Source organism: Cydia amplana, chromosome 2 (assembly GCF_948474715.1).
Source record: "Cydia amplana chromosome 2, ilCydAmpl1.1, whole genome shotgun sequence".
NCBI classification, from domain to species: domain Eukaryota; kingdom Metazoa; phylum Arthropoda; class Insecta; order Lepidoptera; family Tortricidae; genus Cydia; species Cydia amplana.
In genome coordinates, this window is record NC_086070.1 from 1,884,443 (window position 1) to 2,160,189 (window position 275,747).

The 275,747-nt window shown below is 37.7% G+C and overlaps 6 protein-coding genes, 1 long non-coding RNA gene and 1 other non-coding gene across 10 annotated transcripts; 6 read left to right on the forward strand and 2 right to left on the reverse strand.

Moving 5' to 3' along the window:
* The first annotated feature begins 6,193 nt into the window (after nucleotides 1–6,193).
* On the forward strand, nucleotides 6,194–35,490 carry LOC134662006 (synaptic vesicle glycoprotein 2B-like). Its single transcript, XM_063518245.1, has 11 exons — nucleotides 6,194–6,327; nucleotides 10,793–10,864; nucleotides 20,944–21,105; nucleotides 25,829–25,996; nucleotides 26,749–26,865; nucleotides 30,658–30,887; nucleotides 31,744–31,916; nucleotides 33,357–33,528; nucleotides 33,832–34,109; nucleotides 34,406–34,533; nucleotides 35,284–35,490. Exons 1-11 carry the CDS (start codon nucleotides 6,297–6,299, stop codon nucleotides 35,397–35,399), a joined length of 1,647 nt encoding a protein of 548 aa, XP_063374315.1. The 5' UTR covers nucleotides 6,194–6,296; the 3' UTR covers nucleotides 35,400–35,490.
* Nucleotides 12,950–106,511, forward strand: LOC134662013 (synaptic vesicle glycoprotein 2A-like). Of its 3 annotated transcripts, XM_063518253.1 has the most exons (12): nucleotides 12,950–12,956; nucleotides 82,854–82,943; nucleotides 89,146–89,307; nucleotides 98,517–98,679; nucleotides 100,426–100,547; nucleotides 100,969–101,207; nucleotides 101,549–101,694; nucleotides 101,993–102,107; nucleotides 102,298–102,448; nucleotides 103,310–103,466; nucleotides 105,421–105,548; nucleotides 106,376–106,511. In XM_063518253.1, the coding sequence occupies exons 2-12, from the start codon at nucleotides 82,862–82,864 to the stop codon at nucleotides 106,453–106,455; spliced, it is 1,545 nt and encodes a 514-aa protein (XP_063374323.1). In that variant the 5' UTR covers nucleotides 12,950–12,956; nucleotides 82,854–82,861; the 3' UTR covers nucleotides 106,456–106,511. The 3 variants fall into 3 exon arrangements, with proteins under 3 accessions (XP_063374323.1, XP_063374324.1, XP_063374325.1); XM_063518254.1 differs by lacking the exons at nucleotides 12,950–12,956; nucleotides 82,854–82,943; nucleotides 89,146–89,307 and adding an exon at nucleotides 89,359–89,467; XM_063518255.1 differs by lacking the exons at nucleotides 12,950–12,956; nucleotides 82,854–82,943; nucleotides 89,146–89,307; nucleotides 98,517–98,679 and adding an exon at nucleotides 99,379–99,491.
* LOC134662012 (synaptic vesicle glycoprotein 2B-like) lies at nucleotides 42,292–63,123 on the reverse strand. The gene is made up of 10 exons (XM_063518252.1): nucleotides 63,050–63,123; nucleotides 51,672–51,830; nucleotides 50,950–51,112; nucleotides 49,627–49,748; nucleotides 48,979–49,223; nucleotides 48,167–48,315; nucleotides 46,821–46,989; nucleotides 45,859–46,142; nucleotides 45,428–45,555; nucleotides 42,292–42,463 (listed from the first exon to the last, which is right to left on the reverse strand). The coding sequence occupies exons 1-10, from the start codon at nucleotides 63,105–63,107 to the stop codon at nucleotides 42,393–42,395; spliced, it is 1,548 nt and encodes a 515-aa protein (XP_063374322.1). The 5' UTR covers nucleotides 63,108–63,123; the 3' UTR covers nucleotides 42,292–42,392.
* Trnan-auu (transfer RNA asparagine (anticodon AUU)) lies at nucleotides 50,199–50,271 on the forward strand. Its single transcript has one exon. It is a non-coding gene; the product is annotated as a tRNA-Asn (tRNA).
* LOC134662077 (uncharacterized) lies at nucleotides 106,177–191,032 on the reverse strand. Its single transcript, XR_010098010.1, has 2 exons — nucleotides 190,942–191,032; nucleotides 106,177–106,298 (listed from the first exon to the last, which is right to left on the reverse strand). It is a non-coding gene; the product is annotated as an uncharacterized LOC134662077 (long non-coding RNA).
* LOC134655154 (uncharacterized) lies at nucleotides 129,976–131,946 on the forward strand. Its single transcript, XM_063510611.1, has one exon. It carries the CDS (start codon nucleotides 129,992–129,994, stop codon nucleotides 131,855–131,857), a length of 1,866 nt encoding a protein of 621 aa, XP_063366681.1. The 5' UTR covers nucleotides 129,976–129,991; the 3' UTR covers nucleotides 131,858–131,946.
* Nucleotides 141,158–142,220, forward strand: LOC134662095 (transcription factor ATOH1-like). Its single transcript, XM_063518368.1, has one exon. The coding sequence runs from the start codon at nucleotides 141,434–141,436 to the stop codon at nucleotides 141,908–141,910; it is 477 nt and encodes a 158-aa protein (XP_063374438.1). The 5' UTR covers nucleotides 141,158–141,433; the 3' UTR covers nucleotides 141,911–142,220.
* A 42,323-nt stretch (nucleotides 191,033–233,355) lies between the features above and the next one.
* LOC134662045 (uncharacterized) lies at nucleotides 233,356–273,378 on the forward strand. The gene is made up of 5 exons (XM_063518310.1): nucleotides 233,356–233,474; nucleotides 240,895–241,137; nucleotides 270,531–270,671; nucleotides 272,751–272,810; nucleotides 273,158–273,378. The coding sequence occupies exons 1-5, from the start codon at nucleotides 233,418–233,420 to the stop codon at nucleotides 273,353–273,355; spliced, it is 699 nt and encodes a 232-aa protein (XP_063374380.1). The 5' UTR covers nucleotides 233,356–233,417; the 3' UTR covers nucleotides 273,356–273,378.
* Nucleotides 273,379–275,747: the final 2,369 nt, after the last annotated feature.

The window sequence follows — 275,747 nt, forward strand, 5'->3', positions numbered from 1 at the left end:
GCCCGCTTACTTCTACTGCTGACTGTACATACCTAAATGTATAATATTATAGTGAATTTTGTTTTGGGAGAAATATCTTTCGTGTCTTAGATAAAATGCAAAATACCTATGGACGATACAAATATTTTTGTAATAACTTTTATATTTTTAAGGCATTTACATTTTAGTAATATTTTGTCATTAATGCAAGCAAAGGTTTAAACAGTCAATTAATCCTGTATAGGTTATGTTAGTAGTAGCTATGTTTAAGTAGGCATAATATTAGCCAAATATAGTTTCGCTAATGGCCGTTAAATTAAAAATAAACAACTATCTTAAAAGCATGGTCTAATAAAACATGGTCTTCTCTTCCCAGAGTGTCACTTGCCTACGTCACAATAACATTGTCACTTTATTTCAACATAACATGTTACATGGGTACATTATATCTATGGTTAATAAGTTAAAATATTTCTTTATAATTTTATAATTTTCATTTATATGTATTTTATCTTAAATTTTACAATAACACGTCATTTTTAATTATTCGTTAGCAATATCTTCCGATTCACGAAAGAAATTTCAGACATTCGGGTAATTCTGTTTACACTACTGGCGACACAGGATAGCGCTGTCACATTTGACAATCCGCCATGTTGTCCCTGACCGTCATCCTTGTCGAACGCGTGTTAATTGTTATTTCCTTCTCGCTCAGTGTCAGCAGTCGCAGTGTTTTCCAAACTTTTCACGTCGTAAGCTTGATAATTAATGTTTTGTTACGAAAATGGTTGGCTATTCTATTCGGAACTGTAAGAGTAGGAGTGAAAAGGGCAGTATAGATTTGTTTTATTTTACTATGAATAACTTAAAATTAATGCCGTTAAAATAATATTCACCGTTGGTTAAAATTCTCCCACATTTTAAAGTTTGAGAACCTGTAAACAGCATGATGACGTAGGCAAGTGACAGTTAGGTCATTCGCGAATCTCGGAAGAGAGTACCAGGCGGAGTATATTATTATACCATGCTTAAAAGCATAAAATTTGCCATTAAAAAAAACAAACCTGAAATAAAAATGTCCATAGAGGGAACCCTTCGGTGTTCAACTGTCGCACGCTTCCGCGCGCGCGCAGATTTTGACAGTTTTGCCCAACATTAAGCTGTCAAATCAGACCGTCGCTGTCAACTAGAGTACCAATTACGCTCGCTGTGATAATAGACTTAGGAATAGGTAGGTGGGCGTTTTTTTTGTTGTCCCCTACACCCCCTACTTATTACGGTTAAAATTTTCATCCATTAATATTTAAATAGGTATAAATATAACTAACCTAACCTTTACGTTTTATGTTGTCTGGACTGGCAATTTGAAAGGGTTGTCCATATTTTTTCGACATTCACCTAATCATGACTATTTTATATTTAGCGATTTAGCTACAAAACTATTCGTACCTATAACGGTATGCAAAAATAAAAGGCAAAAAAAAATCTAACTTTTTAGACTGATGCAGCTGCCTCAAGCGGTACTATATAAATTACCGATTATTGGTTTTTTAGGTATTTGTACGTCTATTCGATAATCGAAGCTTTAATCCAATTAATTTTATCGACCAATTGACCAATTTCGATGAAAGCATATAAAAGTATCAAATTTTTGCTATGTACCTACCATATACCTACCAATTCCAGCGCTAATTTTAAACGCATGCTTAGATTTAATACTTAATAACATAATAATTTATATATTATGTCTATCACTTTTTTATTTAGGTATAGTCACTTGATTCTACATAAGCTCGGGTAACTATAGCTGGTCAAGCAAATCTTGTCAGTAAAAAAAGGCGCGAAATTCAAATTTTCTATGGGACGATATCCCTTCGCGCCTACATTTTTCAAATTTGCCGCCTTTTTCTACTGACAAGATCTACTTGACCAAGTATATTAATCACCATTTTAGACTACAGGTATTTTAGTTAAAATTCGATAGATCAAAAAATGGTCTAAAAATCTCAAATGCAAACTTTAATTTTTAGATTTTTTATAAAAAAAAAACCCTCATATTTTTCGCCAAAAAAATCCTAACTCAAATAATAATAAAACAACTCACGACTCCCAATCGGCGCTGTTTTGCACACCATAATTCCAAATTCAAAATCACAACACTACCGGCACACCATCGAATTCGAAATTCGAAATTCAAAAATCCAGTATGGCCGCGTCGTTCAGCGCTGCCCGCGACCGTGACAATGAGACGAAGAAAGGTTAGAACTGGCTGGTGTTCGTGGTGGACGTGAGTCGAGTTGTGGTTGGCCGGTGTAATGTGACTAATGTGGTTGAGAGTTGTGGGATTTGACCAGTTGAATTGGAGGTAGGTAAAGTGGTTTTTCTGAGCACTCGACTCAGTGCTTAAGAACAGGCGATCTAGGGGTGTGCAACATGTATGCCTAGGTTTAGTTTATCATAATGAGTAAATTACTTATAATAATAAGATTTTGAGTTCAAGCATTTGGTTTAATGTAGTTTTTAATTACCTATGCGTTAGGAGTATTCTGATGCCATGTTATTTGATATAATTTTTGATTTAGATATGTATAATTTTCAATACATTTGCCTGTATTTCAAATAACATTTCGTTTCTGTTTAAATAAAGATTATAAATTATCTATTATAAATTATGATGATATTTAATTAATTCTTACGATAATTTTATAGGCACAACTTACTTATTTTATACTTCGGAATAATTTTCCTGTTTTAGTTTAGTTAGTTATTATTAGAACATAAAAAATAGATTCAATTTCAATTTCAATATTTTATCCTTAGTATGAAATGTGAATTATTTGAAATGTTAGTTCCATGTACCAATTATATCATGTTGTCGATCATATAAAAATGGAGAAGGGTTTTGTTTGACACAAGATTAAAGTAGGTACCTACCTACACTTTACTTAAATCGTAAAATATAAGTTGTAATTTATCTATATGATCTTTGACTATAATTATTGGCGCCTATATGGTGAAGCCACAGTAAAATTATCAAGTACAATGACTATAATGATTACGAAAACGTTACGAGGTAAAAGAAATGTTACTTCGTTAATGATATGAAACCAATGATTTATAACTCAAGATAGGTTATAGGCGTTCCAAAATTGAAGCGCTTACTCTGTGACGAATTGGACAAGTTGCATTTAGTCGCGGCTGGACAAGCGAGAAACGTGCACGTGCTAACGAGCTCCTGAAAGCACACGGAAAGAGACGACCTTATGTTTAACAACGAGTGTGACAAAGATGGATGGAATGAGAAAATTAATCAAAAATAACGGATTTCTTCGTAGGTACTTCTTGTGCTCCTCGAGTATGAGTACCTATAACCTATCTATGGTTATATAATATCATTGTATGAAACTTATTTAATTAAAACAGATTGTACTTACAGCCAGAAAGAAACAGCACTCTATACAAAGTGGACCGATGATATTATAATTGAATAATTTTACGGTTTAGACTCAATTGTTTTAAGTCACTCGCGCGACATGTTTCTGTCTCCTTTCTCAAGCACTAACAGCGAGCAGCGTTCACGACGGCCGTGTATCGCGTACTGCGTAAATTATTCAATGTTAATATGTCTCACAACAGTTTAAATTCGGATATTATAATTGTAGCTAACCTTTGTATAAGGGCAGCTCACGATCGATCGTTTTATGAAGTCAATATACTGTTTTAATGTGATTTTAATTGACTGTTCAGGCCACAGGAAAAGCTAAGCACAGAAGCGACATATAATAAAACTACTAGTCGCACTTTCACTTCTAAGTGGTTGTTAAATGTTGCAAATTATACGTCAGTGGTCACTGATCACTCCAGGCGGGTCCAGTTTTACGCAATGGTCGTATGATGGCATGTTTCAATGTAGGGATATTTAGCATTAAGGATGACTCACGCTAAACCGGGCCGGGGCCGGGCCGGCGCTTCGTTTTCTATGGAAGCACCACGTGATCACCGATCAGCCGTCATAGAAAATGACATGTCGGACGCCTCTCTATTTTTAAACTTAACAGTAATTCTATACCTGGGCGTTTTTTTTATTGTCCCCTACACTTTTTTTCAAATTTGGGATTTTTTATGTTATTTCTACTCAGAATCACGAGCTCTTTCTATCCTAATAGGAGAAAAAACGTGTCCCAAAATTTCCATACATTTTTCGATCTTTCCATTCCGCGACCGCCATACAAAGTCTGTGAAAAATGGTGACGTAATGGAAATAAACACACACTTTTTTTCTCCTATTAGGATAGAAAGAGCTCGTGATTCTGAGTAGAAATGACTTAAAAAATCCCAAATTTGAAAAAAAAAAGTGTAGGGGACAATAAAAAAAACGCCCAGGTATAGAATTACTGTTAAGTTTAAAAATAGAGAGGCGTCCGACATGTCATTTTCTATGACGGCTGATCGGTGATCACGTGGTGCTTCCATAGAAAACGAAGCGCCGGCCCGGCCCCGGCCCGGTTTAGCGTGAGTCATCCTTAATGCTAAATATCCCTACATTGAAACATGCCATCATACGACCATTGCGTAAAACTGGACCCGCCTGGAGTGATCAGTGACCACTGACGTATAATTTGCAACATTTAACAACCACTTAGAAGTGAAAGTGCGACTAGTAGTTTTATTATATGTCGCTTCTGTGCTTAGCTTTTCCTGTGGCCTGAACAGTCAATTAAAATCACATTAAAACAGTATATTGACTTCATAAAACGATCGATCGTGAGCTGCCCTTATACAAAGGTTAGCTACAATTATAATATCCGAATTTAAACTGTTGTGAGACATATTAACATTGAATAATTTACGCAGTACGCGATACACGGCCGTCGTGAACGCTGCTCGCTGTTAGTGCTTGAGAAAGGAGACAGAAACATGTCGCGCGAGTGACTTAAAACAATTGAGTCTAAACCGTAAAATTATTCAATTATAATATCATCGGTCCACTTTGTATAGAGTGCTGTTTCTTTCTGGCTGTAAGTACAATCTGTTTTAATTAAATAAGTTTCATACAATGATATTATATAACCATAGATAGGTTATAGGTACTCATACTCGAGGAGCACAAGAAGTACCTACGAAGAAATCCGTTATTTTTGATTAATTTTCTCATTCCATCCATCTTTGTCACACTCGTTGTTAAACATAAGGTCGTCTCTTTCCGTGTGCTTTCAGGAGCTCGTTAGCACGTGCACGTTTCTCGCTTGTCCAGCCGCGACTAAATGCAACTTGTCCAATTCGTCACAGAGTAAGCGCTTCAATTTTGGAACGCCTATAACCTATCTTGAGTTATAAATCATTGGTTTCATATCATTAACGAAGTAACATTTCTTTTACCTCGTAACGTTTTCGTAATCATTATAGTCATTGTACTTGATAATTTTACTGTGGCTTCACCATATAGGCGCCAATAATTATAGTCAAAGATCATATAGATAAATTACAACTTATATTTTACGATTTAAGTAAAGTGTAGGTAGGTACCTACTTTAATCTTGTGTCAAACAAAACCCTTCTCCATTTTTATATGATCGACAACATGATATAATTGGTACATGGAACTAACATTTCAAATAATTCACATTTCATACTAAGGATAAAATATTGAAATTGAAATTGAATCTATTTTTTATGTTCTAATAATAACTAACTAAACTAAAACAGGAAAATTATTCCGAAGTATAAAATAAGTAAGTTGTGCCTATAAAATTATCGTAAGAATTAATTAAATATCATCATAATTTATAATAGATAATTTATAATCTTTATTTAAACAGAAACGAAATGTTATTTGAAATACAGGCAAATGTATTGAAAATTATACATATCTAAATCAAAAATTATATCAAATAACATGGCATCAGAATACTCCTAACGCATAGGTAATTAAAAACTACATTAAACCAAATGCTTGAACTCAAAATCTTATTATTATAAGTAATTTACTCATTATGATAAACTAAACCTAGGCATACATGTTGCACACCCCTAGATCGCCTGTTCTTAAGCACTGAGTCGAGTGCTCAGAAAAACCACTTTACCTACCTCCAATTCAACTGGTCAAATCCCACAACTCTCAACCACATTAGTCACATTACACCGGCCAACCACAACTCGACTCACGTCCACCACGAACACCAGCCAGTTCTAACCTTTCTTCGTCTCATTGTCACGGTCGCGGGCAGCGCTGAACGACGCGGCCATACTGGATTTTTGAATTTCGAATTTCGAATTCGATGGTGTGCCGGTAGTGTTGTGATTTTGAATTTGGAATTATGGTGTGCAAAACAGCGCCGATTGGGAGTCGTGAGTTGTTTTATTATTATTTGAGTTAGGATTTTTTTGGCGAAAAATATGAGGGTTTTTTTTTTATAAAAAATCTAAAAATTAAAGTTTGCATTTGAGATTTTTAGACCATTTTTTGATCTATCGAATTTTAACTAAAATACCTGTAGTCTAAAATGGTGATTAATATACTTGGTCAAGTAGATCTTGTCAGTAGAAAAAGGCGGCAAATTTGAAAAATGTAGGCGCGAAGGGATATCGTCCCATAGAAAATTTGAATTTCGCGCCTTTTTTTACTGACAAGATTTGCTTGACCAGCTATAGTTACCCGAGCTTATGTAGAATCAAGTGACTATACCTAAATAAAAAAGTGATAGACATAATATATAAATTATTATGTTATTAAGTATTAAATCTAAGCATGCGTTTAAAATTAGCGCTGGAATTGGTAGGTATATGGTAGGTACATAGCAAAAATTTGATACTTTTATATGCTTTCATCGAAATTGGTCAATTGGTCGATAAAATTAATTGGATTAAAGCTTCGATTATCGAATAGACGTACAAATACCTAAAAAACCAATAATCGGTAATTTATATAGTACCGCTTGAGGCAGCTGCATCAGTCTAAAAAGTTAGATTTTTTTTTGCCTTTTATTTTTGCATACCGTTATAGGTACGAATAGTTTTGTAGCTAAATCGCTAAATATAAAATAGTCATGATTAGGTGAATGTCGAAAAAATATGGACAACCCTTTCAAATTGCCAGTCCAGACAACATAAAACGTAAAGGTTAGGTTAGTTATATTTATACCTATTTAAATATTAATGGATGAAAATTTTAACCGTAATAAGTAGGGGGTGCCTGCCTTTTTTAATAAAAATAACTTATCATATAGTATAACGATAGATTATGATAAGTAGGTATATTGCACACGTACCTATTTTTATTACAAAGCCTTGCCTTTGCAAAGGTACTGCACTTATTGAAGAAAATTCATTCGCCACTCTACTTTTCTTTGTAAAATCACGTCGGTGCGAATAAAAAATTGCTGTGTTTTTTTACGATTTTTTGATTTTGGCATATTTAAATTCCTTTTTCAATTTTCCGTCGACCTGTATCAATATTTTTTTTTATATCTATATTAGTTTTGAAAATAAGTAACAAAATTTGTACAAAAAAATAGCTATGTGATTTTTTTTGCACATAACGAAATTAAATGCCTTGTTTTCCGTCGAGGGTGATGGCGATAATGTTGCACATGGCGATTTATTGACCCTAAAATCCGCTATGTATCATTTCTCGTGCTACGTTACTTTGGCAACAAATCGCTATGTGTAAACTTTGCACATGACGATTTTAAGTGAACCAAATTTAAGTCACTATGTAGCAAAATTCTGGTTAAAATAATTTATATTGTAAAAATTTACGAAAAAAACTGTTTATTTTCAGCATAAGTATCATGTAAAAACCATTGATCTACCAGAAAAAAATACAGGTGCAACAAATATATTACAAGCAGGAAAATAAACAGTCTTTTTGTCTCCTGTAAAGTAGCTAAAAAATACATGGCGTTTTTTTTGTTCGCACCGACGAATTCATCAACAACAATGGTAGTAGGCAGGGATCGGAACCAGTTTTTTGCAAAAACATAGAAATAACCATATTTTTCGAATTATTTTATACTCGAAATGTAGCACTCAGTTGTGTTTTTAGGTTACGACTTCGTATTATTAGATTGCCCAATTAGAAATGAAGTAATTAGCAAAGAACGAAAAAATACCGTTTCCGTTCCCATACAAAAAATACCGGTATCCGATCCCTGGTACCTGGTAGTAGGTACGCCTAAACTCGATGGGGTTGTGTTGTTTTTAGGGTTCCGTAGCCAAATGGCAAAAAACGGAACCCTTATAGATTCGTCATGTCTGTCTGTCTGTCTGTCCGTCTGTCCGTCTGTCCGTCTGTCCGTCTGTCTGTCCGTCCGTATGTCACAGCCACTTTTCTCCGAAACTATAAGAACTATACTGTTGAAACTTGGTAAGTAGATGTATTCTGTGAACCGCATTAAGATTTTCACACAAAAATTGAAAAAAAACAATAAATTTTTGGGGTTCCCCATACTTTGAATTGAAACTCAAAAATTTTTTTTTCATCAAACCCATACGTGTGGGGTATCTATGGATAGGTCTTCAAAAATGATATTGAGGTTTCTAATATCATTTTTTTCTAAACTGAATAGTTTGCGCGAGAGACACTTCCAAAGTGGTAAAATGTGTGTCCCCCCCCCTGTAACTTCTAAAATAAGAGAATGATAAAACTAAAAAAAATATATGATGTACATTACCATGTAAACTTCCACCGAAAATTGGTTTGAACGAGATCTAGTAAGTAGTTTTTTTTTATACGTCATAAATCGCCTAAATACGGAACCCTTCATGGGCGAGTCCGACTCGCACTTGGCCGCTTTTTATAACCTACATCCTACATGCATTGCAATCACATATATTACAATGTACACGATGGTACACGTATATACTCTGTTCCTACGTAAAAAGTACCTTTTACAGTACATGTGGCCCTATTTTCCCGCACTAGTGCGTAAAATAGCACTTTTCGTGTGTATGTCAAAAGTTTAAAGAGCCATATGTACTGTAAAACGTTGTACGATACACGTGCGAATAGGTAATTCGCAACTCGTGTCGATTTAAAACACTCCCTTCGGTCGTGTTTTAATATATCGTCACTCGTTTCGAATTTCCTCTTTTCCGCACTTGTATCGTAAATAACTATTATAAACCAAATAAAGTACCTAGCAATTATTTTGTTTCATTGCTTTGTCAAACAAATGAAATTCATCCCAATTTATTATGTGACAAGGTTCAAATTAAAAATAGGAAAATTTTGTATGGTGAGCTCTACGTCGATAGAGTTTCTATGTCCAACTTCCGGCTCTCTTATCAGAATCTGAAACCGTTATATATACCTACCATCGTTTTCCTTACAAAAGTCGGCGGTTAGAGGAATATTTTTTTTAAGTGAGTGAAACCGTGGTCGTCTAAACAGTTTAAAATATGTCTCACGAAAGTTTAATATCGACTAATTTTTTTTGACAAAAAATTTTTTTTTGATACAAGCTCTTATTGCTGACTGTACTTTTCTTTAGACGGGCAACTAATAGGTAAACAATTCTAACAAACCCAAACACAATTAGATTTCGTTTTTGAAGTGAAAACTTTTTTAGCGGCGCTGTGCACTTTTTGAGGTGGGGAAAAAATGTTAAACTCGAGACAGCGTAAGACGATCACGTGACTGTAAGACGGACACGTGACCTGATCGAAGAACTGTTACATGTAATGTCATTGAGTTTTTCTTTATTGATTTAAATGCCATCTATTAGTGAGTTTCGCTCTAACTGGTATTAATATAACTCGAGTACTAACAGTGATGTGCTTAGGGGTTTCAAGTAATTAACGCTAACGCTAGATGGCGTTAACCTCAATTATACATAGTGCATTTTGCACTACTCATTGAGTTTTCACTTCTGCCGGCACTCCCTGAGTGCAACCCGTTGTTTTTTTTATCACTGAGTTCCTATGGTCATCTCCTGTGTCCTTCATCAGATCGATTACCATAATATTGTATACATATAATATAGGTACTTATTACTAATATGTAAAGTTTCAGTATCGAAAACAAAATTTAAAAAAATAATACCTATTATACAAATAAGTTAGATAATTTTTCACATTTTAGGAAAATTAAAAATAAGAATAAAGAACATTTATTTCGCATGATGATTACAGACATACTAGGGGTCTCCGCACTAGGCAATGTCTGTATCGCGGGGAACCGATTACAATTAAATATCAGAGATATATTAGGTAATTATGAAAAAAAAAAACCGGCCAAGTGCGAGTCGGGCTCGCGCACGGAGGGTTCCGCACCATCAACAAAAAATAGAGCAAAACAAGCAAAAAAACGGTCACCCATCCAAGTACTGACCCCGCCCGACGTTGCTTAACTTCGGTCAAAAATCACGTTTGTTGTATGGGAGCCCCACTTAAATCTTTATTTTATTCTGTTTTCAGTATTTGTTGTTATAGCGGCAACAGAAATACATCATCTGTGAAAATTTCAACTGTCTAGCTATCACGGTTCGTGAGATACAGCCTGGTGACAGACGGACGGACGGACGGACGGACGGACAGCGGAGTCTTAGTAATAGGGTCCCGTTTTTACCCTTTGGGTACGGAACCCTAAAAATCAAAATAACCTCGTCAAATGTCAAAAACCAACCAATGAACTAAATCTGATTGTAAACAACTGTAAACTATTACAAAATACAAATACAAATACATTTATTTCATTACTTTTTACATCAGTTCTTAGCTATAAGCCATTGCCATAAATACTCTCCAAGTTCAATACCGATTTGTTGGCTCATAACATAACTAAATTAATTTCTTCTTTCTCTTCCCTTACCAGCGACGCACAGAGTGAGCGAGCAGGACGGGCAACAAGAAGTGGCTGACTATGAAACTGCGCTGGATTCTGCTGGTAAGTTAACACCAACACTCTTGGCCATTGGTGAACCCACGTTACAATAATAAAATAAAATCATTGAGATATAATTACTATAGAGACCACATACCAAACAATTAAATTTTCTCAATCGTAACCATAACCACCCATAACCAAAACTCATGGCGCTTACGCGTTAAGAGCCCATCAACATGCACACTGGCGCCACTGCTAAATAATCGTGATTATTTAAATTTAACGAAAGATATTTAAAAAGGGGGCCGCTACGTGCTGTATCTTATATTAAAGTACCTTTTGAATACATCAAACTAGTTTTTAAGTTGCTGGATTCGTCAATCTATGCGTCCAAAGTTAAAACGGCCGTTTTCGTTTTGAGTTCATATATCGACGAATTCAGGAACATAAAAACTAGCTTGATGTATTCAAAAGGTACTTTTCTCAAAAATGGACGGCAAAGTCGACGTTACCGGTTAAAAAATAGGTCGCGTAGTGCGTGGTTTATGGTCAGTCAAAAATTAAAAAGTTAAAAACATTGCAGTCTCGATTTAGGGACTGGAATGTTGCATAAAAATTTCATTATTTGTCGACTTCCAAACTTTTTAAAAGTTGAAATGGCCATAATCAAATGACGGCATAGGTCCGTTAAACAGCCAAACAGATGATCAGTCCTTATTATTTTAATGTTGGTACCGCGACTATTTAGGTGTCTCAAATAGGTTGGCGTATTTTCAGCAGAGAAATACACTTTTTTTTTTAAGGCGGCAAAGCAAATATTTTCAATGGTTTTACTTTCTTCTGTAAAATATTTCTATTTCTTGCACCATTTTTGAGAAGAGCACTATATATGACTCGGCTGGAAGGCTACTTGCTGGATTCGGATTCAATTAAACGGACTCCCAAGTTCGTCCGTTTAAAACGAATCCTCAGCCAGCAAGTAGCTACTTCCGAGCCTCGACAATAATGTACTATTAATATAAGATACAGTACGTAGCGGTCTCCTTTTTTTAAATATCTCTCGTTAAATTTAAATAATCACGATTATTTAGCAGTGGCGCCAGTGTGCACATTGATGGGCTCTTAAGGTCGCGAGATTTACCTAAGCTCCGCTTCTATGGTTTGTTGTCAAAACAACAACAACTCATGGCGCAAAATACTGGAGACAAAGAAATTTGATGAAAACGAAAAAAAAACCGGCCAAGTGCGAGTCGGACTCGCGCACGGAGGGTTCCGCACCATCAACAAAAATATAGCAAAACAAGCAAAAAAACGGTCACCCATCCAAGTACTGACCCCGCCCGACGTTGCTTAACTTCGGTCAAAAATCACGTTTGTTGTATGGGAGCCCCACTTAAATCTTTATTTTATTCTGTTTTTAGTATTTGTTGTTATAGCGGCAACAGAAATACATCATCTGTGAAAATTTCAACTGTCTAGCTATCACGGTTCGTGAGATACAGCCTGGTGACAGACGGACGGACGGACGGACGGACGGACAGCAGAGTCTTAGTAATAGGGTCCCGTTTTTACCCTTTGGGTACGGAACCCTAATAGGGTCCCGTTTTTAGCCTTTGGGTACGGAACCCTAAAAACTCTTTTCGTTTCATAAACCCACACCCGTATTTTAATGCCCTTCATTATGTAGCAGTCACATAAACTACCCTATTATATAGCACGGCATGCTACTAATGCTACTATTACTATATACCTAAATAGATTTACTTCAAGCACTTTATATAATGAGTTCTACTATCTCAAGTTACTTGCGGTGCAAATGGGGAGGTAATGTGCTTATCACTATTAGTGGTGAGGTCATTGAACCCGATTATGAACTTACAATTAGATGGTTCCTGGCGGCCTAGCCAAGGTGACAATCGCTATCGCTTCGCCATCGAATAGAACTCACTCTTCCATATTAGTGTGACAGTGACAGTTGCGTTTCGTTCGCTACGGAGCGTTAGCGATTGGCGTGTTGTCTACGGGGCCTGGATGGTTATATAGACGTGTGTGATGACTGCTTGAGGTTCTACGAGACGATGTATGGCCTTCTCCTGTGATATATGTCAATTTATGATATTTTTGAATTCTTAAGTCCGCTATTGTTTAATCCGTAAAATCCGTATACGGGCGTTTTTTTTAAAGTTGTCCCCTACACTTTTTTTTCAAATTTGGGATTTTTTATGTTATTTCTACTCAGAATCACGAGCTCTTTCTATCCTAATAGGAGAAAAAAAGTGTCCCAAATTTCCATACATTTTTCGGTCTTTCCATTCCGCGACCGCCATACAAAGTCTATGAAAAAAGGTGACGGAATGGAAATAAAAACCTTAGGACACTTTTTTTCTCCTATTAGGATAGAAAGAGCTCGTGATTCTGAGTAGAAATAACATAAAAAATCCCAAATTTTAAAAAAAAGTGTAGGGGACAACTTAAAAAAAAAACGCCCACAGTTTGTGACGTGATTTTTACTTAAAACTCAAAAATTTCAAAATTAGTAATTTAAAGGGGCCCACTGATGATCAGTCCGCCGGACGATATCGGCCTGTCAGTTCAACGCAAAAGGTGACAGCTCCGCACAACTGACTGGCCGATATTGTCCGGCGGACTCATGGCGGACTGATCATCAGTGCCCTTAAGCAAGTATTTTAAAAACCGGCCATGTGCGAGTCGGACTCGCGCACGGAGGGTTCCGCACCATCAACAAAAAATACAGCAAAACAAGCAAAAAAAACAAACAAAAAAACGGTCACCCATCCAAGTATTGACCCCGCCCGACGTTGCTTAACTTCGGTCAAAAATCACGTTTGTTGTATGGAAGCCCCACTTAAATCTTTATTTTATTCTGTTTTTAGTATTTGTTGTTACAGCGGCAACAGAAATACATCATCTGTGAAAATTTCAACTGTCTCGTCTCAACGGTTCGTGAGATACAGCCTGGTGACAGACGGACGGACGGACGGACGGACAACGGAGTCTTAGTAATAGGGTCCCGTTTTTACCCTTTGGGTACGGAACCCTAAAAATGAAAACAATGACAAAAATGAACCATCGATTGTATGGCAGCGGCTTTTCGGCGGTGGGTTAATCAGACTGTTAACCCCTCGAACGCCCTTGCTGAAAAGTTGCTACTGAATTAATAACCTTTCAACTGTTAATTACAGTCCAAATTGTCTGGGACGTACACGGGACAAGGCGCATGAGGGGTTAATTCAATCTTTCCTAATAATCATGTAGCAATACATAATTCGACATTATATCCGTCAGCATTTCTCCTAGGCAACTATAGGAACGGTAGAAACGTGCCGAGATACACCGCAGTTATCTGCGATGTTAATAAACACGTACACGTTTGTATGTTGTTGTTTGAGACGATAGCGAGATGCTGACAGTTTGAGATAATAATATGAGATAATAAGAATATTAGTGCGTTAGGCCCATACTACAAGCTGGTAACCAAGCATCCAACCCAAGCCCTATACTGCTGGCAACCAAGTATCCAACGGTCCAAGCCCTTAGACTGCTAGTTATTATTTATTTATTATTAACCAACTTTACATTGACGGTTAAACCAAACATGCAAGCTATGGGTTACAAACCTATGCATTAAAATTATGTAATTATAATATGCTTATCACTAAAATTAATTAATATTAATAGTTGTGGGCGTAGATATGGACTCTAGATAGCGGGCTGTTGTGGCTAGGAATTTCGGTTCTGTTTGTGAGAATATGTCAAGAGTGGGATTATGTAAAATAATGTTATTAATATGGTTAAGTGCGACATATAGAGGACTAGTGACTAGTGTCATTGTGCTGGTCTTGGGAATTACGAACAGGGGTGAGGTGAGGGCTAGTAACCAAGCATCCAACGGTCCAAGCCCTATATACTGCTGGTAGCCAAGCATCTAGCGGTCCAAGTCCTACACTGCTGGCAACCAAGCATTCAATCCAAGCTCTACACTGCTGGTAACCAAGCATTCGACGGTCGAAGCCCTATACACTGCTGGTAACCAAGCAACCAACCCAAGTCCTACACTGCTGGTAACCAAGCATCCGACGGTCCAAGCCCTACACAGCTGGTAACCAAAGCATCAGATGATGTGACCTTAACTTTGGTTTTGGTTGTAGTTGGGTGCCAACCATCCATTACACGGTTATAAATTGGTTGTAAAGGGGCCCGCTTATTACCAGTCCGTCGGACGATATCGGCCTGTCAGTTAAACGCAAAAGGTGATAGTTCCGAACAACTGACAGGCTGATATCGCCCGCGGACTGGTAATCTGAGGGCCCCTTAAACCACAAAGTTCGGAAGCTTCGTTGCCAATCGTGTGTGTTGCCAACTCAGTAGACTAGCGGGCGTCTGGCGAGACGTCCATGTTAAACAATTGCAGACGTATCCAAAAAGGGCATAGTGTATATGAAACTTATACCCTTTTTAACCTAGGCTGCGCGAGACTTGTACCCTATTTCACTAAGCATGGCGAGCTAAAGGCCAGACCACATGTGGCCATCACATATAATTACGTCGGAGGGGTGCTGACCTGCAGCGAGTGTGGCCGTGCATGTGCTGCAAAGATTGGCTATGTCAGTCACCTGAGAGCGAACCAGCGACGCTCTCAGCGGTAGATAGCAGTCGCTGTGGCCGAAAACGGCTAGGAGATGATGATGATGATGATGATGATTTCACTATAGAGCCACAATTAAGGTTGTTTTTTTTTTCCGAAAAAGGACATTACTTTTGTACCTTACGAGCTTCAAATCAACTCTATTTTAGCATACAATTGAATCGTCATCAAATGCGGAAGTATAACCTACCTATTACCTATTACATCTCACTCCGAAATGTGCTTCAACTCGTCTGAATCTATATCTATCTTAATACCTTTAAACGAGCAATTCTTGTTTATTTATTTGTTTATTTATACAGGGTGTCCCAAGAAGTAGTGATATACTGAAGCTGGGAGGTAGAGGACATAGAGGGCTATCTGAATCACCCCCATGTATGTTCCGCGATTTTTCGTATTTTCGGAGTTATGATTTTTTTTAATTTTTCACCTATCGCCGAGTACGATGAGATTTTTATTTATGGTGACGTGAATTATTGCGGTAGATGCTTGATTTTTTTGTGTGCTACGCTGATAGATAGGCCAATTCAGTATGGTAACATTTACTATCGTTAGATCTTTGAATGGAATTTAAAAAAAAAATTAATGCCAAGAAAGATAAAATTACCCAGTATGTTCACAACTTCAAGGGCGCTTAGAAAAATAAAACATACTGGGTAATTTTATCTTTCTTGGCATTAATTTTTTTTTTAATTCCATTCAGAGATCTAACGATAGTAAATGTTACCATACTGAATTGGCCTATCAGCTTAGCACACAAAAAAAATAAAGCATCTACCGCAATAATTCACGTCACCATAAATAAAAATCTCATCGTACTCGGTGATAGGTGAAAAATTAAAAAAAAATCATAACTCCGAAAATACGAAAAATCGCGGAACATACATGGGGGTGATTCAGATAGCCCTCTAGGTCCTCTACCTCCCAGCTTCAGTATATCACTACTTCTTGGGACACCCTGTATATTTATATATATATATTTCGGGGATCTCGGAAACGGCTCTAACGATTTCGATGAAGTTTGCTATAGGGGAGCGGGGGGTAATTGGAGCCTACTAAGGAAAATTGTTAATAAAAACGACATAGGTTTAAATTATAATATATTTCAAGTATGAACATAAACCTTAATTGTTTATATGAGTATCAGATTATCACGTTTTGAACCTGCTAAAGATATGCTTTTTGGAAAAACAAATCAAAATATAACAAAAGTCATTCACTCTCATTACCCCACACTTCGGAAAATGAGAGCCTAATAAATTTTCATAAGGGTAATGAGAGCCATAATTTAGAATCTTGCTGGATATGATTTTTACCATAACTAAATCAACAAAACCTTACTTTGCTGATAAAGATAATTCTTTAGATCCTTTAGTTTAGATCCTTCAGATCTTTAGATAGATCTTTAGATAAATCCTAGGCTCCCATTACCCGCTTACCTCCATTTTGATAAATAATTACCTGCATAAATAAGTATTTTATTCAGTTTTCTACCAGAATCGAATGAATGGCACTTGATATATGATTAATTTGTGTATGCAATTAGTACAAACTTGTTCAACAATATCATATTTCCATGCACCTATCTCGTCGCTGACAATCTGAACTTTTTTATAAGCACGGAACGAAAAACAAACAACCGTCTCGTCTCCTGTGACTCAATGCTGCACAGTGCACACCAACGAGTCGGCCGTGTTACACGAACATTCCCGAAGGTCGACGAACGCGCCCGAGTGGTCACTCGTGCGCCAATAGGGGTAGTTTTCGGTAAAATACCATCGCTCTCATTACCCGACCGCTCTCATTACCCCCCGTTCCCCTATGGGGGTTTTTGGGGGCGAAAAATCAATCTAGCTAGGTCTTATTAGTATTTTTGAGTTTTTTATGTTTTCCCAGACTCCCAGGTCCCACCAAATATCCTCCCAGATATTTTCTTTGTAACTAATCACCAAGGCTCGGAAAAACGGCCCGTCATTTTAAAAACATTACCCTGTTCCGTACAACACAGACTTCTTTATTTATTTTATTTATTTATTACTCAAATAAGTGTCACAGCATTACAGTAAAAACTAAGGCACTGTGAAACTGCGAAACAAGATACAAGGAAACAAATAAAACTACAAATAAAAACCAATGACAAATTAACTAAGCATAATTAGATTTGGGTGACGACGTAACAGCGTGGCTCCGTAGCGTCGTCCAATACCGGCGGCTGAGAATGCGTTTGTGCCATATACGTTTTTGAGCAAAACCGTTTTTTAATTATTTCTAAAATAACAAAAAATATGCTATATGAGTTATATGACACTAATCGGTTTTTGAAAAATAACATTTTTGAAAAATGTTGTGCCATATTCGCATTTTAGTATAGGATATTTATATTTACACTCAGTTAATAGAAAATTATCACAAAAGTGTGACATATCCAACACTTTTGTGTCATATCATACATTGTACGTTTAACATTTACTCATTAAAAATGGATATGGCAATAATATAAATGCTTTTATTTCATGATTACCACTGTGTTCACAATATTCGTATGATACTATGTATAAAACATATGTGCCTAAATGTTAAATAAGTTCAATATTTCCTAAATGTAAAACTTTTCGAGAAACATTTTTTTTGCTTCTTTTCGCTCTCCTGTAAACCAATGTAGGTGGAGTATGGCACAAACGTATTCTCACCCGACGATACTAATATCAACAATTAAACATGCCCCAATGACATCCGTAGACCGTAAACGAACATTTTCGACTCGTAAATTGATCCTAATACTTTTCAAAATGAGGGGCGTTTTCCGGGCCTTACTAATCACGGATATACTTTCTAAATTCATATTAATCATCACATATCCGTCAACAAAACAAGGGCAAGCGCTGGTAGCCTATCGATAAGAGTGTGCGACTTTCAATCCGAAGGTCGCGGGTTCAAACCCCGGCTCGTACCAATGCGTTTTTCGGAACTTATATGTACGAAATATCATTTAATATTTACCAGTCGCTTTTCGGTGAAGGAAAACATCGTGAGGAAACCGGACTAATCCCAATAAGGGCCAAGTTTACCCTCTGGGTTGGAAGGTCAGATGGCAGTCGCTTTCGTAAAAAGTAGTGCCCACGCCAATTCCTGGGATTAGTTGCCAAACGGACCCCCAGGCTCCCATGAGCCGTGGCAAAATGCCGGGACAACGCGAGGAAGATGATGATATCCGTCAACAAAAAGAGATGGCAGCTTCATAACAGTTCGGCATGCTGTGTTATGTTATGACTCCTCTAGCTACGCTATGAGGCAGCCATGTTATGCGAACGGCCGCTGTTATGCCAAACAATTCATTCAACGTGCGGATAAGAGTTATTTTGAAATTTAAATGTATTGTTAATTACGTAATTGACGATGAGTAGGCGCGTGCCTTTGTATCAATTTCATAACTAAAACCCAGTTTGTGTCAGTTATGTAGAACTGAAGAGTTGTCTATTCTGTGTAAATGAATCAGATCATGAATGTAGCCACCGCCATGTAATGGAAGTTACGGTCTCATTTTGAAACGATATTCTGAAATAACAAGATATTCGTCATAAACAATCAAGTAACAACGAAGTAACCTAAATAAAACTACCTACAAAACTAAAACTACTACTTAAAAAAGGAAAACTAAAAATTTATATCTAAAGAGGGCCCCAGGGGCATAGTACCAAATATACCTGGCAGCATTTACTTTATTATTACTTTATACTTATGTTGTTGTATGTGATTAAATGTTAAACGGTTTTTAATAATTGTCATAGGTTATCAGTAACAACATATATCTCATCAAAAACATTAAATGTGAAATGAGAGCCAAGTTCAATTTCTCCAAAATTAAGAAAATGCGTCGTCGTTGACTTCGCCAGCAAAAGAACTGATATCTATAAGAGTGCCAAGTTCTGGTTCACTTGAGTTGTAATTAAAGTTCAGGAATTGAGTTGGCTAGTTTTTATGTACAGGCTATATTATATTTGTATATATTTCTTTTCTAAAACTTTTGGTATCAAAAATTGGACGCATTACGGAGGATTTATAATACATTTGTAAATAAACTACTATTTTTTGCACCACCAGCGGGCTCAGCATGGTTCCATTTTTATCGACTATCATTATGCCCGTCACTTTCGCACTTACATACTTGTTAGAACGTGATAGGCATGGTGACAAACGATAAAAATGCGACCGTGCTACTAGGGCAGAATGAGATAATCATACTATGCTGCGGACTTGCCTCAACCCTTGCGGTAACCCGAAGGTTACGTTACTTAATGTTTATGTCAATCAATTGATCGTAAAACGTTTATGGTTTTTATGCCGTATTGTTATGACCTGTTATAGTTGGGGAGCGACGATGCTAAATGTGTACTTATTCGACCGTCGTACAGACCTATTGAAATCGAAATATTCGATGATAAGAAGAAAAAAAAGTTATATAAAGTTTTTTTTTCCAGCAAGCCGGAAGGCGTCTACAATTTTTATAAATTTCTGGAGGTTGGTGGAGGGTTAAAAAAATCGTTATAAAGCAGTTTGTGGGTTTGGTCGTTTTTGTCCACGTTAATTCTATATTTTTTCTATAACTTAATATAACACTTATTTGTAGGCATTTTCTTAATCTGACGAACACAAGTTTGATGCCTAATTTTTACATTGTAACCGTCAGATTAAGGAAATGCGTGCAAATAATTATCAGATTTAGTAATAGCACAATTATAGCGCATGGACTAATATGACGAATCCCCAATCTGCTTAACAATTTGTTGAATCCCCCACCAACCAAGGGCTCAACATATGGCTAAAAGGGGTAAAGGTAGACTACACGGGGTAGCAAGATATCACTCATAATTATCTTAATCTGACGCGCTCGAGTAAACACAAAAATCCCCTCTTGGACTCCCCTACCATTATATAACTTGTTGCTTGTAGGTAATGTAGGTATTATTGTTTCTAGAACGAAATGAATTATTTAATTTAATGAATTATATAATTGTGTTTATGTCATTGTATTCCAAGACTACTTATGTAGGTATATAGATAAATACATACTTATACACATAGGTGACACCTATGACTCAGGAACAGAGTTTAGTGTTCATCACACAAATAAATGCCCTTATCGGGATTAAAACTCAGGACCATCGGTTTCACAGGCATGGTCACTACCCAATAGGCCAGACCGGTCGTCTATTTAGTATTACCTTAAAGTATATTACTTATATTATTATCTTAAAGAAGAAATCATACTCGTAATTTTAAGTCAGGTCCCCACTGAAAACCCGCGGCATTATGCTGAATGGGGGGGGGGGTCCTATTTTCGGGGGTAGGGTCCTATTTTAACGTCCAATGTTTTTTTATACCTGTATGTCTTCATTTCTTTAAATAAATGTATTTTCTTTCTTTCTTTCAAGAATACATATCAAGCATTTTTTAATTTACTGGTTTTGTTTAGGGTACGGGCGCTTCAGCCGCGCAGCGCTCGGCGCTTGCGCGTGCGCGTTCTTCACGACGGGCGTCCAGAACTGCGTCATGTCGTACGTGCTGCCAGCGGCCAAGTGCGAGCTGCAGCTAACTACCTACCTGGCGGGACTAGTCAATATGGCATTCATGTGCGGTGAGTATCATCTCCCTCACTCTTTACTGTACTATACTTTTTCAAGAATGGGAAGTGTTAGCCTCGTGTTAATGAACGGCCTCGCTTCGGTTAGGCCTTTACAATTGCTGCCCTAAACTTTAACTTAATTTTTCCCTTCTCTTCTATAGTTCATGTCACTCTCTATAGAAGTAGGTCTGCCTGGTTTGCTAAAATACTGCATTATGCAGTGAGTTTAAGCCTCTGTCTTGGATTCTGGTTAAAAAAATCTAAAAAGAGGGTCAAAAGTTATAATATGTTGTTTCCAACCTATGTATATTGCGAAATAAAGAGTTAAGTATACACAAAAAAACCTCCGATAATGGCTTCTGCCCTGGCCAGATTTGGTAACCATCTGTAAACATCTTCAAAACAATATCTGGGCCAAAGAGAATTGATTGTAATACAGAGAGATTGTAATATAAGTTTATATCGACCGGAATACTAACCTAACCGTGAATCACTCAAAATTGTTATAGAGAGGTCAAGTCTAACAAAAAACGTGCCCAGTTTGACATCCAAAACAGATGGCTCTGTACTGCGCCATATATATGTTTTGCTGTCACGGAATTGTGAAACGTCAACTTTTGACAGTCAGAGTTACCGCAAAAAGTACGGAGGTCTGCTGTGAGTACAGCGCCATCTCGTTTATCTGTCAAATTCGAAGCACGAAATTGTCTTAGATTTTACGCATCTTACTCAATCAATGTATCTCTGTCTGGGCGTAGGCGGTGTTAAGGGGTGACACAATATTGACTTACAATCAATAATAATCGCCTTTCAATCATTGTTGTAGTGTTCGGTGAATATTTGGCAACAATTGGTGCCAACATGAGGTTTATTTCTTTGTTCCTATTTGATAAGGCCTGTTGATTTCGCGTGATAACAAACTTATTTTCCTGTATAAGTTATATATAGGCATATAATTATGTGTTATCCCAGTTTGTAGGTAAGTACTTTATATTTAGATCTAGAACGAACCCATTTATGATAATTTATTTTTTTGTTTCACATGTTATGTTAGCACTGTTAGGGCTAGCCAAGATGCCAAACGAAAAGAAAACATGTATCGGGATGACAGATGCTACGAAAAGTGACTATTTTCATTAAGTTTCGATCGACGTTTTCTATTAACGAATTGTCATCTTGGCTAGGCCTCCTGGCCCCATAGATAATATGCCAATCGCTAACGCTACGTAGCGAATGAAACGCAACTGTCACTGTCACACTAATAAGGAAGAGTGATAGAGAGACACCAAGCGATTCGATGGCGAAGCGCAAGCGATTGTCACCTTGGCTAGGCCGCCTGGTATAGGTATTAAAATAGATATATATTATACTCGTAGTTACTTGCTCTAGTGGCCAATAATTCGACATGTCGCGTAGTACCACGCCTTCGCTAATTTTACACTTTGGGTAGCTACTTCCTTTTGAACAGTCATCGTAGATTCGCAAATATCGTACAATAGGGATGATGACACATGTTGAATTTTATAACAAAATCTAGTAAAATAGATAGCAAACGAGCAATTTATCACAATAATGTGGATATTAAAATTAAATATTGAAAAATTACAAAATTACAGGACCTGAAAGTTTCAAAATTTAAGTTTTTTTTAACTTCCAAAAACGACAAAAGTAAGGGTACCATTCGATTCCTTACATTTCATTCAAAAAAATATTGTACAGCAACTATATACATAAACGCAATATTTCACCGACAAAAACGCAATTTTCTTGTTTTGTCCATACTACAAGATGGGCGATGACGTCACGGCCTCTGGGCGTTTTGTATAGGACGTTTCGCGAGTGAAGTGCGACTGTCGGACTTTGACTACAATTTCTGACTTTTGTGTTACTTTAATGCAATGGGTCCCATATAGACATTTGATCCTAAAAACAAACCCGATCGATTGATACCATAAAAAAAAAAAGTCATGTAGCCAATTACAAGTAGGATAAGGTAAGATTGGACTATTATTTGGCAAATTGGTAAAAAAGCCACAGATAGAAAAAAAACAACGGGTTGCACTCGCCGACGAGTGCCGACAGAAGTGAAAACTCAATGACTAGTCCATAATGTTTGCAGCACTATGTATAATTGACCCATCCTCCTTTATATTGAAAAACTTTAGTTCCGAAATTGCTGGCCAGTGAGCTTAAATTTGTAGCGTTTATTGTTTAAAATTCGAATAGAAATTGTAAAGTTACCTTGCATACCTCGCATCTATAGTTATTTGTACAACAAGAGATCAAAGTTTGATATTTCTTCGAGTGCTTATTTTGAGTCCCGTGCAAGCGAAAGATTCCATAATAGAATCTTGAGCGTAGTAAGGGACTCAAAAGCGCACGAGATGTAAATAACTTTGATCTCGTGTAGTACACAACATTTTTCACCTCAGCAGTGAGAACATATTAGAGAACCCGAAAATGTATTCCTTCTTCATACTTACCTCTATTCACTCATGTTTTCTTAAGATATACCAACAATTAAATTTTCACCTGGTGAAAAATATATTTGATCATGATATTTTGAGTTTTATTCACCAGTACTAGAGTTCACTTTTATTAGCGATTTCATCAAGATGTAGCTTTATTGAATTATATTTGAGTGATATAAAGTTAGAATGTGAGATCCCCGTATTTCAGCCCGTACAAGATTAGAACCTTTTTCATGTAATGTCATTGAGTTTTTCTTTATTGATTTAAATACCATCTAAATGAGTGGCCATATAAACCTTACGGTCACATGATCGCTTTACGCTGTCTCGAATTTATCATTTTTTCCCCACCTCATAAAGTGCCCAGCGCCGCTAAAGAAGTTTTCACTTCAAAAAAATCTTCTGTCTTCTGTCTACTTATGCGGGGGAATGAGATAGCCGATAGAAATGTGATCGAAGTGTAAACAAACAAGCTGGAAAGCTTGTGTGTAATGTAGGGGGCAGCATCTGCTTATTTTCTTGAAGTGTCAATGTCAAGTTTAAGTTTCTCATTTAAACCACCAGGTGGCATGTCTCCCAACGCGCAGTCCCATAGAGCTAAATTGAATCAGTCTGTGATTTTCTTAAATCAGTCATTTTAGGTATGTTCTATGCATTAAAATTTTTAGAAGGCATTCCACTTTCACTATTTAGTAATTTTTTCAGGCCTAAATTTATACTAAATTGTTCTCCTAGTAACAAGCTAGTATTTGAAGCTCATTTACTAGGAAATGTCTACATCGGTACTAACCCAAACATTACGCGGAATATCTATAAAATTTACACCAAAGTGCTAATGATCCGCAAAAGTCCCATAACAGTAAATTAGTACATACTTATACGGGTATTATGAACAGGCGGCAGAGTTGTCATATTACTCATATTACACGATTGGGTTTAGAAAACTGAATGTTATTGATATTGTTACACAATGGAATTCCTTTATGCACCGATGCATATTTTTGATCTCAATTGGCATAAGTGTCTTGTATAACTATTTTAGCCCAGTGATCTAAAGTGAATCTTGGCCTCCGAAACGAGAGCGTGCCCCTGTATGTACATATATGTATATGTATGAGTATGTGTATGTATGTGTATGTATGTATAGAAATAACTGGCTGAATTTTAGATTCAGGCGAATCAGTAGGGTGTCCTCTATACACGGACCTAGATTCGATTGGACTAATAATTTAATTGGTAAGAATAAATTAATTAATTGTGACTGTTTTGAGTTTTATCAAAAAATGTGTTTGACATTCATATAAAATAAATCAGTAGGTATAAAATTGGCAGACTAAAAGATAATCAATTTAGGTCGTTTGCGGGATTTTCTCTCGGCCTAGTATATACTTAAGTAAACTAGTAGATCCAGGCTACTTTCGTTTAATACTTTCAACCTATTAGTCTAGCGGTAGAAAAACTGTTTATGGTTAGTGCCACTTAGTCCAGTCATTATTTAAAACTAGATTTTCTTGCGGCTTCGATCATCATCATCAATTCATCACATACCTACACGTATTGGTAATAAATACACAGTAATGTTTATATAATAGAAGTCGTCGTGTCCATGGCTTTCCACGTTTCAAGCGTCACATTATAACATACATACATACATCACTGGCTCAGTGACCTAAAAGGGATCTTGGTCTCTGACACAAGAGAGCGCTACTCTGCCCTATCCTGCGCCACTTCACGCCAGTTGGGTATTCCGGGGGTGGACAGGACTTTTTGGGCTTCGTCACTCCAGCGGTACCTGGAACGCCCAGACGGACGTTTTCCACCCGGGTGACTCACATATAATATATACAAGAACGTATGTGGGACGCCATTATAAGTATTATAACATCATTTGCTTATATTTGACACTGGCTGAAGTTTCTTCTTCATGGTCACATTTATAGGTATGGATGACTCACGCTGAAATGGTCCGGATAGCCAGAAAATACTTTTTGTTCTAACTGACAGGCCGATACCGTCCGGCGGACTGTTAATCAGTGGGCCCCTTTAGAACAAGTAAAAGAAAAAGTAGGGGTCGTGTAGTATCAAAAAATCAAAGAGCTGGCGCAAGATAGGGAATGCTGGAAGATACTCCACCGACAAGAGAATGATGACCTAATAATTCTGATCAGCTATAAACCCTGTAAGAGATTTCTAACACTCTCCTGGTTTTTGCCACGTATTTCAGTATAATTAAACCCACTTTTAATGCTTTCTTTTGCTTCCAGGTGGCGTAGCCAGCGCGTTCTTCTGGGGCATCGTGGGCGACGTGTTCGGCCGACGGAACACGCTTACAATGACGCTGCTGCTGGATGGCGTGCTGACGCTGGCCCAGAGCACTGTGGCGGATTACCGGTGGTTGCTGGTGGCTAGATCGGTTAATGGTTTCTTAATAGGTTAGTTTTGTCTTATATTAGTGTAAGGCCTGAGTGGACGCTCGAGTTGGGCGTGCAGCGGGGCGGGGCGTGCGACGTGCATGTTAAACAAATGCACACGTATAGGAGCGGTCTTACTACACGCTGCTCAAATTACTTGTGAGCCCGACGCCACGCTGCACGCCCCGCCGAACGCTCCGCGTCGAGCGTCCACTCAGGCCTTACACTTAGGATGTGTGTGTGTGTTTTTAATGATTTTTCTATTGTAGGTAGGGCTACCAGATACAAATTTTGAATTACCTGACAAAATTCCTGAGTTGCGAATGTTATGCGATGGAAGTGTTGTTATTTTTTTACAAAAAAACATCGAGCTACGACATGATTCCAGCAACGGAATTCCAGTCGTGGCTCTTGGCTTATATGTAAGTAAACTTATTGAACTATTGGACTATTGATGGCTAGTAGGTGCTGATGCTGAACTAAACCGTGGTTGGTCAACTGACAATAGAAAAGGAAATTATAAAATCATAATTAAAATTCCTGACAATTTCATATTCCGGTCGCATTCCTGACAAACGGCCTAAATTTCAGACATGTCAGGAAAATTCCTGACGTCTGGAAACTCTAATTGTAGATCAACTAGCTCGACTTGAGAACTAAAGACCTAAAGTGTGCTCCGACCTGGCCCGGCGTTCTTCGGTCATTTTCTGCTGCAGAAAAACATAAAGAGCAATATCTATCCTTTGGTTAAATTGACAAATGTATGTTTGCAGGTGGTCCATCAACGCTAACGTTTACATACATGTCCGACCTGGTTGGGGAGAGGAGACGGCAGTTTTATCTGACCATAGTGGGCATGAGTTTCGTCGGAGCTTGGCTGATATTACCAGGTAATATTATAATCCCATAATTTTAAAGTTTTAATATAGAAGTCGGAATCGATGAGACTGAGATACTACCTTAAGGACATCTCAATTTTGTATTTCAGGGTTTTGATGAAGATACAGAAAATCGAAGGGAAAGTCGAAAAAAGTAAAATATGTAAAGCCTGACCAGGAATATATGATCTCGCGCCATGTTGTGGAATCTCACTGGAACAATTTTTTTCGTACTATCCTGAACTGTCACCCTATACATGAGAATAACAGCGCCCTCTTGACAATGATCATATATATATTGGTCAGGCTTTAGTTCGATCAAGAATCTCAAAGAATATAAAGCGAGTGGTAGTTTTGTATGTTAAACTTATTACCTATATCACCTTGAATATTCATGTCAAATTTCATGTTAGGTATTTAGGAATATGTAGCTAGTTTCGTGGGCCTCTTAAGTAGGTACATATTAAATAAAATCTTAGAATCTGTTATAAAGTGACTGTTTAATCATCTGCAATTTACGATGAATTAACGCAATTAGTATTGTAATGTATTCGTACGTGCTAGTTAAAAAAAATCTAGAATCTAAACTAAATAGTTCAAATGTTCTGTAGTAGCAGAAACTGACGTAAGTAGTTTTGTCAAATTGGCGGAATCGTTAGAATTACTTACAGACGTGACTGCGAGCACATCTGTAATTGTGTAATAGCTAGTGCAATCAATTAATCAATGTTTCGAGTTTAAATGCCATCTAAGGGACGACTCACGTTAGACCGGGCCGTGGCCGGGGGTGATCTGTCATCTGTCATCTGTCATAGAAAAGTAAGCGCGGGAAGCTCCGGTCTAACGTGAGTCATCCTTCATCACTGCTTGCCAGTGGAAAAAAACTTTAGATCAATTTGTAGCTTAGAGTCCGCTAGCTAAATTCACGGACTTTGAAGAAACGAAGGGTCTAAATGCGGCAATTACCGTAAAATGGGGTGAGTAGGGGAAAAACTGACATTTAAACATTTTAAACCTCGATAACGTTTTATTTTTACATATGCAAACTGAATGGTGTACGTATATAATAAGTGTTTCGGACGTTTGTATTTTAGTTTTTATTTTATTTTGGGTAGTTCCATTTCATAACTTTGACGATAAACAGGAAATCCCACTTCACCTCGTAGTCCCTCGTAATTGGGTCATACAAAGGTGATTTTGAAAGATCGTTGGATCGATTTTTTTAATTATGAGTATTACTATACCTCCATTTTAAATTGGAATACATTATTTTTGTAGCAGTAGCCTTAAAATTCCATCTCACCCTCCTTTCATCCCTTCTCTCCCCATTCATAACCCAACTCTCCCCGCGAACCCTACTCACCCCATTTTATGGTATCAACAATTGACTGGAATTTTCACAGAGATCTGACGTTCATGGTGTCAATTACATTTTGCTATTGAAAACCATATGCAAAGTTTGGTTCGACCCTAGAACGTGCTTTTCAACTGTCCTCAAATACGATAAACAAAATGAGTTTTTATTTTTAAATTTTTGTATGTGATTTTGAAAATAATTTTTTTTGTACCTATTTTAAGAGCCAACAGGAGTGGTCATTTCTCCATACAAACGTACTCGACTGTTTCCTCCGTGGGTTTTGAAGCTAGAGCAATGATTTTTTCAACACAGATTAATATTGTCAATATCTGTGTCGGACCGTTTTGCTTTTTTTGATATTTTTGTTTTTAAGGCGCTAGAGCCCTTCAAAAATGGTTGGCCAAAATGGCCTAATTGACTATGCCGCAATGAGAGGCGTGCTATTCAAGACTGACATCAATTAGTCAAAAAATCAAAACGGTCCGACACAGATAATGTCATAATCATTTAGATTTCCAAATTTGGTTACGATTGGTTAAGTTTTGGAGGAGGAAACAGTCGAGTACGAAACCTCGATATTTGAGATTTTTACGCAGGATTTTTCGCCTTGTCCTTATCGCACTAGTTTTAGGAGCCGCTTCCGTTAGCGAGACGGGTATATTTACCTAAAATATTTAAATCTTAGCTCCTGTTGGCTCTTAAGCATCTTCTTCCCAGTTAGGCCTCGTTGACATTAACATGAGTCTCAAATATTTATAATAAAGTAACAAGAAATCGCAAACACATCATACATCTGATTTTAAAAAATCTAACTACTTTCACTTTTAGAATGCAGGATATGAATATATTCATACTAAAGAAATCTGTTGATATTTAGGCCAAGACTTTCATTGACCCGGCATTAGTGTTGACTTTGCTAAATGCATTGCCCACGGCGAGAAATGACTGACATCACAATCTGACAATGTGTCATCATGTCAAGCGTAACGATTTGGAGATCAAGGCCACAGATCATTTACCTGTTAGACGGAGCACGCAACTCATGCAAGACGGCGCACGGTCGCGAAGCGCTAAAGTTTTTACTTTGCTAAATGCGGCCGAGTGCACACATGACAATGTGTTATCATGTCAAGCCTGACGATTTGGAGATCAAGGCCATTTTGTATGTGAACTACACAGACCACACACGTATTATGTTTTAACAAGGTTTTAACTTTAACGTTCACGGGGCTTAATTCGTAAAGTCAAAGAGGCATAGCTAAGATAACAATCGTTGACAGAAAACGCCAATTGAAACTAAAATAATGTAGTGACGTGAAATGAATCCACCTTTTTAATGAAACATGACCTAACATGAAACATGATGATGAAACATGTAGGTACCTAAGATCTTGTTGAAGTGAAAACTTCTTTAGCGGCGCTGTGCACTTTGTGTGATGGGGAAAAAATGTTAAACTCGTAACAGGTGTCACGTGACCGTAAGACGTAAGACGGACACGTGACCTGATCGAAAAACTGTTACTTCAATGTCATTGAGTTTTTCTTTATTGATTTAAATGCCTAGTGAGTTTTTATCTAACTGGTATTAATATAACTCGAGTACTAACAGTTATGTGCTTAGGGGTTTCAAGTAATGCGACGAAATAACGCTAGATGGCGTTAACCTCAATTATAGGTACATAGTGCTGAAGACATATTGCAATAGTGATTGAGTTTTCACTTCTGCCGGCACTCCCTGAGTTTGCACCCGTTGTTTTTTTTTTCAAGTGTACTATAAAAATAATGTGTCTATAGAATATAACCTAATTTTGGCAAACGATCGGAAATTACCATTTATGTTGCCTTAGCTCCCACAATGGATTTATTATGCATTGTTGCATGTGGATACTATTTAGGTCTTTGTACACCGTTGACACAGATTCTATTATGGCAGGCCGATTTGATGATCATCGATCCCTCATGTAGGTTGATCTATGTATCTTATAGCTTATTATAGATAAGTAAAACATGCGAAATACTCAACTAATTTGTATCATTCATACGACGTGGAGCAAGATTTATAATGTCATAATTATCTGATTTCCACCTTATATCGGCGTTATAAGCATTTTTATTTAACTGATAAGAATTTCGATTTAATGATCAGTTGATCACGTTTGATGTCACAAACTAATTTGTTTTTTTTTTTTACTGATGGATGTCGGAACTAGCATTATTATCAGTGATCGTTAATTTTCCAGCAATTTTGGTGCAGCACAGTAAAAATGAAGGATTTTCTTATTTTTTTTTTAGGGAGAGGATTGGTTAAGGTTAATATTACTGTTATTAACCCTAATTATCTATTCCACCTAGAGTAGGGCATACAGATGCTTTTAACCAACAATGCTGCACTGCAAATTGCTGGAAAATTAACTATCACTGATGACAACCCATTATTTGCTCCACAGCTATAGCGTGGCTCATCATCCCATTCAAGATCGGCTACACCACCCTCCTGCCCATCTACTCCTGGCGCCTCCTGCTGGTGGTCTGCAGCCTCCCAGGCTTCATCGCCGGCATCTGGACCTGGACTCTTCCTGAGAGCCCTAGGTTACTGTCTGATACAAACAGAAGCGATGAAGCTCTGAAGATTCTGGCAAGGATTCATAAGAAGAACAGGGGGACAACGGAGTTTAAGGTCAGTTATTGAGCCAATCATATCCGTAGACGTTACATCCACAGCTTTTATCCGATGGTTCCATGACATCCCAAACCCGACTTACCAGACGTGGCTCACTCCCCGATTTCGTCGCACCGCTGCAAGTACAGTATGCAGGCGTCACCAGTACTGGTGACTAGCAGTAGTAAGCCCTTGCTACACGGTCGCCGACAAGCCCCTCAGACCGCGTGGCCTTGGTCTGGACGGACCGTGTAGACAGTTGTTTCCAACAAAATTTAACCAAAACTGACCAAGGTCAGACCAAGGACAGACGGTTAGAAGGCTTGTCGGCGACCGTGTAGCAAGGGCTTTAGTTGCCGCGCACCGCTACGGAACGGACGCCTGAAGGGCCTTCGCGTTTATAGCCCTACTCGCGCTTGCGCCACCTTGCGGTCATATCTGTCGTAATAGACGCATTTTCTAAGAGAGTGAACCTTCTGTACCTATTATTTATTCTGTGACCATACCTAGTTTAGATAGTTTATAATTATTGTAAATGAGTATTAGGTCCCAAAGTCGCAATAAATAAATTACGTACTGCAGTCTAATGAAATGGAGCCTTTCTTAAAATTTTATACTTAGAATAAGAAAACGGGCGTAAAGTAAACTTGCGATAACTTTTAATGTGTTATTAAAATTCTGTTATGTAAGGTCAGTTACACTTCATAGTACATACTGCTATTTTATCGTCACGGCGATCGATCGCATGCCGCGTGTGAGTCGTTTGTTTGCCCCCTTGATGAATATTGTACAGTTGTTTGTAGTTTATTACGTAAATATGTATAAGTTTGTTGACAAAGAGATCATTTTTGTTACCGAACACGTTGAATTACAGGTGAAGAAGTTGATCCAAGATAACATTTTCGTCGGCAAGTCGCTGGGTGAGGAAGAAAGCAGAACGAAGGCGCTCTTCATCGGAGTCCTCAAGGACCTGAAGATCTTCGTCTCCAAGAGCTACGCTGTCAAATCCAGCCTTATCCTCTTCGCGTTCTTCGCTAATATGGCTGCGTAAGTTACTGTCTTACATTTTATATCAACTAGCTGCGAAAATGCATGTTTTGTAGGCAAGTTTGTCGCTTCTGTTTATTCCAATGATCCTCCAACCTCCAATGAACTCCAGTTTTTTAAGAACCTACAAATCCTACAATCTTAGCTGTTACGCTACGTCTTACGTAGGCGAACAACGCGCGAACGCCGCGCGGCCGCCGCGCCGCTTCGCGTCTAAATCGCTCACGTACAAGTAGGACATACCTATACGTATCAACGGTTTGTTTCATCCTCGCCGCGCCGCGCCGCGCCGCGTTCGCGCGTTGTCCGCCTACGTAAGCCGTAGCGTTACGTTCTTGGCTAATGTTACTGCGTTTTGTTAATCATCATATCAGCCCTTGGTCGTCCACTGCTGAGCATAGGCCTCTCTTCTAGTACGCCACTTGTCCCGGTCCTGAGCTAATCTCATCCAGAAGTTTCCTATTTTTTCTAGTAAGTACCTAGAGGTCTGGCCTATTTTCTTATTTAAATACTACGGGAAACCCATAGAAACTGAAACAAATTTGAATGACATGTATCAATATAATTTTTTGTTGCACTGATTTAAACTTTCGATTTTTACACATTATTCAATTGTACAACGGGACTTAATCTCGTATCTAAGTTTTTAAGATTTACCTCCGACGTTTCGAGGACGCAAAACCTAGTGCGCAAAACGTTCAAGGGGATAAACAAGACCAAGTGCGGGTAGTTCGAAAAACTCGCGCGGTTAGAAGATGCTGATGTCAACTTAAGCCAGTCTTCTCCGAGACCACGGGGACAACGCCGTCCTCGAAACGTCGGAGGTAAATCTTAAAAACTTAGATACGCGATTAAGTCCCGTTGTACAATTTAATAATTTTTTCACCTCAGCAGCTCGAACAAGGGTACTTTGCTACTTAAAAACAGTGAGCAAAATCGCATTTTGCTCACTGAGTGAGACAAAATCAGCAAAATGCGATTTTGCTCACTGTTTTTAAGTAGCAAAAAGTACCCTTGTTCGAACTGTTGAGGTGAAAATTTAATTGTTGGTATATCTTAAGAAAACATGAGTCAATAGAGGTAAGTGATGAAGAAGGAATACATTTTTCGGGTTCTCTAATATGTTCTCACTGCTGAGGTGAAAAGTTTTGTGAACTACACGAGATCAAAGTTATTTACATCTCATGCGCTTTTGAGTCCCTTACTACGCTCAAGATTCTAAATTAGATTCACTCGCTACGCTCGTGAATCTACTATAGAGTCTTTCGCTTGCACGGGACTCAAAATAAGCACTCGAAGAAATATCAAACTTTGATCTCTTGTTGTACAAATAACTATTGTTGCGTTGGTTGCGGGAAGTAATAAGCAATAATCATTTGTGTCAGTTTTTCGTTCTTTTTTTCCAAGGTTGAATTAACATTTTCTTGTACCCTTTTTCAGCGGTTTCGGCTTGAACCTCTGGATCCCAGCACTACTCCTCCGTATGCAAGGCCAAGAATGTAAGGCGGTACCTCAGACCGCCAAGCTCTTCAGTTCAGCCAACAGCACTTGGAGTGAGAGGAATACAAGCGTTGTCGACGTGGTCCAATGCAGCGGCGAGATCAGTGATGACGTGAGTCTCCTTTCCTTGTGAACATCTAACTGGATTCTATCTCTCTCCCTTTCTCTCATAATATTTAGATGACACCCTGCTATTGCTGTCGCGTTTATTGACAATAACCTAAGCTTAAAGATCAAATGCACTGGGACAGTGACGAGCACTGAAATTACAGATAGCCTTTCTACCTTACCTTACCTAAGAGACGAGGTGAGGTGAGGTGAGGTGAGGTAAGGTAAAACCTTAATTATTAGCTATTTTGTAGGTACTGCAAACATTTGCTAACTTGACTGAAATTCCTTACCTTAAATCTTCCAGATATTCACCTCCGGCCTAATCGTAGGCGCCTGCTGCGTTCTCGGCAACGCGTTCTGCGCGCTACTCGCCCGCAGCGGCGCGCGCGGCGTGCGCTACTCCGCGGCCGCATGCGCGCTAGCATGCGCGCTAGCGTGTGGCGTGCTAGCGGCGTGTGCGTGCGCGTGTGCTAGTAGTAGCAGGATAGCGGTGGCGGCTGCGGCTGCGCTGAACGCGGCGTCGTTGAATGGGAATGTGCTGCTAATTAGGCTACTGTTGCACGCATTGCCGCCTAAATTGAGGTACCGTTCTTACTCTTTGACACTTTAACATCAATATCCTTATAGATTATGTTCGCCAAACAAGAAATAATTTTAATTGCGACCTATTCGACATTATTATTTTTATTAAAATATATTTTTTTAGTTGGTTATCACAATCACGTCGCTAAAGAAATCTCCTGTTAAAACGAGAATAAATAATAATCATAGGTGCAAAGCTAGAACCTCGTAATACATACCTCGTATGATTCTCAATCTGCATTCTGCAGGTATATTTATAAAGTTCATCTTGTTTTAATAGAGTTGTTTATTTGCAGTGGACTCGGAGTATGCTGGGGCGCATGGTGGGGCCGGGCGGGTGGTGTGGCCTCAAACCTGGCCGTTGGGGTCCTATTAGACTTCTCTTGCCCAGCGCCTTTCATTTCCGTCGCTGCACTGCTTGCTAGTAAGTCAACTTCTTAGTGTAAGGCCTGAGTGGACGCTCGAGTTGGGCGTGCAGCGGGGCGGGGCGTGCGGCGTGCATGTTAAACAAATGCAAACATATAGGAGCGGCCTTAGTGTACGCTGCTCAAATCCCTTGGGAGCTCGACGCCACGCTGCACGCCCCGCCGAACGCTCCGCTTCGAGCGTCCACTCAGCCGGCCTAGCCAAGGTGACAATCGCTATCGCTTCGACAACGAAACGCTTTGTGTCTCTCTATCACTCTTTCATATTAGTGCGACAGTGACAGTTGCGTTTCGATCGCTACGGATCGTAAGCGATTGGCATGTTGGCTACGCGGCCAGGCCTTACACTAGTGTATAGTGTACTAGGCACTCGAGCGGGGCGGCCTAAGTCCATACGTTGCTCAAATCCCTTCTCCGCTCGACGCACTGTTTGGCAGCTTCTTCAGATTCCCATCATATTCTTGACGGATGCGATGAGCTTCAGGGCAGTTGCGAAGGAAGATTCTTAGCTGTAAGTCCACAGTCAGATCGGTGACACATGGACGTGTCGTGGTGTGTTAGCGTTTTTTAATGTCCGTGCCCATCCGGGCGCACCAAATTCTAATTGTTAAATATGTATCTTAAAAATTATTAATTAGGTACCTGATTCACATAAGAGAAGTAGTTTTAAAGTGCCTGCTCCACCAAATCACCAACGCTGATATGTGTTTTTTGAGCAGAATTGTATTAATCATACTATATCTTTCTAGTATCAATCGTGGCCATAATGCTGATAAAAATGGACGAACAGAAAGAAGAAAGAACTGAACCAGAAGCTGTTGAAAAGAGCACGGGACTGGACAGATACATATCCACTCACATGTAAAGGAAAAACGCATCTATTAGCTGGGATTTAAAGTAGATTTTCAAAGTGCCTTATTAAGATTAAGTTATTTTTTGAGGAAGTTCATATTGTTAGATGAGAAAGGAGGCTAAAGGTAACGAGAAAATACATGTTGGATTTGCTTGTACCATCGCCCACACCGTTAGAGTCTGTTCGGAAAGAGAAGAGTCGTGGAATGTATTGGGTCCCATACGTTCCACGACTCTTCTCTTTCCGAATAGACTCTAACAGTAGGTACATCGGTGGACCTTATCCCTTTTGTAATAAGGTCCACCGATGTACCGATGTGTGATGATGTGATGTTAGGAATGTTGCTGTTTGTACCTATCTATGAAAATTGTAGGGGTGTTTTATAGAAAATAGGTACATTTGTGGACAATTGACATTATATGTCTTATGTATAATAAACAATGCCTTAACCGTAAGAGGTTTAATGATATTCAAATGTGACGTCCCACGGGTAAAGGTACCTTAGGCCGTTGGCGCCTGCGCTATTATTAACGCCGCTCCGCCGCCGCGCGCTATTATTATTGCGGCGCTATGTGACGTAAGCGCCAAGTGCCATAAGGTACCTTTTGCCGTGGAACGTCACAAATCATAAAGAATAATCTCGAGACGTTAATGCTAATAACATAGTTTTCGGCTCTTACGATAGGTGTCGTTATGATCTTTCGTAAATAGCGTAAAACAATGAATGAAATAAGGTAAATATGGCTAATTTCGTCATAGGGAGTATTCCGTCCATTAGCGTTTTTCTCGAACAACGAACGAAATTGATAATTTCATCGACAAAGCAAGCGATTGCTTTTAGTTTCAGCAATCAAAAGCAAATGTTTTTTTCCTACGATTGAGAATCAAAGAAATATACGCTAGACGGAATATTACCTATGATGGAATTAGCCACATTGATCTAAGAATGAAAATATATAAAAGTACTTTGTCAGTAGAAAAAGACGCGAAATTCATAATTTGTATGGAGGAATCTAGAGTAGCGACTTTGAGTCTGATTTGAATTCATTGACGTACATAACAACAATTAGAACATTAAAGTTAGTTGTATCCTTCCATTTTTATCTATGGACATAATACGAAAGTGTTTTTGTATAAGTCCATTCAGGAAATATTATGTACTTATTATAGAAAGCTTTACAATTAATTTATGTAAGTAGGCATTTGTGTTTTGAATTGTACGTGCAGTCAAAGATGGTCTTTAATATGATCAAAATATTTAGGTTTGGTATTAAATACCATGTCTCTAGATGGTCTGTGATTATTGGTAATTATTATGACAATTTCTTAAAAATCTTGATTGATCCAATATACTTAGTTAGTGCGATTTTTGTGAAGGAATGTAGACAGTGTGGTGAATATTTATTTACACGTAAGAATATATTTGAGGTACTTATGTAAGTAGATATTTGTTTTAAAGAGGGGACACTTTGTAGCGGACTGGCCTTTTTGGCCACACGTCTATGGTTCAACGAATTTTGAGCTGAAGCATGACATTCAGAAACAATCGCTGATTTTTCCGTGTCATTTGAATGTTATTGTATTTACTTATTAATTATAGGAGATTTTATTATAATTGGAAGTTTAATTCAACTACGCCAGTAGGTCTCCCATAATTTTGGACAAAAAAATAACATGTGAATGGTACTTACTAAATTCACAAAAAACTTTATGTTAGATATGGCAATAGAAACACTTGTACGGTATTTCTCATACTGTTCTTCTTGCCCCAAGCAAAGTAAATTAATATATTACGTTCCTTACCCAACATGACCTTAATAATTTAGGAATTCAAGACAACGAGATTTCTGGAAATTTACCTTAACAGAGCTGTGTATTATGCCTCAAAAATTTGAGTAAATAGTAATAGTGCATCATAGTTATATTTACTGCCTCGTTAACGGCTCGGTTTTATAACTCTACTCTCTTAATCCCCGATTGTATGACCTTAATGTAGGTAGAGTCTGTGCGGAAATAGAAGAGGCGTAGAATGTATATTGGATCCCATACATTTCACGACTCTTCTCTTTCCGCACAGACTCTACCCACAGGTATCATCAACTTATCAAGTGCCTTAGGCAGCGACAGAACGCGACAGCTCTGTATTAGAGCGTCACTTACAGTAACTTACTTCAGCTGTCAAATCGGCTAGGTACACATTTTATACTACACGTCTTACTATATCTTAGTCTATGATTTTCATAGACATTCGACATCAGCTCTTGTGAATCAAAGATGTAAAAAGCTCGTACATTCCTAAAAATAGTTTTAAGTATTTTTGTGTAAGTTGTAATATTTATAATAAAATGTTGAAATATTCTATTGATTTTAACTTCATCGTATTTAAATCGAAATTTGTCAAATTTTAGACTTTAAATATGATGCGCATACGCCGACATCATTATAATAAGGAACTTATGTTTGGATTGATACAGTATCGTGCTATGTAAGTAATAAGCAATAAAAAACCGGACTCGCCCACCGAGGGTTCCGTACTTTTTAGTTTTTGTTGTTATAGCGGCAACAGAAATACATCATCTGTGAAAATTTCAACTGTCTAGCTGTCACGGTTCATGAGATAGAGCCTCGTTACAGACAGACAGACGGACGGACAGTGGAGTCTTAATAATAGGGTCCCGTTTTTACCCTTTGGGTACGGAACCCTACAAAGGTCGAAATTCTTGGTGCTTACCGTCCTTACTTTACTTGAAAGCCTGATGCCATAACACTTATACCTAAGCATTCTTGGTGCTATGTGCACGACGCCTAAGCTTTAATGATGACTCAAGCTAGACCGGGCCCGGCCCGGGCCGAGGCGTCCTACATGTAATTTTCTATGACGGCTGATCGGTGATCACGTGGTGCTTTCCATAGAAAACGAAGCGCCGGAAGCTTCGGCGCGGCCCTGGCCCGGTCTATCGTGAGTCATCCTTTAAGTGTTCTTTGCCTTAAAAGGGGTAAGGAAATACATTTTAGAATTTGATAGGTATTTATTACTTATAGGTACTTATATTATCATACAATTCGTAGATACCTATTATCATAGAGAAAAAAATACATAGATTGCTCACTCCATACATCAGTTTTGGTACCTAAAAGACTATTAATTTCAGTGTCTACATCTAGCATCGAGTAGCGGAACTATCAGTACTGCTACTTGACAATAGATGTAGCACCGACCGGAAAGTGTTATGTTGTTGAGAATAATTATAAGTCAATTTATAATTTTGCTAAATAGTTATTTGTACAACAAGTGATCAAAGTTTGATATTTCTTCGAGTGTTTATTTTGAGTCCCGTGCAAGCGAAAGATTCTATAATAGATTCACGAGCGTAGCGAGTGAATCTAATTTAGAATCTTGAGCGTAGTAAGGGACTCAAAAGCGCACGAGATGTAAATAACTTTGATCTCGTGTAGTACACAACATTTTTCACCTCAGCGCAGTGAGAACATACCTATTAGACAACTTGAAAAATGTAATCCTTGTTCATCACTTAATACCTGCACTCATGTTTTCTTAAGATATACAAACAATTAAGTTTAATTACCGCAATGGAACACAAAAACAAAACGTAATAATAAATTCCATTAAAATAATATAGAAATAACAAACATTAACTGACACTTCAATCGACAACATTTTTGAAAAAAAAATCTTTGTAAGATAGGGTCCGAATTGCGGATACGAGGGGCATTCAAAATATTCTCGGTATTGATATCTTACAACCTCTTCTAAAATTTATTTCGTTACTGGCCGCTAAGGTTTATTCATTGACATTAAAAAAAAGTATAATTCGAACCGAGATGTTCTTTTGTTTTTCTGCAATTGCTGAACAAACATGAACATCATGTGGGAATTGACAATGTTAACTAAATTAGAACATCGATGCGTGATAAAATTCTTGACAAAACAGGGTAAAAATCAAAAAACCATAAAAGAGGAAATGGATTGTGTTTACCGTGAGTCTGCTCCTTCTTTATCTACCATTCAAAAGTGGTCAAGCGAGTTTAAACGCGGAAGGGAGAGTATTGAAGATGACCCTAGACCTGGCCGGCCTGTAGTAGCTACTTCACAAGAAAATATTGATAAAGTGGAAAAACTTATATTGGAAGATGGTCGAGTGAAGGTAAAATCTATAGCACAAGTAACCAATCTCTCTATTGGTACCGTACATGATATTATACATGACCATCTTAATATGTCAAAAGTAAGTGCAAGATGGGTTCCGCGAATGCTGACTCGGCTTCAAAAAGACATGCGTGTAGCTTGTTGTTCCGATTTTATTGACCTGTGCGGTGAAAATCCTGATGAGGTGCTGCAAAGAATAGTTACTGGAGATGAAACCTGGGTTCATCATTATGACCCAGAGAGTAAACAAGAGTCCATGCAGTGGCACATTAAGGGTTCAGCTCATCCCAAGAAGTTCAAGGTCATCCCTTCAGCTGGCAAGGTCATGGCCACGATATTTTGGGATTGTGAAGGAGTATTACTAATCGATTATAAAGAAAAAGGTGTAAATATCACAGGACAGTACTACGCTAACATTCTACGTCAATTAAAGGATGTAATTAAAGAAAAGAGGCGAGGAAAGTTAACCAAAGGTATTCTGCTTCTGCATGACAACGCCCCCGTCTATACTGCTCATATTGCCAAGGCAGCTATTGTTGAATGTGGGTTTAAAACTGTTACTCACCCACCGTATAGTCCGGACTTAGCCCCCAGCGACTTCTTTTTGCTCCCCAATTTTAAAAAGGATCTGCGTGGAAATAAATTTTCTGACGATGAAGCATTGAAGGCGGCAGTGGAGGAGCATTTTTACACGAAAGATAAAAAATATTTTCACGAGGGATTAAAAAAAATAATTGATCGATCTTTTAAGTGTATGAACATAGGGGGGGAGTATATTGAAAAATAAAAATATCAAACTTTTCGTACTTGTTTGTTTTCATTCTCATACCGAGAATATTTTGAACACCCCTCGTACGTACTATTTGTCAACTATGGTAGAAATTCTTAAAAGTAAAATAATTAATTTTGCGTGATGATCTGTGTATTTTTTGAGTTCGATATTTTAATTGTACAATAAAATACCTAAAATATAGTATTTTATCAGTTTTTATTAAATCTTAAACTTTATTTTTATTTATTAATTATTAAGAATTCATACTCGTACGTGGTTTGGAACGATGCGGTCTGAAGTTTTTCGGGGGTAAACCGTGAATATACTGTTGAATGTCGTTTTAACTTTTTTTTGTCTGTTTCTTTTTGCTAACAGTGTGAAAGGGACAGAGGTAATAGAACCCAAGTATTTCGAACTTTTATTAGACCCCGCATGTTGAAATGACATTTGACTATAAAGGTCACTTGAATGTCATTTTGTCTCACTCAGTGAGCAAAATCGCATTTTGCTCACTGTTTTTAAGAATCAAAGTACCCTTGTTCGAGCTGCTGAGGTGAAAATATAATTAACTTAAATAGTCCAAGAGACAACGGCTAAATTTTCACGTTGTCTTCCTTGCATCGTAACTGATTAACGATCAAAATTGAAACTGGAATAGGTACGCTTGAGGTGTTAAACTAAAATAAAAGCAACGTAAAAGTTCGGTGTTATGTTTTTTTAAGCCATATTTCGCCATAAACTTCGTAACTTACATAAATAAAGCGTACCAAACGCAATAGCCAATAAATATATGTAATTCATTCGAACAATTAAGGGCCCATTTAGACGATGCGAGAACTCGCATGCGAGTTTCAATTACATTGCGGGTTTTGATCGGTCGGTTGAATTGGACGTAACCAACAACGCGCCGTGTAAATTAGCCCTAAGTAGGTACTTACGAGTACTCCAAATACAAATTAAAATAAGCATAAATTCTGACATCTTACATTCCCCAACTACATATACAGCAATGCTAATATAAACTTAAATATTCACAGCGCACATTTTAAAATACTGACGCCATTTAAGTACACCCAGGGGCCTAGCCAATAATAAAACGCTCATTGAAAGTTAAATAATGTATGGAAATGATCAGAGTTCGTCAAAGTATGATTGTCAACTTGGCTAGGCCCCCCAGTCCCTCTAATAATCTACACATTTACTACTTAATAATAAGTAGGTTTTTAATTTCGTACATAGGATTGGATTGTACGTCACAGCTTTTAACGTAAACTATTGACGTCATAGTTTACTGACGTTATCCATATTCAATATTCTGCCTTATTTTACTTCAGGACACCCATTCAGGAAAATCTTTAATTACCTATGGTGATCCCACATTGGCTTTTATAAAATGATATAACATTTAGACATTGTGTGACAGGGACAACATAATAAAACATTATCAATCCTATCATGTTGTCCCTATCATACGATGTTATATAACAGCTAGTGTGTGACCACCATTAAAGCCACCACACCTTACTTAATTCATTATCCTAAATGACTTATCAGTATCACCATAGAATATGTATGTCATTAAGACGAAAGTGGAGGACCCATGCGAAATCGCTAAGCTATGCTTAATATATTATTTTAATACCTATAATATTTTCCATAATGACAATATTCAGAGAGGAAAATGGGGACTACGAGAAGAAGAAGCGGTTGTACCCTTTCCTCTTAAGCATCCTAAAAATAACTTGATAAGTATAGTCTGACTGCACTAACTAGGAACTAACTTTTAGGTAGGATCCTAGTTAGGACGACTGAATTAAGTAAGGTACAGTCAGCAGCAGAAGTTGCTAAGCGGGTGAGGTGTTCAAAATGATCTTGACGCGACTTTATTGTTGAGAGAATAAGAACGTGTCAAGGTAATTTTGAATACCTCGCCCGCTTAGCAACTTCTGCTGCTGACTGTACGTGTATCAAGCGCTTTACCTTCGTTGGAGGGCGTTTAATTGTACTAACGGCACTATCCTAAAATCACAGACAGACCTTGTTTCAATAACGATAAGGTGCATAATTACATAGCAGTCGTCTTAACTTCAGGCTTCACTTTGTCGGGCGGCAGGAACCAGGCCGCTACTACGCTACCTGGAAATTATAGTGCGAGAGTCAGCGACTAATTAGTATTGTGACATCTTGATGTCAGAAGAAAGTCAGTGAAACTCAAAATTAGTATTTCTCTAATTTTGGATTGCTCATTAACAACAGATTGATTGAAGTAATTATTAACATATACATACGTTAAACTACAAATTAAAATTACGTTAAATAATTAGAAAATCGTTTTAAAATGCAACTGGCTGAATAATTTGAGTACTTATACAAGATGTAAAAAAATAGTAGGGGTACGTTTAAGGGCATATTCGGTATCGTTTTAATATCATTATTCTGATTAAGAAAAACTAGAAAAAAAATTTTTTGACGCGTCAAAATCGTCCTTATCATAATCATAATCATAATCATTTAATCGCAATCCATGGTATTACAGGTGTTAACTTAGATTAGGTACAGCATGGACCCTACAAGGGCGTGGCAACATAATAATATTATACATAGGTATACAAGGGAAATTAAACTAATTAATTGTCCATAAACTCTTGCAGAGTGTATGGGCATTCGGTTAAAAGGTAAGTCTTGAGCTTATTTACAAAGTTATCATATTTATTTTCATTTTTTATGTACTGGGGGACCTGGTTATATATTCGAATGGACATCGAGTAAGGGCCTTTGTTGAAGAAATGTAGGTTAGCGGGAACTGCTTGTACAAGTTTATTGCGGATACGTAAGTTATGTAGTTGTGGTTTGGGATTTTGGGGTTTTACAAATAAGCTTTCGTGTTTTCGCACAAATTTACAGGTTTCCATGATGTATAAGGATGTAAGGGTGAGAATATTTAATTTCGTGAAATGTGGTCTACAACTTTCTTTATTACTTATCTTGGTTAGGACTCGTATACATCTTTTTTGTAGTAGAAATAGGTTATTAGCATTTACACTATTGCCCCACAAAATGATACCATATTGTAGCCATGACTGGGCAAAAGCATGATAAGCACATATAGCAGCTTTTAAGTTGGTATTTATTAATATTTGTTTGAGAGCATAAGCAAATCTGGATAATTTGACAGAGATTTTATCAATGTGGGCTTTCCAGTTAAGGTTTTCGTCGATGCTGAAGCCAAGTAGTGGGCAAGTGCTGGTAAGTTCTAGATTTTGTGATTGGTATGAGTAATTTATTTGTAAAGCCAATCTTTGGTAGGGTCTAAATTGAATTAAGTTAGTTTTCTGCAGATTTATAATTAGATTATGTTCTTTAAGCCAAGGTAAAATAGTATTAAATATTGTGTCTAAGGTGGTCGTAACTTCAGTGGTGTTCGCGCTGGGAAATATGATAGAAATATCATCTGCATAGAGTAGGGATTTGATATTAGTATTAAGTAATTTTGGTAAGTCATTAATATATAGTATAAAAAGGATGCAGCCCAGCACGCTACCTTGTGGGATAGAACAAGTTGTGTTTATAGTGGAAGACCGAACTTTAGATAGTGTTTTAGTATTGTCATTGTAGAATTCTATTTCGACTATTTGTTGGCGGTTCATTAGGTAAGAGGTAAACCATTTATGCGCAGTACCACGAATACCAATTCCGTATAGTTTATTTAGGAGTATGTCATGTCGAACTCGATCATATGCTTTGCTCATGTCTAGCAGCAACCCGAACGCATATTTCTTATTATCAATTAATTTTAACGCTTCTTGAACAAATTTATATACTGTTAGTGTGGTAGATCTTTGTTTCCTGAATCCGTATTGTCGTTCATCAAACACATTAAATTTGTTGCAAAAGGATGTAAGTCGGTTAGTCATGATAGATTCAAAGATCTTCGAAAAGGTATTGAGCAAAGCAATGGGTCGATAATTTTGGGTGTCTGAAAGGTCTCCCTTTTTAAATATTGGTTTTATTAGTGAGATTTTAAGGCTTTCTGGGAATATTCCTGAGGAAAAGGACTGGTTTATAAGGTCCGTGAGAGGATTTGTCAACTCAGTGGCACATAATTTGACAAGTGAGGGAGGAATTTCATCAATTCCATGACTAGTTTTATTCTTTAACTGTTTAGTATATTTAAACGTCTCACAGGGATCTACGGGCGACAAGAAAAATGTGTTGCTGGTTGGGTTAATGACAGGGCGGCCGCGCGGTATACTATTACTAGTGGTTGATCCTACGGATGCAAAAAAGGTATTGAAAGTATTCGTTACTAGTTGCGGATCGTTTGTAATACTACCATTTATGTTTAGGCTCATGTTTTCGGTTTTTTTTGTCTTGGTTTTATTTGTTTGTTCATTCACGATTTGCCACACTGTTTTTAATTTGTTTTTAGATTTATTTATTTTATTAATGTTGTTTTAACATTTAATTAATTCGGTTTTAAAATTATATATGTTTTTTTCGTTATAAATACGGGTCATATAAGAGTATTGACTTCGTCCGCATTTTGTCTTATCTGTTATGTTTTGTGAGGTCACTAAAACTCCTCTATGGTCCGAAAAGCCAAGCTCAACGACGTCAACACCTATATTATTTATATCAAAGTTCGTGAATAGAATATCTATACATGTCTTTGAATTCTGTGATATTCTAGTCGGTTCTTTTACGTGTTGATGAAAGTTTGCGTTTCTGAAAAGGTTTAACAAGTTTTGAGATAGAGTTGTTGTTTTTAATACGTCAACATTTAAATCTCCACCAATAATCACGTTTTTTTACTGTACTTAATGTTTACGAGTTGAAGGAGCTTATCTAATTGTTCAAAAAATAAGTCGGGTCTTCGCGAGTTATTTGGCCAATAAACTACGATCAATATTAAATTTGGTTTACGAATCTTAATTGCACAAGTTTCAAAAATACATTCTATGGATAATTTATTTATATCTGTTAACTCTAAGTATTCTATTGTATCCTTTAGGAATATACAAACTCCTGCAGAGTACATTTTGCTGGGAAACGTTCAATTATTGATGATAGGTATATTTATTAGTACATTTTTGAACTTACTCAAAACCAGTAGCGACCAGAAATAAAAGGTGATTTGGCAGTGGTGGAAGATGAGGTTTCCCACCAAGTTGATACCGATGAACGTGCTGCTCCGCCCCACCATTATGCTCAGGCAGGCCACCATTCCTCTGAAAACATTTTAAATATACTAACTTGAGGAATGTTTAAAATATTTAGGTACATTAACATCAGAATATCTAGGGTCAAAGTCAATCTGTACAAAGCCATTCACTAATATATTTACTTAGGGTAAGTCAAAGATTGATTTGAGTTAAATGGATTTTTGAGCTGAAAGTAGGTAAATAAGTAGGCAACTACATGATAGGTACTAGGCTTTGTCCGCTAATCTGTTGTCAAATTTGCGCTTTAAGTAATATATTTAACACTAATTTGTACATCTTAGTATGTATTATTTTCAAAATTATGCTTACCTATAAGACGTCGGATAGAAATCCACAAAAAACGACGCCAATATCCCCATCCCAAGGCAAGTACACGTGAACAGCACGAAGAAGAACACGCTTGACACCGGCTCCGGCATCAGGTTACAGCAAACTCCACTCAAAGACGATAGGGATAAGATCGTCAATAGCACGGTCTTGCGGTGGTTGGGGAGGTAGGAGATGATGAAGTTTAGGAAGGAGAAGGCGGATTGGGACGCGATGAGGGTGAGGATCACGTTGTCTTCTATGTAGCCGAGGCAGGTGTTTGCAGACTGGAAAGAAATAGTACATTACATACCTAGGGAGGTGAATTCGTGAATGCTCTAGATTGCAGGTGTTTGTGTATAAATATGCGATCTGGGGCTTTACAAATTACCCCCCGTGGTTTGTCTAAAGTTTTACGTCTTGCCTTGGCCAGGAAGTGAGATTTTCTCCTCGCGTAGACTTACGTCGCGTCGCGTAGCGTTAAATATATTATGGTGACGTAAAAATATAAATGCCCATGACTAGACCGATCTAAAATTTTCCTCTGGACAGATAGAATCCAATACTACACTGCCTACAGCTGACTAATTACAATAATCCTACCCAAAGCTACAAAACTACATGCTAAAAGTTTCTGTGAAGTGCCTTCTTCCCATACATCAAATAGAATATTCCATTTTCTGTATTTTATGGTGTCCATAAAATTAACAACTACAGTGTATATAATTTTAAAGATGTCACACACATAATTTGCGAATCATGGTTGTGAATCTAATCTACCCGGAATCGAACCCAGTAGGTAGTCTCAGAAACCTCTTGCGATCAAGCAACACTAAATTCTGCTACAAATTTTGAACCAATTTATTTATGACGAAATCTATCATTCTTTTTCCTACCTACGTAAATCATTAAATACGAATGTCACAATTAAATGTATTTATTATTAAAAATTAATATAAACTCACAATCTCAACTGTACCCGCCGTTGAATTATCGTAGTTATCAGTAACATTCCTTGTGACGTTACGATGTGAGATGAGTGTGCAGATATTATTGCCCTCCGCCGTCCCAGTTTCCATGGACATCATCACCAGATTGAAGATCTGTGGTAGCCATACTAGGAAGCTATTGTTACTGAAAAAAAAAAGAATTAATCTTAATAAAATAAGAAATTTAGTCCTTAGGCAAGTAAATACAAAATTAAATGTAAATAACGAAAATCTCTCGTTTGCTTAGCAACTATTTTGTTTCCAAATCTCGTTTATGTCCGTGCCAAGATTGTACAGATTTGCCTCTTATAGACCAATTCTATAGTTTACTTGGGTGAAAACGAGAGTTTGGCTCCCTGCCTATGGCGGTCGTCCAAATTATATAATACACGTGTCTGAGATATTTTAGAATTTATGACTCTGTAAGTCAGCAGACTTCATGCGAAAATTATGTGGGACAGGAAATTTTTTTTATTGTTTACTTAAACCATAAACTTAATAACAGCCCTAACAGCTCAGGGGGCCTAGCCAAAATGACAATCGTTTGCGCCGTAGCGAACGAAGCGCTAATGTCTCTCTATTTTCCATATTAGAGCTATAGAGAGAGAGACGAGTTCGTTCGAGATAACCCCAAACGCCGTGCTTAACCTTAACTCTTATTAAAAAAAGCGGCCAAGTGCGAGTCGGACTCGCCCATGAAGGGTTCCGTATTTAGGCGATTTATGACGTATTAAAAAAAAACTACTTGCTAGATCTCGTTCAAACCAATTTTCGGTGGAAGTTTACATGGTAATGTACATCATATATTTTTTTTAGTTTTATCATTCTCTTATTTTAGAAGTTAGGAGGGGGGGGGGGACACACATTTTACCACTTTGGAAGTGTCTCTCGCGCAAACTATTCAGTTTAGAAAAAAATGATATTAGAAACCTCAATATAATTTTTGAAGACCTATCCATAGATACCCCACACGTATGGATTGATGAAAAAAAAAATTTTGAATTTCAGTTCAAAGTATGGGGAACCCCAAAAATTTATTGTTTTTTTTCTATTTTTGTGTGAAAATCTTAATGCGGTTCACAGAATACATCTACTTACCAAGTTTCAACAGTATAGTTCTTATAGTTTCGGAGAAAAGTGGCTGTGACATACGGACGGACAGACAGACGGACAGACGGACAGACAGACAGACATGACGAATCTATAAGGGTTCCGTTTTTTGCCATTTGGCTACGAAACCCTAAAAATTGGCCCTCAGTGACCGCTGGAAGCACCAATCACAATAGTGGTTACGTAATACATGTGTAAAACCTGGTTCTCACGTGATGTACACCACGGCGACGATGTAGAAGAGCTGCAGCGTGCGCCAGAGCAGCGGGGGGCGGAAGAGGGGGGCGCTCTGCTCGTACATGGAGCGGAGGAGGGACATCTGCTTGCGAGCCGGCTCTTCGCCTAGCTCGAGGGCTTTTACCTGTAATCGAGAATTTATCCTCCTAAGGCCCAAGGTTCTACCTATAGTACCTATTCAGTACGATGTAATTTAAACCATGTTCAATTGGAACAGAGACGCTTTTGCTTTCTTTCGTTAAATTTTCAAAGAACGCAAAATCAACTCTATTTCCTATAATTTAGGTTCAAATTTTAGTGGCAAATTTTGGATGTTTCGTCTGTATGGCTGGGCTTTTGGATACTTCGTGGCTGCCTGTCCACTGAGGCAGAGCGGAGCGGAGATGTGGGGAATCAACCTATTGGTTCCGTCGCTGGATTATGTACAACAAAGCTATTGTTTTGTTGTACATAATCCAGTGACGCGTATTTGTACAAGTACAAATTCATCCTTTTAACTCTTATAGAAACAAAAGAAAGTTCCGAATTCAAAAATGCAAAAATTGGCCTAAAACTTACGAAGTTTGACCGCTCTAATAGTAAATGAAGCTTTTTAGGGTTATGAATATTATAGACAAATTTTAATATAGAGTCTGTGCGGTAAGAGAAGATTCTCCATCCGCACAGACTCTACAACAAACCGGTAGAGACCGTCTAAGCCAACTTTGCATTATGGGTACATATACTAGATTTCATAGAGTGGAGAATGGATGTTAACTTTAGTAAAGCGTCCAGGAAACTAACTCACCTTAAAGCTGTCCCTATCACACCTATGATTAACAGCATAAATGCTCCTCATGACATCCAAAGCATCTTCCTTCCTGCCAATGTTGGCCAGGAACTTGGGACTCTCGTGGAAGAAGTAGATGGCCAAGCCGCCGATGCCAGAGGGGATGGCCAGGACGATGATGAGGAGACGCCAGGGGGTGAAGACCACGTGGAGCCAGGTGAGCTCGGCTGCGAATTTGAGCTTCAGGGTCGGGTACGTGAGGACTGTAAAGAAGAAATCAATTTGAATGAGTCAGGTAGACGTAATAATAATGAGAATTTGACGTCACACAATAATTTATTGACAGTGGAAAGAATTTATAAGTATCAGCAACGTTATTGTTTTCATAAATTGAAGAATCTTTACTTGAAAAGAAACGATTGAGAAGAGTTTTAAGCGAGTTGATTAGGCCTTAGTCTCCCGTTGACAACTTACGATAAGTACATAGAAAATCTCGAAATTTCTTTATATGCATGCTTCTCTGTCGCTCGCATTAGCAAGAGCGATAGAGAGGCGGGAGGCAGGTAATCTTTTTCGATTTTTGGATGTTTACGGTAGGCCCTTTGTTTTTCCATACAATGACACGCTTCTCCGAAGACTAAGGCCTAATTGATTAGGTGAACTCACCGGCAGCAGCAGCGGGCGACAGCAGCAGCAGACACGTCATCAACAGCATGTATTTGCTGCGCACACGTCGAATGCACGACTCGCCCACCAATGTGTATGTAGCCGAATTCGCGGCGCATGAGCTGAAACAAATATGCGTATGCTTAATATTTAAATTATAGGTTAGTTTTTTGTACAAAATGTAGTATGGGAGTCCAGGCAGGAGGAGCAGAGTAAACAGCGATATAATCAGTTAAATAGTGGAGAGGGAGGATTAGTATCTCTGTTCATTGCTGGCCAAAAGAACTTAGATGCCATAAGTTTCCTGGTTGCGCGTACACCTGATTCGAGTGACTTATATCGTGTTGCGCTTTGTAGACAGCATAGTAGTTTAGAATTTCTTTAGAAGATTTTGAATGAGGAGTATATCCTGTATATCAAAGGTTTGTTAGAATTGACTAGGCGTTTATGAATAACGCCATAAAAAATATTTAAATAAAAGTCAATTTTTAACAAGCAGAAAGGTCTGCGAACGATGCTATTGGTCTACTCGTAGACCCATATGGTGGAAAAATTCGCCGGTTATGGATGAGGTCTTGGTGGCTCAGTTGGCAGAGTGCTGGAGTATTGATCCAGGGGCCGTGAGTTCAAGTATCACCCAAGGCAGTAATTTTCCAATTTTAAATTTATTCTAAGCTTACAAATCTAAGTCTACAAATCGAAGAACTAAAACGACACTCGTACGATCTACTTCCCCACTAGAAGCCATACAAGCAACTCACGTAACATGCATGCACTTGACACTGAGCAAGGCTGATCAGCTCCAAGTAATTAAAGGTCATATTAATATCCCAGCTAAATAATCGGCCTCGTGCGGAATGTCCATCATAATTTAGCTATTTATAGACTGAACAAACGATCTTAAATTATAATTTGATGGCCGGTATTAGGCTTTCAGAAAATTTATTTGTTTCCATTTACTTTACAATTGATTGTAAAATAAGATATACCTATAATAGGCGTTATGTCTTGGTAATGTATGTGAATAATAAATTAGAATAATTACATAATTATATTTACTTAAGTAGTTATGCGTATGAATAATAAAGCTACACATAAACTACCTATCTCGACTGCAGCTGCGTTACTGTCGTGACATTGGTGCCTCCGCATCTGTCAATATCCTTGTTAAAATGAGTGACGAATTGAACGTCATAATCGCGGCAAAATGGAAATTGACAGATACGAGTAACGCCGCAGGGGCAATGTCACAACAGTAATGCTTGGCTAGTACAAAGGCCTTAGGCCTCGTAAGTTCGTCGTGTATATCTTAAGCGGACTCACAAGCAGACGGACAAAAACTTGACCATCCCGAGGAACAGCCAGTTGGGAGACACGCTGGTGAGACATGACAGCACGAAGGCAGACAGCAGTGAGAGCACCAGTGAGAACCGCCGGCCTTGTGTGTCGGACACATAGCCCCACACGTAGGATACTAGTAGTATACCTGGAACATACGTCAGTATTTTATCCTATTAATTGCCTTCTTGCATTAAAATATAAATCTATTGCAAAATTTCATAAGAAGAAGTTCTCAATTTTTAAGTCTAAATTTTTTGAATGCTGGCGATTTGGAAAATTTCAGACTTCTAAGACTTCATTAAATATTGTATATATACTATACGGCTCGGACAGTGAAAATTAAGGCAGCAATGAAATGAAAAGTAGGTAAAATATAGGATTTTAGGGTTTCTTTGATTGAAAGGTATATTTCACAGAATGTATTCAATAGGAGGAAGGTTCAAGCAGCAGTTGAATTAGACGGGTCTCTATTGTTTCCCAAAAAGTTTTAAGTCATAATGTATTGTTTGCCCGCATTTTCGTTAGTCATAATTTATTTGGTTCAGAAACGCGTCACTTTTCAGGATTGCCATAAAACAAATCTAACCTAACCTATCTATAGGATAACCTTACGAAAATCTTGAGAAGTTAACGGTTTTATGACTAATGATATATGACTTAAAACATTAAGTATGGGAAACAAAGGGACCCCGAATTGGACTTACCCACAAAAGGTAGTGATGTCAATATTCCCTTCTCAGCGACTGAAAGGTTCAGGTCACAGGCCGTAGCTACCACTAAACTGAACCCGAAGAGGTCCACGCCGATAGCCAATAGGATCCACGCGCATGTGATCACTAGTAGAATGTTGTATATTCCGTTCCCTGCAAATAAAAGTATCAAATTTTAATTATTTCTTAAATAGAGATTTAATGGTATGAGTAGCACGCTTTCAAATAATGTGTTGTTTTGTTTTGTTTAAAATAATGCTTTCATTTCCGATACAAAACACAAAACAATAAATTAACATACATCTTGAATAATTATTAGGTAAAATATCACATATGGTATAATTATATAATGTTTTACGCTAAATAAAATATATAGATACCTATTTTCCATACCTTAGGTATTCTATTTCTATTTTCTATTTTTCCGTCAGCACCGAAAATTTAATTGCATTTACCAATTTACCATTCTCCCTGTTGAATCTACAAGCAAATTGAAACAAGTGGGAAGTACTAATGTGTGACGTTATCTATGAAAAGGGATCTTATTGTCGATGGCGCTTACGCCATTATTAACGATGCTCCGATATAAATACAATGCCGCGCGACGTTGTGCGGCGTAAGCACCATCGACAATAAGGTCCCTTTTCATAGATAATGCCACATATAATATAATCACCCACCGTATCTCCTGAATACAGCTTTCAGCAGTCTCTAACCACACGTTTTGGTACATTCAAGGGGCCGCTAGTGGCCGCTATGAAGCTTGAGATCGCTCTTTATGGTTCTGTCAGGTTTAAAAGTCCTTCCGTAAAACAAAATAATTATTTAAACTTTTATTTACATGACTAACAATATCGCCTAACATAATAAACTCGACATTGTTTCATTGTTCTAAGCATCACGCAGCACCGTTGTGTGTTTGTGTGCATTTGCTCCCAATTGAAGTTTAAGTAGTACGCGAGCGTTAGTGGAATTGTAACCAGTGTAACATGGCCTTTATGGATTCATATCAGGCGTCAAACAAATTTGAACCTTTTGTACAGTAGATACATTTCATATTTAAATGGCAGTGCTGAAGCGCGACTCTGTACGTTCATTGATGGTACTGCTATTTGAATATGGAATGTAACTACTTTAAATAAGGTTCAAAATTGCTTTGACTCTTAAGACGCGCTTGATTCATCGCCGAAGCTTGCCTCTTTGGCACTGACAAATAAATATACATACCTAATGTAACCTGAAAACGCGCCTGACTCCCGAGGGCCTACCCTACCGCGAACACCGAAGTTCGTAAATTGCGGACATCTTTCTCTGTCACACTAACTACGTCTTAATTGGAGTAAAAGAGAAAGATGAAATGTTGATCTATGAAGAAAATGGGCTTATACTGGTCGCAATAAACTCGCCTGAACTATGCTAGTGATAAGAAGATGTTCTAGTTCAAAAGAAGCTTTAATGAACAACAGCTGAACTATCAATTTATATACTTGAATACTGCCAAATTAAATGTTTTGTTTGTATTGCAAATTTAGGAACGAGTCTATCACTTTTTTTGATAGTTTGTATTCGGTTAAAATGCTAGTCATGATTCATGGAAATTCTTTGAATAGATAGTCAGTAAGTACGCTCAAAAGCTATAACATTCTATCTCTAGAAATCTCTCCCCTTCTTGGGTCTCAAACTATCTTAATCCGTTCAGCGGTTTTATGGCTCCTCTACACGATGGGCCAACGCCGGCCACTCCAAGGGACGCAGCCACGCGGTAGAATGAGATAGCAATATCACTTGCTCCCTCTAACGCATAAATGCGTCCCTTGGAGTGGCCGGCGTTGGCCCATCGTGTAGAGGAGCCATTAGCGTAAAGGATGACTCACGCTAGACCGGGCCGGGCCCGGGCCGAGGCGTACGACATGTCATTTTGTATGACGGCTGATCGGTGATCACGTGTTCTTTCCATAGAAAACGAAGCTCCGGACCGGTCTAGCGTAAGTCATCCTTAAATAGGTAACAGACAGTTACATTCGCATTTATAATATTACTAGCGACCCGCCCCGGCTTCGCACGGGTTAACAAATAGTACATAAACTTTCCTCTTGAATCACGCTATCTATTTAAAAAAACCGCACCAAAATCCGTTGCGTAGTTTTAAAGATCTAAGCATACATAGGCACAGACTGTCTGCGGGCAGCGACTTTGTTTTATACTATGTACGAATATAATTGAAAAACAACGTGTAGTGTAGGTATAACTGGAGAAACTCAAGGTCTTACAGATTGCAGTAAAACGTTGAAAAAATTGATATATGACCTGACACTTTCTTATTTCTACGAAACAGTGTTTAGACCGCGACACTACGGATTCTTAGAAAAGATGGCAATTTCTGTTATGTACCATACATACTGTTCAAACAGTCTTTTCCGAGAATCATTTAACGCGAAGCGCATAGCCAAGACAATCCACTACACTTAACCTTTTCGCTGCCATCCATTGACTTGATATAAAGTCAGTATATTTCGTGCCCGCCACGACTTGATATGCTATACGGGTTGTTTATATGTCTAATGTAACGCCCGACTTATTTTTAATACTATTTTATACTCGTACAATCGTGACATAATAGACTGTCACGCTTAAACATGACAAAATTCGCAATATTTACATTGCGCGTTAGAATAAACTTTAATGTGTAAGTAAGTACTTTAAAAATCAAAACAAGTCATTTTTAAAAGTAGCTGAACAAATATTTTTTATTTAATTTTTTGCTTATGTTATAGGCCCCATTATATGAAATCGTCCGTAGACAACAGACAGGGAAAATAAGTAGGTATATTTGTAAGGAACAAAATATAATTGAAAGCCAAACAGTGTTCGGTCCTAATAGTGATCAAATACGGGTTGAGTGTGCAGTGCGCAGGTTATATCACTCAAGTTATTTTGTTATGAGATACTTAGTGTGCTTAGTGTCCCTAATGATAGATAGATAGATAGATAAAATCTTTATTCAACCAGAACTTACATGTTTTGTGACACAATAAATAATAACAAGAGACAAAAATAAAGTTGAAAAGAGACAAAAAGAAGAAAGCAACATACAATTTGACACTAATAGCAGTAATAGCAATTTACATATTTATTTTACCTAAGTAGAGGGTCATGTGTTGTGGTAAAGAATAGGCGCTGACTCAGCATAGATACTGCGGAGACCGCAGCGCTGATCTTCCGTCAGAACCTTAAATAAAGTTTATTTAAGGTTCTGACGGAAGATCAACGTGCACTGGTCGTTCATTACTGTAGGTTTATTAAATAAACCTACAGTAATGAACGACCAGTGCAGCGCCAGTCGATATATATATTTATATATTTGTATTTGTAGATACTATAAATATTTGAAAAAATAAAATTTACTTACATAATATGTGTCGCGTAACGGTGTGGGTACAAAGTATGACGCATAAGTTAGTACTTACTTGTTAATAATTTAATATTATAAGATTTATATGATGTGAACGCAAGTGGACAGGCAGCGATAGGTAACGGCAGGTAACGGCAGGTAATGGTGTGAGAGGTGAGGTTAGTTTAAGCACTTCGTTTTTGTGTTTCTAGTAAGTATTCGCGTAATTTTTTTTTAAATTGAGGTTTACTTTTTAATACTTTTTAATATTTTTAATGTAGGTTTCAACAAATTTTTCTGCACGACGGAGCCCCCATTTCTTTTTGTGTAAGTACTTACTTAATTTATGTTTATCCTTTAAATTATGTACCTACCTATGTATTTATATTATGTGTCTTTCTGGTACTTTGTTGTACATAATTAGAGATGGGCGTCGACCCCTAAAATCGCAGCGGCGGCGCGCCGGCAAATAGAGGCCGGCGGCGGCGTGACGCCAGCGGCGTGGCCATGGATTTTGATGACCTTGGATGCCTATGGCTCCTTAAAATCATTATTTTTTTATGATATACGAGGCAAACGAGCAGACGAAAACCTAACAGTAAGCGATTACCGTCTCGAGTAAGTGCGTTGCCGGCCTTTAATATGAGAATACGCTCTTTTCTTGAAGGTTTGAAGGTCCGGAAATACCGCACGCTTACTCCACAATTCACATTTCACAGTTTAGCTGTGCGACGTAGGAAGTTTCATTATATGTATTACAAATTAAAAATATCTTATTGATACGGTTTTAACACCCCCTGGCACTGATTAAAATAACCGACTTGGTTTCACATTATATCTCAAAACTTTTTTGTAGTAAAAGCGGTGCGAGACTGGCACCTTTTTACATGTAATGTTTTTGATGGGATAAATCTTGTCGCGAAGGGCGATCGCGGAAAGAAGCGGCAGGGAAACAAATTCCTCGGAGCACTCCCCGTTGTACAAGTAGGTCTAGGTACATGCTATGGAAAATGCAAAGCGAGTCTACATCTGTACGCAGCGCATAGGAATCAAGCCCATCTGAATTATTACGATGGCAACTGCCAATTTGTCACTCTTCGTTGGATGCAGCCCAGAGGGAGAAGCTAGTAGTGGGGTGCCCCTGCGCACTGATGAGAACAGTAATCAATGTGTGGGCAAAGCTTGGCACTGGCCTTATTAAAGCTGTAGGAGGTGGGCCAGTGTGAAATACTATCTCGATCTGTTGAGCAGTTGAGCACACCGATGCATTTTTGAGACTAATTTGGCATGACCCTTTAAAAGGCCGCAGAACTCAACTTCACTCGAGATGTCGTCGAATTAAAGAAGTGCTTTACGCACTGAGCTTTAATTGGTTGAATTAACCGGACATCCGCTATACAGCTCTCCCACTGCGATATATTAGCGGCGCGGCTCTCCCGTCATCCAGTGTCGAGTTGGACGCAAAGAGCTTACCCATTTCCCATATGCAGAGACGGAAAAGATGGCATGCAGTAATTCCCCTGGATAGCTTTGACAAGAGACCCGAACGCACGAGTTCCCGAAGGAAGGTGTTCTAACTTCTCGCAAATCCTACCAATGTGCAGCAACTATGCTTTGGCAACTATGTACCTACTTTTTTGAAGGACCTGGAGGCAAAGATAAACTCGTTTTTTAACGCGCTAGTCTAATGTATGAATTGAAATATTAATAATGCGCTATTTGTCGAATTCTATCCACATATCTATCGTAACTAGATATTATATTGAAGTCTGATGCGCTCCGATAGCGACCCGTAACTCCCGCTAGTTGGCGCTGGAGTGCACGGCGTCAAGCCGGGCTTTGGTCAGGCGGCGGCGGCGGCGTGCCGCGGTCTGACGGCGCGGCGCCCATAGCTATACATAATATTACTGCATTTCTCACCCTCTATTCACTTTCTCCTCTCTTATACTAGAAGGCTAACTGGAAGAGATGCCTCAAAGGGATAAGTTCAGTGGCGTAGCTAGAGGATATGGCGCCCGGGGCAGGCACCAAATTTGCGCCCCCCCCCCCCCCCCCAAACGAAATGAAGTAACGAAAGGGTTACTTTTTACTTATTAAAGTTTACTTTTGATTTAGACAAATAAGTGTTTTTTTAGTCCATCGGTGGCTAACAAGCTTACGACTCACCTGATGGTAAGCGGTCACCGCATCCTATGGACGTCTACACTCTACACTCCAGGGGCGTTATATGCGCGTTGCCGACCATTTTAAAACTTATAAACTTCTTTTTTGGAGATCTCCTTAGACTTGAAGATTCAATATCGCTTGTAAGTTTGGGATCGTAGACTATTCATAGCGCGCCTTTGGACTGATTTGAAGGGACTAAGGTGGCATCTAGGTGCTCCTGCACAAAGGTGACAGCAGTACTCATTATATGGGATCTGTCCATGGTCGTACGCAGCATTTTTTAAGGGGTGGGGCAGAAGTAGGGGAGGCTGGGGACGTTGTAACAGGGTACGGTTAAAACAGAGATTCTTAGCTTATGGTCAGAGACCAGGGTGGGACAACTGCCCCACCTTGCCCCACCGTGGGTACGCCTATGGATCTGTCTGCCCCAGAGTAAAGTATCGCCTCCCTTTATTGAGTACACCGAGTTTTTTGGATACGAGCGCAGCCTACCCAGCAAGGTGGCAACGAAATTATTGGACGTTACTGATGGAGATGTCAACACCGAGGCTCCCAATACTCCCTGACATGGGAAGGGTTGTGCCTTGAAAAATGAGGTTTTCTTAGCGGTAAACGCGCAAAATTGAGCCTTGGTGGGATTGAATTGGACTAAATTCTCCCGATCCCACACCGAAACTCTGGATAGAATGCTCTCAATACCTTTTCACGGCATTCTAGTATCACAGAACGAGCGATGTTGGCACGGCATGTGTTATACAGGTTGGTCCAAACCTTGCCGTCCAAAAATTTTTTTTAAGATTCCTCACGCTGTGGGCTATCAGAATATGTATGTTAGCCGACTTTTCGTTTTTTTCGAATTATGATTTTTGTTTTTATTACTTTTAACTTTTGTTGAAAAATTCCGGGGTGAAGCAATTATTTATTAAAAAAAACTATTGAACTTTTTTGAACATTTCTTTTTGTAACATAATCCTTCACAAACGGCGCAGTTGCTAAAAAAAATCAGCATCCTCACTTGGCTGAGTTGGGAAAAAAAAGACAAACTTTTACGGTCAAGCATGCTTGCCTGCAACATGCAAGCAAGCTTAGATGTTGCTCTTACCTAAATAAATAAAAAATACAAGCGATTTCAAGGAGTTTTGGTTATTTTAGAAACTGCTAGACCCTACGTATTTTTAAAAGGTCAAAAAAGTGATACTTAATAGTCATAATTTGTCAGAGTCGCCGGTCAAAGGAACTGAGATGGAAAGCTTCCAAATTAGTAATTCATTATAAAAATCCTCTTTTGTTATTTCTACTATTATTTTATGGGGTCATTTCCCCGTCGCTATTTCATGTTATCAGTGCAAATACCACGAACAATTATTAGAAGGCATAAAAGCAACGCAAAGCTTCACCCCGGAATTTCTTAACAAAAGTTAAAAGTTAATAAACTCGAAAACTACGAAAAATCGGCTAACATACATGGGATATATTCTGATAACCAACGACGAGGATTAAAAAAAAATTTTTTGGATGTCAAGGTTTGGACCACCCTGTATACAGGGTGGCTAAAAAATAACTGCATTCCCGTTGCCAGGGAGGTTTTGGGATTATACTGAGCAATTTTTACTATGAGACCAACCCCTAAGTCGCGAAAAAAAAATTTGACTGTTTCCTACATTTTTGCTGGTCCATTTTCTATGGGAGGTCTTTTGCCCATTTTGGCGCCCCCCCCTTGGACGGCGCCCGGGGCACGTGCCCCCCCCCCCCTAGTTACGCAACTGGATAAGTTCGTCTTAGTACTTCGCTTTTTCTATTTGAATGTTACTTGTAATACGTGTTTTTGTACAATAAACAGTTTTACTAAATCTCAAATAACATGACACCTTGAACGAATCAGGGCAATTGGCGTGTTTTATTGCGTGTACGAGTGTTACACCTTATCGCATAATTTCTGTAGCGGACAAAATTCTTCAACATGCTTTGTTTATGTTATGGTATGGTGGATTAGGTTTTTTTTTTATGAGATAGATTAAAAATATAAATGAAAAAGTGGAAATTCGAAACGAGTGGCGATAAATAAAACACGACCGAAGGGAGTGTTTTAAATCGACACGAGTTGCGAATTTTACCTGTTCGCAGTTCGCACGCATTACCTATTCGCACGTGTATCCAGTGGCGGATTTGCAGTCTTTGCCGCCCTAGGCTCAGACCCTGTAGCCGCCCCTTCAGCATCAGCACCCATCATATTGACTACATTTAGGTCAGGCAAGGAAAAGGTATAGAGGGTAATGGGCTTGGGACACATTTTTAACTTATTAACTTTGTTTGGACTCTGTTCTTGCTCTTGAATGTCTATAATTTTGCATTAAATTTCCATCAATAATATTCACGATGCTCACGAGAAAAGGAACCTGAAAGATTTTAACAGTGTAGCAGATCTGCGAAATCGACTCCACACTCGCGTTCGCGGCGATTCGCGCACGAGTGTGGAGGGCCCTATACAAGCCCCCCTCCAGACTATTGTGCGTGAATCGCGGCGCGATTTCGCCGAGCGAACATATCGCGACGTTGACGTATGACTCCACACTCGCAAACTTCTCGGTGATTTCGCAGTTTAGTTCAGGCCAAGATGGCTGAAAAGCATCAGCTTATCGAGTTTAACTGTCATTTATCTAAGGCATCATACTTGCTGTAGCTATTTTTCCATTTTGTTTTGTTGTAAAACCGTAAAATATAGCCGCTATGTATAATAGAATTAATATTTATCTTGCAACTGATGAGCCAAAATAGTGTGTATTGTGGAGTCTTGCAAGTTCGCGCTTCGCGCCTCCTTTGACGCTGGCCGAAAAACCGACAAAAAACGGGGAACAAGGCGCGAAGGCGTGAACAATCTGTGAAATCGACGCCACACTCGCGTTCGCGGCTTCGCGCCGCGATTCGCGTACAACTGTGGAGGGCCCTCAAGATATCGATAAACTGTACTAAATAAAACTTGTAGCAAATTTAATCAGCTTTCATTTTGTACAATGATGAGTCGTTAGAACGCATAGTTTCCGAGGGTTGTCTATTGTTTGTCCGAAAATTGTATAAAATAATACTCATATGCCCGAATTTTATTTGCCCGAATTGTTTGTTTACCATAAAAATGATGTGACATACTCTTTGTTTACCCGATTATTAGATTTCAGAATATTATTAATTGTAATAATACTATTTAATAGAATATTTCAACGCCATACTAAATAATGGTTTTTCCCTGAATCTATCTAGTCACTATAATTCTGGCATACGATTACGATTACGCAGTTCGCCCTAAGAGCCGGAGCAAGGCGCGCAAAAAAAAAGACCTAACATCGACTTCTGAACCTAACCTATCCGAGTCGGAGTGCCCCGGAAAGTCTTGCTCGCTCCCTTCGCTCGCTCGCTTGTTCACAGTTCTAACCTAATCTAACCTACTTTCTTGTAGCCGTTTTATTTTGTAGGAGGTCACAATTCTAACCTAACCTAACCTACTTCCTGGGAAGCAATTTGAATGGCAAATTTTATTATGGCTACAAAACAAACAAAGTTTCTGGCACGTGACTAATATAGTAAACAATAAGTATTGCATATGTAATTATGGGAAACAATATAATGGCTGTTGACTATTATGGCAGATGAAATAATGGCAAATGAAATTCTGGCAAGTGGGTGTATACCGTTTCCGAGATATAAGCGAAAAACCGAAAAATAGGACCTTCAAACCTCCCTCTTCCCCCGGCTCAAGTGCTACGGCCGGGGACTTTTGATATGTTCTCCTCCTAACTAGTTCAAACAAAGTTACGAAGTCAAAAATTGTGTTCCAAGCATTTCTCTCTATACCTTTTTTTGAGAATTCGTTGCCTGGCCTAATTTTGTGTTATTTCTTGTATCAGCGATTTTTTTGCCACAATTTGCCGCCCCTAATATCTCGCCGCCCTCGGCTCGAGCCTACTGTGCCTTATGGGAAATCCGCCACTGCGTGTATCGAACAACGTTTTACAGTACATATGGCACTACTTTAAAGTTTCGACATACGCACGAAAAGTGCTATTTTACGCATTAGTGCGGAAAAGTAGCCCCCATATGTACTGTAAAATTGATTTTTAAGCATGCTGTCTCTTGCTTACTTACTGACAGTCAAGTTTAAAAATACACACGGGTCTTTATTGTTTCCCAAAAAGTTTTAAGTCATAATTTATTTGTTTGCCCGCATTTTCGTTGATCATAATTTATTTGGTTCAGAAACGCGTAACTTTTCAGGATTGGCATAAAACAAACCTAACCTAACCTATCTATATGACAACCTTACGAAAATCCTGAAAACTTAACGGTTTCAGTTTTAGGACTAATGATAATATGACAAACAATACATTATGACTTGCAACTTTATGGGAAACAAAGGGGAGCACACATCATACTCAAAAACCTTGGAGGATACAACTAAACGGAGTAGCCATTAACAGGCTTTCCCCTCTGTCGAAAATAGGCGGCCAACGGTCATACACAATGTATGGACTGACGTTTATCTGACATGGCTATTTTTACGTTACGCATACATTTGACGTTCCCCTCCCCCGCAAAAATCGGCAGACTGTTTTGTACAGAAAATTACAGACATGGCGTCTCCGTTTGATTATATCCTCCAAGTCAAAAACATGTTCCAGAGCTCTAAATGCCATTCTCCGGACCGTTCTGGAACTTTCGACGGCATCAAAACAGATCGGTTAATCAATTTGCGTTATAGGCCGTAAGGCTAATGGAAGCATTGTGGACAATCAAGACGTTCAAAAAATATAAATACGAGTAGGTATGACAAGTTTTCTTCGAACACATTTAACATTTTGATCCGTCTAACTTCAGGCCAATTCCTCAGGAACACTTGCACCATCCCACTAACCACTAACCCGGGGTTAACCGGTTAAACCGTTAACCCAGTGTTAAATTGTACTGGTAACCATGGTAACTCCAGGTTTAACCGGTTATCCCCGGGTTTATGAATGGTGCAATTTTTAACACCCGCCGCAAAAAGAGGGGTAAGTAAGTACGTTTGACGCCCATGTCTATTTAATTTGTCTTTCTGGAACAGGTCTTTCTGTGTATCTGTCCGATAAACGGATATACCGATTTCAATGCGGTTTTTTATAAGTGAAAAGCGAGTTTCCTTGCGGCGGTACTCAGCTATGTTTGATAGAAAACGAACCAACAGTTTGAAGAGTGTCAGCTCTTTTTCAAAATGATGTAAGGCATTTTTGTGAGTACGGGTTTTAATTTGTTTTATTACCACTTTTTACATTTAATACTAGTAGATACTTAGTTATTCATAGACGTCATACTTATGAGTCGGTAATGGAATGGAAGGAACGAAAAAAGTAAGGAAATTTCGGGACATTTCTTTTCCTATGTACATATAAGGATTGATCGACGCTCGATATATTTTTACAAGCCCCGCACAAAACTTTGGTCACGGAGCTTTTATGGTATCACTTCGGTCTTGCAAATCGGTTAAATGCATTTTAAATGCGTTTTTCTAAGAGGCCGTATGACGTAGATCTATACAAAAAATTTGGAACAGTTATCTTTATAGTTGAATTTCTATTTTGCGTGTTTAAAAATTCGTCATGTCATAGTCTCTTCCTGTAGCCTTACCACGAGCTTGACACTGACATATTCCCTAACGTCTGCGTATATACTTCTAGTGTGTCGCTCGTAATACTGGTATATTTGCGTGAGCGAGATGTATAGGAAGTAAGTTACGCACACGCTAGCCAATATGTCAGTCTCAAACTGGAGGTTGGTGGTTCTGACTTACCCGTCTTATCCAGGGCATCCTCAAACGGAGTGGCCTCCGTCTTGCGATTTTCGCTCATTCCGCGTCCAACCCACCGTGCGTAGTTCTGCGTGCGTGCGTGTGTGCGTACGTTCTGCGCGACGCGGTCGGTGCGTGGTCAAAGCGAGACTGAAACTGTACTGAAAGAAAGCGCGGAACGTTTTCAAAGTCATGGTTGCGCGGCGTACAGTGGGGGGAAGAAACGATTGAAACCGGTGACATATGTAACTTTTTCTGTCATATTGTCGGTCGATAATGTTGATCTCTTTTTAGGTTTCCGTAGCCAAATGGCAAAAAATGGAACCCTTATAGATTCGTCATGTCTGTCTGTCTGTCTGTCCGTCTGTCCGTCTGTCCGTCCGTATGTCACAGCCACTTTTTTCCGAAACTATAAGAACTATACTGTTGAAACTTGGTAAGTAGATGTATTCTGTGAACCGCATTAAGATTTTCACACAATGATAGAAAAATAAAATTTTTTTTTGGGGTTCCCCATACTTAGAACGGAAACTCAAAAAAATTTTTTTCATCAAACCCATACGTGTGGGATATCTATGGATAGGTCTTCAAAAATGATATTGAGGTTTCTAATATCTTTTTTTTCTAAACTGAATAGTTTGCGCGAGAGACACTTCCAAAGTGGTCAAATGTGTGTCCCCCCCCCCCCCTGTAACTTCTAAAATAAGAGAATGGTAAAACTAAAAAAAATATATGATGTACATTACCATGCAAACTTCCACCGAAAATTAGTTTGAACAAGATCTAGTAAGTAGTTTTTTTTTAATACGTCATAAATCCCCTAAATACGGAACCCTTCATGGGCGAGTCCGACTCGCACTTGGCCGCTTTTTGATAAAGTTATGATGGCAAAAGCGTGTTATTAGCTAAAAAAACAGCAGGCACACATTTTTTTTTAAAACAGGACACAAATAGTTGCTTGCTATGAAGGTAAAATGTTTGCAATAAGTTTATTTAATGTTGAGCAGTTATCCGTAAGGCATATAGGTAGGTACATATTCCCGATAAACGCCTTGGCCCACAAAAAAGTGACTATAGGAAACCTACCTTAACAAATCTATTATAGTCGCGATTTAATAATTCCTTTGAACTGAACACATAAATGATTTGACGCGTGTAATATTACTAACATAATAGTAAAAACTCTACTTGAAATTTCATAATGTATAGACATACTAGATTTAGCCGGTACTAATGTTAAAAGCAATAACATGTGGTAACCATAAAGTAGCTGCTAAAGAAATCGATTATTGCTTAAAGATACACGCAGTTATGTTTAAACCGCAGATAGCAAGAATGTGAAAACATAATCATTTGAAACATTGTAGCGTAGATTAAGGGCCGGTATAGACGGACTGCAACCCGACTGCAACTTGTATGGGAACTACACGAAGTTGCAGTTGACGTGCAGTGCTAAACTAGTCAGGCCGAAAGTTGCAAGCTGTAACTAGCAAATTAATTAAATCGGCATAATTTTTCGTTTATTAGTTAGGTACTTGCAAATAAAGGGAAGGTATTTTACTTATAAAGCCATTTCCCATAATTTCTGCGTCAGCACATTTGGTGCTTTAAGTAGGTTGAATACGTAGTGCTTATAGAGCAAACGATTTGTGGTAATATTTTGACCTAGTGTGTACACAATTTAACATTATTAATCTATATTTGGCTGAGGACAGCATTTCTACCCGCATATGTTTAGCTTCTGTGCGATTAAATTTGGTAATTATCTGCAATTATGACAATGAGATAATGACAATCCCAAAATAACACTTTACTTTTGAATGCGCTAGAGCGACAAAAATATTTGAGAGGGATATATAACAAAATTTCTATTTTCGATATTTGCTGTAGGTAGGCTAAGTAATATGCTCTGAGTTTGAAGCTAGAAGGGGGCCTAAGGAATTTCTAGATGGCTGTAGTGTAACGCAACCACATTTTAAAGAGTACTTGAATGTCCTTATTGTTAAACCCAGAATATCTAAGATTTCTAAGATCAATATATAGATATACTAGCGACCCGTCTCGGCTTCGCACGGGTTAACAAATTATACATAAACCTTCCTCTCGAATCGCTCTATCTATTAAAACCAACCGCATCAAAATCCGTTGCGTAGTTTTAAAGATCTAAGCATACATAGAGACAGACAGACAGCGGGAAGCGACTTTTTTATACTATGTAGTGATTACCGATATACATTCCCTCAGTTTCCCCCACGAACTGCGTTTTCCTCTCCCACTGCACGGCGCGCCTTAAAGACGCCCGAAACGTTCAACACGCGTCTCTGTCCATACTCTGAAGACATTACGACATTGAACCCTTACACCATGTACACTACTCCATCTCTACTAGCATTAGAACACCTCTCCTTGGCAGAACACGCAATGTATGCTGTACTCAAATTAATCAGTTTGATCGCCTAAGAATCATAATAGCTTAAGCGACTTTTTAGCTCTTTAGCAATATGATTCTTAAATTGCTTGGAATTTGTGTGGTTTTCGCTTGATTTTATGAAGTTGTTGAAGACTTTTGGTTGGATAATGTATTTAGTTTGGAGTGAGAGTTGGCGGTAGTCCAAATAGGAACAAAACAGAAGGCAAGGTCGCGACGACAGTGTAAATACGACAAATTAATATTGTGAAGTACATCAAGTACATTGTACCCTTCGGTATAAATATAATTGACTGGCCTTAGGAGATTTGGACTCTTTGGTACGTGCTGTGACATTAACATAATTATATTTACTGTAAAGTTTGATTTTTTTTCAGTTATTATTTAAAATATCTGGGAGACCAAGTTGCTAGGGAAACATATATATCTCAACAATGCGCGATTTCCCAGAGATAAGACCTAGCTTGTACCATGTTTCGCCCCCGAAAACCCCCATATAGCACATCGATATCGTTAGAGCCGTTTCCGAGATCCCCGAAATACGAGAATAATTATATAAATAAATAAATATACAAGAATTGCTCGTTTAAAGGTATAAGATATATAAGTACCTACATTTTAAGAGATTCAAACTTTTAAGCGAAATAGATGGTGTGTATAGGCACCGAAGAGCTTGTAACATGAACATTGTAGATATCTGAAGTTGCAAGCAGTACAGATGTAATGCATGATTGTTTTTCATCGTATTTTCTCGGAAACGTTCGTATTTGTCATGCTACTTCAGTTAAACTCAGTTTTTGTACCAAGACTGACTGAAACAGCAAGACTCGTTGGTACGTTTCCGTGAAAAAACGATGGAAATTAATTATGCACTACATCTGCTTATCAGCAGGTGAACCTTAGGGTTAGTCACCGTTGTGATCATAGATCTACAGTGTACAGTCACCAGCATAAATAAATGACTATGGGCAGCCGTGCAAAAATATCTGATGCTCCATTGGAGGCATAAGTATATGACGACACTACCTCGGTAAAAATATGTGATCCTTTGTGACCAGCAAAAATATCGTTAGTCCGTATCCGCATAAATATCGGATCGGGTCGCTTAAAAATATTTGATTACTCATAAAATTCAAAATTATGTGATTACTCTCATCTGGAATAAATATCTCTCCACTGTAAAAGCAAATACATCGGATGGACGACAGACCGCCTATTTATCTGACACGTTGGAAAATCACAAATATGTTATCGACCTTTAAAAACGAACCATACATGTTTGGTATAGAGCCGTAAATTGTATAAAGTGATTTGACAATTCACGAAAAGAGTGCAGACTTGTCATTGTATATGTCTGTCTCACATTATATTCTATCATTCACTCCTTAATAATCTTTTATCTTTTGCACCCATTGATATAGTATAAAGAACTGGATACCCAATCAGCCGCCAAAAATGGCCCCACAAAAGTGATGTCAAAACAGATCATGCATTACTTTTTCGTTTAGTCTTGTTTGAAACGCTCAAATGTGAAGTTGTCAACAATTACGAAATGTGCCGTTAAAATATGTAAAAATAACAATGATAAAACAAGGAAAAAGGATGGAATGTATTTCTTTCGGTTAGTTCTTTGGATAGCATTGCATAATTTATGTAATCTGGTGGTAATTTTATGGTTTTGAATAAATTAATTTGTTAATACCAAAGAAGGGATGTCAAGGAACAAAATTCTATTGAGTCGATGGAGGTCAATATTTTTTTATATTTTTATATGGAATTCATAAGAAATAATATTATGTTTAAATTGAAGATTTCCAAGAAAACCTATGCGACGTGCAAAGTGGACTGCTATTTAATTATAGCAAGAGATAGGGGTGATGCAGTTTTAAACAAGGCAAAACGGCACTTGTGTGTTTGGCCCATTTCCCTGTTTCCGACATATACACCACCAATAAGGGCTTATATCAACTAACTGTAAATGCTAAACCTATCGGAACACAGTGACAACCACAGGATTTTTTTTTATAAAGTATAGGTAGACTTTATAAAAAAAAATCCAATCAGTATCTAAATGTCCCCGTGCACCCGTGCTATGAGTAAATGTAGATCTGAAATACAAAGTTATTTAATAAGTAGAATTTATTTCAAGGAAATTAGTATTTAAAGACGTATACTTACGAATTAAAAATTTAATTTGTTTGAATTTGAACCACGAATTAATTTTATTTGAGCTCCCGATTAAATTAAATTTGTTTTATTTATTACTTCAATTTTAATATTTTCCTGTACAGTAATACATATTAAAGTGTACCAAAGTGACTCCATTCGTTCATTATTCTCGTTTGACGTTGTTTGACGTAAATACGTTACGTTTAGTGCCATCGGACTAAATTTTTTAACAGTGTTGGTACTTATGTTTGCAAATTTGACACTTAATGCTTACGACATTAAGCTCTTTTCTGTACGAAACATTTATCTTGACTCAAAATTTACGTAAGCGTTTTTATCATCAATGCAAATGGTGCGAAACGTCATTGGGATCCACATTTCTTGACGTTTTTGTTCTGCTTTGTGTGTCTATTTCTTTTATATTAAGTCAGTGTTTGCACCTGACTGCGACTTGTTTGCCGACCAAAGTCGTAAACTTTTTAAAGATATTTTACGTTTTTGCGAATTAAACATGCAATAGGTAGCTTATTAATCGCTTTATTATTACTTACTTAATTTTAATACTTAATTTTACAGTGCATTGGTGTTAGCTGTAATGCTGTAAAATTTGTTTTCAATAAATATCAATATCAATATCAATATCATCGATTTGACGGAATAAACTGGATATAATTTTGAATTGTAACGTATTGCAATCATGAATCTAGTAAGTATATAACTGGATCTGGCATGAGGGGTGGGGGAAATGACAAAACGGGATAGTCTTATGTATCTTTCAGTAGGAGTAGCAGCGAAAGCGCTATTATTGTTTGTCCTTGTCAGTCTCACAGGTTGACCTCTTCATCATTCTTTTTTATGTAAGAAGGAGGTTTATTACTCATTTCTATTAAAAGTCTATCTGAATTATGTCACAATTTAAAATTGCAAATGAAATATGTGAGACAGACATATGCAATGACAAGTCTGCACTCTTTTCGTGAATTGTCAAATCACTTCAAACAATGTAAGGCTCTATGCTATCCAGGTATGGTTCGTTTTTGCCGATTGATGACATATTTCATAATTTCGTGTCAGATATATAGGCGGTCCGTCTGCCATCCGATGTATTTGCATTCACATTGGAGAGATATTTATGCCAGGCGGTCTAGCACAACTTGCGTTCTCGCGCGCGAGTCCATACTTGAAGTCGCGCCAGATGTATGGAGTCGCGCGCGAGAACGCAACTCATGCTAGACCGCCAGATGAGAGTAATCAGATAATTTTGATTTTTATGAGTAATCAAATATTTTTAAACGATCCGATCCAATATTTATGCGGATACAGAGTAACGATGTTTTTGCCGGCCACAAAGCATCACATATTTTTACCGAGGTAGTGTCGTCATATACTTATGCCTCCAATGGAGCATCAGATATTTTTGCACGGCTGCCCACAGTCATATATTTTTGCTGGTGACTGTACAAGATTGCCTGTCACGCCAAACAAGTAGAATAGGCCCCTAAGCTTAGACGAATCTAAATTTAACAGCAACTTTATGAAAACCATTGCAAGCCGGAGTGATCTCAGGCCTGGTTTTCATAAAGTTATGTTGATTTTAGGGCTTGTTTTGGGAACCTTCAAATTGAATGTTGATGGAATCACAATATTTGAATGTTATGATTGTAATTTGTGGAAAGAATTGTTTGTGATTCTTTGGGTTTTAGAATCGGGGGCGTTTTTAGGGTTCCAAGAATAGGTACCGACTTTATATTACATATTATGTTTTCCATGTCTGTCTGTCCTCCAGTGTATGTCATGGATATAATAAGTAGGTACTAGCGAACCGCCCGTTCAGTAGTTTTTAGGGTTCCGTACCCAAAGGGTAAAAACGGGACCCTATTACTAAGACTCCGCTGTCCGTCCGTCCGTCCGTCCGTCTGTCACCAGGCTGTATCTCACGAACCGTGATTTCTGTTGCCGCTATAACAACAAATACTAAAAACAGAATAAAATAAAGATTTAAGTGGGGCTCCCATACAACAAACGTGATTTTTGACCGAAGTTAAGCAACGTCGGGCGGGGTCAGTACTTGGATGGGTGACCGTTTTTTTTGCTTGTTTTGCTCTATTTTTTGTTGATGGTGCGGAACCCTCCGTGCGCGAGTCCGACTCGCACTTGGCCGGTTTTGAGTTCATCGCGAACATACAAACACACACAGAACAAGTAGAATGGCGATGCGAGCAGGGTACGTGTCGCCGCCGGTTATGAGCAAACGCTCGCATGCTAGTATTGCTAGTACTCGCCCGCGCTGACCGAAAAACGTAAACATGCCTTTTGCGCCACAATAACGTTCAGATTAAGAAGCCAGACATCAAATCCGTCTAAAGGTGGCGTATCCATTCACCAGGCACACAAGTTTTTACTACCGTTGCGCGAGAAATGTGGAAATGTGGAGAGAACGAGCGGCGACACCGGTTTCGATACTATAACTGCGCGCGATAGCCGTTCTAACCTCTTTAATATGTTCTGTGCAAACACACAAATAGACACACGAGACAGGCGAGGGACTTTGTTGTATAAAGTGTAGTGATAGTGATACCTAATAACGTGTTCTATGTTAAGTCTGTATGAAAATCATTTGTCACTCATTTCGAATTTTCGATTATATAGTTTTGACAAACCAACCACGTTTATCAATTTAGTAATATCACGCTGAGAACATTTTGCTACAACTATTTCTGCAGGCGTTTTTATTATAATCTGACAGGTTTATGAAAATGATTGTATACTTACGCTTTCAATAGAACGGATACAGAATAGAAATTATACAATACAATACAAATACTCTTTATTGTACACCTCATTACAGAAAACAATACGGATAATACAGGAAGAAGAGGTTAAACAACAGGCGGTCTTATCGCTAAAAAGCGATCTCTTCCAGACAACCTTTAGGTAGCGGAAATTAATAAATTTATGTCATGTCAGTAGGTCAAATAGAAATAGGGTAGAAATTATCAATATTATCTCTTTCTAAAAAGGATAATTATATAATTTTCGACCGTGTTTCTATATATTTTATTGCAATTTCACAAAGTAATTGTACAGGTGGTAAACTTATAAGCTAGGTCTTTGTGAACCCTGTTGGGCACTGCAACGAACTTTCCATTCCGCGACCGCCATACAAAGTCTATGAAAAATGGTGACGTAATGGAAATAAAAACCTTAGGACACTTTTTTTCTCCCATTAGGATAGAAAGAGCTCGTGATTCTGAGTAGAAATAACATAAAAAAAACCCAAATTTGAAAAAAAAGTGTAGGGGACAACAAAAAAAACGCCCCTTTACCGACAAGGTACTTAACAATCATACCTATCTACGGTCCGCTAGATAGTAAACCAATAAGCAGGTAAGTAGGTACGTATTTAGGTTCGTTAGGATTGTCTCTATGAGTATTAGTCGCTTAATGAAAGAAAAGTCAGCGAAAAGATGAAAGAAAGATGAAAGAAAAACAGTAAGAGCTTATACCTACCAAAAATTATTTTTAAGTGAAAACTTCTTTAGCGGCGCTGTGCACTTTTTGGTTATAATTGTTATAAATTATATGGAGATGATAGCTAATAGGTGTTGAATTTGTCCCTTTCTAACAAAAGCTATCAAAAAGTGACATCCGCTTGTATTACAAGTTACAAGCTTTTGAGAAACGGGCCCCTGGTCCATGAGGATGATTCACCCTGTATTAAAAGGTCGTTTGTACACTGCTTAAGCGACGCGGTCAAGTGTTCCAATCATATCGCGCTCGATTGGTCTTAATCAAAACTTATACTCTTCAATTTGAACATCAATCATGTTAATTAGTTATAATACCTACATTATATTATAGGTAATACTAACCAGGATTGATGGATTGGGTAAGACCTACAAGCATTTTTTTTTAATTTGTTATACCTAAGCCAGAAAATTAGAAAGGTACCTACCATACTCAGTTTAAGCCATTGAAATTATAACCATATTATTTGGAAAATAGAGATAATTTTCCTTTGGTTCACGATTTAAGTAAAAAACAGTGAATTTTCAACCTATCCAGGCTTTTCATTCATAAAATAAATATTATAAGGTGTATTCGGGTATTTCCGAATGAACGAATAGTGGCGGATAATTCCGAAAGCTGACTCTTACTACAACGGAATATGAGGTATTTTACAATGATTTTCGGGATTACCAGATTTCCGGAATTACCCGAATAAACCTTAGGACATTCTTTCTTACACATATTCATAACTTGCTAAAAAGGGAATATGTCCTTTAAAAATCACATTGGGCAGGACGGGGATATAGTTATTGAGGTAAAACGTTTAAGCTCATGCGGTCGTAAAATTTTTCCGTCGCAAGTTTCGCGGCGCGCCATATCTTTTGTTCCTTTCCAATTTTCTGGCTATTCTATCTATTGTGTTGGTGGTCACTTGGTCAGCAATCAGCTCTCAATCGTATCCTAATCAGTACATCCTTAATTTAACTATCTCGATGAGTTAATCGCCTCGCCCCAAAAACATGGGTGGCCATTTTGGAAACTAGTTTCCGTTTCCGGCTATTACCTATATTAAAAGGAAAGCCAATATGACTTAAGGAAGAAGAATGTTCAGAGTTTTGAGGAATTAGTAACGGGGTACCGCAAGGAATTATATTGGGTCCGCTATTGTTTCTCATTTACATTTATGATCTATTGATTAGCCACAGGCATTTGACTACTCAATGTTTTTTTTTGGATAACGAAAGCACTAACTAACCCATATTATCATTAATTAATAAACTTCTTATGAATAAAATGCAGAAACATATTTTACATGAAAATCTATGTATAGTTGGTCAAACCAAATTTGTCAGTAGATAAATAAGAACAAAAAAAACTTTACTCATCTTTTTCTTTTGGGTGCTAGTTGTTGGAATTAACAAAACTAAATCTATCTGATCTTACTCTTACAAGTATATTGTTATACTTTCTCTTTCACACATGTAAACTACTTAATGAATGAAAAACAACAGCCCCATATAATTCCTAATCTTAAGGACTTCGCTTGTGCTTTAGTACCTTGGAAGCTATGAATAGGAACACACCTTGCCTTACAATATTGCGATAATAATTAATATTTCAACTCTTATAAATCGCTATGTGCCTTTTAATTAATAGCCCAAATCTAATACTAGTACTAGTGTAAGACAAAGATAGTATGATTCTCTCTGTCTATGTTTGAAATGAGACAGTCCTTTGACAAACTATAAACTAAAGTCCGAAAGAAAAGTATATAAATTTCGTCTAAACTATATAACTTCGCACCGACTTGAAAAGAACAGAATGAGGGGGTGCCATTATAAACGTAATATAAGTATATTTACATAGAAATTTGACATTAATGATGACATTTCACACTTTGGGCCCGATTCGGATTTTGAAATAGACATTTGTTAGATATCTTTTAGACAGCACCAAGATACGATAACGATATGTTTAAGAGATACCTAGAAGAACACGATCTGATCAGCGACCGCCAGTATGGTTTTCGCCACGGTCGCTCGACTGGTGATCTTCTAGTGTATCTCACACACCGCTGGGCTTCGGCCATTGAGAGTCAAGGCGAGGCATTGGCAGTCAGCCTAGATATAGCGAAGGCATTCGATCGGGTCTGGCATCGGGGTCTCCTGTCGAAGTTACCATGTTATGGATTGCCGGAGGGACTGTGCAAGTGGATCGCTAGCTTTTTGTCCGGCAGACGCATACGAGCTGTAGTAGACGGAAGCTGCTCCGATAGCATGGGCATTAACGCTGGCGTCCCGCAAGGTTCTGTGCTATCCCCAACGCTGTTCTTGCTGCACATCAATGACATGTTGTCTATCGACGACATTCATTGCTATGCGGACGACAGTACTGGGGATGCCTTTTACACAGGCCGTGCCAACATCCCTCGTTCTGTGGTGCTTGAGAGTCGTGAAAAGCTTGTGTCGGACATTGAGAACACTCTATCCAGAGTTTCGGTGTGGGGTCGGGACAATTTAGTCCGATTCAACCCCACCAAGACACAAGTTTGCGCCTTCACCGCTAAGAAAACCCCATTTACTGTGGTCCCACAGTTCCAAGGCACAGCCCTTACCATGTCAGGGAGTATTGGGATCCTTGGTGTCGACATCTCCAGTGACGTCCAATTCCGTAGCCACCTGGAAGGTAAGGCTAAGCTGGCATCGAAAAAACTCGGTGTGCTCAATAAAGCGAGGCGATACTTTACTCCGGGGCAAAGACTGCTGCTTTATAAATCGCAAGTCAGACCCCATATGGAGTACTGCTGTCACCTTTGGGCAGGAGCACCTGGATGCCAGCTTGGACCCTTCGACTCAATCCAAAGGCGCGCTGTACGAATCGTCGATGATCCCAAACTCACAAGCGGTATTGAACCTTTAAGTCTGAGGAGAGACCTTGCCTCCTTATGTGTGTTCTACCGCTTGTACAATGGGCTGTGCTCTGAAGAATTGTTTGACATGATGCCAACGGCAGCTTTCTATCACCGCACCGCTCGCCATCGGCAGGGTGTTCATCCACACACCCTAGAACCTAAATGGTCGCGTACTGTGCGGTTTAAGAGGAATTTCCTCCCGCGGACGCTCCGGCTGTGGAATGAGCTCCCTTCCGAGGTTTTCCCGAGGGTCTACGATATGGGGTTCTTCAAAAAAGGAGTGTACAGGTTTTTAAAAAAAGGTCGGCAACGCGCATGTAACACCTCTGGAGTTGCAGGCGTCCATAGGCTACGGTGACTGCTTACCATCAGGCGGCCCGTATGCTTGTTTGCCACCTATGTGGTATAAAAAAAAAAAAAAAAAAAAGATCTAACCTGTCAAATTTGACATTTGCGCGATTCTGTAGATTCTCTTGAACGATTTCCACAAGATATGACTAGAGATCCAATTCACATCTAATAGATATCTAACTCTATCTAACGTAAAAGTGACATTGGTTGCCCGAATTGCGCTGCAAAAGAGAACTAGTTGAAATCTAAACTGTAACGTACCTATCTAGAATGGATCTAGTACGTGTCGTCTCTTGTGAATATCTTGAAGTTCGAATACGGGCAATACGGCAGTTTGTCATTGCAAATGCCATGCAGATATAGCTTTGTCCAACTGCGACTTATATGTGTCGAATAGAGACTTTGTAATGCTTTGTATATACATATAAAAATAAAATGTGTATTCAATAGCAATGCTCTTCACTAATAAAGTAGGATAAGGTCGTGATAGTAAAGGATATTAATAGTTTCGATATCAATTAAATGTAAGTACTTTCGATATCTGGGTATGAAATTAAGATAAATCTTACTGACATATTGCCCTCGCATAGCCGTGATCTACTAACTACTATGTTTACTAAACCAGGACAAAATACCCGATACAGTAATAAAGTCAAGAACATGAAACATTGTAGAATTTGTAAGACTTCGGCTAGATGAGCATCTAATAGACAAAAACAACTTTAAATTACAATTAATCTAAATAATTAAATACAGACTACAAAAATAAAACTAAACTAAACTAGATTGAAAAAATGTCCCGAAGATGCTGGCTGCGTTACCAAGCTGAACTGCCAGACTGATGCGTTGAGCAAGGTAACTACCAGCTTTCCGGTCAGTTTCGTGCCTCAGTCTCTTTGAAAGGTCTCCAAAGAGACTCAGAGCGCCAGGACCCCACGGACCCACGGTCTCGAACTCTCGACGCCGAACGGAACAAAACTGTATTCGGCAACTCTAGACCGCGGTATTTCGCCGCCTTTGCATTTTAAGTTGTTTCTGTTTATTGTTTTTGACAAGTTTTTGTACCTTATATCGTCAGGTGACAAGCAAAAGTCACTAATTACTATAGAATATTTAAATAAAAATCAACTTTTTTTTCGTACTAATATGGTTCACTATGGCAATGAACTTGTGGTGGTACTTAGTGAGTTTTGCTTGTCACCTGACGATATGTACCTAAATACAGGGTGCCATTTGAGTTGTGATCAGTAATATGTTTTTCTAACTCCATAAACAACAAGCAATTTAATGCCCCTACTCTTACTAAAATCAGACAAGATTTTTTTTATTTTTTGTTTATTTTTTGTCATTTATTTTACTTTCATAAGTGGATTTAGGATATTACAACGGCTTATTAAGATATTTAAATTAGTAAATTGAATCGCCTCTTTGAATTTACATCAATTTTGTCATTTGTCCCAGTTAGAAATAAAATTTACTTAATTTTTCATTTGAAATATCTTACAAAGCTGTTTAAATACCACATTGCCACTTGTAAAAGTAAAATAAATGACAAAAATAAACAAAAAAAAAATCTTGTCTGATTTTAGTAAGAGTAGGGGCATTAAATTGCTCGTTGTTTATGGAGTTAGAAAAACATATTACTGATCACGACTCAAATGGCACCATGTATATTGGAACTAATAGATAGCTGTAGGTGTAAACCTCCGGAACCTCTATAGCTCCGACTTTTTTTAGGTTTTCCAAAAATGACGCGAAAGGAATTCCTTAAGTAAATAATCGAATCTGCTCACTTTCACAGGATGACTCACGTTAGACCGGGCCGACCGGGCCGTGTCCGGGCCGGAGCTTCCGGCGCTTACTTTTCTATGACCTCAGATGACAAGTTTAAAAAAAAAAAAAAATTTAAAATTTAATCTGTTTATTTCATAAAATAAGCATGCATATTTACAAAACTTAACTACAAATCTTAAATTAAAAAGATTTTTTGAGTTAAGGAGTCTAGGTAGTCATATAGAATTAATTATACACTACTATTACATCTTTATTATATTGTTACAAGATAGGGATTCGATTGTTCTCTTATTTTAAGCATGTGTTTCTTTATAATGTATCTAGCTTGCCCACATGTTCGATCTTCTAATGAGCTTAATAATTCATTTGGAAATCAAGTGATCACGTGATGCTTTCCTTAGAAAACGAAGCTACGGCAGCTCCGGCCCGGACACTGTCCGGTCTAACGTGGGTCTTGTAGAATTTCGTAGAATCCTGTAGAATTTCGCCAACAAACTATTGGATAAATAAAACTTTAATATTAGTACTGTATTTATAAAATATGCTCAATAGTGACAATAGTCACATGGAGTAAAATAGGTATATGGACCATACACGTGAGCTGATTGTATTATTTGTAAATACTTACACAACGTTCTAGGTCATTTACTATTGCTTAATAACTCTTGTAAGTTATAACTATTAACAGTTTAGTTATAAACAAATAGTAAAGACTCATAATTCATGATCATCATCATCTTAGGGCCACCCCACATCTAGCGTCTTTCGAGCGTCGGCGTCTACAACTCTATAGCAGGGATGTTGCGGATGCAGATTTTTTGACATCCGCGGATGCGGATGCGGATGCGGATGCGGATATTTAAAGGCTCACATCCGCGGATGCGGATGCGGATGCGGATGTCAAGATTAGATACTTAGAAAATGTCAAATATTACATTTTTAGTATTTTTTTATTTAAAAAAAACGAAACGTTATGTATTTGAGAAAGAATATAGGTGCGTTATATTTAATAAACAGTAACTTGGCCGACTTTTCTGGATCTAGACCATTTCGTTATAGTTAATGACGAAATCACCTAGCACTTACGCCGCCGCTAAGACGTTCCTGTACCCACTTGTTCGACATCCGCATCCGCATAAGCTCCGCATCGATTTTATGCGGATGCGGATGCGGATGTTGAAAATAATGCGGAAGTTCCGCGGTTGCCGATGCGGATGCGGATGTTCGCAACATCCCTGCTCTATAGCCGCTGCTCGACGCAACGTCGACGCAACGTCGACGCAACTGCGCAGCGACGTCATTTTCCATAGCGCTGACCAGACGCCGGTAGACGCCGACGCTCGAAAGACGCTAGATGTGGGGTGGCCCTTAGTCATGGGGACAAATTGGGGAAAAATACTTTCCAAATCGCTTGACAGAAAATAAGAGTTATAATTCTAAGGTTACGAATATAAAAAAAACATACAATCGATATAAGAAACGATTAACGATTGTGTTAAGTGTCATTTTGTATGGGATTTTGAGTTTCCGAAACGTTCCGCTTGGCGCGCTGTTCACAATCCTATACAAATATACAAAGTATACAACGCAAACGCGAACGCTCGTCCCGATCAGGGATGTTGCGAACATCCGCATCCGCATCCGCAACCGCGGAACTTCCGCATTATTTTCAACATCCGCATCTGCATCCGCATCCGCATAAAATCGATGCGGAGCTTATGCGGATGCGGATGTCGAACAAGTCGGTACAGGAACGTCTTAGCGGCGGCGTAAGTGCTAGGTAATTTCGTCATTACCTATAACGAAATCGTCTAGATTCTGAAAAGTCGGCCAAGTTACTGTTTATTAAATATAACGCACCTATATTCTTGCTCAAATACTAAACGTTTCGTTTTTTTTTTAATAAAAAAATACTAAAAATGTAATATTTGACGTTTTCTAAGTACAACGCACCTATATTCTTGCTCAAATACTAAACGATTCGTTTTTTTTTTAATAAAAAAATACTAAAAATGTAATATTTGACGTTTTCTAAGTACCTAATCTTGACATCCGCATCCGCATCCGCATCCGCATCCGCATCCGCATCCGCGGATGTGAGCCTTTAAATATCCGCATCCGCGGATGTCAAAAAATCTGCATCCGCAACATCCCTGGTCCTGATATGGAATGAAATTTACACTAGGGGTTGGCTCTGGAACGTACAAGTGGCCCAACGTAAATCATTCTGTAATAAAATGAAGTGCGCATTATTATAACAATGAATGGTCGCGCTTCTACAACTCATTGTTATAATAGTAATAGTATTTCTACCATTTCATCAAATTAGGTCACATCAAAACCTGAAATACAATGTCTTTCGCTCATTTCGTTTCACAAGCAATTATAATACTTATGCTTTATACTTATTTCTTAAAATGGCGTAACCGGTCAAAGTTGTTTTGTCACTTCGGTCCTGGGGTACAAAATTATCACAGCGAGTGCATATCGTATATAGATCACCTCTTTTAGACTTCGCATTATGGTTCGAACGGCCGATCTGGAAGATAAAGTGCGGACGCTTAGCCCGAAGAATCCACCTGTTCCTATCTCTATCGATAATTGGTGAATATGAAGCTTGATGAGCACGTGTCTCCATCTAGTGGCTATGATCTGTGATATCGTACAACGTGATACGTCAAGTCTACTGTCAATTACTAATGTGATAGAGATAACATACACGCGTAATGTCAAGTTGCAAATTATGTGATAACCGCAATCAAACCGACATTTACTGAGTACAGTCACCTGCAATAATATGTTACACTACGAAGGCCGCAAAAATATCTGACACGATCTTATTTGTAGAGCCATAAGAGCGTGTCACATATTTTTGCCGACTTCGAAGAGTAACATATTATTGCATGCGACTGTACGTGTACAGTCAGCATCAATCGTGGCAGATGAAACAACGTGCACTATCAAAAGTATCTGCCACCCTCAAGTTTTCCAATTAAAGATTTTCCAAGTACAGGTAGAGGTAATTAAATCTCTACATTTTGCGTTCAAAAGTTGTAACTGTTGGCCCACTTGCACCATTCCACTAACCCAGGGTTAACCGGTTAAACCTGGAGTTACCATGGTTACCAGTACAATTTGACACTAGGTTAACAGTTTCACCGCTTAGGGGCTGTCCATAAATAACGTCATCTATTTTTGACGATTATTCCCCCTAAAATCATCCAAAACTCATGCTTTGAATGACCCCGTTTCCTCTACCATCATCCGATATCCAGACGGGGGTCTAATTTGAAATGACGTAATTTATGAATAGCCCCTTAACCCCGGGTTAAGGTATGGACAACGACGTCTGGGTGTCCCTATTATACTACTCTTTGGTGTCCCCGTTAAAGTTGAAATGTGTCGAGAATGTAGAGTAATCTTTGATTTAAAATAATTATGTGAGTGACCCGTTTCAATATTTTATGTGAGTGACCCGTCTCAATATTTTTAAAATATCTGACATAATTGTATAATTGTCCCTAATAACTTGCGAAACCTAACACTGACAAGTTGCTGACATACAAACAGGGTAATCCAATGAAGCTAATTAATCGGTGACTGACCGATTCCTGACACAGCTATCAAGGAAAAAAACACTTTAATTGATTATATAAGTAGCCATTACGAAGGTTTATCGAGAAAGCTGACATTATGATAAAGTAACTAATAGAAATATGAATAAAGAGACTGATTTTTAAATGATTTCAAAAAGTAGGATGTTCTGAAGTCACTGAGAGAGATAGGTATATAATAATTAAGGTCTCTCTCTCTTCCAAGCTATATATGGTGATGGGGTCAGCTTTCCGGATCTCTCGCGTCCACTTCGCCCTATCCTCGACGTCGCTTTCGGATACTTTGCACTCAATCATATCTTTTAGCACTACGTTCTTCCATCTGGTCATAGGTAATAAGGTGGTACATAACATAATAATTCATTACAGTCACCTTTACTTCGCTGACATAAGAGGCTATGGGACAGACATATTTTTGAGTATGATGTGTGCACCCATATTTTTACACTTGACTGTATATAATATCTATATACCATATTATGCTGCTATGAAACACAGACATTGAAATTGCTGCAGTTGCTTCTGTATCAGATCCAAACATGTAGATTGAACTTCGTTTAAATTACGTGAGTGACCCATTACAAAAAAATACCCTAATACTCGTATCCCATTTATAAACAATGCAAAGAATAATTATCTGGTTACGAAATACCGGTTACAATTTTGTCAAGGGTGTTGATACATTATCAGTCAGTTAGGCATTGAATCCTGATAACGTAATCTTTAGTGATGTGATGTGATGATGTCGTTGAATGATGTAATCTCGTATTTGTACTCAATACTCCAACGCTATAATGATGTGAGTCAAGGTACAGAATACGTAATTAGTTATGCACACATCATAAAAGGGTTAATAATGTTAATATAATAATTATTACATACTAGTTCAGATATTAAGCCCTTTTAATAGCAGTGGGCCAAAAACAAAACATATTTAAAAAAATAGGCTATAGAAAAAAAAATTGGTTGCGTAAGTAGACAACATAATAACAAAACTTCCGTGACATACAATATTAACGGGTCACTCACGCAGAGGAAATTTGAACTTGAAATAAGTGAGTGACCCGTTTTATAATATATTTAATAGACGACTAAATGACAAAAATTGCATAAATATAAAAGTTTTCTATTTTTGTTATTTAGGTACCATATAAGGTCAGGGTGGCCAAATCCGTCAGCGGGGTAAATCCGTCCAACAACATTTGTGGCTATTCTAACAACAGTATGAACTTGCTGACTCGATCGATAAAGCAGAGAGCATATTTAATACCAGTAGTCAAAAACAGATAGCGCTTAGTCGCCAGTAAATGGAAAAAAAAGCTATTAAAAGTTCAGGTGCGCTCCGAACTCGATATCGAGCTGAGTATGCTGCTTTGTTTTGTGAAGTTGGGATGAGACGATGTAAGTTAGATCTTAATGAGTATGTTTATTATATTGTTCGATATGCATATTTCCTCTTCCTCGCGTTGTCCCGGCATTTTGCCACGGCTCATGGGAGCCTGGGGTCCACTTGGCAACTTGGTTCGATATGCATATTTATCGGTCTCTTTATCCATTTTACGTTATAATCAATTGGTGAGAAACTATGGGTGGTTAAAATTTGTGTTTACAAAATTAGCGAGTGGACAAATCCGTCAATTACGAAAAGGGAAAAATCGTCATGTGCCGGAATTTCCCTATTTCATATATTGCCAACCTTTTTTGATTTGACTCACTTAAGCGTAACTCGTATTCATGAGAGGTGATGCGATATTCTTACTGAATTGTAAAATTTATCATATAAATTCGTCGTAGCTTTCATAGATGTGTGCTGTATTATTTAAAATTAAAAAGTAGATATTATTTTTAAAGTTTTTAAAAATGTTCATTACCCCTGAATTTAAAAATAGGACGGAATTGTCCCAGAAAAAATATATTTGGCAATAAAATCTAAAATGAACTTTAAATTGAGTTCGCTAAGGTTTAGTTTCGATTAAGAGTATAGTGGTATTTGTTCACTTGACGTATATGTATGTAATACGCCACGATCCAAGAAAAATCGTTGGTTGACGGAAATGCCCCAACTCCTAGGGAAAATCCGTCAACTGACATGTCTTTAAAAAAAACATATTTAAATAACCAGCAGTACTAGCAATTTAATATGAGTACCTTTATATAGCTAAATAAATGCTTAATCTATTACAGTTATCAGGTTTATTAAAAATTAAATATCATCGTAGTTATGACCAGCCAAAGTGAACTTATAAAAAAGTATGACGGAAATGCCCTCATTGACCTTAATTATACTTATCTTTGACATTTACAATGTAATTACCTTTCATCAAATCCGTAATCTTATCTTAATCTGCAACTTAGGGATCATTTAAATGATATTATCAGTAGACATTCTTTTTAAACAATTTTTTTTATCAAGCAGATACCTACGTCTCGTCTGCGAGCTATTGTGGCTGTAGCAATAAATGCGAAATTGTTCAATCAGTTCAATGATCCTCTTACTGCAAGCGTCAAGGAAACATTATCACATTGTAATAATAATAATCTACTGAATAATGTCAATAATTATCATGTTTTTATGATAATTCTGCTTCAGACTATGTTTTGAATGTTCCAACGATTTGGTCAAATTCACATTGGTCTTTAACTTTGTTATTCTTTGCAGTTTCGAAGCAACGGCACTCTCTTAACTAAACATAGACCTTAAGTCTTTGCTGTAAGGTTTACGAATAATCAGTTCAGTGTGGATGATGGATATGATGGTACTACGCATACCATGTGTTTTATATTTAGTACCGCGCTGTACTCCGCATATGAACCACGTTTCGTGCGGTCCAAGCCCAGTTATCATTTAAAAGCATCATGATTTACTACTTATTACGGTACTTCTACAAAAAAAACATAACCTCTTAGACTTTGAAACGGTGTCGTTTTTTGTACTGTAAATATTGGTTTTTTAGTGTTGAAATGAAGTGTTAGGTTATGTTCGCGTGATAGAGTACCAGTTTATGTTATTGTTTTATTATAAGTTATAAGTTACAAAAATGAAGAACTCTGAAGACCAGAAGTTGGAGGATGGACAGGAAACCAATGATATTACTTTTGAGGATGCTTTTGAACAAACAGGTAAATGTATTGTAATATTACATCATTGCGTTGCGAATTGTATAGTCTGACAGTTTTGCCAGAAATATTGCATGAACCATGAACATGAACATAACTTTTATTACCTATGGCAGGTTTTGTGTGAATAGGTTCCTTTACGACAAATCGGTCTCGTCGATATTTTCTTAGACTCTTATAATTATTGTAGGTACATTAATAATAATAAATGTAAACAATTTATTTCCCAAGATTTAATGCAAAAAACAATACGTATTACCATAGAGGTATTAAATTAGTTGAAATGTACCTCTCTACATATTATAACGGGTCACTCACGTAAGTCAAAGTAAAAAACAAAAAAAAGGAAAACGTATTTATTGACCAAAAATAATTCACTTACCTACATTATTTAAGCAGTTGAAGTTTCTCGCTATGGAACAAAAAATGTCGAGCAATCTTCGATTTAAAAAACGTGAGTGACCAGTTTTAATAAGTATATTTAAAATGTCTGCTTACACGAAAATGTTGTGCCTATTTAAAATATCTATGTGGATTTAAGTTACCTACTGTAATATAGAAGTAATATAGTAATATAGAAGTGGCACCATCCAATCAATAATATACAAATCAGTTTTTAAGAAACAAAAAACAGGCGCAACATGTACCTTAAAAATATTTTTTCTTATTACTGTATTTTAGTTTAACATAAGGGGCTGTCCACCTGTCCACTGACGATTTTTGACCCCCGAATATCATCCAAAAATCATGCTTCGAATGACCATGACCCCGTTTCCTCCGACGTCAGGCTACCATCATCCGATCAACCCCCCATGAATAGCCCCTAACACTAGTTTGAAAATATCATACATTAAATATCTTAACGATTGGTGCTTGGTATACATCATAATCAATTTCACCTTCATCAAATTGATAGTATGACAACAAAATATTGATATGAGAATGTTTTACAACAAAATTGGGGTGTGTAGTGTAGTGTACTTATTATTAGTACATATGTTTTTTTCTATTATCAATACTTGCTATTAATAGGTCTCACGTGTGAAAAGTGAGATAAAGTCCAAACGTGACAGTTTTTTTTACGTTTGTTAAATGCATTATTCATTAACATGAGCATACCGTTTGTTTTACGCCTCTCACGGAATGCAATACCATAAGATTGAATCGCTCACCGAATCAAACAATGTCGGTTGCCTGGCAATCCCAAACATTGATTCGTCAGTACCTACCTGTTTATAAAGCCATGCATAACAGCTACAACAATATACTTAAGTAAATACTAAACAGGATTTAGTACTTATAACGAAACGTATACCTATGTTAAATACATGTCTGCTTATGGATTAGCAACAGTAAACGAAATTAGGTCGAAACCATTAAACGATAAAATTATTAAGTACATCGCTAATTCTGAACGAACAGGCAGGTTTACAAGGCTTAACGTTATAAAATTATTTATGCAGCGAATTGCAGATTAAGAATTGGCCTTGGACATGCAGTTTTCTATTCTTCTTCGGAAAATTATTTCAAAGGCTATAATTTTATAGTTTTTATACGTCTTTTGACGTTTCGGTCTCGGTTTCAGCCAAAACTGACTTTAACCTTCGGTTTCGGTGCCGGCATGAAATCCCGTTCCGGTCGGACGCGAGCGACTGCTTTCCATCCGGCGATCCGTCTGCTCGTTTGCCTCCTATTTCATATAAAAGAATCTTAGATAGATAGATAGATAGATTTTTATTTGGTATTAAATCATATACCATCCATTACATAATAAAAATTGATTACAAAACTTATAATAAATTAAAATTGTACATACCCACCCACGTCGCCATACTGGATGTTTAAAAAAGGGGATATCTACTGTAATTTACCGTAATCTTTTAATATACAGATGATCTTGTAGTGTCATACTTTGTTACAAAAATCTAACCTAAATTGACACGATAGTGTTTTGTAGGTATCTAGATCTAGACTAGATGATCGATTAACCACAAGACCCTTGAACCAACGTGTTAGTTACGTAAATGTCAACATTGTCAACGAGTCAACAATATTGCGACTTCGGCGGCGTGGGATTAGGATACGTTTACACGGGTTACTCACGCTTTTTGTTGTGATGACGTGAAAACTTGGGTTTACTAACGAATGGGCCAAAAACGTTTCCCAAAGTATCACATCCCAAACTATGTTTCCCAAAAAAATGTTTGGCAAAACTTGGCAAATTTTTCAGATAGCAATAGTCTTTTTTGGCAAGGTATTGTTTAGCAAATAATTACTTGGTCAAGTTTCATTTTACCAAGTATTATTTAGTCAAATGTATCATTAAGCATAACTTACATGTCCCAAAATATTACATGGCATACAATTTACATACCAATAGACGGCCTGCAGTATTTTTATTTTTGCTTTCATTTGAAATACTTACTTTATCCCGACCTTGGTTTTTTTATCATTTTGGTTATATTATACGCAAATGGATGTGATTTGTTGAACCATAAACATTAAAATACCTATCTGCAATAATATTTTAGAATTTACACATGTTTTTAGCATTTTGTTTCTGTAAAGGTCACATGTTCTAACCTAACCCACTTTTCTGATAGCGGTTCGGTTTTGTGAGGATCGCAGTTCAAACCTAACCTAACCCACCCAAATTACGTAGACTTATCGTACCTACTTATATTAACACGACAAATTTAGGTATTCAATTAAATAGAGATGCCTATTTGTCAAATTTGCGAAGTGACAATTTGATCAAACATCTTTATGGAATATAATATTAGCCAATAAAAAACGTTTGCTAAATAAGTCCTAATAACATTTGACAAAGTAAAATCATGCCAAATGATAATTTGACCAAATAAATTATATGCGAAGTGTAATAATTGCTAAAGGTTCCTTTGGGAAATGAAACTATTGCGATAAGTTTGTTTGGAAGTGAAATTTGGCGAAAGGTATTTGGCCCAAACGAAAGTATACCGAAAACTTGATTAACCCGTTTTAATATGTCCGAGTCTCATCCTACTTAAGTTTTGTTATTAAAGTTCATCGATTTCTCCCCATTGTTGTTTGCATGCTTTGTTTTAAACAATGTGACCAATATTATCACATTAATGTGTTTAAGCTTTAGTGTCTGGACCACAGAACAAGTTAGAATGGCGATGCGAGCAGGGTACGTGTCGCCGCCGGTTTTGAGCAAACGCTCGCATGCTACTCGCCCGCACTGACCGAAAAACGAAGTAAACATGCCTTTTGCGCCACAATAACCTTCATATTAAGAAGCCAGACATCAAATCTGTCTAAAGGAGGCGTATCCATTCACCACGCACACAAGTTTTTACTACCCTTGAGCGAGTGTTAGTAAATGTGGAGAGGAACGAGCGGCGATACCGGTTCCGATACTAACTGCGCGCGATAGCCATTCTAACCTCTTTAATATGTTTTGTGGTCTGGACTACCCTTGAACCAACGTTTCTGTTACGCGAATGTCAACATTATCAACAATATTGGCTTACACGATAACACTAACAATAACATGTACTAGCTTCTACCCGCGACTTCGACTATGTGGGATTAGAATGTATTAAAACGGGTCACTCACGGCTTTAGTCGCGACATGAAAACCGTGAGTGACCAGTAAGTTCGTGTCTAGTGTTTCATACCATCTACTGAATCGTAAATTAAATCTCAATGTGTCACAAGGGCTATATTTTCAACCGATTTTGAACGATAAGGGGATTCTTACAAAAACAACCGTTGTCGGGCAACAAAAGATTATCCTCCAGCAGTGAGACGTATTTTAATAACACTCCGGGAAACTCAGATCTATTATGTAAATCTATTAAAACCTGTCACTCACTTTTTGAAGTCGATAATACCCGACGTCTTTTCGACGGACGCAGATTTCAGTTTTAATATCCATTAAGTATGTAAACTGACGAATGACAATGTGGTTGACTGATAGTGATAGATATCTAATCGATAAATCGTGGCCTTAAAACTGTCGTATTTATTGTTCGATACAAGAATCGATAACGGATCGATTACATTTAATCGGCTTACACGACAATTTCTGGCTGCTAAATAGCCACACACACTGCTTACATGATAATACGATAATAAAGATTAAGAGGCAGTGTTACATTTTCGATGTCATCTGACAATTACTTAGGACTTTTTAGGCCAAGGGAGCGTGCATGAACTACTTATAGGGGGCAGCACAGGAGCCGTCAGAATTGTTGTTGAAGTTGACGGCGCAAAGAGGAAAACGCAAATCGCTCAGACATATAAGCATGTAAGTAACATACAAGGAATACAATAAGTGCATTGATAGTTCGCCGTAAAATTAACTAAGTATGCGTTCACAAGAGTACTATGTTCACAACAGTATAATGAGACCTCGGATTTGATTTGGAACGAGAAGCTGACCTACGTATAGCAACAGTCGCCATCAGATATTCAGAACGGCTAAGGTGCTCACAAATATCTGAACACGCCTCTATTGTCAAGGCGTTAGAGTGCGTGTTTAGATATTTCTGAGCACCTCGACCGCTCCGATATATCTGATATCGACTGTACCTACATACATTTTCGTACCTATTTACGTAAGGAATTATTATTTACGTGTTACAATGTTTTTGACCAAAACTGTGTACCTCTATAGGTAGTATACATATTTATATCTATAGGGTTTACACTTTTTCGACTAAATCCCACTCAAGACATCGCGGCATATTTATTTATTAAACCAACGTTGACCAAAATCATATTTTGCGGAATGTTTTTGTGCAAGGCGTGTTCAGTGTTTCGGATGTGAAAAATGTCTGTCGTGACAATTGGCGACCGGCGACCACGATTTACTCTTTTTTATGGATTCCAATACACATGCACTTGCGGGTATTACCCTCGAGGTCTTGTATTGGAACCGGTTTTGGTCCTCGCAGTACACGGACCTGAACCTGACAATCATCACCAAGGTCATGTTGCAATAAAATTAAATAACAATTTACGTCAATAACCGTTTAGTTATGCAATTTTAGTAGGTAATATTCACTGTCACAGTTCAAGTTTTCAAGTTTGTTTTCCGCTCGCGGTCAGGCGTTTATAATTATGGACTTTGGATGGATTATGGACTATTTGACATTCGTGAATTATTTCTTAACGTTGAATTTACATATTTATATTTTGTGTTGGCAATTATACCATAATTGTTGTAATTGTAAATATGTATATAGGTAATCTTGCGACGACCGGTCTGGCCTAGTGGGTAGTGACCCTGCCTGTGAAGCCGCGGTCCTGGGTTCGAATCCCAGTAAGGGCATTTATTTGTGTGATGAGCACAGATATTTGTTCCTGAGTCATGGTTGTTTTCTATGTATTTAAGTATTTGTATATTATATATATCGTTGTCTGAGTACCCACAACACAAGCTTTCTTGAGCTTACCGTGGGGCTTAGTCAATTTGTGTAATAATGTCCTATAATATTAAAAAAAAAAAAACTTAAAATGCTAGATTGTAAGTAAAATTTGCATGCCTACACTCTCGGCGAGATGTGATGTTCGATTTATTCAAGATGTTACCACCTAATTTATGTACCACATTTCTGGCAAATAAACGATATTTCTATTTCTATTTCTATTTCAAAATAATTGTGATTAGGTACGTACATTAAGTGTAGGTACATAGTTTTATTACTTTAGGAAGAGTAACAATGAGAGGAAAAGACTAGGTGACAAATCGTTGCACACACTGTTGCACACTTAATGTACGTAAAGTACAAGTATGTGCAGACTGTACTATAATACAGGTACTACAGTTTTTCTTAGTTTTAGTTCTTAGTTCTTTCCTTGTGAACTTTCTATGTGAACTTATTGTTATTGTCCACCACCAATTTTTAATAGATAATAAATGGTATAAATATTAGGTACTTATTAGTCTGCCTGCTTCGAATTACCAGATGAAAATTTAACCATAACTAACCGTTACCAGGCGTGTCTCACTCCGCGATTTCGTTGCTTTGCTACAGGTAGCTAGAAGTACATCCGTTCGGCCCCAAATTTGGGGAAAGCCATAAGCCGCGCGTGGCGCTGTCGCCACCTAGCGGCCATATCTGTGCTGATCGTAACAGACGCGTTTTGTTAGAGAGTGAGTCTTCTGTACTTTGTACTATTATTTATTCTGTGCCGTTACTTTTTCCTGTTCCAGGTCACGGTCGCTTCAACCACCTGGTGCTCTTCACCAGCGGCCTGATCATGCTGAACGTCTCCATGGAGTCAGTCGGCATGAGCTACGTGCTCACATCAGCTCAGTGCGAGCTGGAGCTCTCAGAACAGCACAAAGGGATGATCAACGCTGCAGCTTTCATTGGTAACTATATATATAGTCCTCAACCTGGTGCTCACCAGCGGCCTGATGCTGGACGTCTCCATGGAGTCAGTCGGCATGAGCTACGTGCTCACATCAGCTCAGTGCGAGCTGGAGCTCTCAGAACAGCACAAAGGGATGATCAACGCTGCTGCCTTTATTGGTAACTATACCTTATATTTAGTCCTCTCCATATGAACAACCTTGACGACCTCACCAGCTCAGTGCGAGCTGGAACTGTCATTGCAGCTTGTCATTTCAGCAGCCCTGCCATTTGTCATTGAACTGTCATTATAAGGGAATGATCAAGTGCGGGAGAGATCATGAGCTTTCATACGATATGATCATAGACCAGGCCAGATCATCTTCACCATGATCCATTTTTATGGCTCCTCTACAGGATGGGCCAGCGCCGGCCACTCCAAGGGACGCATTTATGCGTTAGAGGGAGCAAGTGATATTGCTATCTCATTCTACCGCATGGCTGCGTCCCTTGGAGTGGCCGGCGCTGGCCCATCATGTAGAGGAGCCATTATGTTCCACTACAACAATGATGAGACAAGCGACTTTGTATGTGCGTATCTCTTGATAATTTACTGCTCTCTGACCATAGTACAACATTTTTGTACAAGTACAGTCACGTGCTATTGTTGTTTTTATTTGTTTACATTAACTATACTTGGTCAAGCAAATCTTGTCAGTAGAAAAAGGCGGCAAATTTGAAAAATATAGGCGCGAAGGGATATCGTCCCATAAAAAATTTAAATTGCGCGCCTTTTTTTACTGACAAGATTTGCTTGACCAGCTATATATTTTAAATGTTACACGAAAACCTAAAAAAGAATAGTTATTTGTACAACAAGAGATCAAAGTTTGATATTTCTTCGAGTGCTTATTTTGAGTCCCGTGCAAGCGAAAGATTCTATAGTAGATTCACGAGCGTAGCGAGTGAATCTAATTTAGAATCTTGAGCGTAGTAAGGGACTCAAAAGCGCACGAGATGTAAATAACTTTGATCTCGTTGAAATAGGCAGAGTACCGGGAGGGGAGTAGACACTAAACTCGGGTTGATGTATTATAGTTTTATCCTGTCACTATACAAGTCACCACCAATCTCCCCAGTCATTCCAATGATCAACTATATATATCGTTAACCTACGTGTCTTGAAGAGGAAAACCCTTATCGGATGGAGAGGTGTTTTATCTGTATATTAATTCGCTTAGCATCCACTACGTGGTTTACGTGCACTACGTGAGCTACGTGTAGATAGACGCATCTGCCTATCACACCTCCCCTGAAAAGGTAAGGGGTTCCCTCCCTCTGAAAATGACTCTATACAATTTTTTTTTATTTTCGTGTAGGTACATTCGTCCTTAATTAACACTAAATCTCCTATCTTAAGATTAACAATGCTTGATTTACAATTTCGTTTTAGAATTAAATTATTTTTAACACACCATTTCATTTCACAAGTATAATACTTCACATTTCAAAGTTATAATATACTTATATCGTGTTTTATCCAAGTCCAACTAATCTAAAAATTCCTCCTCAAAAGATGCTGTAGCTGTGATAAGTAGTCATAAATTATAACCATAATTATGTTATTATTAACCATAATCACTACTGCTAAACTTCTGCTCCTGACAATCTTTACATCGTTTTACATAATCCAGTTTTCCCAACAATACTCGTACCTCTTCTGGATACCGTTAATCATTCTAGTTCTACCAGCATATCCACTAGTTAGTAACAGTCATAATCCTTTAAATCATTTCCCGATCGGTAAGTCCGTTTATAAGTAAAAACTAAATAGTTCCTACATAACCTAGGTAATTCATCATGTCCCGCGCGAAAGACATTAATTAGTTAACATTGTAACATACTTTTTACTTGAGCTCATTTCAATATATAACAACTCTACTATATTTAAACTTTTCCACAAAGAGCCATAAGTAATCCTAATGTCTACTTTGGGACCTCCCCATACCATAATCAAGTCTCGTAACGATACGTCTAAGCGTGCCTTCGTTCATGGAGAATCTTGATTCATATAAATTGTAGAGTTCACACAACAACATTATCAGTATCATTTTTTTTTTAACTTCTGCACAGTATACCCAAGTCTCGTAACGATACGTCTTAAGCGTGCCTTCGTTAATAGAGAATCTTGGTTCATGCAAATTGCAGAGTTCACATAATCAATATCATCAGTATCATTTTTACCGGTTCGCTTCGGATCTCCCATCAATCTCGTCAGTGTCCTAAATTATTTACTTCAGCAAACTATTAATCCCGTATATTCCTGTTTCCTTTTCATGATATCTACTACTCTAGGCTGGTCAAGCTCCAAAGACGTAGTATCAGAGTGTCATGTCCAGTTTATTTGTTTAAGTATAATCCGTCAGAATCCTCAACCAGTAATCCTAAATCCTTTAACATATATTACTTATTTATTTACAATCCGTCCAGAAAACAAAACTTGATAACTTCCTTTCTAAACAAGTTATATCTATGTACGTGATAACTAGTATTATAAGATCAAATAATTACCTAATCTTCGTTAGACACGAAAAAAAACAAATTCATTACATACGTATGTCATCTACCTAAATCACGTGCTGAATAACATTGACATTACACTATCCGTCTGACCTACAGAAACTACATGATTTCTGCCTACTCGCGAAAACACCCGTCCTCGACCTTGCTGACTCGCACTAATACCGCGATTATAGTTTGAGTGTGCAAAAATAAATTCGATACAATCATTTTTAGAATGCAAATAAAGAAGCGTCTTTAAATAAAAATCGGTAATTATCCGACCATACTATTACCCTGAATCTCCAAAAGTAAATCTTTCTACCGTTTTAAACGCGACTTTTAAAATCCACAGCTGCAACTTCTTTTTTACAATTATTTTTAACTAATAAATACACAAAAACATTATCTCCTGCCAATAACTTATTTCTACTTTTAAACACGCAATGCTTCTAATAATTCCTTAAAGTTAACTAAGTAGAAAAATAATTCACACACATTAAAAATAAAAATAATCACTCAAAATACCCTTAATAATTTTCACCTCGCTCGACGCGACGCGACGCTCCACTCCCAGCACCCGGCAGCAATGCGTACCTCGACGCGTAGCCGACGACATCCCGGACCTCCGACAAATCCAAACCCGCCGAAGCCAATGAAGCAATACTGATACTGGCCGCGGTCACTATTACGACCTCATTCTTCGGTTTCTGCCCTTTCTGTCCTCCCATTTTGGTACTGCTGATTACCAATTAATAAGAAAAATCACTGGGTAAGCTCGACGCCGCCGACTCGTCCTCAAAGTCCTCTTCACTGTCGTCGTCCATGATGATTTTATACTCGCAGTATCCTCACGCAGAATTCATGTCCACGGTCGCCATGAAATAGGCAGAGTACCGGGAGGGGAGTAGACACTAAACTCGGGTTGATGTATTATAGTTTTATCCTGTCACTATACAAGTCACCACCAATCTCCCCAGTCATTCCAATGATCAACTATATATATCGTTAACCTACGTGTCTTGAAGAGGAAAACCCTTATCGGATGGAGAGGTGTTTTATCTGTATATTAATTCGCTTAGCATCCACTACGTGGTTTACGTGCACTACGTGAGCTACGTGTAGATAGACGCATCTGCCTATCACATCGTGTAGTTCATAAAACTTTTCACCTCAGCAGTAAGAACATTTAGACAACCCGAAAAATGTAATCCTTCTTCATCACTTACCTATTTAGTCATGTTTCTTAAGATATCCAAAACAAAAAATTTATTGCGAAGCGAAATGTAATTCATAACAAAGCAAATCATACAGAAAGCTCATCCACCTCAGGCTTCGTCAAATTAAAATGCATTTTGTCACATATGTCATCCGCAACACGCATCGTCAAATTATAAAGGAAATTGGTCATTACAAAATACATAATAATAAGCCATAAACCTATATCCTAATCCGGTAAGTACCCGGCACAAATGTCCCCAAAATACCAGCGGCGTTCCCGCGCTGAATAGCCAACGATATACGCTGGACCAGGTACGAACCAGAACTAGGATCGCAACCCCTATCCCGCAAGCGTTTTCCCAGGTCCCTCACAAAAACCTTCGCCTCGGAACACCAAGGACCAGCCGACTCAACAGCGAGAGGGACAAAATCGAAAACCGGCTTCAAGTTTGAGTACTTGGCATGTTTCTGTCTCGCGGCGTTCTCCGCAGCCCCCCCAGCCGCACGTATTGTCTGTGCAAGATGCGATGCGGCAAAGGTGCTCACACATGTAGCATCCCACAACAGACTCCGACCTTTAGCCCAAGGAACAAGAGTGAGACCGTCTGGCCTCTTCCCGTCCGTCCGACTAAGACCCTGGGGTTCTAACACGCACGGCAGGTTAGCCAACACCATCGCTCTGCGCACAATATCATTAATCGCATGATGTCGAGGAAACCTACCAGCACACCGCGCACAACTCAATCCATGGTGCCCGTTTGCCTCCACCATCACCCCACAGACGCACACATGAGGCTCGCACACAGTACACCCGAGCCTTAAAGCAGCACCAATCCTTAGGGAATCGTTATCTAACAACGTCCCCAAGTGCGAAGACGGCAAGGCGTGTAGCCAGGCCCCAGACTCAGGTGCAACCACCGCTTTTAACCGAGCCAGCTCTACCCCCGCCGCGCCTCTCAGCAACTGCTCGTACATCTGACGGCATAAAACGTCATCCCAAGACCTCTGAGCCCCAAGGTCGTCCGGACGCGCGTCGTCAGAACAGCGAACAGACCACTCATCCAATGCAGCACCCAGAAAAGGCATGTGAACATCACCCTCACTGATGGATAAAATGCGCGCCACCAGACCCCGCGACGCGTGCGAGGAAGCAAGAAATGCTACAAGCCCCACGTCCTGCATGCGACGTACTCCCAAACCGCCATGTCGAATGGGAAGAGCAGCCTGACACCACTGAGATCCCTCAAACCTGACATTAAGGATGGACTCTAAACCGCCTTGGAGTACCTGATCGAACTGCAACACAACCTGCATATGCATCCACGTCGGCGCCGCTCTCAAAGTGTATGTCACGCGTGGAATCGACAAACAGTTACGCAACAACACCAGAGACACGTGCGCCGTTAAATGCTGCAAGTGTTTCATAGATTCCGAAAGCGCCACGGTCTTCTCCTGGACCACCTGACTAACCCCTTCCGGAAAAATTGGCGCCCCAAGAAGCGACAGCGATGACCTCTCCACCAACCTCAAGCCGGGCAAAGCCGCTTCAAAATCTGCTATTGACCCCCCCCCTATCCGGGCTGCAAAGAAACAATTCGCACTTCTCAGCATTTATTTGTAAACCAACGGCGGCCAAAGCCTCCACAAGCTTCCTCACATCATCCAACACAACATCCGGCGCTCCACCTAACGTTCCATCATCCAAATACCAGACGTTTAAAGGAGAGACTAATGATCTTATAACACCCTGTACGGCCAGGCAAAAAAGAAGAGGCCCCAACGGGTCCCCCTGCTGAGCACCCACCCGTGACGCAATCGGATTAGTGCCATAGAAGAGATTACTCGGTGAGGAATAACATTGATGAAGGAAGGGATATAACGAAGGTACACGATCCTTAACCTCTCTCAAAATTACATCCCTCTCCACAGTATTGAAAGCGTTCCTAATATCTACTTTCAGAAGCACAGAAGAAACATTTTCCTGAGCCATAGCAAAAGATCGCACCGCATGAATGGCCGCCTCACACCCCAAAGGCGTACCAAAGCCAACCTGAAATGGCTGAAGATATTTCGCCATTTCTTCCTTGACTGCACGACAAGCAAGCTTTGAAACAAGGCGTCGCAACGTGTTCCCAACAGCAATAGGCCTAATCCCACCATCCCTCTTCGCTAGAGCACACAACGATGCCCCATACAGATATGGACAAGCTTGGGGATTAACCATACCACGCAAAAGGAAGTTGCAGAGCCTTGTAAGAGATTCTAATAGCTTACTCCCATTGTCACCTGCTGACAAAGAAGTTAGTTCTTTTAAATGCTGAGGGCGCAAACCATCCAGCCCAGAAGCAGACCCATTATAAAAGGACCCCAAAGCGCCCACAACCTCCTCCTGCGTCACCGTCAGGAATGGACTAGACAGATCAGGGTCAGGGGGGAAATCCAACTGCCTCGAAGGTGATGGGTGCTTTCCGACCAAAGCCTCCAACGTATCTGCATTAGCCGGAGCGAGGGTGGAATCAGAGAACAAAAGACGGACTGCCCCTCTCAAGTCCCCATCATGCACTTTCGCCTCAATAGTACGGTAAACCGAACTTGTCTTAAGACCAATTTCAGGTGGAAAGTACAGACAACAACTGTCAATATTCTCCTTAACCTTCGAAGTTAAAGACCCGTGATTAGCGCCCTCCGGAACCCTCAAAGCCGTGAATGAAAAGGTGAGCAGCGCAAACCAATTTTTCAACTCATTATTGCTCAAACAATCTTGAATTATCCCACACAACTTTCCTGCGGCCAGATTCCTCGCCCCCTTCGGAACGTGCCGCAACACCCTAACATTCTTCTTCAGCTCGGCCAACTTTGCAATCTCAACATCGTTCCCCACTCCTAGCCCAAGCTCCTCACCAGCCCCAGGTGCCTGCACACCAATCACATCCCTATGCACACGACTAATATGTACATTTAGGCCCCTAGGTACCACGTATTGTTTTGCAGCGCCAGGACAATATGGACACGCCTGAAGATTGGGGTTGCTCATGTTCGCTCAGTAACACACATTGGATAAAAAAAAACACATATAATACTGCATAAAATAAAGAAATATAAAATAAAAAAAAAACAAAATGTCAAATTAGACGAAACGTCATAAAAAATAAAATAAAATAAAACCATATGTCAGTAAATTCTGTACAAATTATTAAATAAGTCACGATACAATTCCTTAAAAATAATCATGCAGAATTGTCAAATCATAAATACAGCACTAATAATGATTCCACCCAATTTAAACTATTTTACACTCACGAAAGCAAAATTACGCTACAATTATATAAACTGTGTGGGGTCACGGACCTTGTCAACTCTATTTTTAAAATTTATTATACTTAAGCGCTAGGGATAAGGCAAGGTCTTCTAATTATTCGTCTATGGAGACGTGTCCAATTACTCCACTTTACTAACACTAATAGCGCAATGGCTCACCCCGGAGCGCGATGGCGCGCTGTCGCAGATCGGCGCAGAGGCGCGCTTCGGAGCGCGATGGCGCGAGTCGAAGCGCAACGGCTCACCCCGGAGCGCGAAGGCTCGCTGCCGCAGATCAGCGCAGTGGCGCGCCTCGGAGCGTGATGGTGCGAGTCGGAGCGCAATAACCCACCCCGGAGCGCGATTGTGCGTCGTCGCAGAGGGCCTACCGCGAACCACGTTCGACGTGTTGCCTCTCTGTCGCACTTGTGAATTCGTACGTAAGTGTGACAGGGAGGCAACACGTCGAACGTGGTTCGCGGTAGGCCCTCTGATCGGCGCAATGGCGCGCCTCGGAGCGTGATGGCGCGAGTCGGAGCGCAACGGCTCACCCCGGAGCGCGAAGGCTCGCTGTCGCAGATCGGCGCAGTGGCGCGCCTCGGAGCGTGATGGTGCGAGCCGGAGCGCAATAGCTCACCCCAATAGCAATAGCAATAGGTACTAACAATTAAGTATAATTACCGCAATCAAACACAAAAACAAACAAACAAACGTAGTAAATTTCAGTAAAATAGGTAATATATGAAAACAACGACCATCAATTGATTGACATTTGAATCGGCAACTTTTTTTTTGTAAAAAAAAAACATTGTAAGATACGGTCCGAATTACGGATACTTACTATTTGTAAACTATTGTAGAGATTCTTAAAAGTATAATTATTTATTTTACGTGATATACTGTGTATTTTTTGAGTTCATTATTTTAATCGTACAATAAATTACGTAAAATATAGTGTTTTTATCAGTTTTTATCAAATCTGAAACTTTATTTTCATTAATTACATATTAAGAATTCATACTTGTATGTGTTTTGGAACGATGCGTTCTGACGGTTTTCGGGGGTCTATTATAAACCGTCAATATACCGTTGAATGTCGTTTGAAATTTTTTTTGTCTCTTTCTTTTTGCTAACGACGTGAAAGGGACAGTGATAATAAAATCCAAGTATTTCGAACTTGTATTAGACCCCGCATGTTGAAATGACATTTGAATATTAAGGTCACTTGAATGTCATTTTGTCTCACTCAGTGAACAAAATGCGATTTTGCTCACTGTTTTTAAGTAGCAAAGTAGCCTTGTTCGAGCTGCTGAGGTGAAAATGTATTTTATGCTATGCTTTTATTTATGTTAAGTACTTACGGTAAGACAACCTTCGAAAACAGGTGGCCTAGCCAAAGTGACAATCGCTATCGCTTCGCCATCGAATCGCTTTGTGTCTCTCTATCACTCTTCCATATTCGTGCGACAGTGACAGTTGCGTTTCGATCGCTACGGAGCGTTAGCGATTGCCACGTTGGCTACGCGGCCAGGTATTTAGATATAAAGAGATTTTCTATTTCGATAGCAAGAAATGCGAAAGTTTCCCTTCTTAGTACGTCGATTTACGGGTAGAAATTGAAAATTAATAGATACAATTTACTACCGACTATGGGCCTATCCCCTATCCCTATCAAACTAGTTCTTATGCCAGAGAAATATGAAAGCGGTGTGCCTAAAACACACGTGCGGCGTTTACAGCGATTATTACCTTTGAAAGTTTGAATCTTAGATTTCATACATCATTGTCAGATTGCTCCCTGACACAAAAAACCGGCCAAGTGCGAGTGGGACTCGCGTTCCAAGGGTTCCGTACATTACGTCCACTGAAATCGCCAGTGTCGTGGCTCACACCGCGATTTCGTCGCGTCGCAACAAGTACCTCAAAGTACATCCGTTCCACACCAATTTTGGTGGCTAGCTATTAAGCCGCGCGTGGCGCTTACGCCACCTAGCGGTCATATTTGTCCTAATCGTAACAGACGCGTTTTGTTAGAGAGGAATCTTCTGTACCTAGTACTATTATGTATTCTGTGCCACTGTATCGATACTGCATCGCGACTGCATCGCTACTGAAGGCTCCAAAACAATAATAAATGCATTGCCAATTCCAGGTATAGTATCCACGTCGTTCCTATGGGGCTACCTCGGCGACCGCGTTGGGCGGCGAGCAGTTATGCTGCCGGCCATGTTGGCATCTGCTGCGTTTTCGGTGGCCTCAGCGTTCGCTAGTGATGTGTGGACGCTGTTTGTGCTCAGGATCCTGACAGGATGTTTGTAAGTTAATCTTTTCTAATAATTTTCCCGCATCTATTAAGACACTTCCAGATGCCGAATTTAAAAATACATTCAAAAACATTTTATGTAACGCATGCTTCTACACGCTTGACGAATATTTTAGTTATAAGTTTCAGTAATTACCCATATAATTTTATACCTATATAGAAACGTTGACATTCGACAATTGTAATTTGTAATTTGAAATTTAATGTAATAATAACATGCATGGCTTGCAACATTAGATACTATTATACTATTCGATATTAAGGGTTACATTAGCATAATATGCTTAGTACTTAAGATATTGCATGCACGCAATTCATGTTCACAACTTCACATACATGGCTTTGTCATGTCATGGAAAAACAATTTTTACATGCCTTATGGCAGAACATATTAAGGGCCAACATTGTATGATAAATTTATAACATCCACTGTACTGTACCATATGTTCTTGTGAATAAACGTTCATTCATTCATTCATTCATAAAATAACATACGTTCCGTCCCCGTCGGTGTTCGTTGGGCGGCGAGGAGATATGCTGCCTGCCATGATAGAATCTGCTGTTTTCGGTAGCCTCAGCGTTCGCTAGTGATGTGTGGACGCTGTTTGTGCTCAGGATCCTGACAGGATGTTTGCGAGTTTACTTTTCTGCAAAAATAACATACGTTCCGTCCCTGTCGGTGTTTGTTGGGCGGCGAGGAGATATGCTGCCGGCCATGATAGCATCTGCTGTATTTTCTGTATCCTCAGCGTTCGCTAGTAATGTGTGGACTCTGTTTGTGCTCAGGATCCTGACAGGATGTTTGTGAGTTTATCTTTTCTACTAAAATAACATACGTCCTGTCCCTGTCGGTGTTCGTTGGGCGGCGTGGAGTTATGCTGCCGGCCATGTTGGCATCTGCTGTGTTTTCTGTGGCCTCAGCGTTCGCTAGTGATGTGTGGACGCTGTTGGATAGTCAGGGTCCTGACAGGATGTTTGTAAGTTAATCTTTTCTGTTAAAATAAGATTAAATATTTAGTGATATGAACGAGAATAGTATTATTAGTATTAAGAAATGATATCGAGGTAGACTGTTCTTAAATATTTTAGCTGACTTAAATCTATATATGTTTCCTGTGAGTTCCGCCCAACTACATTAATAGTATATTCAAACGAATAATAGTGCCCTATCGTCATTTACATTCTAACAACGCAATTCTGCGATGGCCATTATTTTGAATGAGTTGTTTAATGAACATTTCGTCAACAATGCGTTATCGACGCCGATTACTTAATTATATTATAACGTATTCATATGTATCATCAATGCAATACTATGAGAACGTTGATGCGCACATGCAAAATGAAGAACGTGGCAATTGTAGTTAGCTTTACAATCACAAGGAAACTAGAGTAGGTAAAACATAAATATTTAGAAAAGCGGACTCCAATCAAAACACAGTACCTATTGATTGTTTACCTATTGATAAAAGCCAAAAACCCGGCGCGCGCTTTCACGCGGCGCGCCTTATCTGGTGTCTCCTTCTAATTTCTTGGTTTTACGCCCCCTCTTAAGATAAGTCACTTCCGACAAAACAGGCCCAAGCCTGTTTTGCAGTGTTACGTTTAGGTTAATTATGGCTATACATTACATACATAAACATTTTGCATTTCGCGTCTTTCGAATATATCCTTGTAACCTACTAAGTTGGTTTGCCGAACTATTTCCTAACTATACAGCCAACAATTTTTCTTCCAGTGTATCAGCATCCAGTGCCACAGTGTATGCGTACCTGGGCGAGATGCACGCCAACTCTCGGCGAGCTGCTGCCATCGCGTGGGGCTCTGTGTTCATCTCGTTCTCCTTCATTATCTTACCTGGTAAGTCTACTACAGCCCTTCTAGTATGTCATCCTCCAGTGCCAGAGTGTGAGTGAGATGCACTTCAACTCCTTTAATATGACATCCATTGAGTCTGATCCGGATGAGAACCAAGGCTGTTGACATAGCTCAGAGTTGCCATGACTTAAGTGGAAGTGGGCGGAACATATTGCTCGTAGGACCGATGACCTATAGAACGGAAAGGTTCTTGAGTGGCAACCGCGACCCGGAAAACCCAGCAGGAATAGTCCCACGACAAGCGACAAGATAGTCCGACTATCTGGTTAACGTCGCGGGGAGTAGATTAGATAAGCCGTTGTTGTGGAAATCCCTGGGGGAGGCCTATGTCCAGCAGTGGACCTCTTTTGGCTGATGAATAGGGTGATCATCATTTTGACGTATTCCTTTATGCTGTCCACAGGTCTAGCCTGGGCAATAATCCCTGGCAAATGGTCCTTCCATCTCCTCAGCATCAGGATAAGCTCCTGGCGTGCGTTCATGTGGTCCTGGTGCGTGCCAGGGCTGACAGCGGCCGGGATCCTCTCTTTACTGCCTGAGAGTCCGCGATTCATATTGGCTTCTAAAGGTCCAGAGGCTGCGTTGCCTGTTCTGGCTAAGATGTACTCTTGGAATCATGGGACTGGAGCTGATAATTATCCGGTAAGAAACTATTATAATTTTTTACCATTCATGGACGTTGAAGGAGCGAATGGAAAGGATACGGTAAAGAAAAACATCATGGAAAAAATGAACTATAATAAACTAATATACCTAAACTAATCCCAAAAATATCAAGTGTAAGTAGTGTGACTACTTTAAAAAAACACAAATCAAAATATTTAATTTAAATAATTTGTTTTGTTCCCAAAGTTCAGTTGATGATCGTCGTTTGTCCCTATCTGTCGTTAATGCAATAGAGAGGTCCAAACGATGATCATCAGCTGATTAACTTAGCAGACGTATACGTCTTTAAAAGGCCCTGAGTAAGTTATACTTTCCAGGTAGAGAAAATTACCACCATCGGTGACGCAGCTGCGTTCAAGGGCGGGTTCGCTGGTGCTCTGAAGAACTTCTCGCACATCTTCCGGCCGCCGCTGCTGCGCTGTGTGTTTTTATCGCACATATCGATGTTCGCCGTGTTCATGCTGTATGTAGCCATTTAATATTAAAGATACTTTAGATACCTACCACTTTACTGTGTCATGATACAACTCAAAGGAATGATCATCCTGTGCCAACGATATGGACTCTTAGATATCTTTGTGTTTTAAATCCTGTCAGGATTGTTGTAAGTTAACTTTCTTTTGATCATAGCGCTGGTTAGAATCCCGACCAATCCCAATAAGATTCTTGGGACTTATGGGCGGACTTATGAACATTTACCAGTTGCGTCGACGAAGAAATTCTTCCAATGTCCTATAACGGTTACAACGTAAATTTTTCAGATCGAGCGGCCTCTACGTGTGGGTGCCCGAAGTTATCAACAACATCCTTCAAAACGACAGTGAAAGAAGCATCTCTATCTGTGAGATCATTACACAAAAGGCGCTTAATAAAACTGTAAGTACCTATGTACTATAATTGAGGGAATTATCTGAGATGTGATCTTAAAAAAGACGAGCATAGAATTTTTTACTTTAGTGCCAGCCAAGACATACTCGTATATAACTCCGTATAAAATCTCTTTAGTTCCAGTATCTACATTAGAAGTAGGTACCTATGTTTAAATTTCCTTTATTTCATGTTCCAGCAAGCCCTCGCATCCAATGTGGAAGCGGTGTGCAACTCCAACATATCTGTGGGGGTGTTTCCAATCTCCATGGCTATGGGGGCCGTGTTTGCCATCACATACCTTGCTATTGGCGTCTTCATCAACAAAGTAGGGAAGAAGGCGTTGTACAGTAAGTTTATCCTAATCTGTATGTTTGTTTACAACTCTTAACGTATCCGTAGGGGTGTTTACGATCTCCATGGCCATGGGGGCCGTATTTGCCATCACCAGTGATCGGGGATTTCTATGCCACACCGCGGGATATCAAGTCGAAATGGTAATATGGATACGCCACTTGGCCCGCGATAGGAACAAAACTGTTCGAAAAGTAAACGCTATTTCGATGTTGGTAATTTGTTTATAAAAGAAAGGACTGTAAAAAACATGAGTCTCGACTCTGTCGTTGAAAGGCAATGCAAAACTGATAAGGTAATGCGAGCTTAGTAGTTTTATTGATATATTCAATTGATCTGTAATCAAATTTTCAATTATTAATATTAATAATATATGCAATGCATAATTAATTGATTAACAGTAACATGCCAAAACACTCTCCTATATCGCACACGAATCCCGGAATCCCGCGGCATATCCATACTAGCATAATGATTGAGGTCATTCACCCCAAGTGGCATAGAAATCCCCGATCACTGGCCATCACATACCTTGCTATTGGCGTCTTCATCAACAAAGTAGGAGAGAAGACGTTGTACAGTAAGTTTATCCTACTCTGTATGTTTGTTTACAACTCTTAACATATCCGTGGGGGTGTTTACGATCTCCATGACCCCATGGTCATGGTCATGGCCCCCATGGGCCGTATTTGCCATCACATAGCTTGCTATTGGGGTTTTTATCAATAAAGTAGGCAAGAAGGCGTTGTACAGTAAGTTTTCCTTTGTCCTTGTATATTTTTCCTTGATTATCTCCTCCTCCTAATTATTAAATAAAGTAATAAAATAATCTAATTATTTATCTTATTCCATTTCAGACGGCATCATGTTCATATGCGGCCTAGCGACTATAGCGGCGGCCTATGTGCCGCAAGGGGGCGCCGCTACCGCCCTGCTGATCCTTGCTCTGTGCGCGGGATGTGCGGCATCCATATTGGCTGCCATAGCTGTTGATGTATTCCCTACATCGTTAAGGTAAGAATAGTAAAACGAATCGCTAATAAACTATTCGCTAGATGGCGCTTAACCTCGGAGCTGGCAAGCTAGTTATAAATAAATAAATAAATAATAAATAAATATCATAGGATATTTTTACACAAATTGACTAAGCCCCACAGTAAGCTCAAAAAGGCTTGTGTTGTGTGTACTTAGACAACGATAGATATAATATACAAATACTTACATACATAGAAAACAAACATGACTCAGGAACAAATATCTGTGCTCATAACACATTGATATAGTATAAAGAACTGGATACCCAATCAGCCGCCAAAAATGGCCCCACAAAAGTGATGTCAAAACAGATCATGCATTACTTTTTCGTTTAGTCTTGTTTGAAACGCTCAAATGTGAAGTTGTCAACAATTACGAAATGTGCCGTTAAAATATGTAAAAATAACAACGAAAAAACAAGGAAAAAGGATGGAATGTTTTTCTTTCGGTTAGTTCTTTGGATAGCATTACATAATTTATGTAATCTGGTGGTAATTTTATGGTTTTGAATAAATTAATTTGTTAGTACCAAAGAAGGGATGTCAAGGAACAAAATTCTATTGAGTCGATGTGAGGTCAATATTTTTTTATATTTTTATATGGAATTCATAAGAAATAATATTATGTTTAAATTGAAGATTTCCAAGAAAACCTATGCGACGTGCAAAGTGGACTGCTATTTAATTATAGCAAGAGATGGGGGTGATGCAGTTTTAAACAAGGCAAAACGGCACTTGTGTGTTTGGCCCATTTCCCTGTTTCCAACATATACACCACCAATAAGAGCTTATATCGACTAACTGTAAATGCTAAACCTGTCGGAACACAATGACAACCACAGGATTTTTTTTTATAAAGTATAGGTAGACTTTATAAAAAAAATCCAATCAGTATCTAAATGTCCCCGTGCACCCGTGCTATGAGTAAATGTAGATCTTAAATACACAGTTATTTAATAAGTAGAATTTATTTCAAGGAAATTAGTATTTAAAGACGTATACTTACGAATTAATAATTTAATTTGTTTGAATTAGAACCACGAATTAATTTTATTTGAGCTCCCGATTAAATTAAATTTGTTTTATTTATTACTTCAATTTTAATATTTTCCTGTACAGTAATACATATTAAAGTGTACCAAAGTGACTCCATTCGTTCATTATTCTCGTTTGACGTTGTTTGACGTAAATACGTTACGTTTAGTGCCATCGGACTAAATTTTTTAACAGTGTTGGTACTTATGTTTGCAAATTTGACACTTAATGCTTACGACATTAAGCTCTTTTCTGTACGAAACATTTATCTTGACTCATAATTTACGTAAGCGTTTTTATCATCAATGCAAATGGTGCGAAACGTCATTGGGATCCACATTTCTTGACGTTTTTGTTCTGCTTTGTGTGTCTATTTCTTTTATATTAAGTCAGTGTCATAACACAAATAAATGCCCTTACTGGGATTCGAACCCAGGACCGCGGCTTCACAGGCAGGTAGTTGTCGCTCTTAAGACCATAGCGGCGGCCTATATGCCGCAAGAGGGCGCTACCAGCTATGCGCGGCATCCATATTAGCTGCTATAGCTGTCGATGTGTTCCCTACTTCACTAAGGTATGAGTCTAGCAGAATTTATTAGATTATTGATAGTGTTAACACCATGACCTTTGAAACTTTCGTGTTTTAAACACATAGTTTAGCGGGTTCAGTGTTAACACTTATCACTAGATAGCTCTTAATCCCCAGCGTTGAAGCTAGACCTGATAAACGGAGGCCTAATTGGCTGCCATACAGCTGCCCATGTGATTTCAAATTTATCAAGATAAGTTTAGTATTTTCCAATAGGTGGCAGTGGCACTTTATGCCCTGCATTAAATCTAGGTCGTGCTACGAACTTCACTGATAGAATATATATAATACATCATAATCTTACTTGCAGAGCTATGGCTATGTGCGTGATGTACATGGTGGGGCGGCTGGGCGCCGCTGTGGGGGCCTATTTGCTGGGAGCCACACTACACACTCACTGCGAGTTAGCTTTCACTGCCATGGGGGCTTTTAGTGCTGGTAAGTAAGTGCACCTCCTGCTGGGTGAAGATTATTTCCCAAGCTAACAGCTTTGCTGACTGTACAGTCGCCATCAGATATATCGGAGCGGCCAAGGTGCTCACAAATATCTGACAAGCTTCTATTGTCAAGGCGTGCGTGAGTGCGTGTTCAGATATTTTGAGCACCTCGGGCGCTCTGGGACCTATATCTAATGGCGACTGTACATTATACTAAGAGTAACATTATTTACATTGTTTTATTGTTATACTTTTACTAAACACTGACAAAGAGAATTTGAAATTGTCAAAGTAAATTTTGTAGCCACAGTAAATTTACTGCCATCTACACGAGTATAGGCCAAAGGTATGGCGCCATCTTTTCGAGGGATGGCGTCATACCTTTGGCCGATACTCGAGTAGATGGCGCCACTTTTTCGATATTTAACAAATTTGTTTTTGTTTTTTTGTTTTTTTTTTTTTTATATAATTTTAGGATAGTTTTTGCTCGTTATTATTTATTGTCCTTGCTGTGCTCACTTATTTTGGGTGGCATTTCTAAACAAAGCCTACCACTTTTATTGTAATCATGTATTGAATGTCGTCTGTATAGTGTGCCTTATAAATAAAATAAAATAAAATAAAATAAAATTTAACACATATCAGTGAAAGAATAAGGATCAAAGTCAAATGGCGTTTTAAAAGTTTTAATCATCTGTCGAAAGATGGCACTAAATTTACTGTCACTACAAAATTTACTTTGACAATCCACCTCTAAATTCTCTTTGCCATTGATATGGATATGTGTCCGAAATAAAGTTTTACAAGTGCAATTTCAAATTGTTCTAGGTTCAACACTTCTTATGCTCTTCTGGCCCAGCCCTCAAGCAGTTCGAGACGAAATGGAAGAAAAGGGTCTTTCATACTAATCTACCTAGTTGTAGTACCATCTCACACTGTTATGTTAACTGACCAATTTTCAACCTTAAGGCAATGATATTAAGGTTCATGAAATCATGAATGTGTCAGTAAAAGATGTTCCAATTAGATATATGTACCTCCGTGAGACTGAATGATAGAATGATTACAATTTTGTATTTAAACGTTTTGCATTTTAATAAAACGTAAATAGGATTTAGCAAGTTTTTATTTTTATGCCATCTAGCGGGAAAATGAGGCGTTATTTTGAATGTACTCAAGCGAGCCTAACAGCAAACTGGCGTGTGTAAGTAGCAAAATACTTGTCTTAATAGTTAAGTGAGTCCGCGATAGATGGCGCTATTTAGTACAGTTTGCCATTCTATCACTAGATGTCACTTCAATTCGCGCTTTTCTTATAGGTAGATGAAAAATTTTATAAGTAACTTTTATTATATCATTTGTATTTATTTGTACTTGAATGTATAAGTATATATCTTGCTAAAAAAGTCCTCAAAGATTGAATATCATGTCACTTTCATTTATTTAGTGTCCGACCGAAGGTTCGGTTTCGGTTTCGGTTTCGGCCAGTTTCGGCCAAAAAATCATGTTTCGGCTGTAGTTTCGGTTTCGGCCAAAAAACGGCCGAACCTTTCGGCCGGGCCGAAACTTACGAAATGGTACTTCGGACAAAGACCAAAAGTTGGGGAATAAGTAGGACAACAATATTAATACCTACATATACTGATTCATGTATATTAGGTACAGGCATTAATTGGTTTATTATAAAACACAATTCCACTAATGAGGGCGCCACTGGACGGTTGACGCAGTCTTAAGAGGCTGTCAATACCTATAAGTGAATGAGATAGCACTGTCGCATGTTACTGGGCCCTGGGCAAGATAATAATAAGAAAACTAGCATTACTTTTTACCTCAATTTACCATTGGTTTGTGTTCCACATGTCCTCTACTTCAGCTTAGCCTTTGGCCTCGCTGCGCCATGCTCGGCCTGCGGTCTCGCTTTTGAATACAATGGACATTGGTTGGAGTCTGTGCTCAACTACTTATCCTGAAGCCTTAAGCACGGCTTTGACTTCGCATGAAAGTTCGCCTCAATGGGGCACTTCGGACTTTTCGGCCCAGGTGAAGATCGGTACCCGGCCTTGCGATATTGTTAACAAAAAATTTCGCGCTCGCTGCGCTCGCGTTTTTGGTTGACCCTGTGTCTACATGTTAGCTTGACTGGTGAATGAATAGAGTTAGACCAAGAAAATTCTGCAATGATTTTGATAGCATACGCAGTGCAACTAGTGCAAATGTTATTTATACGTCATAATTTCATAGAAGTTTTGACGTTTAAAATAACACTTGCACTGCGTGTGTTATCAACTTATCAAAATCGTTGCAGAATTATCTTGGTCTAACTCTAGTAATTTTCATAAAAAACTGCTTAAGTAACATCAATTTCAAGGACATTGGGTGTTGACAGCCCCATAATATGTGTGTTAAAGCGGTTTTATGACATTTTTTCAACGATTTTAACAAGTCTACAAAAGTTTCGGTTTCGGTTTCGGTTTCGGCCGAAACTAGAGCCAAAGCCGAACATTCGGTTTCGGTTTCGGTTTCGGCAAAAAAACATGTTTCGGTCGGACACTACATTTATTGCGGTATTACCTATTTATTTTCACGTAAGTACTACCTATTTCTAACCGACTTCAAAAAACTAATCTAAATCTAAATTTACCTACCCTAACCTTAATATACCTATGTTGATTCCTCCTAATGAGGTTTTACATGGTTCTTTATAAGACGGTTAGTATTATACTCGTACCTATTCAAAGTAAGATAAGTATTACTTATAAGTTCAAATTATAACTTTTATAAACTTGGTTGGAACAACTTTGTTTAGTTATCATTCTGTCCCGTCTGCCAGGCAAAAATAGTGACACAATTTGTTAGAAGAAATGTATAAGATGTATAAGTATGTTTGGTTATTGTAAACACCAGAAACCCACGGTTTCAAGAGAGACCCGGGCGACCGCAACGAGTGAAAATAAAGTGGTTCACCCACTTACGTAACGGTTCAATCATTTAAAACACACTTTAGCCCAAATTCTTTCTAAACCATCCCTAACGAGGTCAAAAAAGGTGTCAACACATACCGTATCGAGGATCACGGATCAGTTGATCGCTAAATAATGATAAATTGATAATAATGACACGACATTTGTCATTTCTCGCGCGACGTGTCAACCCTTTGCCACCCCTTTGGCGACGGTAAACTATTAAGAGTATTAAGGCTATAAAAGTGGAAGTTGGCAAAAAAACAACGGGTTGCACTCAGGGAGTGCCGGCAGAAGTAAAAACTCAATGACTAGTGCAAAATGCACTATGTATAATTGAGGTTAACGCCATCTAGCGTTAGCGTTAATTACTTGAAACCCCTAAGCACATCACTGATTGTACTCGAGTTATATTAATACCAGTTAGAGCGAAACTCACTAGATGGCATTTAAATCAATAAAGAAAAACTCAATGACATCACATGTAACAGTTTCTCATGTAATGTCATTGAGTTTTTCTTTATTGATTTAAATGCCATCTAAATGAGTGGCCATCTAAATCTTACGGTCACGTGATCGTCTTACGCTGTCTCGAGTTTAACATTTTTTCCCATACTTACCTCAAAAAGTGCACAGCGCCGCTAAAGAAGCTTTCACTTCAAAAACTGTAAGTACCAGGTTTTTTGATATTTTGAGTGATTAGGTTGTAATAAACGTTGTATGAATGTAGAGTACGTCTAGGCTAAGTTTGCACCACTTTGAAACGATTTGAAAATAAGTAGAGTTACACCAAGAAAAGTCTGCAACGATTTTGATAGTGGAGTGGACTTATCCTGAAATAAATGTTATTCATTCATTCATTCATAGTAGGTATACGCAGTGCAAGTGTTATTTATACGTCATAATTTCATAGAAGTTTGCCGTTTAAAATACCTATCACTTGCACTGCGTGTGCTAGCTAAATCGTTGCAGACTTTTCTTGGTCTAACTCTAGGCCCTTAAAGACTCACATAAAGAACTTAGAGTTAATTCAGGTAATCACCTGGTCAGGTCATACGTTCCAACCTGTCAAATGTCATTCCCTTTTTATTTAGCTTCACCTACTATCATCGGCGTCCACTTCCAATCACAATTGCTATAAATATTTTACGACAAAATAATAGCGGTGGAATAAAAAAGCGGATGAAAAAGGCAGGTAGAAGATTGGGGATGTATAATGTTTCGGATTCGCCGAGATTGTGATTAGGGCGGCCGTTTAGCGGGTTTGATCCAGGGATTTCGACACGACATTTCGATGTAAGGGAAGCTAGTCGACACGCAGATATTTGTACTACTAGTCGCGAGATAACGTACTTTATTTTATTATTCAAGCCCTGGGCCAAGATGACAAGCGTACATCGACAAAGGCAAAGAAAAAAAATCGGGAAGACAGACGCTAAGGTATAATCGCGTATTGCGTATGAATTTCCTGTGAATAATAAATAAATGGACTTTGAAGTCTAATTTGATTGCTGGACCCTTACAAGGATTATGCCTAAGTAGGTAAAACGTACCCAAATCGCTAAATTATAATGTCCTCAGGAAAGATGCCCTGTTTCCTAAACATTTTGGTCTGTAAGACTGTAATAAACATAATACATTGAAAGGATTGAAAAACTACGCATTGAAAGTTTTAATACTTACTTACAGTAAAGTTGCTATACGCAATGTTTACCATATAGCACTGACCCCCATACCGGCTGTGGAGTCGGTTAGGCTAATTAAAATGACCCGAGGGGTCGTAATCAAACTGACATTACCTATCATTGCACCCTCGTTGTTTTGGAGAATATTCTAGTCTGTTTAAGGTAAAGTCAAAGATTAACAAACAAGTAGTAGAAACTTTAGAAAAATATCCTGATAAAGCAAAGAGTACACTTACGAAAGCACTGATTAACATGAATTAATGTAAGATATAACTAGTATTAACATGTAAGCACTAACTGTAACAAAACAATATAAGTTTACATATAATTAAGGCTAAGCTTAGTTTAAATAATCTCCAAATATAGAGATTGTAACTGAGACTAACCTGTTGTTTTAAAAATAAACAGATTAATTTTTTTTTAAACCGAAGGCGGTCACTGATCATAGGCAATACGTATCTCTAAAATGTCATTCTATAGAACTTGCTAACTATGTAAACAAAAGTCACTAGTAAATTCACATTTTTTGACATTTTCAATATAGCGGTTTGTTTACATAGTTAGCAAGTTCCATATTAGAATGACACTTTAGGTACCTATAACAACCGTTTGTGCGCTGTTCTTATCCAAAAATTTCCTACTATCACGCTTAAACCACTGAACCTAATATACAGATGAAATATGGTATTGGAGATATCATGACAATGGTAAGGTTTTGGGTAGGTTTGTCTACAATATCTGCTACAGGCGGTCTAGCATGAGTTGCGTTCTCGCGCGCGTCTCATACATCTTGCGCGACTTCAAGTATGGAGTCGCGCGCGAGAACGCACTCATGCTAGACCGCCAGATAAGTCGATTGATACAAGAATAACCCCATTCCACCCTCTTGCCATATCGCGCGGTGCATCGCAGTGAACGTGTCTGACCTTGTGACTTGCTGAATCGCAGGATGGGTGACATATTGTTCAACCCGGTCTTTTACTAAATGCTAAGGTATAGTTTAATAGATTATGGCAACACTGAGAAAAACGGGGTAAAATAGTATGTTTTTTTTTTCAGTATTCATAGGAAACTTTTAGTTTTAGAGGTGTATAAGAAGGGAAGATGGATTTCAAGAGTTAAGTATTACTGTATTCGTTAAAGCTTAAAACTTACCTACCATATGGCCACTATTTAGCCAAGCGTGAACGTGCTGAAATAATTATTTATCGTCTCTAGCCATAAACATTTAATAAAAGGGGCTGGATGGGTGCTAGCAATAAACACTACAGTAAAATAACCAGAAAACAATATTCACTTTATGTTTCAGGTATACGTTTAGTTTTCTTGAAATTTTATCATAATTCGTAGAGCTTTTTCAAACTGGAAAAGTCTAATTCAAACTACAAATTCCAACAAAACATAAACTTTTTTGTTGTACAAATTTTCCAAGAATATACCTACAAATATTTCTACAGAATTGTTTTTGGCCTGTTTTATGTACAATCGGACCAAGGTAACTCTGCATGGCATTTGCATTATTTGCAGTGGAAATGTCTAATTTTTATAAAAAATAAAACGTTTAAAATGAAACAAACATAGCTTATTTAGACGGACTCTAGCCAAAATCGGTCTTAGTCGCAACTGGCAGTTCTTTTTTTTAATGCATTACCTAACTATTCGATTTTCGAAAAATCTTAGAAATATTTGCCAAAGTTTCGGTGTTGGTACTATCCTCTCATTCTGTAACATTACGGATTTCCAAACCAATTTCTATTGGCAATAAAGTGGCGCCGCCCTCCGTCAGGAGTCAAACCCGTGGCATATGGCACGGCCGTTGGCCCACGTGTCGCACCTGAGAGCACACGTGCGGCGTTTTTGTCTGTCTGTCTGTCCGGTCAACCAATAACAGACTCAATCTAATGATGCAGTCAAGGGAAATTGGGTCAAGTTGTATGAAATTAACAAAGTCACCACTTTTTTTTGTTTTTGCGTGTAGATAAAATTATTCGAATGAACGAATAACTAGAGTCTAAGCTAACTCTGCGACGACTTTAAAATGACACAGTGTGGAAGTGATACCTACTATAAGGCTGCGTTTCCATCAGAGATTTACAAGCATGTTTTCACTTCATTTACTTGCCTATCCTAGATCGGTGGCAGCACCGACAGACTTTATCACTTGTAGTCATGCCTTTAAATATTGCTCTATAACTTTCCAGAACCTCTGTAAGTACCCTCTGTTTTCGTCTGGTAGTTGCACAAATCTCTGTTTTGACATTTTGCTGGGACATCAGTTAGCCGCGACCATGACCAGTGAAACCTGTGTCGAAACGTCGGTAAATAAAGGTAATTGAATAAATTTCGCGTTAGACCCGTCTATAAATGTGAGTTAACCCCTGTAAGGTTAAAATGCTATAACGAAGATCATATCGTTTTATAATTGACGAATACGTAATAGCAAGTATTACCCCCAATATGTGCACATAGCGTGACGGTGTATTAGCATATAAACGGTATCGCACACTGTCGCTGTGAGAAATTGTATCTAAAGTTGGACGGTCACTTAAGAGAGTTAAGAGTCACACAAACCCGACGCCAGAAAGACGCTTCTATACAATCGAATTTAAGTGAATGCGCTCTCATTTTAAGAATAATTCAAAAATCAACTTTATTTTATTACTACTTTAAGGTTTATAATGGTTTGGTTTGGTTGTCACCTAAGTGTGGATTGCTAATGTCAAATTTTGACACAGGATTGTTCCGATTCAAAGGGAGTTCAACACGATCCTACGTTAAACGTCGCTTGTCGAATACCCCTCCTGGTACTAGTTTTTCTTGATAACAATTATAATATTTACAAAGAAAATAAGTAAGTACTTAGAGTGAGTAAAAGTTTCAAATTCAAATCCTCCTTTTGCCCAAAAAGAAACCTCTGACCCAGCGCGCGCGCAAGTACACGCAATTGGCCGGATCGTGGGAACCGCGCCACCTGCTTGTCTATCCGTCCGTCTTGTTCCCATAAGCCACCGTCACACTCTGTCGACTTGACCCTGTATGTATGTCTATATGTACCTGTATATATTAGGTACATATGGGAATTATGTGTCTCTTTGAACATATGTTACTAGTAGTTTAACTGGCGTGGTGACTCTACTGTGCGCACACTTTTACTAGAGAGTAGAGAGAAATTGGGTTATACTTACCAAAGCTGGGGGCGGGGTGTATCTGTATATATAGGTATGGAAAAAGGATAACTTGCAGTGATACGTGACAGTTTTATGGAGTTTTTGAAGTCAAAAATGTACTAAGAGCTTATTCTGTATACATACCGCCGCTGACTAAATGTTACCCCAAAAACAGGCCAAGTACGAGGCGGACTCGCGTTCCAAGGGTTCCGTAGATTAAGTCCGACTCACGCTTGACTGCACATGTCTAATAGGTCATCTATTTTGTGTTTTTTTTTCAAAATTTTAGACCCAGTAGTTTCGGAGATCTTTATCTCCCTTTGGAGGGGGGGGGAAGGTCTGACAGACAGACAGCTGAGACAACCAGACAGACGCACGAGTAATCCTATAATGGTTCCGTTTTTGCCTTTTGAGGCACGGAACCCTAAAGATCCGCCGATACCTCAACCTTGTACCTACTGAACTCAAGCCAAAACCAATAAGCTACACTATAACAACACCATTATAGCCAGCTCAATTTCCTCCCAACACTTAAGGCGCGGCTCTCCCAGTTAAGGCGCTACCGACAAGTAATCGATTAAACAAACATCCGGACCGCCATAAATCAAACCTGATTGGATGCGCCAGAGATTATGAGCGCAGAGAGTCAAACAAACCACTACTACCTACCACCACCACTACTAACCACTCACTTCTGAGGTTATAAAAAGGAAAAATAATGATATTGATCTTGATATTTATTGAGATAAAAATTTCCAGCATTACAGCATTTACAGCTAACGCCAATGCGCTGTAATAATAAAGCTAAAGTTAATAAAATTATAAGGTAAATATGTTATAGAATGTCGTTATCGCCAAAAAAAAATTTTTTTTTTAGATGTTTTAATGTTTTTGGTAAAACTGTAATTTAAAAAGGAATTGGTATTGGTAGGGAGGTACTGTTTTTTTAAAACCTAAGTAGATTTTGCAGTTACTTGTGATTTTTTTGATATCTGTCAAGTTTCCTTAACTTAATATAAGTCATATATATAATATAAGTCAAGTCAATCCTTGTAAATTCTGTTGATTTGTATTTGTACCTATCTATAAACAAAACCTCCTCGCCTGCGCCGTTACTCTATGCAGAGCGGAGACGCGCCACTCTCGCGCATCCCAATCAAATCCGCCGATCAGGTGCTATATTTCGCTGTTCTTACAAAAAGGCGTGGCTTTATTACTGTTTCTTTTAACATAAGACCTTTTGGAATAAATGTTATTATTTTAATCGAGTCTGTAGTGCCGTTTCCTTATGGTGAAGTGTATTGTATTGTGTGATGGTGATGTGATTTAAAGGAAAGGTTACGTTTCTGTTGCAAAAACATTGCAGCATGCTGATGGTCCATATCATTATTAGCCTTGATTAATTGAGTCACAATCTTTGCCGCATTACTGTCACGATTGTAATAAATAAAATTGGCAGATAGAACTTAAGGTGATATACTTAATACATAAGTGATAATATCTGCTAAAATTTAAATGATATTTTTGGTTTAGTATTCCTATTTATTTTTAAGGTTGTCTGGAAGAGATCGCATTTTAGCAATAATACCGCCTGTTGTTTACCTTTGCTTGTGTTTCTGTTTTCTTTTTGTATTGTTTTCTCTTATTGACGTGTCAAATAAAGAGTATACCTATTTGATTGTATTGTATTGTTATTTTGGTAAAGTACGTTTCTATAATATTTAATTACAAAATGAAGAAATTTTATAAGGTAAAGCAACATGTCCAATTTACACAAAATTAATTTGTCGATAAGAACATAAAATATTCGAAGTAAGCAGTTTACGCCTAAAATGATCCGGAGCTGTTAAACAATATGGCCGAAACCTTTCAACCCTGTGATCAGGCCGAAACTGACCTGATTAAAGATCTACTAAATCTTAGACCGGATAGATGCGTTTAGTTTTAAAATCTGCAATTAGTTCAATAAAAATATATTGGTCATATTGGTATTTTTTTACAAAATTTGGGGAATAGGATCCATTTGCAAAAATCTGACAATACCATTTGAGCATTTTGTAAATAAAAACTTTCATTTTCATTCATTTAAATGTTTCTTATTAAAAAATACATGCAAATAGATCGATATCCAGGGTATTGGTCTAGTATTATGTTAGATATGTTACTCTGTGGTCAAATCATAGCAATTACAGAACAAAATATACAAAATTATTTTTTATTTTTTAAGTAGGTTGTTCTTAGTGAAATAATTTTGCTTCTTAGTTTTATAAGACCACGAAGAAGCTATTATAATAAATATATACCGTTCATCTAAAATAATCCTAAATTGTACAGAATAAAAATAAAATCTCTGGACTCCTCCATCCTTAAGACAATCTACAAACTTAACGCCAAACATTTAGCGGGCACCAAAGAGTTTTTATTATCAAAAAACTAAATTTCCTAACGCCCACTGTTGGTTTTAGATTATTACTTAATCTTCTCTGCTCCACAAAAGATAAAAAAATGGCGCCAAAATGTTTTTTAAGGCCGCCATGTTTTTTTTAATTGTTTTATTGGTGAATTTTATTGCTACCAGTCGGAAGGCAATGGTTAGTAATCATAGGTTTTCGTAGAAACAGCTTGGTAGCAACACAAACATTTTTATGCTTACTGTCTTCATTATAGTTTTTGGGTGTTGATTGCTTTGCTTGTGACTGGATTTGAATCGTGTGATTCTTAATTTATTATAAAACTACAGTCTACACATTTCAAGTTAAGGAAGTTAGGTTTTATTGGTATCTTTTTGATCTAAAATTTATTTTATTGTCAGATGGGTAATTCTAGTCCAAACTCTCTCCTCAACCCTGCAAACTGTCTTAATAACAATCGTCATCAGAGTTATTTTAAAGTTATTAAAAGAATATTAGAATATCTTTCACCTCAGCCAGTATTGACGAAATATTTCTGAAGTATTCGTCGTAAACACGAACACACCTGTATTTTAAAACACACCGGCTAAAATAAAATTTCGCCTACCAATTTCTAACAATTTACAAAATAAAGAAAATGGCTTCCAAAAAAGCAAAACAAACAAGAGCATAATTCATTATTACATGAGAGATTGGGCCAACAGCCATAAATGTCTATAATCGAGAATCGAACCCAAAGCTCGCACCCAGTAATCACCTTTAATCACCTTGTTTGCCCAAAGCGCGGGGTGTTAGAAAAAAATTAGAAATTACTTCTTTACTTACAAAGTTTTTAAATTTTTTGTAAGATTGCAAGCAAACAATCAAATATAAATAGACGATTTGGTACACATTATATAATATTTTATGTTCACAAGGAGACAATGACAATGAGAGCCCTAAATGACATTCCCGAGAAGGGGCAGAGCCACCCCTTTATGACATGGATGAGTACAGTGTCGAAAGATTTGAGGACGATAGGGGCAAGCTCGGACATGATGCAAAATAGAGAAGAATGGCGCAAAATTGTACGAAAACCCGACTCCAAAACCTAAAAATATCAGATAAAGGCTAGGATGATGATGATGATTGTATGTTGACACTATATAGGCTGAATAAATATAATCTGTCAACGCTATCTCGCCTATAGTATAGCGTGGACATATTATACTGTCACAGCTATGAGTACCAATCAATGCAAACTTAACGTGGTCTGAGCCTATTCCAACCTAACAATTTGATCGTAATTAACAACGATACCTGAACCGTAACAGATATAATTTCTTATACAAGTAAGATATTTTGCGATCCATTGGCAACACTATTTACACCAAGCAAAATACCTAAAGATACAATTTTGCATCTTCTCACGAACAAAACCTATGTATTCGTAATAAATACGAAACAATAAATCTAAAAAGCCCAGTGGTTCTAACCTAATTTAAACAAAAGCTCGTGACTCGTAGAAAAACAAGAAACGGTACCGAAAACAGAACTGTCACCGGCTAATTTCAATATGGATATTTGTTATAATAACCGCGGCATTATAAAGAGCCTAATTATTGGTTTTTGTCTCGTGACAAAACAGTATTTGTCTAATGAAGTGTGTGATAATTATCCGCACCTACAAAGTTATACTTGCCTTCTATTGTATTATTTTAAACCTTAGGTATCGGTAATAGAATTAAAGATCTCAGGAACGGTTTTAAATTCACAGCATCTATATTATTGCATAAAAATACAAGTACAAATTTAATTTTACCCATCGTTCGATCGAGCCGTGTCCTTATTTCAATACAGAAAAAGTTGAATTTCGAGACAACCTTGCTTTCTTCACACGCAAGCGAGTTTATTTGCATTGGTCCATTTTGCGGTTTGCGACAAAGACATTTTTTTCTTTTTTTTTTCGGGCCTATTGCGGTGGTCGGCGCCTGCGCGCTGACTTGCAAATCATATTTGCGTGACCATCTATTTGTCATAATTCGACGCGGTACCTTTTGTTTTTTTTTCTACTGTTTATCTGTTTAATAAGACTTATTTTAAATTACCGAGTGGATAGATTTCAGACTTGTGTTAAAATTGCACAAAAACTAAAATGATGTCAAATCAAAGGCAAAGTAAATGGTAGTAGACATAGATAAAGAACGCGGAACATACCGCACGTAAATACAACTACAATTATCAAGAAGTAAATCACTTTTATAAGGAAAGATTATGTTAAATTCGCGATAATTAGTTTTGTGTGAAAGAAAGAAAAAATAAATAATATACTTTTTTTGACAAATGAAAATACATAATGTGCCTATATTGGAAGTGATTATACTTGACAAAATATTTAAATATGTACCTACAATTACAAAAAGCAACCATTTTTAAAATGTTTTCTTAAACCTTGAACATATAAATTTTTTAACATACCTACTTTAAAATGTATAGAAAGGAGCACTGTCCTTGGTTAAAAATACATGGGTTTTTGTACAATTGTTGTAAAAAATGCTTTTTTCAAAAGGCCCTTTCATCCGATCGCGTGACTTGGGGGCAATAAGGGAGCTCTTTTCATTAATATAATATTTATCATTACAAGGGCATTCGTACCGTTTGCCGCAAAGAATGCTTCGTTTGGAGGTCAGAGTTTTTTTCATACGCGGAAAAGATATAAAAAATGCTTGGGATCGAATGAAAAAATGTTCGACGACTGGGAAGAGAATACTTCTTCACGATAAATTGACAACGTTTTGCATCTACATTTTACTCTTAGATATTTTAGAATCCTTCTTCTGTTAGTATTTCCATTTTTTAGTCTTTTATTTAATTAAAACTTTAATTAACAAGCTGCGAAATTTTTTGCAATTTCCTTTAGGTCATATTTCTTAGAGCATTTTCAAATTAGGTATCAGATTGTATGTCGGATAAGAGAGCAAAGAGGCAAAAAGAAAAATGTTTTATACTTATAAAATTATTGTTTGTTGTCAAAAGAATGTTTTAATGCAAAAATAATAGGATTTGATGCCATAAGACATTTTCTAGTATCTATTTTTCTTTAAACATCATCCTATATCGGACCGGACAATCTGAAAACGCTCTTACAATACAATAATTTTATTTATATGCAATTCAAAATCATGCTTTTTCCAGGTAGCTCTCGTGTCTTACAAAATTATCGATTAAACTTATACAAAACAATACACTCCTTTTTTTGGGCAGTCGTGTAATCGGTTCAGGCATTTAGCTGCTAGGGTGGAACAAAGAAACTTACATACCCACAAACATGAACGCTGAAAACTAATATAAAACAACTTCCATTTAACACGTCTAAGATTTCAGCAACTGTCTAAACACTTAAGTCACTAAACTAAGTTTAAACCAAGTTACGTTTCCAATCAAGTTTCATATAAAACGTTTGGATTTGAAACTGGGACGTAACGTAATTTTCACCATTTTGTCTGTCGAGGTGTGAATTAGGCCCACAGGGCAAAATCAACACGAATTGATGATTGTTTACAATCGAGTTTAGATGAATCGAGTTTCATGTTATTATAATAATCGATCAAACCTTTGTTTTAGCGTTGATATAATTACATAATAACTGATTCAATTGTTATTTAATTCCATAATATGATTTTGATGAAATATAGGAAACTATATCCCTAGAACTAGACACATCTGGCATGGAAATAATCCATCCCTTGGCAACAATGTACTTTTTCGTAATCACGAAGTGTCCATCATTAAAAGTAGAGGATACGTCAGATTTAGGTCTTCGAACTCACGACTCCCTGACCAATCCCAAACTTCACAACTTGCATTTCTTACTCCCAAAGAATTAAGATCTAAATTTGCTTAAACCATCAGCATTATTAAATTTGCACTCACACACTTCACCAACTTTATTTTTCGACTATCATTGTAAGACTATACCGTATCGTTAAAGCAAAAGAGCAGAAATTCCTTTATTTCCCATTTAACCACCGGCAAACGTATTGTTGTAGTTTACTAATGTTGCATAAAATAAAGCATTAATGGTTTTCATTTATGTAATTGTAACTACCTTACAGGCTTATTCGAATTTAAGTTATACGATCTGCTTCCGATATGATACTGATTTGTCAGTTTTAAATTACGTTTGGGTTAAAGAAATGTCACTTTTCACATTGAACAGATCAGTATCATCGGAAACAGATCTAATAACTACAAGTCGAATAAGCCTGTTAGCCTTTTGTATGGGTTTGTATGGTAGTAATGCGCGTTGCGTGATCTTCTGGGTGTTGTATTTGTATCCATTGTCACAATGGCCGGAGGGAATGAACTTTGCATCGGTAACCCATTTATGAAATTCGCATAAACGCCCGTGACCCATTTGGTTGTTTTGTTTGTGTAAATTCGTTCACGATCGTCCGATGGTTTTGCAACTTACTATAGCAGTTAGTTGCTACTGGTTGCCTATACTTAAAGCAGGTTGCCTATACTTAAATATAGTAGGTTGCCTATAAAACCTCCTCATGGTTTTGCTTACCTTGCAAGAATGAGGGAAAGTTTCTGCAAGAGTAAGATGCTTATAACTTAAAACCGTAAATGGCTCCGCCATTTTGAAAAATTTACAAACACTGAATCGACTCGATTGAGAATTGCGATTTGTAGAGGAAAACATCCCGACATACGAAATCATTTTTGCCCAATGCCAAAGATGAAACGAGAGACTTTCGCTAACGCTCGGTCAATGAAGGATCATTGAAATATTGCAGTTGATATCATTTTGCAATACTACCATCTGTGTTGAAAGCACAACAGCGCCACAAAGGCAGACAGTAAACAGCTCGTGCTACCGGCGCGCCGACGCCCGCCTCGGGCCAAACGGCAGCGGCGGTAGCGACGCCGAGAGCAAATAACGTGCCAAAAATTAATTTGTACAGCTATACAACACATATTTCATGTTATGAGCAGAACAAACAGATAAAATGACTTTATTTTTCTACACAAAAGTTTGTTTTAAAATAATAAGTTTTTGACAAAAAATTCATTTTTGGTACAAGCTTTTATCGCTGACTGTACTTTTCTTTCCACAGGCAACTAATACTCATCGAGACATTTCTAAAAACCACAAATACAATTAGGTTGCGTTGTTTTATCATAGAGTTCCTATGGCCACCTCCTGTCTCCATCATCAGATCAGCTCGATGGTAACATAATATTGCATTGTCGGCCGACTTACATATGTATGGATATTTTCACCTTCATCGGAAACCAGGAAGTGGATCAAATTTAACTTGCAAGATTTGATTACAGACTGACAGACAACGGGACAGGTGAATGTAAGTAAATAAAAGTAAATAAAGTAAATAAATCAATAAATAAGTATGAAAAATGAATATTATTTGTATATTGATATTTGACATACGACTATGGTGTGTTCCGCCCATGGCCGCGCGCGTAGTACGAAAATAATTTTAGTACATACGTGCTCACACCATACCGTTACCGTTACCGTTAAGTGACTGCGCCAGCCAGCAGTTCTGCTGCAAGGACGCAGAAGCGTTGGTCACACAAGAGAGAGAGGGACGGAGAGGCTCATCGAGCTTGCTCAAATGCACGTGCTGGCACGATCCAGGCCGTCGGTCAGAGGCGTATGCTACGGTATGCTAACAACCACCGTCCAGACAAACCTGTTCCGAGCTAGGGCGTGTATTCGGGCCTACTCGTGTATTCCTCCCATCACCTGCCGCCCCGGCATGCTCAACTGACCTTCCTGCCCGAGACACCGGCGAGCCAATAATACAGGTGGGGAGTGTGGGGCTGGTGCAGTCGAGGATAGGAGTTGACGGGAGTAGAAGAACCAGACCGAATACCAGCATCGTGCTCAGTGTAAGGGAGATAGATAAATACTAGTGTAAATATATAGGTAAGAAGGGATGGTGACTGCAATTAATTTGCGTTCGTTGCTCTTAGGTTTGTTGTGAAGCCGATTGTAATTTTCACGTGGGTTATTCAATCACTGGTCCGTCGTTATCATCAGGCTGGGACTTCGGTATTAATAGTTTTCGTGAGTTCGTGATTGACTTTCTTCAAGGACTTTTTCTCATATATGGCTTTCGTATTTTCTTAGTTTCTTACCCGCCACTGTCCGTTGCCACTTGCGAGAGCCAAAACTTTGAGGATGCAGAAGGTTGATTTTCTACCGTGGCCTTGCTAGTCTCCAGACAATATGTTTCTTCTATAAAGTAGGGGTTTTGTATGACAGCGGGATGATGGCAGCAATCGCGACGCCGCGCTATGTAAATATTCTAGTTTGCGCGGAAATATTGTCCTTAGCGTTTCGTGAGCTCGTGATCGTCCGGTTTGGTTTCAATCGGTAACATTTATCATACGTGCTCACACCATACCATACCTTAGTATGTTGCTCCAGGTTGCTGAAGCTCATGATCAATTGATTACTGACCGCATGGCAAGGAAGCGTAGGTATGGACGTTGCCTCGCGTTGGACGGACAGACAAAAGCCACATTACAGGCTCGCATACGGGTACGGTACAAGATAGACCGGAAGCGTACCTAAAGAGTGTCCACAGTCGTCAGTGTCGTCACGTCTCTCAGCCATGAGGATACGATAAAGAAGAAGAAAATAAATTGCTGTGTATTTTTAGTTCGCGCATAGTATACAAAGTTCCGGACAATCACATTTATACTCCCCTTCCTTCTTCCTCGCGTTGTCCCGGCATTTTGCCACGGCTCATGGCAGCTTGGGGTCCGCTTGGCAACTAATCCCAGTAATTGGCGTGGGCACTAGTTTTTACGAAAGCGACTGCCATCTGACCTTCCAACCCAGAGGGTAAACTAGGCCCGTATTGGGATTAGTCAGGTTTCCTCACGATGTTTTCCTTCACCGAAAAGCGACTGGTAAATATCAAATGATATTTCGTAGGTACATACATAAGTTCCGAAAAACTCATTGGTACGAGTAGTGATTGCAAATCCGGGCATACTTAACAAAATCCGGATTTTCAGATTATGATTCGGCTGAAATCCGAAGTTCGGTATAAATCCGGATTTTAGTGTTTTACTATAAAATTTACGAAAAATTTAGTTAGAACCGCAATTCTTGCTATATTTATACCAAAACATTACTTTTTTATTGTATTCTACATGTACATACTTAAAGGATGGCCCAAAAATACGTTGACCTAGGTTTTTCTAATTATTTTATTAAGTACTGATGTAACGAGTACAGAATAAGGTAAAAATTCAAACTACAGTTTTTTATGCAACAAAAATTAATTGTCTTCAAAATAGCCTCCTTTCGCTTTGATACACAAACGCAAAACGTTTGTTAAAATTTTCAACGAAATGCCGCAGCTCCTCCAAGGATATTTTTTCCCTTTCTTTGGTAAGTGTTGCTTTTTGAACGTTTACACTTCTGTGTTTAGTAGCACAGGCCCTTGTCTCTAAGATTGACCACAAACTATAATCCATTGGATTTGGATCAGAGCTCGTACCATGAGCCATTGACAGTGTCAAAACTGACATTTAAGGTGATAGTCCATTTCCAACCGCAGCTGCACTACTGTTCATTTTACTATAGAAATTGACAGTAACAGCGACGCGTTCAGTACCAGTAGTGCAGCTGCGGTCAGAAATGGAATGTTACCCATACGCTATCGAGAACATAATTTACTTTCTATGCATCTCGCTCGTACTCGCATATTAGTACGAGCGAGATGCATAGAAAGTAAATTACGTTCTCGATGGCGTTTATATCAGTGCCAAACTGGTGGTAGCCATACAGGCGAGTATGGTGGCCACTCTTTTGAACGAATGAATCGGGGCAAATAATTTTTGCAGCACTGTATGTATCGTTATATTTTATGTCGGATAGGTACCATTCAGTAGTATGAATATCGGAGGAGTCCAAACGATTTCATTTCAATTAGGTACACTATCACGATAGTCAAACGATAGTGTAACAATTTTTTTTCCACTTTTAGAATATCTTCGCTGTCGATCATTTTGTCGGTTAAGGGATGGTAACCATCAATAGGTACAAACACGTCGGAAGAAATAGTAGATTATACCTACGTCAGGTGGTGGTTGTTAGTCGTAATTTGACTCAACGTCCAAAATTACAATGGGTAAAGTTGAGGCAAAAATATCTCGAAAAGGCATTATTTTTTAATGCAAAAAACATCAGACCACATTTTAGTCACTGAAGTGTCGTTAAAATCCTCCCGGTGCCTCCCGACCGTGTACTCGTATATAGATGATTATATTTTAGATTTCGCAGCAACATTCCTTCACTATGCGTATTTGACTTATGTATATGCGTATGATTTTAATCTGCTGTCACAAAAACCCTCAGTGGTTGCAAGTTGCAAAGCACGTCCGTTGAAGAAAACCACCTTTTCGGCTCGACACTTGTTATTTATATGTATTGCTAATAATGTGTTCAAAATTGATCGAAAATGAAAGCTCTTGCTTAATACGCATATATAAGTTAATTAATCGTTTGAAAAATATAATTATAATTAGATTTTGGGCTACGGCAGTAAGTTACACTCGTTAAATTACAATATTGCATGGTTATACAAAAAAATCCGCAAATTCGGATTTTGTTAAAAAAAATCCGGATTTTAAAACGGATCGGAAATCGCCGTAAAACCGGATTTTCGAACTTCGCATAATCCGGATTGCAATCACTAGGTACGAGCCGGGGCTCGAACCCGCGACCTCCGGATTGCAAGTCGCACGCTCTTACCGCTAGGCCACCAGCGCTTTTTCACATTTATACTTCCCGTTGCGCACTAGCCAGCCAACTGGCAACATTAGTTCCGTGCCACTACCCGCAATTGTCCAGGAATGTTGCCATGTTAAGAATGTGGCAAATTGTCCCAACGGGACGATTCAATGACGATGACGTGACCAACGCAATGATGGTTTTAGTAAGTATTGTTCGTTGACAATGATAATTGACCATTTGTCAATCTTATTGCAAAGGAATAAGGTTCATAAATTGTTATTCAAGTGTGTTATTACTGTCGCAAAGCATACTGTTAAAAAGAATTATAGTTACCGTTAAAGTTTTATAGGTAAGTTTAATTTTAGTTTTAAAATTCTACTTTATTTGTAGGTATAGTTTTTAATAAAAATTTACGTTTTATTTAATTCTATAAATGTTATGTCTGTTATAGTCTTGGAGGATACAACTAAACGGAGTAGCCATTAACAGGCTTTCCCCTCTGTCGAAAATAGGCGGCCAACGGTCATACACAATGTATGGACTGACGTTTATCTGACATGGCTATTTTTACGTTACGCATACATTTGACGTTCCCCTCCCCCGCAAAAATCGGCAGACTGTTTTGTACAGAAAATTACAGACATGGCGTCTCCGTTTGATTATATCCTCCAAGGTTATAGTCCAATTGGTGTTAGATAGAAAGTGAATTATAATTTGTATAAGTAAAAACTACAAGGTCAATTTATTTTTTTAGGGGTGCTAGAACTTTACTTGCAGGATTCATTTTATTTTTTATTTACATGAACGGCTTTATCTAAAACATTCTACATTTCTTTTGCTCAATAAAAAACATAGAAACCGATATTTTGAAACGGTTTTTAATACTGCAAACAATTTAAGAAGATAAATACCGTGCTGAGTGAAGTAAACTACAGTTTTTTGGTCAAGATAATGGAATATTTCGTCAAAAACGGTAGTTTACCCCCCAAGGTGGTAAAAACCGTCGAAATTCACAGCTTCTACTATCTATGGCCGTGCCGCCCTGTAATTTTCTAAACACTCATCTCTATGATGACTGCATTTAACTGTGTTGACTTCCGTTTATGTCATTTCCGATAGAACATCTTGTGTGGTATTTGGTGGAGGAAAGCTATGGACAAAAATTTTGATGTAAATTTTATATTATAGTGTAGGTACTTATATTTGAAGATCTGTCACTTCTTAAGTTGTTGAAGTCTACGTGTAAGGCCTGAGTAGACGCTCATGTTGGTGCAGCGGGGCGGGGCGTGCGGCGTGCATGTTAAACAAATACAAACGTATAGCAGCGGCCTTAGTCCACGCTGCTCAAATCACTTGTGAGCCCGACGCCACGCTGTACGCCCCGCCGAACGCTCCGCTTCGAGAGTCCACTCAGGCCTTACATACTGAGTGGACGCTCGAGTTGGGCGTGCAGCGGGGCGGGGCGTGCGGCGTGCATGTTAAACAAATGCAAGCGTATAGGAGCGGCCTTAGTGCACGCTGCTCACATCACGCGTGAGCCCGACGCCACGCTGCACGCCCCGCCGAACGCTCCGCTTCGAGCGTCCACTCAGGTCTTACACTAAGGCCTCCTAAGGGATTTGAGCAGCGTGCACTAAGGCCGCTACTATACGTTTGCATTTGTTTAACATGCACGCCGCACGCCCCGCCCCGCTGCACGCCCAACTCGAGCGTCCACTCAGACCTTACACTTACACTAATAATAACATTTCATTGTCATGAGGCATTTAAGTAGTTGTACTGCCACTCCTTGAATTTGTGAAATTAACAAATGCAGAATGACAGGACATAAGCTTTTTTTACCTACCATCCTAGCATATTGTTTTTAATTATTGTGATTAAGCGTGTAACGATTACTAAAAATAACATGTCAAGTGGCTGTCTATAAAAAAATATAAAATGATGATAGCACAATTGTAATTATATAATGGTTTAATTGACCATTTTTTAATGTTTTCAATTATTTTACATGTTTATGTTCTTTGCAAAAGCTATCAAATTGCACACATTGCGCACAAGAGAGAAAACTGTAGGTACAGTTCGGACGAACATACAAGTTTTCTCTCCTGTGGGCAGTAATTAGTAGCTTATGGGCATGTTAGGTAATGATTTTATCATACTTATCTAAATAAGGAGTACCTTTTCATGTGGATAAGGGTTAAATAAGAAAATTAACCTTTATAACCCTTTTGGAAATGTCTACAGGAAAGATGCGAACACAGTTTTGTGTTTGACCCTTTTATTTATATAATGTTTACAGTAATTTGTAAAAGTTCTAGTGGTTTGCCAAAGACAACAAATTGAGCACATGCATTTTTACCAAGTTAAACTATGTTAAACATAATTGAGCCTAACATAACCAGCATAAACTAGGTTATTCAAAAAAGATTCTAAGCTACCGAATTGGCTAATTTCTTTATCATGTTGCTAACATGGTCGTTATAGGAATTATGATAATTCGATCAAGTTAGGCCACACAGGGGGATAATCTGGTGGGCTTCCATCTAAAACATTATCTAATAACAAGACTTGTTCAGATAATTTAATAATAGGTGGGTATTTGATAATGAATTGCATTTTGATAGACATGTAGATGTGGTTAGATGGAAACAGATTTCGTATAAAATTTAATAGTACATTATTGTCGAGGTTTGGAAGTAGCTACTTGCTGGCTGAGGATTCGTTTTAAAAGGACGACCTTGGGAGTCCGTTTAATTGAATCCGAAGCCAGCAAGTAGCCTTCCAGCCGAGTCATATTTAGTGCTTTTCTCAAAAATGGTGCAAGAAATAGAAATATTTTACAGAAGCAACGTTCTAATTTTCACAGAAAAAAGTAAAACCATTAAAAAGATTTGCTTGCCGCCTTTAAAAAAAAAAGAAGTGTATTTTTCTGCTGAAAATACGCCAACGTATTTGAGACACCTAAATAGTCGCGGTACCAACATTATAATAATAAGTGCTGATCATCTGTTTGGCTGTTTAATTCATTTGATATGGCCGTTTAAAGTTTTAAAAAGTTTGGAACTCGTTAAATAATGGAATTTGTATGCAACATTGCAGTCCCGAAATCGAGACTGCAATGTTTTTAACTTTTTAATTTTTTGAATGACCATAAACTACTCACTTCGCGACCTATTTTTTAACCGGCAACGTCGGTTTTGCCGTCGATTTTTGAGAAAAGGTATTTTTGTACTTCTTAAAGAATTACGGGGTTATTCATAAACGTCTGCTAAGTTAATCAGCTAATGACCGTCATTTGTCCCTCTCTATGGCATAACGACGGATAGGGACAAACGACGATCATCAACTGATTAGAGTAGCAGCCGTTTATGAATAACGCCATAGACATTTCTCCAGGGATACCTAGGACGTCCCGACGGTCTTCGGCCAATGGGTACTCCAGAGTATGCTCTGACTGGACGATCTGGACTCTGGACCAGCACTCATCTGGACTTCATGCCCGTGCTGAAAAGACAAAATGCAAAAATACAATAAAGACAAATATTGTCATATTGTTAGCGTTTGACATACAACCAGCGGGCTCAGCACGGTTCCATTTTTATCGACTATCACTATGCCCGTCACTTTCGCACTTACATACTTGTTAGAACGTGACAGGCATGGTGATAAACGATAAAAGTGCGACCGTGCTACTAGGGCTGATATTTTTACGAAGGTTATTTTTCACTGGAATGTTTTGAGTTTGGATGGATATTAATGCGCACAAAATTACAGGACGTCGAAAATGGCCTGAATCGCTTCGAGAAAAGGATGGTACGGCCGTGCCTCTTTGTTTTGCTCGACTTGGCGGGGGCACTGCCGTGCCCCCAGATAAACTACAGTCGTGGGACGTACATTAACTGATCATGAGAATGTGTAGGTTGTACATATTAGGCAGCTGTACTCGTACATATAACAAGGTGTTTTTAGGGTTCCGTAGTCAACTAGGAACCCTATTTTCGCCATGTCCGTCTGACTGTCTGTCCGAGGCTTTGCTCCGTGATCGTTAGTGCTAGAAAGCTGCAATTTGGCATGGATATAAATCAATAAATTCGACAAAGTCGTACAATAAAACCAAAAAAAAAAATTCTAACAATTTGAACTATTTCAGAGTAAACAAAACCAAGGTAACCGGAGAGGGAAGCAAGTCATCTGGAAACACAAAAACTAGACACAAGATACGGTCCGCAAGGGTTACCGTTACCCTATTCCGTTCCGGGGTAACTTCCGACTGACAGGCACAGTTAATTTTTACCTTAATGTTGCTTAATCCTGATCGGGGATTTGGGATGCTTGGGTATCCTGACGAGGCATTTATTTTACAATAAACCCAACGATAAAACAAACAAAAAATCGTGCATTATTTTTACATTATTGAGAAAAGAGACCCTTACGAAGAGGCCTTTTCAAAGTTTGAGTAGAAAATCTCTTTCTGACTACAAGGTTTAAAATGTAGGTATGTTTGAATGATAGATCTTATATATTCTTCGATTCCGCAATAGTTACTCATGAAATAAAACTATTAAAACGGATTATATCGCGTATATTTAATCCATCCCGAAAGCGAAAGCTGTAAAGGGCTCGAAACGTCGGGATGTAGTATAAATTCAATATACGCGATATAATCCCTTTTAATAGTTTTATTTTAAGGGAAATAATATAATTGATAATCTAAAGCCTGTGATTTTTTTTGTTTGGCAGAGTAAAATGCGAAGATAAACGACTGAACCGTAACGCTAACGAATTCCAGTACCCAGCAAAAACTATCATCCTCATTAACTTGTGACTTGTCATCTCAATGCTGTTTCAGACTCAGCGAGTTTCAAACATCATTGAAATTGTTTCACCAGTGGTGAATAAATAAGTGAGTTTGTCTCAATGTTGTTTGCTGTGCGACGATTTATTTCAAAGCAGCGAGTAAAAGAAATTGAACAGTTAATGAGGATGAAGAATCTTACACGGAAACTAATTAGTTAGACGATTGCTTCCTGCTTCCCTAGACCCAGTAGATAAAAGAGGAGAATTGAGGTTTTTCTAACCAGTCTGACGTTGAAAGTAGTGGATACCATTAGTGAAAACTGTTTAGAAAAACAGAAAAGTGTAAAACAAATGTATCGTCTACCGCTTGTGGATGTTTATGGACGCTTGCGTCTACATAGGTGTCACACGTGCGTTGCTGATGAGTCATACGTTTCTGGAGATTCACTATAAACACAAAAATGTTAACTTAGCGGAGTTTACAGTGTGCTTAACCTTGTAACTAAAGTTTGTACCACCACGCTGAAACTACGTGGTTTTGACTTTTTGACCTCGAAGTGTAAAGTCATGGGTATCATCAAACGTAGGACCCCACCTGGACCCCATTTTACCATCAAATGCGTATGCCTCTTGACTGCCTTATTTAGCGGAAGCACTCTCATGTTAATTGTATCATCAAGGTCTAACAATACCTTGTTCTTAATATCAGAAGACTACGAGGATTTGTATGAGAACCAAGATTATAACGAAGAATACGAATCTGAAAATGCCAGCACTATACATACGGAGGGATGTCGCATACCTTTTATGAACACAGTTGAAGAATCTGTACGAGAATTCATCCCTCAAAACTATCCGGATGATATTATGGAACCCTGTAAAGGTAATCCTTTGGTAGAATCAAATAAGACTTACATTTGGATTCAAAAGGAGAATATAAAATATTATAAAATAGAAGATCCAAACAACCTGAAATGCTGTTACAAATCGTTTTATCGTCCGACCCAGATAGATGACATAACCGCAACCAATAACGATGAAAGAGTGAAATATAACAAATGTGTATATTTTAATGACACGATAGAGGTTGCTCATGAATTTGTCAGAGTTATTTGCGGAGATAATGAAACTGTATTTGATACTTTTCTTATTTTTGCTCGCGAGAAAGAAGCAGGCAACGACGTAAAGGCTCAAAAAGATTTACCTTACAACGTATTGATTTTAGGCATAGATTCTGTTTCGAGATTAAATTTTCACAGAACGATGCCTAAGACAGCAGCTTTTATCAAATACTTGGATGCCGTAGAATTATATGGATACAATAAAATAGGAGACAACACATTTCCCAATTTGATAGCTGTGCTACTTGGGAAGAAAGACACAGAGCTGGAAGATACATGTCTTCCGAATACACGGGCTTTTTTCGACAATTGTCCTTTTATCTGGGAGCGTTTCCAACGCGCTGGGTATTCGACCGCGTTGGCAGAGGACAACGCATCCATGGGCATGTTTGACTTTGTGAAACGTGGCTTTGTGGGGTTCCCTACTGACTACTATTTTCACACCTTCATCCACCAAGCTGAACATCACGCTGGCACAAATAAGGATAATCACGCTTTTCTGTGCATGAACGAAAAATTCTTCTTCAAAATCCTCCTGGATTATGTTGAAGATTTGGCTACAACTTTGAAGAACAAGCTATTCGGATTCTTTTGGGAAATCACCATGAGTCACGGTAGATTAAACTATCCCATGGTAATGGATGATAGTTACACAAATTTCTTTACCAAGATGCAAGTTTCTGGATATTTGAATCAAACTATTATCTTCTTCATGAGTGACCATGGTATGCGCTGGGGTGCGTTTCGACAAACCAGACAAGGATATTTAGAAGACAGACTGCCATTTGTATTTGCCTTATTCCCGCCTTCATTTCGTGAAAAATACAACTTGGCCTATACAAATCTTAAGCTGAACAGTCGTCGTCTGACCACTCCTTTCGATATACATTCTACATTACTAGATTTAACAGCTTTAGATAACATTGAAGACGAAAAGATAAAGTCACGCAGCAACGAAAATTATTCCCAATATCGCAACATCAGTTTGTTTCTCCCTGTTCCAAGTAACAGGACATGTAGATTAGCAGATATAGATGACCACTGGTGCGCGTGTCACAACAGGGTACCTGCATCTCGTAAAAGTTTGGAAGCGAAAGAAGCAGCTGAGTTCGTAGTGTCTCATCTGAATGGTCTACTCAAGGATTATCCTCAATGCGTTGAACTGAAGTTGTCTGAGGTGATGAGCGTTACTGAGCTTCTGTTATCAGGAAGCGAGGATTCCAAATGGCGTGAGTTGAGTGTGGTGGTGCGGACGTGGCCGGGGGGTGGTGTGTTCGAAGCAACAGTGGGGAGGGGGGTAGGACGCTGGTCGCTGGCCGGCGCTGTCAGTCGACTCAACTTCTATGATGACCAGAGCCACTGTGTGCCGCATTATCAACTGAAACTATACTGCTATTGCAGTTGATTGGACATGTAAAGTGAATGTGTAATTAGATGTAAGAACTATGTGAACGTTATTGTGAAAAGTGTAAAGGTAATTGGAAGGAAGGACAGATATAACCATATGGCATATGTAAATATAACAGTAAATTGTATAGACGTTAATTTAAACATATTGTCGACTTTTTTTGCATCTAGGGATAATCAGTATCAATAGTAGAGGACGAATGAATTCGTCAAAAGTAAACAATGTCATAAGATTCTCTAATAGTCTTACAAAAATCCCCATATTAATTAAATTAAATTAAATATATCTTTTTTTCAGACCCAGAAGTACATACAGGCTGCTTCCTGTAACAGGAGCAATAAATTAAACTAAAGGCTGTACTCCTCAAACTGACCAACATTTGTTCAGCAACTATTTAAAATTATGAATCCTTTAGACTTCCTCTTTTTCATACAAAATAAATATTGCCTTCAATGTACGCTGACATCAGTGTGTTTGACGTTGCTTGTCACGCTTTAAACATAACAACATTTGCAATACATTGCGTCTTAGAATAAACTTAAAAGTGTAATAAAAATCAAAACATGAGTTATTTTCAAAAGTTGCTGAACAAATGTTGGTCAGTTTGAGGAGTACAGCCTACAGTTTAATTTATTGCTCCTGTTACAGGAAGCACCCTGTATATGGTTAGTTACATTAACTTAAAAGCAAGAATACATATGTACCGTAAAACCACTCAAGGCAAAATATGTGTACCTATAAATGGAAAAAAAAACAGACAAATAAAAAAACATTCATATTGATACTTCATTACGTTACGTTTCGATACGTTTTACGGTACCGTAAAATGGGGTGAGTAGGGTCAAAACTGAAATTCAAACTTCGATAACATTTTATTTTTACATATGAAAACTGAATGGTGTACCTAACAGAGATGTACAAAATGGTTTTAAAAAAGCATTTAAATACAAAATGCAAAATACTTTTCAGATTTACTATTTCAAATGCAAAATACCAAATAGTTTTGCGTTTTGTATTTCATGTGCTAAATGCAAAATAGGTATTTTCAAAATACTTTTTCAAAATAAAATACTTATTGAGCAAATCTAAGATATTTTTATTTATTTTAGGTATTTATCATGAGAAATAGAGACACAATGCCGAGCCGAACAAAAACGTCTAATATCATGGCATGGCACCTTATGCATGACATTTTGGTCATATTTATCAGTACGCGTATCAATAAATTCTGTTATGGTATTAATAATAGTCCGTCGGTTCCTCTCTCTGCGGCCCTGACCACCGGCAGCTTGGGCCTTGCCCCGCTGCTGGCGGCACCCTAGGTTAGGTTTTTTATAATGTGTTTATAATATTTTTTTATATTATTTTTGTAAGTGTTTTTATATTTTAATTTTATATACATATTGTAAAAAACCAACCTAAGAAGAGAAATAAATAAAGGAAATAATACTCACTTAAAATAATGTAAAAAACTAGACTAACGAAAAGAGAGCCATGGCTCCATTTTGTGACTTGTGTGGCCATTTATTTCGGTTGATTGTGCATCTAGTTCTTATTTTATTATTATTACACTTTTCTTTTATTAATAACAACTGGACTGGTATTGTTAAAAAGTGAAAAAAAACATCAGTTTTTATTTATTACGCTTTTTAACAATACCAGGGGGCCGATTTTTGAATTTCGATCGCTCGATTTCGTCACTCGAAAATCGGTGGAAAACGGCGAGATGCTGATTTTTGAAATACGAGCGATATAAATTGTGAATTTAGTTGTATTGACCACTAGTTTTTGATTCTATTAGTAGAATTTACATGCCTAGTAGTGGAGATATTACTGAACGAAATACACGAAATCGAGCGGTCGAATTTCAAAAATCGGCCTCCTGGCGCTGGCGCCAGGCGCTAACAGGCGCCTCTATCGGTCAAATTCGGCAATACAAGCGTCATTCGTTCATTTCATTTTGTTTGACTGGTAATGTTGGCTAAACTTAATCACAAAGTATTTTGCATTTTGAAATGAATATTAAAAATGCAAAATACGTCTCGAAAAGTATTTCAAATAAAATACAAAATGGTTTTTACTAAAAGGCATTTAAATGCAAAATACAAAATAGGTATTTTGCATTTTGTATTTGCATTTTAAATAGAAGTATTTCAAATAAATCGCATCTCTGGTACCTATATAATAAGTGTTCCGGACGTTTGTATTTTAGTTTTTATTTTATTTTGGTTAGTTCCATTTCATAACTTTGACGACAAAGAGGAAACCCCACTTCACCCCGTAGTGCCTCGTATTTGGGGTGAGAGGAGTTTTCATACAAAGGTGATTTTGGAAGATTGTTAGATGTTTTTTATTATGTGTTACTATAGCTCCATTTTAAATTGGAATACATTATTTTTGTAGCAGTAGCCTTAAAATCCCTTCTCACCCCCCTCTCAAACCTCCTCTCCCCATTCATAACCCACCTCTCCCCGCGAAACCTACTCACCCCGTTTTACGGTGCTTAAAACAAAGTGTAGCAGATACTTTTGGCGCGTTGTTCTATTTGCTACTGTTGATACTAATTTTATTTTAGTATTTTGGTGCAAATCTTTCCTGCACATTTTTTTTTACTGGAATTCAACCACCTGTGTAGAGTACTTTTAAACAAAAAGTGCATTCGGTGTGCAATATCATCGAGTACTCGTATAAGTAGGTACAGAGTAAATCAGGTCGCTCGGGTCGCGTAGACCGTTTTTACCACGGAATCCGATCCCTGCCTAATGGGCCGTGAAGCAATCGCAAAAAACGTGTTTCTGACCTCTTCGGGGATATTTAGACAGGACTGACGAATCTATTTGGATGAAAAAATTTAATTGTTAAATCATGGAGAAAACATATTGAAATGATGTAAATAGAGATTTGGATTTTCTATTCCTGAAAGTTACAAAGATGAAACAAACAAGTCACATAAAATATGTACTTAAGTATATAGAAAAAGTGGTTGTTACTAAGATTTAAGTGGGTAGCAAAGCTAAAACAAAAGAGCAGAGCTAAATAAAGCAGAGTAGTAATATGTTGACTTTTTAATTAATAATGATAACAAATAACTGACACTTAATGCCGCCAGCCTTCTAGGCACTTTGCCACAAGGCACTGAGTTGGAGCCAGTTTTCTATTTATAAGTAGTTTCTAGTTTTAGTTTTGATTTAAAATAAATAACTTACATGTCGATAACTTGATTAAGTTCCCAATTTTGACGGTTCAAGAAATCGCATGCAATAATCGATACATTGCTAACTACAGGAGTAATACGAGTTCAATCGATCAACTAAATCCGCAATGTAACGAAAATCGTATGCAATAAAGTTTATGATCCGTCTAAATGGGGCTTAACCTAATATTTAAGATGGCAATACAATCTCATTAGACACAGATGATGACAATGACAATCATGTCATTAGCCTATTATCCAATAATTGTTTATATTTCCTTTTTAGGGTTCCGTACCCGAAGGGTAAAAAACGGGACCCTATTACTAAGACTCCGCTGTCCGTCCGTCCGTCCGTCTGTCACCAGGCTGTATCTCACGAACCGTGATAGCTAGACAGTTAAAATTTTCACAGATGATGTATTGCCGCTATAACAACAAATACTAAAGAAATAAAAAAAAACATACAACCGAATTGATAACCTCCTCCTTTTAGATTTGGAAGTCGGTTAAAAACAGAATAAAATAAAGATTTAAGTGGCGCTCCCATACAACAAACGTGATTTTTGACCGAAGTTAAGCAAGCAAGTTACTTGGATGGGTGACCGTTTTTTTGCTTGTTTTTTGTTGATGGTGCGGAACCCTCCGTGCGCGAGTCCGACGCGCACTTGGCCGGTTTTTTTTGGTATATCCTGCCTGGCTACACTTTTCCTCAAGTGTAATCCACAAGTTCGCTAACCTCATTCAGTGAGCTAATTACTAATTAGTAGACGTGAGAGTGTGCAGTGGGCTCTGCTGAAAACGCGGACCACCGCCGGGGGAGATGCGCAAACGCATGTATGTGCAAGAAGGAATGGATGCGGCATGTCATTCGCAGAGCACACTTCCGTGTTTTCCTATTTTTAATTATTTAATCGTATGGTGATTATAAGTAAATAAAAAAGCATTTTAAATTATTATAAGTCACAACGTCAACACGTCATCAGGTATCAGGTGCTCATTTCATGAGATTTTTCGGGAACGACTGAGAAGGATTTGCAGAATTGTATTGTATAATACATATATGGTAATAGGTTTGACCCTCTTCCTAAATCCTATTTTATATGTAATTTAAGCTTACATTGTCATTTACAGTGTAACTAAATTAGAGTATGAAAATGGTAGCGGTATGAAAAAATGTATTAAATTAATACATTTTACGAAATCATTGTAAATTCAAGGAGAGTCTTAAACATTAAATAAACTACGTAACCTTAGTTGATGCCTGGTACCTATTAAGTACCATGAAAATAAGGGATGTCATCTAATACTTTAACGTAGTTTGTTGCTACGGAAGAAGTATGAACATTATTTAAACATATTTTGACTAAGATGTAAAGGTACTTACGTTGAGTAATTGAGTACGTTTAAATTGTATGAGTATATTTTTTTAACGAGGCCCTTTTTTATGAAAGAGTCTGATAACGGTCTACGGCAATGAAGAAAAAGGTGTTAATTTACTTACACTTTTTGCTGATTTACTGTATGATCCTAATAAGAGCAGTTTTGCATCGAGATAACTAATCACTTGTGTACAAACATAAAATATATAATATTTCTGTTAATAAGTATGTATTCTACAACATCGAGATACCGCATCCACCCTTCCCATCGTACGTCCCTTCCTAGCTCCTTGAACCACTGGGCCACCTACACTCGCGTGTCTTAAATTTCACGCGACTTGTGAAAACCATATCGCGGGTTCCGTGCCCGGCCGGTGTCGGGTCCCGACTGGTTCCACTACCTAGATTTAATGGAAAGTCTATGACTACATTTAGTATAAGGTTGGTCGTGAAAGCTAGGATATAGAGTACCTACAATTTAATATTATACAAGAGTACAGATGCTCCATATCGTAAACATTAAAAAATACAAACGAATAAATTGTATATTATACTTACAGAATTTATTTAATTAAAACAAAGCTGGATAAATCTATAAAATCATGGTTTTAATGTGACTAACGGCCTGGTTAGAACTTTAAGATACGTCAATTTGCTGAAGATACGTATTTCTTCAAACAAAAACGTCACTTTTGACAATGACATATCCGATCCATATCGTATCTTTAGCAAATTTTTGACGTATCTTAAAGTTCGAATCAGGCCGCTAGGAGACGTACAGTCACTTGCAGTAATATGTTACACAACGAAGGCCGCAAAAATATCTGGCACGATCTTACTTTTCGAGCCATAAGAGCGTGTCATATTTTTGCGGCCTTCGTAGAGTAACATATTATTGCAGGTAACTGTACCTTTGTAATCATGGTAACGAAGTGATTATGAAATACTGCGATAATTCCAATTGGATATTTTTCTTATTTGAATATTCTTTGTATTTTTTCTTTATGACAAACTACTTAATTTAATCAAAAACATAGTTCATGTTTGAACTGGCTTTACGTTCGTACGAAATTAATTTATGACTTTATTTAGTACCTAAATAAATTTAGAAATTGTTTACGACATTGAAAACAAATTCTTTACTTCAGACTAACAGTTTTTTGAGGAACGCAAACCCTCACATTAAAAAATTGCCAGGACGTCTTTAAAAAACTTATCTCATAATGAAACTAAAAAGGTATATCATTTTAAGTAATCAAAATTAATTAGGTAGGTACCTACCACCTCATTAATTTTGAACACTTAAAAACCATCAAACATTCATGGACCTAGACAAACAGACTACAAACAGGTGGGTCTGAAAAGTTCACATGTGCACTGTAGGTAATATTTAACGATTTAAATTGAATGCACTAGATTCTGCTTAAGGTCTATATTAGTTTACTAACTAACGTATTTCATTATCGTAATAACTACATTCATCACCACCAATAAATATGCCTAGGTATGGGTATAGGGTACTAGATATGAGCGCCGATAGGCATATAGCCGGCGGCGGCGCGCCGGTCAAAATTGGTCGGCGGCGGCGGCGAATCGGCGGCGTGGCCTTGAAACACCTTCGATTAATGAAAAAGAATTAAAACCAAAATTTTACCGAAAAAACATGTTTTTTCTGTAAGAAAGTTATGAAATAAATGCATTTTTTATTTTGAAGGATAATTTATTGAATAATGGTACGAAAAAAATTGATATCGTATAAACTGTGGATAAGCGGTAACGCGCGGCATCAGAGGCGGTCTTAATCATGGCGAGGCTTTGGCCGGAAGATCTTAGCGAGGCCCTTATCTTTTGTGCTAAGTTAAAAATTGCGGATTGACTGTATCAGGGAAACGTCTTGTCGACAGTCCAAAAAAAACGAGCTCCGTCATTAACCAATATCGACCCAATAAAACCGATTTATGTCAAAAAGTGAGGTCCAGCGCCGAGCTCCATGTAACACCGAAGACTTGATTTCGACGCCTCCCAATGCGAGGCCAGAGGATGAGCTGCAGGTAAGCATACAGCTAAGAATCGAACGCCAAGTGTAAGCTTGGCTGACGGCTGAACGCCTGGAGCGCCGATTGCGGCGCGCTTCTGTGCGAGGCCGAGCTGCAAGAGAGCAGAGCGAGGGTGCAGGCCGATAAAGACTGAAGCCATAGTGTTAAAGATCTGGAGCTTTCCTGCGGGCGCATTCGAGCGACGCCCAAGGCCGAGCTGAAATGGAGCTAAGATCGGATAAGGACCAATGCTCAAGCGTTTTAAAACAGGCCGAAATTTGAGCTCCAAACAGGGCCAAAAACTTGCAGGTTCAGTTAGCGGATTAATTCCATACGAGCGATGCAAGGCCAAAGATTGAGCTGCGAGAGAGCAAAGCTTGAAATTTCAACAGTGGCCAAGTTTAATTGAGACCCGATTCCGACGCCCTTCCGTGCGAAGCCAACGGCCGGAGATTTGGACGTGGAAACGCTTAATATCTCAAAATTAACCCCATTTTATACCTTTTAAAGACGTTTAACTATGCTTGCAATGGTTAAATTCGCGGTAAATGACGGATGGTTAGCCGGCAAAATTACGAGGGGCGTTCAAAATATTCTCGGTATTGATATCTTACAACCTCTTCTAAAATTTCTTTCGTTACTGGCCGCTAAGGTTTATTCATTGACATTAAAAAAAAGTATAATTCGAACCGAGATAGTCTTTTGTTTTTCTGCAATTGCTGAACAAACATGAACATCCTGTGCGAATTGACAATGTTAACTAAATTAGAACATCGATGCGTGATAAAATTCTTGACAAAACAGGGTAAAAATCAAAAAACCATAAAAGAGGAAATGGATTGTGTTTACCGTGAGTCTGCTCCTTCTTTATCTACCATTCAAAAGTGGTCAAGCGAGTTTAAACGCGGAAGGGAGAGTATTGAAGATGACCCTAGACCTGGCCGGCCTGTAGTAGCTACTTCACAAGAAAATATTGATAAAGTGGAAAAACTTATATTGGAAGATGGTCGAGTGAAGGTAAAATCTATAGCACAAGTAACCAATCTCTCTATTGGTACCGTACATGATATTATACATGACCATCTTAATATGTCAAAAGTAAGTGCAAGATGGGTTCCGCGAATGCTGACTCGGCTTCAAAAAGACATGCGTGTAGCTTGTTGTTCCGATTTTATTGACCTGTGCGGTGAAAATCCTGATGAGGTGCTGCAAAGAATAGTTACTGGAGATGAAACCTGGGTTCATCATTATGACCCAGAGAGTAAACAAGAGTCCATGCAGTGGCACATTAATGGTTCAGCTCATCCCAAGAAGTTGAAGGTCATCCCTTCAGCTGGCAAGGTCATGGCCACGATATTTTGGGATTGTGAAGGAGTATTACTAATCGATTATAAAGAAAAAGGTGTAAATATCACAGGACAGTACTACGCTAACATTCTACGTCAATTAAAGGATGTAATTAAAGAAAAGAGGCGAGGAAAGTTAACCAAAGGTATTCTGCTTCTGCATGACAACGCCCCCGTCCATACTGCTCATATTGCCAAGGCAGCTATTGTTGAACGTGGGTTTAAAACTGTTACTCACCCACCGTATAGTCCGGACTTAGCCCCCAGCGACTTCTTTTTGCTCCCCAATCTTAAAAAGGATCTGCGTGGAAATAAATTTTCTGACGATGAAGCATTGAAGGCGGCAGTGGAGGAGCATTTTTACACGAAAGATAAAAAAAAATTTACGAGGGATTAAAAAAAATAATTGATCGATCTTTTAAGTGTATGAACATAGGGGGGGAGTATATTGAAAAATAAAAATATCAAACTTTTCGTACTTGTTTGTTTTCATTCTCATACCGAGAATATTTTGAATACCCCTCGTAGTTATGCATTGGATCGGTAATCCAAAGATGTGGGTTCGAGTCTCACGTTAGCTAGAGTTGATCACAGTAAATTTTTTCATTGTGATTGACATGTCTAGTGTATATATATACAATCTATAAATTGTAATGTGGAACGTTCCACAATAAACATGGAAGGAAATCAGTATGTTTATTACAAGCATATTGATGTTAAAATTGATATTAAATAATTTCGTTTCCTCAAGACTAGTAGCGCGGTTACTAGACAGATAATTTTGCATTTGCCTTCGATATTTTTGAATTATATGGGCCTAAAATACCTTTTGAATGCCTATAAACTATTCGAAGTGGCGCCGTTAATGATCTAAACTCGATTAAAAATATATTATCTGATTCTGAAAGTAGTAGTAACTACCAAGGTCACGCCGATGCCACGCCGATAGCGCAGCGTCGGCGGCGGCGGCGCGAAAATTTTGTCGGCGGCGGCGGCGCGCCGGCGCGGCGCTCATATCTATAGGGTACCAACAATTTAATACATAAAATATACTAGGTATCACGTAAGTACGTACGTACACTACCATTTATTAATTTGTCACCAAGTTTGAACATAACATATATAAACCCTACTAGGTAACTACCGAATAGCACTTTATTTTAACAACCTACGTCAAAAATTGTGTAGAGTCTGTGCGGAAAGAAAAGAGTCGGGGAATATAAGGGAATATCAATACAATCTATGACTCTTCTCTTTCCGCACAGACTCCAATTCGTAAAAGTGTAATTTAAAACTTATTACTGTTCCTGGCAAAATATTAACATCCCGTACGCACATACGGAAGACTCCCCATCAAGGTCAATAACAAAGCGAACGAAATAGTCCCCGCAAAACTAGATCGAGAACTCTCTAACAATGCGGGGAGGAAATATTTAATGATGATTGGCCTTAAATTACCCTCTCAAAAGCGCCGACGTCCCGCTCTCGCACCCCTGATCTACCTCCTCTCGTCCCTCTCGCGCGAACAGGGAATCTATATAAAGAACAACAGGTAAGCGCCCCGAGACATTCCCCCGTGGGACACCCGACTGTACGCACCTGTTCGAACTTACGTCACGATGGCCGCCGAAACTTACGGACATCGCTTAATTTACTCAGAGAAAGACATGTTCCCGTCTGAAATGTTGGAATATTCTACTGAAGACTGTTATCTGTCCTGGCCGAGATCTCCTGACTCTGGAAGGTCGAGTTTGGAGCCGACACCTTCCATGGACGGCAGCATCAACCAGGATTCTCCGAACCACATCGCTTATCGTGGACTGTCTCGAGAAGTTTTCGAAGACAGTGCTGAAGACTCAGAATTGCTAGAAGGTTCTGGAAAAAGGAGAGGACGAGCGACCAGCGCTGCTGTGCTGAAGAGGAGACGTCTGGCTGCCAATGCGAGGGAAAGGAGAAGGATGCAGAACCTCAACAAGGCGTTTGACAGACTCCGAGGCCATCTTCCATCGCTCGGCGCCGATCGTCAGCTGTCCAAGTACGAAACTCTTCAGATGGCGCAAACGTACATCGCCGCTCTCTACGAATTGCTCCAATAGGTAATAGTGCGCAGTGTCGTGACTTGCCAAAATCGTCTAGAAATTATAAATACAGGGATTTTATTTATTGTAAAAATTAAGTACCAGAATACTCAGTGTTACCAATTAAAGCACTTCTTAATTGACTTTTGCGGTTTAAAGTGAGGTGTCTTGTTTCACGCTTACTATTTTGTGTTTTTTTTTTAATTTAAGTTTGCTTGTCAGTATCCGTCCTACCGATTTAAGTTAATTTTAGTGTAAGTAGTTACCTTTAAAGGTTTTTCAACTATTCATCTTGCCAAGAAAGTATTATGTCCAAACATTCCTTGTAGTTAGGGACTTTGAAGTCAGTGTTGTAGATAAATTGTTATGCTATTAGTATATTTAGAATGTATCGCGGACCGTTATATTATGGCAAAACCAGTCAAACGATGTTTTTATTTGTAAATATACGAATATGTTTGAATTTTATGTGTGATTTTCTATTTCTCTCCAACCCCTAATTAGTTCTTTAAATTTCACAATATTTGGTAACTTTAATCAAATTTTAGCGACACTCAGTTATGTTTTCCAATATAATTTCTATAGAGTCTGTGCGGAAAGAGAAGAGTCATAAAATGTTTTCTTATACATACTCCATGACTCTTTTCTTTACACAGAAACTTTAACTTATATTTCTATTTATAAGTATAATATGATATTTATCGTATTATAGAATACTTCATCTAAACATAAGTGTGTGTGCGTTTTACTGTCGAAAGAAAATAAATATTAAAGCGGTAAAAGTGCATCTCTATATCTAAATATGATTATCAAGATGATACAGTAATTGTTGAGATAGTTTTGAGCACCTAATTAAGCGTAGTACAGATACTTTTCATGACGACTGCACAACCTTCAGATTTTTTAATCAGTAATCTAATTGATCATGAAAAAATTACCATAATTTCCATATTGCATAAAAACGCATAGAGCAAAACCGATTGCAAAAACAATAAAATAAAGTATTAATCATTTTATATGCAGCAAAGGATATGTTTGCAGTCCAAGATTTTTCAAGCCGGTAAAAATGACGATCGCTACGACAATTGAATCATATACGATTACCTAATATAATTCAAGAAGTGGATCCCACCTTGAGGAGAAACTAATATAGGCCTTATCGTATCTAGTAATCAGGCCGCATAGCCAACATGCCAATTGCAAACGCTCCGTAGCGATAGAAACTAATATGGAAGAGTGATAGACAAAGCGTTTTGTTGACGAAGCGATAGCGATAGCGATTGTCACTTTGTCTAGGCCGACAAGACGATGTGTATCTTCTTTGCCGAAAAGCGATTGCTACCTAAGGATCAAATGTTAGTTTTAAGATATTTATGTATGGGCCACTATATAGTTGCCTGAAATAAAGATTTCATTCATTCATTCACTCATTCAAATGATATTTCGTACGTAGAAATTCTAATACAAAGAAATTAGAGCGAGTAGAAGTTTTACATACCAGAATTATTTACGCGCTCTAATATTTTCTTCTAGAGAGACGCTTACGGTATAAAACAGACTCAATCTCGGGGCTTAATCACCCAATACATGATTAGGGGTCAATCATACAACCAATTGCTGTATCAATGATATGCAGATTTTCAAACCCCGCCTACCGTTCATACAACCCATACAAATCATAAAATTCATACAAATCCCATTAACAATGTAAATGACACTAATAATAACCTATCAAAATCCGCTAAGTTATCGCAACTTGACACTGACAGTAAGATGCCGCTGTCAAAAATTTGACAGAACCTGTCATTAGATTCACAGGTTGCTGTTTTAATAACTAAGCGGGATTTTTAACGTTTTTTAAAGACTTTTTAGGAATTTTAAATGTCGCTGGGGTGTAATTTGGGAAGGTATTATGTTAATGTCCGTTTTTTTATGAAGGAATGAAGTCGTCAAAGTATGTTTAATTGTAGCTTTACGAATAATTTCTATTAGATAACAAATTTTAAATTTAAATGTTACAAATATCTATAACCATTTAAAAAAAATACGTAGGTAAATGGAAAAAAAAATCTTGCACAACAAAGATAAAATGTTATACATATGGCTTTAATAATTTAACCTAACAAGGTTAGAAAATCAGTCGACTCTTTAAAATTGGCTTACGTTTTATGACTCTACTTATGATAGATAAATAATAATGCAAACTGTAGTGCGATTAGTGCGACATAAAATAGTAGAAATAAATAAAATGGAACTAAAAAAACCATACTAAATTGTTGCCATGTTTAACCATTTTACGTCAATAATGTGATAGTTAATATGTAGGAAGGCGCCCTCATTTATTTTCAACAATTTCTTGTCGGACTATACTTACACACTTAAATAAAATTAAGCACCTTCTACTTCTTTTAGCATTGCAATAGAAGAGGGTTGCCAATAGTCCCGAAAATTCCCTAATTTATTTCAAAAACCCCTATTGTGGGGTCCCTGCGTCATTATTTCCAAAGTTTCGTCAACGTCTAAAGTTCGAGTGGCAGAACAATCAGTCAACCCCATGCAAATATACCAGATGTCGCTTTATCCCAAGAAAAACATCCTGACTTCCTTATTAAACTACATATAATTTGGACCTTAAAACAAACGAGCTAAAGCTCAAATTGAAATGACGTTTAATCAAGTTTAATGCACTTAAAGTTTTAAACGAACGATGTGATAGGTGTATCCTTGATATAAATAATGTTGGCTCTGATAAATAGTGTTAAAGAATAATCATACTTAAGGTTTAGTGTAGAAAGATTACTTTGCAATAGTGTGAAAATGTAGACACAAAAGTTCAGTATAATCCGGTCAGTAGGGTAGAATATCTAGGCTAATAGGTACTGTTCAATTTACACAATAAATATATACCAACTAATCCACTTTGCGTCCTCAACTGTGCGTTTCTCCAGAAAGTTCCTGCCTCATAGAGTCTGTTCGGAATGAGAAGAGTCGTGGAATGTATGTGGCCCGATACATTCCACGATTCTTCTCTTTCTGAACAAATTCTACAGCTAAACTGTGAAATGAACTGTCGATGTGCGGTATTTCCGGACCGATACGACCTTCAAACCTTCATGAAAAGACTAAAGAGCGTACTACTATCTTAAAGGCAGGACACCCCTCTGGTGTTGCAGGTGTCCATAGGTACGGTAATTGCTTACCATCAAGCCATTCCTCTACTCATTTGCCTCCTGTTTCATAAAAAAGCACTTTGGCCACCCCGATATAATACGTATATATCTAGTAAGTATAATATGTAATTTATCACTACAAATTAAGCATGTATCAGAATTTTGACTAAAAGTGTTTGTACATTACATATAGGCCAAAGGCCGCACCGAAAACCACAAAATATACATATACATACGTATAATGTATGCACGACTTATCTATCACTTGACATTACCGACGCATGCGCAACGGACATGTCGCCTCATTGGCCGCCTCTCGACCAATCAGCGCGTGGCGCATAGCGCACGCCCGTTCAATTGTAGAACGCACATAGAATAAGCCGTTAGAAAAAAGATTGGTGAATGGAGTGATATTAGAGGACTCCTTATAAAAGTAGAATTTTTGTCGCTATAATCTTTTAATCCTGTAAAACTTACATATAATATAATAGGTACCCGCAATATAAGTAAAGAGTAGGTACCTACAATGAAATACCGAAACAAAAAATACAAAATATACGTGTAGATAGATCGTATAGACTTCTGTTCTCAAAAGTTACGTATAGGTACTGGAGCCTACTAAGTACCTATTTCTCTTTGCGATTTTTTTTTTATGTTGGTCTTAACAATTAGGAACAAAATTTCAAAGTTTTACATGCTCTATACCTAGTTAAAATCATAAATATTTCAGTGAATATATGTATGCCCTCCTTTTCAGACAGATACATTTTGTCTTAATTATTTTAATTATGAACATTTTGTTAACTAACTATTAAGATGAAACTAAAAAAGACATCTTTATTTCAACTTTTCACACCTTCTTGTCAAGGGTAGATTTTGATAAGGGTTGAAACAGTGTGTAATTAATATTGGGAACGTTATTAAACAAAAACACACTAGAAACCTATCTATTATTTTATCAAACTAAATAGAACATTCTCATAAAACTTTTTATTTGCGCTATAGAGTACGGACTCTATAAATAGTGCAAAGATCGTCGATCCCTACTGGGTCAGATCTTGTACATAATACCTAGGTAACTTGTTACAGTTCTACGCTCTATTTTTATTGAGTTTAATGGGTCAAAGTTTTAATTTTCTGACTTTTTCGATAGGTAGAGTCGGACCAAGCTAACTATGCATGGCATTTGCAATGACAGTGTGAAAATGCCATCATTTATGTCAAATGTCTAATATTTGATGACATGGCCACACTTTGTAATTTGCTCCGACTTCTAGCAATGGTTAGCCAAACCATACACATTAAATCTGAATTTCATATTAAGCGGGAGTTTCTAACGTTTTGCTCGTTTCTATCGGCGTATTAGTTGGATATTTCAATACGACATTGCATTCCTTCCGTCAAGGAATCTTAAAAATCTCAAAGAAACGATCGTCTTTATTAAAATATTATTGAAATTCACATGTTTTAAATCATTTTAAGTATCATTAATTTGTTATGCGTAACGAAAGAGTAGAGGTTGCCTCCATATTGTAATATTATGCATAACTAATAAATAATATCGAATTCTATCATTGATATTCGGGATTCTATTTTTTGTACAAATTAAGAAGCGCTTAGGTCAGCGGGGGACTTGTTTTTGACCTGGTAGCATTTTTTTAACTAACATACTGTTCATTAGGTAATATTATTACGTATGTGTATACAATAGACTAGAAATAATACTTAGACTAGAAATGGATCTTATAGCAATAATATCACCAAATACACATTTAATTAGATACCAAATGCACATTTAATAAAAATAAAAATAAACAATTTGCTGATTATGTGACGATTAAGGGCCGGTACAGACGGACCGCAACCCGACTGCAATTTGTATAGGAACTGCACGCCAACTGCAAACCAACTGCAATGTCGGCGTGCAGTTCGCATACAAGTTAAGTCGGGTCGCAGTCCGTCTGTATCGTCTCTAAAAATGCGTGTTACAGATATTGCAAATACGACAACATTCCAGTGATTAAAATGGTATGTCAAGTCAACTCGCATTATTTACCTACATTATTGTAATGAGATACTTAATTAAATACGTACTAAGACGAATCATTCTCCCTACATTATAATCTCATTAATTATGACCGTATACAAACCCAAATGTATAACTTTAATAAAAGCCTTTGCTCTTTCATCCCCTAATCTAATTAAGTGGTGAAAGGTTACCCACTTAGCATTTGTATCAAAAAGTCATAAATAATAACCAGGCAGAGTCGGGAGGCTGACAAAGCTCACGTATAGTCGGCATTATTTTCAAATAAATCACGTTTTTTACCATCATCGACGACAAATATAAAAATGTCACCGCAGAATAAAGGATGTCCATATTTAAAAAGCCGTTTGAGTATAAAATATCTTTCGGTTTTCAAATTCGGAATAAATTTCGTGTCACCTGCGCGGACGCCACCGGAAGAACTCCCAACATTCCCTCTCCTTTATCTGTAAAGCTGCGTCCCTCTTCCACGATGTCTTTTATATTTTTATCGTTTGTTTTAGTTCGTTTAAAGATTTGTATCGAGATAATTTTATGCTTGTTTTATGCGCTATAAATTACGTCGTCTATAGATGTCGAAGATAGAAACGGGCAATTTGTACGGTAGCGATGACAGGTGACAGGGGAGAGATAGAGATAGAGAATAACGTTTGTCATAACACTGAGACCCATAGCTTTCATATGGGAAAATATCTAAATCATATAAAAAAGGCAAGCTGGTGCGTTATTGACAATATTTTATATTTCTGATAGACGCAACGATATATTTCTAAAAATAATGTCTCATAGTAAATACTTAAAGCTCAAAAACGGCCTTGTTGATCCAAAAGCAACGTAATGGTACTTATTAAAATCCAAAAGAGACATTCAGTTTAGGTCCTAGACAGAATCGCAATAAGAGATCATGGTAAGGCCCCTGGTAATTATTATGTACTTACATTTATCAATATTTTTTGCCGTTCCTCTAAATATTTTTTATTGGCACATTTAGCATGTGAGTTGCGGAAATGCCGTAGACCATACTTATACAATTTGTAATTTTTAATATTATGCTTATTTTGCTGTCAAAAAACAACATATAAAACAAATTTCCTCTATCCAAATTTTAGCAGCCACATTTCTTACTCCAATTAAACTTAAAAAATATGCCCTCCCCTTCCTGGCCGAAAACTGGGAAGCCATTAAAAACAATCCGATTAAAAACAATTCTTTCTAATGAAGAGGTTTCAATCATGGCTGTTTAGATTCCCTTGTTTTTGCTCGGTGGTCCGATTTTTAAAAAGTTAATTTTCATTATGATTCCGTTTTAAACATCACTAGTTTCTTCAAATTTAGACTTTATATGTATAAAAATAAGATCGCCGTGGACTGCATATGTGGGTGGTGTGAGACTAGTACTGACGATGCAAGCCACGCCTTTTCCTCCTTGGAATATTAATTCTAATAATGTTATCATATTTCATCCCGCTACTGGATTAGTGTTTGATATCATTATTTATTTATTTTTCGTTGTTAGGCTTCATGCAACATTGGTCTACAAAAAAAATGGTTGTCTGTAAAGTCGGTTTACGGACGGATTTTGCGTGATAACGTCATAAGAAAACATTGATAAAAAATTGCATACTTTTATACGTTACCCTGGAGATCTGTCCACAACGTTACCATGGAGATCTGTCCACAACGTTACCATGGAGATCTGTCCACAAGGTGACACTTTTTCGTGCATGCTACCGGTGTTCATCGATTTACAAGACGTTATCACGTCAAAAAAAAAACGCCTGTCACCGTATCTTTATATGAGTCGATGTGTGCTCCCTCTTTATTTACTGAAATTTCATGATTAGCTGCTTAAGGCTTTTTGGGATTATTAAAAACAAAACATATGTATAACAAAACTCATGCTTTGCAAAAATATTAATTTTCTCCAAGGGACAAAAAAGGTGAATTTGCTGTGAATTTTCATCGCTTTGGTTTAGGCTATTAAATAAATAAAAAATACAGAATTACTAGACTGATATCATAAACCGGCATGTACGTACGTATGTAGTTTTAGTTGTGTATGTTTGTTTGTATGTACGTACTAGTTTGTACAAGCTTCAAGTATTCTCACGGCAATCTTTCCAAAAACAATAATGTAGTCGTGATTACAAAAAGCCGAACAAATCTAATTTAAACTTTTACTTGCAAGTTTAGCCGACAGCGTAATTGGCGCACATCCGTCTGTCTGTCCGTCTGTCTGCATGTCCGTACTCGAACTTGAGATTATCTTTAATTTCGCGTCGACCTTCGAATGGTAATTGTCGATTAAATGCGTTTAAAATGTAATTTTGTACTAATCCTGAACGATATGCCACGATATACCAAGCGAAAGTTATCAACTACTAAAGTAACGTATGGGTACGTCTATACGTACCTATATACCTAACTCTTTACACAGTGAGTGCTAGTATTTGACTATATATATATCTGGTATCGGACTATACAACCCAATCTGCTACGGACCCCTTGGTTTGTAGGGTTAAATATGGCCAGATCGGATATTGTTACTGCTCTCAGACTGCGTTCCGGACACATACCATTAAATAGTTTCGGATTCATCATGGGTAAGAACCAGTCTCCAAACTGTACCGAATGTGGGGTAAAGGAAGATGTGTTCCATATCTTGGTTGAGTGTGTCCGAAACGAGGCTGAGAGGGTAAATTTCATGCAAAAATACAATTGTAATTTATATGACATAGGTGAAGCTAACATAATTTTAGCCTTCCCACAATCAAAAAAGGCTATGAAAATATATGAAATTGTTAACCTAGGCATTAAGCGTAGATAATAAGAGTTGATTTGTTTTGCTATGTCACAATAAGGGTGACATTTTCAATTGTGAAAAAACCCTTTTTACTTTAATAAAGATTAAAAAAAAAAAAAAAATATACCTAAACCCAATTAATAAATTGTAACCATTCGATAGCGTTCGCGTTTGCGTTATGTCTATTTTTGTATGGGATTTTGAACAGCGCGCCTAGCGGGACGATACAAAATGATACTTAACGTAAACGCGTACGTCACGTCACGCTATCGAATGAAATTTACACTAGCGGTAAAGGAGATTTTTTTTTTCAGAAACTGAAACTTATAATAGTGCTTAATAGCCCAGGAAGTAGTGTCATAAGGTGCAAATTTTGGTATCGGATGAATTCACTTAGGACAGATGTAATATACGTTAGGATAAGCTAATTGAGCCCGGTAGCCATCCGCCACCCCCTGGCAAGTAGGCAGGGGGGGCCAGTCTGCAACAGCTGGCAGCAGTCTAGCAGTCTGTATGGGGGAGCAATAGCTCGTAGACTTAGGTATCTGCTTAATGAAAAAAAAAATGCTTGTAGCCTTTCTTAATAATCCGTTTAGTGCAACACCCAGATTACAATTAAGTTATGACTCCACATAAATAACCTTAAAACCGGACGTGGAGGCTGCGCCGGAAGTCGGTAACGAATGGGCGTGAGCTTCGGACATATATCACTTCCGGTGTTGACTTTATTACAAATATTTGGTGGGAGATTATACTGTAAATTATTATACTTGGTGTAAGCAAATTAATTAGATAAGGGTGAATTTCGATTGTACCCGTTTGACCGCCATTTTGTCAAAATAAATAAAAATGTTTCTGGACAATCTTACAGAAATCGACCTACCCCAAACAACCTAAGTAATCCTGCCTCTTCTTCCTCGCATTATCCCGGCATTTTGCCATGGCTCATGGGAGCCTGGGGTCCGCTTGACAACTAGTCCCAAGAATTGACGTAGGCACTAGTTCTTACGAAAGCGACTGCCATCTGACCTAACACCTACCTAAACCTGAAACTACTGTAATGCCAACGATTTACTTATTATTTACATAGATAGATTAGATACCTACAAGATAACAGTACAGAAGAGTCTCGGACAATACCAGAATGAGAATATGTAGTAAGAAAAGACTTTTATACCATTTATAGCTATTTGTAGTTTAAAAGGCGTTTGTATTTAAATGTTCTCCCAATGTAGAAAAATGATTTTTAAAGACCGATATTCGAAAATTATAAGACTGACAGAGAAAGATGCCTGCAATTTGCGAACTTCGATATTCGCGGTACGCCCCCAGATTTTCCCCAATATCGCAATGCGCATGAGAGATTAAATAAAACCCTTTCTGTTAACTATTATTATTTAGCCAAATCTGTTCATTCAATCAAATGTTCCGGTAGCACGAACGAGTCTGACATAATAGTAATTTGATCGAATTGCTTTCTGCTAAAGAGGCAGTATGTCGCTCGGAGGCTCTGGATAGCGGTATGATTACAGAGTAGGTGAATTCAGAGACAATCAGACTGGATTGCAAAATAGCAAATGTTAGAAAAAAAAAAACTGTACCGCGGGACTGAAACTCGCGACTCCGGGATGCCAGGGGCCCGTTTCTCAAAAGCTTGTAACTTGTAATACAAGTGGGAGTCCCTTTCTTACAAAAGCTGCCGAAAAGTGACATCCGCTTGTATTACAAGTATACAAGTAACAAGCTTTTGAGAAACGGGCCTCAGGCGGTCTAGCATGACTCCATACATGAAGTCGCGCCAGATGTATGGAGTCGCGCGCGAGAACGCAACTCATGCTAGACCGCCAGATGGCCTAGGCAAGGTGACGATCGCTTGCGCTTCGCTATCGAATCGCTTTGTGTCTCTCAATAAATGTTACTCTATGCGCGCTAACCGTGCAGTCGTCGATGCGCGTGCGCTACCCGCCGCCCGCGGCGCCGCTACGCGCTGCGCTAATGCCCCATTTATGCCAATTTGATGATGATAAGGATGGCGTTTATTGCCAAATTGGCAACATAGTAGGTTTTTGATTAAATATACTTTAGCTAAGGTAATTGACCGAGCCAAACGAAAGGTTTCCATTTCAGATTTCGGCCATGCGATGGATGGCTACTCTCCCTCACAGTCAAACGATTATTGTGAAATTTTATGAGCAGGTTCGATAATTGCAATTTATATGATGCTTTTTGTCAATTCATTTTTTTAGAAAATAATGTATAGGTACCTACCTAATTCAACAGTGTGAAATCATTTTCTTCATACATAATTCTCTGTTTTTTATTCAGATATGGAAATAGCTTTGAATTGAACCTACCTTTGAAATACTTAATCTGAATACTTATTTTGTATGTTTTAAATACTGTCATTCCAGACAGTTAAAATATACTAAAAGACTTTCTTTTGAAAACCTTTTGAACCCAAACCACTGGAGCTACAAAACCAGCGGAAATTTTGATACATAGTTGCACCAGTAGAATAGTATGTATAGTTTTGTTCATCAACAATACAAGATTGTGTTTCAAATGCACTTGCAATAAAATAAAATAAAATTTAGGAATATTACAACGATAATCACATTAATTTTAGAATAAATACTAGTACCTACCTACCACAATTTTATTATCCCCTGCTTGAAAGACACGGAAAATGGAGTACCCACTTTTCTACGGATACGGATATACGGGTAAGTAGCTAGGTAAAAGTTACAAAGCAAATCAACACAGCTATGCACTTTGGAGACCTTTCACGAAATTTTGACTAAGTATTAATAAGACTTAGGAGCGACAAACTACATATTTCCATAAAATACTTTTAAACTCCTAACTCTAATAAAAAATAAAAAATAATAAAACAAAAAAAGAGAGCCAAGATATCAATATCCAGAAAGGAAAATGGGGACTGTGTTTGTGTGTAGAGGATTGCCTAATTGCCTATCCTCTTAAGAACTATTTCGAAAAACTTCATTTCATTTCATTTATTTACCTACGAGTAGTTAGTAGACGAAAGCCGTAAAATATGTAAAAATCTCACATGATATTGCTATTACTTCACAAACCTGTGGATAAAGGTAACTTTTGAACACGCTGGCTGCATGGCTCCACGCTGTTACCACAGCTTTCTTCCGTGACAGTAATGTCCAACATTATGCCATATTTGCTGTAATATCTATAATATATCAACAAGGTAGCTATCAGGGAACCACAAGTAGGAAAAGCTTCCATCACGCAAAAAATGATCACATAAAGTATGGGCTACAGAAAAGTGACATTCGCCGTGTTTTTTCATGATGAAGGCAAACGAGCTGACAAATCGTCTGATAGTAAGCATTTACCATCGTCCATGGACACTTGCAACACCAGAGGGGTTGTAAGTACGTTGCCGGCATTTAAGACTCTTTTCTTGAAGGTTTGAAGGTCGGTATCAGTCCGGAAATGTCCTTCATTCCACAGTTAAGGTGTGCGAGGAGAAAGTATCGTAACGTTGCAACGTATGCTGCTGTAGTCGTTATCTAAATGTCACCTGAAAGGTTCTAAATGTCACCCTTCAAGAGAATTGACGACATTCTAATCGCAGCAGTAAAGCAGCTAATCGTCGGTATCAAAACTATGTACTTACTTTAAATGTTGCTCAAAATTTGGCTTTAACAAGCAAACACATGAAGTACACATGTAGTTTTTGTGTTGTACCTTGTGTGGTGGCGGTCTGTCAGTCAAGTTTAGTCTCATTAGGCTAAACGGCCGCTTCCATACATTTTACACACAGGAAGCTGTCAGTACCATTCATAAGATGAAAAGGAGAGGTTAACAATTACACAGTTAAAGGCAAACCTGCTAAAAGTTGCGGTTTCGTAATGCTTAGGTTGGATCGCTGAAGATTGCGTGGGCTTTCAATTCGATTCTGGTTAATTTCGTGTTCGTGTTATTTAGAAATAATCGATTTGTAGTTTAAAGAATGCCGCCTGGGCTAATTTTCAATATCATCCCTATTGAATCTAGTGTACTTATTACTTGTGTTGTGTGATGTATTGAATATAGTATACTAACACCTCTATGGTACTCTGAAATAAAGATATTGTATTGTATTGCTGTAAAAGGCATCAAGTGATCTGTTTTTTATACCACGACGATGGCAAACTTAACGTTAAACTTTGCATGAACATTTATCAATTTATCAACATTTATCTACATCCGGTATATGTATGTAGTCAAGTCAGGACTAAATCCTCGTAAGCCATTCGATACAAGGATCAAGGCCGCTTAACGTGGGAGCCACAGAAAAAGAGAAGGATGGTGATTTGACATTTGTCACAGATTTTTTTCCAATACAAGTCCAGTAAGTTGATGTCTCAGTCCACGTTAGACCGTTGAAGGATCTAGACTCCGATTAGTAAATCCTATCGGCGCATCTATCCAGGTGCGGATCGGCGATAAGCGCGCGCGCAGAGCGGAACTGGCACCTGCGTACACGCCGATCTAGTGACGCCCCGTTTATCGATAAAGTTGTGTGAAGAGCAAAAGGAGCGACAAATTAATAATGCAATAAAAACGAGGACGACGTGGTATTAGAAACAACAGTTTATAAATACGGATATTTATTTATTTATTTAAACTTTATTGCACAAATTTACACAAAAAGAGTACAAATGGCGGATTAACGCTATGAGACATTATCTACCGTCAACCATTGGGCTAAACAGAGACAATTTGTTTGGTGCAGGATTGTAAATAGTGGAGTGAAGTAAACATATTGGCTATTGTTTTTAGAACCGATGCAGGTAGTAAAGTTTGTCGAATTACTTTTTTGGGAGATATGATGCACGAAGTGAAATGTCCATCTGCATATGCACATAGTCAAACAAAATATGTACCAAGTGGTAAAGTGGTAATGACATCCTATAGTTTGTATTGTATATAGTTTTTGTTATTTTTTGTAAAACCTTCTTACACAAAATGCATAATTTAAGAAGCTACTATAACTTGTATTTAGAGTCCGCTACAATACGCTGCGTAGCTTTTTGCACCGACTTGAATGAAATACAGTGAAGCAGCGTCATTATTCATTATAAGTAAACGAGATATTTTCATAGAAATTCGACATTAATTATGCCATTTCAACACTTTGTCATTGCCAATGCCAGGCGGAGTTAACTTGGTCGGACTCTAATAATTTAAAGCGATAATTTAATTTGCGCGATTTAAAAATTTACTTTAAAATTTTATTTATATACATATAAGGTACAAATACATGACAAAAACAATAAATAACAACAACTTAAAATAACAATTAAACTAAATACAAACTATGTAATTTATAATAAAACTAAACTAAACTAAACCTAAAAATTTAAATTTACTCACAACATCGTTGTGATGTGCATACCTATATCGATATTTGAATCACCAGTCCCATCACTATCTAGATCACCGATGGTTAGGGAAGATACCTCGCATCGCGTACGACAAGGCGCGTGCCACCTTTTTACTTCAAATTCACTCGTCCCACTCCCAAAGAGCCTATCCACCATCCATCTACAATCTAACACCAATCTTATAGCTTTAAAGTTAGAGCTGATATTTGAACGGGAAGAATGAAGTAGTTAAGGTTATGGTGGAGATGATGGGATGAAATAATTGTTTCGGAATACACAGTAATGCTTTGTTAATTTGAATATGGGGCTGTTTTTTAGGGTTATTTTTAGGCGAGGGTGCGCACGCGCTGGGGTTAATTATTTAGAACTAATACACGGTTGAGAATTCCGTTGCTTGAATTAACATTGAATAGCGAATGGCGTTGGAAATTTGCTGGTATTTTAGAAGCATTTTAATTGTAATTGAGTTCTACTTTATTGGAATTACAAGAAGCGACAATGTTGAATTTTACATTACACATTCTCTAATAGCTTAACATAAAGACTAAAGAGACATGTTTCTGTATAGGTAACGAACAATTTTTTTGCCTTAAAATCATTTATTATTGGGACATAAAAAGACAAACTAAACAATAAAACTACATCACTACATAGTATAAAACAAAGTCGCTCCCCGCTGTCTGTCTGTCTGTATGTATGCTTAGCTCTTTAAAACTACACAACGATATTTTGATGCGGTTTTTTTAATAGATAGAGTGATTTAAGAGGAAGGTTTATGTATCATTTGTTAACCCGTGCGAAGCCGGGGCGGGTCGCTAGTACATTATAAACTTAAAATAATCTCATAAATTTTATTAGAATGTGGCAAATACCTTAGAACGCGAACTGTAAGTAAACATATATCTCTATTTGGAGAAGTAGGATTCTCGGACAGATGGGCCAAAATAGCGGCCGAATGGGCACCACAGGTTCCGAGGCAGAAGCAGACCAAAAATGAGATGGCGAAATGACCTGGACTCTGGAAACATTCCTTAATCTATCTATCTAATACCTTTGAACTAGCAATTCTTGTATATTTATTTATATACCTACCTATATATTTCGGGGATCTCGGAAACGGCTCTCACGACTTCGATGAAATTTGCTATATGGGTTTTCAGGGGCGAAAAATCAAAGCAAAGCTACCTATCCCAGATATTATTTTAAAAGAAACATACTCGTCTGCATCGAAATATTATTTTCTCAATTCTCTTAGTTATAATAGAAGTTAAAATGTATCTGACCCATTTTTACCCTTTTAGGAGCCATACAATCTACGCTCTTTTTAAAACAACATTCATGTACATGAATGTTGTTACGTGTTGTACGACTTGTACGTAGTGCAAGTCAAACACAGAAATGTTGTTATAAAACGTCATTTCGGAGAACTTTGCCACATTCACCCTTTTCCAAAAAATCCTAAAATGTAACCAATACGCCACCCTCCCCAATAAGGCTATGTACACACGCGCGATGAGCCGGCACTAATGCGCGCACGCCCTAACGTCCGCGATGACATGATATTGATTATAATATTGCCTTTGGAGTGGTCACGCACTTTGTAAAAAAACAATGGATCATTTTTAATTAAGTGTTGGGGGGCATCATTGGTCATTTAATTTTGGCCACCATTTTTGACGTGTCATATGGGTCTTTTAAAGTATCATTCTATGGAACTTGCTAACTATACTGTAAACAAACCGCCATATTAAAATGTCTCTGAATGATGAATTGACTAGTGACTTTTGTTTAGACACTTTAGAGCCGATTGTCGCTGAGAAGAAAAATGGAACAGCTTCGAAGTTTGCAATGCACGTCATGCACGTGCAATAGCTACGTGCATTCATACTAACCGACTACCTACTTATAAATATTAAGTTGAGTCACACAAGCTCCCCGCCTAAAGCCGCTCGCATACCATCGAAGTTATACTCTATTTTAAAACGACATCCTTAAATTACATGAAACATAAACATGGGGTTCCCCTCATCTGGCATAATATTGTTTGTCAGAAATACATTTCGCATAACATGTATCGCAGAAACACTTTTAGTCGAATGATAATTTTGCATAACTATTACTTGGCATTACTATTTACTACGCATACAATACATTTTGCAGCATATCATTAAGCAGAGGATTACTGTTGCCGATTTTCGTTTAGCATAATTTTATGTACCATAACCATCCTTCAGCATACTCTTATTATGGCATAATGATTTTTTCTGCTAGCAGAAAAGTGGGTTAAGTGAACCCAACAAAATTGGACGTGTGCCGGAAAACAAGGTTAGGTTATGTTAGAATTGCTACCTCCTACAAAATCGAATGGCTGTCAGAAAAATAGGTTAGGTTAGGTTAAGAGCTGCGACCTCCTACAAAAACGAATGGCTGTCAGAAACATAGGTTGGGTTAGCTGCGACCTCCTACAAAAACGAACGGCTACCAGAAAAGTAAGATCAACTGCCATAAAAACAGATTATGTTAGAGCATACTAGGTACTGCAGCACATTGGTAAGTCAATTAAAACCATTTATAACATCACGTTTAATTAAACTTGATAGCTTTATGCCACCAAAATAGTATGCAATACATTTATCTGCGAAATCAATATTCGTTTAAAATACTATTATGATCATCAACAATATGCCAAAATATGGTTCTGGATTATAAAACTCTGCGAAGTGATTGTATGATACTATGCGAAAGGTAATTCTGCCAAACGTCATTTCTGCCAAGTAACATTATGCAATACAAATATATGTCAAAAAACTTTCTGCAACACAGTAACTCATAAACATGTACAGTATAACATATACCATTATATATATAATGTCTGGTTTTCGTTGCTAAAATTGTTATATAAAGAAAATAGAGCTAGTGGAGCTGGGATAGTGACGACATTGTCTAGGGTGTTTATAATTGTTAAATTAATCTGAAATCTAAATCTAAATCTAAATCTTTATTCGGATGGCTAGTTATTTATTGTTTAAAAAAGTAAGTTTGATTTTTTATATGCATTCAAAAAACTTCAGAGGTCGTAAACATTTGTTTTAAGTCTAAAATATGTCTGTCAATTCTAATGAGTAATTCGGCTCCAATTAACTGCGCGTGCGCTCCGTCACGCGATCGGGAGGACTTATTGCTAATCATCTCTATCAGCTGCCATGAGGGGCAATTGTTGATGAGCTACTTATTTATATTGGCTTGGGGGCTGAATAGGATACTTGTTATAGATTTTATTGGTAATGGGGAAGGTTGATTTAGGAATAATGGACTTGAAGAGATAATAAAAACAATGTTGTATTTGATTGTTGTAATGAGGTAAATTTATAAATATTTAATCGAAATTTCGCTCTTAGTTAGATTTAGACTTAAAAGATTTTCATCGTAAAAGTACCTACTACAATTTTTATACAAAGTTAATAATGGTAACAGAAAAAGTGAATAAACTTATGAATTTTCGACTGGGAATAGATTCGGGCTAGTGAAAGTAGAGACTAGACGTGAGTGAACATACTGAACTTATTCGTTGAATAAACTTTACCCAGCCTACAGTCAGCAGCAGAAGTTGCTAAGCGGGCGAGGAGGTGTTCAAAATTACTTTGACACGCTCTTATATTCTCTTAACAATAAAGTCGCGTCAAGATCGTTTTGATCACCGCGCCCGCTTAGCAACTTATGCTGCTGACTTTACCTTGCGATGGCTACTTGTGAACAAACAGTGAACGCATCAACTCCCACCCAATTAGACCCGGACAATAGACGAGGAAATCATTCTGCCCGCCAGCGAACGACAACATTTTCTAGAATACACACAGATCATGCTGTTGTAGAATGGTGATATAGTTTGAGATTGTTATTATGACATAGAGAAAATAATATCTAGAAACTAATGTAATCGTATTTAATTCATTCACTCACACATACACAATCACACACACACACACACACACACACACACACACACACACACACACACACACATACACATACGCCCGCGCCCGCGCGCACATATTTATTATATAAAATATTCTTACCATTATTATTAAGTACTTACCTATTTCGTACACTAGTCGCTGGACTACTGTTCAGAAAATAACTGGAATTGTACCTATTGTTGCATATACAGTTTTTAGTTTTTAGTTTAATATCAATATTTGGCATGACACCTACTGTTTTTGTAATTCTAATTCTAATGTTTAATTGTAATTGCTTGTTATCTAATGTTAATAGCATAATAAAATAAAATAAAAAACTAACTGTAAGTTACCAACAGTGGAAGAGCGGTATTCTCTTAATACAAGTATTTACAATACTTAAAAAGAGGTACCAGCCCAATTATGAAAAATTGTATGCTACCAAATAAATAATTTTAATTTTTTAATTTTTTTTTTGTTATATTTATCTTTGCAAAATTAGAACCGATCGATTCTGATACAGGATGAAAAATCTATCATTCAAAAAATAATGTACTAATTAAGCTTTTTTTTCTGGTAAATACCATAGGAAAGAGTGCCTACCCATAATATTGCACGATTAAACACATTAATTGACCCAAATCAAATCAGAATATTTCTAAAACCAAAATGTTGTCGAGCCCTGCCGTGGGCCGCGGTAAACAGTCGCTCGTCAGCGCCCGCTGAAAATATAAACAGCCTGTTAAGGGGTAGTCACTAGAGTCCGTCCATTCTAACTCTGAACCATTTGGGATAAAGTGTGGCAGCAGCCAAATTCTAATTTGTTATTATTGCTTACACACTTTCGATTACCACTGATTCAAATTTTTACGATTATTTACACATACACATTTTTATTTACTACAACTAGTGGCTCTGTGAGCTGTAGACCTTGGGAAAATAAGTTTATGGCTAAAATTTCATTTTTGGTACAAGCTTTTATCGCTGACTGTACTTTTCTTACGACAGACAACTAATACTCATCGAGACAATTCTAAAAACCCCTAACACAATTAGGTTGCGTTGTTTCATCGCAGAGTTCCTATGGCCACCTCAGGTCTCCATCATCAGATCAGCTCGATGGTACCATAATATTGCATTGTCACCTGACTTACATACACATGTATAAAGTTTCAGCTCAATCGGAAACCGGGAAGTGGATCTAATTTAACTTGCAAGATTCCATTACATAGTTACATACAGGTCGACCTAATAAAAGCTTGTTAATAAAGAGAAAAAAAACATAGTTAAGATAGGAAATTGTATATATCATTTTACCCTAAAAATTAGAACCATAGAATACCGCCTATTTGTTGGTCTGTGATTAGAACCATTCCTTAAAATCGTTAGATCTAGATAATTTTACCGTAAAAATCATCTCGAAAGAAGAATATTGGGGCACAATAAATAAACAATAACTTAATATAAAGACAAGCCTAAAGAAAATTAAATTAAATAATAACTAAAAACGAAACTAGAATCATAAATTCCTATTTATTCAATTTAATAACCGCGTTTATGTCTTTTGTTCCGTATTTTCTTGGTACGACGAAAATGTTTGCGGCCTCTGTTCTTACTCGTATAGCTCAGGAGTCACCAAATGGCGGACCGCGGTCCGGATCCAGACCGCCGACCTATACATTTTAAGCAAATATTTAATGAAGTCATGTAAAAACGAACCGCGATGGTCATTTTATTTAAAAAACCGGACCCCTGAATAAGATAATTGGTGATGTTAGTATGTATGTATTTAAATGTGAAAAGTTAGACGTTTTCACATCAACTGAAATAAATGTCATATACTAAGAAAAAGTGACCAAGGCCTCCAGGCTGGAATCGAACCAGCGTCCTCTGCTATCGCGGCAGATGCCTGTGCCATTCGGCCACCGGGCCACAGCGGCATAGGTCGAATTTCTCCAAGTATGTATATTGTATATGCACTTTCTTACTGAAGGCTTATGGCGCCCCCTGGCCTCCTCTAAGGTAGAGTAGTATGGTTCGACCTTCTAAACCTTTTACCTTCGATCTGTTATATAAGTAATGTTTCTACTTGAAATAAAAACAACAAGTTAAAATATTTTCTGAAAATAATTTAATTTGTTCTAATATTTCTAATAGTTTTGACATCATTTTAGATATGTTGGTAGGCGCTAACAGGACATCTAACTAGGCCTTTACGTCCGGACACAAACAGAGAAAATGGATTGTCGGCCTCCTCTCTTTGTGACGTCATACATCAGCTGAGCCAACAGCCTTTGTCCGAGATCGTATTGTACTGATGTTCCTGTACATTTTCATATTGTAGCGTGTTTACTGAAATTTGGGGATTTTTCAACGTTGCTGCTGCAACGTTTGGAAAATTCTGTTTTACTGCAAAAATTTACGTTTCGCACAGCTAAACTTTGGAAAAACTGACGTCTGCAGTAGGTGTTTCCGGAACGAAACGAGTTTAAACAGTTTAAACCTTAAGAAAAGAGCGTAGCGTAGGTACTCCCATCTTAAATGCCGGCAACGCACTTGCAACCCCTCTGGTGTTGCAGGCGCCCATGGCCGACGGTAATTGCTTACCATCAGGTGATTCGTTTGCCTACAGAGCAAAGTGTACACTATACAAGTCTACTATAAACGTCATATTTTCATACTAGCTACTTTAGTGTTGAGTAGGACTCGAGTCCTTTGAGTTCTCTGTTACACGACTCGAGTCAGTTTTTAACCGACTTCCAAATCTAAAAGGAGGAGGTTATCAATTCGGTTGTACTCCATATCTCCGTCATTACTGGACCGATTTTGAAAATTCTTTTTTTGATTGTACGTATATGCATACAGATTGGTCCCGTTTTTGTCAAAACTCAGTTCTGATGATGGGATCCATGAGGAATCGAGGGAACTCCTCAAATCTTAAAGGCATGCGTATAGAGATTCAAAAATCTCTATACGATTTTCTGATGAAAATACAAATATTTTCTTCAGAAAATCGAGAATTTTCATTAAAAACTGTCGCATTTGATGAAGTGGAACTGCTGATGATGATCATAACGGCACTCTTCAACGACGCATAGCTCGCATTTGGCGATTTGTCCTTTTCGTTATGTTTGTTAAGCAAGTTAGGTTTTTAGGCACATTTATGTCAATCTCAAGTCCTGAACATGGGATCCATGAGGAATTGAGGGAACTCCTCAAATATTAAAGGCATACGCATAGAATTTTATATACATATTTTCATCAGAAAATCAAGCACTACATTAAAAACTGTGGCATTTGATGAAGTGGATGATGATCAGAACAGAACTCTTCAACGTCGCATAGTACACGTTTTGTGATTTTGAATTTCGATTTTGACTTGGACTGGGCCCCGGACTCCAGACTCGGACCCGTACTCGGACTCGGACCCGTACTCGGACTCGGACCCGGACTCGGATCCGGACCCGAACCCGGATCTTGACCCGGAAAACCACTATGATACCTAAACTAAATAAACCACTATGATTACCATAAAATGTATACATATTACCAAATAAAGTATAAGCGGCAGCGCCGTTAAGTGGGTTAGGCTAGTAGTCAGAGAAGTCGGTTATTTTCTATTAAAGATTATTCAGACTCTTTTAATTAAGCCTAAACTCGAGGTCTTTTCAACTTAATAGAGACCCGAGCTTTCTGTAGAGACTTGAGTCCTTTTCAGAGAACTCTCGATTTTTTTACAAGCAAATTCGAAATTATCTTTATCTTATAATTTGTGGATTAGGTCCACAAATCATACAATAACGCCTAATTTCTTTATTGTTGTTTAGGAAAAACCTATATCACAGAGTCTTTATTCGGAGGCTCAAGTCCTTTTGAGTTGCTCTTAAAAAATACTCAACATGCAAAGACTCGACTCGGGACTAAAAAGACTCGTAAAAACGAGCAAGGTTCTTCAAATTTAGACTCAAAGGACTTGAGTTCCTAACAACACTAAGCTACTTTGGTGTTTATGGTGCCATTCTTACACTTTTACACTACAAAGTCTGTAAATCAACTTGCAACTTTGTCTCACTTTGAATATTTTGAGCTGTACTCTACCCATTTATTACCGAATTAGCAGAGTTCCCTTAAATAGTAACGCGAAAATTATCTTAACCATACATTTTTCGAGTTTTAGGTGTAACCTGTCGGATAACTGTCTGTGACGCGTGCGTGAGTGCAGGTTCGGATCTCGACAGGTAAAGAGCGGACACGGTGTACATATATAATACCAGTATAATGACTTGTCATATCTTTCCAAGGGGCGCGCTGATTACCAGTCCGCCGGACGACATCAGCCTGTCAGTTAGAACAAAAAGTTGACAGTTCCGGACAACTGACAGGCTGATATCGTCCGGCGGACTGATAATCAGTGGGCCCCTTAAAGCGGTTATTACACTGCCGCCGCATTTCGTTGCGAAGTGCGGAGCTAGACGAATTTGAGTGCGGAGTCGACGGTACGATGGTGCGGTTTGTTTTGTATCTTCGTCCGGAGCTGCGGTGTGCGACGAATCACGTCTATTTTCAACAATCCGTATTACGGTACTACGGAGCTTGGTGTGGTAATGCCCTGTGGTTCACTCAGTTATGAGGCTACTAGCGACCCGCCCCGGGGTCGCACGGGTTAACAAATTATACATAAACCTTCCTCTTGAATCACTATCTATTTAAAAAAACCGCATCAAAATCCGTTGCGTAGTTTTAAAGATCAAAGCATACATAGGGACAGACAGATATCGGGAAGCAACTTTGTTTTATACTATATAGTGATGACAACTTGACAACACAATATTTCAATGTAAGGTACTGCGGACTATCATTGTACCGTGTACCGAGGTGTTGATAAGATGACCGCCCGCCGCTGTGTGTTTATATTAATTGAATAATTGCATCTCATTTCTTTAACTGTTTCTTCAATTGGAACTAATTATGTCACGGGGTGAAAATCGACTGATTCCGTTCGGGAATGATAAATGATTTCTTTTTCGCACGTTGTACGGTTCAAACGTAATAATTATATGGAATTTGGCAAAGAATTGCAATTATCGAAATGACGTCAAGGCAATTTTAAATACAACGTGGGTGGCGATGCCTCTTAATGCATTATTGTAGTCTTACTACTTAACACTAAATAAAATAAAAGTCTAGGACAGAAATGTTAAGTTTTGTGCCAACACGATACGAAAACTAAGTTTAACAAAATTTTATTCCTAGGTTTGAGTAGAAATGTCTTCTAACGAAACCACAATTTATAAAATACAGAAAACAAAATACAATAATTTATACTCAAAATTGTAATTTTGGTTAAAAAAAAGTGACAAATTAAATTATGTACACCTACCTATATACATATTATTATATATATAAAGGTAGGTACACTTACGAAGACATTTAAAAATAAGAAGCAAGATAGACATATTGTAATGATTTCCCTCAAGTCAAGTCCCAAATCCGCATTGTCTTAGCAATTAGCATGACGATGGTAACATATTACTGGAAATAAAATGCAAAAAATGACAAAAAAACAGTTAAAAGCAACTTCGAGCAACACGACAAAATTGTAACAACCATTCTAATCATACAAAATCGTTGTATAAAATAATTTTGAGTGGTAGGAAATAGGTAGGAATGACAAAAAGAATGGTACACGCAAAACTCACCACAAAAACCTTTAATAACTCATTTTGCATGGCTGCTATTTAACTGATCACCAGATTTAGTAAAATTTAATACCAAAAAAATATATTTTACCACCCTAAAATAATAAATGATCACCAAAATTGTAACTCCATTTTAATGTGAAATGATTACCAATTTTATTACATTTTACTATACTATTAAAGGAAATGACACCAAACTGATCATTATTAACCCAAAAATAGTAAATGATTACCAAATTTCAAACCCCATTTTAATGTGAAATGATAACCAAATTTTTAAATCTTGCTATCCTATTAAAGAAAATGACACCAAAATAATCATTGTATACCCAAAAATAGTAAATGACCACCAAAATTAGAACTCCATTTTAAAAATTATAACCAAATTTTTAAATCTTGCTATCCTATTAAAGCAAATTTATTTTTCGGTAAAATAAATAGTGGAGCGCTCGTATTGTTTAATTGTGTAGGTACCTATACAATCTAGTCCTTTGTATTGTTTATTTATTTTATTAGTTATTTATTCTGAATTTGCTTTTTAACGAATGAATTGTAATTATTTATACTTCCTTAATTTTAATTATTAAGTGTGAATTTCGTGTTTTAACTGTTTTGTAACTTTTAATTATTATTTTTTTAACTATTTTATTTTATTTTAAATTATTTATGTTTTCAATGCCTAATTAATTATTGTTCTTCACCTTTGTTCAATGTACTTACTGTGGTATGATTTTATGACTGATTAGTGAGACTTGTTTTATATTTATACCTTTTGAGTATTTTTTTTTTGTATCATATCATAACTGTTATCGTGATGAGTTCCCCTTCCCGTACGTTGACGTGCCCCCACTGCCCGGAGTCGTCTCGGAAGTTTGCGCCGCACGGCCTTAAAGTTCACATTGGAAAAAAACACAAGGACGTGGCTCTAGTTCTAGTACATCCGCAGCCGGCATCCGCCCAGGTGTCTCCCAGCCTCGACCAGCCCGAGCGCACCACTTCGCCGCCACCACCGCCACCCGGAGTCGCCCTCGAGAGCCTCGGAGCTCTTAAGAGATCGGTACGGGTGCTTAAACACATTCCAAGGGGGGCGAGGAACCTGGCAGCAGAAAAATTATGCACCGTTATAAGTAAGTGTATTGAGACCAACGATACCGCTGATTGGTATGCTTTACTTACATTCGCGTATTCGGCCCTAAAAGCGCCAGAGGTGCAGGCCCAAGGCAACCTGACCGCTAAGGTGAAATCTAACATAGTCGCGGCCGATTGTTGGTCTAGTACAGTTGAACTAGGTGGTGTCGGGGAGCCCGCCCCTAGGTCGCCCTCTGTCTTAAAGACAATCGAGTCCAAAGTTTATGAGGGTGATTTGAGAGGGGCCGTTCGCGTGCTTATGTCAGATGACTCAATAGCACCTCCGGGCCCTGAGACGCTTGCTTCCTTGCGAACGAAGCACCCGCCCCCGTCCCGCACGTTAACTTTCCCTCGGGAGCCGGATCGGTCTTTTCAAGCCACGACAGTAAGCGTGGAGGACGTGGTCCGAGCACTGGGGACGTTCCATAGCGGGTCAGCCGCGGGCTTAGATGGAATTCGTCCAGCTCATCTGAAGGAGTTGACCTCGAGTTCTGCGGGTGACAGCGGGCAGCGGCTGCTCGAGTCTCTGGTCAAACTGTGCAATTTTTTACTTAGTGGGCAGTTAAACCGTGAAGTTTGTCCATATTTGTACGGAGCGTCCTTGTGCGCTTTGACAAAAAAAGAGGGGGGTATACGGCCAATTGCCGTGGGGAGCACGTTTCGCCGTTTGGTGGCCAAGCTAGGGTGCCATGAGGTTAAGGAGCGCATGGCTGAGTTTCTTCAGCCACATCAGTTGGGGTTTGGCACACAAAGGGGGTGTGAAGCCGCAATTCATGCCACACGCACTTTTGTCATGGGTCCCGGGAATGCAAACTGCATCGTTATGAAATTGGATGTTAAGAACGCGTTCAATACCGTAGAGAGGGACGTTCTGTTGGGCGCAGTGGAAAAATATATTCCTACCCTGTACCCTTTCCTGCACCAGGTGTATCATTCTCCATCTAACCTTGTTTATGATGATTCCCTAATTCTTTCGCAGGTGGGTGCGCAGCAGGGAGATCCACTTGGTCCGCTTGTCTTCAGTCTTGCTATCCATGAAGCAGTGTCGTCTCTAAAATCCCCTCTTAATATTTGGTATTTAGATGACGGCACTTTAGGTGGGGAGCCTGAGGTCGTAGAGCGGGACTTGGCTTTTCTTCTCCCCTGCCTTAGGGATATGGGGCTGGAGGTAAATGCGGGGAAGTGTGAAGTTTACTGCTGTGGAGCTACCTCTTCTTCTTCTTCTTTCTCTTCTTTAAGGTCTCTGCTTCCTGGTCTCAAGGAGCTTTCAGACGAAACGTTTACCCTTCTGGGTTCTCCTATATTCCAGGAAGCCATTTCTAACGCCGTAGAGGCCAGGAAGCGTCTCCTTTTACTCACCCAAGAGCGCCTAAAATATATTAATGCCCATGTCGCCCTGACTCTGCTGCGTATGTGTTTCGCGGTTCCCAAAATTACATACCTGTTGAGAACCACTCCAACATGGTTGTGTCCGGGTGAAATATCCTCTTTTGACGGTGCATTGAGGGGTACGGCAGAGACTATCTTGAATGTGTCTTTTTCAGATGAACAATGGACTCAAGCGTCTTTGCCGATACGTCACGGTGGCCTCGGTTTGCGGTGTGCGGGGGATGTGGGCTTGCCCGCCTTCCTAGCATCGGCACATGGAGTTGGTGACCTTGTCTTTAAAATTTTATGTTGTCAGGAAGAAAGGGTTACCATTCCGTTTGTCGAGGATGCACTGTCGAGGTGGACGGCTCGTTACCCTACGGCGTCGCTGCCCGAGGCTCCGCGAGTACAGCGACTTTGGGACGAGGTGGGGGCTGGGGATGCTCTTGCACGGCTTATGGGGGAAGCCACGGGGGTGAATTTGGCCAGGTTGAAGTCGGTGTCAAATGCCGAAGCGGGAGCGTGGTTGCAAGCTTTGCCTGCTCCTCATCTGGGAACACTCCTGGACAACGACTCATTGCGGGTGGCAGTGGCTCTCCGCCTGGGCTGCGATGTTTGTGTACCTCATAAATGCATCTGCGGCTCCATGGTGGAGGCGACCGGCCATCACGCTTTGAGTTGTTGTCGTTGTTCAGGAAGGTTCCCGCGTCACCACGCTCTCAATGACATTGTAAGGAGGGCTTTAATATCCGCCAATATCCCCTGTGTCCTCGAGCCTCCGGGCCTCTGCCGCACCGATGGTAGAAGGCCGGACGGCTTGACTTTGGTGCCGTGGCAGAGGGGCAAGTGCCTGCTGTGGGACGCCACGTGCGTTAGCACTTTCGCGGCCTCACACCTCGGCCGAACTGTGCGGACGGCTGGTGCCGCTGCAGATTTTGCCGCGGTCAAGAAGCGGGATAAGTACGCGAACCTGGCAAGTAATTATTATTTTGTGCCCCTTGCGTTTGAGACTACTGGGTGCTGGGGGTCGGAGGCTATTGCCTTTATTAGGGAAGTGGGACGTCGTATTAGGGAGAGGGGGGCTGATGCCCGCGCGGGTTCATACCTGGTGCAAAGGTTGTCCATCGCCATTCAACGTGGTAACGCTGCTAGTGTGATGGGTACCTTTGCGCCGGGGACAACCCGCGGGGGACTTTTTGACTAGGCTTAAGCTAGTCTTAAGTTGTTACTGTTTTTTGTATTTGTATTTTGACTTTTATTGAATAAATATATTGCATATTAAAGCAAATAACTCCAAAATAATCATTGTAAACCCAAAAATAGTTAATGACCACCAAAATTGTAACCACGTTTTAATTAAAAAGAGGCAAATATTAAATATATCGTTATCCTATTAAATTAATTAATCCACTTCGTCACCTTTTTCTAGTAGCATTTTATTTCTGTAACAATCGCAGTTCTAACCTAACCTAACCCACTTTTCTCGTAGCATTTCGTTTCTGTAAGGGTCGCAGTTCAAACCTAACCCAACCCGCTTTTCTAGTAGCATTTCGTTTCTGTAAGGGTCGCAGTTCAAACCTAACCTAACCCACTTTTCTAGTAGCATTTCTTTTCTGTAAGGATCGCAGTTCAAACCTAACCTAACCCACTTTTCTAGTAGCATTTCTTTTCTGTAAGGATCGCAGTTCAAACCTAACCTAACCCACTTTTCTAGTAGCATTTCTTTTCTGTATGGGTCGCAGTTCAACACTTCAAACCTAACCTAACCCACATTTCTAGTAGGTAGCATTTCTTTTCTGTAGGGGTCGCAGTTCAAACCTAGTAATTTTGGCATCATTTTACTTTATTTGGTAATATGTATACATTTTTTGGTAATCATAGTGGTTTATTTAGGTGAAAATATCGCATTAATTTGGTCTTCAAGATTTGGTGATCATTAATGATTTTTGGTAATCATTCAATATATTTGGTATTCGAATACAATTTGAAGTGCAGTCGTAATTAAAACGGTGGTACTTTTGTAATTTTAGGCCTTATTTTTTTGGTGTTCAGTAATTTTTTTTGGTAAGCATGATTTTTTTATTTAGGGTACCAAAGTATTTTTTGGTGGTCATTATATTTGTAGCCATTTTGCATTTGTAAATACCCACGCACACCTAACACTTTAATGAGCGACAACCCTGGGGGTACCCAATCGATTCTCTATCTACCTCTCTGTCGCTCTATATTAGAGTGATAGAGAGGTAAATCAAACGAACGCGGTTATACTTGTAGCACTGCCCAGGGCGCGTCGGAAATGAATGAAATTGTCAGCAAAACTTGAGTCGACGAGAGATGGACAAGGATTGGGCGGTGATGTGTTCGTCACACGATTAGGGTTGTCAAATCTAGGTTTTGTTAATTGTTAAATTATTTTATTAATTTTTAAATTACTTATGGTGCTACAATGTCAATGATGTTCACATAAAATTATGTTGTCCAAGTGTGCAAATAAATGAAATGAAAGGAAATTGTACGTCATATGCTATATTAATTAGTTTTACTTGATATGTAGGTATTTATCTACAATGAGTTATTGTACCCTCTTAAGACCACTCGTACAAATTTGGAATGTACTACCTATTCTACTTTCTATTCTGAAGTAGGGGTAGGGTTTCAGGAGGGTACAGACGATGTTTTTGTCAGAATGTGATAAAAATGTATGGATTGGTTCTAAAAACCATCACTTCAGAAACCAAAACGTATATATTTTCACAACTGAATGAAAAATTACATACACTTTTTCGGGACTAGTTTTCATTTCGTGATTTTCCGCCTAAGAATGCTCTTTAAACCACCCAAATTTCGTTCACGTGTAACAAAAAAAACCGGCCTAGTGCGAGTCGGACTCGCGCACGGAGGGTTCCGCGCCATCAACAAAAAATAGAGCAAAAAAATCGTGTTTGTTGTATGGGAGCCCCTCTTAAATATTTATTTTATTTTATTTTTAGTGTTTTTGTTATAGCGGCAACAGAGATACATCATTTGTGAAAATTTCAACTGTCTAGTTATCGCGGTTCATGAGATACAGCCTGGTGACAGACGGACGGACGGACGGACAGCGAAGTCTTAGTAATAGAGTCCCGTTTTTTACCCTTTGGGTAAGGAACCCTAAAAAATAACAACAATCCAAAAATCGGCTCAATAACCCCGTACTTACTTTGGACCCTGGCCCTGTGCCCCTGAGACATCAATTTTGAGCAAGATAGCAATTAGCAACCCTTCTCTCGCCCGGAGCCGCTCTTTTGTCTTTCCCTAAATATTAAAGTGACTCCAACAATTGTCCAAAACGGCAATTAACTGCGCAAGTGTCAAAATTGTCATAAATGTTATCGATTTGCGCATATTTTAAACCGGCATGCGATGGTTAAAATACCTGCTGGCTGCTTTTTGTTGTAATTCCTTAAAGGTATTTTTTTAACGGCAAAAATGTAAAAAAACATACATGTTTCTTCGGCTGGTATCCTTTGTATTTAATAAACTAATATATATATTATATTAAAAGTAGGTAGCATTAAACTAAAAGGATAATTTGTTAATTAGTACATCTTGTGTTGTGTTTTAAATAAATTAATAAACTATCTATAAATAAACTTAAAATAAACGCCTTATAAATAAAAAACGGCCTCCAAGTCACTTAGCCTCAGCATTAAACTACTAACTACTATGTGTTGAGATCCTACCTACATAACCTAAAATAATGAGGTATGTTAATGTAATATTTATTTTCTTAAACAATCCTACTACATTTAGTAGGAAACTAGGTATGATACGATATGATATGTATTATGTAGAAAAATGTTTAATTTAGTTTATTTTTATTTTATTAATGATTGACTATGTCACATAGCACTTAAAATACCTATAGGTATATATTCCTATCTACTATACCTACAATTGTCAAGTAAAATAAAATAAAATATTTCCAACATTCTACAAAAACCACAATTCCCAAACCGCACAAGAGTAAATGCAAAAATTATAGCCGTTTTCGTCAAGTAGCATCTAATGAGTGCCCGAGGACTCCAACACGTGCTGTAACATGTGGCCATCTTGAAAAAAAGCCGTCATATGGCGGGGAAAAACACCTCTGCAACTACCAACTTGATAAATGCGCACGGAGAAATATGGAACTAGCGAGCTAAAGAACATTCTTAAAGAGATTCGCTGATAGCAGCGCCGCCGCGAGCTGCAAAATTAACTTTGTATTAAACGAAGGAAGTGATTTTACGGATAGTTCGTATATGAAAAAGGATGTATTAATTTATGTAATTGTTAGAAACATAACCCTTTTTTAAACATGTGTGTTGGGTTTGATTAACTCTTTTGTCGGTTTAAATTCGAGTTTGTTTTGATTGGTCGGTCGTTATTTTTGGAGGTGTATCCGGCGGTGCACTTCCGCTTTAGATATTGAGGAGGTGGAATTAGAAATTTCTATTTACACACATGTAAATAGGAAATTACATGTTCGAAATTACCCTCTTTTTCATTTAGTCCCGAAATTTATGTATTTACCTACTTAATGCATTATTTACCATAATTCATAACAAATGAAAAAGTAAATTTTTACTAAAAACTTTACTAATAATTCTTAACGAAGAAAAAAAAATTAGTAAATGACGAAAAATAATAATAATAATAAATTTAAAAACCAAGATAAATATTTTATAAATAACCAAAACTTCGATTGTCGGTCTAAACAAGTAGGTAGGATTAAGCAGATTGATTTTTTTAAGGAATGTAGTCGATTAAATTAATACATCTAAAGTAAAATATGAAATATTTCCTACAAAACGTCAGACCCAATTAAGCTATCACCACCATAAATATGACAAAATAAATATGATCCCTTTGTTTACAGTCGCCATTAAATTTTATTTCTTTCTAAGACCTCACATATAGATTCCCATGGTTTTAATACAAATTTGCCCCAGAAATTTATGCAAAGTGCCCTATAACGGTCAAAATCGGTGCCTTTTGGTGTAAAATCTGATGATTTGGTTCCATAACAATAGTCCCAGCAGGGTGGCTGTGGAACCCTTGCGATGTTTTTTGATTTTATAACTGAGATGTAAGACTGATTGTAGATTGTATGAGAACTAGGCAAAAATTGTGAGAAATGTATACCGTTGACAAATCTCAATCATTTTTAGTCCTTTAAAAAAAACTGGAATCTAAAATTATAAAATGTCTTCTGCTTGGAGGTCCTACCTGTTTTTTTTTAAAGATTTTTAATGACCATTGAATTACCTACTGAAATTTTGAATTACGTTCGATAGTAATATTGTCATAATATCTAAGTAAAGTTTTAGGTTCAGCTGGCGTTATGAAATAAAAAAAATAATGACACTATTTTTTTTATATTTGCCAGTTGTATTAGTGTCCCACTGCTGGGCAAAGGCCTCCCCTTAACTTCCACGAGTCCCGTGATTGTGCTTTTTCCGGCCAGTTATTGATGAAGCTATCATGATGAGAAGATAAGCAAAGCATACTTTGACGAATGTAGCAAATGTATAGTGTAATTTTCATCGTGAAATAAAGAAATCGATAAAAAGCTGAAACACAATTTTATATCACCTCCAAACAAAAACCGTATAAACGCAAAATTAAAACAATCCTTTCATCTTTTAGCACCGGAAGACCAGCCATTCTTCAAATCCCGTAACCCAATAAATCAAAGGAAGAAAGACCACCTCTCACCATACACCTAAACAATATGCAACCTATTCATACGACACAGCGGGGCCTTTTTCTGAAAACCACCACCAACCATGACACCTTTTAATAAAGTTCAATTTTGCGCCAAAAACTGTGAAGTAACATTTTTAAATTATAAGGACGTATGTACACATGCGACTAATACATTTATACTCCCTTTGATAGTCTATTGTTATATGACAATTGTTGAAAGAGTTTTATTGTGTAGTTAATAGTGCGATTTTGTGGTTTTATAACTGTTGTCCAAGTGAATTAGTCGTATTGTGATTTTTTTTAAATTTAGCTGGGCGTGAAAGCGGTTTCATCACAAAAGGATTATAAATATGATATTGCTATTATAAAGGAAATATTTTTTTGCGTCGTGTTGTTTTTTGATATAAAATCCATTTAAAATAGATCAGTTTTAATACAATCGTTTTGATATCAATTTATACTTTTGCAAAAAACGATTTCAATAATATGTTTAATTTCACGGCCCTGAAAGCAATAATATATTGTTTTTATAAATATACGTATATGCTTTTAAATCTACAGAATGAAGATAATAATGTTTTCAACCACGCTGATATTGATACGAGTATATGTATATATTATGTCCTTAGTAGAACGTAACTGTACCTATACCCTCAATTTTTTTTTTGTTTCATTACATAATGATCAGTGATTACCAGTACCTACTCTTGTTTCGAAAATACCTAGAGTAGGTATATATGTCAGGTTGTACACGTACAGACAGAAAGATATATTTTTCGCAAAGAACAAACTTTGAATTGAATGATTAAATCTAGTACTGAAATTAAACTAAAAGGTGATATTCGGATTCCAACTGCAGCTGCATTTTTGTTGCGCCATTGCTGCATCGGTGTTGATATCACCGTTAATATATTGATGTATGTCAATTTCCTTGATAAAATGAGTGACTTTCGCCGCTGCATTACTGTCGCGATGATCCGTCAACAGTAATGCACCTACAGGCTATCATCCGATCATCACAACAGAGACATCATACCTATTTATGTCTCTTGTTTATGATTTTAATTTGCTTTATTGTTAATTAAATTCATTATCTCTTTGCCTGAGATACAGGATTATATTCCTAGTTCCTAGTTCAGGCGCACGTAACAATGTACGTAATATGTAAAAGTTCACGCACAATGTAACATTAGCAATAAGGTTTTCTCAATAAACTATTTTTATTCTTATTCTTATCATAAGACCTCCACAACCGGCTACCAAGTTATTTCAGTAGCTCATTTTTTTCGTCACATAAATAACAAAATCGGAATCCGTGTGAAATGTTTTTTTTTAAAGTTAATAGTAAGTTGAAATATTTAATGTTATGTTAGGCAAACACTTGAGTTAGTCAAGAGGGTGAGGGTGTCAGGCTGTTTGCTAAAGCTACAGTAGCTGGTAAATATTTCTTCCCCTTTATTGATGAAAAAATAATAGTTTGTGATGTGTAACGTAATTAACTTAAATAATGTGTCTTTGTGTTTTTAATTGCATGCATTTAATAAAACTAGTATACTTATTTAACTATAATTTGTATTTTTTCTATTTTTAATTACATATTATGTGTAAAATGTGAATGGAATTTTAAGCATGACGATAAAAAAAGATATAATTAATTAATTAGGTACGTGAAACTAAAACAATACTTTTTAGAAGGTAGTTAAACTACGTCGGAACTGTAAGTATATATACTATATTTTCCGCGTGTAAGCTAGCTAAAAACACTGTAAAATATTCAAAGATAAAACAGTGGGAAAGTGTAAGATACCGATTTGACAATTTTAGCATCATGTGTGTTCATGGCCTTATTTTTATTTGTCACCGTTTAGCTATAGTCAAGACTTTACCGACATTGCAAGCAATAGAATGTGGAAGCTTCACCATAAAAACGTTTATAGTGACCCTGCCATACTTTGTCACTACCAAATCGATACAGACTTAGGTACTTTCGACGTACTTTCGTGTAGGTCATAAATATCTTAGACCTATAATTGTATCCATCGACATAAAGGCAACAATAAGACCTACCCGCGAATCACTTATAAAAATATACGTGTCAGATATAAATTAATACGTCAGGTAAGCTCGTTATGCCGCTTTTAGCACATCACTAGTCATCGTTACGTGGCGATTCGCTTTTTTCCCATCGACACTTTATCGAATTTTTATTAGGGGTCCTTCCTTACTAAGTTTTTGGTTATGCAAATATTACTTTACACGAAATGCCTTTGTTATTAAAATTGCTTGAAATGGGTTTGAAATTTCGTGTTGCAAAATACAACATATTTTTTTTTAAGTATGAAGTAGAAATGTACTTTCTACTTGACGAAAACTACTTACCTATAATTTTACTTTTTTTTACATACTCCCGACACATTTCTCGGGACAATCCAAAATATATAAAACCAACTTAAAAGACTAGCCTTTATTAAAAAAAAAAAATAAGTAAAATTCATATACTCTGGCAAGCCAGCTTTTTCAGTAGGTGGCAAATTTTAAAAATGTAGGCGCGGAGAATGTTATGGATCTCTCATAGAAAATTTGGGGTGTTTCTCAACTGACAAAGTTAACTTGCCAAAATGTTATTTGAACGACCTAAGCTCAAGCTCTATTTTAGCTTATGGTGTTTCTTTTCTCTGGCTATCGTAATAAGGAACCCTGCTAATTATAAACAAAATCACCCTTAATTTTATTTCACAACAGAATCTAGCAAAGTCATTGTCGGCACCAAAGAGACGGCTTCCTTCCTATGGGTTCCATTTTTTAACTTTTTTCCAATTTTGGGTGGCCACTAACTTTTTACACGGTATCGAATTAAGACTGCGAATATCTGCCATCTCTTTCTTGGCGTAAGCTTCAAAAAAGGACGGAGATAGTTTTATAGGTTATTCTAGTCCATAAAGACCATAAACCCTTGAGTTGTGACTTAATTTTGTTATTATTTTTAACGACTGCTGCTTAACTGGTGCTTGTATTTCAAACGTTATTTACAGATGCATAAGATTCATTTTTAAATAACTTTGTCTGAGGATATAAGTACGTGCGAAAGCATACGACAGTTATGAGGTTTTTTTTAATATTTGAATGACCATAGCGAAAGGGTGGGCATTTTGGCGCCTTAAATTGGACTCTTGAGCTTTTTACCCGCCATTTTGGACCATAACCTTTTATTTTGATTTAGGTTAATAAAATGGGTTTTATTGTGCCTAGTAATAGGTGGTCGGGTGTTAACCAATTATGTTTTTTCAAGTGTAACGTAATTTTTAAATTATGTCAAGGAGTAGCTAAAATTACGAGACTTAAAGAATATCTTTTTATTGAATTTTACAGGATTGTATTCTCTACAAATATTTTTGTACGTCCCCAGTGACAGTCTTAAGTTTAAATATAAGTAGTGGAAGGACTTGTTTTATAAGTAGCTTGTTTGGTATAATACATTTGAAATTATACAAAATTAAAATTATTACAACTGTCCACTTGGTATCTACTAGCTATGTAGGTAGTCTAATTATTATGTAGGTAGGTATTAAGTATTAAAAAAATACAGTAGCCCTACCACGAGTTGACACTTGATGTTTACGCTCGTACTAATTGTTGCGATGGAGAAGGAATGCTATCAAATTCGCGCAGTCGCTAACATAAATGTCAAATGCCAACTCGTGGTAGCCTTGCAGATCACTGTGATAAATATTTTTGAACGCGAACTGTAGAGATAATATATCTCTCTTTGGAAAAGTGTACCAGGGTGGCAGATACTTTCGTCCGCGGCTATTGACGCAGACTGTACCTACCCCATCAATTTAATTAAGAATTTTATTTAATAATAATAAAATATTTTGAGAGACTCGCTAGGTGGTTGGATCAAGGGCCAGATGCAGAAGGCGGTGATCTTGGACACGGCGCGGATAGTCCGCCGGTTCCTCTCCCTGCGGCCCTGACCACCGGCAGCTTGGGCCCTGCCCCGCTGCTGGCGGCACCCTAGGTTAGGTTAGGTTAGGTTTTTTATTATGTGTGTATATGTATTTTTATTATTTTCTAAGTGTTTTTATATTTTACTTTTATATCCATATTATAAAGAACCTAACGTAAGACGATAAATAAATAAAGTGAATAATAAAACATTTCAATAGAACCAAATATAACCTATAATTTTATGACGATACCCCTTAAATATTCAAATAAAAAGTAGATTTTATCAAAAGCGACTAATATCTCCAAAAAAAATATTTTGTCACTTCAACTTACACACGTAATATTTTTTATACCGTTTTTGTACACAAAACCTTTTATTAGTAGTTTAGATAACTAATACCTACCGAAGAAGGTTTCTCTTCCCAGAAATATGGACACGGTCGATACGTCAACGATTTAGTACATATGATCATTATAGCAGGTAGGTATAAGGGTAGGATGTACACTGGGCGCAGCCTTATCTTTTACTTTTGTATTGGTTTCGAATCCCGGAAAGGGTGTTTCTTTACGAGTTAATCAGTAGAATTTGTGTCAGAGTTATGATTGAGTATATATGTATCTATAAGTAGGTATGTATAGGTAATATTATAGAGAGTATGTTTAGGTACACAATATGATCTACATATTGGCCCTAGCTATGCCTATGCCCCTTCCTTTGATTATTTTCGATTTTTAGGGTTCCGTAGCCAAATGGAAAAAAACGGAACCCTTATAGATTCGTCATGTCTGTATGTCTTGTCTGTCCGTCCGTATGTCACAACCACTTTTCTCCGAAACTATAAGAACTATACTGTTGAAACTTGGTAAGTAGATGTATTCCACAGAATACCACAGAACCGCATTAAGATTTTCACACAAAAATAGAAAAAAAAAAACAATTAATTTTGGGGGTTCCCCATACTTAGAACTGAAACTCAAAAATTTTTTTTTCATCAAACCCATACGTGTGGGGTATCTATGGATACACAGACTTCAATATACCTAGATGACGCAAATGCATCTACTTCGCGTGTCCGAACCCTGACGAATCGTCGAGGTTGACCGTCGCTACTGACAGTCCACGCGCGTCAGTTGGTGCAGCCGGTAGTTCGTAAAAAATTAAAAAATGCCTCGTTGCGTGATAAGTAACTGCAACAGCCCAAAAATTGCAAGCACCCAAGGGCAAGGACATATTTCCTATCACAGGTATAAATGATAATAATATAAAAAAATAAGTATAAAAAAAAAAATTGCGCGTTTGCTTTGTGCGTTTGATCTGATGTTGTGTGTTAAAGAGTCGATGAATATCGTAACAGCGGTACTGTCGCGCATCGCTTTGACTTCGTGGTACAGGCCATTTCTCATTCGTCCGTCAAATTTAGCGACTAGTGTTGTTCGTTCTACAATATCAATAATCGATTCTAATCGATTTCGAACAGACGAATGATATTATCTAGTATTAAAAAAAAAACAATTTAATCGTTATTATTAAAAAAGGAGGGCAATTTGAATTTGAACAGACAGAAAGGGGAAGGCCCCCGCTCTGAGTCGTTCCTCGTGCAAAGGCTGTCCGTGGTGATCCAGCGTGGTAATGCTGCGAGCATCATGGGCACCTTTGCACCAGGAACGACTTGAAGCGTTTTGTCTTTTTTTAATTTATGATTTTTATTTTTATTTGTGATTTTAGATATATGTAGACATAATAATTCAAAGGATTAGATAGCACATATATACTTAGTGAGTTATATCAAAAAAAAATTGTATAAATTTTATACCTATACATATAAAAAAAGTATTAGATACAATCTTTTTTTAGAATAATAATAGTTTTATTTTTAAAATTCAATTCAAATATTATTTAAAAATCTAATAATTCCGTTAAATGTCATTCGTCCGTCAGAAAATCGATGACATTCACGTTAATCGATTTGTGATTTGTGATTTGTGATCTAAAATTATGTTTCTTACCTTGCACTTCTATACTAATCTCTCCTGTTTCAATAAAATATCAACGAATATACTTAATATTTTAACAAACTTACTTGAGATTACGCGAAGGTATCCAGTATCCACCAGCGTCGACAGAATGAAACCGCTCAAAAGCGCGTCCTCTCACATTGCTACTACGTACTATTCGATTTTTGGCGTGGTTCGTGGGGGAGCGGGAAGTGAGCGAGCGGGATCGCAGATATAAAATCTATGAGTATGAGCAAGACAGTTGAATCATAGCGGGTCAGAGGGGCATCGGTGTCTTTGAATCGGTTAGGATTTCCCATCACTAAATTGCGGCTGTGACGTCACAGTAGGTGGTAAAAAGTCGGCACGCTTGGTTTCAATACAAATCGTGATATTTGCTTTATCTAGGTATATTTAAGTCTGTAACTTCTAAAATAAGAGAATGATAAAACTAAAAAAAATATATGATGTACATTACCATGTAAACTTCCACCGAAAATTGGTTTGAACGAGATCTAGTAAGTCATAGAATTAGAATAGACAAGAACAACTGTCAATCTTCAAAAGTGCGACCAAAAATGAAATGCAAGTGTGTGCGTAAATTGTCTATGTGAGATCAAAAATAGTGATGTCATGTTACAACATATTAATAATATGTCGGTGTTTGGTTGCTTTATCGACAACTTTTTCAAATGTGTTATTTTAAACGTATTATCCAGCGTATTTCGCTAGCGGTGCAAAGAGGAAACGCCAGCAGCGTACTAGGTACATTTAGCCGGGTACCTATGGCCTAATAGCATATAATTATATACCTACCCTTAATTTTTATATTTACCTAGTTATAAGTTTGTAAATTTGTTTGTTTGTTTGTAAATTACCGTTTTTAGGGTTCCGTACCTCAAAAGGAAAAAACGGAGCCCTAATAGGATCACTCGTGCGTCTGTCTATCTGTCTGTCCGTCCGTCTATCACAGCCTATTTTCTCCGAAACTACTGGACCAATTAAGTTGAAATTTGCACACATATGTAAGTTTATGACCCAAAGATGGACGTGTAACGTAAACAAATGAATTTTAAATATGGAGGCCATTTTTGGGAGGTAAATGAGAAAATTAAAAAATAAAGTTTTTTCAAACTACATATGTATATCGTGTTACATATCAGATGAAAGAGCTCATTGTAAGAATCTCAAATATATATTTTTTATAATTTAATTTTAGGATTAATAGTTTCGCAGTTATTCAAGAAAATAGGCAAATAATGACCATTCCCCCCCCCTTATCTTCGAAACTACTGGGTCTAAAATTTTGAAAAAAATACACAAAATAGTTCTTTACCTATAGATGACAGGAAAACCTATCAGAAATGTGGTCAAGCGTGAGTCGGACTTAATGTACGGAACCCTTGAAACGCGAGTCCGACTCGCACTTGGCCGGTTTTTTTTCAAACGTTAAAATTTACGACGTTATGACGTATAAATAACACTTGAACTCCGTGTGCTATCAAAATCGTTACAGACTTATCTTAGTCTAACTCTTACTGTGTTGGAAAGTGAAGTTTAAATTTACTGCTAAACATGTGCACCTTCAAAAAGGTATAACAATCGTTATTATTTGATGTCGGTTATAAAGGTTAATATCTTAATGATGTCTTGTGAAGAAATTATTACATAGCTATTAATATACCGACAAGTTATCGATACTGTCATCTGAACATTTTGTCAAGCCCTAGCGTAAAGTAACAGTTTATGTTTTTACACAAAATATCTTAAATTATTGAGTAATATGATAAAATATTAGCACACAAAGGAAGAAAAACTTATAATTAACTGTATAAACCGGCTTCTTACACTTTTTATGCTGTTAATTTGACAAAATATTGTCAAGAAAATTTCGCTCGGAATATCATAATTCCTCTGAAATGAGTATTTGCTAGGTTTATTTGGCCCCGTGACACTGAAATCCGGTACACTACAAGACACTATCTTCATTGTATTACTTAATCAAATAGTTTTCTTCCGAACTTGTGTATATTTTTCAAATTGAAAATTACGGTGATACGCTCTTGGCCGTCCGCGGCCGTTGTCAAACTCCAAAATGGTCACGTTTTCTCATTTGTAGTCTGACTCTTTCGCACTCATGCGATGTTCATATACGCGAGGGCTTCCCTTTCCCACACTTCAGCTGTCTGTCAAGCGCGAGCGACAATTACAAGTCTGTGTAGTAAGTAGTTTTTTTAATACGTCATAAATCGCCTAAATACGGAACCCTTCATGGGCGAGTCCGACTCGCACTTGGCCGCTTTTTTTGCTCCTTGCTCCTAACTCTTATAGGTACTTAATAATTAAAAAATCGAAAAAATCAAACGAGGGACATAGCTGTGGTTGATAGGTACTTGATACACATCAAATTATGTCAAAATATTTCCAATAATGCTAATATCCAGAGAGGAAAATGGAGACTATGTTAGTATGAAAAGGCGGTTTGCACCGTACAATTATAGCTTTATGTTAGATGACTCACAGCTTGAATTCGACAAGCTACCCTACCCCTTCTCTACGAGAGTTGATTTTTAAATTGATACACACCCCTGTAGACCCCAACCTCCCCAACCGGATGCTGCCGGAACTCTTCCTCTTTGTGTATGGTAATGATCGGGAAAAAACGAGAGAAAAAACTAGTTCCCACACCATGTGGGAGCCTCGGCATGTAATCCGTGATTAAACCGATTATTATCTGTGCCTATATCCTTTTGTGGTTTACAAGTGTTTAGTATATCGGTTTGTCATCTCGTGTTAGGACATAAAACGGTAGGGATACGATGATTTTGGACCCACACGTCTATAAGTTACAAAAAAATAATATGAACAAGTACCTACCTAATTATTTATGTGGGTAAAGATATTTATTTCTCAAAAAAATACAAGATATAAAATGCAGGTAATTAAAAAAAGTATACAATAAAAACTCTAGAACATGTAATTTACGATTATTATTTTTTATTCGTTTTGTGTGTTTTTTTTTGGTATATTATTTATTCAGAGACCATACTTTTATATCCGCAACGCAGGCTTCGTCAGGTAAACACAAACTTACAATCAGCTACAGGCATCGTCACAAAAAACTACAACGATAAAATCCGCAACAGGCTTCGTCAACTCACTTACTCTACAAATACACATTAATAACAAAAAAAAATAAAAAAAAAATAATAAAAAAAAACCTACAAATAAAATACACATTTTTATTAGGTATTTAGTTGTATACATAATTATATAATGTTGTTCTATTCACAAAATTATTTACTGAAATAAATGTCGATTAAATTTAATTATAATACGCAATAATGTAGGTAATATATTTCCACTATCAAATATAAAATATAACCTTTAAAGATTACATTGAAAATTAAAACATAATTTATATTTTTGAAAAGGGAGTTTGATGTTTTTTAAAGGGGGTGAAAATATACTTGGTCAACCAGATCGTGACAGTGGAAAAAGGCGGCAAATTTGAAAAATGTAGGCGCGAAGGGATATCGTCCCATAGAAAATTTGAATTTCGCGCCTTTTTTTACTGACAATATTTGGTTGACCAGCTATAGCTTAGGGTATTTTCCTACTAAGTCAAATCAGTTTCTTTTTAGGGTTCCGTAGCCAAATGGCAAAAAAAGGAACCCTTATAGATTCGTCATGTCCAGGGGTCGGACAAAAAGTGCGGATGACGTAAAAATGACGTAATCTTGCACACAGGATGATGTTTGAGTTTGTATTTAAACTTCTGTGTGACATGTAGTAACAAAGTAGTATTAATGAAGTAACAAAATAATCGTAAATAAATCCATGGAATTAATAATACAGGTGCTAGGGCTTGGAGGATATAATCAAATGGAGACGCCATGTCTGTAATTTTCTGTACAAAACAGTCTGCCGATTTTTGCGGGGGAGGGGAACGTCAAATGTATGCGTAACGTAAAAATAGCCATGTCAGATAAACGTCAGTCCATACATTGTGTATGACCGTCGGCCGCCTATTTTCGACAGAGGGGAAAGCCTGTAATGGCTACTCCGTTTAGTTGTATCCTCCAAGTGATGGTGATGTAGTGAATAAAATAAATTTCACGAAACTTGTTACCATAAGGTATAATTATTTGAAATTATTTAGAACACTTAGAACAAGTCTTTGGGATCCTCAGATAAATAGGTTTAATAGTCAAAAGTGGGAACAGTAGGTAAGATTAGTAAAAATAAAAAAAGATAATTTGATGTTATTATACTTTTATAGCTAAATTTTAGCTAAATATAATCGTGAAGATACAATAGCTAAACAATAACGAAGTCAATTTATTGTTCATCTGATTGACAATGTGTCAGTCAAAAACGTACTTACTCATTTCAAGTGGCGATATCGTTTAATAAAGAGGTTGATAAATGATAAGTGATAATTGTTTATGAAAATCAAAAATACTATTTGAAATCATCCTATAAGTGGTTTGACGTCATCCGCACTTTTTGTCCGACCCCTGGTCATGTCTGTCTGTCTGTCTGTCTGTCTGTCCGTCTGTCTGTCCGTCCGTATGTCACAGCCACTTTTTTCCGAAACTATAAGAACTATACTGTTGAAACTTGGAAAGTAGATGTATTCTGTGAACCGCATTAAGATTTTCACACAAAAATAGAAAAAAAACAATAAATTTTTGGGGTTCCCCATACTTCGAACTGAAACTCAAAAAATTTTTTTTCATCAAACCCATACGTGTGGGGTATCTATGGATAGGTCTTCAAAAATGATATTGAGGTTTCTAATATCATTTTTTTCTAAACTGAATAGTTTGCGCGAGAGACACTTCCAAAGTGGTAAAATGTGTGTGTCCCCCCCCCCCTGTAACTTCTAAAATAAGAGAATGATAAAACTAAAAAAAAATATATGATGTACATTACCATGTAAACTTCCACCGAAAATTGGTTTGAAAGAGATCTAGTAAGTATTTTTTTTTTATACGTCATAAATCGCCTAAATACGGAACCCTTCATGGGCGAGTCCGACTCGCACTTGGCCGCTTTTTTAGAACTGTCAGAACGATTTGCTAATATGGAATTTATATGAAACATTACATCGTGACGTCACGGTCAACTCACCTACTTTTCATGTTTGTATCCGATGTATTAAATACAACTTGTGTTTGAAAATAACTGCTATCTATGTTTTTCTAATAATTATCTGGTGCTTTATTACATGCATGGTGTAAAATAATTTACTTTCAATACAGTCAAATACCCTATTGGGTTGAAGTACTCTTAACAAAGACAGTACCACATAAGTCTGTGGACAGTACAATGACACAGTAGCTACGCACCAGTTGCTAAATCTTTCCAGCTGGGCAGTAGGCCAGTGGACCAGCGGGGCTTCGGCCACCGGCGACCATTACTCGCATCATTAAACTCTGTTTACTTTTTATTGCGGCGTGTGTTTAGCACCTGTCTAACTTTGTTAGTTAAATGAAGATTTCATCTAATTTAGAAAAGTAATACCTAACTACCATCAGCTAATAATATATCTACCTACCTATTCTAAAATATGCTAACTTAATAACCAATCTTTTCTTCACTTGCCACTCCATCATTTAAGTGCACTTAATTCCATTCAACATTTCAACATCCAATTTTCATCAACACACAACCCAACCCTCTCTACATATACATCTGACGCAAAAAATGTACCTAAATACATAATATTTTATTTTATAAAACATTCCCATATGAAGTCCTCATGTTTTTTTCATCCACACTTCATTTTAACTGATTTTACCATCTTCGAAAATCTGACCTTCATCTGTTACAATGTTCACACGAAACAACTAAAATTCCAGTACATCAATTATCTACCCAATTAGCCGTCCACTGAACCCGATTAGCCCACAAACTGAGATTTTGCAAAAACTAGGACATCTGCCCAAACATTATGGCATTGACAAACTTAAGTTTACCGGTGGCCAAATTTAGAATTAACAAAACACGTACATAAATTACTCAAAACTCTACACAGTAGCGCCACCATTTGCATGTATGAACATGGTATTAAAAAGGCCAAATGTCAATTTCGACAAATTTTGTATTACCGGTGGCCAAATTGGGAACTAACGATTTGCTACACAAAATAAATGTTAGTCACAGACAGTGGCGCCACGGCTAGCGGTAAGCGAGAGAATGAAGATGGCGCGGAAAAAGTGAGCAAGTAGAAAATAAGAAAAAGGCGGGAAAAGTGACAGTTGCGATTCGACCGCAATGGCGTCGAGGGGCTTCTGCGGCGCGCATGCGTGGAGCCAGATGGCGCCGATTGGTCCAAATGGTACGTTTTATGTTATGTTTATCTTCTTTACTTTAGCTTAAGTTGGGGAATTGAGTACCTAATATAGATGGTCAAGCAAATCTTGTCAGTAGGAAAAGGCGCGAAATTATAATTTTCTGTGGGTAAATATCCCTTCGCGCCTATATTTTTCAAATTTGCCGCCTTTATCTACTGACAAGATCTGCTTGACCTTCTATACTTACTTTACTCTTTGGAGTTGAGGCTAAAAACTTCTGGCTGCACTCATAGATTTTGAGTACCTCAAAATATGTCAAATGAGTGTCCATATTGCTAGAGTAAGAAAAAAAAATCAATCTCCTCTCATTTTTTTTATTAGCGGGCGCCATTTTCAAAATTTATATAGCCTACGTCACTAGAATAATTCTGACCATAGAATTAGAATAGACAAGAACAACTGTCAATCTTCAAAAGTGCGACCAAAAATGAAATGCAAGTGTGTGCGTAAATTGTCTATGTGAGATCAAAAATAGTGATGTCATGTTACAACATATTAATAATCTGTCGGTGTTTGGTTGCTTTATCGACAACTTTTTCAAATGTGTTATTTTAAACGTATTATCCAGCGTATTTCGCTAGCGGTGCAAAGAGGAAACGCCAGCAGCGTACTAGGTACATTTAGCCGGGTACCTATGGCCTAATAGCATATAATTATATACCTACCCTTAATTTTTATATTTACCTAGATATAAGTTTGTAAATTTGTTTGTTTGTTTGTAAATTACTTAATGTGTAAATTAATTAATAAATAATATAATGTTTGTAAATTAATAAATAAATAATATAATATAATAAATAATACTAACAACACTATTAGCACGTAAGGTTTATCTGTAAGTGCTAGTATGTATAAAATAAACAAAATATCTGGAATTACCGTTTTTATGGTTCCGTACCTCAAAAGGAAAAAACGGAACCCTAATAGGATCACTCGTGCGTCTGTCTATCTGTCTGTCCGTCCGTCTATCACAGCCTATTTTCTCCGAAACTACTGGACCAATTAAGTTGAAATTTGTACACATATGTAAGTTTATGACCCAAAGATGGACGTGTAACGTAAACAAATGAATTTTAAATATGGAGGCCATTTTTGGGAGGTAAATGAGAAAATTAAAAAATAAAGTTTTTTTAAACTACATATATCGTGTTACATATCAGATGAAAGAGCTCATTGTAAGAATCTCAAATATATATTTTTTATAATTTTAGGATTAATAGTTTCGCAGTTATTCAAGAAAATAGGCAAATAATGACCATTCCCCCCCCCCCTTATCTTCGAAACTACTGGGTCTAAAATTTTGAAAAAAATACACAAAATAGTTCTTTACCTATAGATGACAGGAAAACCTATCAGAAATGTGGTCAAGCGTGAGTCGGACTTAATGTACGGAACCCTTGAAACGCGAGTCCGACTCGCACTTGGCCGGTTTTTTTTCAAACGTTAAAATTTACGACGTTATGACGTATAAATAACACTTGAACTCCGTGTGCTATCAAAATCGTTACAGACTTATCTTAGTCTAACTCTTACTGTGTTGGAAAGTGAAGTTTAAATTTACTGCTAAACATGTGCACCTTCAAAAAGGTATAACAATCGTTATTATTTGAAGTCGGTTATAAAGGTTAATATCTTAATGATGTCTTGTGAAGAAATTATTACATAGCTATTAATATACCGACAAGTTATCGATACTGTCATCTGAACATTTTGTCAAGCCCTAGCGTAAAGTAACAGTTTATGTTTTTACACAAAATATCTTAAATTATTGAGTAATATGATAAAATATTAGCACACAAAGGAGGATAACTTATAATTAACTGTATAAACCGGCTTCTTACACTTTTTATGCTGTTAATTTGACAAAATATCGTCAAGAAAATTTCGCTCGGAATATCATAATTCCTCTGAAATAAGTATGTGCTAGGTTTATTTGGCCCCGTGACACTGAAATCCGGTACACTACAAGACACTATCTTCATTGTATTACTTAATCAAATAGTTTTCTTCCGAACTTGTGTATATTTTTCAAATTGAAAATTACGGTGATACGCTCTTGGCCGTCCGCGGCCGTTGTCAAACTCCAAAATGGTCACGTTTTCTCATTTGTAGTCTGACTCTTTCGCACTCATGCGATGTTCATATACGCGAGGGCTTCCCTTTCGCACACTTCAGCTGTCTGTCAAGCGCGAGCGACAATTACAAGTCTGTGATTCTGACAAAATCAACCACACCTCATATGTCAAAAACTGTCCAGCCGCTTGGGCTGTGTGGAGGGTCTTTATTAGTCATCAACAAATATTTGTATTATACTGGGTCAACCAAATCGTGTCAGTAAATAGGAACAAAAAAAACTATACTCATCCTTTTCTTTTGGGTGCTAGTACTAGTGTAAGACAAAGATAGTATGATTCTCTCTGTCTATGTTTGAAATCAAACAGACCTTTGACACACTATATTTATAGGACAATTAAAATGTTGGAAAGTAATCGAGAGTGGCAGATGCTTTTGATGCCCTATTTCATACTCTTAATGATGACTCTTTGACTGACACAAAGAATAATGATGATTATTGGCAAAACAGCGCGACAGACCAGCCTTCAGCTTGCAATCATATTATTGTAAACTTTGCAAGAATAGCAAGTAAATCAATATAACATATGATGATATCCTAATAGACCAGGATCTACACGACATTACTTTTCAGAAACCTTATACAGGAAATAAGCGAATGAGAAATAAAATAAGCCATACCTACAAAATAAAATGTGAATGACACTTTCAGTAAATAGTAGTCTAAATTTCGTGGAACTAAAATATATCGTCACGTCCGTCGTCTAAACAAAAAGGTATAATGTCCGAACCTCCATAGCGTCAAAATTGGGACTTCCTATTACACCGGGGTTTCAGCGGAAGTCGCAGAATTTGTAAGATATCGCACTTCCGCAATAGCTAATAGCCGATATTGTTATGATATAGTGGCTACGACTCTTCTTGATACTTAAAATTTTAGATGGATGGACGTTTAGTTCCTAATATCTATACGTAAGTGAAGCGTATATTATAATTTATACTAGCCAAAAGACGCCCACTGCTGGACTATGTTTCTGTTACCTCTTTACGCTTTAACGGCTGAACCGATTTAAATGAAATTTGGTATAGTACGGATATAGGGTAGTTTTCATCGCGGGCAGGAGCTAAATAAACAATAAATATATAGGACATACACAGATTGATTAGCATTAGTTCAACAAAATAGGAATCTCGCTGGTAAATCAGATTAAGAAGGAGATAGAACTTTATTTAACAAGTATCACAACTGTTCGGCAACGTTCATCGATCGGAAAGTCATTTTACGCGACAAGATGCTGCCGGACGCTTAGATTAAACCAAACACATGAAGACACGGACTTTATTAGTTTAAAACTAAAGAAAAATGTAACAAACACTATAACTAACTTTTTCAGAGCTGTAACATATTACCTGTCCACGAAAAACTTAAAAATATTTGTTAGCTGTCGAACAGTATAAGTGTCATAAATTTAAGACTTTAAAAGTTTACAACAGAAGTCTAAGAGAGTCTACACGTAAAAGATATGACGAGCGACAAGCCTCTAATTATTATGGTCGAAGAACAAGGCAGTACTTAATACCGCGTATTTTTAACGTCATACCCCCCGAGCAAGATTTTGCAACTAAAACAATATATAAGAAAAAAAATAAAAGTTTGTTATTAAATAGTTACGCTAATGCAAGTTAGTCATAATTAGATTAGTTTAGTAATTAAATTAGCATAGTATAAGCATGAAGGTAAATTGGGTGTATCTCATTCGCCAACAAACTGTTACGCAGTTTGGCGAAGTTTTGTAATAGTTGTAAGTGTTTTTTTGTTTATTAGCAATAAATAAAAAATAAAAAAGTTTGGGGCTAGATCGATCTGTGTAAGTAACTTTTATTTTATTTCAAGCTGTGTGCAATATAATGGCAGTCAAGACATAATGAAAATTAGGGGAAAACCATAACTTACGATCTATAATATTGGAACGTTTTTGATTATTAAATCTTCTGCATTAGGTACTTTGAAGGTTTGACGACCGGTCTGGCCTAGTGGGTACGAATAGTGACCTTGCGAAGCCGATGGTCCTGGGTTCGAATCCCGGTAAGGGCATTTATTTGTCTGATGAGCACAGATACCTATTTGTTCCCGAGTCATGGTGTTTTCTATGTATTTAAGTATTTATTGTATATATTGTTTAAGTACCTACAACCCAAGCCTTCTTGAGCTTAATACTGTAGGGCTTAATCAATTTGTGTAAGAATGTCCAATATTTATGCATTTATTTAATTTATTACTAAAACATAATTCAAAGCTGACTGTAAATTATATTTAAATATAGCTGGTCAACCAAATCTTGTCAGTAAAAAAAGGCGAGAAATTCAAATTTTCTAATATGGGAGGATATCCCTTCGCGCCTACATCTTTCAAATTTGCAGCCTTTTTCTACTGCCAAGATCTGCTTGACCAAGTATAAATAGATTCATGATCATGAAAGCCAGTTTTTTACTTCCTAGCGGTAATTCTTAAAACTGGAAACGCCAGTAAAAATATACGATTGTGTACAATTATTTTCAATCGAAGCTCTACATCTAAACTCATCTCATCCAGAAAAAAAAAATTGTGCCGTATCTGCCTCGGTTTTACTCTAAAGCCGGACATCCAATATTTTGCAAGGATGCGCACAGTGCGCACACGCAGGTCCCGGAACTAATGTGGACAAAAACTCTAAGGACAAATTCAAGTACAGTACACTTATATATGGATACTTGTATTTTTCTGAAGGGCCAATTATTTTAATCACAAACCATATTAAGGATTAAATAGTTTCATTGTAGGTTAATAGTATTTGAAAGTGTTAAAAAGGGAAAGTGCATATAATACGGGTAAAGTCGACGTTACAAATTCAGCGTCAACAGCAGCGGCTCAGGCTACGCGTCAAAAATATCTATCATAATCAAACAGCTTATCAAAAAAATACATATCTCTCTAGTCTCTAATGTACATCAATTAAACTATAACATATACCTTTGAATGCGAACTGTAGAGATTTGTCCCTATTTGCAAAAGTTCTGCAGGGTGGCAGATATTTTTGGTGTTGTTTCATCCACTATTATTGATACTGACTGTACAAATTTGTTACAGTCGATGCCATAACAAACACTAGACGTGAAAGTAAAGGTTTTTGCAAATACTTTTTCACGACAACAGCTCTTTATTTTTCACAATCTTTAGTTTTCCAAACCTATAATGAGATACATTTTATCAACAAGAGTGGCAAAGTGATGCAATGTTGCCTAACCGTGAAAATCTATCTATCTAATACCTTTAAACGAGCAATTCTTGTTTATTTATATATTTATTTATTTATTTATACATATATATATTTCGGGGATCTCGGAAACGGCTCTAACGATTTCGATGAAATTTGCTATATGGGGGTTTTCGGGGGCGAAAAATCGATCTAGCTAGGTCTTATCTCTGGGAAAACGCGCATTTTCGAGTTTTTATATGCGGTCACCCAGATATTCATACCTAATAAGAGAACTCTCCTCCGGGTAGTGGGGTAAATAAAACCGATAGAGTTGTAAATTACCTGGCGTGAAATCACCTCACTAATTCCGTTTTAATGTGCGAGCAAAATCATAAAGAATTAGATAGGTGTCAAACTTTTAGGAGCCTCGGGTCGTTTTTTAATGACATTAATGAACCATATTTGAAAACGATATCGTATGTGCGGTGACCTCGTGATCTTTGCTTCATAGGTACATAATATATACTAGGGAATATTACGCGAAACTCTGCGTAGGGGGCGCGCCACTCCCACAATAAGTCACAATCTAAGGGTATACCGCAAACGAGAGACTCGAAATTTTGTTATCTATCCTCTCTATCACTCTTGCATATTCGAGCAATAAAGAGGCAGTTAGATGAGTTTCGATTTCGCGTTTCCCGGTAGGCCCTTTGTAAACAAACCGCCTTGATGTATTAATGTCATATTTTATTGTCTGTGAAAACTTGTCAAAAAACAGTTTAAGGTATGTATGTATAAGTTATTCTATGGTTTACTAGGGCGCTAGTGCTGCACTCTGGCGGCAAAACATTGCAGTAATACTCCCTATTGTGTTGTACTGTTTGTGTAGTCTGCTGTGTAGGCTTCTCTCGAAAAGTGGCACATAATTTATCTGAAAAGCAAAATCAGAAAACAAACGATCCTTGGTCTAATACGATTAGTGACATCAAAATTCACTTTTTGACCATAATGACACGTCTCCGAGTCATCAGAGGCATCAGCCGCCTTTTGCCACATTAGTCAATTCTCGTAACGAGGGGCAATTTCGTCATTTTCGAGTTTGCGGTTGGATGTTGCGAATCTCTAATTCAATTAGAAAACGAACTTGGCCGGGGCTGGTCGATATCTGTCGAAAATGTAAAAGTATACATAACGTTGAATTGGCTTAGCTTGGGGCTGAATGCCAAATTTTCAATTCGATTTTCTATCGAGTAAGCGTTGTAGTTATGGCGTGGCCAGACCTTGATAATTTCATGATGAGTCAATTGTTTTTAGAAATGATCACTCCATATATTAGGTGAGACAGAGAGACATTAGCGTTCCGTTCGCTACGGCGCAAACGATTGGCATCTTGGCTAAACCAGAGCTGTAACTCTTTCTATAGTTCGTTTTTTTTAGCATTAGAAAGAAGTTGAAAGAAGGTAAGCGATCTTGACATGTCTTTTAATTGAAAAACGCTTTTTAAAAATCAGTAACTATTACTTATGAAAGCAGAAGAATATAAATGATCGTATTAGATTCATAATTGTTACATATTTGACGTAACTTATTTTTAAAATGTGTTTTTCAATTAAAAGACACATCAAGATTACCTTATTTCTAATGCTAAAAAAAACGAACTATAGAATTATTGGATGAAATTGTTTAAAATTGCGATTCGTTAGTTTTTTGACATGGTGCAAAAAGTGAAGTAATAAGGTTCTATATAGCACAAATGCAAAGCAAAAGGTTAGATAATATTTGTGCGAGTAGAACAGGGTTTCAATTTCGACAAATAATTCTGCAGCTCCGTCGAAAATGGGCCAACCGGGTCCCATCGCTAAATACCCCATGATGACAAGTCGCGGACCAACTCCCAATTTCACTAATAGAATTTGATTCGCTATAATAGCACGTTAGCGAATAAATTATATGCAATTTTCTAACTTACCTTGTTCATTAGAACTTCCTGTTTTTTAATTTGGCTTTGGCGAAAAAAGCAAAAAGAGTCTAAAATAAGTTTTTGTAAGTAGGTAAATTAGTGAACTGATCAGATATAGTACAGGCTTATATTTTTAGCTCAGATTAGATAGGTACTATAAACATGCCTTTTAAATTATGAATGAAAATGTCTTATGAATTATGATTTTAAGAAGAGTCAATAAATTGATGCGAATTTCGGACCAATTTTGTGTGGAAAACGACGAATTTTTAATATTATTACGCACTACCTACGTATACTCCCAAATAATTAAAGTTATTTAGATACTGGCACATTACCGTAGTCTTTTCTCATATCACTCTTGCATCCTTAAAAAACCTGGGGTTATCTTTGGCATACTCAAATTAGAATGCACCCACTAGTTTTTGCTACTGACATACCTAGTTACCAATGTTTTTTTTTGTTTGACTGTATGGTGTCAGGCTTTCAAAAATCCGTGTGTCCGAACTTGTAAGGCGCCCGCTCAACACTTTTTCTACCCGGCTCAAAACCGTCAACCCTCCCACTGCCCGATCGATTAACTTTTTGCCACGCGCGCTCGAATAAAATCATAAATCTGTTGACCGTGGCAAAAACAGCAAGCGATATTTATGACTAAATCGCATTGTGCTTGAGGATACAATGTCATGGTTGTGTGTCTAGTGGATTAAATGGAGGTTAATGTGTAACTTTAGTAGCTTTTTTAGTGGATTTGCCTGTGGCATGGCCTTAGTAACGGTTTTAAGAATATTTTTTGGATAATATCTCTTTTGGTGGCCTTTTTTTAAATTATACAAATTACCTGAACTTTTTACTTCGGGACAAGACAACGTAAATGGCTGATCCACTAGAATATATGGGACCAAGCTAATTCTGCATGGCATTTGCAATGACAAAGTGTAGTAATGTCACCATTAATGTAAAATTTCTATGAAACTATGACTCTTATTACAACACTTCTCAACTTAGTTCTATTCAAGTCGGTGCAAAGTTAGTTTGGTCGAAATCTAACCTAGAAGCATTTTGGTAGATTATATTTATTATTCTTAAGTATAATTTTGAATCATTCAGGAATTTAAGAATTACAAAAAAAATCGTGTTTAGAACATCGGGCTTTAATACACCGTCAAACGATTACGCGAACAATTTCCATAGAAGGTTATCAAAAATATATCAGCTACTTAATTATCTCCCATAATTATACCAAAACTCAACCCCCTGACTTAAAATTGATATAAAACCATAGAGTTTAAGGGTGGGCCTAACCCGCCCTAAGGGAAAAACGCGCATATTTTGATGTTTTGCAACCACTTAATAGCTACTTGCGACTGGACGTATAATTAAAAGAATATTTAGTTTCGATGCTCGATAGAGCGATAAATCGATGAACCCATTTCTATTGTGTTTAACAACAAACCTTTGCTATCCCTAACTACCTTAATATCTTTAAAATAAAGTCGGTTTTCGAGGATCCAATAACCTTTATTGTTTGGTTAACGTTTTGAGTATGATCATTGTGGCATTTTGCCACCAACGATTTTGGTACTTAATGGATGTCAGCTATTATACTCTTGAGGTTTGCAACAATCGGGAATATCGTGAGAAATACTGGAGATGCAAAAAATTACTCAATATTTAATAGTTTTGACAAGCAGCTTCTTTTAAACGTCATACAAAGGAATAAGCGGTAGTTTACAAGTCCTATAATAAGAAAAAAAGCAGACATTCGATTGCATGAAAACCCAACTTTTGATAACTGCATGGAAAACAATAAGTTTTATTCTAGGAATTTTTTTTTCGCATTTAAATCTGTAAGCTCCTATTCAGGAAGTTTCATCGAAGTATTTAATACCTATTTATTTAATAATCAAATCAAATATGATTTGTGTATTTTCAAGCAACCATCAAGGTTCTGCAAATACATAATAGCTTACTTATACAACAGTAATGCAAAATAAATAAAAACTTGAAGATAAGTACTTATAATAAACTAAGTACGATGTGTCTTGTATCAAATAAATTGTTGTATGTAAACAGAGGCATAACGAACTGCAGTGCTCTCCTAAATAGCGTTATTTTCTAGATATATGTAGTAAGTCTCATGTAAAATGTAAAAATACTTACAGCGACTTTGAACAAAACGTATACATATTTCTTTTGAAGCAAGATTCCTACCAAGTCAGTGGCCGTCTGGCCGAAACACTAAACACTTTCGCCTTCGAGATTAAAAGTAAATTAAACTGTCAACGTCAACTTAAGTAGCTGACCATTGAGTTTTTTTATCAAAAATGGCGGCCATAAAATTGAATTTATTGAGTGCACGCGACAAAGGCTTTGGCTATTTGTGATACAATGATCGGAAATGTCCCATCCCTTTACTGAACAAATTACAGACGATTATGTACTTTAAGCTATGAAGCGTACGGTTGCAATTCAATTGAAAGTTTTTTATCTACTTGGATATGGTTAAGGATGTCTTGTTTTATCAGTGACAATAGAATTACGACCTTAATTTTATAACGTTAGAATTCAAATCAGTTTGTCACTGTAGGTTTTTAAATCTTTTTGACTGCAAGTGATGTGCTCGTGCTATCTAGAAGAAATTAACACCCATAGTGTTAAATTATTGTTAACTCGAAGACGTAACTTTAACATTTCCTTTGTTAAAGCCGATGTTTTCTGAAAAGTGTGAGATGGACATCTTAATTGTCTTTTAGGCGACACGCTTCTAGTTAAGTTAGAAAGTTCACTTTGCAGAAAAAATCTAATGAGTATTGTAATGACCAACCCCTTTTTATAATGTTTTTTTTTATTTTATTATTATACAAGAAAGTTTATATTAAACTGGTTCCAGCTTATACTCTGGTTCTGCTTGTTAGTTTGGTATTTTTACGTAGTCCCCTAGTCTTTTTTTCAAGCGGTCTGAATCGTAGATTCAAGTGTCTATACATATGTAAGAACCTTTAAGGCCTAATATTAGAGCGCATGAGTATGTTCCTACCTGGACACCTACGACGTATTTTTAACCGTATAACGTTTTAACCCAATTAAACTAATGAAGTCTGGCCAACTATTAGCAATCTGTCCCATACCATAAACAATAATTTCATACAAATTACCTTTGAGAACTAAAAACCGCCGCCGAAAGCCAAAACCTCGTAAACCTTTTTAGCGACATTTTAATAGGCGGAACTAGGAGCATTTTTTTGGCAAAGCTTTATGGGTTATTAAAGCAAATTAGAGTCACAGTTTTAGCGGTAAAAAACGGTGAAATTTATTAGTTTCCTAAGTAATAAAATTAGGAGCTATCTTCGTATCTAAACGACTTTAGATACTACCGTGCGATGCAAAAAAGAGCGTCTGCAAAGTAGAGGAGTCATAAAGTTCGATGTGATATGTTTTGAATTTGAAACTTTTTTTAAAATTGGTATGATATTTATTGAACAAAAACATGTCAAAAACAAAAACAATCATAAAAACAACTTAAAATTACAAAACTAAATAAAAACTAAAAACTATTCTAAAATAAAACTAACCTAAATCTAAAAAAGGCCCCTGCGGCAAGGTCCCCAAGGTGCTGGCTGCGTTACCCCGCTGAACTGCGAGGAGAAACTGCCAGCTCTTGGGTCCCCAGTTGCGTCCCTGAGTCTCTTTGAAAGGTCTCCAAAGAGACTCAGAGTGCCAGGACCCTACGGACCCAGGGTCTCGACGCCGTAAGGCATAAACCTGATAAACCTGTATTCGAAACTACCAACATATTAACCTCTTGTGCACCTACGATAAGGATCCTGGCCAAATTTTTAGTCATGTTTTTGCATTTTTTGAACGTTTTTTTCTGCTCTATACAGCACAAGATTTAAATGGTTATTTGTATCACCTGTCTGTCCTGCCTGTGGTAGCTTTTAAATATCTTTAACTGGTATTTATTCCCCCTGTGAACTGAGGCTGAGAGAAAATGTTACTGTACTACTGTTAATAAAATTAGCAATGTGATTACCTAAAAATAATTTCTCGATAAGTATTGTATTTTTTCACTACATATAGCTTTATAAAATGTTTTTCTGTTTGTGTGTAAAGTGTATAATAATAACATAAATAAAACGTCCATTCTCTGAAACTACATATTTGAGTACAGCTGATTCTAGCCACCTATAAACCACCTAAATATTAATATAAATTTTAAATAGAGTTTAGGAATTTGGATCATAATATTAAAGTATAGCCAAAAACTATCCGTATCATTGTAAAGGCCACACGCATGAAGTTATAAAACATAAGGCGGAGCCCTAGGGCTCGCCCACCGTCCCAGTTAACTTGATATACGGCGGGCGTTGCGAATGCAGTTTTTAGAGCGCGCGTTTTGAGGATATTAATTGAATTATCGACCAATACAAAGATTCTTCTATGTATGATAGTTGCTTGATGTTTTTTTAGAAGGGAGGTATGTACATGTAGGTTAGTTTGAGACTAGATCTAGCTTAAGGAGCTATTAAATTGTTTCTTATCTATCATAAAATAAATAAAACGTATGCAACCAAACATACCACTACACTAAAGTAAATTTAAGGTAATAGGAGTTTCAAAATATTTTGCAATTCAGGCACATTGTAAAAATATTTATGAAAAGGAGTAGTATTAGAATCGTGAATACCAAACTAACTCATAGTTGGCGGTAATCTCTATAAGTACACACCCTCAAATGTCAAATACACACTCTAATTCTAAATACATACATATCAGTATAACTGACTATACTAACTGACTTTAACCGTCTTAAGTTAAGTAGGCCTGTAAACAATGTAAGAAAATAAACACAAACAGAAGGCGCATCAGGTGCGCGTGCGGCACGAGTCGCGCACATGGCGCGGCGCGTGCGCACGTGAAAAGGGCATAACTCTGTTCCGAATGTATTGGTTATACGACCTTTTGTAGCTCGGTGAGAGGAGACAGTGAAAGCTCTCTATGGACGGGACATTGTTTTTCTTATTTTGTGAGACTATGTAAAGATGACATAACCATATTTGTGTACGAACCTAATATGATATGTAGTTTAGAACAAAATAAACTCAAATCAAATTAAACAAAATGTGCGAATATAAGTTTAATCAAAAAAAATATTTTTTATGTTTGACATGTAGGTACCTACCTACAAGTCATCTTGACCTTGACTGTTACCTATAGTTATCGTTTGTTTCTCTCTCACGAAGTTCTCTTCATATTTGTGTTATCACACAATTAGTAAACAACTACCAAATTCTTGTAAATAATATCAGTAGAGTTGCCCCGAATAGTGGTTTTGGCCGAATACCGAATATTCGGCCCCTCTCTCGGCCGAATACCGAATATTCGGCGACCGATTATTCGGCATGACAAGCGAACATTTTGAGTCGCAATTATTATGAAAACTGATCGCTAACAAAGCTCAACGTTAGATGACGTTAGCTAAGATATATTTTTATTGAACAGCATTATGCAAGTTTTTATAACATTGATGAATATTTTAATTATAAATTCTAACTATTACTTTATTGTGACATGTAAACTTTTGACATTATAAATTCTAATTTTTAATTAATTTTGACATGTAAACTTCTGACATTATAAATCCTAATTTTAATTATAAATTCTAACTATTACTTCATTATGACATGTAAACTATGACATTATAAATTCTAATTTTTACCTAATTTTGACATCTAAACTTTTGACATTATAAATTCTAATTTTTACTTCATTTTTACATGTAATCTTTTTATATAAGTAAGAAAATTAGATTTAACTATAATAGTTTGATGAACTTATGCGCTGAATTTGAATGACTAACTGACTGTAGATTGAGGCTTGAAACTTGATGTTTGTGTTTAATAATTTAAATTTTGATAGTATTTTAGTAAACGCGACATTTTGCAACGTATTTTCTTTTTACATGCATGAACTATGTCAATACATATAATTTTCACATGCCATAAGGCCGAACATATCATGGGTCAATATGTACACTTCATAACATCTACTGTACCAGATGTTCTTCGTGAATAAATTTTCATTTCATTTCATTTCATTAATGAATAGAGTCAAACAAAACAGACTCGTGATAAAAATATAATGTTTTTATCAACAAATGTTCAAAAAAGGGTCTTCGTATTTAACAACTTTCCAAGAACACATTCTAAATATACCTACATAGTTTTTGGTTATTTTTATTGTGCAAGTAGGTGCAACAGATATTCGGTATTCGGCCGAATAGTAGGCAAAATTCGGCCGAATACCGAATATTCGGCAAAGTGGCAGAATAGGCCGAATACAGAATAGTTGCCGAATACAGAATAGTTGCCGAATATTCGTGGCACCTCTAATCAGTATGTAGGTGCATGGCGATTTTTTTTCCATGAAATACAGTTATAATTCATATAAAATTAAAAAAATAGTAGGTATTATTATATTACTTACTAGAATAACTTTGTTTATTCCAATCAAACCTAATCTAATGCCATCGAAAAATCTACATCTCCAAAATCAACCAATAATCCATCTGCCGTTTCCCGGAACCTTGTATCCAACGATTATCGTTCCAATATCCTGTTCAAATTCAAATTTCGAAAATTCGCGCCACAGCCTACGCACGTGCGCGCGCACAGACAATGCGCTTTTTTGCGCACAACTACCGACTAATGAATCCTATTTCTATCTCCCTTTAACACTATTGCTTTTTTTTAGCTTGAAAGGGATGGGTGAAGCAACAGTTGGTGCAGCGTCTGCCGCTACCATATGTTGCTTGAGGTTACAGAAATTACCCTACACAAAGTGGGCATTTCGATCAGTTTCTATTCATTATGAACATGGGTTATTAATCGGGTTGACAGTTATGGGACAAGTTCTTCATTCAGTTTTAGTCGTATTTCATTTCAATGGCAATGTTATTACCGTGCCGTAATTAGAAAATTACTGTTTAAAACTTTTTGCAGACAGCGCAGCGCCGCAGAGCAATTCCAAAAAAGAATTAGAAATGCATATTTTTTCTGCATTATTTCTTGCAAGTCTTAGTTTTTGAGAGTAGGTACTTAATGAAGTTAAGATGCACTATTGTGTATACATACTATGTATTACGAGTAGACGTGACCTTTGGCTATGTCCTTGCACAAGAGCATTAAAAAAATGTGAACATCGATTAAAGCATTTATGTTACTTAATCATTTTATAACAACTCTATTACTCTATTTTATCAAAATTAGGTTCTTTTACACTTCATTAGTTATTAAAAATAATGGTACTTAACAGAAAATTAAGATTTTAGAAATGCACACGAATCGCCCAACGTCAGGGCTAATAAGCAGTAATTACATATTTAATGTCATGTAAAACTTTACGTATATCAGATATTAATTTAATTTATTTTCACCCATCCAGAAAAGGACTAACTTTGCGCCTAGCCCCGCAAGTGCGTGTGCATTCTTCCGCACAGGGCAAGTTTAGTCGGTTTCTTGCTATTTCCTATTAACACAACCATTATTTCACAGCCCATTGATTGCTATCGATTTCTAAATTGTTAAACCTTTCCTCGTGTCGAAAAAACGGCAGAAATGATTATAATTAATGATTTCTGTTTGTTTCTGTGACTTTAATAACGGAGCGAACGTGCCTGAGTTTTTTCAATTTTACGGTTACACCGTTTTGGTGTGTGGCGGAATTAAATTTCTTACTAGCATTGTAATTATTTGGGTGAAATTGGAAAAATAAGTGTATCCTTTCTACAGAAATGTACCTACGGTACGATTTAAATTATATTGTTTGATATTATTGTTTTAAAAGGCCTTATTGATCACTTTATTTTGATTTTTGAGGGAAAAAAATACGCATTCTCTACAAGCTTTAGCAGAAAAACCATCCGAAGGTGTTTGTTGAATTGTCTATTGCATATTTTGACAAAATTAACTTTTGCACACTAATTTAAAAAAAAAGCTTTTCCGAATTGGTCAGGGGACAATTAGTTTAAAACAATGTTTGTAAAACTGTGATTACTTTAGTTATAACCCCCTTATTCACACCCTTAACACCTTCACAACCTTACGAATATTTGTATCTACAACAACAGTCAAAATGTGGTATAACTCAGAACTCTGAATAACAGACTAACGAATTTAAGCGTAATAATAAAATAGGTAGGATAGTCCGCCGGTTCCTCTCTCTGCGGCCCTGACCACCGGTATCTTGGGCCCTGCCCCGCTGCTGGCGGCACCCTAGGTTAGGTTTTTTATAATGTGTTTATATGTATTTTTTATTAGTTTTGTAAGTGTTTTTATATTTTACTTTTATATTAATATTATAAAAACCCTAACTTAAGAGAAAAGATAAATAAAGAAAATAGGTATATAATTTTAAATAAAGGCAAACCCAAGTCATAAATACTAGAGGTACTTACCCGCTAATATAACAATTTTATAGCAACTTTTAATACTGATCAAAACTTAAACTTTCGCCATCTTTCGCTTACCTGTACCTAGGACAGACGATAATGATTTTCTTCCTACATGCCAGCAATAACCTAAGGGCTCATTTAGACGGTGCGATAACTCGCGAGTCGCGCGCATGCGAGTTTCATTACATTGCGTCATTTCATCGGTCGGCTGAATTGATGTAACCTCAATGGTCCGCAATGTAACTAAAATGGTATACGAGTTCACGCGCCGTCTAAATGAGCCCTCTCAAACTCATTACCCAAACAGAATCACACAAAAAGTCAAATTGACGACAAAAAAGGTGATCAGTGGGGATCAAGGGTCCCGCGGGCACAAATGACGAAGATTATATCGGGGCCAAGCGCGAACTAAGTATAGTTTAAGGACAAAGTTCAACGGACGTTTATAGGCAAGTCTGTAAGGGGTTGTGTTTACGTAACAGACTGACATTGATTAGATCTTTTAAAAAATGTAGCAGCATTTGGAAATAGTTTAGATATATTATGTTTAGAACTCAAGCTAAGTAGGTATAGGTACTCAGCTTGCTATGGAGTTTAGAATGCGGATTATTGTATTTAAAAAAATCAATGTTATTTATTTACAGGGTCTTCTTATCTGCTAGTGTAAGTACGAGGGCTGTTTGATATATAAGTACCCGTTTTCCAAATGTATTAATATCACGGGCCGAAAATATGTATACAATCGTTTTAAGCCATTTTTCAGAGGTGGGAAAATTTAAAAAAAAACAGCATTCTTTTGTTTTTTTCTCATTTGACAGCGATTCAGTGAAAGCGTGAACTTAAAATTGTGAAAATGGAGAAAGAGCAGTATCGGTCTGTAATTAGATTCTTGTTTTTGGAAGGAAAAACATGTGATGAAATAAAAGTAAGAATGCAAGCGGTTTACCATGAATGTGCTCCTTCTATGACAACCGTCAGATACTGGTTTAACGAGTTTAAGCGGGGGAGAACAACCGTCTTTGATGAGGATCGCCCAGGCCGCCCAATTGAGGTGACTACAGACGATATGGTTAAGAAAATTGAAAATATCGTTTTAGCCGACCGCCGAATTGAACTTCGAGAAATCGTTGATGCTGTAAATGTTCCAATCGAGCGGGTACAAAACATATTAGAAGAAAAATTGGGTATGAAGACAGTATCGGCGAGGTGGGTGCCGCGTTTACTCACGGAGGAGCAAAAACGGAACCGACTGACTACTTCGGAGCAGTGTTTGGCCGTGTTCAAACGTAACCCGAAGGAGTTTCTGCGTCGTTTCGTGACCGTAGACGAAACGTGGGTCACCACTACCCCCCGGAAATGAAAGGGCAGTCGAAGCAGTGGATTTTACCGGGTGAACCTGCGCGAAAGATAGCAAAAATCGTTCCATCGGCTGGAAAGGTCATGGCGACCGTTTTTTGGGATTCGCAGGGTATTATACATATTGAGTTCTTAGAAAAGGGGAAAACGATAACAGGGCAGTACTATGCCAATTTATTAGATGAATTTGACGCTGTGTTGAAGGACAAACGACCCCATTTAAAAAATAAAAAACTACTGTTTCATCACGACAACGCACCAGCTCATTCGTCTAGAGTTGTGATGGCTAAATTAACACAATTACGCTACGCCCTATTGCCTCACCCCCCGTATTCTCCAGATTTGACCCCATGCGATTTATTTTTGTTTCCCAACCTGAAAAAATGGCTCGGTGGTAAGCGATTTGGATCAAATGACGAAGTCATTGCCGCCACAGAGGCCTATTTTAATGACTTTCCGAAATCATACTTTTTGGATGGTTTATTGAAGCTTGAATATAGGTGGAACAAGTGTATAGAGTTAAAAGGAGACTATGAAGAAAAATAAATGCATATAAACAAAAACAACTGATTATTTTTTTCATAAACGGGTACTTATCAAACAGCCCTCGTACACTCTTAGTAGCGAAGACTGGCTTTTAATTATTTATTTTTGTAACTAAAAGTTACACCATGTGAAGTTATTTTTATGCAGGATTTGATCATAATTTTTGAACTTTGTTACGGCTCGGCTGCTGGTGTGGTAGTCGTACTAATATGTATACATACTACGAACAAGTAAAAAGTTTAAGAATTATTCCTGCCCTATACGTACTCGTATCGTATCAGTCATATTGTAGTATAGTAGTTGTGTTTGAAAGGATTTTTTTACGTAAAATTGAAATTTAATATCTATTATTGTTGTAGACTGGTTTAACAAACCAACAACGATTTACCTACATTTAGCAAAATTTTAACTGGCGAGTTTATTTTGAACTTGTAACGTGTTTATTATTGATGTCTAACATAATCAAAACTTAAACGAAAACCCCGAAATTCCTCGTTAACCCATTGAAGTGATTATAAAATCGTAAACTGGATGAAGTCATTTGGTCAAGTCCCTTGTTTGTTTAGCATTAAATATTATAATAGCCTAAAAACTCTGTAAATAAAGGGTTGAGCTTTATTAAGCTAACATATGGGCTTTTTTATTTGCCTAAATTCAAAATCGTTGTTGATTTAGGTAAACGATGGGGTTTGAAAAATTTAGTGATTCGAGCGGCGAGCGCTTTTTAATTTGGAGCGAGGAAATGTTACGGGAATGATAAAAATTAAATGGTAGACGCAATTTGTAAAATATGCTGACGCAGATTTTTTGAGATATTGGCACTTTTATAAGAATCCTGGTTATAAAAGGTATATAAGTGTGCCGATATCTCAAAAACTATGAGATTTCATCACAGGTAAATTTGCTTTCTTGTAGTTCATCGGCTGTTCTATAAGCCCTTTAAATCTTGGGGTTTGTTTTTAGGGACACCCGACAAAATAAAAAATAAATAACAAAGAGTTAGTTTGGGCAGACTTTCTTTGAAGTGACTAGTGTGAAAGTGCTACTCTTTATATCATATTCTCATAAGAAAGAAAAAAGTGTCCTAAGGTTTTTATTTCCATTACGTCACCATTTTTCATAGACTTTGTATGGCGGTCGCGGAATGGAAAGATCGAAAAATGTATGGAAATTTTGGGACACTTTTTTTCTCCTATTAGGATAGAAAGAGCTCACTGCAAAGTATGTGTAAAGTTGGCTTGGTGAAATTCGGCTAACTTGAAATGCAGGGCCTTTATTGAGATTATAGTCGTAAAAGCAATGTTTTGTTTTAAGTGTTTCATATTCATACATTCATAATTAAGTCATAACCTTTCGTGACGATCTCCTCGAAATACTTAAGCTCCAAAATCGGCGTCGAAATCATTTTTTTTTTTATTTTTCCATATTTATTTACACGTCTCTCAGATTATCAATGCGGCCAGTCTATATCTAACCAATCAATTTCAAAAAGACATTTTTTTTTATTCTCGCATTCGCAACACCGACAATCAAAAGCCTAGCCAAAATTTCAACACGCCACTGAGTGACTGACCTACATCAAGACAAAACTCAAAAATCGGCGAAATATCTTTCGGTAGCGACGTCCCGCTGCCACCGCGGTGTTGGCAGCGCAAAAAATTGATTGATTCGTGAAAAAAAATGGCGGACCATTTCACTTTCTAGCTTTGGATGTTCGATTATGCACGCCCACTCAGCGGTCGCCTGTTGATATTGATATGCGTGACAGGTTGAAAAAATGCGCGAATTGATGTGCAAGGCTACTGCGGTAGATAGCGTCGGACCAAGGTAACTCTGCATCTGCATTGGCCTTAATGTCCAGTATAACGTTTATAATGACACTCCCTTACTTTGTTCTGTTCAAGTCGGTGCAAAACTAGCTTAAAAGACGGACTCCACGAGCTTGATGATATTTTTTATGACAAACAAAAACTGGACATACAGAGATTTAATAGAGTTAGAACAAGAAAAGCCTGCAACAATTTTGATAGCATATCTACGCAGTCTTAGCAACGCAAGTGTTATTAAGACGTCATAATTTCATAGAAGTTTGACGTTTAAAATAACACTTGCACTGCGTGTGCTATCAAAATCGTTGCAGACTTGTCTTGGTCTAACTCTATCATTTGACGTTTCTGTTTCAAAAAGTGAAAGAAAAAAAAACAACGGATTGCACTCAGGGAGTGCCGGCAGAAGTGAAAACTCAATGACTAGTCCAAAATGCCCTATATATAATTGAGGTTAACGCCATCTAGCGTTAGCGATAATTACTTGAAACCCCTAAGCACATCACTGTTAGTACTCTAGTTATATTAATACCAGTTAGAGCGAAACTCACTACATGGCATTTAAATCGATTAAGAAATTTAAAACTCAATGACATTACATGCATGTAACAGTTTTTCGATCAGGTCACGTGTCCGTCTTACGGTCACGTGATCGTCTTACGCTGTCTCGAGTTTAACATTTTTTCCCCACCTCAAAAAGTGCACAGCGCCGCTAAAGAAGTTTTCACTTCAAAAATATTTTGGTCCTTGGTGAATATGTATCTCTTTTTGCACGGTAAATATATAATATGATGTATCTCTAAAAGTATATTTTTCCTGTTATCCCTATATGTGTTGCAATCAGTGAAAGCATATAACTGGAAACCGCCTTTGGGAACATTACCGTTCAAATTCTCGGGCCAAATTAGCACACATACACAATTACGCCTACATTTAAATAAGACGATACGTTTACAGAGCCTGTCTCTATTACACTAACGTACACAGCTAAGTGTAGATGAAATGCATATAATGTCCCCTCCAGTACCATAGGTCCATTTTCCCAATCTGTCTACTTTACCAAACGGTCTACTTTCCCGATCTGCCTAATTGCTTTTCTCAATCCGTCTAATTACCTATCGGTCCACTTTCCCGATCCGTCTAATTGCCGATCGGTCCACTTTCTTCATTGGTCTACTTGACCAAATGGTCCGCTTTTCCGATCCCAAGAAAAACATTTCATGTAAAATGTTGCCAAGACGAAACCACAAGGCTCGGACTGTCAAAAAGTTATCAGATATCTTGTAGAGCCAAGCTTCTAACTCTACAAGCCCTAACATCACAAACTCTACACCTTAGTCAAAATACGTGGCTTGGCCGTTTTGTTAGTACAAAAACAATTGTATAATAAAAAATTATGAATAGATTTCACCTTCCGCCCATCACGCCCATGTGACGGTAGCGAAACGGCCAAGCCACATTTGTTGACTAAGATGTAGAGTTTGTCATGTGAGGGCTTGCAGAGTTAGAAGCTTGGCTCTACAAGATATCTGATAACTTTTTGACAGTCCGAGCCTTGTGGTTTCGTCTTGGCAACATTTTATATGAAATGTTTTTCATGGGATATTGTTTACTGGAATGATCCCAGACATTTTGTTCGTTGTAGTCACAAAACGGTAATTTGCTGCAACGCAATCAGTTATATTTGATTAAATACTGTCAGAACAATGACGGTGTCTCACTCGCACCTGTTACAATACTGATATGTCGGTCCTCTGAGGTTGACACATATTGACTTGGCATTATGCTGGCACTAAGCGTTTTTAGTATTCAGAGAAACTGGTGGTTTGCGTGTATAAAAAATACATTTCGCGAATCGCCAAATGAAAGTTCGCGAAGTTGGTACTATGCTACGAAACGAGTGAACCAATGGCGAAAGTAGACAACGTGCTCAAGTAGACAAATCGGGAAAGTGGACCGTTTGGCAAAGTAGACAGACCGGGAAAGTGGACCGATGGTAAAGTGGACACATCGCGAAAGTGGACCGTTCGGTAAAGTACACAGATCGCGAAAATGGACCCTTTGGTAAAGTAGACAGATTGGGAAAGTGGACCGATGGTACTGGAGGGATAATGTCAATAACTACCAATCAGCGACATTAATCCGCTAATAACCTTCTTGCTGTACGTACTGGCCGCTGAGAATTCGCGGTTCATATTTGATTAGAATATGACTTGGACAGGGATAGGTTTATGCCATACATTGAAGAACCAGTCAAATAATTCACGTATAGTAATTTAATGCAGATTAAAAGATAACTACTTAGTTAAAATGTTGATATGAAATTAAATGACAGACTAACTCAACATAATTAAATATTCATTGTTGTATAAATGTATTCCGCTATAATAAGTATTTTGTATATTTTATTATCAATCTGTATGGCAGTGCGAAGTCACGTTCAGAGCCCGTACCATGAGTCACTGACAGTGTCAAAACTGACATTTACGCTATCGAGAACGTAATTTACTTTCTATACATCTCGTTTGCACTAATATGCGAGTACGAGCGAGATGTATAGAAAGTAAATTACGTTCTCGACGGCGTTTGTCAGTGCCAAACTGATGGTAGCCGTACTGGTATAGTCTGTCCGTTTTTCTAAGATCAAGTACGCCATAGTAAATGTATGGCGAACTTGATCTTAGAAATCGGACAGGCTATACAGCCTGCAAAATTTACATGGGTAGGTACACGAATCGGGTCAAAAACATTTGAACAGGCGGAGTCACAATAAATCCCCACTTTCAGTTCCAATGGAAATATTTTATATGTATATAGCCGGTCAAGCAAGTTTGTCAGTAGAAAAAGGCGCATAATTACAATTTTGTATGGGACCATAACCGTTCGCGCGCTTACATTTTCTAAATACGCCGCTCTTTTCTACTGACGGAAATGGCTTGAGAGAGAACCTACATATATGTGACAGTAGAGGGTGGATTAAAATGATCAACATTTTGAGATAATGTGTGTATTTGTTAAATTAATTCAGTGAAAACGTGATAGAAAAAAATGTATCTACATATAGGAGACCGGATATGATTATCTCACGGGTTATCTCATGAATAGAACATTATATATCTTGCCAGGCATCCACTCAATTTCATGTCTCTCTAATTGGACAGCTTTTTTCCATAGTTCTCTGCGAATAGCATATTGTGGGAATTTGAATGGAAAGTAATGTAAAATGACAATACCAAATCTGATTATTAATTTGAAATAACTAGGTAGTTTTTTTATAGCTCCATCTCATGAAATAAAAAAGGAAAATACAAATCTGTAAGAAGGAATTTATTACTACATTTATAATTACAGTGGAATCCGTTTATTATGACTCCGCTTATACTGACCAACCGCTTACTATGACGCAATTACTGTGCGAAGTTTGGTTTTCATATGAAATTCTTTGTGACAAAGTCGGATAAGATAACTTCGACCTATAAATACTATTTTTATGGAATTATGTCCGGTTATACTGACAAATTCGCTGGTTTTCGTGGCCGGCCCCACATCTTTCCCTGCGAGGACGTCTGTGGCGTTTAAATTGTTTTAGTTTTTACTCTCGGTGAAAGTTGATAATTGGTATAAGGTTAATAAAACTCATCTCTCACAAAATTGTTTGAGATTAATTTGGAAAAAATAAAATAAAAAGTTTATCAACTATGCTTTATATGACATCCGCTTAGTATGACATGTTTGTTACTTCCCTTCAATGTCATTATAAGCGGATTCTACTGTATATAGAAAATACCTAAACCAATCATAAGTTAATAAAATAGTCTACTTCATTTGGCATAAAACCATCCCTATTATCCTCGCAATTTAAAAAGTCGTATGTTGTTATGAAAGTCGTATGCAGTTGTTACGTTTTAGCTTAGCACGGTAGTATTGAAAAAATGTCGTCATGTTTATTCCAAATTTTACTGAAGTTATCTGTTTACTACAAGTGAAAAGTGATTCCACTGTCCTTGATATGAACTAAAACAACTTCTGCACCACTTCACGACACATGAAGACATTTTTAATTACAAAAAAACGTAGTTTTTATAAACCAATTTAGCCATCCCTCACTGACTGTCATCTCGGCCGCACTGAAGTTGCCAATCGAACACTCTGTAAGCACCGCCTACAATCGAATACTTTACGTTGGGTCATAATTGAGCGGATAGAATACTTCCATGGTTTATATGCGTTCACTGGTTGCAATAAACTACCTATACTTAACAAGTAGCCAACTCACCGTCAATTCCCATGCATGATTCTCTGATTAAGTCATTTCCTTGATGTCTGACACTCGACTAAATCGCCCAGTCATTTGACGTTCCGCAGAATTCTCCAATGAGGCAATGACACAATCAACTCGTGAGTTTAACGGGATCCTTAAGCTTATTTGTATGTTTGTATATTTTATTAACGGTAATTTGAGTTGTTTTGAATTTGGGTGAAATATAACTAAGTATACTGAAGCTGCCTTTGCCAAAATCAATGGTACAGAGTATAGTTGAAGAAACATACCGGTCAAAATCATAGCCCTAGCTCTTTTTGCTGCGCCGTGGTCAGGAAAAAATAATTAACTGACGTAAAATGTACTGGTATGACAGACATCAAAATTTACTTCTCGACGGCCAGCAACTTCAGTAAGTTTATCAGTTTAGATTAGATTATTAGAGTCTGTTCGGAAAGAGAAGAGTCGTGGAATGTATTGGGCCCCATACAGTTATAGTTTTGATACTTTTGACATAATGCGTTTTAATTTCTATCCACCACTAGCCTCCAATCATGGTGGCCAAATTTACAACCTCTCATTCTCACTGCATAATTAATGATAACACAACAACAAAAACATATAAATACAATTTAATAAGTCAATCGTCAAAAAACACGAAATCAATCGTAAGAAAAACTTTTTACACCCTGGCAACCGCGAATAATGCAGCCACGGGGTGCGTAGTTCGAAATTCAAATCGAACACAACAATGGCACCCAACCGTTCGCGCCTTTTGACGTGGGCGCGAATGACATCTAAGGAATTAGGGAATTAAAAAAAAACTTTTGTACTAGCCCACGTCCTGCCACGGGCTACTGAGTTAACAGGTTTATTAAATTAATGATTTTCGTAATTTAATTAAGATACGTTCAAGTGTGAAGGGATGTTACGATAATAGTTAGATACTTTTGTAATTTATTGAGTGCAATTTCGATTAAATATTATGGATGTAAGTACATACCAGCATTTTGTGCTTGAACCACTAATGCGAATTTAGCGATTTAAGTAAAAAACACGTACAGGTCTAACTTGAGAAAAACTAAATTTAACCACAACCAATCCAGCAGAGCTACTTGAATTTTTAGAATATACCTACCTCATATACCTTATATCACTACACTCCTATCAGTGTTGGCCGTAATGTGTAATTCTAATTAACAATTAATCATTTCCATTAACCATTAAATCCGCAATTAGTCAATTGCATTACGCATCAATTTAAATTAAGTTAATTAGAATTGAATTTTGAGACGTTTAATTACATTGATTGTCAATCTAAATTAACGTTTAATGCAATTAAATCAATTTTTTCATAAACTAATAATTAATGTTACTATTGCTTAGAAACTTGGAGCTAGGTATTAAAATTAAAAATAAGCATATGAATACAAGCTTCAGTGAATTATCAGGTCGTGATATTTTAAAATGAGACAGCAAAATGACCCTGAAACCTGGCAGTAGGTACCTACTGGAACTCAGGTTTGGTGCAACATAGACACACGCCGTTTAGGCTATTCGACTCGTCACAATGAGCACTTGGGAGAGCAATACCCAAGATGGAAGTGATGCTGAACCTTGGCTGTACCTAGTGGAACTCAGGTTTGGTGCAACATAGACACACGCCGTTTTGGTCATCCGACTCGTCTTGATGAGCACTTGGGAGAGCAGTACCCAAGATAGAGCTGATGCTGAACCCTGGCAGTACCTAATGGAACTCAGGATTGGTGCAACATAGACAAACGCCGTTTTAGTCATCCGACTCGTCTTGATGAGCACTTGGGAGAGCAGTACCCAAGATAGAGCTGATGCTGAACCCTGGCAGTACCTAATGGAACTCAGGTTTGGTGCAACATAGACAAACGCCGTTTTGGTCATCCGACTCGTCTTGATGAGCACTTGGGAGAGCAGTATCCAAGATAGAGCTGATGCTGAACCCTGGCAGTACCTAATGGAACTCAGGTTTGGTGTAACATAGACAAACGCCGGTTTGGTCATCCGACTCGTCTTGATGAGCACTTGGGAGAGCAGTACCCAAGATAGAGCTGATGCTGAACCCTGGCAGTACCTAATGGAACTCAGGTTTGGTGCAACATAGACAAACGCCGTTTTGGTCATCCGACTCGTCTTGATGAGCACTTGGGAGAGCAGTACCCAAGATAGAGCTGATGCTGAACCCTGGCAGTACCTAGTGGAACTCAGGTTTGGTGCAACATAGACACACGCCGTTTTGGTCATCCGACTCGTCTTGATGAGCACTTGGGAGAGCAGTACCCAAGATTGAGCTGATGCTGAACCCTGGCAGTACCTAATGGAACTCAGGTTTGGTGCAACATAGACAAACGCCGTTTTGGTCATCCGACTCGTCTTGATGAGCACTTGGGAGAGCAGTGCCCAAGATAGAGCTGATGCTAAACCCTGGCAGTACCTAATGGAACTCAGGTCTGGTGCAAAATAGACAAACGCCGTTTTGGTCATCCGACTCGTCTTGATGAGCACTTGGGAGAGCAGTACCCAAGATAGAGCTGATGCTGAACCCTGGCAGTACCTAGTGGAACTCAGGTTTGGTGCAACATAGACAAACGCCGTTTTAGTCATCCGACTCGTCTTGATGAGCACTTGGGAGAGCAGTACCCAAGATAGAGCTGATGCTGAACCCTGGCAGTACCTAATGGAACTCAGGCTTTGTGCAACATAGACAAACGCCGTTTTGGTCATCCGACTCGTCTTGATGAGCACTTGGGAGAGCAGTACCCAAGATAGAGCTGATGCTGAACCCTGGCAGTACCTAGTGGAACTCAGGTTTGGTGCAACATAGACAAACGCCGTTTTAGTCATCCGACTCGTCTTGATGAGCACTTGGGAGAGCAGTACCCAAGATAGAGCTGATGCTGAACCCTGGCAGTACCTAATGGAACTCAGGTTTCGTGCAACATAGACAAACGCCGGTTTGGTCATCCGACTCGTCTTGATGAGCACTTGGGAGAGCAGTACCCAAGATAGAGCTGATGCTGAACCCTGGCAGTACCTAATGGAACTCAGGTTTGGTGCAACATAGACAAACGCCGTTTTGGTCATCCGACTCGTCTTGATGAGCACTTGGGAGAGCAGTATCCAAGATAGAGCTGATGCTGAACCCTGGCAGTACCTAATGGAACTCAGGTTTGGTGCAACATAGACAAACGCCGGTTTGGTCATCCGACTCGTCTTGATGAGCACTTGGGAGAGCAGTACCCAAGATAGAGCTGATGCTGAACCCTGGCAGTTCCTAATGGAACTCAGGTTTGGTGCAACATAGACAAACGCCGTTTTGGTCATCCGACTCGTCTTGATGAGCACTTGGGAGAGCAGTACCCAAGATAGAGCTGATGCTGAACCCTGGCAGTACCTAGTGGAACTCAGGTTTGGTGCAACATAGACACACGCCGTTTTGGTCATCCGACTCGTCTTGATGAGCGCTTGGGAGAGCAGTACCCAAGATTGAGCTGATGCTGAACCCTGGCAGTACCTAATGGAACTCAGATTTGGTGCAACATAGACAAACGCCGTTTTGGTCATCCGACTCGTCTTGATGAGCACTTGGGAGAGCAGTACCCAAGATAGAGCTGATGCTGAACCCTGGCTGTACTTAGTGGAACTCAGGTTTGGTGCAACATAGACAAACGCCGTTTTGGTCATCCGACTCGTCTTAATGAGCACTTGGGAGAGCAGTACCCAAGATAGAGCTAATGCTGAACCCTGGCTGTACCTAGTGGAACTCAGGTTTGGTGCAACATAGACAAACGCCGTTTTGGTCATCCGTCACATCTTGACGAGCACTTGGGAGAGCAGTACCCAAGATAGAGCTGATGCTGAACCCTGACGGATGACCTAAATAGCGTGGGCCTATGTTGCACCAAACCTGAGTTCCACTAGGTATAGCCAGGGTTCAGCATCAGCTCTATCTTGGGTACTGCTCTCCCAAGTGCTCGTCAAGATGTGACGGATGACCAAAACGGCGTTTGTCTATGTTGCACCAAACCTGAGTTCCACTAGGTACAGCCAGGGTTCAGCATTAGCTCTATCTTGGGTACTGCTCTCCCAAGTGCTCATTAAGACGAGTCGGATGACCAAAACGGCGTTTGTCTATGTTGCACCAAACCTGAGTTCCACTAAGTACAGCCAGGGTTCAGCATCAGCTCTATCTTGGGTACTGCTCTCCCAAGTGCTCATCAAGACGAGTCGGATGACCAAAACGGCGTTTGTCTATGTTGCACCAAATCTGAGTTCCATTAGGTACTGCCAGGGTTCAGCATCAGCTCAATCTTGGGTACTGCTCTCCCAAGCGCTCATCAAGACGAGTCGGATGACCAAAACGGCGTGTGTCTATGTTGCACCAAACCTGAGTTCCACTAGGTACTGCCAGGGTTCAGCATCAGCTCTATCTTGGGTACTGCTCTCCCAAGTGCTCATCAAGACGAGTCGGATGACCAAAACGGCGTTTGTCTATGTTGCACCAAACCTGAGTTCCATTAGGTACTGCCAGGGTTCAGCATCAGCTCTATCTTGGGTACTGCTCTCCCAAGTGCTCATCAAGACGAGTCGGATGACCAAACCGGCGTTTGTCTATGTTGCACCAAACCTGAGTTCCATTAGGTACTGCCAGGGTTCAGCATCAGCTCTATCTTGGATACTGCTCTCCCAAGTGCTCATCAAGACGAGTCGGATGACCAAAACGGCGTTTGTCTATGTTGCACCAAACCTGAGTTCCACTAGGTACTGCCAGGGTTCAGCATCAGCTCTATCTTGGGTACTGCTCTCCCAAGTGCTCATCAAGACGAGTCGGATGACCAAAACGGCGTTTGTCTATGTTGCACCAAGCCTGAGTTCCATTAGGTACTGCCAGGGTTCAGCATCAGCTCTATCTTGGGTACTGCTCTCCCAAGTGCTCATCAAGACGAGTCGGATGACTAAAACGGCGTTTGTCTATGTTGCACCAAACCTGAGTTCCACTAGGTACTGCCAGGGTTCAGCATCAGCTCTATCTTGGGTACTGCTCTCCCAAGTGCTCATCAAGACGAGTCGGATGACCAAAACGGCGTTTGTCTATGTTGCACCAGACCTGAGTTCCATTAGGTACTGCCAGGGTTTAGCATCAGCTCTATCTTGGGCACTGCTCTCCCAAGTGCTCATCAAGACGAGTCGGATGACCAAAACGGCGTTTGTCTATGTTGCACCAAACCTGAGTTCCATTAGGTACTGCCAGGGTTCAGCATCAGCTCAATCTTGGGTACTGCTCTCCCAAGTGCTCATCAAGACGAGTCGGATGACCAAAACGGCGTTTGTCTATGTTGCACCAAACCTGAGTTCCATTAGGTACTGCCAGGGTTCAGCATCAGCTCTATCTTGGGTACTGCTCTCCCAAGTGCTCATCAAGACGAGTCGGATGACCAAACCGGCGTTTGTCTATGTTGCACCAAACCTGAGTTCCATTAGGTACTGCCAGGGTTCAGCATCAGCTCTATCTTGGGTACTGCTCTCCCAAGTGCTCATCAAGACGAGTCGGATGACTAAAACGGCGTTTGTCTATGTTGCACCAAACCTGAGTTCCACTAGGTACTGCCAGGGTTCAGCATCAGCTCTATCTTGGGTACTGCTCTCCCAAGTGCTCATCAAGACGAGTCGGATGACCAAAACGGCGTTTGTCTATGTTGCACCAAGCCTGAGTTCCATTAGGTACTGCCAGGGTTCAGCATCAGCTCTATCTTGGGTACTGCTCTCCCAAGTGCTCATCAAGACGAGTCGGATGACTAAAACGGCGTTTGTCTATGTTGCACCAAACCTGAGTTCCACTAGGTACTGCCAGGGTTCAGCATCAGCTCTATCTTGGGTACTGCTCTCCCAAGTGCTCATCAAGACGAGTCGGATGACCAAAACGGCGTTTGTCTATGTTGCACCAGACCTGAGTTCCATTAGGTACTGCCAGGGTTTAGCATCAGCTCTATCTTGGGCACTGCTCTCCCAAGTGCTCATCAAGACGAGTCGGATGACCAAAACGGCGTTTGTCTATGTTGCACCAAACCTGAGTTCCATTAGGTACTGCCAGGGTTCAGCATCAGCTCAATCTTGGGTACTGCTCTCCCAAGTGCTCATCAAGACGAGTCGGATGACCAAAACGGCGTGTGTCTATGTTGCACCAAACCTGAGTTCCACTAGGTACTGCCAGGGTTCAGCATCAGCTCTATCTTGGGTACTGCTCTCCCAAGTGCTCATCAAGACGAGTCGGATGACCAAAACGGCGTTTGTCTACGTTGCACCAAACCTGAGTTCCATTAGGTACTGCCAGGGTTCAGCATCAGCTCTATCTTGGGTACTGCTCTCCCAAGTGCTCATTAAGACGAGTCGGATGACCAAAACGGCGTTTGTCTATGTTGCACCAAACCTGAGTTCCACTAAGTACAGCCAGGGTTCAGCATCAGCTCTATCTTGGGTACTGCTCTCCCAAGTGCTCATCAAGACGAGTCGGATGACCAAAACGGCGTTTGTCTATGTTGCACCAAATCTGAGTTCCATTAGGTACTGCCAGGGTTCAGCATCAGCTCAATCTTGGGTACTGCTCTCCCAAGCGCTCATCAAGACGAGTCGGATGACCAAAACGGCGTGTGTCTATGTTGCACCAAACCTGAGTTCCACTAGGTACTGCCAGGGTTCAGCATCAGCTCTATCTTGGGTACTGCTCTCCCAAGTGCTCATCAAGACGAGTCGGATGACCAAAACGGCGTTTGTCTATGTTGCACCAAACCTGAGTTCCATTAGGTACTGCCAGGGTTCAGCATCAGCTCTATCTTGGGTACTGCTCTCCCAAGTGCTCATCAAGACGAGTCGGATGACCAAACCGGCGTTTGTCTATGTTGCACCAAACCTGAGTTCCATTAGGTACTGCCAGGGTTCAGCATCAGCTCTATCTTGGATACTGCTCTCCCAAGTGCTCATCAAGACGAGTCGGATGACCAAAACGGCGTTTGTCTATGTTGCACCAAACCTGAGTTCCATTAGGTACTGCCAGGGTTCAGCATCAGCTCTATCTTGGGTACTGCTCTCCCAAGTGCTCATCAAGACGAGTCGGATGACCAAACCGGCGTTTGTCTATGTTGCACCAAACCTGAGTTCCATTAGGTACTGCCAGGGTTCAGCATCAGCTCTATCTTGGGTACTGCTCTCCCAAGTGCTCATCAAGACGAGTCGGATGACTAAAACGGCGTTTGTCTATGTTGCACCAAACCTGAGTTCCACTAGGTACTGCCAGGGTTCAGCATCAGCTCTATCTTGGGTACTGCTCTCCCAAGTGCTCATCAAGACGAGTCGGATGACCAAAACGGCGTTTGTCTATGTTGCACCAAGCCTGAGTTCCATTAGGTACTGCCAGGGTTCAGCATCAGCTCTATCTTGGGTACTGCTCTCCCAAGTGCTCATCAAGACGAGTCGGATGACTAAAACGGCGTTTGTCTATGTTGCACCAAACCTGAGTTCCACTAGGTACTGCCAGGGTTCAGCATCAGCTCTATCTTGGGTACTGCTCTCCCAAGTGCTCATCAAGACGAGTCGGATGACCAAAACGGCGTTTGTCTATGTTGCACCAGACCTGAGTTCCATTAGGTACTGCCAGGGTTTAGCATCAGCTCTATCTTGGGCACTGCTCTCCCAAGTGCTCATCAAGACGAGTCGGATGACCAAAACGGCGTTTGTCTATGTTGCACCAAACCTGAGTTCCATTAGGTACTGCCAGGGTTCAGCATCAGCTCAATCTTGGGTACTGCTCTCCCAAGTGCTCATCAAGACGAGTCGGATGACCAAAACGGCGTGTGTCTATGTTGCACCAAACCTGAGTTCCACTAGGTACTGCCAGGGTTCAGCATCAGCTCTATCTTGGGTACTGCTCTCCCAAGTGCTCATCAAGACGAGTCGGATGACCAAAACGGCGTTTGTCTACGTTGCACCAAACCTGAGTTCCATTAGGTACTGCCAGGGTTCAGCATCAGCTCTATCTTGGGTACTGCTCTCCCAAGTGCTCATCAAGACGAGTCGGATGACCAAACCGGCGTTTGTCTATGTTACACCAAACCTGAGTTCCATTAGGTACTGCCAGGGTTCAGCATCAGCTCTATCTTGGATACTGCTCTCCCAAGTGCTCATCAAGACAAGTCGGATGACCGAAACGGCGTTTGTCTATGTTGCACCAAACCTGAGTTCCATTAGGTACTGCCAGGGTTCAGCATCAGCTCTATCTTGGGTACTGCTCTCCCAAGTGCTCATCAAGACGAGTCGGATGACTAAAACGGCGTTTGTCTATGTTGCACCAAACCTGAGTTCCATTAGGTACTGCCAGGGTTCAGCATCAGCTCTATCTTGGGTACTGCTCTCCCAAGTGCTCATCAAGACGAGTCGGATGACCAAAACGGCGTGTGTCTATGTTGCACCAAACCTGAGTTCCACTAGGTACAGCCAAGGTTCAGCATCAGCTCCATCTTGGGTACTGCTCTCCCAAGTGCTCATTGTGACGAGTCGAATAGCCTAAACGGCGTGTGTCTATGTTGCACCAAACCTGAGTTCCACTAGGTACAGCCAGGGTTCAGCATCAGCTCCATCTTGGGTACTGCTCTCCCAAGTGCTCATTGTGACGAGTCGAATAGCCTAAACGGCGTGTGTGTATGTTGCACCAAACCTGAATTCCACTAGGTACACCCAGGGTTCAGCATCAGCTCTATCTTGGGTACTGGTCTCCCAAGTGCTCATCAAGACGAGTCGGATGACCAAACGGCGTGTTTCTATGTTGCACCAAACCTGAGGTCCACTAGCTAGATAAAAATTACGGGCGCCTTTATAAAATTACGATATATTTTTGTTAATTGATAATTATCAATAATATTTTTAATTGTCATTAAAAATTGATTTAATTTTTAATGGTTTGTGAAGCATTAACCATTAATTCTTTTTAATTTTTAATGGTTCGAAATAAATTAATATTAATGCAAATTGATGTTAATGCGAATTGACAATTAATTTTCCTTCAATGGTTAATGGTTAATTCGAATTAACCTTTTCAATGGTTAATTTTTAATGGTAATTGGGATTAACGTTCGGCCAACACTGACTCCTATCTTAAATACCGGCAACGCACCGCACTTACTCACCTCTGGACCCTCTGGTGTTGCGGGTTGGTTGGGGTGTCTATGGGTGACGGTAATCATTAGGCGATTCGTCTGCTCGTTTACCTGACTTTACCATTAAATAAAAAATCATACCTAATCAAAATATATTTTTTTTATTTTACTAAACCTTACCTTCTCACATCCAAAAAAAAATCTAAAGCATTGACATTGTCTTCTGCTAAATGTCACTTTTCTGTCACCAATACATATGATAAAAACATAAAATCCTACTGAAAATTCTTACGAAAGACATGGTATAGGGATTACTTAAACCGTATTGGCTCATGGACAGGATTTAGAGCGTTCAAGATGGGCTCGGTGGCAGGTGACGCGAAGGATGGATTGTTCAACGCAGATTCCGTGTCTGATTTGTCTGATATATCCATAGGTAAATAATGTAATTTTATTAATTTCCTGTTGTGTGTACATGTGTTGGGTTATGTTCTCCTGTTGACGCCCTTCTCTGCGTACAACCATAGAGAAATATAGTATAATAAGACAAGAGTGCTCACTCCATACATCAGTTCAGACTATTAATTTCACTGTCTACATCTAGCATCGAGTAGCGGAACTATCAGTACTGCTACATCTACTGTCAAGTAGCAGTACTGATAGTTCCGCTACTCGATGCTAGACTAATAGTCTTTTTGGTACTAAAACTGATGTATGGAGTGAACACTCTATGTATTTTTTTCTCTATGGTACAACATAGATATATTGCAGTGCCCATATCACATGTTTCTTAGCATTTGCTGGACACCAAAGAAAATAAGAAAAATTAAACAATAATCTCGTTTTGCTAATACTATTATTTGAGGACCAAAGTTCTCTCCTAAACTTTCAGAAGACCGAATGGAGTTACTCCAGCAAGCCCGTGACTATGCGTCCCACGCAAAGGCAGCTTCCTACTTAGTGTCACCTACCCGGCCCTCGGAATTTTCCTCCACTGCCCTTGAGGTAAATTTATTTTAATATTGGCCCCACAGTTGGGAGTAGAAAGATAATTCACGGCAACAACTTTAAAAAACCCCCACACTTCTACTATCAACGAAAGTTTACTACCTATGGCAAACCTCTTGGCATTACAAATTTGACGTTGTCTATGAGCTCGCGCAGACAGAGAGCCGTCTGGACTGGAGTGCCGAGTTCCACGTTTAGAGTTCTGCGTTCTTGATACAGCAGGCGGTCAGAACTCTGCTTTGACCGCCGCGTTCTGACCGCCTGTTGTGTGCGTTATCGACTTATCGTAAAGACTCACGTACATTCGAAAGAACGCAGAACTCTGAACGTGGAACTCGAAACACCAGACCTCTCTCTGTCTGCGCGGGATCTATAAGCGCCCAGTTAAGTCGCTCGCTATACAATTTCCCGTCAGGTTATTTTTGAGCTCTATTCAGAGCCACCCCACACTAAGCGTCTACCGAGCGTCAGCGTCTAGTCAACTCTATGGCCACTGCTCGACGCAACGTTGGTGCAACTGCGCAGCGACGCCATTTTCCATAGCGCTGACTAGACGACGATGCTAAAAAATCTATCGCTATTGTGAGATGGCCCTCAGATTTCCAAGTTCCTAAGTTAATGATAATTTCTGTAATGTTCAAGCCAAACCTGATAAGACGCTCTGCGTCCTACATCTTGACGCGGTTCGATCATCTGGAGAGCAACGTGGACAACTGGATGGCTGACGAAGACCTGGATGAAGCGAGAAGACGTGGACGAAATGCGTAAGATGCATAGGACTGGCCTTACGGGCAATAAAAATGGGGCCAGTACAGCGGTGACACCGCTACAACGCGATTCGTTGATGAGTTCGAATCACGCGCGTGATTGGTCGCAACTAGTTGCGTTCTAGCCGGTTTAAACTCTCGCGCGAGCCACGAGACGAGCCGCGAGCCGCGCCACGAGACGAGAGTGTAAGCGGTGGGCTCGCGGCTCGTCGCGTGGCTCGCAAGCTCGTAGAGCTAATATAATTTAAACACTAACGGCAAGGTTTATAACCGAGTGACAAGCCGAACGCGAGTGTAAACGGTGGACTCGCGTCTCGTGGCTCGGCTCGCGGCTCGTCTCGTGCCTCGCGCGAGAGTCTAAATCGACTATTAGACTGCACGATTGGCTCGAATTCGTGAGTGACACCGGTGAACTAGTACAATTTTTAGTGCCCATAAGGCCCGTCCTGAGATATACGGCAATGGTAAGGTAAGATGTCTACTCTTAGCTATACTGGCCGAGCGAAAGCGAAGATCTTCGTTTCAGCTTGGGCAAGAATTCTTTCGTATGCCCAGATGTTCTTTGGTATATACAAGAGTGATTTATTAAAAACGTACAAAAAATTTCAATTAAAAAAATATATAGACTTTTGCGCTCCCGGGCACGTATTTCCATCTCGCTTACGCTCAGGGAGAGTGAGAGAAGAACACGAACTTACTGGGCTTTAATGTCATTCGTCCTATTTCAGGACGAGAGCCATACAACAACCAAACCTGGCCGAGAATTATGGAGCTCTGGGGAGTTTTTGGTTTGTACAATAATGTTGATCTTCTAAATATAACCTTTCCTTTACCTATTTTACCTTTTCACCGCCAAAGGCGCTGGTGGCCTGTAAGAGTGTGCGATTAATCCGGAGGTCGCGGGTTCAAACCCCGGCTCGTATCAATGAGTTTTTCGTAACTTATGTACGAAATATCATTTGATTTACCAGTCGCTTTTCGGTGAAGGAAAACATCGTGAGAAAACCGGACTAATCCCAATAAGGCCTAGTTTCCCCTCTGGGTTGGAAGGTCAGATGGCAGTCGCTTTCGTAAAAACTTTGTCAAGCGGACCCCAGGCTCCTATAAGCCGTGACAAAAAAGAAGACTTCTTCACCACCAAATGTATACATTGTAGGTATATTCGGATATATTTTGCGGTATATTACGCTGCTATGTTTAGTATTGTAGAAGAAGCGCGCACAAACTCTAGGTGGCAGCACAGGAGCCCCCAGTTTATATGTCACCTTTTATGTTTTCATACATAGAAGTGAAGCGTAGACTTCAACGTGCATCCGCTATAACCGAGGCTTGGAAAAACCCCCGTCATTTTGAAAACAAAAAATCATAATTACGATCCATTTAAGAGTCGAAAATTTTCGTTTACGGTCTACGGATATCATTGGGGCATATTTAATCGTTGACATTGGTATAAAGAAGTCTGTGTTGTACGGAATGTAGGTAATGTTTTCAAAATGACGGGTGTTTTCCCTAACCTTGGTTATAACATACGATTTTTGCTACAGGTACATGTTAGCGCTGCTGCCTTTGGTCAACCTCCACCGGCAGGGATGGTGTAGCCCAAGAAATTCCATCATGCAAGTTTTCAATATTTACAAATCTAAGAAATCTTGCGTAGTTGTACTAGTAGTGTCATCTCGTGGTTGTATTTGCATACTAACGGTGAATGACGTCAGCTAAACTTTACGAACGAACGCTACGTTCTGTTGATGTTAAGATGTTACACAGTAAAACTACGAGATGGCGCTATTATCAAAGTTAGGTTTAGTTCATTTCTTGCAACACAGATGGCAGTTAATTTAGTTTTTTTTATATACAGAAATAAATATTAGTAATGGTAATTTGGTAGTAGAAAGTTTAGATTTAGTTATTATTTTCTTTGTTTTATAATGTGTTTTTCTTTTCTCATTGCAGGATAGTATTGAATACTGTGGACCTCCTCGCCGCGTGGCTCAAACAGAAGGTTTCCTATATGCGAACACAGATGTCGGGGGTAGATATCGATCAGGTAGCCTCGGCTTGCCCAAGCATTCTTAGCGCCACTTGCACCATCCCACTAACCCGGGGTTAACCGGATAACGGTTTATCCGGTTTAACGGTTTAACCCAGTGTCAAATTGTACTGGTAACCATGGTAATTCCAGATTTAACCGGTTAACCCCGGGTTAGTGGGATTGTGCAAGTGGCCCTTAATAAACTACAGCATTCTGCCCAATGTTTTTAATTACTTAAGCATATTTTTGTTGAGTTGTCGGTATTCGTGGGAAGAACAGAAATCACATAAAATTATGTTCTTTATTGAGAACATTGAGAAGAAAGACGTTAATAAGTATTTGTCCAACTTATTGTTTCTAAAAAGACGATTTATCTGATATTGTCCTAATCCTTCAAATGCTAAGAACTGAACGGTTCACAGAGTTCTGGTGAAAGACAGATAGACGGACAGACCGACGGACAGAGGAGTCAGGTAATAGGGTCCCGTTTATTTATACCTACGTACGGAACCTATAAATATCAATTATTCATTGACTTATATCTCAGGACTGGCCTTACGTGCACTAAAAATGGTACTAGTTCAGCGGTGTTACTCACGAATTCTAGCCAATCGTGTAGTCTAACGCAACTAGTTACGACCAATCGCGCGGCCGCGTGCGCGTGATGCGAACTCATCAACCAATCGCGTTACAGCGTTTTCACACCGCTGTACTGGCCCCATGGCTGAGATATATATATGTCAACGCAATTATTATTTTAACAGGTACTGCACGATGGTTTCGTGGTGGGGATAGACATTCTCCTCACGCTGCAAGCGATCGCCTTTTTACTGCTCTTCTATTACCAGGCGTCTTTTTAAGCTACAACAATCACTGCAAATGTATCCTTTTTTTAATAAAATTTGTTATTTTTATCAAACAAGCTCCCCTTTTTATTTAAAGTGTATCCTGATCTGTCGTTTTTAAAACTATTTCTTTAAACTGTGAATACATTTGTTCAGCGACTTTTAAAAGCGTATTGCGAATTTAGTTATGTTTCGTGACAAACAACATATAGTAAAATGATGATAGCGTATGTAATAATTAATTTGTATAAAAAATAAATATTACATTATTTTAAAACAAAACAACATAACAACAACAACAACATAATCTAAAGATTCCATAATTTTTAAAACTTGTCAAATAAAAGTTTTATCGTTTACGTACAATTATTATGTTTTAATTATTTACCCGTTTTACAGCCACAAGGTACCTATTAAATAAATCAATGTAACAAAATTGCGACAGAATGCCAGTTATTAATAATCGAAATTATTATTTGACAAAATGCACACAACCGCCTTGACATTTAGTCGCTTTTTTTATACCTATTCATATTATAACACATAAATATTAAGAAAATTAACGTGTCCATTCGTCAATGACAATTGACTAACGAGTGGTAACATTTCCTGATACATTAATTTAATCTTTATTGTTCATAAATAATCTTTAAGTGGAAAAGTAAATCACCAGCACTCAAACTCTTCAATTGAAATGTTAAAGGTACTTACCATTTCCTATACTTAGATGCCTGCAACACCATACCTACACATGTGCGTTGCAGGCCTTTTAGAAACCTAATATCTGGGAGACCGAGCTTTGCTCGGAAAACATGTAAAATCTCGAAAATGCGCGTTTTCCCATAGATAAGACCTATAGCTAGATCCATTTTTAGCCCCTGAAACCCCCCATATAGCAACTTTCAATGAAATTGTTAGAGTCGTTTCCGAGATCCCCGAAATATATTGCTCGTTTAAAGGTATAAGATACATGTTACAATCTACTTCTGCCTGTACAGTCACAGTCAGTAGCAGAAGTTGCTAAGCGGGCGATTTGTTCAAAATTATCTTGACGCGCTCTTATTCTCTTAACAATAAAGTTGCGTAAAGATGATTTTGAACACCTCGCCCGCTTAGCAACTATTGCTGCTGACTGTACGTAGGTATATGTATAGTCGTACAATCAAGGAGTTAAATTTCAGTACCATTTAGTTCCTTGTCACAGTGACAATAGTATGAGGTCCGTAGCGACTTTCATAATGATTGTTAATGTGACAAGGTACGAAATGGCACGGAAATTAAATTAATTGTCTGTATGTACTATAATATTATAAATAATATGACTGGCTTTAAACGGATAAAATGGGGGACATATTTTTAAGTATGATGAGTGCACCCATATTTTTACACTTGACTGTACCTAAGCGGTGTTGAGGCTAGTTTAAAACGGTTAGCAAACCTAGGTCTAAAGGCGGCGATGACCCATGCACTGTTTATCTAGACCATTATCTCAAAGACCTAGCCATTGTCTAGAATTATATAATGGCGCCTTATCGTTCGAATTATCAGATTTGCATTATTGTAATGACTCACGTCACGTGTGTGAATAGTCTTTAATGTGGATTGGTATTGCATCTGGGGGCACGGTAGTGCCCCCGCCAAGACGAGCAAAGCGAAGCGCAAGGGCACTACCTACCTTTTCTCGAAGCGCTTCGTCGTTTTTTTGAACCCTCTTAACTTGGGTTTGGATTATACCAGATAAACAAAACAATCGGGATATGATGTCAATAGTGGACTTATTAAGCATAAAAAATTTCAATTGCATAGCTCTTATACTTTGGATTTTATTAATGTCTAAAAAACCCCGATTTCGTCACTGACTCATTCACTCACTGTTGATCATCAAAACCTCTAGGGTACTTCCTGAAGTCCTAGGAAGCTGAAATTTGGTATGTGAGATAGTATTAGTCCACAAACAACAAAATAATTCAAAAACTTGAAATTATTAGCCCCTAAGGGGGTGCAAAGGGGGGTGGAATTTTGTATGGGAAATCGATAACCGCGGAACCGATTTAGTTGAAATTTGGTATGTAGATAGTTATTGTTATGGGGAAGGATATAAAATAGTTTCAACCCCAAAATCACCCCGTAAGGGTGAAAAGGGGTAGAAAAAGGCGTTAGGGGAAAAAGGGGGTTGAAGTTTGTATGGGGAATCAGTAAAAAAGCAGATTGTATATAAAAGATACCCCCCAAGTACGTATTTCAGGATTTTTAATAGTAAATCACCCGCAACCCTTTAAATCGGAAGATTGTCATAAGCAACTTACAAAAAGATGTGAAATCCCACCAAAAACATTTTCATGTAAAATGTTGCCAAGACGAAACCATAAGGCTCGCACTGACAAAAAGTTATCAGATATCTTGTAGAGCCAAGCTTCTAACTCTACAGGCCCTACCTTCACAGACTCTACACCTTAGTCAAAATATGTGGCTTGGCCGTTTCATTACAAGAACTATTTTATAATAAAAAATAATGAATAGTGAATACATTTTTCACCTTACGCCCATGTCACGAAACGGCCAAGCCACATATTTTGACTAAGGTGTAGAGTCTGTGAAGGTAGGGCCTGTAGAGTTAGAAGCTTGGCTCTACAAGATATCTGATAACTTTTTGTCAGTGCGAGCCTTATGGTTTCGTCTTGGCAACATTTTACATGAAAATGTTTTTGGTGGGTTATTATTTTATTAAAATAATCGTCAACAATTCAACTTCAACTTCAACATTTATTCAGCAAACAGGCCACAAGGGCACTTTTACACGTCAACATTGAATTTACATACAAGCAAAATAATAATAATAATACATCAATAATTATTAAATACAACTACAACTACCAAATCAAACTAACGTAATACAATTACTTAGAGATGTATAAGGTCTCTTAATGTCGAATTACATAAAAAACTATAATAATAATATTAAAATAAAAACAAAACAGATACATAGAAAAAAAAATCTAAACTTATTTAGAGGTGTAAATGTCTCTAAGTGTCAGAACTAAAAAATAACACAGTTTATCAAATTATCCTTAGAGATGTATAGGGTCTCCAAGAGTCAGAATCCTGTATGATTAACACATTACGAGAAAAAAAAACATACGAGAACCGAATGAGGCGTCTCACTGCAATTAAATTAAAAAATAAAGTTACTAAATATATTCGTGTTAGCTTAAACAGACCCGTCTCCACAAACAGCACCCGTTCACGAGTACGACGCGTATCTCAGCCATCGCCTCCCTCAACCTTCATTCGGGAAAGTGGCGACCCGATCAACGACGCCACCGTAAGCAAAGACTTTTAAGCGAGCATGACATGTTCAAGCTATCGGCCTATATTAATATTAAAATAGTGATAATAATTAGGTTGTGGGTACAAGATGTAGTGCATAATTGTTTTCCATCGTATTTTCTCGGAAACGTTGGTATTTGTCATGCTACTTCAGTCAACCTCAGTACTTTTTGTACCGAGACTGACTGAAATAGCAAGACGCGTTCGTACGTTTCCGTGAAAAACGATGGAAAATAATTAATGCACTACATCTGTATGTAACTGCATGTGCTATGAAAAAAGAAGATTAAAATGAGGAATAAAGTTTTTAAGTGAATAATTGAGTGAGATACGATGTCCTAAACGTAACCATCTGATGACATTATCATGGTAAAGCAATATAGGTATTTGACGGAAGCACCCTAATTATATTATAGAATGACCGTGCACGTTGTAAATAGGTTCTATTCTATTCTTTAAAACCGTTATTTAAAACTTTATTTTGGTCATTGAAAAACAAAATTAACGTTAATATCACTAATACCGGTGCGAATTACATCAGCATTACCACTAAAATACTGGTACGAATGACAACATCAGCATTTATCATCATTGAATTTCGTAAGTATAGTCGAGTGTAAAAATATGGATGCACTCATACTCAAAAATGTGTCCCATAGCTCTTATGTCAGCGAATTAAGAACTATGGGACATATTTTTGAGTAAGTTGTATGTACTTGACCGTACATAAGTCTCTAGGAACGTATTTGAGCCTTTCATACGTATACGGTGTTCAAAAAAACCTCGGATGTGGTGTAGGTACCTATTGAGCAGAAAAAACCGTTCACGAATAAAATGCATAAGGATGACTAAAACACCAGCCAGAATCCTTAGATATCCTTCACAGATAAGAGGCTAAACTCAAGGGCCTCCGGATTGGAAGCAGCATGTTTTATTACTTAAGTACTGCTTACTGCCAGCCTTTCTCCGCAGACGTTTTGTCTGGTTACCCTTGGCCTAAGCCTCTCCCATATTCCTCCACGCGTCCTGTCCAGAGCCTGTCTGTCCATGTTTTATTAGTTGCAGATAGTTATGATTTACCGAAGATTTGAAAGATTTGATCCTGCTTACGTCTCCTAAATCAACCTGTATAATACATATGAGTAAGAGAAAGTTCTAAATATAATTTTACTCGCTCTAGTCACGTACAAAGTACATTTACATAATATTATTACATTCTCGGTTCAAAATATTTGTTTTGTTTCATCCTCAAACAGCCGGAGCCGTGACTGCCCGATCAATCCACTGCCAAATAATTCCAACTATTGGACAAACAAGTACAGTCAGAGAGTAAAGATAACATCATCATCATACTACTATACAGGTCATACGGGTCTCTATTATTTCCCATAAAGTTTTAAGTCGTAATGTATTGTTTGAATGATGACTAATGATAATCTGACAATCATTAGTATCATTATTACATTCTGACATCCAATAGTTCCAATCTTTAGGTATGTCAAACATAGGGATCCGCTACTATACATGTACACGTCCTACCACTGGAAACAGGCTTCATCTGATGTTACGAGAGTTTTAGGCTAATATGTGGCAAATTTAAGACGAAAGTTTCATACAAACGGAGTCCTCATTTTCCTCTGGATTAACATTATGGAAAATATGTTGACACAATTTGTTGTATATCAACTGCAGCTATACCCCTACGTTTGTTTTATTTTTATCGAATTTTTAATTATTATAAGAATTAGGAGCATTTAAAAATTTGTATGTAATCGGTTTTTCGCTTCTAATTTTTACAATAATCAAATGAAGGCGGTTAAAAATAAAAAACGTACGGGCATAGCTATGGTTAATCTACGTCAAAACATGTAATAGTACATTACATACCTAGGGAGGTGAATTCGTAAATGCTCCAGATCGCAGGTGTTTGTGGCCCGAACCGAAGGTGAGGGCCATAAATATGCGATCTGGGGCTTTACGAATTACCACCCGCGTGGTTTGTCTAAAGTTTTACGTCTTGCCTTGGCCAGGAATAAGATTTTCTTCTCGCGTACCGGGAAGAAAATCCCACTTACGGGCCTAGGGTGACGTAAAATTATTTTACATAATGTCAATATCCAGAGAGGAAAATGGGGACTATACATTTGTATGGAGAAGCGGCCGTCCCCTTTCCTCTTATTACTGTTCCATGCTAGCCCAATCTCCTAATCCGAAATCCGAATTTGGGAGTTGACAACATTAGCATTTATCAATTTTATCATCTTTCATTGTTCATTATGGCTTCTCTATAGTAAATAACTCAATTACCTATACTTACGAGGGGAGGCTGAAAGAAAAGAAACATAAAAAAAAACTATGCTACTTTTTTCCCCGCCTCTTTGGCAGTTTAAATATTACCGCCATTACTAACGATTATTAACAATTATTAACGATAATTAACATTTACTTTATACTCTCTTCTATATTAAGGCTGCGAACTTTTCAGCCGCTCGCCCCGCGTACATACTTTGAATTTTGATTATTTCTGTATTTTTTTTACTTGACTGTACAATTCGATGCTTCCATTCGTGTTGCAATGCGATTTGAATATGTTTTGAGATGTTTTGTGGATTAGGTCAGTCGTTGTAATGCAATGAACAAGTTATCGGCTAGGAATTCCCTGTTTAAACAATAAAAAGATATTTGCTAGTCGATTTATATAGTTTTGTATTGACTGAATATGACGGTTGAGAAACTGGTGTAAGCCTTTATCAATGATTACTTAGTATTACTTAGTAGCTAATCGAAAGTGTTTTCTAAAGTAGCTATTATAGGTACTATGCAAATGCATTTAAGTAATAATAAGGATGCACTATTTCAAGCCGCGGCGGAATCTTATCACAATAGCAAACACTCATGCTACATAAACAAAGTCCATAGCTATTCAAGGATAGCCACTAATGTGGTCTAATAACAAAATAATACTTGCTATTTTGATACTACTACATTATTAGAAGAGTTCACATCAAAAGTAGTACCTAGATCTACTAACTAGGGTCACTTGTCGAACATTGAAACAATCGTACACAGTGAAACTTTGCGATATCTCGGAAACTAGGTGTTATCAGCTAGTGCCGTCTGTCAAGCAAGGGCAGGCTCAGGGACCCCCAGCACCTCCCCAATACGCGAGCGCGCCTCGGAGAAGGAGCACGTTGCTACGAGCGTTATTGTGAATTCGTGCGACAAAAGTAATATTTTTCATTTATGTTTCGCAATTTTTTACCAAGATATAGAGTCTATTTTGGCGTTATTTAATTTTTTGTTGTGTTCTATGTGTATTAAAGTTACTTTGGAGCTAAATATTTTTAAATTTCTTTCACTCTTTGGTGCAGTTTTTTTTAATTGTTTCAAAAAACACCCCCTAGTCTCACAATGAAACATATTTATGTAGTAAACAATGAAACATGATGTTCACTGAACACCAGTATTAGTACACAATGAAACAAACTCATTGTTTTTTTAATTAATTAAAGACTATGTGCGAAATTTGTGAAACTAAAATACCATGAAAACTGATAATAATTTGTCTATCATATGACAAAATATAAGATACTTAACTTTAGAAATGGCTGAGATAGGATAGTTTATATGTTGAATGTTTCATTGATGGCAAGGTTAAGGTCACATGTCTAACATTGAAACAGTCGTTTATAAACACTATGTTGCAAGAAAGTGTATGATATCAAGCATGGAGATGCTTAAAACCCTCCCGCGTCCACCTAGTTGGCAATCATGCTCCGTGGACATAAAAGGCGCCTTTCTCGCAGCATGCCGTAAGCGCCGACCAGATTTTCGATTCACAATGAAACTTAGGTGTGCGTACAATAAAACAAGTCTTTCGCTTTTAGATATTTCAGCAATCTTATAACGATTCCATATTTTGGAAACCTTTTAAATAACAAATTTCAGCCTACCACTATTTTCTCCTTTCCTTTCTCATTAATTGATTGAAAGGATGTATGTATTAATGTAACTTATTTATTACAACGTTTCAATGTTTATTAAGGATGTTTCATGGTAGACTATATATATTACATCTGTTTCACTGTAAAAATTAGAGTGTTTCATTGAAAACATGCACAAGTACACAATGAAACAAAACTCATTTTTCAAAAAAAGCTTTATAATACAGAAACTGTTAAAAATAAGTAGAAACCAAGAACGCCATATGATAGCCAAATAAATTGTTTATCTTCGTACGAAATATCACACTCATAACTTTAAAAACACCAGAGATAGGAAGGCTTAAACTTTTAGTGTTTCATTGATCAACAACTAAACTAACCCTACTCTAAAAAAGGGGCCCACTGATTAACAGTCCGCCGGACGGTATCGGCCTGTCAGTTGTTCGAAACTGTCAAAATTTTGTTTTAACTGACAGGCCGATACCGTCCAGTCCAGCGGATTGAACAAATCAGTGGGCCCCTTAAGAACAAAACAAATTACTTTCTATGAAAATATTACGATTTGTCTTTTTCAAGTAGACACACTACTATCACTACACCTAATAAAAATAAGTCCCCCGCCGCATCTGTCTGTTTGTGTGTTTGTATGTATAATACTCAAAAGCTACTGAATGGATTTTCATGCGGTTTTCAACTATCGATAGTGTGATTCTTGAGGATGGTTTCTGTATAATTTGTTAACTCGTGCGGAGCCGAGACGGGTCGCTCTAGTTTAAACTATAAACCGATACGGACACTGGAGGCTCTGCTAATTTTTTTCCGTCGTATATGACATATATTTCGGTTTATATCTAACTATCTAGTTCAGCTCACAGCTCGTGAAGTGGGGCCCCGTTCAATATATCATTGTTATTAAACTTCAAGATATTTTTAACAAAAGAGTAATCGATGGGTTCAATCAAAAACAAAATTGCGCAGTTTAGAAAAAAAACAGATTAGGTACAGTCCCCATCAAATATCGGAGCGGCCAAGGCGCTCACAATAACTGAACACGCCTCTATTCTCAAGGAGTTAAAGCGCGTGTTCAGATATTATGAACACCTTGGCCGCGCCGATGTATCTGATGGCGACTGTACCTATCCGTCCATCTATTTGTCTGTCTGTCTAAACGATTCTTGTAACTATTTATTGTTTGCAATTTATATATTGTCTACTTTTAGAAATGAAACGGTTAGGTGTTATATAAGACAAAATAGATCATAATAATTTATTTCAGCAACTGCAGACTAACGTATTGTTCAAATTTGTTTTTACTGTTATCGCCTAGTCCTAGTACCATCATCATTGTAAACTGACAATTTATAATCCTTATACCAATGGCATAAGGTTCACCTGTGGTTAGTTAAATTGTTGCTGGACATAGTGTTGTTTTGGTTGACTCAAGTTCTTTTGATCTTCTGCTTTAAGACTCGGCTCAGTTTTTCAGAATAGAATAATGAAGTCGAAACATTAGTTTTCTTTTTTCAAATTGCTAGAGACCCGTGACTTTTGTAGAGACTGGTATCGTTTTCAGAGAATTCTAATTTTTTTACAATAAGTATATTTCAAAAAGCAATGAATAATTTTATTAAAGATGAAAACAAGTAACAAACAACAAAAACCCTTAAAATAAAAAATTATAACTAAAATTAAAAACTAAGCCTAAACTATAAATAAAAAATTTGGCCTAAATCGCCACCTATATTGGCAGCGTGCCCAGAAGGCTGGCAGCATTACCACGTTGTATGGCAATGCTGATCCGCTATTTCAAAATGCATTCTTCTTGTAAAATTTACTGGCCGGGTATATACCTACATCATACAATAACGCCTATTTTTTTACGGTTTTTAGATAAAACCTATAATACTCGTAATTGTTGACAGAGTCTATATTCAGAGGCTCGAGTTCTTTTGAGTTGCGCTTGAAAAAGAACCAATGAAGGACTCGACTCGGGACTCAAAATAGTTATTTTCGATACAAGTGCGAAAAAGAGGAAATTCGAAACGTGTGGCGATAAATTAAAACACGACCGAAGGAGTGTTTTAAATCGACACGAGTTGCGAATTACCTATTCGCACATGTATCGAACAACGTTTTACAGTACATATGGCACTTTAAAGTTTCGACATACGCACGAAAAGTGCTATTTTACGCACTAGTGCGGAAAAGTAGCCCCATATGTACTGTAAAAACTTTCATAAGCGCCGAGTCTCATAATGAGTCGAGTTTTTCAAATTTAGACTCGAGTTACTAGCAACACTAACTGGCATGGAAACAAGTCGTCGGTCATGCTGGATAACTTCCTTGCGTCATACATATGCATCACCGGTACTTCAGGGTGCTCCTATATAACAATGGATCATAATATATAACGGAGAATGGCTGAATAAATAACACTACTATTCAAACGGTTTTTTTTTTTACCTTTGGTGGTGAACAAACATAGTGCCCGCAAACTATGGACGGTCGCAACCGCAACCCTTGAGGCACCTTGAGGTGTCACATGTGTCCCTTTACAAACATGTACAATAGTTAATATCAAACGATATTTCGTACATTAGTTCCAAAAACTCATTGGTACGAGCCAGGGTTTGAACCCGCGACCTCCGAATTGAAAGTCGCACGCTCTTACCGCTATGCCACCACCAGCGCTTTTTTTACAAATTAGGTACCTACATCAAATTGTGTAAAAATATTTTCAATAAGTTAATATCCATCCAGAGAGGAAAATAAGGGAAACGTTTGTATGTAAAACCGCGCGGTTTCGAGGCGCTTTCGTCTTAAGTATTTCATTTAATTTTTCATTTATTTTATGCAATAACCGCCAGCAGTATAAGAATTATCACGCACTACTTTTCGATTAGCGTTTGTCTAAAATCGATTATCTATCATCTCGACAGCGGCTCCTCGGCTGGAATCGAACAGCGTCTTAGCCATAACACTAATGAAAATATTCAAAACCGGTGATTTCACAGTTCCTCTTATCCCTGACGTCAGCGCACGTCATGGTTCAGGTGCCAGCGCGCGCGCATCGCACGCTGCAGTCAGTGCATTATGGCCGCGCGCGCCGTTCTCGCGCTTGCCGCGCTCGCTGTACTCGCGACTGCGCAGGTTTGTCACGTTCTTTAGCGGTTCACGGGAAAACTATCAATAATAAAAATACAGTTAATATAGAAAGAAATAAAAGTGATATTTAGCCTTTAAAGAAAATTAAGTAGTGTTTTTAGCTGGCAGATTTTTTTTTCAAATGTTTACTAACCAAGAGCAATGAAAATGGATATTTTTTATGAAAAATCATTCAAAAAATTACACGTTTGGATAGCATTTGATCGTATTAAAATAAAAGATAATTTTCCCGTGGACTTTATAATTATGCAATTTCAGTAAGTAGTACAAAAGCCTTAAAATATTGTTGTGAAATGTAAAGTTAATGTTTATTTTGAATGGTGTGTTAATGAGTTATTTTTTTAAGTTGGCGTAAGTTTTTCATAGAATATAAAAAGTTTTAAATCGAAATGTGTAGAAACTGCGTACGGTTCACTAATAATACATACTAAACTTTTAAAATACGTACAGGAATATCAACTCGAATTTTTGAGTAAAGCGATAACTGTTATAATGTAGTAACTATACTCTAAATAATAGTAAGTATGGATACACCTATAGGAAACTAGTAAAAATAATAGGGAGAGAGGAAAGAACATGTTTCAGACTGTTAAATCTTTGCATATATGCATTTCCAACCAGCGAGATTTTTTTAAAGTACTTATACCTGCCTAATAATCAGGAAACCATTAAGATTTGGTACTTACCTTTCATTCTGGTTTTATTTTGTGATATTAGATAAGTATGATACCTATCATCTTCCCGTGTAATTTTCAATAAGTAATATCTCAACAATATTAATTAATAAAATGTGTTTATTAGTGCATACAAACTTAATATATTAAGATACTTATATATTTATTTTAAGATTAGTTTTATGTATTTTTAGATTTAGTTTTTAAGTTTTGTAGGTTAGTTATTTAATTATGTATTAATAAAATTAAATTTTTAATGTCAGATTACATTTACACTAATAGGTTATAGTTAATGCTAAATCTTGTAGGAGACGGGGCTGCCCGAACATTATAAGTACATACATATGTATATCAGTCAGATAAAACCAACATTTTGTACAAACACACCGTTCGTTCATTATAAATTTTATTTGTACACAAATTATGTAACTCTGCGATTCTTCATCTTTCAATAAATAATTCAAACTATTTTGTATGAAAACAAAGATAAGTCAGGTATTTTATCAGCGCATAATGCGGTCGTTATCTAGTGTTTGTTTATTTTATAAAACACATGTGCTCTTGACACCTTTTTACAAACGGGAATCTATTCGTCAGGGACAAAGTCACATGCCGATCATATTAAACACCATTTCGTAGTAAAAACACATTATATATTTAAAAAGAAACTTTTCAATATACCTCATTACACTTAAACCGCTGATCGGATTTAGTTTTAAATATTGGTACCTATAGAGATATTTTGAGTCCCGGGAAAGGACATAGGATAGTTTTTATCCCCGAAAATGAAGGGTGTGAAAAGGGGGGTGGAAGTTTATATGGGGAATGAATACTATACCAAACGTGATTTAGAACCTAAACTTAAACAGTTATTAATCTCAATGTCGCCGAAGCTGAACCGAATATTCATTCACATTTGACTGTATTCATAAAATTCCCAAAACTCCAAATATCAAGACCACGAGTCAATCAATATACGCAGAATCTCCGACAGTCACATTACAAGTTCTATTGATTACATTTCCTTGTTCGGCAACTATTCATGTTCGCGTAGGTCATGTTCACTTACGATGTTAGGTCACTTATTAATTCTTATCAGCGGTAAGTGATAGCAGTTTATCACTGACAAGCAAATATGCTGATAGTTTATCTGATCATGTTTGACCTCTAGACATTTCGTTGCGGCTTCTTTTGCTTGGCAACATACTAAAGAGACTTCGTATACGATTTTCTTTATTAATGATATTATATTTTGCGAAAAAGGACAAGGTTTTATGTTAAGTAAGGCCGCCTCCACCTGGACCTACTAAAGCAAGAAGACCCAAAAGCGCTGACTGGATATTGCGAGTGATAACATGCGATTCAGCTAACAAGATACCCATTTCAAAGTTTATACCGTTTTATTGCTACCTATGCATTGATGTATAATATCTAAGGACGGGCTAATGGGGCACTAAAATCGTACTAGTTCAGCGGTGTTACTCACGAATTCCAGCCAATCGTGCAGTCTAACGCGACTGGTTGCGACCAATAGCGCGCGTAATGCGAAGCGAACTCGCAACCAATCGCGCGCGTGATGCGAACTCATCAACCAATCGCGTTGTAGCGGTTTCACACCGCTGTACTGGCCCCTGTCACACCTCATTTTTATTGCCCGTAAAGCCAGTCCCTAGATATACATATATGTCAATGTACCTATGACAATCTATTAATTGTAATATATTACATGTACCTAATATTATATGCGCCTAGAGATATTGTACAAGGATAAAAATAGCCATTGCATTATAGTTTTGGTATTATATTTCACGTATTATTACTGCAGTCGACATCGTAATCCACCGTACAAGGTCATTTAACACAGTCCGGCATTGCATTTTATGACGTAACAACACATAACATTTACGATTTACTATATTACCATCCTGTAACCAAAAACCAAGCAAAATTAACATCTACGGCGAGGGCATAAGAGTGTTTAAATGTTTTTGGAACGGCAAAATAAATTAGCAAACAATTGCATCTAAGTGACACATTCTTTAAATATTAGTCACAGTAAGGATGTATCATAGTGAAAACAAAAGATTTTCTCATTTTACATGAAAATGGTAGAGAGATTCCAATGAGGTGACCTTCAGGTGAATAGGATTTCTTGATAATACTTCAGTTTACTTAGTATGTTACTGTTTGATGATTCACTGTTATGAAATGTTAATAAAATACGTTAAATGTGATAAATGCTGAATTAATGGTTTATTTTATAGCTACGATGTTGACAGATGATGTCATTATTTATTATTTATATTAAGCCTACATGTCCCAATGCTTGGCAAAGGCATCCCTCGTACTTAAGTACATAGGTACAAGTTAATTCACGTTAAGGTTAAATTTCATTAAAAGAAACGTCCTTATAAACAGTAGTTATTTGGCAGTAACTGGTAATCTACGCAAGTACAGTCAGCAGCAGAAATTGCTAAGCGGGCGAGGTGTTCAAAATTACCTTGACGCGCTTATTCTCATAACAATAAAGTCGCGTCAAGATCATTTTGAACACCTCGCCCGCTTAGAAACTATTGCTGCCGACTGTACATACTCTCAGTGCACGAAATCCTTTGAGTTAGCTAGTTAAAAATATAGCAGATGACTTCAGATAATCCAATCCTAAGCTTTGACTGAATACAGTAGAACCCGCTTAATACGATCACGTTTAATACGATTTCCCGCATAATACGCCATTTTACGCCGGTCCCTGCAACTTTAGGCCTGTTTTCATACATTTTTTCATGGTTAATACGACTCGCGTCCCGCTTAATACGCCATCTAAATGTTACCAACTTACGTATGAGAGTGAAAAAAATGGGGACTAACCATGCCGTTGGTACTAATATTACGCAAGGGGACGCGATTCTGGCGACACCTCCACTTGTCCAGATGTTTGTAGCCCAAGCGATCAGCTAATTGGTCCGCTCATCAATTCTGTGCATTCGGAAGTTGAGGAAATGGGAGGGTGTGCGCCGCGCCCGGCCGTCGCAACGCATCACGCCCGGAACCAGTATTGGCTGTTTTCTTAAAGTTAACTGTTACGCACCATCTGCACGTTTGTGTTATTGACATAACCGTCGTATTGTTATGCAATACACCATTACCTAAAATTTGTTTATGTGTTTATTACCTACCTTAAAGTTTTTTGTTTTGGCTAATATCTTTTGTCGGGTCCTTAGCGGCCTGAGAATGCCGTCTCCTTGACCGCCTAATATTGATTTATAATCTTTGTTGTGTTCTCCATTCTAAATAAACAAATTACATGAAATAATACTAAAAAAAATTTCACGTTTAATACGATTTCCCGTTTAAGACGCTTTTTTGCTAGGTCCCTTCAGAATCGTCTTAAGCGGGTTTTACTGTATTATGAACATACAGTAAACATTTCTTAATTTGCGAGTGGTTTTACGACAAATGTATTTAATCTCCTTATTTTCTTTCGGCATTCATCAAGGATCGATTTAAATAAAGAGAAGATTATGTTTTACCAATGGCTAGAGCATTAAGATTAGGTATCGATAACCTAGAGTGGGCTTTTCAACCCTAGCTTTCAAACAAGTTCTAATCCTACATTATAAGCACTTGCAGGATTATGGCTGTAAAATAGCAGAGACATTGCTACTACATACCGACCGTGGGAAAGAATGCAGGCTTTTTAATTTGCCGATATTAAACATACGAACGTACGCTGTTAATGATATCATCCCTATTTTCAATTTATTAACCTACTATAGCAACTACGGGGAGTAGCATATACGCTTATACCTAGAATCTAGACTTCTAGAGTCATATACCTACCTAGTTGTGCCGTGTAATGAATGAATCGATTTTCATAAATAAGGTTTCAAAACTTGTAGATTTTTTGTGGCCTGGGCATATATGGGTTCCATTTGTAGACGGCTTAAAATTGGAGGAATACTTATTAAAAAGTTCCCAAGTCAGTTTTTCAAAACTTTTACATTAATATTTCACTTGGGATAGTTTACATGACTTACGTTTAATGATGTTCTTACTGTTCCTAATGGTGTTTCTATTCTACAGGCTTAATAGCTGCACAGATTTTTAAAATTTATGCTATCGTTAAAAAAAAACAGTTTTTCATTCAGTTTTTCGTCGTTAATGGTCAATTAACAAATGAATAACTACCTACAACTCTACATCTATCTTGAAAAGTTAATATTAATATTTCGTTTTTTTTAGCATTAGAAAAAAGGTAAACAATCTTGACAAGTCTTTTTATTGAAAATGCTTTTTAAATATCAGTAAATATTACTTATGAAAGCAAAATATTGTGAATGATCGTAAGTATATGATTTGTAATTGTCACATATTTGCCGTGACTTATTTTTCAAAAATTTTATACTAAAAATATACTTATTAATAAAAAGACACTTCAAGATCGCGTAATCGCGATTTTTTAGCATTAGAATGAGATTTCTAATGCTAAAAAATCGAAATAAGTACATATAGTAACAACTAGAATGGAATTCACAACAAGCTTCAAAGCTATTCTCAGAACAACAACGGAAATATTCTAACAGTAATGGTTGTAGTCGTTGTAGTAGTATCTAAACTATTCTAATTCTAAACAATGCAATCTGATCGCTTCCGTCGGGTTTGTTTGGCTTAGAGCGCTATTAGACCAGCCAGTGCCCTGTTTATCAAAAGCTTTGTACCTATCTTGTAATACAAGTGGAAGTCCCTTTCTAACAAAAGCTGTCAAAAAGTGACATCCGCTTGTATTACAAGTTACAATCTTTTGATAAACAGGGCACAGACGTCTCTAGTTGTAGCCGCTGTGATATTATCTTAAATTCGATTACACGAGAGCGTCTTTTTGGCAGTCATGCGACTTTAACCTAAATGTTTAACTTGTCTTCGCTAGGGACCAACTAGGAAACAAGATACATTTTCGCACTAGATCATAAAACGTACCTAAATACATGAATGAAGCCATACTTTTTAATGCTTCCTTCATTACGTCATCAAAATAATAGTTCCCGAACTAGGTGCGTAGCCAACGTGCAATCGTTAACGCTCCGTAGCGAACGAAATGAAACTGTCGCTGTCGCACTAGTGAGAAAGAGTTATAGAGAGAGATGACTACGATACGTTACGGAGCGTTAACGATTGTAACGTTGGCTACGCGTGTTGACGACCTTTGTAACAAGGCTACTTCAAAACCAGCACTCGAAGTGCAACTTTAAAACGCATAAAACATGTACGGGGGTGACTGTTTTGAGTTTATCACCTGTAGCATTATGTTATTGTTGTTTTACTGCTGTGAAATAAACAATGTGCCGTGAAAATGTGTAATAACGTGTCTAGCAAACTGTAAGTAATCGTTGTGGTTTTGATGGCAGTGCTATGTGTTATGTGTAGTCTATTTGCACATAATTGCACTTCCTTCCTCGCACGTCTTAACTGCAGTGTTATTAGTATGTGTAGTCTATTTGCACATCATTGCACTTCCTCCCTCGCACAGCTAAACTATCGTCCGCGGTATTTACGGACCGATACGACCTTCAAACTTTCAAGAAAAGAGCGTATTCCCATCCTAAACGCCGACAACGACTTTGCAACCCTTCTGGTGTTAAGGGTGTTCAAGAGCAATGGTAATAGCTTACTATTAGATGATTTGTCTGCTCGTTTGCGTACTATGTCATAAAAACTTGTTTTTTTTTATTGACGCGTGCTCAAAAACGTAAAATATGTACCTGCTAATTTCATTTTTAATCAGATTTTTTGTTTGATGTAAAGACGTTGAAGAAGAAAGAATTGTCTCACAATTTCTGTCTAGTCTTATATTTGTCTGACGCCTATAAGTTTAAGTTCTCTCTGAGGCCCTTTTCAATAAAACTTAAAGTTTGAATTACTTATTTTAAAATAGAATCTTACCAAATGTCATCAAACAAAATATTATGTGCAACATCATAGAGATGTCGTTGTCTCTTAAACAAAAGGTTTAGTTACGGTACTAATTTAAAAGCTAATAGGAGTAATAGGTAAAAGTAACATGAAACGATGTTTTGATGTGTGTGAACGCCCGAGCGCTGAATCTCAACTAGTTAGATTATACCAAAGCGTTAATTTGCTTATTTTCTGCATTCCAATCTACTATACATAAACCTTGGTATTTCTAGAGCCTTGATATTTTTAAAACCTAGCAATGAAACGTACGCATGACGTCACAGAATATAAAAATAGAATTTACGGCAGCCATTAAAATTAAAAAGTTTGTGCTAATATTATGCGAAATTTTAGCTGGGCAAGTTTTAATTTGTTTTTACAGTATTTTTTTAATCTAAGGACATTGACGAAATAAATGGAAAAAGGATACGAACCAAACGTACAGTAAGCTACAGAGATGACTGATCCGTCCTGCACAGAAACTAGTTTCAGGGGGATCAGTTATATCTACATGATGTACATTATTAACTTTGTAGAACAGAAGGGAAAACTAAGGGCCACCTGCGCGTTCAAGGGTTGGCCAACTAACTTAACTGTTTATACAGGGTTAAACAATACTGTATAAAAGGTTAACTCCGAGTTAGTTGGCTAACCCTTAAGGGTCTTCCCCCTTATATGTAGATAAGTTGTAAATTGTGGCACTCGTTAACCCTTTCAACACCAAGAACCCATAAAAACAAATGACTGAACGATTTACTAATTTTCACCTCTCTTTCCAGCCAACATACGTGTACGTCCGAGAAGACCCAAACGTCAATGACGTTGACGATGTCGAAGTCGACGTCGAGCAACGTCAAACGACGCAGCTTCGTGACGAACTTCGCTCCGCCAGGGAAGATGCTCTGCTGCTGTACACGGAATATTCGGCGAAGGTTGGAAAGGATATGAAGACTTTTATCAAGGAGATGGTGGACTTGAAGGAAGAGACGAAGAAAGGGGTGGAAGAGACGCTGAGGAACGCTGTAAGTGTTTTTGAGTGTTTGCTTTTTATCGTAACTATTGGCGGTTGATATGACAGAAAACTAAACTAGTTGCATTAGTGTATACTTCTTAGGTTTGGTCTAGATTGTGAGCAAATGAAAAAAGAATGCTCATATTTCTGGACGTTTTGCCCTTCGGGCATCTGAAGCAACCTAACGAACCTTAAGTATCCTAGGTACCCTAAAACAAAACTTGACGCCTGATTTTACGTTCGGCCTCCGACATATGTATATAATTACCTACGCACATACGCTCACAAAACAATTAACACGTGAAAGCAACTACACTCTGTCGCTGGTTCCTTTCTGTTTTCATTATCTTCTGTTTAGTATTTACGAGTATTAACACACATTTTATTTACATGCCACTGGGTTAGAAATGTTAGAATGCATTATACTCCTAGAGGATGTTGTTACAATTTAAACATCCGAGATCGGAAGATTTGGGAGATAAATGACGGTCTTCTAGTGTCCGACTAGGCTAACTTTGCACCGATTTGAACAGACCAAAGTGAGGGAGTGTCGTAATTATAAACGTATATTTTCATATTAATTTGACTTTCATGAAACTGGTGAATTCTCAGTATAACTTGAGACTCCGGTGCCGATAAACATTGGAAAAAATCGCACGCTTTCGGGAAATTTTGGTAGCTCAGTTGGTGAAAATCAATTGAACCGGTGTTCCAAATGGTCTCAAGTTCGAGTCTTAGCTGAAGCGGTGAATTACTTCATATTCCTTTAATAAAAAATGTAGTAGGTACCTATCGCTTTGGCTAAGCTCGTACAAATGAGTTTTTCGAAACTTATGTACGAAATATCATTTGATATTTATTATTTACCAGTCGCCTTTCGGTGAAGGAAAACATAGTGAGGAAACCGGACTCATCCCAATAAGGCCTAATTTCCCCTCTGGGGTGGAAAGTTAGATGGCAGTCACTTTCGTAAAATATAATACCCACGCCAATTCCTGGGATTAGTTGCCAAGCGGACACCAGGCTCCCATGAGCCGTGGCAAAATGCCGGGACAACGCGAAGATGATGATGTAGCCCTTATCGCTGGCCTAGCCAAGCTGACAATTGCTATCGCTTCGACAACGAAACGCTTTGTATCTCTCTATAACTCTTCCATATTAGTGCGACAATGACAGTTACGTTTCGATCGCTACGGAGCGTAAGCGATTGGCACGTTGGCTACGCGGCCTGCTTGATGATAAAAAAACCGGCCAAGTGCGAGTCGGACTCGCGCACGTAGGGTTCCGCACCATCAACAAAAAATAGAGCAAAAAAATCGTGTTTGTTGTATGGGAGCCCCCCTTAAATATTTATTTAATTTTATTTTTAGTATTTGTTGTTATAGCGGCAACAGAGGTACATCATTTGTGAAAATGTCAACTGTCTAGCTATTGCGGTTCATGAGATACAGCCTGGTGACAGACGGACGGACGGACAGCGAAGTCTTAGTAATAGGGAACCCTAAAAATTGTTTAGTCCTAGCTAGAACTAAAACAAAAACATAGCTTACCTACCGCAGCGCGGCCTATAGAGATATAATATATCTTCAGCATTCTATTGCAACTGAGATAAAGCGATGCATACTAAATCCGATATAGCGTTCTTGTGGATAATCTACAATTAGGTCATCGGTACAAGCTCTAAACGTGGACTATGCTCTACAGCACTTGCTTTAGGCATGTGTGCACATTCCTTCAAAATTACGATGAATGTAGCTAAACAAGCGTTTCCACATTATGCGATCGGCTCTAACGTTACTTAAAGTTTGTTTTAAAGTAATTAGAGAATTTACGAACGAACTTATTAATGGTATTCGTAGTGGTACAATTGGTAGTGTTTGTAGTTTAAACAAACACTACCGAGAGTTAACTCTTCGGCATTTTTGCGAGGTAGATAAGGAGGCAAGGTGTTATAGTTTGTCAAAGGACTGTCTCATTTCAAACATAGACAGAGATAATCATACTATCTTTGTCTTACACTAGTACTAGTACCCAATAGAAAAGGATAAGTATAGTTTTCCTGGTTCTTACCTTCTTACTGACTGACAATTTGGTTTGACCAACTATAAGTATTATTTTTCCTGGAATCTTGTTCTAACACTTTGTTGTGCTTACAAATCGAAATAATGTAAATGTAAATACGTAATTCAATAAATAAATTAAAATAATATATATTGGTGAGTTTCGAAATTTATTAATGATGCAATTAAATCTATATATATAAATGCAAGTGTCCTGACTGACTGACTGACTGACTGACTGATTCATCAACGCAGAGCCGAAACTACAAAAGCTAGAAAGTTGAAATTTGCACACTAGGTTGCATTTATAAAGTGTACAAGAGATAAGAAGCGATTTTGAAAAATTCAACCCCTAAGGGGGTTAAAAAGGGGATGAAAGGTTGTATGGGGTTCAAGTTTTATTTTAAGCTAGGAATTTGAAACTTTGTAAAAATGTATTATATTAAAAAACAAGAAAAGTAATTTCAGCGTTTTCGAAAATTCATCCCCCAAGGTGGTGAAAAAGGGGTTGAAAGTTTGTATGGAGATCAAATATTTTTGTGAGTGTGGGACTTGAAACATTGTATATGGGTATATTATTATAAGACAGGAAAAGTAATTTCAGAGTTTTTAAAAATTCATCCCTTAACAGGGTTAAAAAGGGGTTGAAAGTTTGAATCCATTACAAATGCTTTGAAACTTCTTAGAAAGGCATAATAGCCGATTACAAAAAAAAGTAATTGCGACGTTTTAGGTAATTCAACCCCTAACCCCCTTAGGGGTTGAATTAAAAAAGGGGATGAAACTTTGTCTTGGGGTGCAAATTTTATTTTAAGCTAGGACCTTGAAACTTCGCAAAAAGGTATTAAATTAAAAAACAACAAAACTAATTTCAGCGTTTTTAAACATTCATCCCCCGAGGTGGTGAAAAAGGGGTTGAAAGTTTGTACGGAGATCAAATATTTTTAAGAGTGCGGGACTTGAATCTTTGTATTTGGGGATATTATTAAAATACAGGAAAAGTAATTACAGCGTTTTGTAAAATTCATCCCCTAACAGGGTTAAACAGGGGTTGAAAGTTTGAATCCATTACAAATGCTTTGAATCTTTTTAGAAAGGCATAATAGCCGATTACAAAAAAAGTAATTGCAAGGTTTTTGGAAATTCAACCCCTAAGGGGGTTAAAAAGGGGATGAAAGTTCGTCTTAGGGTGCAAATTTTATTTAAAGCTAGGAACTTGAAACTTCGTAAATAGGTTTTATTAAATAGAGGACGAAAATCTTCTAAGGGGGTTTAGAGGGATTACATCGAGGACAATTTTATTCAGTTAGGTGCTTGAAACTTCGTAGGTTGTGAAAGACAAGTCTCATGCGTTGTATAATATTAATAATTAAGAAATGATTAACCGTCCTACCGCAATCTCTTGCTGCATAATGTTCTAAGCTAATGTAGAATATATAACCACCAATATACAAATCCACGCGTACGAAGTCGCGGGCAACAGCTAGTATCTGAATAAAATCAAACAAGCAAAATTAATTTTTTTGATTTTTCTTCGACGAAAGTAACGTTAAAAGCAATGTTTAGGTCATCGCGGCTCTCCCCACATAATGGCGCGTTAATCGCAAATACCATGTACATAACCGTAGTCAAACATCTCTTAATGAGTACACTTATCGGAATTTAAACCTTACTAGCTTCTCTTAAGATCTATAATCAAAACCAACCACGGATTGTCTTAATCTTCTTTAGATTTAAACCTGTATGATATACGATGCACTTCAAGCTTACGCATACAGTTTTGCACCTAAATATCGCTAGACCGTACCTTACCTCTTCCTTCATATTTATACTCTATCACCAAGCAGTAAGGTTGAGTTTCCAATGTGATGCCTAGTATTATACGAGGTAGTGGCAATTAACCCGTCTAATGCTCGCAGATTGGCGGCTGCGCTTTGGCGTAATCTGATGCAAGTCAATTGTTCCATTATGCGCCATTGCCATCATTGCCAGTGCTATAGTGTATGACCTGATTATACTAACTTCCTTGACATAATTATATGCTGTAGTGTATGTAGCAAAATAAATTTATTTAATTCGAAAAAAATAAATAGTCAAGTGATTTTTTTTGACCGAGCAATTTGAGGTCCTAGAGTTAACTAAGGATGCACTTGGATATTTTTTAAATTATGTAATACCTGTCTGCCTTCAACCAATTTTCATGGAATTTTCATGATCTATGTAAATTAAAATTTGAAAGTCTTATATCTACTTACGAGAAGGCATATGTATGTATGTATCGTAAGGTTTTAATTTAAGCAATATCATATAATTAAGTCCGCTACGAAAATCGAAATATACTACATGTCCTAAAAAATTAAATGAAAATTCTAGATCCTATCTAAAAAGATAAGATACATTTTTCTTCAATGAATTTATACAACATGTCACCAATCAGTCACTCACTCAAGGCGTTTTCATCAATTACTGTGCATGAATGATTATAATTTATGGTATTACTATTATTGCCAACTACTAAAATTAGACTTATGCCGTAATGACAAGGGATTTCTTAGAACACAACATCCTCACATCCACAAGACATTAACTGCCAGTTTATCAGTCATTTCAATTTGAGTTTTATTGCGTCTTTATTGAGTTTGTAATAGCTTGAGTTGTTATGCGGTTTAAGCGCTGTATAGTGTTGACAATGAGCGTGTAAGACAGGGATATATAAATAAACTGTTACCGAATGACATCGTGATTAATCTTTATTCTTATCACTGATTGGCTCATCGGGTCGTACGCTATCCCTTTCGATTGTTTACGGAACTTACTGTTTTCTAGTCTGACTGTACCTCTCGGTATTGCAATAGAAGGATCTTCTGCTTTGGAAAGTTTACCACCTTCTGGCTCAAATATAATTTAAGTATCTCAGACCTGCCGTTGGACTGAACTTTGGTTTACAAATTACTGATGTGGCCCCGGAAAGTCTTCGAAATTCCACATGGAAAAATTCCGAAATATCATCATTTGTAATGGAAACGAAGTGTTTTCATTTTAAAACTGAAAGTTTCATTAATTTTCTATGATTTTTTCTAAAATGTCCGATAACTTATTCAACTTTTTAATACCCTTCACGCCAGGAGGTATTGCTGTCCACTTTAGTTCACGCACCCTCTTTTTAGGCTTTACCACTTAAACTTGACAGTACTCTTTGTGCCAATAAACTGGGGGCTGCTATATTTACAGCCCATGCGTGGACCGACCTCAGCCACTGAAAACCGATATTTCGCTTTTACTCTTCGGGCTCTATTAGTAAGTACCTAAACTACCCTCCTCTATTGATTTTTATCATGAGTCGCAAGCGTCCATAGACTGATCACACTAACTCTGCCCAAACGTCAGTAAGAATGCATGAGCTACAACATTTCGATATTTCTCTAAGATTCCCACGTTACAGTCTGGGCCTATTGGGGGGATCATTATACTGTTCTCATAGGATGATAATTTCTTGAAATAAATAGGTATATTCTGTATTTTTAATGTAAATCCCTATAAGCTAACTTCGCATGAAATAACAATAGGCATAAGGTCCACCGATGGGCAGTTAACAGTGTGCGCGATGGTACAGTAAAATAATTACAGTATCTGCTAGACAGCTAGGCAGCTACATAATATTTCTTGCAACCAAACACGTCAGCCAAACTGTGATGCAAATTCAAATGCATCGTGGCGTAGATCACAGCGTATTTGTTGGTACTAATGACGCGGGACAAATGCGTTTCTAATCAACTGCTAAAATTAGGCCAATGCCAGAGGTAAGTATTTGCAAACTTTTCACCTCGTCTGTGAACGAGATGCTTTCATAATTTGAGCCTTGCAGTTTTACCAACTACAGTCTGTGAGCTGTAGACTTTGCCAAACGTGGTTTCCGCCATTTTGAATAATTACTAAAAACGGAATAGACCAAAAAACCGGACAAGTGCAAGTCGGACTCGCCCACCGAGGGTTCCGTACTTTTTTGTATTTGGGTTGGACTGTGATCTAGACTTATTGGGCTTCACTGTTTATCCCTTGATATGATTAGGGAAGAAAACTCAGAGTTCAGTGTGAATAGCAAAGATCCCGTCGATCGGCCAAATTCGCAGCGTGTGCGCATGGCAAAATATTTACACCTCGTGCTTTCCCCAGATCGGGTTATTTCGTCCGGTTACGCTTACGTCAGTAGCCATTTCTCGAACATGTTCGGATATATCGTCCGTGTGTTTTGTGATAATATACCGCCAATGGTATTATTGGATTTAGATATCAGCAACGGATTTGCGCACAACGTTGCAAGTAAGACATCGCATTCCTGTAACGGTATTTCTCATTTAGACTATAGGCACATATCCTATCTTCCTTTGTATATTTCAATCTTTTGATTTGGGTCAAGCCAAGTGCTATACTTACTCATAAGTATACATATACCATATACAGGCCAGAGTTTCTCACCGCTAGGCAAAATTTTTTTCATTTCGTGTGTTTTTCGAACAGACCTATTACTTCAGATCTTGAAGTAGGTAATAGGTACTCTGAGTAAATTTTAAATATTGTAATATATAATGTATTATATTCTACCTACTTATAATCTACAGTATCGTTGAGAAAACCTTGACAACACCAGATTTATGTTTTGCCGCGTCAAAGCATTTTGCACTCAGGTTACGCTATTGAACATGACCGCTACCAATGTATTCCTTGCATCTTATTTATAGAATCTGTATTATTACAAGCTTTTATTTAACTTGCAATGTACCTAAAGCCTGACCAGTAACATATGATCATTGTCAAGAGGGCGCTGTTTTCTCATGTATAGGGTGACATTTAGCCTAGCAGGGACTGCAGGGTCGCCATGAGCCATAAACTATGTTCAGTCAACTTCAGAAGGCGAGCAAGAGTCACAGGGAAGAGTAGCCAAGTAAGGTAAACGACGACTTATGATCAAATATGTCTTCTTTATTCGATATTACCTTTCTATTTATACACGTAGGTTGTCGCTGACACAAGCAATATGCGTTTATGTCGCAGTAAACTAATGTGTTACTGCTAGACATTGTAAGTGGCTAATTGCCATATTAGGTACAATATATTATTGGCATGTCAAATTTTAAACCTGCGGGCTCAGCACGGTTCCATTTTTATCCACTATCACTAAGCCCATCACTTTCGCACTTACATACTTGTTAGAACGTGACAGGCATGGTGATAAATGATAAAACTGCGACCGTGCTACTAGGGCTGGTAAGATTAAAAAAACTCACTGTGTGTGTGTGAAAAAACAGCCATTTTATTTGTATTTCACGGACCCCTGGGCCCGTTCACAGCTGAGGTTAAGACCCCCATGGTTCCACCGCTTTGAAATGTCCAAACTCTTAATCGAAAGATAGAAATGTGACCTGTAAAAAATAGTCTGACAGACATACGGAAGCATTTTTGCCCAAGATGACAAAGAAACCTTCACTTCGCCCGGTCAAAAAGTAAATTATTCGTACCCGGAATACGATTGCGAACGAACTATCTGACCCGAAATAATCCTTTAAGCCTTACAAACTGCGAATACCAGGCCAATGGACATGCCTCCGTAATCTTCACAAGCCGAATGCATTATGCATACAAGGATGCATTCCACAACAGGTGCATAACAGTATCCTAACTTCACACATGTTCGAAATATGAGAGTAAACACTGCTGGATAATTCATACCTTGCCTTCTATCCTCGTTAAGCCCAATATGCATTACATGTAGGTACAATCCGTTTCCATCCAATTATAAACTTTTTTTTAAACCAAATAAAGTAGCATTTCTATTGTTTCATTACTCTCGCAAACAACAAGGTTCAGATTAAAAATAGGAATGAAAAATAGTTCTGCGCAATGTCATATTGCTTTTGCTAGTAGAGCAGTTTTAAATTTGCTGTTATTTTTTATAAATCTCGTTAATAATGTACCTACCTGGCTTGGCATCGACTTCAAACATATCAGTTGCTAGCGGATATAATAAGGAATAATATTTTAATTTTATCCTTTTTGAAGTCGTTTTTTTTCCAAGATTTATATTATTACTGTGTAGTATTTTTGGATTCAATATGCCGTACGTTTATTTGCAAAAATAAGTTGACTTACTGCATTTCAACTATGTTTGTGCTATACCGTAATACAAGCCGTTGGGCGTTTGATCTAAATCATTGGGTTACGCTTATAATGCACTTTTTATCTCATCGAGCATACAAATATGGACCTTCCTGTTTGGTAATATGGTCATAGGTGCAATAAACATAGTCCTGGTTGCATTTTTACCTTTTGCTGACAAGTCAAATGTCTCGAATGATCTTTAGCGATTGGGTTACAAAATGAAATAAAAGTAATGCATTTTAACTTTGATCTGGTTGTCTATTATGTAACATTAATGGGCCAAATTTTATTTAGTTGTCGAATTTTATTTTACGTGGAAATTTCGTTAAAATTTCGTCAATAGATCAGGTAGATTTCCCTATTCTGTACAATATGAGTGCAATTTTATCCTATATCCTAAACCAGCGACCCATCCCGGCATCGCACGGGTTAACAAATTATTTATTTATTTATTTTATTTATTTATTTGGAAATTTAATTCAGGCAACAAGGCCCATATTACAAATACCTTACAGACTAACATACATATGTATTTTATAAACTTAAAACTAAACACTAGCTATTTAGTCGATAAAACGGCGTGGCTCCGTTGCATCGGCTGCTCCTGTGTCGGATTATACATAAACCTTCTTCTTGAATCACTCTATCTATTAAAAAAACTGCATCAAATCCGTTGCGTAGTTTTAAAGATCTAAGCATACATTAGGCGCAGACAGACAGCGGGAAGCGACTTTGTTTTATACTATGTAGTGATATTTCTCTGAGTTACAAAAACGTATGTTTTCGTAACTCAATGGTAAATCAATAACATTTTTTTCGTCCCATTTTGGACTTTAGAATTTATTCCGTTCATAATGAGGAGCTATTCAAACCAACCATTTATTTTATCCCAATATGTATAACGAAAAAAATTACACAACAAAATAAAAATCGACCCGATTATCGATAGATCTCGGCCAGCGTTTTTCATAACGTACCTGCTTATTACACTAAAAATATTTGGGTCTTGTTTTAACTTATCATCTATGTCTTATATGTATGTCTAAGTAAGACACTTGTGATGTTATAGAATAGCTCGTTTCTGTTACATTGTTTAATATAATACATGTACCTAGGTAACGAAGCTCATGGGAAATGCAAGGCTATTCTGAAACAAAACGGCGTATCTCGCATAGATCAATGAAGTTTTAGCTAAATAAAACTTCGATTAAGGAGGATAGTATGTAGGTACCTAAAGTCCGTCAACCAAATCTTGTCAGTAGTAAAAGGCGGCAAATTTGAAAAATCGCGGGTTAGCAACACTGTGTTCAAATAATTCCAAAACGCGTGTCATCTGTGTTTTATCTGTGGAATGTGGATCGTGAACGACAGCCGTCACCTTATTTGTTTTCATTTGGTTTTCATTCTGAATCGTTTCTGTTTCAAGAGATATTTCTGCTGTCACCATTAAATACCAATACATTAAATAAGAATAAGCAAAGCTAAGGGGCCTACAATGTACAATCATGCTCGTTGATGGTAAACATTACTGAAACAAACAAACAAGTACTGGAAGAACTCTTTCGAACTTTTAAGATTATGTTCAGTTTTTTTGTTTTAGGGTTAAAAGGCATTAATAAAATTAAAACGTATGCCTAAATCTATCCAACAAGACCATAAATTGTGTCCTGGAAACCGTCCATAGGCCCACATGTCTAATATTTTCAGCAATCAGTTGTGACTATTTACAAAGGTAAACCTTTTAAACAGTATTAAGAGCCTTGATTATATCGCCGTTCTTTCGCAATATCTACCTAATCCATACATGTTTGTTGCAGGATTAAATCTTGCCCAATATAAGGCGTTCGTAGTAGGTAGTATCTTTTCAGACAATACTTACCTATGGCGGTTTATGTACGTGTACAACGCAACCAAGTCGAAAAGTGACCCTTATCTTATTTACCTTTAAATTAAATAAACACCCAAATATCAGTTGTTTTATTTTTAATATGTATATTGTACAATATATACCAATCAAAAAAATTACACAGGTATGTCATATTCATCCAGAACAGTACACTAATTTACATTAACAAGTGGCATATTATATTGTAAATAACAAATATATGCACTATCTAATTAAGTAATTATCTGCATTTTGATATGATTTTATTTTAGTAAACTTAGAAGACAGATAGGGAACAAAGAGAATATAAGCACTACTATAGGGAGTTGTTTTTGATATCTTCAAATTTGTTCATCATTTTGATTAACATTGTTTTAACATCGCTTTTAAATTGTCCGTCCATGTTTCAATTTTTTTCAATAAACCGCGAGTGACAATTTGAATTGACGTACGCAGGGCGCGCTCAGCGGAAAAAAAAAACTGTTGGTTCGATGTACATTGCTGCTTTTCTTAGCGCAATACTGCTCTTTGAGTGTTGCCCTACTTTAGTTTGCTTTACATTGCTACTGACAAGATTTGGTTGACGGACTATACCTACCTAAATATTTATTAGGTATATTATTAAATGTGCAGAATTCATGAGTTTAGCATTGCCTAAGAATATTTTTAGACACGACAACAGGATTAGGACAGACTTTCCACCGTATCATAAAACTAGTGATCTGATTTTAATTAGGTATTGAGAAAACAATTGATTTGTTTTTAATCGACTTCCTAAAGGAAGAAGAGTGAGTATTATGTAATTTTAAAATTTTTGATTGCTTAAAACTGAATAGTTTTTAGCTATGCCCAACCTTATTGTTCTAAGTATACAAATCAAATCAAGCATTTTTCTGCTATCGCTGTGAATGAAATTAATTTCCCTATCTGCCATTTTGAAAGCAAAACCGCTGCGCCGTGACCCGCGCCGCAGGTCGCCCGTTAGCAAACTCGTATAACTGCGCGATCAACGTTTCCACGTATAATATGCGCTAAATGTCTAAGGGCTGATTTATTTAGACGGCGCGCGAACTCGCATGCGATTTTAGTTACATTGCAGACTGTTGGTTACGTCCAATTCAACCGACCGACCAAAACCCGCAATGTAATAAAACTCGCATGCGAGTTCTCGCATCGTCTAAATGAGCCCTAATTGTAACGTCGCTCGCATTCAGGTTAGATTGGCGAACATTTCTAAGCATGAACACTTAAAGTAGAGGTTTTACTTAGTTTATCTTTGTAATTACGAATTAGCGATAATGAAGCGAGTCTGCATAGCAATGTTATTGGACTGCATTTTCTAAATTTTATTCGATACAGAAGAAAACTGGGCTTAAAAGTCACACTGCATCCGATTCGCACGTCGCTCCGATGTTTGAGCGATTAGTAAATTTAGTGTTTGATTATGAAATTTAGTAACAGCAGAATCATTTTCATGCTGTGTCAAATAGAAGTCAGACACCACGCAATTGAGACAGAAAAATGTAGAGCTGATAAAATAAATGCTCTATTTGTTACATCATCTGTTAACGCAGTGTTTATATTTATCGATGCATACTGTTATTACTGTTTTTCTACGGTAATCGTTGGCTTAGTCTCCCACTTGAGTCAATGGCACTGTAGGTATATATAGGCGGCAGATTGTAAAATCGGGCATATCGAGATATTCCTAGGCATATCATGAAACGCCGCCATTTCATGATCTGACTAAGATTAACCCAGGCATGTCACGATCTGCCTTATAAAAGAGGCGACGATCGATCAGATCAATGCATTCGTTGATATTCTTAGCTGCAAACCGGGCGCATCGTAAAATAATTGGACAGTGTTATGGAATAGCGAACTAAGCGCTAGCGAGCGAACTAACTGTCGCTTGATCGCTTATTAACCGACTTCCAAATCTCAAAGAAGGAGGTCATCAATTCGGTTGTGTTTTTTTTTTTTTTTATGTTCGTTACTCCATATCTCCGTCATTACTGGACCGATTTTGAAAATTCTTTTTTTGATTGTATCTATATGCATACAGATTGGTCCCGTTTTTGTCAAAACCCAGTTCTGATGATGGAATCCATGAGGAATCGAGGGAACTCCTCAAATCTTAAAGGCATACATATAGTGATTTTTGTGTTTTTATCAACAAATCAAGCATATACATTCAAAAACGTGGCATTTGATGAAGTGGAACTGCTGATGATGATCAGAACGGAACTCTTCAACGACGCATAGTACACGTTTGACGATTTGTCCTCTTCGTTATGTTTGTTAAGCAAGTTAGGTTTTTAAGCCATATTTATGTCAAGCTCAAGTTCTGAACATGGGATCCATGAGGAATCGAGGGAACTCCTCAAATATTAAAGGCACACGTATAGAATTTTCTGTATTTTCATCATAAAATAAAGCATTAACATTAAAAACTGTCGCATTTGATGTAGTGGAACTGCTGATGATGATCAGAACAGAACTCTTCAACGACGCATAGTACACGTTTGGTGATTTCGAATTTCGACTTTGACTTGGACTGGGACTCGGACTCGGATCCAGATCCGGACTCGTATCCGGATCCGGTTCAGACCCGGACCCGGACCTGGACTCGGACTCGGACTCGGACCTGGACTAGACCCGGACTCGGACACAGACCCGGACCTTGACCCGGAAAACCACTATTTATTTATTTATTTAACATTTTACATCTGGCAACAAGGCCCATATTACAAATACCTTACAGACTAACATATATATGCATTTTATATAAACTTAAAAAACTAAACACTATTTAGGCGACAAAACGGCGTGGCTCCGTTGAATCGTCTGGTCTTGTGTCGGATTCGACAGTTTGCCCCGGAACCTCCGAAACACGACACCCTTCGGCCAGAAGTCGGCGCACTCGATGGTCCCCTGCAGCGGTCGCGGCACGCGCACCACAAACGAGTTGAAGTGCACGTAGTGGCGCGATCGAAGCTGGAACACCCTCAGCGTATAGCCGGTCTTCTGGTGTACATACTCCACCACTTCAGCAGCCGTGGCGGTGTAATGCAGGCGCGACACATACAGCGCCTTACTCGGTGTAGCAACCCGCAAGCCAGAATGAACTAGTTCGGCGGTACCGCACCGAGTCTTACGAGGCGCTGAGCGCGCTTTCTTCTTTCTTGACACCAGAGTGAACTCCTCCTCATCCACACTGGCACCAGGGAGCTTCTCTTTGGGAGCCGCTCGCTCTTCAGGTACCTTCAAAGGTACACTAACCCGGTTCGATACGACTTTCGGACCGGCGACGACATCCGCGTACACACGATGACGTGATTTGGAGGAGGCGGGGGGGGGGGGGACTATGATACCTAAACTAAATAAACCACTATGATTACCTACCATAAAATGTAGGTATACAGTATGATGAGGCCAAACCCCTCCCGCTCAAACCCCCGTACACCGCACCGCATATGCGCTGTTAAGTGGGTTAGGTTAGGTTAGAACTGCTATCCTCACAGAACCGAACAAAAGTGGGTTAGGTTAGGTTAGAACTGCGAGTCTTACAGAAACGAAATGCTACTAGAAAAGTGGGTGGTTTTACCTCCTTTTCTACATAGCGCACCATCTACAATAATCTTTCACCGGGCCGCATAGAAGTCGGTTTTTTTTTCTTAATAATTATTTCATAACACTGTCCAATTGATCGAGATATTCCTAGGCAAATATCATGAAACGCCGCCATTTCGTAATCTGAATGATATAGGCGTTAAAGCGAGATTGAAGCGTTGTGTAGGTATAAACCTCACTAAATAGATATTTGTCTTTATTATTTACTTGTCTTTAATTTGATTTAATTTATGTTTATCAATTTTATTATAATGCTTGTGTTGTACTGCCACTTTCATAGTCGAGTGTCATTTGTTTTATCATAAGTAGTGAGAAGCAATTGTGTGTATATAATCCTTACGATGTTTTAATTTAATAACATACAAACAACATTGTTGATGGATTCTGATGGTTGATGACTTTGCGAGGTGATATCCTAGATGAAGGTAGCCTAGTTGGGACTATATCTAGGCATAAAAAGTACAAATCAATATATGCCATTTAGCATAAGCATTTAGGTACGCAAAGAAAAGTTCAATTACTAATATTGAAATTACTTTAGGTGCTGTAATTCAGTAATTAAAACTTTTTTTGCGTTCCTCTAAATTGGTCCATGAGTATACATATGTATATAATTGTGATTGTGTGTGTAAACGTAGGCTCCATAATGTTTTTGCAACACCTACCTTTTCGATTATTTCTCTGTTTCCGCTACCCAAAGGTTGTCTCTTTAGTGATAAGACCGCCTGTTGTCTGCCTCTACATTTAATCAATTGTTATTTTCTTTTGTATCTTTTTCTGGGGTGTGCCAATAAAGAGTATTCTATCTATCAATATTATAGTTTCACCAACGTTCTGAATTAAGCGGTACTTATAATAGGGATGTTGACAATTTTTTGGAACTGGTTTCATTTTGTAGATAGACACGTAATAATTACAGAAAAAAATATTAAAAAAATATATTCATTAATTTTGAATAAAAAAACATGTATAATAAGTTTCGTGTTTAAATTTCGCGCCTAAACGCTCCAAACTGTCACGTGACCTTGATGACGTAACGGCGTTTTAAACAAACTGCTGTCAGTAATTTTTTAAATTCTTTATATGGCAATAGACAATTTTTTTTAAAGCATAAACACACTACCGCATCGGACAGCGACCTTCTTTCTCGCTCTAACTTATAGCTGCGTCCTTAACGCACCACCTTACACACTATCGATTCGTGCGCCGCACCGCACCAAGATCGCGTTTCGGTACGATAATCTGTAGACACTTAGGCAGGTTTTATAACTTGTCTTTGGTGATTCCACTGTGATTACGTCACGCGCTCCGATTGGCGTTTGCAGTCACGTGATACTGGGCATTATTTTAAATACTTTTGATTATTTTTAATTAATTTATTACGCATATTTACACTTGCAAAATATGATTTTCCGCGTTCTAATATTCCCTGCTATGGTAAAAACATAACATGCTATATATTCACGATTCATGTCAACATCCCTATTAAACCTTGCGTAGATCTGTAAATACTAATACTAAACTATTAGACTGAATTTTAGAACTCATTCCTACGTAGGTAATTATCTGATATACGTAATGAATCTGAGCAAACTCAAGTCTTCTTATATTCCTGAAACCGTGGTTTTTTTTGTATTTTCAGGGAGATTTTACACATAATTCAAAGCAGTTTGAGAAACTAATTTACCTAAAGTTAAATTAGTATTATTTTGACCTTGCACATTGAAAATTGCAAACATAAACCCCGAAGCCATTCTTCCAGTCGACCCAGAAAGATCAGACGAACTTCATGCGCGCACGGTCATAAAACACGGACTAGTGCATAAACTGCAAGGCCGCCAGTTATTGCATACGAATGTATGAAAACATTTTAGTCTGTGACGAGCTCAGTCAAATTATGTTTTTAATTGTCTAAATAATCATATGTGATTTATGTTTTGAAATGTTTGCTCGATGAAGTAAATCAAGGTTATATGTTGTTAGTGATATAAGTATTAGGTAATTAATTATTTAGAGTATTCGCTATATAATATTTTTATTTTTTTAGACAGTATTTATAGTGTATATAGGTTACTATATACACTATTAAAATTATCATTGACTACCTATATGTATATTCCAATGCGATTAGGTACTGTTCCGCAACTTTCATCATCTTTTTATGATGAAGGCCGTAAAACCACTTTGTAAGCGACGACATTGTATTTGTTTACATTTATTATATTTATTAAAAAAAGTTTATTTCATACCTACTATATAATTATTAATGAAAAACTTAATAACACTTAAAAAATAAAAACTTATAAATAAAAAATTTGGCCTAGGTCGTGGTCGCTCGGTAGGGTACCCAGAAGGCTGGCCGCATTGCCCCGCTGGATGGCAATGCTGATCCGCTGGGCAAAATATTGGCCAGCCCTCTGGTCGCCAGAAGCCTCTATAAGGCGCTTTGAGAGCTCCTTATAGAGGCTACGTGCGCTAGGTCCCCACGGCCCCAGGGTTTCCACCCCAAACGCCGCAAATATGTAGCTACTACCTAGTGTCGCATATTTGCGGCGTTTGAGGCTTTCGGCTGAGGATGCCGCCGCACCAGCACCAACTTTGGTGCTTGGAATATGGGACGGCGGCAGGGTATCTACACAGGTAGCGTCCCAGACAAGTGGCCGACCCATACTCCAAGGCACCAGCGTCATTCCGTCAGGCCTCTTGCCATCGTCCCTGGCCAGACCGTTGGGCTCGAGGACCGACGGTATCTTGGCACTGACAAGTGCCCTTCGGATGACGTCGTTGAGGCTGGCGTGGCGGGGGATCCTACCAGCGCTCCGGACACAAGAGAGGCCATGGTGGCCCAGTATGTCCACCATGGCGCCGCATTGACAGCGGTGAGGCTGGTTAGCTGATGCCCCCAAACGTAAGCTAGCTGCCAGGCGGAAGGTGGTGTTATCTAGAAAAGTACCTATGTTTGGAGATGGTAGCGCCTGCAACCACAGACCCGACTCCCACTCCGCAGACGCAAGGAGACGAGCTCGGTCTGCCGAACTAGTTGACGTATGTAAAAGGTTATTCCGTACTAGTTGACAGAGCGGCTCGTCCCATTGCCTCTGCGAACAGGGATTGGCAGGCGGGTCTGTGTTGGGACAGGTTATAGACCAAACGTTCTTGGCCTCAGAGCAGTGTGCGGCCTCCATAGATCCAATGGAAGGATCTAATATTTTCCCTATGAGGCTTCAAGAGCACCGTGCACCGAGGACAAGAACGCAGGTAGAGCAACACAAGAAATTTTGCGGATACCCAGGCCGCCGAACCTAATGGGTAGGCTAGCCTGGGTCCAAGATCTATCATCAAAAGGAATATTGAAAATAGAAGTGAGTGTTTCTGCGATTAATGTATCTAATTTTGAGACCAAAGTGGGGTATTTCCAAAAATGTGTACCGCGAAGTATATATGTAAATTTTGGGACGAAAAGACAATGCTTAATGATTACATAGGCTGAATGAAGATTAATTTTGGCCAAACGGAGTGATGTTGTTTTGAAATTTTGAATTTTTGAGTCGACGAAGTTTTCAAGGGATTGATCTAGGACGGGACAACCCAGGAGGTGGAGCGATTCTTTGTTAATAATTTTGATACCCGGGGCGAGTTGTCTAAAAAGGTCGATTGTATTTTCCTTGTCCAAACAGGAATCGGTGATGAAAAGTTCGCACTTGGAAAAATTAAGCGAAAGGCCAATTTTTTCCATGTCTGAATTAATTTTTATTAAAACTTAAAATTTAAAGGCATCAGTAAATAAATATGTCTCAAGGGGATATAATTTACGTGTACTATGAGGTATATCTAGATTGGATTTAATTTGTTGTGGTTTCGTCAATCGTAGGTAGAGTCTGTTTGGAAAGAGAAGAGTCGTGGAATGTATTGGGCCCCATACGACTAAATGTCGTTTTAAAATATTGCGTGTGACTCTTATTAAGTTTTGATTGGAATTTTCTATAGGTACTTAAATGATTATCTAGGTAGGATACATTTTTACACTTCGTCTCACCAGCAATACTGTACCTAGGACGCCCAGTAGAAGTAAGTAAGTGCCTACTTAATGGCAGGCTTGGAATGTTGGCATGTTTCTACCTTCTTTAAATTCATCGTTCGTCGATCAACATGGAAAATAACGTATTGTGAAGTAGTTGACTTCGGAAGTGGTGGGGCGTGCGATGAGGAGCGAAGAGAAACACGGAGTCGAAGGCAGATAGCCGTATATTAACAACAGTCGGCGCTAATACTATATACAAATATGTACATCTAACTAAAATTAACGAATCTCCTATGGCCGAGCAGCGTCCAAGAAGTACAGCTGTCGTGCGCAAGGGGAACCGGGAAAACTCCTAACAATCGATTAGATAGTCCGTCAAGGTCCCAGGGGGTACACAGAACGTACAAATCTATCGCCTAGCTAATTCTCAACAATTACAAAATTAGGTGCATCGGGTCCTTATTCTAGGAAAAATCTTAACACCGCCATGTAGGATGGCTATGCGCACTGTACAGTGACATCTAGTGAGTGATTTGGCAACCAGTTAAGTTGTACAAACATGCGCATTGTTTTTATATGTTAAACTATTTGGATACATTCGCTATATTTTTAGGAACATGTTACATGATGTTCTGTTTTTTTACAGGTTTCAGAAACGAAATATCATAGGCCTACTAACACCATCTCTGTGTGTATAGGTGAACTATATATGTATGAGTTGCCAAGATTACATTAATCTATATCTATACATTTGCTACGTTTTAGTAAAAATACAAGTGTTACGAAATGCTTGAAGTCATAATTTTAAGACTCCAGGAACACTAGGATTAAGATCAAACATTGGGTATTAGTAACGCCATCTTTTGTAGGCACCGTGAACTATGGTTTGCATAGGAACTGAAGGCTAACTAATTTACATTAATCTTAGTTTGCACATTCGTTATGTGTATTCAAAAAATCTAGGCAACACTTAACACAGGTTACGCAAGGTTTTGGATTTTTAAAACTACGGGAAAGATAAAATATCGCTAATGTTTACGTCGAAATCGAGGACTACTAGCGCCATCTAGTAAGAGATCATACGAACTAAACATAGCGTATTAATGTATTTGGGAAAGTTCGCGTTACAGTCTCCCCCTCTGGAACTGCAGACGACCCGGCGCGGTGACAGGAAAGTCTTCGTTGCGTTGAGGCCGTTGGGCGGACGTCCACGTCCGCTCGTGATTGCTGGTTCAGGGGTAGTCTTTTGGGGAACCCTCCCCCTCTTCGGTAAGACTGAACGTATTCATGACGTATTTATAGTCTGTTGCCGGGCAAGGACCGGAAAACCCCTCTTTACGCTTAATCCTATCCATTCGGTAACCCAATCAATTCGGTTACCGTATCATTCGGTAACCCTATCATACTGTTACCTGATTGTAACGGTAAGCTTATTGAAACGGTAACCTTAACCTTTAACCGAGTTAATCTCAAAACCCCATCGCGTTAGGGTTGTTGTTAGGGGTTTTTAACCGGTTTTTATTCAGTTATGGTAACCTTTATTATCGGTTGCTTATTGGTTTGCTACATTCGTATTTAGTGATGTGCCGTCAGTCAAATACCTACTAAAAGAAAAAGTTAATTTATTAATAGAACTAATAGTTTATTTTGTTATTTTTGTATTTTAATGTTTTTGTTTATTTTACTTATTTTGTTTATTGTATTTATTGTATTTATTGTATTTATTTTATTTATTTTATTTATTTTAGTTATTTTATTTATTTATTTATTTTATTTATCTTATTTATCTTATTTATCTTATTTATCTTATTTATCTTATTTATCTTATTCATCTTATTCATCTTATTCATCTTATTCATTTTATTCATTTTATTCATTTTATTCATTTTATTCATTTTATTCATTTTATTCATTTTATTCATTTTATTCATTTTATTCATTTTATTCATTTTATTCATTTTATTCATTTTATTCATTTTATTCATTTTATTCATTTTATTCATTTTATTCATTTTATTCATTTTATTCATTTTATTCATTTTATTCATTTTATTCATTTTATTCATTTTATTCATTTTATTCATTTTATTCATTTTATTCATTTTATTCATTTTATTCATTTTATTCATTTTATTCATTTTATTCATTTTATTCATTTTATTCATTTTATTCATTTTATTCATTTTATTCATTTTATTCATTTTATTCATTTTATTCATTTTATTCATTTTATTCATTTTATTCATTTTATTCATTTTATTCATTTTATTCATTTTATTCATTTTATTCATTTTATTCATTTTATTCATTTTATTCATTTTATTCATTTTATTCATTTTATTCATTTTATTCATTTTATTCATTTTATTTATTTTATTTATTTTATTTGTTATTTATTTTATTTCTTTTATTTATTGTATTTATTTTATTTTGTTTATTTTGTTTATTTTGTTTATTTTGTTTATTTTGTTTATTTTGTTTATTTTGTTTATTTTGTTTATTTTGTTTATTTTGTTTATTTTGCTTATTTTGTTTATTTTGTTCATTTTGTTTATTTTGTTTATTTTGTTTATTTTGTTTTTTTTTGTTTATTTTGTTTATTTTGTTTATTTTGTTTATTTTGTTTATTTTGTTTATTTTGTTTATTTTGTTTATTTTGTTTATTTTGTTTATTTTGTTTATTTTGTTTATTTTGTTTATTTTGTTTATTTTGTTTATTTCGTTTATTTTGTTTATTTCGTTTATTTTATTTATTTTGTTTATTTTATTTATCTTATTTATTTTATTAGGATAAAATTCATTTATTTAACTTAAACCGTAATAATAAAAAAACATTACAACTAACTATGAATTAAAAATTTAAAACCTAAACTAAAATTAAAATAAAACTACTTACAAATTAAACTAATACTTATAATATTATATAAAAACTAAAATGCAATACTAATAAAATAGATGAAAATAATATAATTAATTTATTTGTTTTATTTATTTCATTTATTTTATTTGTTTTATCTATTTTATTTGTTTTATTTATTTTAGAAACTTACAAAATAAAAGTAGTAGTAATTCAGAATAACATTCTAATTGAATAAAACGTTATTTAGTATAATCCTACATCTGGAATAAATATTCCGTTTTGTCTTTTTCATTTAAAATAAAAGTGTCATGATTTATTCACTTTCATTTTATTCTAAAATAACGAGCGCAAGAATTATTCTTATTCAAATTGATTGGAATAAGAATGAAATATCTGTTTTTATTCTTATTCTTATTCAAGTTATTTTTTTGCCCAACTCTGCTCTAGATTACTCTCGTGTTGTTGAAGGTGACTATTGAACAAAATCTGCAACAAAATATCTTTCATGTATGAAGTCAATTATTTGCACTTCCTAGTACCTAATAACATGAAGATAATAAATATACCTACACAGGCGAAGCAACATGCGTATTTAAATCGAAACGCTGCGCTCCGCTGGCACGCGCTACAACGCAAGTGCACCGAATGTTTAAAGGTCGTGGTATTTTCTATTGTATTAGGATATTTAGGATTAAGCAGAATGCGGTGAGAGTCATAGTGACAACAATAAAGCCTTATTATTGTACTACACTACAGTATTGTTATCAGTGCTCTGCCGTGTCATGACTAATTGATGTAATTGTAGATACATGAGCTAGTGGTAACAAGGTTAAATGGCATTTATTTGGTCATATTATACGTCATATTATATGTAGTACAATGTATATAGATAGTAAAATGAATTTCACCCCTCTTTTCAATGGTCGGATTGATTTGAATTTTTTGAAGCCTTCGAAACGGTGATGATAATTTTATAATGAAGCTACATAGAAAGTAAACTGCGAAATTATAATTATGATGGTTCAATGTATATTTCTTTGCGTATTAAGTATGTATTTTGTTTATTATTCCTACCAGCCTTGAGGTCTTACGTATGCTATCTCTTTCACACCTACGGAAAGTGAATGAGATAGTAAATTACTGCAGGTAAGAAAAGAGTCCTACGCTTATCACTATAATTAAATAGATTTGCAGAAAGTTGCAGGCGTGTTTCCACTTGAGACCGTCATTTATTACTCATTGGCAATAACAATAGGATTAAGTCGTGGCGTGGTGAATTCTTTGTCAGCATTTGCTAAACACGTGCGGCAAGCGTTGTGTCAAACGATATTAATACCTGTTAATTTCCGTCTAAATAATAAATGCAAATTTTAAATATCAGAAGAGCTTTTAAAAACACCATAAGTCTTGGTAGTAACTCGGATACTGAAACCACATACTATAGTTAGTTTTTTTTTTTTAATATTAGAAATAAGGTAAACAATCTTGATGTCTCTTTTAATTGAAAAGCACATTTTAAAAATAAGGTAAATATGTAACAATAATGAATCTAATACGATCTTTTATAGTCTTCTGCTTTCATAAGTAATAGTTATGGTTTTTAAAAAGTGTTTTTCAATTAAAAGACATGTCAAAATCGCTTACCTTCTTTCAAGTTCTTTCTAATGCTAAAAAAACGAACTATAAACATAATTCGAAAACAGAAAAAAATCATGAGTATTTTCCCCATTTGTTCCTGCCCAACGTGATCGCCGCGATACATGAGGCGGGGACATATGGGAATGATTTAAATGAAGCTCCTATTCCCATCTGTGCCCGGCGGGGAGAAATAGGAATACACCATATCGAGCCATTCCTTATCCTACCTTTAAAAACATATTTTTTAGGGTTCCGTACCCAAAGGGTATAAACGGGACCCTATTACTAAGACTCCTCTGTCCGTCTGTCTGTCATCAGGCTGTATCTCATGAACCGTGATAGCTAGGCAGTTGAAATCTTCACAAATAATTAATTTCTGTTGCTGCTATTACAACAAATACTAAAACCAGCATATAATAAATATCTAAGTGGGGCTCCCATACAACAAACGTGATTTATTTACTGGTTTTTGCGTAATGGTGCGGAACCCTTCCTGCGCGAGTCAGACTCGCACTTGGCCGGTTTTTTATTTTTTACATTAATTTAGGCACAGTGAGCCATTAAAGAGTTTCGCTATCCACCATCCGTTCAGAGCAGCTGAATTGTACCTGATGATTTAGTTATCACATTAAAATAAATACGGGTATCGTCCAATACTAAGACAATGCGGCAGTAAATTAAATTTGTAAGATTTTATTGCATAAAATCACGTATAAATTAATCAAGAAACATAATAGTTTCTCGTCTAATTTACTTCTATCTATACGTAACGCTTATACGGCACCCAGACTACATGTTTAATCCAGGAATATTATTTAGAATATAAAATCATGATTATATTTATTTGATTAAGAATGAGATTATTCTTATTCAATTTTTTCACATACGAATTATTTCCGATCAAAATTATTTGAATAATTTTGACGGGAATAAAATCAACATGATTTTATTCTTAGGAATTCTTATTTAAATAATGATTTTATTCTTGAATGCCCAACACTGCTTACTAAGTATGTATGTATCTATTTAATTTAATCAAAACTATTTCACCTACCAATGTTATAGATACCCAATGAATATGTATAATGAATTCTGCCCTAGTAGCACGGTCGCATTTTTATCGTTTATCACCATGCCTGTCACGTTCTAACATGTAAGTGCGAAAGTGACGGGCATAGTGATAGTCGATAAAAATGGAACCGTGCTGAGCCCCCTGGTATTAATGAAAGATTTGTAGTATTAAAATAAGTTTATAACTGCTATAGATATATATTTTCTGATCGCTGCATTAAGCGGTACAAGGTAAATTACGACTTAGCTCATACAACTCACCGCATCTGAAAACATTTTAAACTAAAGTCTATTTTTTATTCGGTAGACTAAAATGACATTTCATAGTATGAACATCATGTGTCATTTCATTTCATACTATGAAATGTCATTTTAGTCTACCGAATAAAAAAATAGACTTTAATTGCTTATTATAAAATAAGCTCATAATAACTAGTACAAATGTCATTTGTTAACAATGGTAAAATATCTACCACAATCCGCTAGCGCATGTATCTTTATCACAAAGTGATTTTTTTTAAATCACTTAAGATAAATTATACCTAACTAGGTACCAGTAAAATTACTAGTTAGGTGAAAATTTTTCTTTAAATCAGTCTTTAATCTGTAGGTACCAAGTGTGAACCCGAAAATAAAAATAATAATCTAAGTAGCATAAAATATAACTAAATAATAGCAGATATTACTAGGATATGATGTTGTTTACTTGCAACCCCTTTTCTAAAAATTTCTAAACTAGAATTGCTCCGAACTTAACAAAAACAATAGGAACACACAGGTATAAAGATAAACAAAGGAATGGCCGCGCTGCGGCTGACGCTCGAAAATAATACTGTAATCGCTCACTTATGTTTTCAATTTTAGCTTAAGGACTCAAAGTACAATATTGTTTGAATTGACAATAAGCGAAGTTACCGGCAAAAAAACTTGTTTGTGCTGGAGGCTTCATAGACCGCCCATGCCAACCACGGTTATTCAATAATAAGTTGAATTTAAGTCTGCGTAAAGATTACAATCGTTTGAACTGGTTGAAAACCTTATTATGAGGTAACAGAATAGACTGGGTTTTTATTTCGGTTACCGGTAACAGGGGTTAACTCGATCTGATACGGTTACCGAATCAAAGTGTTACCTTATCAGACGGTTACCGTTATGGTAGGGGTTTTTATAACCACTTCTAAAATAACCCTATGAAAAACCCCGGTTAAGGTAACCGGTTCCGGTCCCTGTTGCCGGGTGGACTTTGGGCAATACATGCTTTATACGTGACGGCTGATTCTACTGGGTTCCGGGAATAGAGCAAGCGAATTTGGTGATAGCTCGACTTCCGATTTTAGAAGAGTCTTCTCAGCATCTTCGTACAGACAGTCCACAAATCTCGGAGAGTAACCGTCAAATAGAGGGGCCTCTAGGCAGTCTAGGGTGTCTAAGGGTTTCGCTCTCTTGCGCGTATAAGGTACCACCGGCAGGTCATCAATGGCCAATGGGATCAGCCTGTATGGAACTGCAGCAGACTCCGAAGGTAGTTCGGCGTCGAATGGTAGGGCTCGTTGTAGCGCTGATCTACATTTCGGCACAGGCGCGCTCGTCGCCACTGTTGTTGCCGCTATGCCGTAACTCAGACCAGGTTGTGACTCGCACGTCAATGATTGTTCCCTGTCATCTTCTTCTCCCAACTCATATATTCTCGTGGGGTTGTCGATGAAGTGCCATGTCATCTGTGGCACATTCACGACGATGCCAGCATCCTGGAGGAAGGGTACTCCCAGGAGTGTTCTCGTGTCCCGTTTGCCAGGGAACACAATGAATTTGGTGGGGACTGCGCGGTCGCACACGTTTACCACGCATTTTAGGTTCAGGACTTCCTGCAACCTCTCATCGCCGTCATCATAGCTCCTGACAACTGGATCTGACTATCTGTCGTATATACATCCATGTCTCTTGTGACGTCACGGCACGGCCTCGAGTTGGGCGCCAGATGTGAAGTAGTTGACTTCGGAAGTGGTGGGGCGTGCGATGAGGAGCGAAGAGAAACACGGAGTCGAAGGCAGATAGCCGTATATTAACAACAGTCGGCGCTAATACTATATACAAATATGTACATCTAACTAAAATTAACGAATCTCCTATGGCCGAGCAGCGTCCAAGAAGTACAGCTGTCGTGCGCAAGGGGAACCGGGAAAACTCCTAACAATCGATTAGATAGTCCGTCAAGGTCCCAGGGGGTACACAGAACGTACAAATCTATCGCCTAGCTAATTCTCAACAATTACAAAATTAGGTGCATCGGGTCCTTATTCTAGGAAAAATCTTAACACCGCCATGTAGGATGGCTATGCGCACTGTACAGTGACATCTAGTGAGTGATTTGGCAACCAGTTAAGTTGTACAAACATGCGCATTGTTTTTATATGTTAAACTATTTGGATACATTCGCTATATTTTTAGGAACATGTTACATGATGTTCTGTTTTTTTACAGGTTTCAGAAACGAAATATCATAGGCCTACTAACACCATCTCTGTGTGTATAGGTGAACTATATATGTATGAGTTGCCAAGATTACATTAATCTATATCTATACATTTGCTACGTTTTAGTAAAAATACAAGTGTTACGAAATGCTTGAAGTCATAATTTTAAGACTCCAGGAACACTAGGATTAAGATCAAACATTGGGTATTAGTAACGCCATCTTTTGTAGGCACCGTGAACTATGGTTTGCATAGGAACTGAAGGCTAACTAATTTACATTAATCTTAGTTTGCACATTCGTTATGTGTATTCAAAAAATCTAGGCAACACTTAACACAGGTTACGCAAGGTTTTGGATTTTTAAAACTACGGGAAAGATAAAATATCGCTAATGTTTACGTCGAAATCGAGGACTACTAGCGCCATCTAGTAAGAGATCATACGAACTAAACATAGCGTATTAATGTATTTGGGAAAGTTCGCGTTACAGTATTAAAATATTTAACAAACTGCTGTAATGACAGGCAGGTGCATTTTGCACGTCAGAAACTATTATAATGTTTGATATTTTATGAAAATTGGTATTAAATCTGAATAATTTACGATAATGATGCTGATGTCATAGTTGTCATTAAATGGTAATAATTACCTAGATATTATTGATGTAAATATTGGCCATTAAAATGTGTTGATTGATCCATAAAATAAAGACAATGGTAAAGGATGACTCACGCTAGAACGGCCCGTGTCCGGGCCGAGACGTCAGACATTTCGTTTTCTATGACGGGTGATCGTTACATTATTAGGTACAACATGCTTTCTAAAGAAAACATAGTGTCGGACGCCATTCAGTCATTCTTTAAGCTTAAGTGGGCCATTTTATATAAAGTTGTCCCCTTCCCCTACCTACACTTTTTTTTTAATTTGTGAATTTCGCGCCTTTTTCTACTGTCAAGATCTGGTTGACCAAGTATATATGTTATTTCTGCTCAGAATCACGAGCTCTTTCTATCTTAATAGGAACAAAAGGTCCCAAGGTTTTTTTCCCATTCCGTTATCATTTTTTCATAGACTTTTTATGGCGGTTTCGGAATGGAAAGATCGAAAAATGTATGGAAATCTTGGGACACTTTTTTTCCCCTATTAGGATCAAAAGAGCTCATGATTCTGAGTAGAAATAACATAAAAAATCCCAATTTTCAAAAAAAAGTGTAGGGGACAACTTTAAATAAAATGGCCCAAGTAGGCCAAGTATCACTTTGTAACAATCGATTTTTACAAACAAAGTGATACTTAAGCCAACACAAATTCCAAATAAAAACTCGAGTCAACATTTGCAAAATCTTTTAACACCATCAACCTTATCAGTAAGCATTGCAAATTTGCAAGCACTGAAAGCTTAGAAAATTTCAACCACAATCCTACCTTGATGTCACCCGACCTATCTAACCTTAAAGGTAACATTGTACGCACTGACATCTAAAACGGTCGCTGTAGGCAGCTCGTGACCGCATTAGGCGTCGTTAGGGTTCAGGGGGTCAGCATACCAGGCAGGCTAGGTTGCCTAGGGGAACTTGAGGTCCCCACGATCACGATTGTGGGATTTGAGGTCGCGTAGCTATTTATAGGCTAAAATAAAGAAAAATATTTTATTTAAGACTAGCGACTCGCCCCGGCTTCGCACGGGTTACACAAAACCTGAAAAAATTATATACCTCAACATTCCTCAAGAATTACTCTATTGATATGTGAAAACCACATAATAATCCGTTCAGTAGCTTTTGAGTTTACCGCGGACAAACATACAACCAAACAGACAGATGCGGCGGGGGACTTTGTTTTATAAGGTCTAGTGATTTTAGTAGTTCGGTAGGTACCTATGTAGATTAACACATTCATTGCCACCCAGCCAAACAAGACATCCGCCAGGCCACAAAAAAATCTTCATAATTATAAAGGTGTAGTACCACGATCCCGACTATCGGGTCGTCCGGCCTGGGAAGTTGGGAACGAAATCATAAAATACCCGATAGTCGGTTTTTCGGCACTGAATGTATTAAACTATGACTATTATAATAAGTATAATTACTACAGTTTACCCTGCTTCAATACCTCAACTAAAACTGCCTATAGAAATTATAAAATAGACTGTAGGTTGGACCGGGAATGCGCGACAACACAAGCAACATACTCGTAGTGCCGTAACGGATTACCTTGACAGTGACGGGCGTTTGCACACGTGTGGCCATGAAACAGGTTTGTAAACGCTTTATCGTAAACTTTCTTTTATAATTTTATAATTATAAAACCCCCGGGAATCTTGAAAATATTAAAATTATTTTAAATTACATTACACACTACACTATATACACTATAGCTTATGCCCGCGATATTGTCCTTGTATGTCTATATTCCTCCAGCTTTACCCATTAGAATATAATAGAATATAGGTAATTTATTCGTAAGCACAAACAAACGAGACAATACATAATATAAAAGAACACACAAAATAAGATTAAAGTACCACGAAACTAGTCATATTAAATTGCAAACCCCAATAAACTCCTGAATTATTCAACATATATTACGTATATGTATTATATAAAACACTCATCCATGCGCACTTGAATAAACTACACCAAAATATACCAGAAGTACCTATAATGTATTATTTCAATTACATATACTTATACGATAACCATTGGTACAGTATATTACAAGTAAATTGAAATATGACATTGCAGTGTCAATAAATTCTGCAAAATATGTTAATTTTACGACACTTAAAATAAAGACATACGACCAGTGCACCATAATATAGTTATTTTCGATTCAAGTGCGAAAAAGAGGAAATTCGAAACGAGTGGCGATAAATTAAAACACGACCGAAGGGAGTGTTTTAAATCGACATGAGTTGCGAATTACCTATTCGCACGTGTATCGAACAACGTTTTACAGTACATATGGCACTTTAAAGTTTCGACATATGCACGAAAAGTGCTATTTTACGCACTTGTGCGGAAAAGTAGCCCCATATGTACTGTAAATAAAGTTAACGTCAAACTGCAAATCGCTGAACTCACGGCCTCTAGATGCCTCTCACCCAACCCAAGGCAGTAATTGTTCCACTTTTAAATTCCAATCTTAATAGCATCGTTCGCAAACGTTTCTGCTTGTTAAAAATTAAAAAATATTTTTGCAAAACGCTGGTTTCGTGGCCACACGACAATGAGGTCACCCGTCCGTGGTCATCTATAATTATTGACAGCTTTCTTGAATGGCGCACCGAATTATTTAATGTCCCACGATATTTTATTATGGGATGTTATGTTTAGGTACATGCATGAAGGTGGCTTTAGTCATCTCGTTAAATGTATTATAATATTTGGAATACAAGGTCTATTCTAAACCTACGTTAGAATTTAGTATTGATTGGTACATAAATATTTTGTCTAAAAATATACAAATACGATGATTCAGATCATCTTTTACAGAGTTTGAGTTTTGTAGTTTGAGGTATTCCGCGTGTTAAAGGGCTCACACGGTATACAACAAATCAACAAATTAATTAAAAAAAAATCAAACTTGTCTTTTGTTGTTCCAGCCCGAACATTGCTCGTCAAAATTCGACCTGAGCGTAGCAGAGGCGGTGCGTGACGCGCGACGCGCCGCCACCTTCAGTGCCGAGAACCATCATAAGTTCCTGCTAGGACACATGGTAGTGTTCCGAATGCATCTCAACAAGGTAACTCCGCTGTTGTGGTGTATTCCCATTTGTCCCCGCCGGCCAAAAATGGGAATAGGTGTTTTCATATAAATCATTCCCATTTGTCTCCGCCTCTCGTATGGCCTCTACGTGGACGAAGACAAATTGGAATAAGTATCTATACTATAGTCTTCATGACTAATTTTCATTTATGGTATCAATCGATCGGGTTTGTTTTTAGGATCAAATGTCTATATGGGACCCATTGTGTTAAAATAACACAAAAGTCAGAACGCCGACAGTCGCACTTCACTCGCGAAACGCCCTAAACAAAACGACAAGGGAACGTGACGTCAAGGTCTCTGGGAGCCCATCTTGTAGTATGGACTAAACAAGAAAATTGCGTTTTTGTCGGTGAATTGAATTGCGTTTATGTATATATAGTTGCTATACAATATTTTTTTGGATGAAATGTAAGAAATCGAATGATACCCTTACTTTTATCGTTTTTGGAAGTTAAAAAAAACTTAAATTTTGAAACATTCAGGTCCTGTATTTTTGTAATTTTTCAATATTTTATTTTAATATCCACATTATTGTGATAAATTGCTCATTTCCTATCTGGGGGCACGGCAGTGCCCCCGCCAAGTCGAGCGCGAAGCAAACACTGCCGTACCATCCTTTACTGGAACCATTTCGCCGCATTTTCAGGACCCTATTTGAGAACCTCTGGATAAGACCAGAACGCAGAAATTTTCGTCATCCAGTAAGCTAGAATCACATACTTAAAATCCAAAATTTCAAGTCTCTAGGCTATTTAGTTCCGAAGTTAAGCGAAAGCAAAGTTTCGCATTTATGACACTCATTCATTCACTCACTCATGATCATCAGAGTAGAACTAGTACTTCCCATAAACTCAGAGCTAAAATTTGGTACAGATTTAGGGTTTAATGGCCACATAAAGGGAAAACCTAAAAATATTGCAATATCAGTCACGTTATAAAGATCTAAGAACTGCATAAGTAAGTTTGTAATCCCATATAAATATATGATATTACAAAGTTACTGTTGCAGTTCCTACAAATAGTAGGTAAAGTAAAGGTACACTACGATGTACTATGTGAGTATGAATGAAGATATGTTTAGTTATGATATGTGTATACATAGTATGGGTATGAGTACCCGAAAAGAAGGACTGCCTACAAAAAGAGATGAGATCCCATCAAAAACATTACATGTAAAAAGGTGCAAGTCTCGCAACGCTTTTACTACAAAAAAGTTTTGAGATGTAATGTGAAACCAAGTCGGTTATTTTAATCAGTGCCAGGGGGTGTTAAAACCGTGTCAATAAGATATCTTTAATTTGTAATAGGTACATATAATGACTTGGCAATCGCACATAATGCTTTACTCGTACCGTACTCGTAAATATGTGTAATGCTCAAACTGCAATTAGCGCTAGCGTTATGTTCAATTAGAATTATTTTTAATAGGTGACGATGATCCTTTTGTCATTATGCAGCCGTGCGATGGCCAAGTCATTATACGTATTACAAATTAAAGATATCTTATTGACACGGTTTTAACACCCCCTGGCACTGATTAAAATAACCGACTTGGTTTCACATTACATCTCTAAACTTTTTTGTAGTAAAGGCGTTGCGAGACTTGCACCTTTTTACATGTAATGTTTTTGATGGGATCTATTTTACTAGATTTTGTTATAAAATTCAACATGTGTCATCATCCCTATTGTTGTTGTACTAATGGCATTCCTCAACTTTACTGTGAGTTTCTCCAGAAATATCCTGCCTGGCCTATGTCAATCAAGGACTTACTTACGTTGTAGTACCTACGTACTCATTTTGTAATCTTCATACTTAGTGCCTATAAATACCGAACTTTATTGTTATCTTTTTCTTTCTAATTCGACGAATGCCAGTACATAAAGCGTTCAATTAGTACCTAATGTTAGACTAATTTATTCATTGACTCCTTGCCAAACTTCTTCGAGTAACATGTACATGACTAGATGTACATACATGACAGCATCTGTTTATATAATTTATATGACGCGATGTATCACGTTGTTATAATTACCGTCATGTTTTGTTTCAGAGTGACGATTATATCCAGAAATGTGACAAGATGTTTTTAGACTGCGGATTGGCATGTGAGGTGAGGTGATTTTTTTTCATTTTGACTTACATCGGAATTGAGAAATTGTTAGGTTCTGTTTAATTTCCATTGTGCCCTAAAATATACTGTGTTGTTTTGTTGCATCTACTTATAGTTAAATGTTGACAAATTATTAATTTTATTTCAAGTGCCACAGTGTCATGATTCTACTCGTACTGCATATAACATTGACTGTATAATTTCTTACGTAAGCTTAGCAATATTTCCTATTGGTTACGTGCCGCCGTTGAAACCATGATGCGAAACAATGCTGCGTAGCTTAAAAAATCCAAAGAGTACAAAATCCTATACAATTTAATGCTTACTTGGACCCTTCATCGTTCCAGACGATGCCACGCATGAAACGCTGGCGCAGCCTAGCCCAGCAAGAGATCAACCGCGTCCGCGACGACATCCTTCACTCGCGCCACGCGTACAAGGACCTAGTTGCGCATGCGACGCGGAAACTGAACCACGTGCGTAAGCACACCCGTGCTAGAGCCGACAAAGCTGGTGACGAGCTGGAAAAGTGTATTAAATCGTAATATGTCTTATGCGAAGAACCTTAACCTTTTTACTGTCAAAGACGTCCACTGACGCGCGCGGTTAAATCCCAATATCAATCTTCGTGTATTCCGACAAGGTTCACGATAGGCTTGGCATTCATAGGGTTAAATAACCTTTTATATAAAGGACGATTGCAAATGGTCTTGTGTCTGTGGTTATTCTACAGAGCACGATTGCGATTCGTAGCAAGCGTCTCTTTCTTTTTGATTCCTTCCTCCCTAGCTATGTATTCAAAGCCTTTTGAAGTCTATGTCGATGCCAGTAATTATGGTATAGGCGTCATTTTAACCCAAGTCGCAAACAAATCAATCACAGACAGAACAGGAAATTAACAATTGGCGCGATAGTTGCTCTTGAGCTTTTATCGCGTTATCTGGGTATGTATCAGATACGTATATCTTATGTCGATATTGTTAAAACGAATTTTCTTGTAGATTTCGCAAACATTACGAACCGAGTAAAAACATCTGTGCACCTTTTTCAAAATCAGGAATCAAAATGTGCACAGATTCCTATCGACAAAGCTAAATTCGAATTATATAGCATCATGTTATTTTCCTGGCTAGCACATTGCCCTGGCAAGGTCTGAGTTATATTGTATCTTAACAAAATATAGCTAATATTTTATATTATATTGACTGATTGTCACTTGTCTTAAAAATATATTGGACCTTACTAGGATAAGGTACCTAGCTGAAAATGCATATTTTATTATGGAGTAAGTAGTACACTTTTGTATTTAATTAATTCTAAAGTGCCATTAGTTTTGAGCAGTAAAAAGCTCATTTCTTTTATTTTATCATCTAAGTACGGTTTACAGTCGCGTATTTTATCATTAATTGCGCGTCAACTTCTCACTTACCTATATAAATTATATTTTGTCCAAGTGAAAAGTTTTATCAGTAGCGATAAATGATAAAAACGAGACCATAATATGTTTTTTTAACGAGGTCCATGCTTTTTTGACTTGAGAATGAAAAGGCTTGAAAAACTACTCGAGACTTTCATTCTCGATTCACACCAAAGCACAGCATATTGGTCTCATCTTTAGGATAGAAGTCTTAACTTATTTTTAAACTAAATTAGATGTTAAGAAGCTTGTTGTTGGTACAAAATTGGCCAATCCTGGTTTGTCCTTATGATTAAGATTTAAATGAATCAAAGATTGGTAAGATGGTAAGTTAATTGTTTCTAAAATTCATAGGCCAAGTACAAAAATATTTTTTCATTCAATCATACGGAAAATAATTCAAAGGAAAAATGCAAAAACTCACAATTTTGGGCAAGACTCGAATAAACTTTGCGACTTTTTGGAACACCGGTAACAGAAGCGTGTGAATTTTTCCATTCCTTCCTTTTTGTTTATACGCCTTAGGAATAAAATTGTTTTTTATTGGGTACTTTTATAATGTACATAATGTACATTATTGTATTAATGGAGCCAAGCAAAGGCTTGTGTCTTATGACCATTCACATGCTAAGTATGTATGTTATGTGTAATTGTGCTTTTCTAGTTTATAGAAATGTTACCTAATTTAGCTTACCTTAGAAAACGTACTTAGGAGCACTGTGATAGCTGAAGGAGAGATTATATTCGGAAAAATCTGGAATTGATTTGATTTAGTGATTTGAGAAGAGTATCTTTTTCCAAACTTTATAGGTACATATTTTAGGTTGCTCTCTAATCAAATGAAAGAAAACAGTTAAAATATTTCTTTAATTTAGTGGCAATGATTTTTCCGAACATAATTATTTTTATTTAATACCACTTACGAGTAAGTTCAAGTACCTACTAGTACAATTTGTTGTTTTATTAATAATGAATTTTATATTTACGTAATTATTGTTTAATATTTTAATGTGTAATGTAAAATATTTTTGTAATAAAAGATATAACAACAATTTCACGTGGAATCATTTCATCGGTTGACATGATTATAAGATTTATAAGTAAAAATAAGTAGGTAGGTATAGTAAAAACAGGTTATTTAGTTTTAAAAAGATCTCTTTATTTTTCGTTGTTAAATAATACTTTTAGGTATAAAAATAGTTCAGTATTTACTATTTACATATACAGATCTAGAAATGACTTTTTAATATCTAAAATACGAGTACTTAAGACAAATTTTAAAATAAAATATGATATTATTACAAACGACTTTTTTGACACGTTAAACTTCCAAAATATTTTTAAACGTAACGTTCTTTGTACACCATTTGTACATGAATATAATGAATATTATGGCAATGAAATTGGTAAAAACAGTTTCAATAGATAAAATAACACAGCTGCCGAAGTAACGAGACATTATGCAATAAGTACTGATAGAATACATACAATACAATACTGTATATTCGAAATAAGGAACG

What these genes read in the sequence shown, in the direction of transcription:
- LOC134662013 (XM_063518253.1), top strand. Translation starts at nt 82,862, where the DNA reads ATGAAGAACTCTGAAGACCAGAAGTTGGAGGATGGACAGGAAACCAAT. An exon ending in CAACGCTGCAGCTTTCATTG is followed by an intron (nt 89,308 to 98,516) that starts GTAACTATATAT and finishes TGCCAATTCCAG; the next exon opens with GTATAGTATCCACGTCGTTC. An exon ending in GTATTCCCTACATCGTTAAG is followed by an intron (nt 103,467 to 105,420) that starts GTAAGAATAGTA and finishes TCTTACTTGCAG; the next exon opens with AGCTATGGCTATGTGCGTGA.
- LOC134662012 (XM_063518252.1), bottom strand. Translation starts at nt 63,107, where the DNA reads ATGAGCGAAAATCGCAAGACGGAGGCCACTCCGTTTGAGGATGCCCTG. An exon ending in GGATGCCCTGGATAAGACGG is followed by an intron (nt 51,831 to 63,049) that starts GTAAGTCAGAAC and finishes TTTTATTTGCAG; the next exon opens with GGAACGGAATATACAACATT. An exon ending in GTCGCCCGCTGCTGCTGCCG is followed by an intron (nt 49,224 to 49,626) that starts GTGAGTTCACCT and finishes TCTTCTTTACAG; the next exon opens with TCCTCACGTACCCGACCCTG.
- LOC134662095 (XM_063518368.1), top strand. Translation starts at nt 141,434, where the DNA reads ATGGCCGCCGAAACTTACGGACATCGCTTAATTTACTCAGAGAAAGAC.
- LOC134662006 (XM_063518245.1), top strand. Translation starts at nt 6,297, where the DNA reads ATGGTGTGCAAAACAGCGCCGATTGGGAGTC. An exon ending in CAATATGGCATTCATGTGCG is followed by an intron (nt 21,106 to 25,828) that starts GTGAGTATCATC and finishes TTTTGCTTCCAG; the next exon opens with GTGGCGTAGCCAGCGCGTTC. An exon ending in GGGGGACAACGGAGTTTAAG is followed by an intron (nt 30,888 to 31,743) that starts GTCAGTTATTGA and finishes GTTGAATTACAG; the next exon opens with GTGAAGAAGTTGATCCAAGA.
- LOC134662045 (XM_063518310.1), top strand. Translation starts at nt 233,418, where the DNA reads ATGGCCGCGCGCGCCGTTCTCGCGCTTGCCGCGCTCGCTGTACTCGCG. An exon ending in CTGTACTCGCGACTGCGCAG is followed by an intron (nt 233,475 to 240,894) that starts GTTTGTCACGTT and finishes CTCTCTTTCCAG; the next exon opens with CCAACATACGTGTACGTCCG. An exon ending in ACTGCGGATTGGCATGTGAG is followed by an intron (nt 272,811 to 273,157) that starts GTGAGGTGATTT and finishes TCATCGTTCCAG; the next exon opens with ACGATGCCACGCATGAAACG.
- LOC134655154 (XM_063510611.1), top strand. Translation starts at nt 129,992, where the DNA reads ATGTTAATTGTATCATCAAGGTCTAACAATACCTTGTTCTTAATATCA.